Here is a 288,358-nt window from a genome sequence, read left to right as displayed (position 1 = left end):
CAGTAGGTCCGGATTCAGAGTTGTACACTAATGCAATAGCTATTTTCTAGGCTACGTAGCTGCTGTTGTTTGCAAGTGAAGCTGCCATCCAGGGATAACAAGAGACACCCACCGGAGTTATCAAAACTCATTCACAGTTACATACACATTTGCATCCTATACGCAATAAAGGGAAACAGCGACTGCTGGAGTAGGTCTATTTCTACGCAGACTGGATGCAGCAGCCATTGCCGACGTCATATACACGCCAAAAAAACGGCCTGCATTATTGCTGCCACTCCCTATTACTTCCCACAAATGGTCACTTCTTGTCAATCAATCCTTACTGCGAGCACAAAGGCACCTTTACATATGCGCAGTGCATGTGCAGGCTGCCTAGAATAGCTCAATTGCTGAATTAGGTCCATGGCGTGTAATGGCTCCCTTAGCAGGCATTAGGAACTTGAATATCACAATCCATACCTCCCAACATAACCCATTCCGGGAGGAACAAAATGCTCTGGGTCATGTCGGGAGGTATGCAATCAGTTATAAACCTGGAAACATACAAGTTAGTGCTAATCCCATATTTCAAAACAACTGTATTTAGAGATTACTTGGGTTTAAGGTTTTTATTATTACAGTATTATTATTATTATAATACAAATGATAGGGCCTACTATAACTTTCCAGCAGTGCAAAATGTTCAAATAACATTGTCAGTCATGTAAGGCACTCTAAGGCTATGGAGGTCTCTGGTCTCCTGGTTGGTCCATACAGTGATGCAGCAGACTCACACGTATAATTGCTTCTTCAACCTTGACTTGCATGGGCCAGCACTCCGGGGGCTGTAGGGCTAACATCCTACTTCAGCATAAACAGTTTTCTGGTGGGAACAATTATGAAGATTTCCCCTGCCAGGGAGAAATGGCCCAGCCACATGTCAGAGCACTGCCCTGCAGCTACCCTACATTGCAGCCTTTAGTGACCAAGTGATGTCCATCCAGTGTAAGAAATAAATTATTTGTTGGAAGAGGTTCATAAGGTTCCAGCAGCTTTAAGGGAGTGATCATATCTCTCAGTCAGACTTTGTTGTAAGTTTGTCTTCCTCCTTTAAATCCATCTCAGTGATGACAGAGAAGCATAATATCTGAGTATAACGGGTAACAGCAGCTGAAACAGAAGACATATGCTAAGAAACCATCTTTATTAAAGCATCTTTCTGTAGCATTTCATTTCCAATGTATTTGTCATACCTGCGACCCTGCGTAGCCAGTGTGGCTTCTTTTCCTCTGGAACACGTACAATAAGGAAATAAACAGGAACCCCAGATAGCGCTATCGCCACGCCGATCAGAGAGTTGATCAAGTCACTGTACAGCGGCACGGCCACTAGGAACACAGTGCAGATACAGAAGGTCACCGGGAACACCAGGTTGAGCTGTAATAGTCACAAGAAAGCAGAGAGTGGAATAATAACCACATACAGACACTAAGCACACAGCCATCGCCTCAAGTACAGGGAAATTGGTAAAAGATCATAGGACCAATGGGATACGGTCGGTTGGTCGACCTAAAGGTGGTCGACAGTCATTAGGTTGACACCACTAGGTCGACAGGGGTCTAGGTCGAAAGTCAAAAGCTTGACATGGGGTTTTTCACTTTTTTTGAGCCGACGTGCTGACAGGCGGTATTTCATGCCATACCATCCACTAGTGCGTGGTGGGAGAATAAAATAGTGTAATGAGCGCAGCGAGCCAATGCGAGGGGACAGGGTGTGCTTAAAACTGTGTCCATGTCGACTGTGTTGACATTAGGGTAAAAAAACTGAAAAACCCCATGTCAACCTTTTGACTGTCGACCTAGACCATGTCGACTTAAAGACCTGTTGACCTTGTGCCATGTCGACCTAGAACCCTGTCGACCTTGCAGTATGCCAACCTAGTGGTGTCGACCATCTTTAGGTCGACCATACATTCCATACCCGGAACAATGAGGCGATGACCAAATGAATGTCTGAAAACATGTAGAAGAGTTAACAATACATGACACTAACCTTCAGAGGTCGTAGTCTGTCTGGCTCCTTCCAGCGCAAATAAAGTTGGCCAGCAATAGATAGGCCTACAAACAGCCAATAGCTGAAGCTGTAATAATTAATGAGCTGGAAGATATCTTCAACACAGAGGTACACTAGAGCCATTGCACCCTATAGGCAGAAAAAAAGACAGAATGTACGGTAAGTATTTAAAACACAAGGAATGTTGGTTTGTTTTCCAAGTGGAATCACAAGACGATGGATGCACAGCTACTTTCAGGAATCGCCATTTGCAGGCTGTTTCACAATGACCCTGTCCTCTGTTTATGGGTGTCTATTGCAACTGGAAACTATTAAGGTATATGCACCAAAGGAATAAAAATAGATTCGGATTTACAGATGTAGGTACTTAAAGCATGAAATAGTGGAAGAAATCCCTGATTTGTGGAGTGCTGCAAGTATACTTAGAAAGAAGAGAGACGGTAGTCCACAAGGAGTGGGCAACCGTTCTCAGACAGGGATTCTTGTTGGAGGCACACTTTTAATTTTTTGAGAATGATGTATTATGAATGAGTTAAAACTTAACTTTTAATTCCAATATATCTAAAATAATGATAACTCTTATTAGATCATGTGAGGCAAAATTAGCCATATAGAGTTAACCTGTAGATAAATATTTAGCATATTTTCATGTGAACAAAAAAGAAAAGAATGGCCACTGATATATTTTCTCATATAATCTTGTCTAAACCAGTGGCAATTGGTGGTGTTGTTTTGAGTAAACATATAGCATAAATTATGCAAATTTTTTGGAACCTATAATAGGTCAGCTGATGACAGATCCAGAGTATGTGATTTATCTATAGATATTTGAAAATTATTATATTGAGAATATATCACATATAGTATACCCCTAGATGATGGTTGGCCGTATGTTGTAAAGACTATCATAGTCTGATAACTGGCGCAGGTATCCTTTCAAGATTGGGAAAAGCGCAGTACAGTGAGTTAGAATCTAATCTTTCTGCTGCCCACCTTCTTCATGGAAATGAGCGGAAGGGGGGTGAGAGAAGAGTTAGATGCACTGATGGAAAAACTAGCAGGTGAAAAGAGGACACTCCTGTAAGTGGCGTTAGGTCAGTCCTGATACTAAAGCATTGCAGGGCTGAAATTCGCCACCAGGAAGTCTCTCTTTGCACGTTGAAGGAAAATCTAGATGAAGAAAAAAAGGGGAGGTTTGGGAGGGGGGGAAAAGGAACGAAAAAGGTAAAAGCAGGAGTTAGGGAAAGAAAAGGCTGAGGTAAAATTTCAGACACAAGCAGATGGATCTGAAAGTCTGGCAGCAGATTCATAAAAAATGTACGCTCAGAGTAAAAATATCACATTCAATCTATTGCAGCCCAACAGAGAAGTAATATACAAGAAGTGCACATGCAACAAAAGCATACACATATAGTCTATATGCCAATGATGTTCAGCAGTTTAGACATTTACTAAGTGGCAGTAATAAATTGTAACAGAATGTTGGTGGATGAACAATTATAAGTATCAATACAATTACTGTCTAGCAGCAAATTTATGCCAAAATTCTGTGACAATTTGCAACAGTATCATATATATATATATATAAACTATGTTTCAACAGTTTTTCAGCATATATTGTACGGCCGTAATACAGTATTGTCAAAATGCTGATAGACAGACAGAATTAGTCATTAATACCGTCACTGTCTAGTGGCAGTTTTATAGTAAAGCTCTGCAACACCCTTCCATGTACATATAGTTTTTATCAGTAATATGTTCAGCAACTTTTCTAACATTCAATATTTGGCTGCGATAAAGCTAAAGAAAAATGCTGACAGATCAGCATTTACACAGATTTGTACTTCTACTATCTGGCATCAAATCTATATAACAGCTCCGCAGCAGGTTGTAACTCAATGTGTGGTTACAGAGTGCTGCAAGTATCCTGCGATGGGCGTATCTATAAACTTGGATAATGAAGCATTTTGAAAAAGAACATTACACCATAATAGTTTACAGTTATTATTACATTTAAAATGATAGTCCCAGTTTCCCCTCACCTCACTAATTATCTGATACATTAATGAAGACGAAAATATAGTGGGAAAAATGCTTAATGGACTAATGTGCATATATTTTGTGTATTTTGATTGGCAGTTGAGGAAGCCAGCCAATGGTCATGGAGAACGAGGGCTGATGCTCAATAGGTATTCGGTCGATAGGTCAACAGCTGAACATCAAATGATTTTTGTTCCCCTTCGCAGATGAAACCAGTCTAAACTGTTCCTATGCTTGAGACATGTTTCCTGCACTTCTGATGCAGCACTAGCCCAATATGTACTGACATTAGAAAATTCTTTGCAGAAGCACATTCATTCATGTGTCAGAACAAACCACTTAAAAAGACCTCCACGATCATCTCTAAACTGTCTTAAATGTCAGAAAAGTAATAGTGAGCTGTTCCTTTAAAGTGTGAAACCCTTCATAAGGCCCTATAGCTGCACTTCTCCTTCTGTCATGTGCAGATCTATCCCTACTTCCTTTTCTTGCTTATCCCTGCATGACAACATCTTATTAATAGCTTCCATTAATCAGCATGATCATAGTTAGTTCATTCTTTCAAATCACTTTGTGAACTTACTGTTCTGCATTTCAGCATTATGGAGCATCTTTAAAATAAGATGTTCCATACATGTGAGTGACTAACTGAGGGATTGAACATTGGCACATACTTACATTAAACAGAAGAGCTGGAATAGGGGTGAATCTCTCTACATGGATCATACTGAGAGAATCAGGAAGATGTCCCTCTCGAGATCCCACAAAGAAGAGCCTAAAATTTAAGATAAAAAAAAATATGTATATATATTTTCTTTTTAGGAAGAACCATTGGTAACAGACAAGTGACATATAATTATATTCATTTTAGAAGTGAAATGTTTTCTTCCAAACCTCACTAGAGACTGAGGGGGGTATTCAATGTTAAGTGCCATTTCTGACAGCATTGTAGGTGGATTTCGACAAAACAGATCCATCGTTAAAACAATTCATACCTATTCTGTCGGAAACGGTTGTGGATTGCCGAATTCATGGTTGTTTCTTGACAATCCGCGGCTGTTTTCGTTGATTTGCCCCTTTTTTGCCACTCTACAGACAGAATAAAGAATTCCGACTGTCGAGTCTCTTTCAAGCCGGAACAAAAACGAGTCAGGATTCCGACTGGTAGGACGTTCCGACAGTCAGAATCCAAGACTGAATACCTCCTTTTGGGTTAAATTTACTAAAACTTTGAAAAATGCAAATAGGTGATGCTGCCTGTATCATTTCTCTATTGCATCCTACACTATGATAGATAGAATCTGATTGGTAGCTATGGGAAATATTACCTCTTTTCATTTTAGGAGCTATAGTAAAAATCTCTTTCCACTTTATCTCTCTCAATAGCGTAGTGAATATATGCAATAGGAGCCTAATGCCACGTTAAACATACACCTGTCTGAAGATTGTATTTTCTGGGGTTATTTGCACTGAGCATGCACCAAAGTCGAGAGTATGCATGTATGACAATGTAGATTCACAAGCGTTTTCATCGCATCTGCTGACATAGAGGCGCAGCTGGTCTATAACTGGGAGCCCTCACTTAGGCAAAATGAAGTGACATAGAAACATAAATACGGATTTTTGATGGATTATATTTTGGGCCTAGTATGGGGTAGCAAAATACTGGTACTGATGCACACTGATAATGATGATGATTAGTAGTAGTAAGCAGCAAGATGCATACAACTCAGCATATGGGGATAATTCATATGCAGTCGGAGTATTGTTACATGCAGCAGAGTACCGATTAGCAGTACTTTGGCATGTGCAGGACCCATTCTGTGCATGTACGAACGGGTCCTGCAACACCGAACACCGCTCAACATCAGGGTACCAGGGATTGACATTTGTGGGCAAGGCGAGTGTGGCCATGGCACCACTAATACATAAGAGGGAAGAGGCCAGGATCTCCATAAGAGGATGGAAATTTCCAATCTTCTAGGTAGCAGCGGCTGGCTTGCACGACTCCATGGGTCAACAGCCAACCAATGGTGCCATGAAAGACCCAATGCTGCATACTAGGGCACAGCCTGGAACAGTAATGTGGGAGGTATGACGCATCTATGGTACTATATTAGTGCCATCACTGCTGTAAGCAGAAGCAATAGCAAATTCACCCACACCTGAATGAGGCACATTGTGAATACACAAGTTTCTGGCTAATTCTGAATCAGGTACCCTACTGTATACTGTAACTATAAATGTCCTTCAGTTCAGAGTTTAACATATCTCACCAAAAACTAGTATTTTCCAAGTTTCCAGCAATTCTGCACATTAGGATGACATTACTGTGATTCCTAGGTATTTGTGTTTCTCAGATCAATTTCAGGGGACTATTTAATTGTCACGTGACATTGGGGGAAATTTGTGATGTGAGATGTGAGTTGTATTTCACATGGGATGTTGCTATGGGCAACCAATCAGAAATGACTTCTCATTTTTTTAGTACATTCTAGAAGATAATAGATAGTATCTGATTGGTTGCCCATAGCAACATCCCATGTGAAATACAACTCACATCTTAGTAAATTCCCCCCATTGTGTCTGGTAAGTGAATGTGACATCAGGGGTTGGTGTTATTACCTGGATGCAGCCAGGATTGATGCATTTAGGCCTCCAAAGCACGACAAGGCCACAGCCAAGGGGATCGTCCAGTTAAATATTCCAAATATCTGATCAGCAAAAGTCTGTGGAGAAGAGCAAACCAGTTCTAGACTGACCAAATGCATGAAGACACGGAACCCTGTTACTGAAAACCATATCTATAACAAGCTTAAGTTTTGTCCTGTTAATTAGGGTTGCCAATCCTGGTGCATTTTTTTTAATCTCGGGATCCTGGGATTGTCCTCCCTAATAAGAAAAAATGTTGTCCCCCCACAGGCCGCCCCGCACATTTACCTACATAGGTGAGCAGTACCCGGGGCCGCAGGGAGGAAGCAGGTGGGGGGCTACAGAACGGACGGGTACGGACTGTGCAGTGTGGCCTCTGACCACAGAGCCACATGCCGGGGTCGGGAACCATTAAACAGCACCTAACTGGGTGCTCAGACACTGCCCGACATTAGACTGTACATGCGCAGTCTAATGCCAAAATCCTGGGATTGGAAATGTCAATTTTGGAGCCAAATCCCGGGATCCCACTGATCCTGATCCTGGGATTGGCCACACTATTGTTAATTATATAATATATGTCTACTGAAGACTCAATTTACAAATCACCATTAATTATTAACGTTGACAGAATAGAATTACTCAGCCATAGACAAATATCATGTGACCTGTGGGTTGTGAAAAGAGAAATATTTCCTCTTAGTTAAGTTCCGTATAGAGACTTCCCCATGGAAGCAGACTTGGGAAAAATAATTTCATTTGCATATCAGTAAGGTGGGAGGAGTGAAAACATTTAATTTCATCAACCATACATGCTCCAAACCAGAAACATAAAAATGTCTATTTACCAATGCATTTATATCACATTAATGTCTATTTACCACTGCAACAGCATTGCTTCCCAGAATGGCACGCATGTCCAGCACTGTGTAATAGGCTACATTGGTGAGTAAGTAAATTACAGTCACAATTGGCATGGATATCCCAATGGCCAGAGGCAGGTTTCTGCAAAGTAAAAACAATATGGAAAGAAGAGTCACATGTCATCAAGGAAACATGACATCATTTTTGTTTTCCCTCCAAACCTCCAACTGATTATGCCTTGCATCACCTTACAAATTCTCCATTTGATATTGATGATGTAATGTGGTTAATTGATGGGAAGTATTTTTATTAGTATTATTAACCATGGGCCTGATTTACAGTTGGTTGCAAACCCAATACATCAGCTGAATGCACATGTGCTGCAATGGTCTTGTGATGGCATTCGCAAAGAGGATTTATTTGCAAAGTGATTAACAGTCAGGGAGTGTTTGGAGCAGATAACGGTGTGGTGGTAAAAACATAGGTCTTTTGCAACCATTTTGGGAGGTGTCTCAGTCTGCACCTGTGTACACTCTATATCGTTAACAATAGAGATGTGGGGGTTCGGTTTTACTCAGATTTACTCAGTTCTGAACACCAAATTATTGCAATTTCAGATTTTTCCGATTGGGTTTCAGCTGTCACGTGTTTTTTGGAGAGCCAATAAGATCCCCTTTGAGATCTGATTAAAACCGAACCATCTCTAATGATGCGTGCTCTCTCACATCGTTAACAACCCCCTCCTTCCTCATTCAAACATGTTTGGACTAGAGAGCTTCACCCGCCGTCGCTCCCTTTTCCCCCTGGCATTGGTAAGGGTGTATGCATGTGTATGGGGCTTTAGTTTCCTTCCCTGAGACCCCCACATTCAGCTTATGGAAAAGTACAGGGTGATTCTATCCCTCCGATGCTGTGTTGGAATATTACCTTTCTGGGTTTTTTATTTCTTCTGTGACAAAGTTGAGTGTGTCCCATCCTGAGTATGAGAATAGAGCAGAATACAAAGCCAGAGCAATGTGCCCAACATCATTAGAGGATCCAGCAAAGGCGTCTTCAAAATTCTGTGTCTGACCTGATTTGAAAGTGAGGTGACAGAACAATTTAGGATGATTAACACATTAGAAAAGTAGAAAGAAGAGATGTTATTAATACCCATTTCAGACCACAAACTCAACCTGGGTTATTTCTGGGTTATTACGTCACCAATCCGGGTGGAGGTGCGGTGTGAAAGCAACACCACGGGTCGAGCAACCCGGGATATCAACCCCAGTCATGACCACGGTTGAATACGGCTCTGATTAGTGCGGTGTGAACAGGTATCCCGGGTCAAGCAACCTGGGTCCCGTTCACACTATGGAGTAGGCAGGGCTGTCAGCTCCAAACGAAGTTTCCTCCCCCACCTCCCGATGATGCGCTGCCGCTCCACCAGCTTTAGCGATGCCTCCAGCCTGTGGTTTGCTACATATCTAATCACTATCTTTCACTTCCACCTCCACAACTTGTTGATGCCCACTTATAGAACTCTCCACCCAACACTCTCCTCTAACCTAATCTTTCATATGCTCTGTTTAAACCCAACTTAATTACAGTGTGTTCTACACAAATATGATCCCCTCATAGTTTCTACGGTCTTCAAAATTTGTCTAAATATTGTTAGATCTCACAGGCGATACCATCCGCAGCGTTGCCTTGACGGAGGGGCTTTACTGCATACGTTTTTACTGCATTTTTGGTTTAGAGCAGGTATGTCCAACCTGCGGCACTCCAGCTGTTGTGAAACTACACATCCCAGCATGCCTTGCCATAGTTTAGCATTCCCTAACAGCAAAACAGTGGCAAGGCATGATGGGACTTGTATTTTCACAACAGCTGGAGTGCCGCAGGTTGGATATGCCTGGTTTAGAGCATCCCACCCTCTGTCTGGGCCTAGACTATCTGATCGCAGGGCTCTGCAAATTCACACAGCGGCAATCTGGTCTGAATCAGGCCCAGTATTGGTGCAGTAATTGGAGAGAAGTTCCGCACAAGGTTGGTGCACCCCACCCAAAGACATGTGCAAAAGAAGAATGAATTGCGCCCTGGCAACACCATGTTGCACTGTAGGTGTTGCACCGAGATTTGCTGTTGGAAGGAGTGTCCTAGTTTTAGTCTACTATTCAGTTCAAAAACAAAGCTGCAAAGTGTTTATTCACTACAAGCAAGAACAGCCAGTATTTTCCCTCGCAGCAAAATATAAATGTATTCAAACTCATTGCATTGTTCATGGTTTGTCTCAGGGGCAAATTGCTTCTTGTTAACTCCTTTTTAATTTTGTTTTGCTCCTAACTCTGTATCTGGACCCAAATGTGCACAAAAAGTCTATATCAAGCCCATTTCTTATAAAATCATGTGATTCAGCATTGCAACAATAGGCTTATACAGGAGATATCACAGAAATGTCCTACATAATGCTAATTAGATCTTGTACTGCAGTTACCATTATTATTATATGGAGTTTGTGGTCTGGCCCTATGGGAATGCAGTCAGTGGCTAGATAGACAATGGGCAGTATTCAATCATTTGTGCGAGCTGTGACAGCAAGGGGGAAACAGTGTGTGCGGCCGCTAAAAACAGCGAGACTCTAGGCTAAATGCAGCGGGCTCCCTGCATTAACCGCGAGCCTCGCTGTTTGGGGGAGTCCTCTGACAGCCAGGATTCCCCCGGAACATTGAATATGTTGAGTGGCCGGCGCAGGGGTTAAACTGTGAGGATCGCTTGTTTTTGACGATCCGCACCATTTAACTCCTTCGCCAGTCGCATTGAAGACACCTCAAAGTCTAAGTTGACAGTCACTAGGTCAACCACTAATAGTCAACACCTAAAAAGAGTAGACATACTTTAGGTCAACACAAGCTTGTGGCCGACATAGGCAAAGTCAACCGTTAAATGGTCGACATGAGTTTTTCATACTTTACTAACCAAGTGGGAATAGAGTTGGAATATAGTAGTGCCCGAAGCATGGTGAGCAAAGCCAATCACTGTGCCCAGATGCAGTACATATATACAGTGTCCGTGTCACCATATACGATTACATAGGCACCAAAAAATCATGAAAAACTCACGTCGACCTTTTGACTGTCAACCTTGCCTATGTTGACCTTTTGGCTTTGTCGATCTACTGTATGTCTACCTTTTTTTCGGTGTCGACCTTGTCTCTGCCGACCATTAGTGGTCATGCTAGACATTATCTAAAGTACTTCCACTATAGAATTTTTGAATAAATAGAAGGGACAGTGATTTTTCCAAGATATACAAGATTGCTGTGATTATTGATACATAAACCTGAGTGAGAAATTATAAATAATGTTTAAAACCCTAATACTCAATTAAAACATAGCATTACAACAGCTCAGAGCGTCAATGAACTTTGGGCCTAATTCAGTTAGGATCACATAAGTGACCCAACCTGCATTTTCACGATACTGAACAGGTCCTGCAATCCTGCAATCACATCTCTAAAATGCAAATGCCTCTGCCTGCTTAAAGGTGCACACACACACTGGGGGTGACATTCTATGGGATGAGATAAATGCGCGTTTTTTTTATCGCACCACTTCGCACTTTTTCAAATCGCAAGATTGGGCCGTTTTTCGCATATTTAATGAGATGCGAAAAACGGGCCAAATAGTGCGAATAGGTGCAAGGTGGTGCGATGTCTTTAGTCCTGAAAATGTGCGATTTTCATGTCTGAAAATCGCACGTTTGCAGGAAAGCGCAAATAAAAAAAAGATGTCGTCGCCGGGGACCAGGTGAGTAGGATTTCCTTCCTCAGGTACCCCTGTGGACTTCATCGGATCCTGGACCCCGGACCAGCCCCAGAACCCCAGGACAAGCCCCGGAACCAGGACCAAGGCCCCGGAACCGGACTCTTCTGCCCTGGAGCCCCGGAGCCCGGACCCAGGGACCGACCTACGGGCTCAAGGTAGGTAAGTATCAGTGTGTGTGGGCTGTGTATGTATTAAACTTTTATTTTTCAGGGTGTCAGTGTGTTTTATTTAACTATTTTTTGTACTGTAGAACTACAAGTGCCAGCGGGCCCTTTAATGCCCCGCATGCTGGGACTTGTGGTTCTCCAAGTCCCAGCATGCGGGGTAGGCTTGCTGGGACTCATAGTTCGCCAGTAGAAAACAATAGTTTATCTTCTTTTTTTTACACAATCCATCAGCCCGATGCCCACCGCCCAGGGGCATCGGGGACAGCCCCGGACTTTCAGCATGGGCTGGTAAGTCCTGGAGGGGGGGGACCCCTTCATTGGGGGGGTCCCCACTTCCCCAGGACCCCTGCCCATGCTGACCAGCCACGGGGATAATGCTTTGGCCGCGGGACCTTATATAATAAGTGTCCCCTGGCTGTGGCATTACCCTGCTTGCTGGTTGGGTCCGGTGCTGGTTCTTAAAATACGGGGGACCCCTAGTCATTTTGTCCCCCGTATTTTGGGAACCAGCGCCGGACCTTGAGCCTGGTGCTGGTTTCATTAAATCAAGGGGACCCCTATTTGTCGGGGACCCTGATTTTATGTCACCAGCACCGGCTCAATGAGCCCGGGGCTGGTTATGCTCGGGCGGGGGACCCCGCGCTCGTTTTTTTATTTTATCTGTTTATTTTTTTTTTTTTCACCAGAAACCTGCACAGAACATTGCGATCTGTGCAGGTTTCTGGCTAATTCGCCCATCAGAACCTGGTCTGATTTTTCGGCGAATTATAGTCACACTTTATACAAATCGCATACCATTAAATATGCGATTTGTATACTTTTCCATGTGAAAACATCTGGATGCGATGTGCTGCGAAAAGTAGCCATCGCATTTCCAGTGTGTCCAACTTGTTGGCAAAAATCTAATTATTTTCACATTTTCGGAGCTCATTAAATATGCGAAAATGGAAAAAAATGCGATTTCGGCAGTTTTTGCGGAAAAATTCGCAAAAGTCTAAAAATCTCATCCGATAGAATGTCACCCTGGGTGTTTTTGCCAAATATTGTAATGAAAATCACTGGCCAATAAATCGCTTAGTGCATACACAATAAGCGATTTTAACCCGACCCAGCGAATTTCACAGTAGTTGAACCACTTTCTATAGTAGGAGACTATGGAAAGTGGTTCACTCGGCCTGCTAAACAGCGCTCAACGCCCACCCATACACACTAGTCGATTTTGAGCTGCTTTGAGCTCAAAATCGACTAATGTGCATGCACCTTATCACTCTAGGAGTTGATTTTATATAGTGTGGCGAGCGCAGCGAGCCACCGAGCCCGAAGCGTGGCGAGCGCAGCGAGGACGCAAATTACATGTGAAATAATACGCGTGCGCTTGACACGCTTCGGGCTCGGTGGCTCGCCACACTATGTAAAATCAACTCCACACCGACGTGGATAGTGGGGGTATGAAAAGGTCGGAGGACGTGTACCGCTCGCCACGCTTCGGGTGGTTGATAGTGGGGTGGCGTTAACAATGGGGGGCATTTAGTCATCAGGGTGGGTATACAATTAAAAATGGGGTCTGGGGGGCCATTTCACATATGAAACAGGCATCTGGGTGCCTGTACATATAAAAATCGCGTCAAATCGCATCACATGCAATACAATAGCATACAATGCGACACGATTTTCTTTTCAAGGGAAATTGCAATTCCAACATCGGGCGCCCAGATAATACACAAGTACCGATAAAACACTAAGGATTTAACGTAGTAAGCTTTGGGGAGAGACATAGTAGAGAGAAATAAATCATCAGCCAATCAGCTCCTAACTGTCAATTTTAAGCACAGCCTGTAATAAAGTAGTTAAGAGCAGATTGGCTGATTATTTATCTCTCTCCACTTTACCACTCTCAGAGGCTTTGTTGCTCCTGATGCACTACACATAGGGCCTGATTATTGAGCGGGGAACTGACGTTGCGGCTCTGCGCATGCACACATTTGCGCATGTGCAGGGCCGCTGTACTAACTCTGTTGGCTACTATCACAGTTGCCGAGACGTTCGGAGAGGGAGGGGTGCGGGGATCGGCCCCTGGCAGGGGAACGCCCAGCATTTTATGGGCGCCCACATGAAAATGCTGGGTGTTCCCCTGGGAACACAGGCGGGCCGATCCCTAACTGGGGCGGGCCCATGACATCAGCGCCCATCCCCTCTTCAGCGGAATACGATGGAAACAGAAGTCAGTTTAGACTGAGTTTTATTTCCGAAGGGGTAAGAAATCATTCTCTCCTCTACGGCTGCATACAAGGAGATATGTTCTCCAACACATCCAGTTGCATGATACCAAGGGAATGCAGGCGGAGCTGGTGGCAGAGGTTGGCTGTGGTACAGCGGGGAGTCGGGCGGCATTACGTTGCTTGTTAGGCAGCAAATGACCGGCGCTTAATGAGCGGTGTGCAATCCCCCAACATACTGTGCACTAACCAGGAAAGCTAGGATTGATCAGCATGGAGCAATGCCAGGACAGTTTGGCACTATTTTTGCCACATCCTTCCCACTCCTAGCAGCTGCCCTAATTACTCACCCTGGCAGAGTTTCACAATTCCAGCGATGATGACTGCAATCAGAGCCAGGACTTTGGCATACGTGAAGACATCCTGGACCCGTGTCCCCCACTTCACATATGCACAATTTACAAAGGTGAGAAGTCCTATTCAGAGATATGAACAAAAGGGATAAATGAGAGAATCATTACGGTCACAGAACTGAATAAAATGAACTAATAGCAAGATGGTAATAACATAGATGGCACTAGAAAACACACATACCACAGATAAAGTGCCATTCTCTATGGTTCCGGTTGATAAATCTACTGTCTAGGTCAAAAGTCTATGGATGGTATTCAATTGTTATAGCACGCCTGTTCTCCCATCTAAAGAGATGGGGGATTGTAGGGCGATATTCAATCAAACTATTTTTTTTGCACATATCACGCTCAGTATGGTCAGGTATAGCCACGCATTCACACATTTCAGCTCGCCACCCCTGGTGAAAGCAAGCTAAATGCTGGTGAAAAACAATCGAATGCCCCCAATATCATAGTCAACATCGGAAAACGTTCCACATGCACAACATCAATGTTCACAAAAGGTCGACAAAAGCAAAAGGTCAACATGGCAACGGTGGACACATGAAAAGGTCGACCTTGATTTTTCTTCTTAATCTCTTTGGACTTTTCATGCTTTATGATTCAGATGGACTCTGACTGGGATCAGTAAAGTGTGCTGCGCACATAGGTGGTGCGAGGCAACATGCCTGAGCATGGTGAGTGGAGCGAGCAATGCATGCGTATGTGTAACACAAATTGAGCAGTGTAAATCCCGGAGGTCGGGATCCCGGCGTTCAGAATCCCGACACTGGAATCCCGATCGCCGAAATCCCGACACTTTCTCCCTCCGTGGTTGTTCATCACTCTCCATTTTATCACTCTTTTAAGCTTATTCCATCTGGCCCCTGGCGTATCTGTTTTACCTCTGATCGCGACCTCAGATCGAAGACCCTAGATTACAAGACCTGCAGGATCCCGCAAGCCTTGCTGGGTTCACATGTGATATATTATATGCAAAAGAAGCGCATGCAATCCTGCCACCCAGGAAGCTGCTGGAGCCGTTTAAGGAGATCAGATGTGACTTCTCCCCTTGGAGAAATCACATTAGTGTATGGGGGCGTTTACATTGTACTTCATTTAGATTTTGTTGCATAATACAACATAAATATCTATGGCTCAATGTCACATGATTTAAGTGCTACTATTTTTTAGAACTATCGCAGCATTATTTAAAGCTGTGTTACAAAATGAGACCACGATGCCTCACTTTGCAAAACTCTAGTAGCTGCAATTCCTCCTCTACCCGAATTAGTCATGCTCTGTGTACAAACTGTAGTGCTGCCTAGACTTCTCTATTTGTGGACGGCAATTTGGCAAATCCAGTGACATCACTGAGGGATGTATTGTACAATTTGATCATGGGACTGTCCTGCTGTCCTGCTGCTGTCAGCAGAAGATTTTCAGCACCACTTTCCACCCACATCCTGTCAGAAATAGACTAGGGGGGGGACTTCAAAAGATAATACGGGAAGAAGGACAGACAGGAAAATACAAATGAAGGCAAAAATGTAAAAAGACAATAAAAAGAACATGTAGGTACAGCAGTGACAACATAAGAGCATGCAGTTTCACTTCTGTATGGGTCAAGCAGATGTCCTAAACACATGAACTCTGGTGAACATGACATATTACATAGAAAGACAGGTTCTTCTGCACTCAAGGGGGTTTATTTACCAAAATAGTTTGGATGTTGCCCATAGCAACCAGCCAGAATCTACATCTTATTTGTATATAGCATTGTCTGGGCCAGATGTATCAAAAAGTGATAAAGTGGAGAGTGATAAACAGCCAGCCAATCAGCTCCTAATTGTCATGTTACAGGCTGGGTTTGAAAAATGTCAGACAGGAGATGACTGGTTGTCTATCACTCCACTTTATCACTTTTGTAGCCTAATACATCTGGCCCTCTACAAAATAATAGATACTGTAGAATCTGATTGGATGGCCATTAACAACAGAACCACTGCACCACGAAGGTCTTTGTGATGATGACATATATCATCTGATTGGATATATAGGGATTTCTTATACGGTTTCGTTATATAGATGATAGACAATGTCTAGGTCGACAGTCACTAGGTCAACCACTAATGGTCGACAGTGACTAGGTCAACACTGAAAAAGGGATGACTTACCTTAGGTCGACCCTGCCAAAAGGTTGACAGAAGCTTATGGCTGACAAAGGCAAGGTCAACAGTCAAAAGGTCAACATGATTTTTTCAAGAGAATTACCATCATAAGCACAAAATAGGTTCCTATTGTTAAATTAACTAAAGCTTCTAAAAATGAAAAGAGGTGATATTGCCAATAGCAGCCAAGCAGAGTCTGTCTATAATTTCTCAATTGCATCATAGAAAATGATAGACAGAATCTGATTGGGTGCTACATATGGGCAACATCACCTCTTTTTATTATTCAAAGCTTTAATAAATTTCCCCTACTGTGCGATATGATCGATAACTTGTCTTACCAGAAAAATGTTCAACAATTTTCATTTAGTCCCGACAAAATCTATGGGAATTCTAAGGAGTAATGGCCCTCATTCAGGTCCGTTCGTTCTGACCACTTCATTCGCAAGTGTGCGCCTGTACATGCGCAGATGCATTTCTGCGCATGTGCAGACACCAGGTCAGTGCGCCCACGGTGAACAGGATGCTCGTCGGGAGCACGCACCCAAGTGTGCCGGCGAGGGGCGTGGAGGGGTGCGGGGTGGCGGCTCGGGCCATTTGCATATGGGAACACCCAGCATTTCATGAGTCTTCTCATGCAAATGACCCGATGAAGCGGGTGCGGGGGCGGCCAGCTGACATCACCGGATGTCAGCTGCCCACCCACTTCCTCCCGAGCGTCCACGCATATGTAAGTGAGAGACACTCATATGCGTGCACCTTCATCATCATTCACCGACCATCGGATGATGTGAGTGGATCCTCCTAGGCTGCGAATGGATGTCACTGTGGGCCTTATTTTGGTTCATTCTTTCTGACAAAATCCTTCTTAGATGGACAAAACCATGTGCACTGCAGGGGGGCAGATGTACCATGTGCAGAGAGAATTAGATTTGGGTGAGTAATTTTGTTTCTGTGCAGGGAAAATACTGACTGCTTTATTTTTACACTGCAATATAGATCTCACTTTGAAGTAAAACCCCACCCAAATCTAATTCTCTCTGCACATGTTACATCTGCCCCACCTGCAGTGCACATGGTTTTGCCCATCTAAGAAGGATTTTGTCAGAAAGAATGAACCAAAATAAGGCCCTGTGTAACATCCATTAGCAAAGGGCTCGACAAATACCGGGCGCCAGGTCGCCACGGTGACCAGATTCTGCTACCTGGCGAGCAGGTTTTTTGCAGGAAGGGAAGAAGCAGAATCTGGATGATCCCGTCTCCCCCCTCCTGTCAGGCCAGTGGTAGCGCGGTCACACTCCCCCCCTCCCCTGTTGATCGCAGCAGCTTCCAGCATGCAACCCCTGGATAATGGCTTGTTACCCCTGGCAAAGGGCATGTTAACGCCTGGCAAAGGGCATATTAACCCCTGGCAAAGGGCATGCAACCCGTAGCATGAGCATGTAGGTAAGCGGCACTTATGTGACTTATGAGACATAATATATACTAAGCATTACAGCGTGTGGTATTATATGTAATGGGCATAACAGTGTGGCTTAATGTGTAATGGGCATGCCAGTTTTTTGTAGAATGTGTAATGGGCACTATGGTGTGTGGCATAATGTGTAATGGGCATTACGGCATGTGGAATAACATGTAATGGGTGTGTGATGTGTAATAGGCATTGCGTTGTAATTTTTTCCCACGCCTTCGGCGCGCACTGCCCTTATTTTTAGTTTGTCTGGCTCCTACACTTTCATCCTGGCTCCCAGATTTTTTTTAAATTCGTCAAGCCCTGCATTAGCAGGCTTTATGAGGGAATTGCCCTTGCGAATGGGTGGCGGCCAGGCCACCATTCGCAAGGCAGGGTTTGGTGGACTCGCAAGGGTTTGCAAATTCGTAGCTTTACGAATCAACCAGAATAACCCCCAGTATGTAGAAACATGCACTCACATAAGGTATACCAAACAGCAGCAGTATATTTGCCATCCATTGTTGCGATGCTCACCGCATATCGAAGTACATATGCGATAAGATGGAAGGCGGGATGTATTGCAATGTGAAGGGCAGCTCTCCTGAAAAGAGCTGCCCTTTGCGATCCCCGCTGCTGCCTGGACTACCGTATCTGTAAAACCAGGGAGTCCCTCAGTGCATGCGCAGAGACACTGGCAGCCATGTGGCATGCTGGGAGGGATACATGTGAGATCCCTGACACAGCAAAGCTGTGGCAAGGAGCCATAGAATACTATGGGGTTACGCCAGCTAGAAGGCCCGCCGGAAGGAAACATAGAATTTGACAGAAGATTGGCCAATCTAGCTCCCCATGTACATACTGTGCACACACTTACTCACTAGGGTTAATTTTTGTCAAGAGACAATTATTCTAACAGTCTATTCTTAGAGTGTGGGACAAAACCGGAGTACCCAGAGTAAACTCACACAAGAATAGGGAGAATATACAAACTCCACACATTTAGGGTTATGGTGGCAATGAAACCCATGACCTCAAGTAACTTCCAAACAGAATATATTTGTATGTTATTAAACAATCATATAAAAATACTCTTATTCTATGAGATATTTGATCGCCTTCCTCAATCATTATACCCAATTCATCTAACTGTATATTCTAATTCTAAATTCCCTTTGAGTGTTCTTACCTATGCAGGCCGCAGCAAGGAGTCTGTTAGCAGAGTAGGGAGACTCACAGGATGGGAAGATAGGTTGCATCATGTAGTTGGAGAAGGTAATGGCAATGACAGCTTGGCTGGTTGGCTCAATAATGAGTAGAGATGTCCATAGCCTGATAAAGGCTATAAAGCCACCGAAGGCCTCCAGGATGTAGGCATAGCTTGCCCCTGACTTGGTAATGGTTGTTCCCAATTCTGCATAACATAAGGCACCAAATATGGAAAACACTCCTCCAATTGCCCAAATCACCAGAGAAAGTCCATAAGAGGCACTATAAATCAGGACTCCCTTGGGTGACACAAAGATGCCAGAGCCAATCATGTTGCCGACAATCAAACACACCCCATTGAGCAATGAGATTTCCTTCTTTAGTTTCATGGACTCTTGGGAGACAGTAGGGGAACCATTCAGCCCATTCGGAGTGGGCTCCTCTGTTGAGGCTGGCGTGTATTTAGTGGACATCCCCATTATGGAATGAAATAGTCAGCAGCACAGCAGCATGTCCAGCTAGGAGAAAGCAAGAGGTTAGAGGGTGAATGAAGCAGCCATGCATATCAAATTGTAACAGCAGAGGAATTTCACCTCTTCAATGCTGACTACACATACTAACTCCTAGCTGTGCAAAACATAATCAGGTATCTGAAGCTTGGGTTACAGCCATAATACTGAAAAGTACAATACGTGTGTTTCTATGCTTAGGTCTGTAGTCCCACAGGATTTCAATTAACACAAATTTTCTATTTTTCTTCTACCATTACTGCAGGTTAAGATGACCAGCAAAATGTTATTTACAACCAGTAGCGCACGCAGGGGGGGTTTCCGAGTACCCAGAAACCCCCCCAGGATTCTAAGGGCCCTAGGCTGAAAGCTGAGGGTCCCCTCTTTCCATGAGTACAAATTTTTTTAAAATCGGACCTTGGGAACCGGAGATATCTGACTTCAAAGAAGTGGTCCCCTTCCAAGCCTTTTAATTGCTCTTCCCAGTCAGATATTTCAGGTTCTGTCTGACATAGAGTTTATCCGAGGGTATATTCCAAAAGCTGGGACTCTGCCCCTTTGAAGTCCACTAGAAGCTTGTCTCTACTGTTCCCAGAACCGGAGATATCAGCCTTCCAGCAGCTGATTACTGCTCCAGCTCCACACACCTGGTATGTAGTTTTATATACTCATTGGCGGATTGCTCTGCCTCCTGAACTCTGATCCCCTAGTCCCCAATACCATTTGGTAGGTGGGATTATCTAGTTTTTAATTACATTAAAATCTAAGAAATCTATTTCCGAGAACTGGAGATATCTGCAGTCAAGCAAGCTGTCCTCCCACCAGAAAATTATGATTAATAAGCCCACTCCACTATACACCCTTCCTCTGCGTATTAAACATCTTCTACCACCCCGGAAGTTATGTATCAGGACCCCTTCATTCAGCCCAATGCCCCCTTCTCCCACCTTATCTCCCACCATCTGTGCAGTAAAGGATAATTAGTGGAAATTACTGATCCAGGCCCTACATGCTGAGCGGTTGATATAATACCCCCTACCACCCGCGGGACATCAAAGCATATACTGGGTCACCTAAGTCTCCATCTCCGTGCTTTGCTCCGCCCCTCTGGAAACCCCCTTCTGAAAATCCTGCGTTTGCCCCTGACAACTAACAAATTACTACGGGTGTACAATAAGTAACTGAATATATAGTGCACAGGTACTGTAGAGTAGACACAATCTGGTTGTGAACTGTAATCTCTTACTAAAGTCATTGTGAAACGTCAAGGCACAGAACTGTCCATAAGCAGCACTGCACACCGAAGTAAACAGCATGTTCAATTCATTTACAAACTTGTTAAGGGGGTCAACAGAGGTCTTTGGAGAGTGATGATCTTCTAAGACTACAAGATTGGTCTTTTACAGCAGGAGAATTTTGTCAGATTGTGGAGGAAAAACTGTTCCAAATTTTTAATTGAGTGGTTTGACAAATTTCAGCATGGGAGACAGTCTCTGGAAGAGGAGGAGCGCTGTGACCAGCCTGCTTCTCCCTACACCATTGACAATGTTGCTGCTGTGTGGGACATAGTTCAGGTGGACGCTAGGGTGACTGTGGTCTAGTAAGAGAAAGAGCATCTCATAAAGATCCAGACTCCACTGTTCACACTGAGCAACATTTTTGCATACTGGGTACCCCATCAGCTAGAAGGAGGTTCAATTTATTTGGTACTGAAAAGGTTTGATTGGTGGGCTGTACTAAACCTTAAATTAGATAAAACCTGAAAATGCAATGCGATGCATTCCAAAGCCTGTTCCTGGTGCGTAATACCATCTTTGGATATCATTGGACTTTTTTTTCGTAACTCCCCTGAAGAGGATCCTGCGTCCCTCTACACATGAGTAGATGGGTTGCCGGGTCTTAAACCCAGAAGTCCTTCTATCACAAAGTACACCATTCATCAGGTGGACTATACTTTGCAAATCTCTTGGTACATACCATTGTTATTTATGCCAGTATGTACCCAATAAGTGGTGGCAAGGGCATTTTAAGAGAGAAGGAGGCCAGTGTGCCCCCTCTTTATGGGTAGATCTATTGTCTGTCTATCTATACACTGTAGATCTAACAAAAACATATGTGGACAAACAGAAGTAAATTGTGCTCCTCACCACATTACTGTACTTAATGATGACATATAAACACATTTGGCACCATTTAGATGTGGAAGGAATAGCTACTGCTTCTTCCTTTGAGGCTACAGTTCTATTACAAGTAGGCACCTCCTGCTGCTGTAGGTATCCGACCTGTGTAATAGGGTGCAGAATCGAATCACTGCGACACCATTAGGTGGCTTGCCATCACAGAGGCCAGGAAAGCCCTATCCAATGATGGAGGTTCCTGACCTCTTCTCTCCCTCTAAATGGCAGCCACCCCTTCCCTATCCCTGGAATGACATCAGACTGTCAATCACTGACAGTCTGATGCTGGATTGCGAGCTACATCCTAGAACATGTTTGAGCATGCTCAGAACATGTCCTGCACAGGAGCAAAAGTACAGAACATCAATCGGATCTGAATGAAATCAATTTAGTTCATTTACATTTTTTCAGAATATTTCAATAAGAAAGGCTTGGCCTAGGGCTAGGGGTGCCATTAAAACACAATCTGGGCCCAGTGATTAAAAAAAAAGTTTTGGGGTCAATGTTTTAGTTAATATTAATATATAGTAACGTGCTGTGTTAATATTCAAATGGTTTGAATACTGAAAATCAATACTACTTTATCAATATACTATCTATTGCAGATCATTTTATCTTCTGTGTATACCTATACTTAAGGTGCCCATACACAGAGCGATAACTCGTTCAAAATGCATGTGATGGGTTAAAGCACCGGGTGTTTTGAACTAGATCCGATGCAATCTAGTTAAAAAAAGCACGGGTAGGTTCTCTGCAGGCTAAAGAAACAGACTTACATTTCTTTTTTTAATTCCTTATGAAAAATGTCTGAACAACTAATGTTCAGCTAGTCTGACCTCCCCACTCCGACCCAGTGGGCATGAGATCGCGCATCTGGTCGGAGGGGTCAAGCACATCGGATTTGGGCCGATTCAAAGTGTAAGATGTCTTAGGATTCTTCTAATCTAGGAGTCTCTACTAGGAGTCTCTTCTAGTAGTTACACTGCATGCAAAAACCCTAATCTAGGAGTCTCTACTAGGAGTCTCTTCTAGTAGTTAGCCTGCATGCAAAAACCCTTAATGCTAGCCACTGAAACAGTGATCCCGGCAAAATGGCATGATGTTGCTGCAGATACTGTATATGACCAGACAATTGGCAGGCTGAAATTATTTAAAACTTCTTGGATTGTCAACAGGCATAAATGTGGCTGGTGTATGCCAGGCATATGTCTGTAAGCTTGTGTGCGCAGTCATGGGCAAAACATACTGACAGGCCTCTAAGCGATCTGGCCAAAATATAACCACAGAGACCACAGCTCAATGTTTGGATACACTTAGAGCCTGATTCAGCCCTGTTCGCTAGTCTGTGTATATTCGAAGCCTAGCGATCAGGTAAACGGCTCCATGCTGATCGCCCGCCCCACATCCCAAAACCTCTCACTAGCATGCGAGGGGATGTGTGCGCTAACCCCAACCCTCTCATTCAGCTGCTAGGAGGAGTCATTTGATGGTCTTAATCAGATGAATGTCCAGTGTGGGGAATTAGAGATCCTAATGACCATGCAGAGGAAATCATGCCAAAGGCTTGTATCCATATGTAACTTACCTTAATGTTACTTAACACAATCCAGTTTGAAATATTTATAACATTACATATTCTGTATTTTTCAATGGTAAACAAATATTAAAGACATGAAAACATGCAGGGGTGTAGCGAGGGTGGAGCAGGCAGAACCCTGGATGCCTGACCGCCGCCACAGAGTCTGTCCCACTGAGGCAGGAGGACCTCTAGCGGCTGTCTCCTTTGCAGTGGTGGCCATCTTTGGAGGGGCACAGGGTCTCTAAAGCTTTCAGAGACTCAGCGCCTCCACAGCGGATGCCTGGTTCGGTATCCAGCAGGGCGAAGGGCGGGCAATTAACACATTAATTACTCCCTGGGCAATGCACATTTAGCTCTCCCTGGGCAACGAGCATGTAATCCCCCCCTGGCTACGAGTATGGAACCCCTGGCAGTGAGCATGTAATCCCCTATGGCAACAGGCATGTAATGCCCCTTGGCAACAAGCATGTAATCCCCCCTTGCAACAAGCATGGAACCATTGGCAACCAGCAAGTGTAGGTAAGCAGCACTTCAGGGGGCATCATGTGTTTAAGCAGCACTAGTGCTAGCATCATATGTGTAAGCCGCTCTAGTGGGGGCATTATATGTGTAAGCAGCATTATATGTGTAAGCAACATTAGTGGGGGGCATTATGTGTGTAAGGCAGTGGCACTACAGGGGGGCATTATATTTGTAAACCCTAGTGGTGGCATTATGTGTGTAAGGTAGTGGCACTACAAGGGTAGCATTAAACTGTATGTGTAAGTGGCACTACTGTAGCCATTACACTGATGGCATCCCTGCTGGTAGGTATAATTACATTCCACCTGCCTCTCCTAATCCTTCCTTCCCGCAACCTAATCCTAACTGTCTACCCCCAATAGTCTAACTCTACTTGCAAGTGCCTAACCCTAACCTTCCTATCCGCACCCTAAACCTGACCCTTCACCCTGCAGCCTAACCCTATCCCCCTTCAAATTGCCTAATGCAAACCTTCTCCTCCACAACCTAACCCTCCTACCTACTTCTTAACCTTTGAATCCGCAGCCTAAATCTAACCCCTTTGTCCTGTATCTTAATGCTATCCACCCATTCTAAGTGGCTAACCCTAACCATGCCTCCCCGCTGCCTAACACCCCCCCCCCATTCACCCCTCACCCCCATATACATTATTTAATCCTATGTCACCTGCTGGTGCCTAAACACCCCCCGCCCCCAACCTAAATCCAACCAGACCTGCATACTTACTTTGGGGATGCCAGATGTTGGAAATCCAACATTGGCATCCTCATTGATGTTGGGATTCCAGCACTGGTCTTGTGGGTCATGTCAGCCAGGATGATAACCGCACCCCCAAACACAGAACCATCAGTTTCCCAGATTCTTAATCCTGTGATAAGCAATACTTGCAGATGTATTATACCAAGGGTAGGCATACTACAGCATTTTGGCTGCCGAGGAACTGGAATTGTAGCATGACTTGCCACAATTTTTGCATACTATGGCAGTGCATGGTTGTCCAACATCCACTGAGGAGGTAGAGTTAAAGAAAAACGGTACTTGTTTCCTAGCACGGCCACACCGTTTTCCATCGGGGTGTCGTGTCGGAAAAATCGCATCGCATGCGATGCGACCGACGCAATTTTTTGATTGAATCAAATGTGAATAGGGTCCCTGGGACCCGATTTTACATTGAATTCAATGTAAAATATTCCCTAGACCCCCAATTTTACAGCGTAAACCCCACCCCACGATTGACGTGAACCCGAAGCGTGGCGAGCGCAGCGAGCCCGCGAGGGGTGGCGGTGCACGTCCTCCGACCTTTTCATTCCCCTACTATACACGTCGGCGTGGAGTTGAGAATATATAGTGTGGCGAGCGCAGCGAGCCCCCGAGCCCGAAGCGTGGCGAGCCCCGCGAGGGGACGCGTATAACTTCACAGGTATACGCGCCCGCTCGCCACGCTTCGGGTTCGGTGGCTCGCTGCACTCGCCACACTATATATTCTCAACTCCACGCCGACGTGGATAGTAGGGGAATGAAAAGGTCGGAGGACGCACACCGCCGCTGCTCGCCACGCTTCGGGTTCACGTCAATTGTGGGGTGACGACGGGGCCATATATAATGTGAAATGGGTCATATTGGCCCATTTCACATTTTTTACTATGTGAGATGGACTTAATCAAGTCCATCTCATCTTGTGCCATTATAATGGCACAAGATCGACGCGATGCTCCCGATTTCAATGTTAAAAAATATTTTAACATTGAAGCCTATGGCAAAATGAGGGGCATCGCGTCGGTCGCGTCGGGGCCAATGTAAATGGTCCCGACCGACGCGATGCTCGCGATTTTCCCTTTAACGGCAAAATGGACCTGATTTCAAAGGAAATCGGGTCCATCGCGGCCATCGTGTACCTTAACTTAAAGGTACACGATAGCCGCGATTGTGGCCGTTCTAGGAAACAAGTACCAGAAAAACTTTCACCAACCATTTCATAGCAGGGTGAGCTGATAGCAGCCTAGCTGTGAGTGCCATACTAGTGTGCGCGCATTGTGCACGTGCCCCGTCATATGGGTGTGTACCGGTCACTTTATGCACGTGCACGTCGGTGACTTACATGCACAAGCCTATAAAAGGCTAGGCTCAACACCCTGAGATTTTACCTCAGCGCTGAGCCAGGAATGGAGGACTCTGTGTCCATGTGTGCCACAGACACATTTGTAAGGTCCCCATCCCTCAACAGACAGTAGGAACCCAGCTCCCCTAACACAGGGCTGTAGTTGCTGACTCCTCCTGATCTTCTGGAGGAGGAATTGTTATTTAAAAAGAGGAAACTGTTTAACCCAATCAGTTCTGAAAACAGCAGGGAGGCTTCTGAGGAGGAAGGATGGCTCAGTCAGGGTGCAGGGTCTCCTTCTCCACCTGCATATTTTCACAGAGTGATGAAAAAGTGCACTGTGAAAATAAAGCATGCAGTTCATGTGGGTGCGATATGACATCCTGCTCGTCGGGATTCCAACAGTCAGTACACCAACATCGGAATCCTGACTCCCAGGAGTTTTGACAGGGGGCAAGCACAACAAAACCCCTTGTGGGCTCGCTTTGCTCACCACACTGGGGGCTCATGGCTTGCTGTGCTCCCCACCTCTTATATTCTCCCTCTATGGGGGTTGTGGACTCCCATAAGGAAGAATAGCTCTGTAAGTCGAGATCCCGACTGACCAGACTGTCGGGAGACCATCTAGCACCCGTTCATGCAAAAATATCTGTTTTCCAGGTATTGCCTGTAGTAGGAATAGCTTGGTGGTCTGTAGGGGATTCAGTTACAATCCCGGCGGTCGGAATCCCGGGGTTCAAAATCCCGACCGCCGAAATCCCAACACTTTCTCCCTCTATGGGTGTCCACGACACCCGTAGAGGGCGAATAAATTAGTGTGCCGAGCGTAGTGAGCCCACAAGGGGGGGGGGGGGGGGCGATCCACGTCCCACCCTTGTCAGGATTTCGGCGGCCGGGATTCCGGCGTCGGAATACATGTAAAGTAATCTGCGTCCCCTCGCCACGCTTCGGGCTCGGTGGCTCGCTGCGCTGGCCACACTATATAAAATCAACTCCACGCCAACGTGAATAGTGGGGTAATGGGAAAGTCGGAGGACGCGTTCCGCCGCCCCTCGCCACACTTCGGAGTGGCGTGGATAGTGGGGGGGTGCGTTACATCTATTTTTGGGACATTCAATCATATTATTGTATACCTAATGTCATGGCATCGCACACCCTATTAAATCGCATGCAATCGCATGTGATTTTGCGGGACATGCCGTGCAATGCGATGCGATATTGTGGTGTTAAAAAAAAATTACATGAAAAAAATCACATCGCATGCCGCCATGCGATTTCCCTACGGTGACATACGTAGAAAATCTGGGTGCCGTGCTAGGAAACAAGTACCCAAAAAAAGAACCCCATGTCGACCTAATGACCCTGTCAACCTATCCCCATGTCGACCTTCAGTCATGTCGACCTAGTGACCGTATCCCGAGGAGGTAATGAGAACCAGTGCTTTCTCTTGCAGGGGCGAATACAGCGATGTCCCAAGTGGCATTAGCCGGCAAAATGCTCCCATCTATACTACACCACACTCAGCCGCCCGCCCAGACTTCATCCCGGCACATGCAAATAAAAGTCAGTTTCCATCTAATGATTTTTCCAGCAGCGGCCACATGCGAGGGGGTGTGTATCGAAGGCAGCTTACCGGATCAAACAGAATCAGCCCCAAAGTCTCACCTTCAGTTTTGAGAAGGTCGTGCTGCCGGGGTTTGGAAGGTTAGGGGGCTTAGGTGCCAGGGAGGCCTGTATTTAGAGCAGGAGCCTTGCTGGTGTTTGTGCTGGCATGGATCATTAGGTTGACAGTGTCTAGGTCGACAGTCAGTAGGTCAACCACTATTGGTTGACAATCAAAAGGTCAACACATGAATAACATGCAATAGGTCGACATGGATAAAAGCTCAACACAAGCAAATGGTCGACATGGAAGTGGTCAACACAGGAAAAGGTCACTTTATGGTGTCTATGACGACATAAGTCTACATGGACATCGAATTAGTGCAACGCCTCCGAACAGCATGCTTTGGCATTGGTGCCTCACTACGCTCAGCACACGAATATATAATTTCCCTCTATGCCAAAATGGATAATAGGGCCAGTGGCCTGTACTCATGTGGGCGACGTGGGCCGCAGGCGTAGTGTCACGTCCCATAAATGAGGCAGAAGCAGAGAGTCATAGATAAAACTGTCCCTAATAAAACAATACAACGTAAACATCTTAAGTGATGAGTGCGTTCCTGATAAAATACACCTGAACCAGCAGCCTCAGTTATAAGTATATGATAAGCAAATAATATTCAGGGAAGTTAGTCATTAATGAGCATGATTGGAGATACCTGTCCTGATAAGTGTTCCCAGCATTATAAACAGTCCTACCTTAGCTATAGACTTTGAGCAGCTGTTTGTGAGCCTAGCACTGGAATCGTTACTGATCCAATTGCTTAGTGGAACTTGGACTAATTACTAAGCAGCCTACGATTCTATTTGATATACAAACACTTCCTACCTTGTCCCAGAGCCAATAGCTCTGTATCCTGTAACGATAACAAGCGTTTCATCCTGAAGAAATTCCTAAGCACAATTAATTCCTATCAATAATTATATAATTTATAGCGCTTATTAAGTATACATTCCATTCCACATGGAATCGTAAGCAGTTTACAGCGGTTCCTAATCTCCCTCCACAAGGACTGTAAGCATGAATACTCAATTTTATCTGGCTCCAGAACTAATTTTTCCCAACTCTTTTATCTAGACTTAAAATTGTATTGACCCCAATAGGTAGTTACCCTAGTGCTATATCGACATATCACAATATACATTACACTCTTAAGCCACTAATAAATAAAATTAAGGAGGTCTTGTCATAAAAAAAGCATATAACATTATTAAGAAGTCCATGTAAGCATGAAATAGTGGTGGAGCTTATGTTCAGGAAAGAGTGCAGGTGTGTGTAGTAAGATGGGGGTACCCTGTCTATCAATACCCTACTCATATACAGTATAAATAGAGGGTGGGGAAATAGAACACACTTACAGGTCCCAGAGCCTTGTGCTGCCCTCAGCTGTTCCTGAGACTGAAGAGGGTGAGTGGAGGAGAAAATCACATATAATAGGCAGTTTACAGCTGAGGAGGGAGGGTGCAAGGTACAGAAACAACAGGATTTCGAAAGAAGAGAAGATCACTCAGCGAATTCTGAAAGTTGTGGAGAAAGCATTTCTTATCAGAGGGGGGAGGTGGAAGGGAGGGGGCAGAGAGCACAGGGGGAGAGGCCAGGGAGGCAGGGGAAGTAAGGTGCGAGGAGAAAAGAAGAGGTGCTGGATGAGAGACCCCAGCAGCAGCAATATCAGTAGCAGAAGCGGCATTAGAAGTAGCAGCAGATGCTGTAGTGCAGGGATGTGTATGCCCTCCTCCCCCTGATACACAGACCTGCATCCGTACTGTGCACTGCTCTGTGTGCCTGCGGAAATGCACAAGCCCTGGAAAAGCCTCTTACACCATAAGAATACTTTCTTACAACTCATCTGTAGGAGTATGTGATCCTCTAACCTTAAACGTACCCTAGTGTATGTATGCAGATGTATGTAAATTAAGTATTTAATTGACCTACATCGGCACTCCGTGCATAAGTACAACATCTATATGTAACATGTTGCATTTATTTAGTTCCTTACAGGGCCGGCGCTACCCGCTCAGCAAAGGATGCAAAGCAGGTAGGCGCCGGGCAGGAGAGGCGCCCTCCCTGCTGTACATCCTCTGCTGACAGAGGCGGATTTATCGGCCGGCTCATAGGACACCAGAACCGGCCGCTATCCCTCCTGGCAGGTCCGCACGCACAACCTTCCCTCAGCCCGGCAGCAAATACTAAAACTACAACTCCCACAAACCCTTGCCAGGCACAGCACGGGGTGCATTTAGGAGTTAGCAGCTTGCCTATAGGCTGTTTGTGTAAGAGAGTAGGCGGGTACTGAACTCAGCAGCAGTGGGAACTTCAAAGCAGCTGCCGGGCTGTGACTCGAGTACAGTGGTAGTGCTGAAAATGTAAGTGCAGTGGTAGCGTCAGGGGTTAATCCCCGGGTCAGACATTCCCTCTCTCCGTGAGTGGATGTCACATATGCATATCATCGTAGTCTTACAGGTGACTGAGGACGGATGGTGGTGGCAGCAGCAGCAGCAAGTATGTTTGTGTATGTGCTATGCTGCTGCTACTCAGGAGGTGACCACCCAGTCTTCTCTGCCCTGCAGGGAAGGGGTTACAGGGAAGCTAATTTTCTGAGCAGAGCATTATAGCTTCCCCCTGGCCACGGAGGGATCAGGTGCTCAGGACAGGACAAGAGGGTTGCTAGTGTGGAGCATCGAGTGAGGGGGATAATGATGGATGGAGAGAGGCTTTATTTACACACTGACCTTGCAAGGGTCACACAGTCCCCACTCTGCATTAACTGTTGTTTTGGAAATCACATTGTTCTAGCCCTCATTTTATAGTGCAATATATCAGCTGCTTATCTCCAGTCTAAATAAGTTGGTATCATTGCAGTGACTTTACCTGTTATTTTACTAATACTAGAGTCTAGGAATAGTAACCCATGAATTACCAGATCCTGGATCATTTCCTAATAGTCACTACATAGCCCCTGTACTATACATACCCCCTGTACATAGCCCCTGTACTATACATACCCCTTGTACATAGCCCCTGTACTATACATAGCCCCTGTACTATACATAGCCCCTGTACTATACATACCCCCTGTACATAGCCCCTGTACTATACGTACCCCCTGTACATAGCCCCTGTACTATACATACCCCCTGTACATAGCCCCTGTACTATACATACCCCCTGTACTATACATACCCCCTGTACATAGCCCCTGTACTATACATACCCCCTGTACATAGCCCCTGTACTATACATACCCCCTGTACATAGCCCCTGTACTATACATAGCCCCTGTACTATACATACCCCCTGTAAATAGCCCCTGTACTATACATACCCCCTGTAAATAGCCCCTGTACTATACATACCCCCTGTACATAGCCCCTGTACTATACATACCCCCAGTACATAGCCCCTGTACTATACATAACCCTTGTACCTAGCCCCTGTACTATACATAGCCCCTGTACTATACATACCCCTTGTACATAGCCCCTGTACTATACATAACCCTTGTACATAGCCCCTGTACTATACATAACCCTTGTACATAGCCCCTGTACTATACATAACCCTTGTACATAGATACATACCCCCTGTAAATAGCCCCTGTACTATACATACCCCCTGTACATAGCCCCTGTACTATACATACCCCCAGTACATAGCCCCTGTACTATACATAACCCTTGTACCTAGCCCCTGTACTATACATAGCCCCTGTACTATACATAGCCCCTGTACTATACATAGCCCTTGTACATAGCCCCTGTACTATACATAACCCTTGTACATAGCCCCTGTACTATACATAACCCTTGTACCTAGCCCCTGTACTATACATAGCCCCTGTACTATACATGCCCCTGTACTATACATAACCCTTGTACATAGCCCCTGTACTATACATAACCCTTGTACATAGCCCCTGTACTATACATAACCCTTGTACATAGATACATACCCCCTGTAAATAGCCCCTGTACTATACATACCCCCTGTACATAGCCCCTGTACTATACATACCCCTTGTCCATAGCCCCTGTACTATACATAACCCTTGTACATAGCCCCTGTCCTATACATAACCCTTGTACATAGCCCCTGTACTATACATAACCCTTGTACATAGCCCCTGTACTATACATAACCCTTGTACATAGCCCCTGTACTATACATAACCCTTGTACATAGCCCCTGTACTATACATAGCCCCTGTAAATAGCCCCTGTACTATACATACCCCCTGTACATAGCCCCTGTACTATACATAACCCTTGTACATAGCCCCTGTACTATACATAGCCCCTGTACATAGCCCTTGTACTGTACATAGCCCCTGTACTATACATAGCCCCTGTACTATACATAGCCCCTGTACTATACATAACCCTTGTACATAGCCCCTGTACTATACATAGCCCCTGTACTATACATAGCCCCTGTACATAGCCCTTGTACTGTACATAGCCCCTGTACTATACATAGCCCCTGTACTATACATAGCCCCTGTACTATACATAGCCCCTGTACATAGCCCCTGTACTATATGCTAATGTCGGCAACTGGTGTGGGCACGCATATAGGCAATGCTACTAATGTCGGCAGCTGATGTGGGCACATGTATAGGCAGCGCTACTAATGTCGGCAACTGGTGTGGGCACGTGTATAGGCAGCGCTACTAATGTCGGCAACTGGTGTGGGCACGTGTATAGGCAGCGCTACTAATGTCGGCAACTGGTGTGGGCACGTGTATAGGCAGCGCTACTAAGGTCGGCAACTAGTGTGGGCACGTCTATATGCATCGCTACTAATGTCGGCAACTGGTGTGGGCACGTGTGTAGGCAGCGGTACTACTGTCGGCAACTGGTGTGGGCACTACTTGTAAGCAGAGCAACTACTTTTCGCAACTGGTGTGGGTGTTATGAATAAGCAATGCTACAAATGTGGGCATATGCAGGAGTACTCGGGGCATTATGTGTAGCATAATGTGTGTCAATCATATGGGCATTATAGTGCATGGCATATTATTTAAGGGGAATTACAGTGTGTGGCATAATGTGTAATGGGCATTATGGTGTTCTGCCCATTGATGTGTGGCATTATGAATAATGTGAATTACTGTGTGTGGTTACTATAATATGTTATGGGCTTTGAGGTGTGAAGCATAATGTGTTATGGGGATTATGGTGTTATTGGTACTTTTATGTGACCACGCCAATTCCCCATAAAGCCACGCTTCTACAATTTTGCGCGCGCCTTCGGCGCGCACTGTCCCTGTTTTTTTACACATGGCACCAAAATGGCTAGTTACGGCACTGGTGCTGTGTTAGGTGAATAAGATTGTGATACAGTGTGGTGTAATTTGGAGTGGGAGCATTATTGTGTGGCCACACCCTCCCTTTGTAAAGTTTGGGTGGGCGCAAATTTATAGTTTGCAGGAGGGCGCCGAACCCCCTAGCACCGGCCCTGGTTCCTTACAGGAGAAAGGAACAGCTTATACAATGATAGTATACAAGCTACAGCTACTGTACCTAATTTCTGTCTACAAAGTGTGAAGTGTTTGTGGGCGCTGTCCTGGTGACTCTCAGCAGGGAACAATGCTGTACTGTAATTTTAGGACAGGTCTCCCTGACACGGGCTGTGCAAAGTTATGTTGTCAGGTGAGGTTTAAAAAAAACAGGACTTGTAAACAAGGAAAACGTCAGCATTGTTCCTACTGTAACCATAGTAACACTGCAAATCACTATATGTATGTGTTATTATATACAGTTATATATATATATATATATATATATATATTTACATTGCAAGCTATCACGAGCAGGGCCCTCTTACTTCATCATGTGCTTCTCTAGAATATATATATATCTCTACCACCCAAAAATTTGCTTCAGTGTCCTGTCCCCTGATGCAGCGCTTTTTACTTACCATGTTCTTTTCCCACATTGTCTTGTACTGTAATTCGTTATTGGCTTGCTCATTTAGGTATTGCGAGGCGGAACCCTTATTTATAAATCAGAATGTCCGGTTAATCAAGACACATACAGCATAGTAGGATCGGCAGTGGCACTCTAGTCTCAATAAATCCAAAAATACTATGATTTGGCTACCAATTTTTTGGATTTATTGAGACTAGAGTGCCACCGCCAATTATACATATTCTTTCTCTCTCTCTCTCTCGCATTACATCTATTTATATGTAGAAAACACATATTACGGAGCACTATTAATCATTCCCATCAGTCAGCTTTAATTTGTCTACTATACAGGGCAGCCTATAATTTGTTAAAATTGCAATCTAAATAATTCCAAACACTTTTTTCTAATGAAGCAGGGTAATTGCCCTAGTAGGATGGAGTGGCTGAGCGTCACGGTGGCACAGTCTCACATTGTGGGGACGTAATCAATGCCTTCAATACACTGCTCCACCCCCACCACCACCAGTTACCATCTGCTTAAAGGAGGATTACTATATCCCTGCTATTGAGGCAAAAAACTTCTCAGGGACAAAGGGAGCATCTGCTGCTGGGAGCCAGAGTACAGTACTCCCAGCTCTCTCCCTGTTACTCCATGTGTATGTATGTGTGACAGTGTGTGCCTTCCTGAAGTAATAAGTAATATCCAAAACAATATGGGGCCAATTTATCAATTATCAATGCGATATGGGTGGAATATTACCACCCAGGATCGCATTGTGAAATAGGAAATTAGCGCTGGGATATATTATCCCACAAGCGCAGGGACAGGGCTCCGAAAGGGCTCAACCGGAAGCTGGGGGGTCTGCACATGCGCGGTTAGTGCTGACCCCGCTTCGGCAACAGTGCGATCCCGTAGCCCATATGCTACAATGGGCCATCGCCATCTCAGAATGGCGATAGCCCAGGGATGCGAAGCCGGGCTGCCCGATGTTGATACATCAAACAGCGGCGATGCAGGGGGATCGCAGCAGGTATCGGAGATTCCTGCTGCAGTTCCTCTTTGGTACATTCAGGGGATACTTAATATTTGTGGATAACCCCCGAAAACGGGTTACTTCCATTGGAGGCCGGGGATGGTTGCACGCTTGGGGTGCTGCCGGCTTCCATCCCCCGGAGCCCCCATCTGCGGCCGCCCAGAAAACTGGAGAAGGGATGCAGAGAGAGTGGAGAGAGGCAGGATGGGAGGTCGGAGGAGGAGGCCCCCGTCCACAGCGCAAGATACGGAGGAGGCCCCCGGCTTGGACCCGGCTGGGCCCCCCCAGCGCAGGACGAGGGAACGCTCCCCCCCCAGTGGTAACGCAGCCAGAGGAGGGGTGAGATGGAGGCAGATGGCCCCCTGGTGCAGGAGGCGACCCGGAGCGGCATGGTGTGCCGCCCCCCCACACATACAGACAACAGGAAACCCCCCCGCGCGAACACCCAGTGCCCTGTCGAATGTCGCGGCTAAAAGTGTGATTTTTACAGCACCCTATTAACCCCTTCAGTGGTGGTTTTTGTTTTAAGGAGGTCTTGATGGCGTAATAGCTGCCTAAATGATATACCGGGTGCAGGCTACGGTAAGGACCACTGGAGCATTTTTAAGCATTTGTACTATGCTGTGAGAACTGTATGCTGCAATGCTGTAAACTTTCTTGCTGTGCTGATTACCTTGTATGCTGTACACCTGCTACAAGAATAAAGACCAATATTTCATCTGATCAACTGTATGTGCTTCCCTGCACTGAGTACACCACAAGTACTCCTACACTGCTGGCACTCCCACTCTGAGGACACTGCCCACACACTTGAACTGAGTACACTACTAGCCCCCTTGAAACGAGGACATCGCCAGCACTCCCGTTCTGCTGACACCATTGACACCTGCTGTCACAGTAAGTGTACTATTGGAGTATGTGACCTGCACTGTATCCAACCTGTTCTCTAACTTGCTTTTTCTCAAACCCACATTGTATTCGGCCTTCACTGTACCAAACCTGCACTGTATCCCACACTGTATCAAACGCATCCTATACCTGCATTGTATCCAGCCTGCACTACATCCAACCAGCACTGTATCCAACCCACACTATGGGGGGTATTCAATGTGTGCCGATATGTCAAACAAGTTATCCTATGGCAAAGTGGATAACTGTGGCCTTGACAGCTATGTTGGTGTTAGACTAGTGTCCGGTGTCCGCTATCAGTGGAGTGGGATTTAGCCGATTGATGGAGGTATTGTATCCCCGGTACCAAATCCCATCTACATTCCACTTAACTAGGCAGACGATACCCAAGATATTACAGAGACTTCCAAAAAAGTGTCCTCCGTGCCCTGAAAAATGCAGTTGTTCCCACTGTCCACTTAACCACGGACATGTGGACAAGTGATACAGGGCAAATTAAGTACTAAATATCGGTGACAGCCCACTGGGTAGATACATCATCTTACCACAGCAACAGCAGTACGGATGGTGTAATGGTTAGCATTACTGCCTCACAGCACTGAAGTCAAGAGATCGATTATCACCATGGCCCTAACTGTGCAGAGTTTGTATATTCTCCCCGTATTTGCGCGGGTTTCCTCCAGGTACTCCGGTTTCTCCCCACAATCCAAAAATATATACTGGTAGGTTAATTGGCTCCTAACAAAATTAACCCTAGAATGTCTGTGTGGTGTACATGTGGTAGGGAATATAAAGTGTAAGCTCCACTGGGACAGGGACTGATGTTAATGTGTGAATATTCTGTGTAAAGCGCTGCGGAATATGTATGCGCTATATAAGAAACTGTAAATAAATAAACAGCAGCAGCATCTCCGAAACGCCAGCTCCTTCCAAAGCAAGCTACACTGTGTACCACTGGTTTCAGTAAGAGACACAACGCCAACAACCTCTAAGAGAAACCGAGGGAAATCATCGCGCAGTGGCTTACCCCACTTAGACTCTCCTGGGGATGTGTGGTATTGGACAACACCTGTAACATTGTGAGGGCATTACATATGGGCAATTTCCAACATGTGACATGCAGTAGGTTGACAGGGTTGAAATGTCGACATAAAAAAGGAAGACTCGTGACAAGGTCAACATTATTATTTTTTTTAACTGGCTTCTTCTACCATTCATGTTGGCATAGATGGAGAAAATAATTGTGTGCCGAGCATATTGAGGCACCAGCCTGAAGCATAATGACATGACAAAAACTCATCTCTACCTTTTCATTTATCTACCGTTCTGATGATGATCCTTTGACCCTGTCGACCTATCGCATATTCACCTTTTGTGGTACACCTATTTACTCAGTATCTAGGCACTGTCTGTATATGGTGTTCCACTCTCTATCAACCCTGACTTGTGTAGATGGTTGATGTTAGGACAAGGCCTTGCTGATGATAGGGGTGTATTAAACCTTGCCTATGCCCAGCATCTGGCAGTCGGTTATATTAATTAGAGATTGTTGTGCCTAGTACTGGGGAATGTGGATTATAGTCATAGCTTTACGTTATCTCTCTGCACAGGCTGAGAACACAAATCTATCATTTGCCTGCTCGGTATCATTATTTTCTGACCTCTATAACCGTTTGCTGCTCCCATAATGATATCATACCTTTCCCCTATTGCTAAGCTGTACATCCATGGTCTATTATTGGGAGGATTATCATAATAAGGTTGAGAGAAGGGTTTTGGGAGTACAGTATGTGACAAACAGCATTTACAGGACATACACAGATTTAGTAAAACTCTTATAGAAATTTAGAACATTCCTGTGGTATAATTTTTATTTTACATTCACCTTGACATACCTCCCAACTTTGAGGAAGCCGGAGGAGGGTTGCTGGCATGCGCGTCAAAGGTGCGCCAAAAATTGTGGGTGGGGGGGGAGATAAAGGGGGTGTGGCCTATACTTGCACCGCTCCCACGAGGCTACGCCCCCATTTTCACTGCTGTGGGGAATGAAGAGTGTGTGCATCCGCACAGCATCTATTCACGGGTGACAGGGGGGACTCCCCCCCCCCCCCCCCTGCCGCGGGACACTGCCAGTCCCAGGCGGGCCGCAGGAAAATCACCAAAAATTGGAACATTCTCCCCCGTAACCGGGACAGTTGGGAGGTAGGCCTTTATATATACTTTGGCCAGATACAAGGAAAATATACTGAAATAAGGTTTGCCAAATCTTACGCCCCACATACACAGAACGATGGAGTCTCCGTGCTGAGCGATATAGTGTAGTACAGATTGCTCAGCACACAGCGATGTGTGCTGAGCAATCTGCCATGACCAGTGTTCTCTGGTGGGGTGGGGATCGTATTGTCGACCCGACTTAGGTCGACAGTCATTTGGCGAACAGCGATGGAAATAAAAATCAGTCTTCATTGACTTTTATTTCCGAATGGGTGAGAAATCAATCGATGGTCGGTGACCATCGAAGATTTCTCTTCCCTTAGGCAAATATACACTGCCTAGCGAGCAGGTCTGAATCAGGCCCAGTATTTATTACTTCTCTAGTACTCTATATAGTACTTTATAAGAGGATGTATCATTTTGGATTGTACTGTATGTCCCATATCCTGTTAAGGTTCAACTCACGGACAAGTATCCTGGTATTCTATTCTCTAGTACAATCCAGGATTTATCATTCCCTGAATGACTAGGGCCGCAAGTGATGATATTCCTGCAATGTGTCCCAACTGGGATGACAGCCTTTTCCCAGCATGCAATATTATATTTTCAGTTATTTAAAATGCATGGTTTTTCTAGGATCATTACGATAATGCATACAGTGGGGTTAATGACAGAATACTATGATGGTCTTTTTAATAGAAGAAAAAGACTGCTCTGCAGCACAAGTACAACTAGCTCTGAAGTGATAACTTTACTACACCAGCAGTGTTAGTATAATGGTCAAGGAGCCCTAATGTCCATATAACAGAATAAGAAAAAAATAGACAGTTTTCCTATGAATTAATAAAATACTCCCCAAATTCCCTCCTTAATTAATTAAATATTAAATAAATGAGTTTCCACTGCAGATCCTCTGTTTAATAATGTTTATTTTCTTTGTTTGCTTTTACTGAGATAAATACCGTTTGATTTTGCGTAAAAGGGTTCTAGTTTGCTTGAAATATTGGCCCTTATTCTGGTTCACTTCCAAAGGCAAGTTCGTTTTCAAATGGAAAAAAACATGTGCACTGCAGGTGGGGCAGATGTAACCTGTGCAGAGAGAGTTAGATTTGGGTGGGGTTTTACTTCAAAGTGAGATCTATATTGCAGTGTAAAAATAAAGCAGTCAGTATTTTCCCTGCACAGAAACAAAATAACTCACCCAAATCTAATTCTTTCTGCACAAGTTACATCTTCCCATACTTGCCTTTAAAAAAGTTTTGCCACATATTGAATTTCCCCCTTAATGTCTAATAATGCAGCAGTGATTAGACCTTATGGCAAAGGATGGAGGTTTCAGTTCCAAATCAAGAGTAGGAAGTGGAACCTTTTAATACCCAGTATCCATGCAGTTGCTGGGAAATAATTATTGGGAATAGTTTTAGCATATTTTAGCAAAAAAGGACCACCCATGCTCAACTCAGCCTGCCAGGGGGCCACACAGGAGTTCTAGACAAGGACAGTGATCTTCTGTTGCTCAAGAGTCCATGCTAATGACACTCACTAGCCCCTTGTTGGGCCAATGGCAGGAGAGAAAGCAGTACACCACATGGTTATGGATTGGATGGTCAACATACTGCAAGGTCGACATGGGTCTAGGTCGACATGGGACAAGGTCGACTGGTCATTAGGTCGACAAGCATTAGGTCGACATGGTCTAGGTTGACAGTCAAAAGGTCAACATGGGGTTTTTCACTGTTTTTGACCCGAATGTCGACATGGACACAGGATTAAGTGCACCGCGTCCCCTCGCATGGCTCTCTGCACTCGCCATGCTTCGGGCACTTTGCCTCACTGCGCTCAGCACACTATTTTATTCTCCCACCACGCCCTAGTGGATGGTAGAGCATGAAATACCGCCTGTCGGCTCAAAAAACCGTGAAAAACCCCACGTCGACGTTTTGACTGTCGACCTAATGCGTGTGTCGACCTAATGACCTGTCGATGTAGCCCCATGTCGACCTTGCCATATGTCGACCTAGTGGTGTTGACCTAATTACTGTCGACCAACCGACCGTATCCCACCACATGGTCATAATGTGTCTACTTATGTGCATGTTTAGTGAGCCATAACATGTTGCTGCTAATGTGCTGTAACTGAAGGTAAGAATTGTTATAAATAATCTTTAGTTAGTTTAGTGTCTATAATGATTTACAGGATTCTCTAATGGAATGGAAAAATAACACAGTCAATAAATATAGGTAACAACTAATAAAGTAAAAAAAAAATATATATATATATATATATATATATATATAAACAATGTTCGGCCGGCACTCCACAGCTCAGTTCCTGGCAATGGCACCAGGTGCTTTCCTCTGGTAACCCCTCAGGATTTCACTATGTAAAACAGGAGATAAGGCGGCACTCCGGCGACTTGAAAATAATTGAACAGAGACCTGTTTCTTATGTCAACGTTTCGAGAATTTTATTCTGCAGGACCTGCAGAAAAGTGGGGTCCCGTGAAGGGGACTGCAGGCTTAAATGCATTGATCAATTAATAAACCAAATCTCCACTATTTATTAATATCAGTTAATTTAGTGTGTGCAGAGCCCCTACAATGTCTGTTTAAACAATGTGGTCACAAGTGTGGTGCACTGGGATGCAAATGAAGAATTTGCTTCTTACCTCACGACGTCGGGGCACTCCAGGTCCGTCGGGGTTCTTGTTAACCGGGTGGGCAGGAGGTAGCTCTTCAATGAAAGGGACACTTGCTGCTGGATTAACTCAGGTTTATTGAAAGGCTGAAGGTAAACGTTACCCACTGACCCTCTCTATCATTAATAGTGCAAACGTAAAGATGTAGCAGTACACAACAATAATTATTCAATCAGCAGTTATTACTGAGCACCAACTGAACATAAGTACACAGTATCAATTAACTCCAACCTGGCCGGCAGTATTGGCAACAGTAACTTCCTCAAATCCGAGCTGGCCTCGGGCACTTCTTATGTTATAAGTACCGGCCGGTGTGCGATAGGGCCAAACACCCCCGCTTTATTATGACTAATGGATCGTCACACCGCGCCCGTACGGTTAACTCAGAAGTGCGCTATACACTTTACTCTACAACTAAACTTCACAGTACATAAAGGTAACAGTAAACATTTATCAAATCACAAAACACGCTGACCGGGTTTGCATAACAATACAATTCCTCGGGGTCACCCACAATAGTGTAACCTGTAATATATGTCAGTCCATCCTGTTGTTGAGTCCCTGATGAATATCAATGTCCCAAAGAGTTCCAGGGCATAAGGCTTACGGTGAGAGTCTTGGGAAGATATTCCCTTTGATACCTAGCATGCAGTTCTCGAGGACGGCCACAAGATGGCACTAGTCCCTTTCTAATGGCCAGGTGAATCCAACGTTAGGGCTGTGGGAGGAAAGTGTCCTCAAAAATGGGTCTGGTGGCCCTGCTGAGCAAACGCAGGTCCCTGGGGACCTCTCTCAATGTGTCCAGTCTCCCTAAATAAGTCGCCAGGGGAGCAGTGGGGGCTTCCGCTAGTCTAATGACCCCTTCCCTCTACACATGGAGGGTGCTGGGGTTGAATTGCCGGGCAAGGGTTTGTGAGACACGGCACTGGGGCCGGGATTGCGGAGGGAGGTGGCTGCGCTGGGCTGGCTGTGACCGGGCTGGCCTGGAAAGGGGGGTACCTGGCTCTCGGGATACAGTTGCAGGCTCCCGCCCGTCACGATCAGCGTGTCGGCTTCCTGCAGGGGTCTCGGCTTGGTCTTCTCCCTCTTCACCGGGGCACACTAGTGGGGGCGCTGCAGACGCAGCGTTGCCCCACTCAGCGGCTCCTCCGGCTCGCCGATCGCTGGCGGTGATAGCAGCCTGTCACTCGGTGCTGCTGCGGCTGGCGGTGCGGTCTCCTTCGGCTCTCCCACGTGGTCAGCGTCGCCGTCTCTCTCTCCCTCGGCGGCGCTGGTGCAATGACGCGCTGCAGGGCTCCTGACGCACTGTCTCCCTGCTGCGGCTGGCTTCAACTCCGTCCCTGTCTCCGATGCCGCTGTCGGGTCTCCGCTTCTTCTCCGCGCCGTTTCTCTCCGTCCAGCGTGCTCTCTCCTCCACGTGAGTCCCTGCCACGCTTCCTGCTCTCCTCCCCCTCACTTTATCTTCGCTCGCCCCCTTGTCTCCTCCTCTTGCCCGTCCTATTAGTTTGGGCGCGAAACTGGGGGGATGTGTTAACCCCTAACGTCCCGGGTATTAACCCTTGGGGCACCACATTCACCCCTGCTTTTTCGGATGCGTGTCCCCGCGCATCGTAACACAACACACATATGTCCTTATTCTTAAGATGCATCCACAATAGTAACAATAACAGTGTTTTTCGGACTACCGTATATACACACAATAGGTTACAGAAAAAAGATCTAATCCTGGTATCGCCGGGGAAGTGTACCCCGAGTGCTCCTTTCGGAGCGTCTTAGCTCGGGCTCGGGGACCACTTCCACAGCTGCACAGGGTACGTGTATTTCAACTGACTGTCTATAGCGGGCTGGCGGTGGCGCAACTGGCCAGCCGACCACCATCAGCAGCTCGAGCGGGTCAGTGGGCAACGGAGGCATGAAGGTTTCTTCGCCATCGGGCTCTTCGTCCCAGTCATCCGTTGAGGTAATTTCTGACCCCGGTTCCGGTCTTGGTCGGAGCTTGATCTGGTTTCTATGGACCCAGTGTGGATGGGTACCATCCAGTCGCGAGATCTGGTACACGGCTATCGTCGACCGGGGTTCGGTTATGACCACATAGGGGTCCGACTCCCACTTGGGATCCAGCTTACTTCTGGGCCGGTTGTTCCTCTTAAGGATGACGCTTCCCACTGGCAACGGGCAAGCCTGGGCGTTTCGGTCGTAGTCTCTCCTTTGTCGATCGTGTAGGTTCTCCCGCTGTTGTTGAACAATTCGGCTAGCTTCTTTCATTCGGTCCTGATGCTCGTACACCCATGAGGTCTGGGGCACCACTGGGGGTTCGGTATGAGGGAGGTCGAGTTGCATATCGGCTGGTAGCCTCCCGGGCCTTCCGAACAGCAGGTAATAGGGTGTGTACCCTGTCGAGGTGTGACATGTGTTGTTATAAAGAAAGGTTAGTTCGGCCAACAATCGGGGCCACTCTGGTCGTTGATGCGGGGGTAGGGCGCGAAGCATATGGATGAGTGTCTGGTTCATACGTTCGCAGGCACCGTTCCCTTGGGGGTGGTACGGTGTCGTGCGTAGTTTGTTGCACCCGTAGTAAGCACAGAGTTCTTTGAAAAGCTGAGATTCAAAGGCCGGGCCTTGATCGGAGAGAATTTTCTGTGGAAACCCATAGGGTCGAACGAATGCCCTCCAGAAGATTTCGGCAGTGGTGCGGGCGGTTAAGTCCTTTACTGGCACTGCCACCGCAAACTTAGTGTAATGGTCCACTATGGTCAGGGCGTAGGTATATCCCATGGGGCTGGGCTCCATCTTCACGTGGTCGAGCGATACTAATTCCAAGGGGCTGTTTGTATGGGATGCAGGGGTGCCCTCTCCGTGGTAGTGGCTGGCCTCCGGCCCGCGCAGACCAGGCAGTTTTTACACCATGTTTCGGCATCGTGGCGTAGGTTGTGCCAGTGAAATCGACTTCGCAGGGTGGCTTCCGTTTTCTTGCTCCCGAAGTGCCCCGACTCATCATGATACGCCCGTAGGACAATGTCAATGGCGGCTCGGGGCAGGATGAGTTGTTCTCGAGCCAAGTGGGTCCTTGGGTCAATGCATTTGCGATAGACTAGTCCGTCCCGCACCACCAGGCGGTCCCGCTGCCGCCACAACTGCTGGAACTCGGCAGGGGCCTGGTCCCTTTCGTCCGGCGAAGGGTCGTACTGCTCCGACAGGTGTTTCTTTACTCGTCGAATGTGTGGACACTCCCGTTGCCATCGGGCCCAATCTTCGCCGTCACTACGGGCTGTGGGTTCAATGGCGGTTGCCTTGGCCCGCTGTCGACCAACCTGGGATGGCCGTGCCAGAAAGTGGGGCAGCTCCACCGTCTCCCTCGGGTCCACTTCTTCTTCCCCCTCCTCCGTGGCCGGCAGTCGGGACAGGGCGTCGGCATTGGCGTTACTGCGACCGCTGCGGTACTCTATCTGGTAGTTGTAGTTCGCCAGCCGAGAGGCCCACCTTTGCTCCAGGGCGCCGAGGCGGGTGGTGGCTTGATGGGCCAGGGGATTACAGTCGGTGACGGCTACAAACGGGGTAGCTGCCAGGTAGTCTCGGAATTTTTCGGTCACCGCCCACACCAACGCCAAGAACTCCAACTTGAAGGCGCTGTAGTTGGCATCGTTCCTTTCGGTGGGTCGGAGGCTGCGACTGGCGTAGGCGATGACCCTTTCTTGGCCTCCTTGCTTCTGGGCCAGGACCGCTCCCAGGCCTTGTTTGCTGGCGTCCGTGTAGAGCCGGAACGGGAGGCTGTAGTCGGGGTACGCTAGCAGTGGGGCGGTAATAAGGGCCTGCTTGAGACTAGCGAAAGCCTGTTGGCGAGCGTCAGTCCAGTCTATGGGGATCTTCTTGTGGTATCCCTCCTTCGGGACCCCACGGAGCACTTCAGCCAGCGGGCCGGCCAATCTTGCGAAATCTTGGACGAACCGCCTGTAGTACCCCGCAAACCCCAGGAACCGCCGGATATCCTTCACTGTCTGGGGTATGGGCCATTCCAACACCGCTCTGATTTTCTCCGGGTCAGGGGTGACCCCCTCGGCGTTCACCACATGGCCCAGGTACTTGACCTCTGGCTTCAAGAGGTGGCATTTTTCTGGCTTCAGCTTGAGGCCGAACTTAGTGAGTTGTTGGAAGACCTTCCTCAGATGCTGGAGGTGTCCGTCGTAGGACTCGGAGAATATGATGATGTCGTCCAAGTACAACAGGACGACCTCGAAATTCATGTGGCCCAGTCAATGCTCCATCACCCGCTGGAAGGTTGCAGGAGCATTGCATAAACCGAACGGCATCCTGTTGAACTCGTAGAGGCCCATGGGGGTCACAAAGGCCGTCTTCTCCTTGTCTTCTTCCGCCACTCGGACCTGCCAGTAACCGCTGGTCAGGTCCAGTGTGGAAAAAAACTTAGCGGTTTTGAGGGCTGCCAGGGACTCCTCTATCCGGGGGAGTGGATAGGCGTCTTTGTGGGTGACACTGTTGAGCCTTCTATAATCCACGCAGAAGCGCAGTTGCCCATCCTTCTTACGGACTAGGACCATTGGGGCCGCCCACGGGCTATGGCTTTCTTGGATCACCCCACTGGACTTCATCTCTTCCAACATCTGGCGCACCGGTTAGTAGAGGGCTGGTGCCACTGGTCGATGCCGTTCCTTCACAGGATGAGCTCCCCCTGTCGGTATGCGATGACAGATGTCTCTTACGACACCTATGTCAGCCGGGTGTTTGCTGAATGCGGCGGCCTGTTCTCGTACTACGTCCAATACCCCTTCTCTTTCTTCTGGGGGCGTATTGGCGTCCCCCACCTGGATACCCTTCCACCAAGTGGGCGGCTGGTCTGGGTCGGCTTGCACGCTGTTCTGTTGGCCCACGGACAGTGGGGGCACCACGTCTTGGAAGGTGGTCCACCATAGCGTCGCCAGAGGTTGGTTGCGATAGATCTTCACCACCCGGCTGTGGGGGTTTAGCACTCTGATGGGGACACGGCCCCCCTTGACAGTTACGAGGGCACTTGCCACGACGACATCACTCCGGGCCGGGATCGGCCCTGCTTCGACCAGTGCATCGTAGTCGTGCCCGTTGGGCCCGCACCGAGCCTTGCCCCATAGGATTGTCTCCGAGTTCGGTTGGAGCTTCACCGGCTTCCCGACCGTCAACCGGACCTTACCAACTTCACCCGTCTTGGGCACGAACCGTTGATTCCCCTGCAACACCTTAATAGTCTTCTGTAAGGCTTGGTCCTTTGCCGTCACGCCCCTAGTAAGCTCAGCCTTCAGCGTGTTCACTAGCTCATCAGGGCACCTATGTAGTACATTCATCCCGAGGATGATGGGGGCGAACTCGTCTCCTTCCACGGCCGTGACCAGACATCCTTGTTTAGGCAGTAGCGTATTTCCAATTCTGATGTCTGTCTCCCAGTAGCCTACGCAGGGTATGGCCAGGCCATTACTGGCTATGAGCTGTAGCCATGACGGGGGGGGTAGGACGACCTGGCTTTCATCCCAGTGCTGTCGAAGAGTTGATAGCTGTATCGTGGTGATCTGTGAACCGGGGTCCAGCATGGCCGGGAGCTCCACCCCTTCGATCGTCACAGACACGATTGGGCACTGTCCGATGAAGTTGGGTCGCCACTTCTTTGGGTCTGTTTCTATTCCCTGGGTTCGCCCCGAGGTCCGGCCCTCGACCTCGGGGTGTTGGAGTTTAAATGTTCCTCCTGTCCGCAATACCTTTCGGTGTGCCCGGCCTCTTGACATCCGCGGCATATCGGGCGCCCTTGGTTGTCGAATTGATCGGAGGGTCGCCGTCCGTACTCTCGGGGTGGTTCCCACCTATTCCGAGCCGGTCTCTGCCTTTCTGTTCTCCATCTTGGCTCCGACTGGTTCGGTGCCGGCGAGTTCGCCATTCGGCGCATTTCCCTCTGCATCTCTGCCATTCCTAAGGCTAACCCCTCCATCTGTTTCTGGAGTGTCTGCATCGCGTCCTTGTCGGGCTGTTGGCCACCCTGTACCGCCAAGTCGTGGGGTTGTTTCGCCTTTTCTGTACCGCTGGCGGTGGCTGCTGTTGATTTCGCCCCTTCCCTGAAGCCAATCAGTTCCGGGTATTCCTCCTCCCTTCCTTTGGGGTTGCCGACAATGGCGAGGGCAGCCGTCTTAAAGTCGCGGAAGGTCTTGCCCGGCATTTGCGACTTCAGCAATCGCAGTTGAACCCTAACGTTTTCTTGGGATGCTCCTTCGACGAATTGGATCGTTAGGGCCTCGTCCGCATTCCGCACTTCCTGCGGGTCCACTGCCATGATGGCCTTTAGCGTTTCCTGCAGACTCAGGGCATAGTCCCGTAGAGACTCATTTGGCCGCTCCTTGCGGGCATACAACTTCATCTTGAGCTCGGGGATGGTTGTGGTTTCAAATGTGGTGAAGATTTTCTTCAGCATGTCCGGGGCACTTTTTCTTTCTGCCAACGGCCATGAAGCCACTTCTCTACGTGCCGACCCCGTTAGTTGTCCCATGAGGATTTCCACTTTCTGCTGCTCACTAGGCTGGTACATCCGATATGTGGATTCGAGGTTGTGCTTGAAGTCTGCGAACGAGGTCTTTGGCAGCTGATCATCATCTCCGCTGTAGGTCGGGAGCCACGGGGCCCCGAAATAGTATGGCAGGGTTATGGCCGCAGGCGGTGTTGTGTCTTGGGCCTCCTGTTGCTCTTGGTTTTGCGGGTTTGCCTGTTGCGCCACGTCTCCGCCCTGTGGTTGCTCCATCTTTCACCGAGTTGCCGCTCTCCTGATGCACCCGTATCCTGTTCTGAGTGACGCCAAAAGAGATGTGGTGCACTGGGATGCAAATGAAGAATTTGCTTCTTACCTCACGACGTCGGGGCACTCCAGGTCCGTCGGGGTTCTTGTTAACCGGGTGGGCAGGAGGTAGCTCTTCAATGAAAGGGACACTTGCTGCTGGATTAACTCAGGTTTATTGAAAGGCTGAAGGTAAACGTTACCCACTGACCCTCTCTATCATTAATAGTGCAAACGTAAAGATGTAGCAGTACACGACAATAATTATTCAATCAGCAGTTATTACTGAGCACCAACTGAACATAAGTACACAGTATCAATTAACTCCAACCTGGCCGGCAGTATTGGCAACAGTAACTTCCTCAAATCCGAGCTGGCCTCGGGCACTTCTTATGTTATAAGTACCGGCCGGTGTGCGATAGGGCCAAACACCCCCGCTTTATTATGACTAATGGATCGTCACACCGCGCCCGTACGGTTAACTCAGAAGTGTGCTATACACTTTACTCTACAACGAAACTTCACAGTACATAAAGGTAACAGTAAACATTTATCAAATCACAAAACACGCTGACCGGGTTTGCATAACAATACAATTCCTCGGGGTCACCCACAATAGTGTAACCTGTAATATATGTCAGTCCATCCTGTTGTTGAGTCCCTGATGAATATCAATGTCCCAAAGAGTTCCAGGGCATAAGGCTTACGGTGAGAGTCTTGGAAAGATATTCCCTTTGATACCTAGCATGCAGTTCTCGAGGATGGCCACAAGATGGCACTAGTCCCTTTCTAATGGCCAGGTGAATCCAACGTTAGGGCTGTGGGAGGAAAGTGTCCTCAAAAATGGGTCTGGTGGCCCTGCTGAGCAAACGCAGGTCCCTGGGGACCTCTCTCAATGTGTCCAGTCTCCCTAAATAAGTCGCCAGGGGAGCAGTGGGGGCTTCCGCTAGTCTAATGACCCCTTCCCTCTACACATGGAGGGTGCTGGGGTTGAATTGCCGGGCAAGGGTTTGTGAGGGACGGCACTGGGGCCGGGATTGCGGAGGGAGGTGGCTGCGCTGGGCTGGCTGTGACCGGGCTGGCCTGGAAAGGGGGGTACCTGGCTCTCGGGATACAGTTGCAGGCTCCCGCCCGTCACAATCAGCGTCTCGGCTTCCTGCAGGGGTCTCGGCTTGGTCTTCTCCCTCTTCACCGGGGCACACTAGTGGGGGCGCTGCAGACGCAGCGTTGCCCCACTCAGCGGCTCCTCCGGCTCGCCGATCGCTGGTGGTGATAGCAGCCTGTCACTCGGTGCTGCTGCGGCTGGCGGTGCGGTCTCCTTCGGCTCTCCCACGTGGTCAGCGTCGCCGTCTCTCTCTCTCCCTCGGCGGCGCTGGTGCAATGACGCGCTGCAGGGCTCCTGACGCGCTGTCTCCCTGCTGCGGCTGGCTTCAACTCCGTCCCTGTCTCCGATGCCGCTGTCGGGTCTCCGCTTCTTCTCCGCGCCGTTTCTCTCCGTCCAGCGTGCTCTCTCCTCCACGTGAGTCCCTGCCACGCTTCCTGCTCTCCTCCCCCTCACTTTATCTTCGCTCGCCCCCTTGTCTCCTCCTCTTGCCCGTCCTATTAGTTTGGGCGCGAAACTGGGGGGATGTGTTAACCCCTAACGTCCCGGGTATTAACCCTTGGGGCACCACATTAGCCCTAGGGCACCCCAAAACTAGGAAAGGTCAGTGCCGATGTTTAGTGTATATTGTTTATTAGATTAATTTTTTAATTAGTCTTATTGTGGTCACATTCTCACATGCACCCTGTTTTAACCTATATTTCATAGCTTATGTTAACCACTTGCTCACATATAAAAGCACAGACTGCTGTGAGCTTTAGACCAGATAGCATGCCTGGATTCAAACATTAATGTGATAGCTACATACATCCCACCATGACCCTCTCCAGGAGGGACACATTGCTCTTTTTCTGGACTTCGCCCCTTAATTTATAATTGCCATCACCTGTGTTGAAGCACCTTTCTTATCAATTAACCTGTGTGAAACAGGTGATGGCAAACATACATTAAGGGAGAAGGCCATGAATAGAGCATTCTGTCCCTCCTGGAGAGGGTCATGTTGGGGGGGTGGTGTAGCTATGTTTATTGTAATAATTTTGAGCAATAGTGTTAGGACCTACAGAAAAGTGGGGTCCCGTGAAGGGGACTGCAGGCTTAAATGCATTGATCAATTAATGAACTAAGTCTCCACTATTTATTAATATCAGTTAATTTAGTGAGTGCCCCTACAATCTCTCTCTCTCTCTATCTATCTACAGTATCTATATATAATAGTCAGCGTAGAGGTGGCACTCGCTCCAGTAGCAATGATCACTGTTTAGGCCAAAATATATATATATATATACATGTGTAGAATGCGGCACTCCGAGATTGGCAAAAGTATAACTTCCTGAATGACCTGGTGCCCTCCGTATGTCAAGCAGCCCCTCTGGACTGTCTGGATAGAGATACTCGTGGGGATGTGGCGGCACTCAGCAAAAACAACACCAGAGACCTGGATTAGTCACCAACGTTTCTGAGCTATTTCAGCTCTTTTATCAAGCTGCAGAAGACAAATATACAAAACAACAAGTGTGTTTAAATACCTTTCCTAGTCCCGCGCTGTCCATGCCAGCCTCCAAGCATGACGTCGCCATCTGATGATGTCATCACTGCCATAGCAGCCGGGTAGCGGCGAGGGAGAGGGGCGGGCATACGCAAATCTGTGGGCAGTGTCAATAACAAACATATATATTATAAATGTTAGTATACTAATGCTGTGTACACACGAAGGCGATAGGGGCTGAAATCGCTGGGAATATGGTCGCTGAGCGACCATATTGCCAGTGATTGGAGTGTACACCAGCGATAAATCGCTGGGTGCGCGCTCCCGTTTTCAGCCCCTGAATGGTCGCAGGTCGGAGAAACATGCTCCTCCGACCAGCGACATCCCCTGCCTCTTCACCCAGCAGTGTTTAAATTTTCATCTGCGACCATCTCTGGTCGCAGATGAAAACGGGACACGGGGCAATATGATTGCTGAGCAATATATTGCCAGCAATCATATTGCCCCGTGTGTATGCACCTTAAGTGCTGCTTCACTTGTCACAAAGACTTTACATATTCACAAATACTACATATTAATCAAAGTGCAAGTGGCAAAACATTTAGGAGCGTGTGCCGCATTAAAAATCGTGAAAAACTCATGTGTTATATAGTGAACATAAATGAAACCCTAAAACTGACATATTTACATACATCCTGTCTATCACTGGATCAAATTCACTATATACATATATTCTAACTCACATTATATAAGTATCAAGTTCACAATAAAGCTAAAATGTTACATTTCTGCAATCAGCTATTGCCGCTCGAGCTCATCAATACATCTCAATGTGTGTATTATACTGTTGCTGTTAGCAACAGCGCTTTTATCCTGCCGTAGACTAATCCACCTGTGTCTATCTGGGTGTTAACCCATAGATTCCTAGATAGTTAAATATAATTAATGAATAGAGACAGGATTATATGCATTTGCATATGCATTTGCAGATTTTGCCCATTCTCACTGGTTATTGCATATTTTACCTAAAATCTAGTGATGGTGCATATTTTAGTCCCTGCCCCCTTTCCACCCGCAAGTCACAGCACTGCTTTGGCCTGCTGCTGCTGGGCAGGTAGTGGTAGAGTGTGCAGGCTGGGGCAATATGTGCGCAATGTGGGGAACCTTGGATGTACGATATGTCTGACACTGCTCTAGGCTGCCAATCCATGTTAATAAAAGTCAGTCGGGGCGGATGCCATTACGAAGCTCCTGGACCTTTGCCTGCCCCCACACAAGAGACAGACTTCTGCAGCAGAGGAGGCGGGCAGAAGGGTTGTGACATCACGCGGCGTGGAGGAAATGCCGTGTCACAGTGAGTATGCGGCGCAGGGAGGAAGCCTTCCACTGTGCCACCCTCACACGCTATACTGACATTTGATCCATCGGTGCTGGAGATGAGGTTCCATGTAGTTAATGCAAGAAGAGCTTTGGACGCTGCAGTATGATGTAGCAGCCAGGTAGAAAAAAAATACTTTGTATTGCGCTAGACATCTGCAGATGCTGTGGACCTATTTTTGGGGTTTATTTGCAACAAATTTTATGCTGATTTTTAAATAAATAAGTTAAAAATTACTTTCTTTTATTATTTAATGTAGCATATTTTAACACTTTTCATGCATATTTTAAGTATTTTTCATGCATATTTGCATGCATATTTCAAGCTTTTTATGTTGCATATAATCCTGTCTCTATTAATGAACCTTGTAAGTCGGTGGTCCTGTTATTGTTAGCAAAGTAACCTGAGCGCAGCTGACACTCCGGTTCGGGTGTCACAGATCTCAGAGGAGGACACTACCTGTGAGAATTTTACTGTACCTGAGCAGAGGCGCGGAGTCTAACCGTGCCGGGGGTTTTCTGCCAGTGACCCCTCCAAGCAGGATTTGGGCTTTAGCGGCGCCTGGCACGTCGGTAGCGGCCCTCTGCCCAGGCTTCTCGTAAAGGTGCTGGTTACACTGGAAGGAGCAGTAGTCAGATAAGGTTTTAGCAGGTGCAGGTCACAAGTTTAGCCGGGTCAGTAGGAAATAACAGATGGCTGGAGGTACACAAGAATTGAGCAGGTTCTTTGTCACAGGGATAGCCAGGTCAGAACCAGATACCACAAGTATGTGTGTGTGTGTATATGTATATTTGTGTATGTGTATATATGTATATGTATGTATATATATATATATATATATATATATATATATATATATATGTATATGGTCCGGCACTCCAAACAACAGTGTGCAATAGGGTCGGTGCCTCCGCAGCTTGGACAAGCAGTATAGCAGGCTGGATGGCGTGGCACTCGTAACTCCGGATGGCGCTCCCATCTCCCCCCCTCCCTTAACTTACCGCCAGACTCAGTAGGTCCTGAAGCACATGCTTCTTCAATGCAGGATGTCGGTGGACAATTACAATGCAGCACCAGCTGGTGAGCCAATCAGAGCTCGTGTACTGCTAGCTGCTTTGATTGGCTAATGCTACACGAGCTTTGATTGGCTCAAAAGCCGGTGCAGCATTTTAATTGCCTGCTGGTGTCCTGCATTGAAGAAGCCTGTGCTTCTGGACCTGCTGAGTGAGGACCGAGTGCAGTGCAGGCAGCATACAGCGGAGGGTTGCTGTGGGAAAAATGAGCTGCACAGGCACTTCCAGAGGCCGGGGCCCGGGACAGCTGTACCCACAGCATTCCCCTGTCAGCGGCCCTGCAGGCAGCATACAGCGGAGGGTTGCTGTGGGAAAAATGAGCTGGACAGGCACTTCCGGAGGCCGGGGCCCGGGACAGCTCCCACAGCACCCCCCTGTTGGCGGCCCTGTATATTATACTTTTGCAGTAGTCACTAGGGTGTTATCTGTGCCGAAGGCAGAGTGCTGCCTTGTTCTGTTTGATGTTTAGGGACCATATTTCCACTAGGAAGGCACCGCAGCATTACCTGGTTATTTACCTAACCCTTTTGGGAGTGCCCATGTCCATAAAGCATTTTTCTATGCACAGTAAAAGCATTTGCCGGGTGACTACTCACACAGACTAATAGCAGTCACCTTTCAATTTCAATTGCAAGTAATCACAAACTGTCTAATGAATCAAATGATTTTGTTTATAAGATGACTTTGGGGTCATACATATGCGAATATTAAACTACTAGTCAGTTATTGCCTTCAACATAGGAGACACAGTATTAGAAATACTTTTAGAATTTTATCCTTAAGTTGAGTCCTTCATTTTGTGCCAAGATACTAACAAACACTGTATATACGTATGTCAACATCTGCCAATGTACGAAACTAGACGGAGCCACATGGTCAACAGATTCAACTCTAGACTGTCTTAAGTCTAATCTGTAAATCCTATCTGTGCTCTTACTACACTAAATAGTAATGTAGACTGATCCAAGCAGTGCGAAATGATCACACTCAGTCTATAGCTATCCATCTCTCTCTCTCTCTCTTTATATATATATATATATATATATATATATATATACTGTACAGACAGTGCCTTTATTCCATGGAACACAACCTACTGCAGCTCCAGTGGAACATGAATACTCCTTTTCAATTACAAATCATACATATTCCTCACTCACCTATTCACACTCCAAACTATATTTAATCTAAAATGAGGGAAAGTTAGTTTCTATTATATGGAATTGAATTGTCGAGCTCTCCAATCTCGTCATGGTCTTTCCCCTTCACTGACGTTGCTGTGCATTATTGGGCTCAGAATATTCCCCTGCTGAGGGGAATACAGAACACAGTCACAGCGGTCGATCCTATTAGGTTTGGATTATTCGCACTCGCGAATCATCACAGCACCGGGCGCACTTTACAGTGAGTTTAAATTCGCTTAAAAGCGCTTGCACCTGCCATAGGGGTGCAAGCAATTTTAAGCGAATTCGGCCCTGCAAAGGGTGCAAGATCGGCTTAATTTGGGTGCCATTTTCAGCATTTAAATGGAACCTGAACGGCAACTCGCACCCATCGGCACTAATAGGATCGACCCACAGTCTGATAGCCAGTGTCTAAGGAGGCTATAGACCAGGGACTCGTCTGCAGACAATAGTCACAACTCCACTCTTTGAATATTTTATAGGAACTGATCACAGAGGGGAAAATTGTAATCTAAAATCATTAAAAATGTGTTTATTTTAATTTTTTTATGAATTTTATTATTTTTTAGAAAAATATTTTCTCAGCAGAAAAGTTCTTCATTATGGCACACCTAGAATTTTTTTTCTAGATTAATCAATACATGCCACACTGGAATTATTTGTATAAATCTAATTTGTGTATTAATAAGATTCATCTGGCTCTTTCATTAATCATTATTGAAATGCTCTTATTAGTTGGTGGATATCACCAATTTCATTTCTTTAACTTTCCTTACTTTCCTTGTTGGGTTTATGATGCTAGCTCAGATTTAATTATATGACAGACTTATCAAAAATTAACTATCTGTGACACAGAATATCTTTAAATTATGAGTGTTTTTAAAAAAATGTGGGAATTAATTTATTATATTGGTTTTCTGCAGTCTATGAATGATGGCATTGATGGTTGTGGGGCGGGGGGGGGAATGAGAGTCAGCAGTTACTGTGGCCTAATTAATAAGGGGCAGTATTACTCTGTGGAGTGCGCCATAATATAGTGACAGAAGGTTATGTATTAAGCCTTGAAAAGTTATAAACCACCAACCCATCAGCTCCTACCTGTCATTTTATAAACACAGCTGGTGACATGGCAGGAAGGAGCTGATTGGCTGTCGATTTAGCACTTTCCATTTGATCACCTTTGAAGCTTAGTACATCTGGCCCAGGGACATAACTGTTGGGAAATAATATGGTGCAGGGGACATTAATGTGTGGGACATTTTTTAATGTTCGCACTGGGATCCAAATTGTCTAAAAATGGTCCTGATTTGTAAACACATCTACAATACTTCTACAAATGTTTATTTATGTAGAAGAGCACCATCACAGTTGCTGTGGAAAGCAGCCTTGTTCTCTATTCAGCACTAATCTTTCTGTGTACGGGACAAAATACATGTGAGCATGTCATATGGTGTTAATTCACAAGAGGGCAGTCTAGAATAATTTGAACTAAAACTATACACTCATACACTGGAATATTCCAAAATGACTCAAGCAGAGATAAATTACATTTTCAAAACTGTCCTGTAAAATAATTATATTGAACACCTTGTAGACTCATTGTACATTTAAGTTTAAAATTTGCATGTTTTGGTCTTTAGTCCTACCTCAACCATAGCAGAAAGCTGAATGAATTAGCTGTCATCACTCTTAACTCAAGGCACTAGCTATATACTTTCCGAAATACTTGCAAATAAAGTAGCCATTTTGTGGCAGATCAAAACATGAGAACTGTACACCTCTTCTAAGTATTCTGTTCATGTGAAATTTCCTCACCATACTTCAGGGTTGCCGACTTTCTTCTTCTCCTCTCCGGGAGAAGCCCGGAGAGGAGAGATTCAGTAGCCGCTCAGGGGCGGGGCTTAAGCGTGACATCACTAAGCCCCGCCCCCATGCTGTTAAACCAGCTAATGTAGTGATCTCCGTGGAGGGGGCGGGGCTAAAATGACGCGATTGTGTCATTTTAGCTCCGCCCCCTCCTCTGAGACCCGAGGATTGCGGCATTTTAATGCCGCGATCCGGGGTACAGCGGGGGTCCCCCCTGAATCCGGGAGGGTTGCCCACCCTTCCGGGGGGCCGGGAGGGAGCCCCGATTTTCGGGAGACTCCCGGAAATTCCGGGAGGGTCGGCAACCCTGCCATACTTAGATACATACACACACACACACACAAATATATATATATATATATATATATATATATATATAGAGAGAGAGAGATACATACATGTATAATGAATAGTGGGAGTCAAAATTATTCAACATTTTGCAAATACATACCTCCCAACTGTCACGATTACAGCGGGACAGTACCGATTTTGGTTGTTTATCACTCTCCATTTTATCACTTTTAAAGCTTAATGCATCTGGCCCTTAGCACTTCAGAATGCAGACTCTATTGAGCATACACAGTAAGAATGGTGCAGCGGCCATTTTTTTGGTGATTCCATCAGCACTGCTGCATTCATTGTGGGATTCCAGAGGGTAAGTATTAAACAATGAGTGTAGTGTATGCGGTTTGAGCCCCCTTGGACTCAGCGGCCTGTGTACAACTAGAACATTGCACCCATTATAAATATGCCACTGGTGGGACTACTTACTAAGCCATTGATGAAGTGTGTGCCCTACTTGGCAATCCTACATTTTTTAGTAGTCTTGTTATGTGCCTTCTTAGGTAAACACTGGATACACTCTAATTTTTTACAGCCCTGTTTACCTGAGTACAAAGCTACTTGGAAAATTATGGATTCTTTTGTACTGAATAGAAATCTATACAAATATTGTTAATAACACATACAGTGCATCTGGAAAGTAATCAAAATGCTTCACTTTTTCCACAATTTGTTATGTTACAGCTTTATTCCAAGATGCATGAAAAAAAAAACAATTTAAAAACATCACCAGTTGGATTTTAAACAATTAATATTTATTTATTTATCAAAAGCTTTTTAGACATTTAAGAAATAAATATATATATATTTATTTTATTTTATTTATTAACAGTTTCTTATATAGCGCACACAGATTCCGCAGCGCTTTACAGAGAATAGTTGAACCTTCACATCAGTCCCTGCCCCAGTGGAGCTTACAATCTATATTCCCTACCACATGTACACGCACACACAGGCATTCTAGGGTTAATTTTGTTGGGAGCCAATTAGCCTACCAGTATATTTTTGGATTGTGGGAGGAAACCGGAGTACCCGGAGGAAACCCAAGCAAGTACAGGGAGAATATACAAACTCTGCAATGTATATATATTTATTTATATATATACAGCCGGTGTGGATTCAATTAGCAAACATCAGATAAACTACAAAAAATATTTTGCCATACATGCTAATTGTTGTAGTTGATTTGATGTTTGCTAAAAGAATCCACACAGGCCGGTGATATTTTGTACATTTTTTTTTTTTATTGGTCTAAAAAAAGTTTTTATATGTCTAAAAAATAAAAATTTAATTGTTTGAAATCCAAGTGGTGCGGTTTTTAAATAATTTTCTCTTGTAGTTTGGCTTCTACAGAGGGTTGAGTATCCCTTTGTAAAAACAGCAGCAAATTGGATTTATTAACAAAATATGCGCCTGCTTATTCCATAATGGAATAAATTAAAAATGTCCCTTAAAACTCCTCACACAATACCCCATGATGTCAATGTGAGAAAAACAAATTGGGAGATTTTTGCAAATTTATATAAAAAAAAAAAATTGCAGGTACATAAGTATTCACAGCCTTTACCATGAGCTTATGTGTATCTTGTATCCACTGATCATCCTTGTGATATTGCTACAGCTTAATTGGAGTCCACCTGAGGTAAATTCGGTTGATTTGGAAAGACACACACCTATCTATGGGCCTTATTTTGGTTCACTCTTAGAGGCAAAATCCTTCTTAGATGGGTAAAACCATGTGCACTGCAGGTGGGGCAGATATAACATGTGCAGATAGAATTAGATTTGGGTGGGGTTTTTCTTCAAAGTGAGATATATATTGCAGTGTAGAAATAAAGCAGCCAGTATTTTCCCTGCACAGAAACAAAATACTCACCCAAATCTAATTCTCTCTGCACATGTTACATTTGCCCCCCTGCAGCGCACATGGTTTTACCCATCTAAGAAGGATTTTGCCTCTAAGAGTGAACCAAAATAAGACCCTATATAAGGTCCCACACTTGACAGTGCATGTCAGAGAACAAACCAAGCATGAAGTCAAAGGAATTGTCTGTAGACCTCCAAAACAGGGTTGTCTCGCAAAAATCTGGAGAAGCATACAGAAAAATATCTGCTGCAAAAATCCACTAACCAGATGGAAGCTACATGGCAGTCTTCCTGGAGTTTACCAAAATGCATCTGAAGGATTCTCAGACCATGGTCTGATGAGACCAAGATTGTACTCTTTGGCGTGAATGGCAGGCGTCATGTTTGGAGGAAACCAGGCACCACTCATCACCAGGCCAATACCATACCTACAGTGAAGCATGATGGTGGCAGCATCATGCTGTGGGGATGTTTTTCAATGGCAGGAAATGGGAGACTAGTCAGGATAAAGGGAAAGATGAATGCAGCAATGTACATCCTGGATGAAAACCTGTTCCAGAGTGCTCGACCTCAGACAGGGGCGACGATTCATCTTTCAGCGGAACAACGACCCTAAGCACACAACCAAGATATCGAAGGAGTGGCTTCAGGACAACTCTGTGAATGTCCTTGAGTGGCTCGGCCAGAGCACAGACTTGAATCCAATTAAAGATCTCTGGAGAGATTGGAAAATGGTTTTGCACTGACGCTTCCCATTCCACCTGATGGAGTTTGAGAGGTGCTGCAAAGAGGAATGGTGACTGTTGACCTTACCATTGTTGACCTAATGCTTGTGTCAAACTTCCAACCATGTCAACCTTAGACATGACCTATTTCATGTATTGAACTAAGCCATGTGGGCCTTCAGTGATCAACCCAATGCATGTCGACCTAGTATTGGCTGACCCAATGATCCATACCCCTCGTGAGGGCTTACATTCTGAAGCATAAGATGTTTTCTATATACAGTAAAAACCTAGTTTTTCCTGAACACATGGACATACAGGCTTACTGGGAGAGTGGCCATCAATTCTCTATCCTGTGGTGTCGGTAGTATAGTGGCAATAGGACATCTAATCTTGTTTAAAGATGTATATATATTTTCTTGCCACTAGATGGCGATGTATATGTGTACTGCAGTGGTTTTCAAACTTTCTTCAATCACAATGCCCTAGGGCAGGGGTGCCCAAACTTTTTGCGACGAGGGCCACATTTGGTGAAGTGTAAATGTGTGTGGGGCCGACCATTAAGCCTGACATTCTTTGAATCATTAATCACATCAGAATGGTCCCCCACTCTGCCCCCATTCACTCTATGTCCCCCAGCCTGCCCCTTCACTGTATTTCCCCCAGCCTGCCCCCATTCACTGTATGTCCCCCAGCCTGCCCCTCCTTCACTGTATGTCCCCCATTCACTGTATGTTCCCCACTCTGCACCCATTCACTCTGTCCCCCAGCCGTGCCTCCATTCATTGTATGCCCCCAAGCCTGACCCTCCTTGACTGTATGACCCCCATTCACTATGTACCCCACTCTGCCCCCTTTCACTGTATGCCCCTGCTCCCCCTTCTCTGAATGGCCAACACTGCCTCCATTCACTGTATGTTCCCCAGCCTGACCCTCCTTCACTGTATGTCCCCCATTCTGCCCCCTCCCTTTTCTTTATGTTTCCCAACCTTTTGTGTGAGCTAGAGGAAGGAGAGGCAAAGCAGGCACTGCAAGGACAGGAGATGCTTGGGCTCCCGCTTCTGCCCTCCTCCACTCTGCATGTTGCGGGAGCAAGCTTCCCCCTTGCTGCCCCCCTCCCCAAACACTGCTGTCACTGTGATTGTGGAGTAGGGTGATATACGATTGCAGCAGCAGGGGTAGGACGCCAAACACATCTGACTGTGGCGCCCGGCACCTCCTCATTGCAGCAGACAGCAAGGTAAAGGCACGCTCATCGGGGCCCCACCTTTAGTGTCCCGTGCTGTGCTTCCCACATCTGATGCTCTGCCCGCTTCCAGCTGAAAGCTGTGGGCCGCTTGAAATGACAGCACGGGCCACAATTGGCCCCCGGGCCTGACTTTGGACATGCCTGCCCTAGGGCCTAGAGTTATCACCGCACCCCTAGTATAAAAGTTTTTTATTGATGAATTTGGAAAAACATGTGAAATTAAATCATTTGTTCTTACCGGTCGTCCCTAGAGTTATTTGCATGGTGGTGTACAGTTATGCTTCTGATTGTCCACAAGTTTGATTATTGGCTGTTTTATGAAAGAGCCTCCCTGTGAGCGGTGAAACGCATTAAAAGAGGAGATTGGTGCTGGTCCCTGGGAGCTTGGCACATTGTTACTGCAGCCCTCCAGCTGGGTTACCATATTCCATCAACTTGGAAGTCCTGCTTCTAACTAGGAGGAGTGCATACAGCGGCCGGGTAACGGAGAATGGGCAGTAATCTATCACCCATGAGATGTAACCGTGACATCATGGACAAGCACACTTCGTGTATAGCATTGGCTGAAGTTCCACAAACCGTTATACCCAACGCTCCACTACTGGGAACCCGCTGCACCAGACAAATCCATCTGCCTACAGTACCAATTCCAGCCACATAAGCAGCTTCATACAGCACTCCATTGTGAGCCATTTTCAGCCCAGACACAGCCCCTGGAGCCCGACTATCACCCATTGGGGATTAGCTGGACGCTCTTTCTCTTTACTGGACTGGTGAAATAATACAAAATTGTGAGCTGCCTCTAAAGTGTCTATTTACTTGTACTTTATGGTGGATTCTATATACAAGACATTAACTGTTCACCATCCCTATAATTTACGCCTCATTAAAGGGAAAGTAGCAGATTTTTTATGTATTACCTTTTACTAATTGTAAAATTTGTTATATGACTCTAAGCTAAGAAGTCCAATTATGTGTTTATTATGTTATGTTGATTTAAACAACCGGGAATTCTGTGTATTAAATGTATTATTATTTAAACATATGCACTATGAATTATTACCAGCCACTTGGATTGTGTTGTCTTGAGTTTATTTTTGGAGGCTGACATACCTCCACTCAGTGGCTGCTGATATACATATTAGTGTCTGGAACACCACCCGCTCTTGCTCCTTAGACCTAATTGTATATTCTTATACACAGAACCATAAAAACAGGTGTATTTGTGCAAAAATATGGGCATAAGTTTACAAAATATGGTTTGTGCTGCTGGCCTCCAGTTATCTGCAACAAACAGATCACAGTTAATTGCTGTTTAATTGCTATGGTTAAATGTAAATTTGATCCTTAATGCAAAGTTAGTAAATGCGCAAGTCAAATGAAAGTGCTCAAATTACACAAAGGATAACAGGAATACAATAGGTAAAAAAAAGTATAAAACTAACAGTTTGTATATTTACAAACCATTAAAACACCTTTGGTGAGGGAGCGATACAGTATAATCCCAATATAGGCTATAGCACATTTAATAGCAGCAAATTGAAACTGTAATAGTGTGTACACACGGTTCGATGTTCTGTGCGATCCGATGTACGATTCGATGTTTTGTCCGATTTTTACTTTTCCCTTTTTTTTCTCTACTAGATATGCTTAAGATTTTCACTTTTTACCATACAATTTGCTATGCGATTTCCTATTTGATTTACTATGCGATTTCCTATGTGGCTTAAAGGTGCCCACAGACGCATCAATTATCGAATGCGTTTTGTACTTTTTAAGCACAAATTGCATCTTATGTACAATTATTGGATGGTGTTTATGTTCCCAGGAGCCCGATATTGTATGTCTAAAAAAGTACGTGCTGCACGTACTTTTTAGACTACATCTGAAATTTAACATTACAAACATGGGTTCATCACATGCATCCAAGTGCACATCTCATAGCAAGCTGGAAGAAAAATTGTATAGAACCATTGTACAGTCAAAAACGCATAGCACAGTACAATTGTAGCGTCTGTGGGCACCTTAAGATTTGCTTGAGATTTTGACTATGCGATTTTGACTTATGTGTATATATGACTGACAGGGCCCTGGAAATCGCATAGCACATCGCATCTTAAGCATATCGCAAGGCACATACGATGCATGCGATATGCTTGCGATTTGTGCTAGCTAGAGTGTGCTGCCCTCTCTATCTCCCCTCCGATCTGTCCTTAAACGGGAGCGCGCATCGGGCTAGGAAGCCCTTACAATGCATACAATCAGTATGCGATATGTATGCGATATGGCTTCCGATGTTGATGATATCGTCAAAATCGGAAGCCATATCGAACCGTGTGTACACACTATTACACAATAGCAGTTAAATTGTACAACACTAGTACACAAGACCCTGATGTCCAATAAATGTTGGTGGCTATACCGACAATATTAAATATGACTGATTTTAAAAAATATTTTATGAAATTCATAAAAAAATATATTGAAAAATACTTTGATTCTTAAATGTATTAAAAACCCATACATAGGTTTGGTGTTCAACACAGTAAAATGGAATCTGGAGACAATGGGGTAAATAAATGTAATAGAGTTGAGTGTGGAACTTAAAGTGGCAATCATTCATAAGGAAAGAAAGATCAATCTGTTTCTGCCAGGGTGTGGATGCATTGTTTGTCCGACATTGGAATCCCGACTTGTCAGTAGTCTGACAGGGGGGTGAGCACATCGGAACAGTGCAGTGCAAACCATGTTGCACTGCAGGTGGGGATGACATAAAATGCACTGAGAGATTTAGATGTGGGTGGGATGTGTTCACACTGAAATCTAAATTACAGTAAAAAAAAAAAAAGCTATCTTTGTGGGCCACATGCAAAAACAGTTATTATTTACTCTGCACAGAAAATATATAACTGTATTAGCAACACTTGCAAGGCAACATGGTTTGCTCCAGACTTGCTTTTAATCAGGCCCAATGTGTCCAATATGTTAACCAGCTTTGCAGATCACTTTAATTACCTTTCAGTAGATGGCATCAGAGTATGGATAGGATTCTCTGATTCATAGTTGTATGATAATACATTTGCAGTGGCGATTCTGTAGGCAGATACTGTGTGAAAATATGGAAATTACTGAGCAGGCAGGAGTTGTATTGAGATGCCCACCGATTTATTTATGCAGTGCTACTGCAGATCCTTTGATATTAGGCCTTCCGATTAACCTTATGCAGCCATCTTTAATATGTACAGTATTGTTGATGCAGGCAGCAACACTCCCTGATAACGGCAGCAATGTCTGTATTTTTGCCACCATTCTCAGTTACAATATGGAAATGGTCACTTCCCATCAATCACTTTGCAAAGTAATTCTCAGTGCAAGCAACATAAGCGACTTTGACGCATCTGCAGTGTAACTAAGACATGCGCTAAGACATGCGCAGTTGGCTGATAATCCCTCATCTGCAAAGACATTGACATAGCATACAACGGATTCTCTGCTGCCTAGGAACTGTGCACTCAGCCATATGTAACCCTGTGTCTCCCCTGTCTTATACATTGCACGGCAATCTATATCTGTACTGTCTCTGCTTGTATTGTTGCCTGCCTGGTTGTTCCAATGACCAGTGGCACCGCTGATAGCTGCCTAGGCGCTGTGCAGCTCAGCGGGTATGTGTTCCCTGTGTGATAACTGTACTGTCTGCATGTATTGTTGCCTGCCTGGCTGCTGCAATGACCAGTGGTGCCGCTGATGGGTGGTGCTAGGTGCTGTGCTGCCCAGCAAATACAGTATATGTTCCCTGCGTCTATAACCCTCAGACAGGGCCGGTGCTAGGCACAGCTGCCGAGTTTGCTGGGGGGGGGAGCCACTCACCTGCAGGGCACCTGCCATGTAGATCCACAGCGGCGTTGGGCGGGGGGAGCGATGCGGTGGCAGCCGCTGAGTTTGCTGGGGGTGGGGGGGGAGCCACTCCCCTGCCGGGTGCCGCGTCGCTCCACAGTGGCGTTGGGTAGGTGGGTTGTCGGAAGTGAAATGACTCCACAGGGGGAGGGGACGATGCGGCGGCAGCCAACGAGGTTGCTGGAGGTGGGGGATTGCCGCTTAGCTGCTTAGCCGCTCACCTGCATCCATGGGGGGTTCCTGGATGGAGGTTGCTGGGGGGGAGTGACAGGCAGCCACTCCCCTCCATCCAGGGGGGTTCCCGGCTCCGGACTACCGCCCTTCAGTGGCCGGCGCCCTAGGCAAATGCCTAGAGCTGCCTAGTGATGGCACCGGCCCTGCCCCAGGGTACACTGTTGCACAGCAATCCCAATCAAATTCCTAGTATACGCAATTATACCTGGCCAATAAAGCTGATTATGATTCTGATACTTCTAATAGACAATGTTATTGGTAAATAGAAGAAGTAGTTGAACATTTAATTTTTTTCTATCTATAACTCAAAACTAGTAAGGATGGTGTCATAATAGCTGTGAAACAAACAGTGCAGTGAATATGCGTGGTGGTGGGTGAAGATGGAAGTGGCATAAAGCATTCCCAGCGCTTTGGAATGCCGGTGGTCAAAAGATAGGCATCTCAATGTGGAGGATCCAGCTCCATTAGTACCCTAACCCTCTCCCACAAATGCTCTGTTACACAGGCTTACCCTATCGAAACCTGTGTAGTGCCTAACCCTCTTCCCCACAGCCTAGCCCTTCCCTAATAATGTCTTACATTCTCTGTTTGGTCCCTAACTGTCCCTCCTTGCAGCTTAAACCTAACCTTCTACACTAACCCTGACTTTAACTCACCCCTATGGGTGGCTGCATACTTATGATCAGGATGCCGGCTGTCAGGATTCCGGCATTGGTATTCTAATGTTCTCGTGCTGGTATTTTGGTGGCAGTCGGGATTCTGGAGCCGGCATCCAGGCTGCAATGATTTTTACTGCATCCCATCCTGAGAAAGGGTAGTGTGCATAATTACGTTTTGCTGTAAGGAAGCCTAAGCATGTCTTGTGTTCTATAACTAACCACATACCACAAATGGTTTTCACAGGATGAATAGAGCAGCAAGCAGACTTTGGACAACATAACTAGCAAAAACACCCAGATAATTGCCTGGTGTCAAATTTGACTGAAGGAATAAAGGGGTGTTCACCCCGTTCATTTGTGGCTATTGGGTGATTTTAACTAAGCAATTTTGACTAAGCCAAATTTGGCTACATGCGCACAAGCGATTTTGACTAAGGGCCTGATTCAAACCTGATTGCTAGGCTGCATATACACGCAGCCTAGTGAACAGGTCAGTGCCGCCATGCCGAATGCCTGCCCCTCCCTCGCTAGCATGCGGGGAGATGTGTAGGAGAGCACATCCCCCCCACATGCGGCTGAAGAGGAGAGAAATCATTCAATGGTCGCCGACCATCGAATGATTTTTCTCCCCTTCGGTAATAAAAGTCGGTCTAAATTGACTTATATTTCTGTTGCAGATCACCAAAAAGGGGGCGGGCGGTGACTTCATATGAGGTCAGCTGCCCGCCCCAAGCAGGCATTGATACGCCTGCGTTCCTAGGAGAATGCCCAGCGTTTTCATAGGGACACCCATTAAACCTGTATTGGAGATTGAGGGAATGAGCAAATAATACGGGTATTGACCTCAATCAATCTGCCAATATCAGAAGCGGACTGCAGGAAAGGCAGACCTACTGTACCAAGCTCAGAGAAAACTTGCAGACAAGATGAATTTACAGGCAATAGATATTTAGCAATGTACTGTAATTATAAAAATCCGCCAAATGCTAAAATTTCAGTCAACGCAAACACCCATCAGCCACAAGATTAAATCCACTGCCAAGTGAAGTGAATAACAGTGTGCGGTGTACCCAGTATGCAGTGAGTTAGTACCTAACAAATTAGTCCTCAGAAGGACAACTAATGAACCGCCAATGGGGTCAGGGGTGCCCCAGGCTCATTGAAGAGCTAAACTAACTAAATTCATGTTGGCTATTATAGAAAGGTGTCAGAACACCCAAGGTGCATTGCATCTTATGGGTGTGAGTAGCCACATGGAGGTGAGAGTGCCCATGCTGACACCACTGAAAGTGCCTAGCATGAGCATTAGAGCATCAGAACTAGACCATGGAGCAATGGAAGAAAGTTGTCTGGTCTGACAAATCAGGTTTTTTGCTTGTAAATTACCAGGTGCATGTTAGGGATGCCAATCCCGGGGCATTTTTTCAATCCCGAAAAATTCCCGGGATTGGCATCCCTAAAAGAAAATTGCCCCTGTGCCCCACACTGGCTTACTTTTGGGGAGCAGCAGAAGGGAGCAGGCTGCAGCGGTGCAGAGGCAGGTGGCGGGTATGAGGTGTGTGGCCGGGAGAGGCCCGTCGGCAAGTGGGTTCCGGCACTGGTGGTGCAGTGCTGCCATCTGTGCAGTGTGACCTATGACTGAATGACCCTGCGCAGGCCACACGTCAGGTCGGGAACAGCTGGGCAGCATCTGAGTGGGTGCTCAGACGCTGCCAGGCATTAGACTGCGCATGCATAGTCTAATCCCGAAATCCTGGGATTAGATACTCCAATCCTGGGATTAAAATCCCAGACATTTTGCGGCCAAATACCATGATCCCGCTGATCCCGATCCCGGGATTGGCCACCCTAGTGCGTGCGTGTGTCGCTTACCAGAGGAAGAGATTTCACTGGGATGAAGGCAGGGTGGCAAAGGCATTGTGATGCTCTGGGCAATGTTCTGCTGGGAAACCTTGGGTCTTGCCACTCATGCCACCTACCTTGACATTGTTGCAGAACAAGTACACACTTCATGGCAATGGCCTACCCAGCAGAATAATACTCACTGTCAAAGTGGAAACATAGTTTATGAATGGTTTTAGGAACATGACAAAGGGCTCAAAATGTTGACTTTTAGCCTCTTAATTCCCCAGGTCTCAAAAGATTTCCAAGCCAAGGAGGCCCTACCTCGCAACTGACGAGACTTAAACGGTCTGCTGCTTACATCTTGGACACATTCAATGGTCTTGTGGAATCTAATCCTTGAAGGGTCAGAGCTCTTTTGACAACACAAGAGGCACCTACACTATACAAGGCAGGTAGTTGTTATGGTTGATGGGTGTATAAATTATAGTGTAACTAGCACTACATGTCAAATATTCTGATCAAGTACATAACATTCAAAGATGTACAAGACAGCAATAAATCAGTTACACATGATTCTGCTGTAAAAACGCTGCATATTTTATTTGCCTATGCTTAAATAGATATTTTTTTCTGTTATAATTTTTTTTAGAATACAAAATAATAATAATAATATTGGAGAGAAAAAACAATTCTTAAATGTTTTCACAACACACAGCCAAGTCTGCCTAGTAGCACACTAGCTTTGCCCCGGTAAGCACAGGGAAAGGAACCTGCAAAGTGTTGCATCTTATCTACACACAATCACACACATAAAAAAATTCAATAATTTAATGTTTTGTTCAAATAAGACCAGAAATGTCTACAACTCCCTTAGATGTGGAAAATGGTAGAGGAGGAGGAGGAGGAGGAGGAGGAGAAGAAGACCCTGAACAGGACAGGCTCAGCCAGTCCTGAATAATCATGCTTGCTTGTACGTGTGCTTTATGTAGAGGTTTCATGACTTATTTTGTGGTTTAATGAATGAATAGCAGTTTAATAAGAAAGTAGTTAATAAGTAATCCGTGGCACTAACACCCAATGTCAGGGAGGAATAAGTTCTCTCTATGACAGAGATAGAACGTGGAAAATTAGATGAGAAGCACTAACCAATGTGAGTCTTTTGTTGGTGGTTTCATGGCACATTAAAGGGGACCTCATGGTACCGGCCATCGGCCATGGAATATTTTGAAATCATGAATAGTCTATGACTGATGGCTGTTGGTTTTATTTTTTTCTCCCATCCATGACATAGCCCAATGCTGTTACCAATAGCAACACCCATTATTTATCAACCATCAGTGGCATTGGTCTTTCAATGGTTTTCTACAGATATTTTCAACCACTTGACCTTCAATGGTGGTCAAGTGTTTTCAACAGCTAAAACTTGGACTGATATAGCAGATGTGGGACTTAACAAATATGATACCAGAACTACAGGGCTGGAGTTAAAGCCACAATGGCCTGTGGCTGAAAATAATTAAAGGTCAATGGAGAGCCCGAACGTCTCCCTAAATATGTAAAAATAGAAAAACTGAATCAGTTTTGAGTAGAATAGAAATACAACTGCAATACTTGAAAATTGGAAGCCGGTCATCAGCACTTTATCATGATAAGCTCATTTGTATGTTTAGGCCTGGAGCTGTAGTCCCATCCGCCCCATGTGATTGGAGGTAAGGATGAGAATAAACATGTTAGGGGAGTCATGTTGCACATTAAAGTTTCTTTGTAAAGAAAATGGCATGTTTAGTCAGGTCGGTCTCCTGCATGATGGTAACTTGTTCTAAGCTTTGGCTCAGTCTTTTCATATGAGCATCACAGGAAGAGCTCAGCTCCAGGCCCTGTGTCTCCCCCTGCAGCCAGCACGTCTGCCCCAGCCCCCCCTCCTGTTGCATTCAGTAGTTTCTCGTATCGGGCTCTCCATCCATCCCTCTCTCGGGTCACCCGGGCCACCTCCTGCTGGAGCTGCTGAAGCTGGCGAGAGAGCTGACACTTCTCGCTCTCCAGGACATGACGCTGCTGCACCCGCTTGTACCGGCAGGACTGGGCATAGCCTCTATTCTTCAGTGTGCGTCTGCGCTGCTTCAGCCGCAATGCTTCTTCTTTACTGAAACCACGGAGCTGGCGATTTAACTCCCGCACCGACATTCCTACCAATTGTTCATCAGAAAATCGTTCGGACAAGGGCGAGAGCTGTAGGGGGAGAACAGAGCGTTATACAAGTTGACTGCTCATATGTGGCAACAAATTCGGTGATGAATATATGTTCCGTTAACATTATTCTGTCAAGAATTGAAACTTACTTGGATTTAAAAATTAATACATTCTACTGCTATATTGCAATGGTGTATTAGTATGTAGTTTTTTGGCATTTATTATATATCTTTATTTTATAAGCCACTGTTTTTCAAATTGATATTATTGATTTACAGTTTACCAAGAAATCACCAAAGCCTCATGGCGTAAGATATACAGTAGTAAGCAAGAGATATAGGGTCCCATTTATCATGGATCACATATTCAATGCAGTCCAGGTGGGATCCTAAGGTGCCCATACACGTTACAATTATTGTATAAAATATCGCATCTCGGTTTTGCGATGAGATGATATCTAGTACAAAAATATGTGCTGAACATACTTTTTCTGCTAGATCTCATCTCATCGGAAAACCGAGATGGGAAGAGATGCGATATTGTATCCAATAATTATAACGTGTATGGGTACCTTTACTGCCCAGGATCGCATTGCAATATGCAATCCCAGGTTTTGTCACACGTAGGGACAGGGGCTCTGAAAAGAACCAGTCTCTGAGATGTGCTCTGCCAGCTGACAGGAGAGCTGCACAGCTGCGGTCAGCCAGACTGCACTGAAGAGCAGCCATTTCTGGGGAGGTTCTGGGGGAACCCCCTGCACGGCCGGCAATATGATCTGTAACTCAGAGGTTACAATGAGCTACCGCTATTTTCAGACGGCGGTAACTGGAGGGGCCAATATTGGTAAATTGTGCAGCATTGTGGCTTATTCTAGTTCACTCGCAAAGGAAAATTCCTTCTCAAATGGACACAACCATGTGCACTGCAGAGGGGGGGGGGGATATAACATGTGCAGAGAGAGTTAGATTTTGGTGGGATTTTATTTCAAAGTGAGATCTATATTGCAGTGTAAAAATAAAGCAGTCAGTATTTTTCCTGCTCAGAAACAAAATAACTCACCCAAATTTTTGTCCATTTGAGAAGGAATTTGCCTTTGCGAGTAAACCAGAATAAGGGCCTGTATCTAGTAGAAAGCTATGGGCATGTGGCTGCGTGCGAGCTTTCTCCTTCATATATATTGGGGAAATGTACTGTTTTCATCTAACCCCAGAAAACAGGAGTTTGGGGGAAATAGCTGCAAATATGTCATGATAAATAAGGCCGATACTGTAATGGAGCATCACTCTTCAGAGCATACAGGCAGGGGTGGACTGGCCCACAGAGCTGCCCACAGGTCCACTCCTTCAATCAGGATCCACATTGTCGGTCATGCGATGGCGCTGCTTGAATAAGGTCATAAGTATGGAAGCAGATGTGTAAGGATATGAGGATCTTATCAAGGACTTTGCAATTAGAAAAAGTAGGAGAATAATTATATTATAATTACTAAACTTTCAAAGAATGAAACTCGACTTTAAAAATTTTTTTTTAGCCCTTTGGTCATATTAGTTAACTTAACACTATTTAAACTACTTTCAACCTATGGAGACACCACCCAGGATCGCATTGTAATATGCGATCCTATCGCAGGGAGGGATGTATCATCCCACATGCACAGGGAAAGGGTGCCAAAAGTAGACCATCCCTGCAATGCGCTTAGCGGGGTGCCAGTGGGTCTGCGTAGACCCCCTGCTAACCACGCTGGCCGCACTACTGTAGCCCATAGGCTACTATCATCTCAGAATGGCAGTAGCCCAGGGACCAAAAGCGATGCTGCCCGATGTTGATACATTAGTAAGCTATGGAGGATGAGGCCAATAGCGGTGCAGGAGGGATCGGAGATTCTTGCTGTGGTCCCTCCTGATACATTCAGTTTATACTTAATATTTTCAGCTAACCCCCGAAAACGGGTGTTTTCTGGGATTTTTCCGCAAATAGTAACTGGAGAGAGATCCTTCAATCCCCCTCTTGTAGCTCCATCTTCCACCAGCCTCGATTCTGTGCACATACAAAGTGTCAAATTTCCTGGAAGGAGTTTTCCACAGATCAGCAAAAAAAAACAATTTCGACAATTTAGCATCCGTTTTCCTTAAATGCAGATTTTACTTTTAAAAGCTGAATCTTCATTAGCGATGTTAAATTGTCAAATTTTCACCCATTTTTTCCAATTTGCGGCCTCACTGTATAGGCCTGTGCCAATATTTCCACCTATCGGATAGATTTAATAAATCAAAGGTAAATTCAACCTATCATCAGCGAAAAGTGCAGATTTTTTCGACTTTTGGAAATATCGTCACTGATTAAATACACCCCAAAATTGGGAATCAGCATGTCTGCAGACTGAGCACAAGCCAATATTTATTTATTACCAGATTGTTATACACACATTCTGCAGCACTTTACAGAGAATATTTTGCCATTCATATAGGACCTTATTCTAATCCATACCCTCCCCTGCGCATTCACACAGGGGAGCGATGGTTTGCAACTGTGCATGCGCATACACATGTAAGCGCATGTGCAGCTGGTTGGTGTGAGCAGGTACGTCAGCGGATGTCAGCTGCATGCCCACTTCCCATATAGGGCACCCGCAAATGTGATTTCTTAGATCTGCGAGCGCCTGCAAAATCATTGGATCGTCAGTGACCATCGAATGATTTTGTCCCTGCACGCAAGGCTGTGAATGGATGTTTATTGTTTAAATCAGCATGAGGGGAGGGGTGGGGCATTCACGCGACCGGCGCATAGATGACATACAAAGCTGCATATTTTGCAGCTTTGTGTGTCAACCAGAATCACCCCCAAAATTCCCTACCCCAAAGGAGCTTACAATCAATATTTCCTATTATGACACATACACTCATATACCCTAGGTTTCATTTCTGTCAGGAGTAAATTAACAATAAGTATATTTTTGGATTGTAGGTAAAACCTAGAAACAATATAGAAAGCTGGTACATTTTATCTCTAGTGTCAGTTAAGAGCCCTACGTACGGGGAGATGTGCTGAGTGATACTAGATCATTCGGAACGCTCAGCAAGATCGCTCAGCACACAGCCAGTGTTCTCTGGTGAGAACACGGACCTCACCAATTAATATCTAGCATGCTGGATATTAATCGCCAGGTGATAGTGATGTACGGGGCCACACATCGCTATCGCTATTTCCCCTACACAGGTAGCAAAGTAGGGACGTTTTCTAAGTCATCTAGTGAGATCGCTTAGAAATATACTTGCCGACTTCTTCAAACCCCTTTATGGGAGAAGCCCGGAGAGGAGTGATGGGGGGCGGGAAGAGGCTACATTTTGGGGGCGGAGCGATGCTGACGTCACTAAGCCCCGCCCCATGACTGGCAGGTGCAACAATTTGCGGGTCCGTCGATGGTGGGAGGGGCTAAATGAAGCGAATCGCGTCATTCATTCGCAGGGTAGCGTGCAGGCCTGAAATCATTCGATGGTCATCGACCATCGAATGATTTCTACAGTGCTCGAAAATCTAAGTCAGTCTGGGCTGACTTAGACTTGCGGCGTCCTGATCTGTGAACTGGGCAGGCAAGTACCTGCCCACATTCGCATGGGGATGCCCAGCGTTTTCCTGGACGCACCCAGTGTTTTGGCATGCGAACGCCACCCTGTCTGCCTCCATCCCACTCCCCATGTGAGTGCCATGCCAACTATGCAAGGTCCAGGTGGTCCGCTGGTCCAGGTGAAGTCCTCAGCAGCCAGTTGCCGGGGGGAGCCATGTTATTCGATAGTGGGGACCATTAATGTTGAATGCTTTAATAGTTCCTAACCATTGATAGTTACAGCTGAAACACCTATCGATGGGGAGAGAACCGATGACCATCTCTAGATTTGGATGGGTTATCTTTTTTCTGTGTAGAGTAAATATTGGCTGCTTTTGCATATACCTTGCAAATGTTGGACACCTGTGCATTTACACTACAATTTATATTTCAGTTTGGACACAACCCCCCAAATCTGACTCTATCTTGACATGTTACATCTGCCCCACCTGCAGGGCAGAATGGTTTTACCTAATTGCCTAATTTTTTTTTGCCTAATACAAACATGCATCAGGCTAAAAGAGACATAACATAATTCTCAGAATATTTGGATATGTAATTGGTATTACATATCATCCATAAACTTCAATAACCAATGATGGAAAATGTATCTTTATAAAGATGGCTTCGCACTGAGCGGTATGCTGGAATATCGTCCATCCTGCTCAGAGTGTATGCACAATATGCACACTCCTGCCATCGCTTGTGATAGTGCTAGGTTTGAAGTGCTGCACATCCAACCGAGTGACATCGCTGGAGACACCATGCATGTTAATATAGGTAAATAAGTTGCGAATGGATTTGCAGCTAATCTCCGATCTGCAATATTTTTGCAAGCATTTTGCAGCCGTGCACAGGGTGAGATTTCACTCTAGCGGGGCGATGGCTATTTGATCCCAGGGCTCTGCAAATTAGCAGAGAAGCAATCATGTCTGAATTATCGGGGGAAATTTACTAAAGGAAATTTGTAAAAAATAGGTGTATTTGTATCCAGAAATACACCTATTTTTGACATTTACTATCCCGAAAATACAGCAATTCGCATTCGTATTGATGTGCTATCATTACGAATACGAATTGCCGTATTTTCGGGATAGTTAATGTCAAAAATAAGTGTATTTCTGGGTACAAATACACCTATATTTTACAAATTTCCTTTAGTAAATTTCCCCCATCATGTCTGAATAAGTATTCGTTCCAACCTTCATTAACATTGCTCTAGTGTGTGCGGGTGATCTGGGGTGACGGTGATTGGTTCCAATTTCGGAAACAAATCCCCGTCCCTCCACTTTGTACCCAACTTAAGAATCCAGTTGTACTGAAATTTAAAGCCCCAAACTATTTCTGATAAAGTTTAAACCTTTGAGTGCCAAGTACATTTGTTAAAATACTGTAGGTGTGAAAATTGTCAATCAAACATTTTTTTTTATCATCCTAATGACCTGTAATATTTACCTTATATAGGAAATATAATCTTTTTAACAAAACATTTTTTTTTTGAATTTATAACAAATGTGAGTGACGTTGGCAGTTTTAGCGGATATTTTGCACATCTCTCACAGAGATGTTGGCACTCAAAGGGTTAAAGGACTAAATGACTCCTTCCCCATGGCAGAAGACTGGTATGTAGGCTGCAATAGTTTTTCCCAGGGCCCAACATTACTGTAATACAGAACGTGTGGCTTGCCTTGCACACATATTGATCTGCTTAATACCAACCAAATAAGCCAGGACTTATTACACATAAACAGAGGAGCCCTGGGTTTCAGAGAACTGTTCCCAGGGCTCTTCTCTAACAAACGAACAGCTAAATTATACTTTGGAAGAAGGAGTGTACCCATATTGCACCTATACAATGAAAGGGAATCTAGACAAGAAACCAGGTGGACTTCTATTTAACCCCTTCAGTGGTAATCTTCATCCAGACTGGCAAACCCGCAAAATTCTCGGGATTGGCGCTGATTGGCACTGGTGAGCTGATCGCTGAACTCGGCTTCAGCGCTGCCCGGCTCCTCTGCGGTGCGTCTCCTCCCCCCCCCCCCCCTGGCTATGTAACAGTGTGCGACGTCACACCGGTTGCTGGGGGCAGGGCCAAGTTGCTGGGGGCAGGGCTGGGCAGCAGCTGGCATAGTGCTCAGCGGCGTTGCCCAGCCCCGGGACACAGCGTGGTGGGGTTTTTTTAGGGAGCGTTACTTCTAAAAAACTTGCCCAGTGGGGAGCGCTACTTAAAAAAAACACCACTGAAGGGGTTAAAAATAAATAAAATGTGGTATGAAATTTTTCAGAGGTGAAAACAGGTACTTTATAGTTTCTTTTTAGATTTTACAATTTCAACCATATTTGTTCTATCATTTTGTACATTATTTTGCAATCTAGTAATTCTTTCTTCTTTTCTACATTCTTGTTTTTCCTTCTGTTTATATTTACTCCTTATCTTCATCTCTGTCTTTCCTCTTCTCAATCTCTTAACGTTAGCAGATTAAGTGATCAGTGACATGTCCGGCTTTATGGATATAAGGGTACTGACAAATCCCGTCTCACACACAGTGTCACATACGTATATTCTCACATGCTACATAATCACAGTTGTGCTGTAAACGGTTACAATATCCACAAATAACCCATAGAAACAACAAATTCACTTGTGTTGTTGACATTAAAGTCTAGGGCTCAACATCATAGTCTTGCGTCAGTGACAATATAAAGATGCACAAAAAGATGTTCAAATCTGTAACACAATTTGACCTTAACTTTGTGTTTCATTTCTATGCCTTTACCTGGTGCTGCTGTGCATTTATATCTTCAGGACTCAGCAAGTAACCACCAGCGTGAGGGTTGTGGGAGTGCTGCACCCCAGTCCTGTAACCCCCATCCATCCCTTGCAGTGAAGGTGCTCCACCACCCATCAACACTTCCACAGCGTCTTCTGGGGTAAGTGCTAGTCCTTCCCCACCCATCTGTTGCTGTAGTGCTGCCATCCAGTAGAGCTCTTCTAGACTAGGCCGAGGTGGCCCTGCTGGTTCAGGGGTGTCACTGAATGTTGGGGATGGTGGTACACTGCTGCATGGTGTAGAGCCCAGAGATGGAGGAGGTGCTAGTCGGGTAGCTCTTGGTTCAGGGGGCTCTCGTTTAACCTCAAACTTCATCAGGTCAAAGTCATTGAGGTATTCAAGAGCCAAGGGGGTGCTGGGAAGATCTGAGAGCGCCATCTGTGGATAAAAAATACATTAGATTGTAGTACAAATGGGAAAATATATGTTACCTTTATTGGCACAAATACTGAGCAAGTATCAGTCTTACCAGTAATAAATTGGAGAAATGGGAATTCAGAAACTAACAAAGCATTTACATGCATCTATCTCTTACTGACAATGGAGACTAATAGTTTGCGAGCTGTTCTGATGTTCATGAGGATGCTACTGGTCAAATTGTTACTAACCCGTATATCCGAACTATGGGCCTTATTCTGGTCGGTGCGGCTGGATCAGATTATGCGGCCAGGACCGTGCGTGCGAAACCCCGCCTTCCATTCGGATCGCCAACTCCGTCCGTACGCGGTAAGAAGCTGGCCGAACGGACCGCACGTGTATTTTACACAGAATACGCCTCCTCCATCTAAGGGAACCTCCCCCATCACTCGATGGTCGCAGACCATCGAATGCAGGACCGAGTGCTCCACCAGCTCCCGCAACCTCAGACCACACGGACATTTTTCCGTGCAAAAGCAGAGATCTGGGCGGGCAGCTGACATCCGGCGATGTCATATGTCCGCCCCCTACACGAGCGTCACGGCTGCATTACCATACGTACGCCCAGCGTTTGCATGGGAACGCCCATGAAACGCGGGGCGTATGCATATGGTAATGAGCACAAATAGCCCTTCACGCCCCTCTCCACCCCCTGTTCGGAGTGTTCACATATCATGCGGGATTTGGCCGTACGCCCCGCTCGCACATGCGCAGAGACGCCTCTGCACATGCGCAGACACAAAACATTGGCGGATCGAACGCACGCGGATATATCCGCACCGACCAGAATAAGGGCCTATATTAGGCCTCATTAATGATAGTTATCCGGGACATGGTACAATTGCCGGGTCTGACGAGATGCACGCTCCCACGCACATCCCATCACACAGCTCAAAAAGTGTGTGCTGCACATACTTTTTGTACTAGATTGCATCTCATTGCATTGCAAAATGTATGCGATGCAATCTAGTCCAAATTGCATATCATATTTGTACCTTGTATGGGCACCTTAAAAAATGCGTATGATTCGGATAACAAAGCCATTATGTTTAGATAATAGGTCTAAATAAGGACCCTTATAATAGCTCCTTATAAATGATAATGCCTTTTCATAAATAAGGCCTTTGAGTTCTGGGTTTGCAGCAAATTATTCGTTTCTAGGAATGCAAAATGATGCATGAAAGGCTGTTCATTAATAGCTTAAAGTTCAAAATCATTTTCAAAAAGACAAAACCATTTATAAAGTAAAACTATATAACTCTTAATCTACATTGATGAAGCACCAGGGGAAGAAATCTTTAATATATTATATATGTTTATATTAACTAACATTCTTAGCAGTGGCAGGTAATACCAAGTGGCTGCAGGACTGCAGCCCTCAAAGGTAATATCCACCATCACAATATCCTTCCTGTCAGCCAGAGACATAATTCAGCCCCATTGGAGGAATTTACTCCCTCCAGGACTGCAATAAGCAGAAAGCTGTAGGAAGACACTCCCTGCCTTATCATGCAGCCCAATCCGGCTTCTATGGGCTGTAGTCGCCGCAGTCCATAGAAGCCGGGGGTATGAGCCTGTGCAGGCTTACAGTGGGGTATATCACATATGCTATGTGGGGTAGTATATATTGAGCTTAACTCAGCATGGATCGCTAAATTTAGAAAATGCAATCTAGTCGCTTATCGAACAACCTTGCATATGCAGAGTACACCCTGGGCATGTGTGCCCGCAATTTGCACATTATTCTGTGTACAGATTCTGCTTCAATGCAATCACATTTTGATTGAATGGAAGCCAGCGTTTAGGAGAGGAAACATTGTGTTTTGTGGGTGTATTTGTCCAAACGCAAATGTGCCAAGGCCCCCCTTGAAAAAAAACAAGATCACCTGCAGCTGTCTCTATGCCCAGCTCAGCACACGGACTGAGCAGCATGTGCTGAGCTGGGGAGAGAGGCTGTTCTGCTGTGGCAGCCTGTCCTCCATACTCCCAGTGCCGGCTCCCTGCAACGGGGGAGTAGCCCCCCTGGTCCCTCCAGCAGACCCTGGCCTGGGCTAAAAGTACCCACTCCCCCCACACTCACACACACAGACCTCTCAACGGTCCCCCACCTCTACAATATATACAAACATTTGCAAAGGCAATAGATGGGTAATAACAATATTAGGGCTATCTTGTTCTTCCTGTTTTTGAGGCTAATAGGTTGATAATATGTAGTCTTGAACAGGGGTTACAGTGTGTGGGGGGGGGCCAGGTGGAACTGAGTTTCCCCACCTTTATTGGTACGAGAAACTAGTTCCACCTTGCCACAGCCCTAATTTCAGCAGAAAAGACCCAGCAGCTTGCTTTTCTGCCATGGCGTATGTGATGTCAAGCTATCATAAGGTACTAATGCTGTGAGCGTTATGTGTAAGGGGCACTACTACTGTGTATAAGGAAGGGACATTATGTATAGGCAACACTACTGTGTGGCATACAGGTATACGGTATGCTAATGTGTAGCGTAACATGAATAAGAAGCACTACTGAGTGATGTAATGTGAAGAACGGCACTATTACTGTATATGGTGTAATATAAATCAAGGACACTACATGTGGTGTTATGTGAATATGATTGTACAGCAGTGTGGAGTAAATTGTGAGACTTCTGTCCCTTTATAAAGTAAGAGTGGTAGGGCATAAATTTATAGTTTGCAGGGGTTGCCAAAAAATCTTGGCACTGCCCCAGGCTTGTCTGGTGGAGGGGGGGTTGTTTGTCAGGGGAAATGAGTTCCACCACATCTCCAGGACCCAGGGCCGGCGCCACCACTAGGCAAATCTAGGCATTTGCCTAGGGCGCCGGCCACTGGAGGGCGGCATTTTGCCCCCGTGCCGCGGGGGTACCTGTCCTGCGGCGCTGTGTAGTTAAAGCTGGCGGCAGCGGGGGGTCCCTGCTGTCAATAAGAAGAAATAACCAGCGCTATCCGCCGGGCTATGCGTAAGCGCTTCTGTTGTGAAAACCCTGTCCGCACGCTGATTGGCTGTGCGGACAGGGTTTTCACAACAGAAGCGCTTCCGCATAGCCCGGCGGATAGCGCTGGTTATTTCTTCTCATTGACGGCAGGGACCCCCCGCTGCCGCCGCCGCCATCTTTAACTACACAGCGCCGCAGGACAGGTACCCCACCTCCCCCGCACCGGGGCGCCCCCACCCCGACTCGCCTGGGGCGCTCCGGTGCCTTGCGCCGGCCCTGCCAGGACCACTGTAAGCCCTGGTCTGGAGAAGAAGTCCTTGTAGTTTTAGCTGAGTGTGAGCAGGAATACTTGGCAGTAGGGATGCTAATACAACTGCATTTTTTAAATTCCGGGATTTGGGATTGAGAAATGCTCAATCCCGAGTTTGGCCTCCCTAATAAATAAAAAAGTCCCCCACCCCCCACAAACTTCCATCCTTGCACTTTTATTTACACGGGTGGTGCAGGCTGTCATGCTGCGGAGCGCCACACAGCCAGGACAGGCACAGCCGGGCAGCATCTGAGCAAGTGCTCAGGCGCTGCTCAGCATTAGACTGCGCATGCGCAGTCTAATCCTGAAATCCCAGGATTGGAAACTGGCAATTTTGTGGCCAAATCGTGGGATCCTGCCGATCCTGATCCTGGGATTGGCCACCCTATTTGGCAGGGTGTAATCACAAGAATATTAGGCTTCCTGGTTTGGAGAGGTCCCCTTTTTCAGGGAAGAAAAAGAGAATGACACAAGGAGTAATGTAGAGCATGCATAAAAATATGGACTGACCCATGAATGCCACTCAAAGTCTCTTTGAGAGCTACCCTTTAGCATAAGTCCCTTATGCATTGTTCTTGATACCTCACAGAGATATTAAGGAAGTGGCCTTGTTGAGAGCGCATTGCACAACTCTGATTTTTTGATTGAGCTTCCAGCAGTAGCAGATTTACCACTAAGCAACAAACACAAGAGTGGATCCCAGGAGGCGTGTCATCAGGGCTGATCATTGGACTGGGAGGGCTTTTCTGATTTTCTCCCAGGCCAGGACAGGCTTGTGCAGTAAAGGTGTCACCCCCAGAAATCTGCATTCTGTACAACGGATAGTTCCTGAAGACGGCTAGTGAATGAGCGCTACTATAAATCTTGTATCAACTTGTTACTTTAGATGAGTATTGGTACTTTATTCCTAGGAAAAAAGACTTGATAAAAATGTAAAAGCCTCCGAGGTGCAATCATTTAGAAGGCAAAACCATGCCATGTAAATGATTGCCCCTTTTAAAAAACTCCCAATGGCTGCCGAACTCGGAGACTATTACATTTGTCCACAGTTGTTTTGTGCTTTAAAGATCAAATGTGAAGACCAGTGGTGGGTTTTACCTATGGGCTGCAGTCCTGAAGCTCTACCCCCCCCCCCCCTTCAGGTGGAAAATCCACCACCCAGGTCAGTGTCAGTGAAGCCAGATGCAATACGTGAGAGTCCTATCTTTCAGTCACAGACACACAAGGCAGTCCCAATAGGAGGTATTCCCTCCCTCCGGAACTGCCCCTCTGGAACTACCAGTCCAGACTGCGATAAGTAGCGAGCTGGCTTCCTGTAGGCAATATATATCCCTGCTTGTCCACAGATGGGATAAGTCACCTGTGCCTAAGCATAAGTATCGATAAAAACCTGGACTGCTGGGATGCCTTGAAGACTTTATTTGGGACCACCCCACTATGCACACTATCATTTTATAAAAAAAATATAAGATTTAAAACAGGTCCTTCTGAGCAATGTCTTTAAAAAAAATGCATAATATGTATGCTCAATATCCTTAACGATCCTTAATGAATGACCCCCCCCCCCCCCCCCCCACAGGTCACTTTTGGTCTTGTCACTGAATGATATTGTTAATTATATCATTCAGTGTGTATGCACAATATCGTCCACCCTTGGGACCGCCGATATCGTTAACATTATTGGCGGTCCCATGGGTCATCTAATGTGTGTGTGGGGCTTTACACTAAACAAGCTCTCTAATGACCAACTATTGAATGTTATTGTTTTGGCACACAATTAATTGTAGGGCACCAAGGTGCACTGTGTGCTCCCGCATACCTGAATAGTTGTCATTAATACTGTTGTATTATAGAAGCATCTGTGTGTAGTGCCAGCATTCTCCCCACGGTCTGAGAGGTTATCCACTGATCACACACAGGATATATATCTGAAGACCTCACTTGTCCCATAACGTGCAGTTAATTCCGTCTCTGAGCTCCGTCTTATCCTGGATTTAGTGTTCAGAGTTGAATGATACTGTCTGACAGTTCCCATACTTATTGAATACTGTACCAAAGGATATAGTTCAGTCCACTTTGCATAGAAGGGAGTTTGGTTAATGAAGGGATAACAATAAAACTATATTAACAAAAAATAAATGTCCAAAAGTACATAGCAAAAAATAGGAAATCTCATACTTTGTGTTTCAACTGTTGTGTCTCAACTGTACTTAGATACCTACAGAGAAGTTAATTTTTGGTTTATTGCTGTCTGTTCCTGTCAATTATATGCAGACAGCCTAAGAGTTTAAACAGTTTAATGGTAGAGAATCTGTGACAGAAAGCTGGGGGCAGGGTAACGAAGAGACTCAGATCAGAGGCGAAAGTCCACACTGTTGCTGTGCTCAAATTTGCAGACTACAAAAGTATACTTTCTATGAAATTTATGACATTTTTATCTGTTGTTATCCTGGATCTGAATAAACACTTTTCATATTGTCATTTTGACCTAGTTCTTCTAGTATCAATAATAGTTTTCATAAAATAAAAGTATAAAATAAAAGCTAAAATGTTACACCTTGATACACCAGTATATTACTGAACAGTCTTATTAATAGGGATTGCAGGGGCAGCTTTACTTGTGTCTCACTTCATGTGGGAGAAGATCAGGTGCCGGACGGGATCCCGACAGTCATGTACCCGACGTCGGGATCCCAACTGCTAAAACACAGACAGACGGGTTCCCGACCGCCACCGGCTGTTCTCCCTCGTGGGGGTCCATGACCCCCATAGAGGGAGAATAGAATAGGTGGTGTGCATAGCGAGCCACCGTGCCCGCAATGGGCTTTGTTGCGCTCGCCATTCTGTCTAAGGCCCTTATTCTGATCGGATCGGTACGGCCCGCGTGCGGCCGTACCGCCGATGTTTTTACTCTGCACATGCGCAGAGGTGAATCTGCGCATGTGCAGCCCCCTTCGCCGCAGACGTATTTCGTCCGCCGCAAAGGGGGCGTATAGGGGCGTGAGAGGCATCATGCCCTCATTTCCCTATGTGTACGCCCCGCGTTTCATGGGCGTTCCCATGCAAACGCGGGGCGTACGCATGCTAATGAGGGCATGACGCAACTCATGGGGGCGGAAAGCTGACGTCGCCGGATGTCAGCTTTCAGCCCCCATACAAGCTACCACACGGACGATTGTCCGTGTGGTCTCAGCTTGCGGGAGCTGCCGCAGCGTGCGGACCTGCCTTCGATGGTTGTCGACCATCGAATGCAGGGGGCAGCTCCCACCATGGTGGAGGCGTAGCCTCCACCATTTTTATGCGGATCGCCAGCCGTCCGTGTACGGACGGCCGTGGCGATCCGTAGGGTGGGCGGGGATTCGTCTGGTGCGGTCGGAGCCGCATATGCGGCTCGACCGCACCAACCAGAATAAGGGCCTAAGTCCGGCCAGTCAGGATCCCGACGTCGGGCTAATGACTGTCGGGATCCCAACTGTCGGAACCCTGTACCACACCCAGAAGATCACTATTAATATTTTAATACAAGTTCCGGGGACACTTTTCTCTGGTACAGGTATATCTTAGTGCAACATGCTCCACCCAGGAAGCAAACAAAGCACATACAAGCATACAAAAGCCTTAATGTGCCATGTTCGCTAACCATGGTTATATTGTCATTTTCATATTTTATATGCTTATTTGTTATATTAAACCTTAACTTATAAAGACCTGAAATCTACACTTATAATAAAACTGTAATGTCGTGTCTGTACATAGGATTTTTTTTATTTTTTGAGTAATATACGGATATATATGGACTGTTTACGAACTTTTTATGTCTGTTTGGATGAATTTGGATGGTGTTTTCACTACAGGTTGAGTATCCCGTATCCAAAATGCTCGGGACCAGGAGAATTTTGGATAACGGATTATTCCGTATTTCGGAATATTTTAATATTTCAATGATGTATTTTGAAGTATCTTGCATTTATGCTGTATAAACACATAATATACACACAAATATATTTTATTACCACATAAAATACACACAAATATATTTTAATTGTTCAAAAAACAAGGTTTCAAAACGTGAAACAAAATTTGTGTACTATCTCAGCACTGAATTTGAATGCCAAGCAATCATTGTCTTGCACATATATAGTGCCAGTTACATATCATGTCCCCAGTGATGCTGTTACAAATGTCCCCAGTGAGTTTTTAGCAAAAAAAAAAAAAAATTTCACTTTCTGGAAAGTCCGTATTTCGGAATAATTTGGATAACGGATATTTGGATATGGGATACTCGACCTGTATTATATAGCTTAATGACCTAGAAAGAAACTAATATGGGATGTATTCTGAATGAGACATCAGGGAGAGGAGCAATAAAAGCAAAACCAGACGCTTTACAGTTGGCGCATGTTAGTTCTGCTGAGCAATAACAGACATCCACACAAATGAACCCGCAGGCAAATGCTAGTAGATCATAAAAGTCCTATATTATATTCAACATTTAAATTGTATGGGCCTTTGGTTAATAGAAAATAATGGGGCATTTGTCAACAATGCTACAGTATGTATTGAAAACAATGATGTATTCCCTCTGTTTGAGCTCTGGTAACATGCAAATTGAGAAAAACGGAGCTCAAATAGAGGGTGGGGAGACCCTAATATTATGCCCCCACAAAACTACAACACAAATTCCAGAATAAAAACAGGGCCGTCGTAACTAGAAATGGACAAACTCTCTCTATCTCCACACACTAAAAGCAGCTCTGCCACTGCAGTTACCTTCATCATGTTCCCTGCAATTTGCTTTACTTTGGGAGTTCTATAGATCTGTATGTATATGACACATTAATACACCTAGATAATATTCAGCTTAAATTGTGCATTGGGATTTTTTTTATCTATGTATAGCAATGGGTTTATCATTCTCCACAATACAGGGATAAGGGAATGAAATAAAAGATAGCATGTGTATTATCTGCAGTGTTCCACATGCAAATTAATATAATACTACAGCAAAATAATTCTGATGTTCACATGTTGCCTTATAGTCCTTATTTATATATCATCATTATTATTAAAACCCATATTTATAAGGTAGAATAGTAGAGAAGGTGAATTTAGGGTTGCGCTTTATTATTGCAGTTTGTGAAAAAAAATATATTCATCAATTTAAAGTTTGAGATTTCTATAACAGAGTGTAATTCATTATAGTCCACAGTTAGCAGTGGATACTCTCATCTCCAGCATTAACACAATCTCTAAGTGCGTAAAGCAATGTCTGACAGTGGGCACAGATGAGGCTGCGATAGTCACACTGCACCTGTGCCACACAAATGGGTGCCAGCAAGTGAAGCACATAAAGTGACAAAGTCCACAGTATACATAGTGCAGAAGACAGACAGGAGTCTAACTTACTCTGAGTGTAACACTGTGGTCAGCTCCTCCTGTCCTCACCCTTCTCACAGATCCCCATGCAAGTCCTGGGCAAAGCCTGCTCTGCCCCTGTGTCCCTGCCCTTGTGCTTCCCACCTGCCTCTGTCTGCTGCTTTTGCCCTAGGTGCAGGGGTTAAATAGCGGGCCTGTGAGCTCACACTTATCTCATTATGGGCTCTCCAATAGCTGCTGCACAGGGATTGATGGGGAGGGAGAGGGCAGAGGGCACTGGAGAGGGAGGGGGTGCTGGAAAATTATTCACAGAGTGTTGGATCTGTCAGAGCCAGGGCTCAATCTCTCTCCAATAAGGTAGCTACAGAGGGGTGGAGGGGCAGAAAGCACAGGGCAAGAGGGAAGTGAGAAATCTGCTACTGTCATTGCCCATTCAAAATGTGAGTTCTGCCCAGTAACAAGACAGATAAACAGATATAAAACTGACAGGACAGACAGACAGACAGACAGACAGAAAGACAGACAGATAGATAGATGCAGCATGGTTGGTGTTTGTGCCAGTGCTGTAACAGTGCAGCATTGTGCCCTGTGCCAGCCCGGGACTAAGAATGCCAGATCGGACATCAACTCTGCATTCCGGAGCTTGTAGTGTCCAGTCCTCTAGGTGTCCATTCCGGGGGGGGGTGTCTTGTCCGGGGGTCCCTGTGATAGCTTGACCAGGACATGGGGAAGGGGAGATTAACGCCTCCCCATGTGGTCCGGACCGTTCCAGTTTTAATGACACCCCCGGACCATGCAGGGAGGCTATATTCTCCCCCTTCTCCTCTCCCAGGTGACCGGTGTCAGAGCAGAACCACCGGATGTGTTAACACCACTCGCACACCCCTAGTTGCTGCCCTAATTGGTGTAGTGTTTGGTATTATTGCCTCATAGCTCTGAGGTTATGAGTTCAATTGAGTTTGTTATCCTTCAGGTTTCCTTCAGGTGGCCCTAACTGTGCAGAGTTTGTATATTCTCCCTGTGCTTGCATGTGTTTCCTCCGGGTACTCTGGTTTTCTTCCACAATCCAAACATATACTGGTAGGCTATTTGGCTCTCAACAAATTAACCCTAGAATGAATGTGTGTATATGTGGTAGGGAATATATATTGTAAGCTCCAGTGGGGCAGGCACTGATGCATACTTGCCTACTTTTGAACTCTTCTCTCCGGGAAGCATCACTTCTGGGGGTGGGGCCTGATGTAGACATCATCAAGCCCCGCCCCCAGCACTGAAACACCCCCCCCCCCCCCGATTTGCGGGACCTTGCAGAGGGGCGGGACTATATGACACGATTTGCATATTTAGCCCCGCCCCCTCCCCGCCAAAAGCCGCAGATCACGGTAATTCAAGGAGGCAGCCAGGCGGATTGCGGAGGGTGAGGGAGAATCCGGGAGGATATGCAACCCTGGACTGATGTGAATGTTTAAATATTCTCTGTAAAGTACTGCGGAATATGTTTGCGCTGTATAAATAAATGGTAATAAATAAATAGGTGTACTTACTTCCTCCCACACTCCAAAGCCACACTGGAAGGTTAATTGACTTCTGACAGAAAATATGACCTTAATATTTGTGTTTGTGTGATAGGGAATATGGATCTGATGCTCCACTAGGGCAGTGAATGGTTTAATATTCACTGGAATACGTCATCTAATTTGTATGCACTATAAAAATAGCTTTAACACACACACATCGACACACACAATCACACACGCACACATTATAAGTGTATGGATGCAAAATATAAAAACGGTAATAAGAAATTAATTAGAGAAATAGATATAAAATAAAAATATGTGAAAGAAAAGAGACAGACAGGATACGGTCACTAGGTCTACAAGCATTTGGTCGACAAGCATTAGGTCGACAACACTAGGTCGACATGCGTGAAGGTCAACATGACTGAAGGTGGTCGACATGGATTAGGTCGACAGGGTTATTAGGTCGACACAAGCATTAGGTCGATATGGGGAAGGTTGACATGGGGAAGGTCGACATGGGTTTTTTTCACTTTTTTTTAGACGACATGTGCTGACAGGCGGTATTTCATGCCCTGCCATCCACTAGGGCATGGTGGGAGAATAAAATAGTGTGCCAAGAGCAGCAAGGCACCATGCCCGAAGCAGAGTTAGGGGACGCGGTGTTACGTTTCAATGTCCATGTCGAATGTGTTGACATCCGGGACAAAAAAAGTGAAAAACCCAATGTCGACCTTTTGACTGTCGACCTTCCCCATGTTGACCTAATGCTTGTGTCGACCTAACCCCATGTCGACCTTCAGTCACGTCGACTTTCCTGCATGTCAATATTGAGTCATGTCGACCTTCATGCATTTGGACCTAGTGGTGTTGACCTAATGCTTGTCGAATTAGTTGCTGTCTATCCAATGATCCAAACACAAGACAGACATATAAATATACAGATAGCTATAGATACATATATAGATATGAGCATTATAGATAAGTTACTGTCATAGATATATGCTAGCTATAGATCCCCGATAGATAGCTTATTAGATATAAATATAGAAGTAAAACTGACTTTACACCTTTTGGCTGGCCAAACACCACACCGATTTTGAAGATGGGCTTGTCTGCCTACTTCTGCATGTTTGGAATAAATATTTTGTTAATATAGTTATTATTGCACATTTCAAAATAACTGGATTATTATTTTATAGAGAACTACAAGTTCCAGCATGATCTGGCTGCCAGAGCAAACTGGCACTTTGAAAACCACAAGTGCATGCTCCCACTTGTACCTGTAGTTCACATTCTCCTGCAGTTATTTTATTTATTTTTGTACCCTTTGAACTACTTCTGGACAACGGGACCTGGTAAGTATGAAATAAAGGAAGGATCAAAGTAAACATTTGTTACATTTAATTTTTTTGTTGTTTCTTTATGTCAAAGTGTATTCATGTCAGTGGGTTAGAAACTTTTTTTTTAAAACCTGCTATGTATGAAACACATGTTGCATTGAAACATTAAATTGTAAATCCCATGGCTTAATACACTGGCATTCAAAATGCAGCCTTTATAAAAACGACATGGCACCATTTCTGTGACTGCTGTCTTTTGGAGAAGAAAGGGTTCTACTAGATCTGGTTATAGGATTAGGAACTTAAGGGGTATACACACGGGGCAATTTCAGCCACATTTCTAATCGATCTGACTAGATTACTTAGAAATGGAGCACTGATTGCTCTGTGTGTATGCCCTGCAGCGATGGCTATGCGTGGTCCCATGCATCGCCATCGCCCACATTGAAAGACATTGCTTGCACGGGCTTTCCTGTTAGATCACAGGGTTTTGCCTGTAAACAATAGGCAAAACCCTGCTCACCACGGTCGCTTAGCACACAGCATTGCGGCGTGCATCTGTGCTTAGCATGCTGCTCAGCATGGAGGCCATTGTTGCCCCGTGAGCAGAGAAGCAGCAGGCAGGGTGGACTCCCCACTGCCCCCCCCCCCCAGGGGACACTGCCGGCCTCGGGCTGGATGCAGGACCGTCAATGAATAACAGGACGGTCCTACGAAAATCAGGACTGTTGGGAAATATGGGCTCTGGTAGTAGTAGTAATAACTCATTTGAAAAAGATGAGTTGCTCAGTGGCTATGCAGAGAGTAATGCAATATATTGCTGCAGTAAGTAAGGAGGCAGTATGTATAGTGAAGGTAAGAACGGCAAGAGGCAATAGGTAGGCAGTGAGATAAGGGACCTGCTTGTAGTCCATAAACTCCCCTGCGCGTTCGCATGGTTTGAGACTGCACATGTGCATACACTTGCATGTGTATGTGCAGCTGCTTGGTGCGAGCGAGCACAGCAAATTGATTATTCACCATCTTGTTCACACCTAGCAGTGTTGGGGGGGGGGGCGGCAGGGAGGGGCTGCAACCATGGGAACGCACAGCGTTTCATGGGTGTCCCCATGAAAACACTGGGCATTCCCATGGAAATTCAGCAATGACACGTGTGCAGGGGCGGGCAGCTGACGTCAGCTGCCCACCCTCTTCCCGTACAGGGAGCCCGCAGATCTAAGACACCATAGAGATGGATTTTGCAGCTTTGCAAGTCAATTAGATGCCGCCCACTGTGCACATATTATGGTCTTATGATCTTATGTCATATTGTATAGTGTGTACATAAGATATCAAATGTCCGGGAGAGCAAGGGAAATTGCATACAATATCTTATTGTATCCCATCATTCTAATGATGCCCATACACTTGCTATCAGATGTAATGTTGCATGCCACCTGCGATGACACATTGGGTGATAGAAGAGGGCTGTCGTTGTAGTGGAGCGGGTGCCAGGAGGACTGGTGGGTGGCAGTAGTCAACGAGGGACAGCAGAATTGAAAATCAAATTTGAAAATTCTGGGAGGTCACATTCAGATGGTCACTGTTTGCCTGAGATGCATCGATTTATCGAAATCGCATGGATCTCATGCCATATCTTCAGTGGCGTAACTATGAAATATGCTCCCCCCTGATGTAAATTTTGGCACCGCAATTTAGATTTAGTTTGAACACACCCCACCCCAAAGTAACTCTCCCTGCACATGTTACAACTGCCCCACCAGCAGTGCAGCACTTCCAATGTTTGGTGACACTGCCAACCAGTGGCTGCTGTGCATCTGCCACTTATTTTCAAACAGCTCAAATCCTCATCTGCTCATGCCACCGCTGCTAGTGATCCCTGCCGACAGCCCCGGCAGTCAGTGATGATCATAGGGATGGTGAAAAAAGTTCTGATAAATTGGTTAAGTCAAATGGATTTAACCAATTTGTCTGAACGATGATTGCCATTTGTTATCATACTGTACTTACATTACCAGACTTTTGTTCCAACCAGCCAGCTAGTTCGATGGTTGGACAACTAATCTTAAACTATACAGTGATCTTAAAATAACAGATCGATAGATAGGCTAATAGTAGATAAACACTGGAAACTGGATAGAGAACTATATAAATAGGACATAGATAACACTATAGATATAAAGGTATAGTGTACAGATTATATATTTATATATACACTGAGTTGCCAAATTATTATGAGTGACCACTTGACACTTATACACAGATCGGCCATAACTTCACATTGTTGCCGCTGGAGAGCGAGATAGCTACAAAAAGGGAATACAGGACAAGTGAAGCATCAGTTCACTGTGTTGCTTGCGATGAAATGGGCAAAAAACGTGATTTAACTGATTTTGAACGCGGGATGATTGTAGGTGCTCAAACCGTCTGAACCAGTATCAGCAAAACGGTTGCACTTGTGAAGTGTTCGAGAGCAGCAGTAATTAATGTTTACAGAGAGTGGACTACCAAGCAGAAATACGGGTCTCAGCGTCAGGCTTGTGGTCGTCACAGGCTACTGAATGCTCGATCTGAAAGGAGACCTGCCAGAGTTGTCCAGTCTAACAGAAGAGCAACAGTACATCAAACTGCGGGGAATCTTATATCAAGAAGCAACTGCGAAGGTCTCTGAACGAACTGTTCGACGCTCATTACACCATATAGGCTACGGAAGCCAACAACCTGTTTGAAAGCCTCTACTGTCTGTCTTGAACAGTTCACAAAGGAGCACAAGGATTGGACAGTAGATAACTGGAAAAGGGTCATGTGGTCCAATGAATCGTGTTTTCAATTATACCATCGAGATGGCAGGGTGTGAATATGGAGAAAACAGCACTAAAGCATGGACCCAACTGCATTGCCACAACACTTCAAGCTAGAGGAGGCAATATTATAGTTTGGGGGCTGTTTTCTTGAGATTGAATGGGTCCTTTGATTCCTGTGAAACAACGTCTGAATGGCCAAGGGTATTTGAGTGTAATCGGAGATCAAGTACATCCTGTTATGTTAATGGTGTACCCTGTCGGGGATGGATACTTCCAGCAGGACAATGCTCCCTGTCATAAAGCTGGCATTGTCCGCAGAGGGTTCGAAGAGCATGACAGAGACTTTACCTTGCTAAATTGGCGTTCACAATCACCAGATCTCAATCCAATTGAGAATCTGTGGGATGAGATCGAACGGGCCATCAGGCAGCTGGATCCAGTACCATCAAATCTTAACAAATTGGAGATTGCAGTTCATCGGATATGGTCTCACATTCCTCATACCACCTACCACCATCTTATAGAGTCCATGCCAAGAAGAATCCATGCAGTATTAAGGGCAAAAGGTGGTCCAACATTGTATTGAGGGTGTGGTCATAATAATTTGGCCACTCAGTGTGTGAGATAGCGGCGACTAATTACTGTGCTAATAAAGCTGTTTTATAAATAAAAATATATTTATTTTGATGACAAAAAGGTATATAAGGACATGGGTATAAAATACATGAAAATACAAATACAAGGAGGATAAGAAAAAAATGTAGATACAAATATAAATATAATTATATATGAGGACTTTCTACATATAAAAGATGTGCATAAACATAAATATAAATATTTAGTAAAAAGTGCTTAACTCAAGATGGTAGGAGGTTATGTCTCCAACGCGTTTCGTCGATGTGACTTCATCACATCGACGAAAAGCGCTGGGAGACCTAACCTCCTACCATCTTGAGTTAAGCACTTTTTACTAAATATTTATATTTATGTTTATGCACATCTTTTATATGTAGAAAGTCCTCATATATATATATATATATATATATATATATATATATATGTATATATATATATATTTATATTTTTATCTACATTTTTTTCTTCATCCTCCTCGTATTTGTATTTTCATGTATTTTATACCCATGTCCTTATATACCTTTTTGTCATCAAAATAAATATATTTTTATTTATAAAACAGCTTTATTAGCACAGTAATTAGTCGCCGCTATCTTTATCCATATGCCCACATTTTTAAGTGATATACCATCACTCTTTTTTAAAGACTGGCTGACACCCTCTACTAAATAAGGGAATATTACTGTTGTCACTAAGATCTCACCCTAGCACAGGTGGCGCCACTCATACAAAGTACGTACATATATATATATATATGCAGGGGGTGGGTACTGTCCTGTGCTACTACCCCAAAGTTGATATGGATTCACAATAGGTTCTTTTTTGAAGGAATTGTCCCTTCCTCTAAAACACAGTCCTGAATGACCGGTGTCCGTTGGTAGTTCTCCTAATGGGACGTTGTTGATCTGACTCAGTGTAGGTAATGTCTAAAAAGTAATGAGAACAGCGCTCTATAGTGTAGTAGATTAGTGAGTTCACCGTGATCTATATTTCAATTGTGCGTACCATGTAATAAAGAAAATAGTGCTCATCAAATTACTGTTGTCCCTCCTTGGTTGAGCTGGCTACCGGGATCTTCCCGGCTGATATCCAGATTGGACCTTTTCTTTGGTCCCCAAGTGAGTCCACAAGTGTACTCCAATATTTGTGCAGTGATGATTGCCAAAAAAAAGAGGAATAAACTTCAATTAAATTTAAATGAGGAGTTTTTTTAATAAAGTGTATAAACATAGAATAAAATAAGACTTACATAAAGTGATTAGAGGTGTTTAAAAGAAGATTGGGTAGAGGCCTCTCTACGCGTTTCGTCTCTTATGCCCTTTATTTCAGGCTGGACTTCATCAGGAGAGTGTCATATATATATATATATAGCCATTATTTGAAATCACAGGTCATTTACAGTGACCAGTATGCTTGCGCGTGGCACACCCACTTCCATTGGGCAGACCCATCTGTGTATATATAATTAAATATAGACAGACAAACAGACAGACACAGACCGAGAGACAGACAGACAGACAGATAGATAGATAGATAGATAGATAGATAGATAGATAGATAGATAGATAGACCGATAGTTAATACACACGCTTTGATTTTTCCCTGTATTCGATTAGATTTTGCTTATACAAACAAAATAGAATCCACATCGAATGCTTTTCAGGACACTTTCGATCTGCATTTGATTCGATGCGCGCTCCCGTTTTCCCAAAATCGAAAATAAAAATAGACTGTGCAGTCAAGAAAATATCGAATTCGATCCAGTAAATCGAATGTGTACAATGTACCAAGAATGTAAATCGAATTTGATATTGAAATCGATATCTAATGCAAAAGTGCAGCTCTAATACAAAATTGAATGCGAAGATCTATTGCCAGATCTAATAGAAAATTGAATCTAACATTGAATCTAAAGCAAAGCGAAGTGTGTACAGGGCTATAGATAGATGTGAGACTGATAACAATAGAGATAGATAGATAGATAGATAGATAGATAGATAGATTTAAAAAAAAGCAAAAGAGGAAAGAGTGATAAGTGAGACAGCTTTTTGTATTTGTGTTCTCTACCTATTAGTAGCATGTCGTGCATTACAGGTAACTGTCAGAGCATGTTATAGGTGTGGGTCTGTGACCGTGTGTGTGTGTGTGTGTGTGTGTGTGTGTGTAGTTGTCAGTTTGTCACAGTGTGAATCCATCCCTAATCCCCTTGTCACAATTTATTAGTGACAGGCCTTGCCTCTATTGTTGTGTTAGTGCGGTTATGCTGGGGTCACACCGACTACCCCCCCTCGCCATGATGTAATGGTGCCTGTCCTCCCTCCTCCCTATCCTGCACCTCGTTCTCCGGATAATTAGCAGAATGAAGTGTTAAAGGGATTACACGAAACAATCCTTTAAAGAGAGATGGGATTAAACACACGCAGTGACACACAGACACTGTGTATATACAGAGAAAGGGGGGTAGAGTGAGAGAGACACCGAGTGAGAACGAGACAGAAGCACAAGAGAAAGACTGTCATGGGCAGATATGGAAAGCCACAAATGAAAGATAAGGCAATGAGAATAAAACCAATAAATAGGAGATTTAATGTTTATAAAGCGCAAAGAAGTGAACAGAAGCTGTATATTGTTACCAATAGTTCTAAATGTTATGGTTGGAAAGATAATGAAGCAGAATAACTCTTTCTATACACTTTATGTTGGTTTTCAGTAAAAGTTCAGTAAAATAGAGAAGAATATCAAACAGGTAGCAATTATACATTTACAATCGTCACTCATAATAAAATAGCTAACCAAAATCCAGATAGGAAAAATAAAAACATTGCTATATTCATAAACCCGTATAATGTATGTTTGTAATTTGTATGTGTAAAAGTTTCTATACATTTGCTTGTATAGTTATTCGTTAGTAGAATACTTGCAATTGTCATTTGCACAGCTCATCTTACCTGATGGTATGATCTAAAAATATTTACAATCAATATCATATTGACCTTGCAGAAACTGCTTTAATTAAATACAATATGACCTGAGCAAAACTAGTTTAAAAGGGAAAGTTTTTGAAAGGTATTTCCGCTTCAGCTGCATTGCTTTAGCGTGTAGCAGGCTTCTCTCCCAAGTTATTTTGGCATCACAGCGCAAACACAATACCTTCACAGTTTGTGCTGGTAATCTAAGACCAGGGGGATGTATGGATAAAGCACTGCTTATGCAGCATGAATATTTCATATTAATATTGTCACATAAGTCTTATATTGCATTGTAGTTTTAATATTTTAAATAATATCGTTCATTTTGGAAATGTGAACGCTGAATGTGCGCTTCCGTGGGTCGTTACTTATGGCCTTCTACGTTAAATTTGACCATATCGTTAATGATAACATACACTATCGTTTGCACAGGAGATCAAAGGAAATCTATTTGTACACGATATTGTCTAGTGTGTACATGGCTCAAGATCAGACCTGGGGCATGATGCCTATTTAGTTGGGTTGCTGCTCTGCACAAGTAAAGGGTGTACATATGGCAAGATATTGGCAGGAGATTATGACTAGATAGTCAAAATCTCATAAAAGGTTAATCAAAATCTCCCAGTTTGTCTTCTGCTTAGTCAATATTGTCTAACATAGATTGCTTAGCATAGATAGACTATGCAGGCAAGGCCATTTTGAATAGATCATAGACTATCATCACTTAGCCAAAATTGCTTAGTCAAAATCTCCAGTGCATCTAGCCAAAATCTTCTGTGCATCTAGCAAAAAAATTACTTAGTAAAAATTGGGCATTAGCCAATATCTCACCGTGTGTACAGGGCTTAAGAGAATTATTAGAGAGTTATTAGACTGAAAGCTAATTAGATAGATAGATAGATAGATAGATAGTCATGAGAGATTAGAGTACGTACTTGTACAAAATAAATTAATTTGATAAATAAATATATATATTTATAAATTCTAATGTTATGAAATAGCTATACAGTAATAACAGATACCAGATCAGTATCTAGGACACAAAGTGCTGAAAATAAATGCTAAGGGCCAAACAGTACAGAAAAGAGAATATTTCAAGAAGCAGTGAATTCTTTATAAGCTCTCCTGCCACCCATTCAATGGACCAAGGTGCCGCATCCATAAAAAGTTGCAGTTGTGAGGACATACAGTAGTGACCAAAAGTTGGACCATGTTAAAGTGTTCAAGAATAGTCTTATCTGGCCACAGAGTCTCTAAAGAGAGTCTGGTGAAATGATAGGGCCTACAAATGAATGCCAGGGCAAATTCAAGCTTCAGACTGAAAACTCTGCCCATATGTATCACCTTGTATGTGAAATTGAACAATCCCTAAAGCAGTGGTTCCCAAACGTTTTTGAATCATGGCACCCTAGTGTATCAGAATTTTTTCATGGCAGCCCTAGGCCAAAAAGTTTATTATGAAGTACTTTAGAAAAATATAAAATTAAATAAATTGTGTTTATACTGTATGTCAGTACACAAATTAATTCTAGGGTTAATTTTTTCTTTTTGATGGGAGCCAAATAACATACCAGTATATTTTTGGATTGTAGGAGGAAACCTAAATAACCAGAAACCCACGCAAGAAAGGGGAGTTCAGGTTGAGTATCCCTTATCCAAAATGCTCGAGATCAGAAACATTTTGGATAACAGATTATTCCGTATTTTGGAATATTTTTATTTTTCAATAAGGTATCTTGAGGTATCTTGCATTTATGTTGTATAAACACATCAAACACATGTAATACACACAAATATACATATATATGTTATTTGTGCATAAAACAAGGTTTTAAAACATGAAACAAAGTTTGTGTACTATCTCAGACACTGAATTTGAATGCCAAGCAATCATTTTCTTGCACATATTTAGTGCCAGTTACATATTATGACTCCAGTAGTGCCAGTTACAGATGTCCCCAGTAGTGCCAGTTACATATCATGACCCCAGTAGTGCTGTTACAGATGCCCCCAGTAGTGCTGTTACATATCATGCCCCCAGTAGTGCTGTCACAGATGTACCCAGTAGTGCCAGTTACATATCATGTCCCCAGTAGTGCCAGTTACAGATGTCCCCAGTAGTGACAGTTGCAGATGTCCCCAGTAGTGACAGTTACATATCATGACTCCAGTAGTGCCAGTTACAGATGTCCCCAGTAGTGACAGTTCCATATCATGACTCCAGTAGTGCCAGTTACAGATGTCCCCAGTAGTGACAGTTCCATATCATGACTCCAGTAGTGCCAGTTACAGATGTCCCCAGTAGTGACAGTTACATATCATGACCCCCAGTAGTGCCAGTTACAGATGTTCCCAGTAGTGACAGTTACATATCATGTTTCCAGTAGGTTTTTAGAAAAAAAAAAGTACATTCTGGAAACTATGGTTTTCAGAATAATTTGTATAAGGGATAAGGGATACTCAACCTGTATATACAAACTACACACAGCTAGGGTCATGATGTTATGATTGGAAGCCACAAGCACTGGCAACCCAGGGTGCCACTGCACACAGTTTGGGAACCATTACCCTAAAGAGACTTTTATCCAGTGCTACTGAGACTCCAAACTCTGCAAAGAGAGCTTGCAGAGATAGAGGAGGTCAGCATAATGGGAGGAACTAGCCAGATCCACAAATCATCAAGATATGGAGCCAATCCCAATTTCTATGTTCTCACACACCAGTGCAACAAAGTACCAAATTATTCCTAATAGAAACCATTTTTCAACCTGAAGCCAATATACCTACAATATACCTTTGATAGTAAAGGGAATGACACCAGTTATTACTACCAGCGACTCTTCAAGAAACTTAAATGACAAAAATTTGGGTGCTAGCCATATGGAATACCAAACCAACCACTTAAGCAACATCCAAATGACCTGGAGGAGCCACTTACTTAGAATTGCCCAATGCAATGAGCCAGCCCGTCAGAAGCCTTGTAAAGCTTGGGACATATTTGTCACATGGGTCATCAACACTGACTTGTGTAGTACATTAGAAGGGAGAAACAGAAGTGCTCCATGATGAAGGAGAACCTCAGTTCTGCACCGCTTGATCGTTAGCTGAACTCACTGGTTGCATAATGTCAAACCACACCTCAAGGTTTTTGCACGATATATTTTTAAAACTTCATATTGTTTACAACATAATTCCCAATCATAAAGAAACCAGATCTTAAAGTAGACCTAAGCCTGTAGGCCAAATACTAATGTCTAATTACAATAAATGCCTCCATAGGTCTCCTATCCAGGTAACAGATGACAGATGCACACAACTATTCTACCCCATAAGATTTATACTGTTCATCCAATCAGCCTTTACTCCATGTCCCCAGCAATGCCTTCTTAGCTTTTGAGGTCAGGGCAAATAAATCAGCACATTTGCCCTTACAAATACAGTTCTTCATCCTTGTAGCACGGCAGTGTTTGCACAGTGCACATGTCTACTGAACATCAACCACTTCTGCACTTGTAATGCCAAGAGGCACCTTGGCATTACAAGTGCAACCTTACTTTAGCAGGGTATATAACAGTAACTTAAGACTATTAAACATAGGTTATGACCTGGGGGAAAACTCTTCTGGACCACTTGTGCTGACTTTGTGGATAACAGAACAGCAGCCAAGCTGTGTAGTTGTGGGCTCATGAGGAAGTCAGTTGGATGGCTAACCGAAAAATAAGAACAAGGGAAAGGCTGAGCTGTGGAGCTGAATGTTACCCCAGGAAAGGGGTGCCGGACAGTTTCCCGACAGTCATTACCCCGACGTCGGATCCCGACGGCCACCGGCTATTCTCCCTCATGGGGGTCCACGACCCCCATAGAGGGAGAATAGAATAGGTGGCGAGCACAGCGAGCCACCGTTCCCGCAGCGTGGCGAGCACAGCGAGCCTGCAAGGGGCTTTGTTGCGCTCGTCATGCTGACTGAGTCCGGGCAGTCGGGATCCCGACATCGGGCTAATGACTGTCGGGATCCCGACTGTCGGGACCATATACCCAACCCCAGGAAAGTAAAGAGAAATTAGGGGTAAATGTATGAAGCAGTGATAAGGGAGGAGAAGTGAGCCAGAGGAGAAGTGGCCCATGGCCAGACTGGCCATCTGGCACTTCTGGCAAATGCCAGAAGGGCTGATGACCAGCTGGGCCGATTTTGTCCTAGTGCTACTGTGTACTGACTGACACTCAGCAGCATTAAGCACCGCTTCCTGGGCATCACTGTGCTGAGTGGACGGCGCCTTAATTTGCATATGGCGTCATGACGCAGCTGCATCATAACGCGACCATATTGAGCCGCCCTCCTGCTTCCAGTGTGAGCAGCTCTGGCTTGAGTGGGGAGGAGCCGAGGCAGAGCTGATTGGTGTCGGGGAAAGGGCAGAGCTGAGAGGCATCTGTGGATGTCGGACTGACCGTCTGACGTCATGGCGCAAACCGCTGCACGCTGCTGCACTCCGCCTACCTTCAAAGTACCTTTAGTGTGGGAAGAGGTACTTTGCCCCATGGAGAAGACCCGGCCGGCCACTGCTGTAGGGAGACTGCTGCCGCTTTGCCTCAAGGATGGAAAACCCCGCCACCGCTGACACACTGTGTGGGAGGTAAAATTGTCAGAGGTAGGGGGTGCACTGTGTGTAAAAGCAGGGGTAGTACACTGTGTAAAAGCAGGAGGCAGAGCAGTGTGTGTGTATTTGGGGGCTGGGAGGCCTGTATGGAAGAGCTGTGTGTGTGGGGATTCTGGCCCCACTGATGGGACTTGTAGTTCTGCTGTGGGATAACATTTTTTAAATTCTATAGAGTGATTGTGGTCCCCTAAAGTGTTATTCAGGAGGACTCGCATGTGTACCAGGAATTATTACCTTAAGTAGATGCATCACTGTGCTGAGTGGACGGCGCCTTAATTTGCATATGGCGTCATGACGCAGCTGCATCATAACGCGACCATATTGAGCCGCCCTCCTGCTTCCAATGTGAGCAGCTCTGGCTTGAGTGGGGAGGAGCCGAGGCAGAGCTGATTGGTGTCGGGGAAAGGGCAGAGCTGAGAGGCATCTGTGGATGTCGGACTGACCGTCTGACGTCATGGCGCAAGCCGCTGCACGCTGCTGCACTCCGCCTACCTTCAAAGTACCTTTAGTGTGGAAAGAGGTACTTTGCCCCATGGAGAAGACCCGGCCGGCCACTGCTGTAGGGAGACTGCTTCCGCTTTGCCTCAATGATGGAATACCCCGCCACCGCTGACACACTGTGTGGGAGGTAAAATTGTCAGGGGTAGGGGGTGCACTGTGTGTAAAAGCAGGGGTAGTACACTGTGTAAAAGCAGGAGGCAGAGCAGTGTGTGTGTATTTGGGGTCTGGGAGGCCTGTATGGAAGAGCTGTGTGTGTGGGGATTCTGGCCCCACTGATGTGACTTGTAGTTCTGCTGTGGGATAACATTTTTTAAATTCTATAGTGTGATTGTGGTCCCCTAAAGTGTTATTCAGGAGGACTCGCATGTGTACCAGGAATTATTACCTTAAGTAGATGCACAATGCTTAATGGGCATGAATTTTACAGTGTGTGCCACCAATGTGTAACGGGCATAACGAATTGTGTAGCCTTATATGTAATGGGCATTACAGTATGTGTCATAATGTGTAATGGGCATAATGGATTGTCATATTCTGTAATGGGCATTACGGTGTGTTCCATAATGTGTAATGGGCATTATGGTGTGTTCCATAATGTGTATGGAACACACACATGTCTCCTTTCCATGGGACCGCGGCCTCTTTTCACCGTGCGGCTTCGCAGCGCAAAGGTCCTGCCTACTGCATGTGGGCCTGTGTGTTCAAAATGCCAGGGCTGATTTCTGGTCCCAGTCCGGCCCTGCCATGGCAACCAATCAGCAATGAAGTAACATCGATAATTTGCATAATATAAAATTATACAGAGCAGCTGATTGGTTGCTATGGGCCACTTCGCCTCTGGTTCACTTCTCCTCCCTTATCACTGCTTCATACATCTACCCCTCTGCCACTATTCTCCTGCTATTCATATCCTACCTAGTCACACCTGTCCAAAGAGAAGAAACAAGGGATGCTTAGAGCATCCCAAAATGCGGTAGAAACCCTGATATTTTTTTAGTTTAGAGAATCTCCCCCTCACTGAGGGGAGGTGGGGTGCTATTTGAAATGTGGAGGTTTGTGGTTTGTCACAGTCTGGAGGCCACTAGATTGGCAAGCATATAGAAACCAACGGCTTCCACACAGTTGTAGTGACATATTAATTAATCCCATTTATTTTGGTGTTGGTTCCGCCTACTGTACATTTGATTTGGTGCTGCACATGTGAGGCCACTTCCAAAATATTTTTCAGGGCCACTTTTAGTCCACAATCCCCCCTCTGGCTAGCTCCCTGCTTCTCCTCCTGGCACCGACACAACCATTACAGCCAACTATATTTCAGCGTTGATCAGTAAGTTACTCTCCCCTCACCAATACCAGACACCTCTGCATATTAACAGAATTCACACCTATAAAAAGAGAGATAACATAGCAATTAGGTTTTATGAGATCTAATTAACTTTACATATCAGGGTCAAAGGACAACTGGCACCTGTCTGTTAAGGGACATACCCAAGTAGACCTATTAAGGTCAGCAGCCACAGTGGTTTGGAGAGATGCTAAAAGGATGTAGACACAGGACTCAGGGGCAGAGCCGAATTTCCCATTAGGCACGTGAGGCACGTGCCTAGGGGCAGCACATGTTTGGGGGCGGCACTTGGATGCCTGTGATGGTACTGTCAGCCCAAAGTGTACCAATAACTGCAAAATATCCACTGTACTGTACCGTATTCCATCTTAAATAGAGTGTAAATGATAGGACATGCAGATACTGCCCCTGTAAACTGTCCTACTTAGTAATATGTATACATAATAGAAGAACGTCACAGTTAGTGGCTTTTTTAAATAAATCCATTATATTGACTATTATCAAATGAGGGCTTATAAGTAATCAATAAAAATAATATAATTAGACAGGGGGTGGCGTTATTGTTATGCCTAGGGGCGCCGTCATCCCTAAATCCGCCCCTGCTCAGGGGTAGACGCAGTGATAATGGAGGAGAAGTGATAAGGTGTCTGGTACTTTATCACTGGCCAATCAGCCCTTAATTGTCCCTTTTTGTAACTTAACAGTCAGGAGCTGATTGGTCAGTAATAAAGTACCAGCCACTTTATCACTTCCCCTCCCTTATTACCAGGGGCGGATTTAGGGATGAGGGCGCCCCTAGGTACAACAATAATGTTTACTAAGTAGGACAGTTTATAGGGGCAGTATCTGCATGTCCTATCCATTTACACTCTATTTAAGATGGAATATGGTACAGTACAGTGGATATTTTGCAGTTATTGGTACATTTTGGGCTGACAGTAATATCACAGGCATCCAAGTGCCGCCCCCAAACATGTGCCGCCCCTAGGCACGTGCCTCACGTGCCTAATGGGTAATTCGGCTCTGCTTATTACTGCTTCATACATCTACCCCTCAGTCCCAGCGATTTGGACTGAGCCTCATGTGCAATCAAGATATATTTAAGCCATTATAGAGACGGCTAACATCCTGCTAGCCCCGCAATCCGCTTGTCTGGCTGGCCGGGCGATAGCGTCACTGCGGAGCAGTGCATCACTATTACCCGCTGTGTAAACACGTGGCAATTCTAGATAACCTTCTAGGCAATTTTGACAATCTACATGTGTACACACCTTTAGTTCCAATAGGGCAACACATGTTCAGAAGATGTGTTCGCTTGTGTCCTGCGGCATCAGAATGAGGATCAGGAGAAGGTTAGAGAACAAGCACAAGGTTGTAAAAGGAAAAGAGAAAGAAATCAGTTTAACTAGGATGCACTCCTCGTCCACGTTGTCCCGCAGGCTGTCTTTGAGGACTATTTTACAAAGGTATAGAGCTCTAAAATGGTATATCATTTAAAAAGTAATAAAAATTTTAAATCTATACAAACAAACCACTGATATATGTTTAAGCAAAGGTGACCCTAGGTGTGACCAATAGGTTTCTATGGGGGATGCAAAGCTGCCCGATGTATGAACATCGGGCAGCAGCGCTTCGCACCCCTGGGCTATTGCCATTCTGAGATAGCGATAGCCCATTGTAGCCTATGGGCTACTGATCGCACTGCTGCCAGGGCAGTGCGGTCAGCGGAGTCAGCGGGGGGGTCAACACTAACCGGGCATGCGCAGACCCCCCCCCCCCCCCCCCGGCTTCTGGCTCAGCGCATCGCAGGGACGGGCTCCTTTCGGTGCCCTATCCCTGCATGGTCAGGTATGATACATTCCACCGCTGGTATCGCATTTTACAATGCGATCCTGGGCTGTAACATTCTGCCCAGATCGCAATGTAAATGGGATGCTTGATAAATAGGTGTTAAAAACATGACACATACTTTGCACGAAGAAGAGTTGTCATAAGATCTGTGTAATGATTATAAAATCAGGACAGGCAAGTTATGATCCGTCATGTGGATTTTCATCCTGAATGTGGTTTCAATGAGCAGAAGACGTAACTAAGGCAATGTGAATGTTTTACAAATAGAGGATTCCACAAGAGGCAGTGGTAGTACTGTATGAGTCTAGTTCAGTTCTGCTTCTTTCTTCATGCTGTTTGCTGGCATTGCAGCTGGAGCACACACTTGTTACGAAGAGGATCAGTACAACAACACAACTTACCCAGTATTGTGTCATACGCTGTGGCTTCTGGTCTAATGTGGGTGGGTAGTTCTAGAAAGCAATTCATCAGAGGGGTCCTCCCCCATCCACACGTACTGTACACGTGAGGGAGAAACTTCTGCTGTGAATAAAGTATGACCCCCAGTCACAGTGCTATGTAGTTACACACAGAAACCCGCACTCTCTGATTGCAGTGCTAAAGACAATATACAGTACAGCCAATATGACTGTAACAGTATAAATAACACAAAAATACTTAAATAATTGAATCAAATAGGGAATATGTCCATTGCTAGTATTTGTTATTGTTTGTTACAGTGCTGGACTTTATATGGAGATGCTTTCTGCATCATCATGTCTTCGCACCTGCTATACAGTGCTGAAAAAACAGGCACTGTATCGTCGGGGACAGGGCTATCATGATGCCATTCAGCACATCGTAGCCCTGTTGGACCGCCTTTTGGTTCTATGGGCATTAGATATTTTGGGGGAAATTTACTAATATGAAAAACCTAGTTTTTCGTATTAGTATTTTCCCTACGACTGCATACAACTGTTTCAGTCGTATGCAAAGTCGTGTTCCGGAGGGGGATTTACAAAGCAGTCATATACGACTGCTTTGTAACCCTCCGATGTCGTAGGAATTCGTATTAGCAGCCGTATATACGGCTGCTAATACGAATTATTTGTAGGCAGTCTGCACGGATCAGTCAGATCCGTGCAGGCTGCAAGGTGTAAAAAAAAATTAAATAAATTAAAAAAAAAACGGCGTGGGGTCCCCCCCACAGCCGAAACCAGCACCAGGCTGACAGAGCCTGGAGCCGGTAATTAAAAATCAGGGAACCCGACAAATAGGGGTTCCCTGATTTTTAACAACCAGCCCCAGGCTCCTGCTCTGGGGCTGGTTCCCAAAATACGGTGGACAAAATGACTAGGGGTCCCCCGTATTTTAAGAACCAGCCCCAGGCAAAACCAGCCAGCAGGGTAATGCCACAGCCGGGGGGAGACTTTTTATACAAGTCCCCCCGGCCAAAGCATTAACCCTACCGACCAGTCAGCCTGGCCAGGGGCCCTGGGGGAGTGGGGACCCCCCCAATAAAGGGGTCCCCCCCTCCAGGACTTACCTGACCAGGCTGAAGCCTGGCGCTGTCCTCGATGCCCCTGGGCGGTGGGCATCGAGCTGATAGCGGTGTAAATAATAGAACAAACGATTGTTTTTTACTGTGGCACTACAAGTGCCAGCAAGCCTCCCAGCAAGCTGGGACTTGGAGAACCACAAGTCCCAGCCTGCTGGGCATTAAAGGGCCCGCTGGGTCTTGTAGTGCCACAGTAAAAAAATAGTTAAATAAAACACACTGACACCCATTTTAAATAAAAGTTTAATACACACATTACACACATACTGATACTTACCTATCTTGATCCCGTTGGTAGGTCGCTGGCTCCGGTGTCGGCGGCTCCGTGTCGGCGGCTCCGAGGTCGGCGTCCTGTCCGAGGATAATCCATGTTGGACCTGTGGAAGGAAATCCAACTCACCCAGGTCCTCCATGGATGGTCTTCTTTCTTCATCTGTCGACATCCAGGTCTTCTGGCAGCTGCTGACGACTTCCAGCAGCTGCCGGCATCTCCCGCGACGCTCCCCGGCTTTCAGAGCCGGAGAGATCCTTCCTCTTCGGCGTCAGGGCTCAGAATGAATTCTGGCCAATCAGGAGCCGCCTAGCCGCCTAGCGGCCAATCAGGAAAGACCTTTCCTGATTGGCCGCTAGGCGGCTCCTGGGGAGGCTTGCTGGCACTTGTAGTGCCACAGTAAAAAACAATCGTTTGTTCTATTTTTTACACCGCTATCAGCTCGATGCCCACCGCCCAGGGGCATCGAGGACAGCACCAGGCTTCAGCCTGGTCAGGTAAGTCCTGGAGGGGGGGACCCCTTTATTGGGGGGGTCCCCACTCCCCCAGGGCCCCTGGCCAGGCTGACTGGTCGGTAGGGTTAATGCTTTGGCCGGGGGGACTTGCATAAAAAGTCTCCCCCCGGCTGTGGCATTACCCTGCTGGCTGGTTTTGCCTGGGGCTGGTTCTTAAAATACGGGGGACCCCTATTCATTTTGTCCCCCGTATTTTGGGAACCAGCCCCAGAGCAGGAGCCTGGGACTGGTTGTTAAAAATCAGGGAACCCCTATTTGTCGGGTTCCCTGATTTTTAATTACCGGCTCCAGGCTCTGTCAGCCTGGTGCTGGATTCGGCTGTGGGGGGGACCCCACGCCGTTTTTTTTTTTATTTATTTAATTTTTCTATTTTTTTTACACTGAAGCCTGCACGGATCTGACTGATCCGTGCAGGCTAAAACGCAAATAGAACAGGAAAATGGTGTTCTATTTTCCTGTCGTATTTGCGTGGGTGTTTTACACCACTAGGCAGCCGTATTATCAGTACGGCTGCTTAGTAAATCAGAAACCACCATTCTTTTGAATGGTGATTTCTGTCGTATCCTATCGATGGTGTAGACATTCGTATTTGTAAATACAAATACGAATGTTCCATCTTTAGGACTAAGAATTGTTGTATTTTTGGGATTGTAAATCCCGAAAATACAAATTCGTAAAAAAAAGGTGTATTTCTCCCTACGAATACACCTTTTTTCTACGAATCCATTTTGGTAAATGTCCCCCTTTATTTCTAGTTATTTAGCGTATATCGGTTCTTGTAGTGTGCCTTCATCTCCTGTGCATAAGAAAAGGATGGCAAAAACATTATATTTATCAAATGCATGTATGGCGTGTGATTAAATATTTGCCTCTGCGCAGAAGAAAACGTTCTGTGACGATTGTGAGGCCGGTCAATTTAATACGGTGGAGAAGTCGGAACAATCTGATGTTCTAAAAAACCTAATGGAATGGATGCAACAGTCCTTTGTATCCAAGGAACCCAAGAGATCCAGTGCCCAAGCGGAGTTCTATTATGAAGGAGAAGGTTCCTCGGAAGAGCTGGAATATTTGGAGAATGTTTCCAGTGAAGAATCAAGGGAATTGGAAGAACCCAGAACCTTTAACCCCGGATCTGGTAGAAAGTTTGCTTAAAAACATTTATAAAGCTATGAATAACAAGTACCAGTAGTGCATGCAGGGGGGGGGGGGGTTGAGTACCCAGAAACCCCCCCAGGAATCTAATGGCCCTATCCTGAAAGCTGAGGGTCCCCTCTTTCCATGGGTACAAGAATTTTAAAAATCGCCCCCCCTGGGAACCAGAGATATCTGACTTCAAAGCAGTGGTCCCCATCCAAGCCTGTTAATTGCTCTTCTCAGTCGGATATTTCTGTCTGACTTAGAGTTTTTTTAAGGGTATATTCCAAAAGCTGGGACTCTCCCCCTTTGAAGGACAATAGTAGCTTGTCTCTACTGTTCCCAAAATCGGAGATATCAGCCTTCCAGCAGCTGGTTACTGCTCCAGCTTCACACATCTGGTATGTAGTTTTATATGCAGATTGCTCTGCCTCCTGAACTCTGATCCCATAGTCCCCAATACCATTTGGTAGGGGGGATTATCTAGTTTTTAATTCCATTAAAATCTAAGAAATCTATTTCTGGGAACTGGAGATATCTGCAGTCAAGCAAGCTGTCCTCCCACCAGAAAATTATGAATAATAAGCTCACTCCACTATACACCCCTCCTCTGCATATTAAACATCCTCTTCCCTGGAAGTTATGTATCAGGGCCCCTTCTTTTAGCCCAATGCCCCCTTCTCCCACCCCATCTCCCACCATCTGTGCAGTTAAGGGGTAATTAGTGGAAATTACTGATCCAGGCCCTACATGCTGAGCGGTTGATATAATACCCCTACTACCCGCGGGACAGCAAAGCTTTCCCCACACCTACCGCTGGAGGATCGGTAGGGGCCCCAATACATCGTTATGCCCAGGAGCCTACACTGCTGTTGATGCCCCTGTATGTATGTATGTATGTATATATATATATATATTTATATATATATATATATATTTTTTTTTAATTATTATTATTATTATTTATATACATTTGGTCTATCTATAATACTTTAACTGACCCGGCATATACTGGGTCACCTAAGTGTCCATCTCCGTGCTTTGCTCCGCCCCTCTGGAAACCCCCTTCTGAAAATCCTGCGTTTGCCCCTGAGTACAGTACATAACACATCAGAGTCTGACCCATTGTTAGAGGATCTATCTAGAAGAGGAAGAGGAAGAACATTCCCTGTGAATAAGGTGGTTAGGGTAATGATCTCTAAAGAATTATCTATTTTTGATAAAAGAATGGGAGTCAGATGTGACAAGATGTACCTATTCAAGGATGACGAGTTTTAAAACTGATGTCTCATTCCAAAAGTGGACGCTGCAGTAGCAGAACACACATCTAAAACTACGATACCGGTGGAAGATGTTGCAGCGTTCAAGGATGCAATGGACAGAAAGATGGGAAATTCCCTGCGGAAAGTACATTCATCGTCGGCTGTGTCCCTTAAATCCAGTGTGGTGATAGCAACGGTATCCAGAGCTCTGTGACTTTGGGCGTCAAATCTCCATACAGATATTGAAGACAGGACTTCCAAGCAATATTTGTTTGGAAGTCTCAATATAATACAAAAAGCAATTGAATATCTCTGTGAATCCTCCTTTTCAGCCAAGACAATGGCGGCAGTTGTTACAGCAAGAAGAGCTTTATGGCTCAAGCCATGGACTGCTGATGCCAGCTCTAAGAATAAACTGACCACTCTGCCCTTTGAAGGAGGGATGTGCAGCGGCCACTTTTATTGTATCGTGAATCGTGTTTTGGAACAAATCCAGATCAAAAACACCACCCTTCAATGTTTCGTGTTTTGAATCTGTATTTTAAAAAAAATCATAAAAATCACTTTTTTTTCTCCTACACTATTATTAACACCAATAACATTAATTTCCACTCATTTCCAGTCTATCCTGAACACCTTACACCTCACAATGTTGTTTTTAGGCCAAAAGGTTGCACCGAGGTAGCTGGATGACTATGCTAAGCAACACATGTGGGCGGCACAAACACATGGCCCATCTAGGAGTGGTACTGCAGCAGCAGGCCTCAAAGAGCACATAATCCCCAAAAAAGAGGTGCAAGATCAAAAAATGAATGGCAGAATCACTGGACTTATGCAGAAGTACCAATGGACTTTAATGTCAGTGGCACTGGACTGGTCTAATGCAGCAATATCACTGGACTTTAACGGCAGTATTACTGAACTTATGCAGCAGTATCAGTGGACTTTAATGGCAGTGCCACTGGACTGCACTTTTGCAGCACTATCACTAAACTGGACTTATGTAGCAGTATCACTGGACTTTAACGGCAGTATTACTGGACTTATGCAGCAGTACTAATGAACTTTAATGTCAGTGCCACTGGCACTGGCCTCACAGCAGTATCACTGGACTGTCATTGGACGTATACGGTTGTATCCTCCTTGGCATACTACAAAGTGTGGAACAGATTTATGACCTGGGGTAAGTTCATCGAAAACTTTTCTGAAATACCCTCTGCCAAGGTCTTACAATTCGTACTCAAGGGATTTGAGTTAGGTCTGTAGACTGGCAGAAGAGAAGCTGGTTAAAAGGTTTTGTAGAGCAATGAAAAGAGTTCATCCCCATGGAAATCCATGGTAGCCCCATGGGACTTAAATCTAGTGCTGAATACCCAGTCGAAACATCCTTTTGAACCCTTGACAGACATTTTGCTTAAACTTCTTACCTGTAAAGTGGTCTTCCTGGTAGCGATTACTTTGGCCAGAAGAGTGAGTGAATTGCAGGCCCTCTGAATAGAGGAACCATACCTGGTTATCTTTCCAGACAGAGAAGAGGTTTTGAGAATGAATCCAGATTTCTTGCCTAAGGCCATTACATGATTTCACCTCAACCAGGAGATCACGTTACCAAGTTTCTATTTGAATCAACTGAATGAAGACCAAAGGACCTAGCATATGTTCGGGCTATATCCCTATCCCTATACCTGGAAAGAATTTGTTTGTTCCGTAATAAAAAGCATCTATTTGTAATACCGGAAAGTGCAAGAAAAGGTCTACATCCGGCTAAACAGACGATTTCTAAGAATTTTACTTAAAGGGGGGGGGGCAGCACAGGGCAAGTTCACCCTGTAAGCCAGGACCTTCCCAGTGATGTGCCCACAAAATTGCTGCTCACACATCACCCTGGCTGCACAGCCTAGCCGGCGTTGATTCTGGTCACAGCGGCTACGGGTGATGTCATGCAGTCATCGTGGATCTCCCCCCGAGAGGTCCAGACATGCCTACATTGTCTGAACTGCTCCGACCGCCTGGAATTGGAAGAGGAGGGGGCAGCCTAGTTTATACATTGCAGTATGGTTGGAAGATATTTGTGCTGTTCGGGGGCGGAGCAGTATGATTGCTCCACAGTGGTCCAAACCCACCCTATAAAGTGCAGACAGAACAGGCACTATCTAGCAGGGGGCGGGGCTATCCCTCTCTGTCCACTCCGTGTGCTTGTAAGTGGGTGGCCGAGGGGGTATACAGGGGTGCTAGTGTGGGATGATACCGAAGACTTGCTCACCTTTCTGGGATTCTCGGAAGCTTCCTGTTCATTACAGGAGGGTGGCCAATTACAACTAAAGAAAGAATAGTGCAACAAAACATTAATAAAACTAACTACATTTTTAGATTAAATAAAATGGACATTTAAAAAACATTTTGTTTACAATGACATTAAAACTGCACCTTAATTGGATGGGCAGATTAGCTTGAGCAATTAATTATTTTCTGCTGTCAATTCGTATGTTTGCTTCACATGAACGAACAAAATAAAAGTCATTGCCCTCTTCCTGAGATTATATAGAACAAACACAGAGATGTACAGAACTTGGATACGTGTGTATTTCAAGGTATACTGATGGTATAAGGTAAAAATGCTATAGTTTAGCCTCATGATCTGAGTTCTATGGTTGTAGCTTTTAAACAGCAAATAATTATTCCTAAAAAGGCAGACATTACAAGAGACGGAACAGTATTCACTAAAGCAGAAACATTGTCCTTTTTTCAAAGCACAAACATACTCTATGGGGCCAGATCAGATCCGTTCATATGGGTCCGAATTCGACCCCGTATTCGATGGTGGGGGGTCTGCGCATGTGCAAACCCCCTGTGCGATCAAGTTTACATGGGCAGGGCAGGGAGTAGAGTGGGCAGGGGGCGGCATCAGGGGCAGGCAGCTGCGTTTCCCTGGGAAATGCAGCTGCTTGCAACATTTTCATGGGTGTCCCAGCGTTTTCAAGGGGCTCACAGAATTTTCATAGGTGTCCCAGCATTTTCAGGGGCTCACAGCATTTTCATAGGTGTCCCAGCATTTTCAGGGGCTTACAGCATTTTCATAGGTGTCCCAGCATTTTCAGGGGCTCACAGCATTTTCATTGGTGTTTCAGCATTTTCAGGGGCTCGCAGCATGTTGATAGGTGTCCCAGCGTTTTCTGGGGCTCACAGCAATTTCATAGGTGTCCCAGCATTTTCAGGGGCTCACAGCATTTTCATAGGTGTAGCGAAGAAAAGAGAGCCAGTAGGCGCCTTCTGTACACTAAAAAATGTTTTAATCAACAATCAACTTACAAGTATCACAATTCACAAACACATAACATGTACCTATGCATGCATGCAAAAGAGATAAAAGCTAAAAAATTAAATAAAAATAAAAATAATGATTCCTGAATTGAAAAAGCTGCCTGAGCGCAGCGAAACTAGTTTTCGTGAGGAGTCAATTGTGGACATTGCAGCCAGACACCCAAAGGGATACAGCAGCGACACATGACCGACCTCTAACTACCGGTCCCCGGCTACGTTTACCAGCAAGGATCTGATCCCCGAGATAGGCACCTTCAGACACTGCGGCGTGTTCTACTACTGCCGGCCGCGTACACTGAGGCCAGTGCGGTAACGCCGACACAGCATACTGGGCGCAAGCTCATGACAGTGAGAAGGTAACACAAGGGGATTCAGTCTATTCGCATCCACGAGTATCGGGACTGCTGGAGTGACAACTACCCAACATTGAATACCAACAATACTGACGTGTCGACCCCGCGGGTGATAGTGCTGTATTCCACAGTATGGACGCCACCAACTAATATCGGGCATCCAACAGAGAGTGCTAAGCAAGTGGTCTACTTACCTTGGATTACAAACTGTTCAGTATTACATCTCTGGACACTAACATCTTGCACAGCTCTGGACCCTTGTTGGGATTATAATTACTGGCATCCACACCATCCAATCAGGACTCGGTAATTATCTGATGCAGACTTTTTACTTTATTTTTATTTAATTTTTTAGCCTTTATCTCTTTTGCATGCATGCATAGGTACATGTTATGTGTTTGTGAATTGTGATACTTGTAAGTTGATTGTTGATTAAAACATTTTTTAGTGTACAGAAGGCGCCTACTGGCTCTCTTTTCTTCGCTAAAGCTTTCTGTAAGGGCGGCAACCCTAAACCAGAGGGCAGCATTCTGTACATCACACAGCACACGTGCCCCTAGCGCTCAAAATCACCCCCCAATTTTCATAGGTGTCCCTGCATTTTCAGGGGCTCACAGCATTTTCATAGGTGTCCCAGCATTTTCAGGGGCTCACAGCATTTTCATAGGTGTCCCAGCATTTTCAGGGGCTCGCAGCTTTTTCATGGGCATCCCAGTGTTTTAAGGGGCTCACAGCATTTTCATAGGTGTCCCAGCATTTTCAGGGGCTCACAGCATTTCCATAGGTGTCCCAGCATTTTCAGGGGCTCGCAGCTTTTTCATGGGCATCCCAGTGTTTTAAGAGGCTCACGGCATTTTCATAGGTGTCCCAGCATTTTCAGGGGCTCACAGCATTTTCATAGGTGTCCCAGCATTTTCAGGGACTCACAGCATTTTCATAGGTGTCCCAGCATTTTCAGGGGCTCACAGCATTTTCAGAGGTGTCCCTGCATTTTCAGGGGCTCACAGCATTTTCATAGGTGTCCCAGCATTTTCAGGGGCTCACAGCATTTTCATAGGTGTCCCAGCATTTTCAGGGGCTCGCAGCTTTTTCATGGGCATCCCAGTGTTTTAAGGGGCTCACAGCATTTTCATAGGTGTCCCAGCATTTTCAGGGCTCACAGCATTTCCATAGGTGTCCCAGCATTTTCAGGGGCTCGCAGCTTTTTCATGGGTATCCCAGTGTTTTAAGAGGCTCACAGCATTTTCATAGGTGTCCCAGCATTTTCAGGGGCTCACAGCATTTTCATAGGTGTCCCAGCATTTTCAGGGACTCACAGCATTTTCATAGGTGTCCCAGCATTTTCAGGGGCTCACAGCATTTTCAGAGGTGTCCCAGCATTTTTAGGGGCTTGCAGCGTTTTCATGGGTGTCCCAGTGTTTTCAGGGGCTTGCAGCGTTTTCATGGGTGTCCCAGCTTTTTCAGGGGCTCGCAGCATTTTCATGGGCATCCCAGTGTTTTCAGGGGCTTGCGGCGTTTTAATGGGTGTCAACATGAAAACGCTGGACGTTTCCCTGGGAACGTAGATGTCACTTTATCTGCTCGGGGCAGACAGCTGATGTAACATGACGTCAGCACCCACCTCATCTTCGGAAATCAACGGGGGGAAATACAAGTTAGTTCAGACGTTAGTTCGGCGAGCATCAAATGAATTTTCTCCCCTTTGGTTGCATGTATGGGTACTTGTTTCCTAGCACGGCGCCCATGATTTTGATTGTATCAATCGCGGACGCAAAAATTGCGTCTATCGCAACTCATGCCAACCAAATCGCATGTGATGCGATCGATGCGATTTTTACATTGGAATTGTTTTCAATGTATAAAGCCCGAAAACCGCATTTTTTTAATTGAAAACCCCCCCTCATGGTTGAAATGCCCCCCCCCATTGTTAACGCCACCCCACTATTGACGCCAACCCGAAGCGTCGCAAGCGCAGCGAGCCCTTGAGGGGACGCGCATAACTTCACAGGTATGCGCGTCCCCTCGCAGGGCTCGCCACGCTTCTGGCTTGGTGGCTCGATGCGCTCGCCACACATTATAGAATCAACTCCACGCCGACTTGGAAAATGGGGGTATAAAAAGGTCGGAGGACGCGTACCGCCGCCCCTCGCGGGCTCGCTGCACTCGCCATGCTTCGTGTTGGCGTCAATAGTGGGGTGGCGTTAACAATGGGGGGGCATTAACCATAGTTAATACCCATGACGGGGGCATATACAATGAGAAATTGGCCATATTGGCCCATTTACCATTGTTTCCTATGTAAAATCGAGTTGATCGCGTCGATCGCATCGGGGGTGGCCCGTGACCGACGCGATCAACGCGATTTTAACTTAAAAAGTAAACGAACATGGTTCTCTATGAGAAAATCGCGTCGATCACGTCGGTCGCATCACGGGTGGCCCACAATGGACACGATCAACGCGATTTTCACTTTTACCGACAATTAAGCTGGTAATTGACAGAAAATCGGGTCGATCGCGTCGATCGCATGCCTTAAGTACCTTAACTTAAGGCATGCGATCAACCCCGACGGGCGCCGTGCTAGGAAACAAGTACCCATGTATGTTCTCGCACACATACCCTTGCAAGCTAATGAGAGGACGCAGGCAGTGTGGGTGGTGGTGGGGGGCAGGCATTCGGTGGGGCGGCAGATGTCGCTGACCTGTTCACTAGGCTAGCAAACAGGTCTGAATCAGGCCCTATATACTTTATCCTATATAATGAAATGCTGACAACACTTCTCACCTCTTTGGGGGAATTCAAGTGTTTTGTGTGCCGGTAGCCACTAGATGGTGCCAGACAGATTAATTCAAGTGTTGCTCGCGAACAGCCGCTGATGCTGCCCTTACTGTTATGTAGTAATTTCATTTTCATGAGCTGATAACTAGTTGTGGATTAAAAAAGTGAGATAAGGCAATGTTTTTACTTTTTATATATTTCCATATATTGAGGGGAAAAAATTGTGATAGTACCCTCCCATACCTCCCAACTGTCCTGATTTTAATGGGACAGTCCTGATATTTGGACACTACACAGCTGTCCCACAATTCTGAATTATGTGGTGACCTGAATGTGAGCAACACTAATAATTTCAAGAACAGTCATACAGTTGTTAGTATAATAACTAAATGTTCTACATATTACTAAACACTGTTGTTGTTTTTCCTAGAAACTTCTCCATCGCATCCTGTCCCAGTTTCATGCTCTGTGTACTTGGTGATTTCTCACTTGCTCCCCTCCTCTCTTTCACGCTCTCTGCCCCTCTCTGTCTTTTTGATCATTAACTTCCTGAGCTTCAAACCAGTTCCACAGCTTTCTGTCTGGCTGCGTTTGTCCCAAACAGGCAGAAGATACAGGACAGAGCAGTCAGTCAGGCAGATTCATTGATTCCTTAGAAGATGGTGAGCAAGTATTTGTCCCATATTGACTGATATGTCTAGATTCTCACCATACAATAGAGATATCAACTAGTCTGAGTGTATATATGTGTGCTAGCACTTCTTAACATCTATCCATCCAAATAGTTAGTTTCTCCATGTTAAGCATTGTGTGCTGTGCTCTTTGTGTGTCTCTAGCTGTACAGTTATGTTCTTCAGTCTGTCTCCATGACACTGTGCAAAGAGACACTACTGTGGTGTCTCCTCCAGCTTTTTTTCCCCGTGCTGCTAGAATATCTACACGTTCCACATCATGGGCACCTCAACTGCCACTCAGGGTGACGCCCTGGTATCTCCCAGGAGAGAGTGCCCTCCTTAGTCCAGCACAGGCCACACAACTACAGTCAGCCATAAGAGATGTAACCAAGACCGTCTCCAACATGTTATCAGGTAAGAGTCACATGGCAATATCTATGCATTCACAATAGGTAAAGCACAATGGGGCAGATATTAAGCCTGGTGAATACATAAACTGGAGATAAAGTGGAAATAAAGTAGAAGGAGATAACGCACTAGCCAATCAGCTGATTAAAATATGAAAGTTGGGAGCTGATTGGTTGGTGCGTTATCTCCTTCCAATTTATCTCCAGTTTATCTCTTCGCCAGGCTTAATACATCTGCCCCAATATATTCATTAGGAGAAAGCAATGTAACATACAAGACATATTAAAGCAATGGTCTTTCTGAGCTGGATATACCTAAGCTTTGTGCCTGTCATTTTTTAGTACCACAATTTATTGTTTATGTATCCAGGAACAAGATGCACTAAGCTTCAATAAGTGATGAAGTGGAGAGTGATAATCACCCAACCAATCCACTTCAAACTGTCAATTTTCAAACCCAGCATGTAACATGGGAGCTAGGACAGGGCCGAAACAAGGTGTTTCGGTGCCCGGGGCGGCAGTCATTTGGTCCCCCCCCCCCAAAAAAACCCCCACCAAATGACTGCCTTGGGGACAGGCAGCGGGGGTCCGGGGACTGGAGAAGGTTAACTTCGGCTCCTAGCGCTGCCGGGCGGTGGGTGGGAAGCAGATTTTGAAAAGACTTGCCGGACGCTAATTGGCTGAATTCAGCCAATCAGCGTCCGGCAAGTCTTTTCAAAATCATCAGCGCTTCCCGCCGCCAGGCAAATAGCGAGCGGCTGTGTATGTGAAAGCTGCCGCTACACCAGTCCCTGGTCCCCCGCTGCCAACATACCTGTGTGCAGCCAGCAGGGGTAGGCAGCTTCAAGGGGTCCAGGGACTGGTGTAGCGGCAGCCTTCACTCACTCCATCTCCTAGCGCTATCTGCCTGGCGGCGGGAAGCGCTGATGACTTTGAAAAGACTTGCCGGACGCTGATTGGCTGAATTCAGCCAATCAGCGTCCGGCAAGTCTTTTCAAAACCTGCCTCCCGCCCACCGCCCGGCAGCGCTAGTAGGAGCCGGAGTTAACCCACCAGTCCCCGGACCCCCTCTGCCCGTCCTCGGGACCCCGGCAGGAGCCAGCGTTAACCCACCAGTCCCTGGACCCCCGCTGCCCATCCCCGGGACCACGCTGCCGGGACCTCACACTAGCGCCCCCACCCAGTGCGCGTGACCCCCTAGCCCCCCCTAGTTACGGCCCTGGCTAGGAGCGGAATGGCTGGTAGCTAATCACTCTCCACTTTATCGCTTTTTGAAGATTGGTTCCTCTGGCGATGGTAGCACAACTAAATATTTGGTTTCCTTTTCTATATGTAAATGTAAATTACAACAGCCCACTGTTTATAGTACATGTTTGTTAGGCCTCATTCCTAGCGAAGTTACCATTTCAGTTACTATGGTTATTAACATTGTGGGAGTTTAGAGTGACTGCTACTGAATACACTGGTAACAAATGCATGTAAATAGTTTAATGTCTTTGCATTTATATTTGCACTATACAATTATAATAAAGTACAGATCATTGACGCCTCAAGGGGGCAGGGGAAGGGCCTGCAGCACAGTTCAAAATTCAAATAGGGGAGCTGTATCAATTGCCAGTGTTTCACTTTGGAATGGCAGTTGGTGTGACTCCCCTGTTTGAATTTGAACTGTGCTGAAAGTTTATTCTAAAGGTGCCCATACACTGAGGCGATTTGGACTGATTTCGGCCGATTGCGACCAATCAGCCTGTTAAATCGGACCAAATCGCCTCTCCCTGACATGCAGTCCGGTCCGATGCGCGGTCCTGTGCGCATCGGACCCGACCAGGTGGTCGGACCGGCTGGCCGTCCGACCACCAGTTCTGGGACCTCACTCCAGGCAGCGAGGCGGGTGAGAAGCAGGGACGCATGCGATCCATCACAACGGATCACATGCGTCCCGGCGGCTTGCAGGGTGTCCGAACACTGCTGTGAGACGTTGCAGCAGTGTATGGGCACCTTTAGTGACTGGGTTTCATTTTAAACTGTATGTGTAACTAAGCTGAGCACCAAATTCCCTTTCTCCTGGAATCACAATTTCCAACCTATTCGGTGAAGTCCATGATAAAGCCACGGCAGCTGAGATGATAGGGCCTGATAATGGACAATTTCTTTTTATTTCCAGTGCACAGATCTGAAGGACCACTGCTCCTGAATCGTGATATGAATAAATTCTGTCGCTCTGTCTGGGGAGACCCATCGCTACCCAACTACAAAAGGTTGGATCTGGAGTGTACTGTAACTCCCTTATCCCTTGGTGTTTTTTAAATAGATAATATTTGCTCAGTCCACCAAAACTATCTGTGGCTTCTATCTGAGTTTAATTCATGATATATTTATAGATGACAAGCTATCGCAAGTATACTACTGTCTGTGCTGTGTCTACTTCTGATCCTGCAATCTCTTGTTTTCAGGTGTGGATCTCGAGACATGTCTTACTATGGAGAACGTTGCCTAGATGTTGTGGTATGTAGACTGTATCTGAAAGGGTCATGTTGAGCCTGATTTCGGTCCCATTAGAATGGCGACACGTGCTGCAAAGTACCGATGTTCGGTAATCTGTGCAAGGGCTGGACTCATAGTGGTTATGAGCAGTATGGGTCTACGTCATGGCACGCAGATTGGCCGAGGGCAGGAGACACTAAAGGGAAAATACTGTAAAATCGCAGTTTTAAAAAAAAAAAATTTACCACATTTCCAAATCCACTAAAGCCCCTCCGCCATGGCTCTGTCAGAGAGGGAATCGCATATGCAATGATTAACTATGCGGTTCCCTACGAATGTAAGTGCATCTCCTCCTAAGTGTCCCAAAATGGAGATGTGTTGCGGGGGGAGGGACAAAGCCAGGTTCTTCACTGAAGGATAGAGCTATCCTGTTCTCTTGTTAGGACCTGCTGCGCAAACTAATGAGTCACACTCACACAACCGGCCAGTGGTGTCACATATGATCAATCTTGCAGCCTAGAATGCATATCGGACTATTAATACATGAAGGAAGTATGACACCTCCTGCTGCATTACTCTATTAGAGCTATCACTGCTACTTCTATGTAAGCAGCAGTGATAGCAATTCCAACCACATCTAAATAAGGCCAAATGTCATTACTTGTCTCTATAGATCCCAGAGTCTCATCTACATGGATATCAAGTGTGGCCAATGAATGGGACAGAACCAACTCATGTGACACCAGAAGGAAGCGGCGTCCATGATACAGATTTCCTGCTGTATGTGAGGGTAGCACAGACGGAGAAATGTGCACTGCAGGTGAGAGGCAACAGTCTAAGTAAATGGAGTCTACCATTCGCATATACTGACATAAATATGTACTGTAGTGTATGAGATGAGTGCAGAGCATGTATATTTGGTTCCTGTTTGAAAACCGAGGTTACATGTCCTTGGCACCACAGTGGATTAAAGTGTGTGCTTGTGTATTTATATGTGGATAGATTTTTTTTTTTTTGCGTGTGCACAGTTTGTTTTTATTTTTATGATCTGGCCCTGCCCAGAATAATGGCCACGTCCTCCTCCTGTCTCCTGCACAAGCAACCATTGCCATTTCACAGAGCAGAGAACCTGATACTCCAAATACTCATTTAAGGTGGGTACCCATCTATATCAAATCTGACACCTGTAACAGGGACAGGAGTGCGTACTGTCTGGGGGTGCAACATTTTCTGGTGTGTTTCTGGGCTCCACTGGGGGGGAGGGGTGGGAATATATGTGATATTCAGGGGATTATGGTTCTGAGTTGTTTAATGGAGATTTTGGGGTCGGTGTTTAGTAGGGCGAGGTGGAGTATTATTTGAAATGTGGAGGTTTGTGGTTTGTCACAGCAGCTTAAAGCAGGGTTGCCGACTTTTTCAGTGTCCTCTCCGGGAGAAGCCCGGAGAGGAGACTTGCAGCTGCAGTTCGGGGGGCGGGGCTTGAGCTTTACATCATCAAGCCCCGCCCCCAGGATGGTAAAACCCCCCAATTCACGGATCTCCGTGGAGGGGGGCGGGGCTAAAATGACGCGATTTTAGCTCCGCCCCCTCCTCTGAGACCCGCGGATTGACGGATGTCAATCCAAAAGTATGGGGAAGACGCCGCAATCGGGGGGTGGCGTGGGGGTCCCCCAGAATCCGGGAGGGTTGCCCACCTTTCCGGGGGGCCGGGAGGAGGCCCCGATTTTCGGGATCCTCCCGGTAATTCCGGGAGGGTCGGCAACCCTGGCTTAAAGGTCTAGGGACCATTAGACTGCCAAGCATACTGAAACCACAGGTAGTGTAGTGATTTATTAAACCCACTATAGGGTTTATTGCAAATTTCTCTTCACCTGTTCTGAGCAGGTAAAAATTTGGGGAAAATCCCTGTAAAAAGGTCAGGATTTAGGGGGGGGGGGGTTATTCAGACCTGATCACTGTTCTTGTAATCCTAGAGCCCTGCAAACAGGTATACACCGCCCAGCCAGAGTGAAATCCCGGCCCGTGCAAGCTTGTGAATTCTTAGGACAGCTGGGAAATATCAGCTAAATCGGCAAATAGCTGCAAATCCATTCGCACGACGATATCGTTCAGTGTGTGCGTAATATCTTTGGTCTGAGAGCTGACTGGGAGCCACTGTTGATATAGCTCACAGAGGATAATGGCTAGTGTGTATATGGCTTTACTCAGGCAGACTTTTCCCTGATGTGCTGTTGGTTAGTCACAGACCAATGTTTTAAATGCAAAAGCTACAGTATGTTCCGGAGCACTGGCATATTGATTTTAAAGTACATTAGCAGCTGTTTGTAATTCTGAAGCCTCTTCCATTACTCTGTACGTGTAGGTCTTGCAAGCACTTGAATTGTGCAAATATATTATTTGAATGTATTACAAAGATTTGAGAAGACAGTCACATTAGTATGTAAATATTTATGTATTCTGGATACATCTTTAATCCTTCATGCTTATACCACTTTCACATCGCCGACACGTTTTAAAAAACGGTATTTAGAACGGTAATTAAAACGGGTCAGAGCCTTAACATTGCCGCAGATTACCGTTTTAAATACCGGTTTATACCCCTTTCACATCGCACTTTTAAAACGGTAAATTGCCGTTTTTTTTTCCCTTTTTAAAACGTTTAAGCCTGCACTGTGAATGCATAGCATTGTACACATTCACATTGCACAAAAAACGGCAAGGAACCGTGTAGGACTCTGCTTTTTACACGGTTCGAAATGCCAGTTAACTTTAAACGGTAAATCGGCTGTGGTGCATTCACAGTGCAGGCTTAAACGTTTTAAAAAGGGAAAAAAACGGCAATTTACCGTTTTAAAAGTGCGATGTGAAAGGGGTATCATATAAATTGTGGGAAATGAGCAAAACAATTCTTGATAAAATAACAGTAATGAAGTCTCTTTTATGTCGCCCCCTAGAGTGTAAATGTTCTCACTGCCTTCACTTTGCTCAATACTTTATACTGGATTTTGGGGCTAATTAAGCATCAGTTGCAATTTAGCTAAATTAGCAAATCAGCAACTGCAGTCTTATGTATGCTGGGGGCCCTCCAGCACAGGGTATGGCCGCCCAGCATTTAAAGACCTGCTCTCTAGTAGGATCGCAATGTAACTGGGTAGCTCCCTGCCTCCTTAACCTGGCTGCAATTTTTGGGAGCCTCCCTGCCATTCCAGATGCCCCGTACTGCCCTGATAACGGTATGGACAACGCAGGCCGTGTCGCCACACCTGATGTCACTCAAACTGTGATTGTAATATTAATTAATAATATTAATAATAATAATCTTTCTAATAAAATTCTTTTAACAAAAAAAAATGGATTAATAAAGGATAAATTATACTTTACTTTTATAACCGCCATTATATCACCTTCATTTGATAGGGGCCCGCACATGTTTGTTGTCCAGACCTTAATCCAGCCCGCTTCTATGTGTGTAAAGGGTGTCTCTTAACACCATGGAACTAAAGTAAAGGCAGCTATGAGGTTTAATGGGGCAGATGTATTAAGCCTTAACAGGAGATAAATGCAAGGGTGATAAGGAGAGATAAACGTCCAGCCAATCACCTGCCAACTGCCATGTTACAGGCTGTGTTTGAAAAAAGTCAGTAAGGAGCTGATTGGCTGGACGTTTATCTCTCCTTATCACACTTGAATTTATCTCTTGTTAAGGCTTAATACATCTGCCCCAATATTTCCTTCCTACTATAAAATGTTAGCATTTATAGTAACTATTATGAAGTCAGTTGAAGGACGCCTGCTAGAATGTATCTATGCTTACTACCTTGACTTTCTAAAATGGTATTTTCTGCTCAGGAACACTATGAATTTCATGTGATATATTGTTGATGCTTTTGGTTTTACTTTAGAATTATGTTTTGTCCTTGACAGAGGACACCTACTCCATATTGCCCCGTTATTTCTGTAGCCAGTGTATAGCAGCACAATACACTCTATTGAGGGGACTCTATTGCACGTGTGCAAGTCTCCGGGGTAATGATGTGGTGGACATTTATTGTGCATGTGCAAAACTCTGGGAAAATTGCCTCCACCAAATATACCTGGAGATTTGTGCAGAGATGCTGCCGCCAGGGGAGAACCCCTGAGAGTTGTGTATTGAAAAAAATGAGTGCTGGGTTTGCAGTGTGGGACCCCTTAGACTGACCGCACACACTGCATACATTATAGATATGTCACCAGTCCTTGGTTTATCTGAGAGGTCAAAGTTGGGGAACCTTCATTTGGCAAATTTTGTATATTTAGCTCCAGAACATTTTATTGAGCCCAAAGTACAATCATTTATACCTTGTATGAAAGACCAACTTCTACCTCACCAGAAGCAACTTTGCCACCCAGAATGTGTCTTCATAAACTGTGGTCCAAAATCAGCTTTCTAATCCAATGCTAAGACCAATGTCACAGCTCATTATGTCACATCTTCTATGTCACAGCCCTCAGTCATCGCCTATGCATCATACTGTCAGCTGGACCACTCAGGTCGTCCCATCGCTGGGGTCATAGTGTTCTGTCCAAAGCGTCTGAGAGAGGGAGTATACCAGCACAAACACATCGTACAGGTATGAGTCTATATAATCTACAGTTCTACAAGCTGACATTTTCATAGTCATGATCATTATTATCTTTAAATTTACCTATTTGCAACAATAAAATAATTTGGGTAAAACAGATTGAAATGACTTCTGTTTACAATTTATTTTTGTCACCCATGTCATCTTCATGTAGATAAATAGTTTATCCCTCTTGTATTGCAGGTATCTTTGCATGAGATGCTCCACGCTCTTGGATTCTCCAGCAGCCTTTTTGAGCACTGGATAGACTGTAGTTCTTATGAATCAGGTAATACTCATTTAGTAATGTCACTGTAGATCCTCGGTGACATAATTTTGCATTAAGAGTTATCCATAATATTATTAACATAATCTAAAATCATGAATACCGTATATTGCTATTAAGGCCCCTCAGGGACAAGTCGGACCTGTTTTCAATTGTGCTCCCCCGGCAGCTCCCCAGGAGACTCCATCCAATTTGGGACTTGATCTGCCATTTTTTACATGTGATTTATCGCACGTAATAGAACTCTCAGGAAGCTGTCAGCGAGGTTCAGGGGAATGCTATGGGACCCCATTAGACAATAAAAATAATTATGGGACCCCAGCAAGTTACTGCAGAAGCTCATCACGTCACATGTGTAGTCAGCAGACAGCACATACATGGCAGCATTGTGCAGGCACAAAATAATGTGAGGAATCTGAAGTAATAGACAATTCAACAGATTATTCAGACTCCTTGAATCACTGACAGATTAGAAAGTCATCAGCCTGATGGTCAGCAATATGGAGTTGCGACCCCATGCTGAGAAGGTCGGGACCCACTTTGGGTCAGGACCCACAGTTTGAGAACCGTTGCGATAGATCATACATGCTCCACATATGATCTACAGGATCCGATGCGCATTGGAATGTGCATCTGATCAGACTTGATATCAAACCACTCCGATTTAGCCTGATTTCATTTGATATATTGGTCCGATCCATCAGAATCGGATAAAATCGGACCTGTGTATGGGGGCCTTTAGTTTTAGAACAGTGGTAAAGTTAGACAATTCTAAACAATGGTGACTGTAACCAGTGCCAGATTAAGGTCTAAATGGACCTTGAGCTGAAAATTATCAAAGGCCTATTATGCACAATAATAGGGGTTGTGGCCAGCACCTAATAATGTGTGAGGCGTGAGGCTGCAGTGTTCTGGTTGGGTGGTCTGGTCATGGGTGTGTCTCTATTTGTGTAAATACTTTTAACCAATTATATATGCCTGGAAATGGCATAGGAAAAATTCAGGGAGATATATTGGTGGGTGCCCTCCTAAGGTGCACCCGCAGGATGCCAATGTCCTAAGATACTTGCAGGGTGAGGCAGCACTCCAGTCATAGATAAAATACTGAAAGCCGAAACTTGGTAGACTACATTTCAGCGCCTTTTATGTGGTCACCTAAGTTTCCACACTATATACCCCTTATGCAAATCATACAACACAATAGTAAACCCTTATACTGTACTTGTTTAGTTTCAGGGCTGCATTTACGTAGTGCTGTTTTGAGAATACCAATACAGCACTATGCTGCCTACGTAAACTACTTAACTGCTTCTGGAGCCCTGAAACTACACAATGGTTACTATCCCCACTATCCATGTCATACCCCCAGTGTCCACTGAGCCCGAAGCGTGGCGAGGGGACGTGGATATGCGGCCCCCCACGGGGCTCGCTGTGCTCACCAAACTACGGGCTTGGTGCGCTCGCCACACTTTAAATAATCAACTCCACGCCCACATGGACACTGGGGGTATGACGTGGATAGTGGGGATATGATTGTGTTGAAAATGAGTGTGTGAAATGTGTGTTGATAGTGTGTGTGTGTGTGTACTACAGTGCGTGATACTTACCCTGAACTATTTCCGCCGCCTGCGTCACGCTGAAGCTGCTTCTGGTACGCCGCACCTGCCTGTAACTGGCAAGGAGCAGCGCCGTGCACACAGCCGGCAGCCGGGAGCGGGGGGAGATGCTCCCGGTGGTACACAGCCGGGAGCGGGGGGAAATGCGCTCAGCGGCAAACAGCTGGTAGCGGGGTGAAATGCGCCCAGCGGCACACATTAACTATATTGCCTATTAAAAATTATTCTACATAAGTGCTGCTTACCTACATGCTCATTGCCAGGGGTTCCATGCTCATTGCCAGGGGTTCCATGCTCGTTGCCGTGTGGGATTACATGCTCATTGCCAAGGGGGAATACATGCTCGCGGTAACTGGCGGACAGCCACCACAGGGCAGAAATGATAGCCATTGACAGCCGGGAAGAGAGCAGGGGGCTGTATTCAGAGCACTGCAGGTCCCGGCTATTTGAAATAATACCCCTTTCACACCAGCCTAGTCCCTGTATATTCTGGTGTGAGGGGGAGGAAACCCCCCCCCTTTAAACAACCAGCTATATATTGAAGAACTTTTGAGTGGGCTTCGAATGATTTTGGTCACGTGAAACTGGGCCGTTTGATTCCAGAGAAATCTGTCCTCAAACAACATGAATAGCCATGATAATACATTTCAGAAATGAAAAAAATCAGTTTACCTGCAATATCTCTAGAACCAATGAACCCATATGGACCAGTCTGGTATCAGATTAAAGGCCCAGCAATTTTGATTCGACTGAGATCAACCTCGAGCTTCTGTGATGCTGGAGGGGGAACTGGCAGCCATTGGAACCGGGTCGGAGTCAGAATTAGCGTGTCCCATGTTATGGGGAAAACGTTCCAGCTTTGCCTGGTGGTATCTCTGGTTCCCGGGGGGCTAGCGACGCGGGGACAGGCTTGTTGGAAAGCCCTGACCCTCAGCTTCAAAATGTGCCTATCTGTAGAGTGGGCCTGGAGCTGTAGCTCCACCAGGCCCATTGTTGATCCGGCTCTGACTGTAACCGTACTCTGCAGCTGTCACAGCTGAGACAGCATGGGTAGCCTAATCATCTATATATATGTCTAGTGTATGTATGTCTCTGAAACCCTGCCATTTGTTGGCAGCGAGTGAAACTACAAATCTATCTCTCTCACACATGCACAAACACAGATGCAAGTGTTTGTGCATGTTTGTACAAGATAGCAGACTAGCATAACCTCTGTCACTAGATGAAATTATTCCTTTGTTAATCAGATTCCATTTATACTGTAAAAGCAACTTATTTTCATATGTTTGCACAGGACATGGGTGCTCTTCTCGGTCCCGTGTGACAAATACAGATGAAACCGGTCAGCTCCGCATTTACACTCCAAATGTGATGCAGAAAATGGGGGAGCACCTTGGTGGAGACAATATTGGGGCTCCCCTAGAGAATCAGGTAACAGGTCAAGCTGCAAGTCTCATGCTGTATGATATAAATTGACAGCAATATTAAAGCTCAAATGTGAAGATTTGGAACTTAGTAAAGGTATAGAAAAATGTGTTCTAGGTAATATTTAGATATTAGCAGCTCAGCTAAAAGGCAGAAGTGGTGGAGGATTTCAGTGAAGGGAGAATATTGAGGAGATGTATATTATGATTATCATTACCATTAAGTGTCCTCATTTTACCCTAACCTCCTGTCATTCATCTAGTGAAGGACCATGCAGATAAATGAGAGAATATGTAATAATAATAATGTATATTTTATTTATATATCGCTCTTTCTCCAATAGGACTCAAGGCGCGTAACAGATAGAATAAATGTAATACATTACAGGAATATGTCTCACACATTTATGTCAAGCTCAAAGCCAGGGTCAAGAACAGGATTTCCATACCCTCCAACATCTGAAGGGCAGAAATCAGTACACATTCGGGGAAGGGGGCGTGGTCATTGGTTAAAGTGGGCGTGGTCACCCCCCCTTTCCGAATGTGTTATTATGCATTTTTAATATACCCCCTATAGCGCACGCACACACAGCACAGTGTACATACTGTACACATAGGACAGCACATCACGTACAGTACCAGGGACAGCCCGCACCTGGCATACTCAGCTCCCCAGCGGTGCAGGGCGGGATGACGTCATGGTGGGTCCGGTCTCACCTGGTACACAGAGCCGCCGCCATGTCACAGGAACGGAGAGTGTCCCGGTCCCGCCCCCTCACTCGCCCATTGCTCCTCCAGGACAGGTGCCCACGGCCTACTATTGGTCGGTGGAGACATTACTCAACCTTTCCAGTAAGCGGCCAGGGAGGGGGGGTATGAGACTGCTGAGTCTCCCCACAGGGCACCTTGGGATATGTAGTCCCCCCCCCCCCCCCTCATGCTCACGCTGCCGCAAGAGCAGCCAGCGTTCAAACAAACTACCACTTGGAAGGAACTACAACTCCCAGAGGAGGAGGACCGACCCGGCTATCTAAAATCGGTACATTCGGTGCAGTTAGATTTAGCCGGTACAGACCATTAAAAAACGGTACTGTACCGGCTAAATCGGTACAGTTGGAGGGTATGGATTTCATTATGGATTTCCCAAATGCTTGATTTTAGTGCAATTTTAGCCCATGATGGGGGCATAATTATAGTGTGCATCATACGTGGTGCAGTGTATGTACTCAAGGCACAGTAATAACAGTAAAACCATACCTCCCAAACATTCCATGCTCTGTTTTGGACTTCCCTCTTAATTTATGATTGCCATCTCCTGTGGTAAAACACCCTTCTTATAAAAACATGTGATGGCAATCATACTTTCAGAGGAAAGTCCAGGAACAGAGCATTGTGTCCCTCCTGGAATGGGTTGGGAGTCCCCTGCTCTTCAGAGCATTTGTGGAGGTCCAGCAGCCTGGGCAGAAGAACCAGCCCTGGATATGTGTGCACTCTGTTCTCCTTATACACTGGATATTGTATTTATTACAATGTGAACAATTAACACTATAAACGGTGAATAGCAGTGATTTCCACACTTTGTCCCTAGAAAACCCTAATAATGAATGTTTTCCAGATCCCTGAGTTGGTATACAGGCAGTCTGATTTTAAAATACCACAGTTGGTGCCAATTATTTCATCATTTGCGATAGTGTAGATCTGTAAAATATGCACAGCTAGGGCTTATTGAAGGCCATTAGGTTACTATATATATATATATATATATATATATATATATAGCGTCTAAACAAATAACTTTATTTTCTAAACATAGCTATCTTATATCATATAAATGACCTACTCCCCCCTCCCATTTCTCTATGAAAGGATATGAAAGGTATTAAGTTGAGGCTGAAACAATAGTATGACATATGAAAGGAATACTTTCTGGTACTAGTCATTGGATGTAACATTACCATGCAATATGTGAAGATGTCATCCTTAGAATTATCATTAGTTCCTGATCCCCCATAAAATTCCATATTCTGCTATGCAGTAAGGAGCTTATGTAGACCATCAATCCCCCGACTGAAAAATGTTGCAATGGACTGGCTGTTTTATGGTGGGAACAGGTAAGGATTTTTACAGGTGTCCACTAGTATTTATTTGTAGGAGGGGGATTAACATAGGAAATTATCTGTCGGATAGACCCTTCTTTGTAATAAAGGATTTATAATAAAACAGCACTATTGTAAATTGTTCACCAAAAACATGTGTAAGTAATCTGCGGCTGCTTTGTTTACATATTTTTTTTTGATTCACACAGGAAACCCCAACTTCTTCCCACTGGGAATCACGATTCATGCAAGGATCTATCCTGACAGCATCACTAAACCCTCCACATCTAACATACCTTGACCCAATTACATTGGCTGCCTTTCAAGACATGGGCTGGTATGGAGTTAATACAAGCATCAGCAGTCAGCTTATGTGGGGAAAAGGTGAGAGCATAATAAGATTATAGTGTTGGATGAAGGTGTATTATCACTGCATTGTTTATTGCTATTTACATTACATTGTGTTTTGCTATTTACATTAATCACTATTATTCTCAGGAGCTGGTGTTTCCTTTGGTCTTCCTCTTACATGTCATGAAACATCGGGTTTCTTCTGCAGAGATAAGAGGTGAGTGTTGCCAATTGTTGCATAACCCCTCATCTCGGTACATTGCTGTAGTGCTCAGATCTCCTCTCTCATTCAACAGTCATATTGGCTGCCACCATCTGCATTTGGACAAGGGTAACTGCACAACTGATGCATTCTTGGATGGATGCCATATCTACAAGCCACTCCCACATGGGGTAAGTTTTGGGAGACTACACTCCTATAGAGGGGATACGGTCATTGGGTCACCAGCATAATGGTTAACAAGCATTAGGTCGACATGCAGGAAGGTCGACATGACTTAATGTTGACATGAGTTAGGTGGACAGGGTCATTAGGTCGACATGGGTTTTCTTCAATGTTTTTTTGAGCCAAAATGTGCCGACAGCCGGTATTTTATGCCCTATCATCCACTGGGGTGTGGTGGGAGAATAAAATAGTGTGCCAAGCATAGTCAGGCACCGTGCCCGAAGCATGGCAGGTGTAGCAAGGTATGCAAGGGGACGCAGTGGTACGTTTTGGTGTCCATGTCGACATGACATGTGCCGACAGGCGGTATTTTATGCCCTACCATCCACTAGGGCGTGGTGGGAGAATAAAATAGTGTGCCCGAAGCAAGGCGAGGGTAGCGAGCCATGTGAGGGGACGTGGTGCTACGCTTCAGTGTTTATGTTGACTGTGTTGACATTCCAGTAAAAAAATTAAAAAAACATGTCGACTTTGTCAATGTCGACCTTACCCATGTCGACCTAATGACCCTGTCAACCGAAAGTCATGTCGACCTTCCTGCACGTCAACCTTAACTCGCATGTCGACCTAATGCTTGTTGACCATAATGCTGGTGACCTAATGATCCATACCCCCTTAAGACATAGTAATGCTTTCACTTGGCTAGAAAACGCTGCAATCTCTTGCAGGGTGAATGCTGGCTGAAGCAGGACAACCAAGGACCGGAGGAAATTTACCATCCACAGAGTCGCTGCTTTTTCTCAAACCTCACAAAGGTACAATGTAATACCTACCTGTACTACTATTAGTAGTATTGTAGTGAGGTGTCACCGGGACCAGGGGCAGCTAAGGGGCATAGACCATCAGCATATAAATGGTACTTGCAACATATAAGCCTCTGTGACAATGGTATGCACATCAGAGATCGTTAGCAGCATTTAGAAAAAAATGTTTTACTAAATACTCAGTGGTCGCTGCTTATTGCTGGTGGGAAGAGCTTGTCAAGAGTGGTACACACTGTAATCAGGCATTTCAATGAGATCTTCCTCAGACAAATAAAGTTAGGTCACATCAAAAGTAGAAATATAGAAATATCACCATTCTCTATGGCAGCAAATACTAATGTTGCTAATCCTCTCTTCCTGCAAAGTTGCGGCAGAATTAATGACCCTCTGGAAGGAGGATCTAAAACAAAAAGGACATATATATTATATAATTGGGTTATTAAATAAGTGTTACATGGAGAAGGCCAAACATAATTACCAGTCTTATAATGTTCTCTTCTTTGGCAGCAGCAAATACGAAGAGATAATACACAAGAAGTCACTCACTGGACCCCAAATAGGGGGTTATTCACACCTGTTCGCAACACTGATTTTTTTTCTCAAATGGACAAAACCATGGGCCTAATTCAGATCTGACCACACGGCTGCAAATTTGTGGGTCGGGTGAGAACCGTGCATGCGTACGGCTTGTAGTACGCATGCGCGAGGCCATTCTGTGATAAAATCCTGCACTTGGGGCAAATGTAACATGTGCAGAGAGAGTTAGATTTGGATTAGTCATTTTGTTTCTAACTCTCTCTTCATATGTTAAACTTGACCCAATTGCAGTGAACATGGGTTTTTTCTATTTGAGAAAAGAATCAGCTTTGCAATTAGGTCTGAATAACCCCCATAGTCCTTCATATATGAACTGCAGCACTAAGCAATCATCTACCTAAGCTCAAATGATGTATGAACCGATGAGCATATGGGGAAAAATGTAATAGGGTGCGATTTTTGGTCATGTTTTAAAATTGCACTAAATCGCATGCTAAAAAATTGCATATTTTGTGAAAAACTCGCAAATGTAATAGGTTGCGTTTTTTTAGGCAAAGTCGCAATTTGCATGCAATATAGTGCGATTTTTAGTAAGGAAAAAGTGTGGTTTTTAGTAAGAAAAAAGTGTGGTTTTTAGACGTGCGCTTTTTAGTAATGAAAATGTGTGGATTTTTTTTAGACATGAAAGTGCAGTATTTAGTAAAATGTGACAAGTGTGCAGTATTTAGTAAAAAAATAATGTTGTGGGGTCATCCCATCCTGAGCATAACCAGCCCAGGGCTCATTGAGCTGGACCTGGATCCAAAAATACGGGAAACAAAAAAAATGGGGGTCCCCCTATTTTGAAACCAGCACTGGGCTCCAACAGTCCACGGTGTCATGCCACAGCCGGGGAACACTCTTTGCATAAGGTCCTTTGCTGGAACACCGTTATCATCACTGAACTAGTTCAATACAGGTGACTGCAATTATCAATTAAGAAAGAAGTCCAGAAACAGTGCATTTTGTACCGAATGGAATGGGTCATGTTGGAGGGTATGCTGTACCCATAGTACTAAGTGAATCCCAAGTATCCCTTATGGATGATAGAGAAATATAGATGATAAAGTATACCAAAACTTTCTTGTATATTCTGTTAATACAGATATTAAAGCATGAGAATGTCACAGGTCGTTGTTATCTTCATCGTTGCCTAGCACCAAACACCTTCCAAGTCAAAGTTCAAGGATCAGAATGGATGGACTGTCCAGCCGGGGAGTTGCTTAAGGTAACTAACTTACAGATGTGGGATGCTCTCCATAATGAACATACCATTTTTTTTTAGAACATATTAAGGGCACATAAGTGTTGAGAGATATTATTTACAGAAGTTACTTCCTATATCTTATTATTATTACTACTGTAGCATACATCAATTAATATATTGTGTTAATCTATTATCTTCTCATTCACAAACAAAAACTGGCAGGAAGTAGCTAGTACCACATGATTTCATATACTGACAGCAAATATATTTTTATGACAACTTAAAATAGAAGACAAAAACACACTCATAATTCCACAAAAGTATTATTATACTGAGTATTACACAGCATACATAGAGAGAAATAAGAAGAACAGAAATAAGAAAACTTGTCAGATACTTATCCTAGACTTACAGTCACGTGAAGTACCTGAGAGGAGTGGGAAGAGAGTAGCTCCAGTTTCCATACACAGCATCTCCTCTTAAGGTCTACCTTAACTCAGAGTGTAACCCTTTTGGTTAAGGGTAGGCCCCTGGCTACTACTGCTAACTACTCTGACCCTTACAGTAAGTTGAGAGACGAGCAAGCATTTGAGTAGACCCAGGTCTTCTTCCAATATGCCAGGTGCCCTGGTCAGTATGCATGTTATTCTGCTGGTTGAGGTGATTTGTTGCACATGTGTATGGACAGTGGCTCATGAACTCTCTTGTCAGTACTGCCATTGACCTTACACAACTCAGGGGATACTGGTAGGGGTGGCCCAAATCTCACTTACTGCCGACAGCACTGAGCTGCATGACTACCGTGCTGCTGTCCCTTGTAAGTAAGGGGATGGGAGGAGAGCTGAAGAGAAATAAAATGTGTGCCGGTAAAAATATAATAGTCTGCCGTAAAGGAGTTTTTATCTGCATTAAAAAGGACTGAGCTCATAAACAAAGACTCTTTGATTGTTAATGGCCAACTCTTGCAGGTGAAAGGTTTTGAAGGTGGCCTGCTGTGTCCAAATGGACGACTCTGTTTGGGATTTCGCCAGCCACCTCTTTCAACACCAGTTACAGTCACAGTCACAGCATCCATTCCCAACATATTTCCTACAGCAGGACAAGGAATCATAGTGCAAGTTAAAATCATTCATGATGCCAAATGGACCAAAGAACAAAAGATGCTACTCGTGGATGAACTTATTGGAGTTATCGCTCAACATGCTGGAGTGCAAAGGTGAAACAATGCCATTAAATAAAAGCTATATATTAGGTAAAGCTAGAGGGGGAAATTTACTAAAGGAAATTTGTAAAAAATAAGTGTATTTGTATTTAGAAATACACTTATTTTTTACATTTACTATCCCAAAAATACGGCAATTCGTATTCGTATTGATAGCACATCAATACGAATACGAATTGCCATATTTTCGGGATAGTAAATGTCAAAAATAAGTGTATTTCTAAATACAAATACACCTATTTTTTTTACAAATTTCCTTTAGTAAATTTCCCCCAGAATGTCAAAAGCATAAGGATCAAAAAGAACCTATTATAATAAATACAAATTCTATACACAATATAAAAAGCATAATATTCAAATATAGTCATGCAACAGAAACAATGCAACATTAATTGAAATGATGGTACTTGTTTCCTAGCACGGCCACAATCGTTGGGATCGTGTACCTTTAAGTTAAGGTACACGATCCCAACGATGGACCTGATTTCCTTTGAAATCAGGTCCATTTTGCCGGCAAAGGTAAAAAATCGGGGGCATCGCGTCGGTCGGGACCATTAACATTGGTCCCGACACGACCGACACGATGCCCCCGATTTTGCCATAGGCTTCAATGTTAAAATATTTTTTAACATTGAAATCGTGAGCATCGCGTCGGTCTTGTGCCATTATAATGGCACAAGATGAGATGGACTTGATTAAGTCCATCTCACATTGGAAAAAATGTGCCAATATGACCCATTTCACATTATATATGGCCCCGTCGTCACCCCACCATAGACGCCAACCCGAAGCGTGGCGAGCGCAGCGAGCGGCGGCGGTGCGCGTCCTCCGACCTTTTTCATTCCCCTACTATCAACGTCGGCGTGGAGTCGAGAATATATAGTGTGGCGAGCGCAGCGAGCCACCGAGCCCGAAGCGTGGCGAGGGGACGCGTATACCTGTGAAGTTATATGCGTCCCCTCGCCACACTATATATTCTCAACTCCACGCCGACGTGGATAGTAGGGGAATGAAAAGGTCGGAGGACGCGCACCGCCGACCCTCGCGGGCTCGCTGCGCTCGCCACGCTTCGGGTTGGCGTCTATCGTGGGGTGGGGATTACGTTGTAAAATTTGGGGGTCTAGGGAATATTTTACATTGAATCCAATGTAAAATCGGGTCCCAGGGACCCTATTCACATTTGATTCAATTAAAAAATCGGGTCGGTCGCGTCGATCGCATCGCATGCGATCGACGCGATTTTTCCGACACGACCACCCTGATGTAAATCGGTGTGGCCGTACCGAAATGATCGTTTTTACAATGTTTACATGGTGAACATACACTATCGGGGTGGGGGGTTATTGGGTTGACAGCTGAAATAGTTTGACATTCTTAAGGTCGACATGGATGGAAGGGCGACAAAAGCATTAGGTTGACAGTGTCTAGGTTTTTTTTTTCCACTTTTTTTTGCCCCAAATGTCGACATGTGCTCCGTATGGGTGCACCGCATTGCCTTGCATGGCTTGCTATGTTCAGCACACTATTCTATTCTCTCTCCACACCCTAGTGGATGGTAAGGCATGATATACTGCCTGTCGGCACATGATGGCTCAAGGAAAAAAAAGTGAAAACCCCATGTTGACCTTTTTACTGTTGACCTAATGCTTGTGTCGACTGTGTAAGCATAATGACCTATTTGAGGTGTTGACCTAAGCCATGTTGACCTTCAGTAGTCACCCCAATGCATGTTGGCCTTTTGTGTGTCGGCCCAACGACCGTTTTAAAATGGGGATACCCTATTAGCAGCAGTACTTTACCATTGCTAATAGATTCATTGGGGGCCATCTTATTAGCCCTGATGCTGGGGTCCTTATCCCCCCAATACCAGCAGTTATTGGGTATAATGCATCACGTGCATGAGGCACGCAAAGCATAATCCCTGATAAGCAGCATTAAGAGCTGCGATAACATATGGGATGGTAAACTTATCCCGGATCCCATGTGTTATTGTGCAACAGGGGGTCCATTTGCTGCTGGACAGCCTCTAACTGGATACCACAATAATGATCATCAGTCATAAATCAGACCACTTTTAGCATCCAAAAATGCATCAGGGCTAATTGGATATCCCCCTATGTTGGTTTCTTCAGTTTACAGATATAAAGGGGTGGAAAAATCATGTAAAAAGAAATACAAAATAGTACTATTTCAGTGTATTGGCTACCAGTCTCCTGGGATTTGGGTAGTCCTGGTTTAATATTTAAGGTAGTAAAGAGGTTTATTTTGACAAGCTATAAAAGATTGCTTATAGTATATAGTAAATAATTAATTTTATCCTTAAAACAGATCTCCGATTATATTTGTTTTAGTAGTGTAATGCTGGGTACACTCGGCCTGCAACCGCCGGTCTAGTCAACTATATCGGCACTGCCACAGGAGAACATGTCGGTGACATCACCCTCCCCGCTCCGTACATGCAGCTGCTGATGATATTGTCAGATTGAGCTGCATGTACAGATGAATGCGTGGGGGAGGGGGGGAGGTAAAGACCCATGGCCTAGTGCATCATTAATGATCTTGACTGTAGAGACAGGATGACATGCAGGTGATATTGTTATAATCTATATCATTAACGAGATATCGACCAGTGTGTACCCAGCTTTAGTCTTAGTAATAGTTCTGTAAATGCAGTACCCCAAACTCATATTTGCATGTTGTATACTCCAAATGACTCACTGTTTAAAATCATGGATGATCAGTCTATTGTTTGAGACAGAAACCTGGGTTAATCAATCTAGTGTTCCTTCTAGGAACTAGGGCGGGCACTGCGCCGCTGCACAGGGGCAGGGTAAGGGGGGCGGACCGGGTCCACCACGTCACTGTTTTGGGCGGTCCCGGGCCGCCAATGTTACAAAAGGGGCGGGCCCGGCTGCCGCCATAATGAAAAGGGGCAGGCCCGGCCGCCGGCGTCACTGAAGGAGGCAGGCCCGGCCACCCCGAAGGCTCTACACTGCCGAGGAAGCGCCGGACATCGCTATCTACAGCGGCCTTGGCCTTCCCCGGTCACACCAGAGGGGTCAGAGGCAGGCTGTTTTAGGGGGGTGCTGCCATCCTAGCGGGAACACTACAATCTACTTAGTGGGGATCTTCTCTACTAAGCCAAAATATGAAATACTCAAGGCCTAATTAAGAAGTGAGGGCAATCCAGTTGCTATTGTGATTTGTTCCGGATTTGCAGCTGCTGTAATATGCAAATGCTAGTCCCCTTCTGTACTTGCTGTTATGGAATGTGCATGGCTTGAGACACCCATTTTCAATTTGCATTTACTAAAGTATTCCTCCCAGCCACCATCCAGGAATGGCCATTGTTTTGTATTGTCGTTCCTAATGCCAGTGAGAGAAACATATGTGCTGTAGGGGTTTCAGGACGTATTATGCATACACAGGTAAAAATATACAATACCTTTACACTATGGAGAGAGATCACTTAGCAAAATTGTATACAGAAGCTTAGGATAATGTAGACAAGGCATGTATACCTATTAACATTATTAAAGGAACCCCTTCTTTTTGTTCAGGTGCTTCCTGCGTGCTTTCACAGAGCCAGACAAAGACTTCTCATTTACACTTATGGCTGGTGGATCCAGTCATTGTCCTCTAGGTAATTCCCAAAATGTGACTTTTCCAAACATCTGGGATGAGTTTATCACATATGAGTCTCTTCAGTTTTCCACTGTCACGATCAGGTGAGAATGTATTTGTTCTATTAACTGCAGTTTGTACACAACTCAGCAGAAATCCCAGTGCTAAATCTCTTTCTCCCTCTGTAGGCTCCAGTCTCCTACCTCCCATAGCTCTATTATGAGTGAAGCTGGAATAATTGTGGGCGGTTTATGTGGAACATTTTGTGTATTGCTCATTCTCACTGTCACCTGGTGCAAGCACAGGACACGGATTTTACAAGTCATGGACATTTATCATGCACAAGTCGTAACAAAAGAGAAGAATGATGTAATGTGCGTCTGAAAGAGAAAAGACATCAATTGGAATGTAGAATTTCAAAGGAGAATTCCCTTTAATCACTTTTACATTAGAGCAAATCAACTACAGATTATGCTATTAAAGAGTAGATGACCAGAAATTGTCCACGTATAATTGCTTCATTGTATGAGCCATCTCTCTTAGGTATAAAATAACTCCTGCATAGATTAACATATCCTAGCTCTAAGGCACTTTTGTACCTTAGTAGTAGCAACATTGGAGTACAACAGGTCTCTGAGATTCGCTGTCTCTTGCATTTTTTTTCTGCTTTAAATCCAGTAAGTCTCTTCTTTTACTTCATCTAATCTTCCTTGAGTCACTCCAATTTATGAGGTCTTACTTTCTCACCATACATATATGCAGTTACCCATCAGTCCTTGCCTGCAGTCCCAGCAACCTCCCTGTAAAACTGGGCCACAAAATCTTGGTCCTGCTGCTCTAATCGTCGTAAAAATTCATTCCTTTCATCCTCATCCCAGCCCTGGAACCACTGATCCCAAAGTCTCATTTGGCATTGAAAGATGCTAGGTGGCGCAGCAGAAAGGTTTAATGAGCCCAATCCATCAAGGAGTAAGCAGAGTTTCCCAGGCACTGCCTTACACACCAGATCCTGCTGGAAGCTTTTCCGCTGTGGCTCTGTCCATTCAGAAAACCAATGGAGAATGCAGTGCATCTCCTGTGAAGGAACATATGATATAGGGATAGCCTCCTCAGTCATAACCTGGCAAATAAAAGCACACATTTATAATGCAGTTAGATCTGTCATAGCAAAGCAATAATACATATTATTATTGCTATTTACATTCTAAATTGGAAAATTAGGATTGATTCTTGGAAATCAAGACACATGGAATTTTATCATCATCAACAAGCACTGGTTTTAAATCAGGGGTGGGGAACCTTTTTTGCGACACGAGCCATTTTATATGGATGAAATTCTTCCAGGGCCCAGTACCTTGATTCCCCCGTCCTATGCTCTGGCCGCCGCAGAATTCCACCATCCTATGCTCCGTCCGCTGCAGAATTTCCCCGTCCAATTCTCCGGCCACGCAGATTAACTGCTGCCGGCTGCTGCTGCTGAACGCCTGATGCTCCCGCCCATGTCACCACCTCACGCGAGACTCCCTTACGTGTCTCCCATGCAGACCGCCGGGTGTGAGGATGGGGCACACACAGTAACTACGGGGATCGTTTACGGCCCGCGGTCCGGAGGTTCCCCACCCCTGTTTTAAATTATTTGCACACAAGTAGTGACTTGAATGACTTCACAGTTTTGCAACGGATTTCTGCTTGTAGCTAATGGAGGTCCGAAATCAACTATTACATCTGTGCTTATGTGTAAAACACAAGCCACCAGTGGCCTTGGTGCCATATGCAGCTCTGTCACGCAGTGGAGAAAAAGTGGGTGACAGGCAGAGGGTGACAGGGGAATACAGTGGGTGACGTGTACAAGCACAACGTTCTGCATGGTATGAATAATGGAGCAAGTACCTTGGTAGGGGCAGGAACACAGTGGCCCTCTCTGTCTTTCCCTTGGCTTTCCTCAGTTTGGCACTTGGACAGACATACTCTGGCAATGCCAATTACATCAGTTGTGAGCTGCCTTTAAGTCACAGACAGAAGTGAATCAGTAAATGTGCTCATCAGCACTCATACTGTAGTATGTCACTGAACTGGCTGCAAACTCAGATGCTTTATTGCTCACATTGGAGGCCATAGATCGGAAGGAGAGTCTGTACATTTTGTTGGTGCACATTAGGATTGTGCAAAATATATAAATGTATCAAATTGGAGATGCAAACCCACAGCTGTACACCAGAAGAAGGGCTGAAACATTGGCACATATTTCTACACATATATGTGTACATGCTCTGTGGGAGGGAATAATTATATAGATCACAGATATGCTTGTACACCAGGGAAAGGGCTGTTAGTGGCATTAGCATGATGTCACAGCTGTGAATAAGGGAGGGGGGGGAGTCAATCCATATCAAATGGTCCATAATTGAATTGGCTGCTTAGGCATTTTTAACATTTTTATTGTGATGACCCCTGTATGTTAGTATGCAGAAACTATGACCACTTCAATTTATTTTTATTTTTTTGGCCTTTGACATTTTTCATTGTTGCAGTTGTTTGGGGTAAATGCAGTATCTCAAAAAAGTCATAGAAAGCCGAGACAAAAAAAAACATTATTTTAAGAACATATAACTATTTCCTCACCTCCCTAATTGTCAGATTTTCTAAAAAGTCAAAATTTTGGATTGTATTTCAGTTGGAAGGAACACAATTTCTGAGCTGTCATTTTTAGGGGGGGGTGGGGGGGGGGGATAGCTATTTACTCAAACTCAAGTTTTGCTAAACACATTTTAGTCTGTGGTAAATGTGCTTAAAGGTTCTAAAAATAAAACAAAAGATTTTTAGATTATATCGATCAATTCTCTATTGCATCCTATAAAATAATTAAATCTGATTGGCTGCTGTGGGCCACTCCACATGGATTGACCCTAAGGCAAAAGACATACAAGTGGTTGCAGAAGTGACCCCTATATATATATATTTTTTCACATATATTGCAACCCCTCCTCCAATTTTTCCCATTCTGTCCTTCCTAAATAAAGTATATCCTGGTATAGCTATGTCCCAGTCATGATTTTCATTGCACCATGTCTCTGTAATAGCCACAATATCCAGTTCATCCCTTCTTTATCTTATATCTTATTTAGATACAGGTCGAGTATCCCGTATCCGAATATCCGTTATCCGAATTATTCCGAAATACGGACATTCCAGAAAGTGAAAAAATTTTTTTTTTTTGCTAAAAACTCACTGGGGACATATGTAACAGCATCACTGGGGACATGATATGTAACTGGCACTATATATGTGCAAGACAATGATTGCTTGGCATTCAAATTCAGTGCTGAGATAGTACACACATTTTGTTTCACGTTTTGAAACCTTGTTTTTTGAACAATTAAAATATGTTTGTGTGTATTTTATGTGGTAATAAAATATATTTGTGTGTATATTATGTGTTTATACAGCATAAATGCAAGATACTTCAAAATACATCATTGAAATATTAAAATATTCCGAAATACGGAATAATCCGTTATCCAAAATTCTCCTGGTCCCGAGCATTTTGGATACGGGATACTCAACCTGTATAACATTTAAGTTATAGGACAGGGGGTATATAGTAAAAATACACATTGGTGTATCAGGCCACCGATGTTCTGGAGCCCCTAGTAAGCTGGCATTTCTCAGGATACTTTGATAAAACAGCCTAGGCAAAACCGGTGTCAGCGTTTCTGTGGCCACTCTTAATTGAAATGTAATTTTAAATGTTTCCAGTGCATTGAATTGAAAAGCTGCAATACTTAGGACAAGTATGGAGCATATGTAGGGGTCAAGGAGTGAAGATGTTTGAGAGACTGCTAGGTAGGTTAGTAAAAATGTTCCCAATCCCTGCTATTTTATTATGATGTAGCTGGCTTTACTGTGAGAGTGCTGAGCAGGCACAGCAATACAGCCAAAAGCAGTTCACTTGGATACAGACGTCAAACTTAAATTGTTAATTAAGCTGTGAGCATGAAAGCGGAGATAGTAACTCAGCTGTCCACAGAACAACCTATCAACTACTGTATGTGGTAGATTTATCACAATCTGCATCTGAGGACTAACACCCCGAGGAGGTGCTGTACATACAGCACAGACAAACATTGCTGCCCTTTCGCACTCTTCATTTTAATATGTCATCAACATATGAGATTTCCAATAGGAGAGAATTTAATTGATATCAATTAACGTGAAATTATTTTAGAATATGTTAAAATACTAAGGGATAGCTTTCCTAAAGCGTCTAAATCTTGCTTATAACAATCCATCAGATGTTGTATGTAATTTTCTAGCAATAGAGAAATGTGGTGTTTATTCTAGCAGCCTGCACCTTTTATAACCTGTGCAGTTCCCCTTTCCCACATGGGGTGCCACTCTCTTCTGTGGTGCTTGTAGCACAGACTGATCTGTATTTCACCGTGATTCAATTGCTTTGAGGAAATCCAAAAGTAATGGATGGACCATTAGTACTGGGTTTAGCTGCGCAAAGAGAACTGTCCATATTTCTATTGTATATAATGACCAATGAGTAAAAGGAGCAGGGCCTCTTCTTCTACAGATATCCATCACTACAGTACCATGGCCGAGCAGTAACTCATGTTAGTGCTTAAAAAAAAATAAAAAAACAGGTCAGATTAATTTTCAGCTTGATGAGAATTGACAGCAGAAAACGCAGCGACTACTAGTTCTACAAAACCTAGCTGTTTTAACCTGTTTAATAATAGTTGTAACATTCAGGCAGCCCAGCAAGAACAGTAACCCTAAAGTCCACTAGATGTAGCTGTTGTTCCGATAGTGGGAACACTACTTACTACCAAAAGTAGGCGGGGCCAATGTAGCTGCGCGAAGATGACGCAACAGGAAGGAGGGGGAAGAGATTCTCCGGCTGTACCCGAGTTCGGAGGCGGAAGTGCCCGAGGCTGACGTCACACAGCGGGATTGGCCGAACTCGGTCGTATAGCGCCCCACAGCCGGTGCTCCGCTGTCTGGCCGGGTTAGTAACGAATTGGGGCACAGAAAATGGCAGAGTTAGAGGATGTAACGCTGGACGGGAGGCCGCTGGACAGCCTTCGGGTAACCGACTTAAGAGCGGCACTTGAGGAACGGGGATTAGCTAAGAGTGGTCAGAAGAGCACACTCATGAAGCGACTAAAGGGGGTAAGTGTAAAAGCTTCTGCTACCTACCCCGGTATATTTCGCGGAGACGCGCACTCCCCACAACAATCTTCTTGCGCGCTCCCGACGCCCCCTCCTCTTCCTATGGTGGATCGCAGCGCGCATGCGCACACGCCGGATGCCGTCTAGTCGCACATGCGCATTGTGCTCCGGCTAAGTGAGGCGCATGCGCTCTACACTCGGGGAGGCCGCCTTCCCGCCCTTTCCCACTTAGCGTCGGATACGGGCGCGCTTCCCCGGTATGCCAGGCCCCGCCCCTTCCCTGCGTACACGCGCACATACGGGACTGCGGCCTCGCTACTAACGTTTATGTATTTATAAACATTCTATGTGGCCGCTATGTGCAAGATCGGGGATTCTGTAATCCTGCAATGCACCCGCATCCACCCCAGCCCTTCTCGTGGGGTCTGTTCGGTTGCACATTACTAATGGCTGGTTAACATTTTTTTTTTTATTTAAGTACATGCATGTACTCTCCATATGTACAACCTGCGCTCGCACTCATATCGTGAGAGCATATGGCAGCAGCATAAATCCCCTGATCTGTACGGCTTTAATCTGCTCTATGTCCGGGCATACGGCCCCCCCCCCACACCCCACTCTCGATCACTGTACACCAAGTTCTCAGCTGTCCACTGGAGTTTGGACAATAATATTGTTACTACTGCATTGTCTTTGTTATTGTTTGGATTTAATCACTAGTAATATCAATATGCAAGGAGGCAAAATAAACATGTACATATATAATATTTCATTTGTTCTTTCTCCATTGTGCTTAGCCACACACAGCATAAAGTGATTACCTATTTATTTTGACTTGCATATATTTTGTATCAGTTGTTTTTCATGGGTAGAATTGAAGAATAGAACGCTACACATGGATTGATAATCAGGGAATCTGCAATCAATTTGAATATCGAGCGACTGCGCAAGTGCAGTTAGCTGATAAATATTTGGGCATATAGAAGTTGCAGTTTGGTTGACAGGAAACCGGTGTTTAAGGGCGGAAACATGGCGTTTTCTGGGTGTGTTTGTGAAAACGCTGGCGTTTTTTGTTGAGTGTCTCAAACCTCAGCGATGATCACTTCCAGCCTGGTCTTTGAGTAAATTAGTGAAAGCCCCAGTCAGATAGAAGGTGCAGATAAGAGAAAAAAAGTTTGGTTAATTTTTTTTTGCGAATATATGGCTATTTGCGACATATTCTCAATTTTGCGAGGGGTGTTTTTTCATTCTGTCTGGGCGGCGGCTTTCTACTTGCAGTCCACTGTGGTTAGCAATCAATGCTGAATTAGGCCCATGGTTAATCTATATTAAACACTGGGTTAGTTTTTATTTTTAATTGGCTCGGGCTGAACAGGAGTAAAGAAGTATAATTGCTTCTAATTAAAAACTATAAGGGGATATTTATCAAAGCTTGGAGAGAGAGAAAATAGTGAGCGATAAAGTACCAATCTATAATTCTTCAATCACAACCTGTGTAAATATAAGGCAGAAGCTGATTGACTAGTACTGGATCTCTCCCAATTTCACCTCTTTCCAAGCTTTATTATATATTGCCCTTGCTAGTGCATGCCCCATTTTCTCTACATGCAGCTCATTTGGGGTTCTCTCTAGTGATGCATGGCATTGCTCTGCCCCCCAAAAAATATGCTCATTAGAATTTTTTTAAATGGTCCTAATGCTGGGTACACACTAGATAATGTGTACCTAGCACAACCTTTTTAATGATGGGACCTGGCAGTGGAGCCGTCAACTGCAAATGTGTACACACTTGGCAATGCTGAGAATGACAGCATGGAGGGGGGCAGGTGCATGCTTTTCCTTCTAGGACCCTGCGCCTGTCACAACTTGTGCAGAGCCTCTTTCCTGCCTGGAGTGTTGCTCTCTGCTCTGGTTCTTGTAGCACACTCTGGTCTGTATCGCTATCACTAATACCCCTTTTCCATCCGCAAGGCGGGTCGCACCTGGGATTTTGTACCCGGCTACAGCCTGGGTGCGACCTGGCTTGCAAACCCATTCACACTAGAGTCCCCACCCGGCATAATGCCGGGCGGGTGATGTCATCGGGAGGTTGGATCGGGGAAGCGCTGGGAGATGAGAGCATCTCCCAGCGCTGGCTTTTGCACTGTAGTGAACGGGACCCAGGTCGCATCGACCCCGATTACCCGTTTACTCTACACAGTGACCCAGGTTGAACCCGTGTTCAACCCGGTTTGCTACCTGGGTAGAAATACTGAGTCTCGTGACCTGGGTTATTTCTGCAGGGAGCGTTTCCACCTGCCTAAAGTCCCGTGTTTGCGTGCTCCCGTGCAAAAACCAGGGATATTTAGTCTAGTGGAAAAGGGGTATAAGATACAGACCAGTGTGTTCTAGAAGCAGAGAGTGACACCCCAGACTGGAAAGAGGAACTGCATTGGTTTTGACAGGTGCAGGGTTCTAGAATAAACATTAGCAGTATGGCAAGGACTAGCCCAATGATCTTAAGCAAGAGCTGAATTTGTTATTGTCACACACTGGGAATTAAAATGACTGCCAATTAGACAAACACAATAAAATAAAATGTAAGTACATGGATAATTATCCAAATTGGTCCCTTGTGTGAATTTTTCACTTAATGAGATGCTGCGTGTGATGGTTTTCAAGCATTTTGTTCATGTAATGAGAGTACATTTCAATAGTAGCAATTGTAACAAAAAGATGCAGCACAAAATTCATATTCAAACAATATTGTGTAAAAGTTGGGTGGGCGAGATTCAAAATCTATCAGTCTTTGGGTTTCTTAGACCATGGGTGAAATGTAATAGGGTGAGAGAATCGGAAAGTGAGCGATTTGGTAAGAAATCTCCAGGTTTTTTTAAAGCAGCAATTATTTACACTGCAAATTGAAACTGGTGTAGTGTAAATGATTACCGCTTTATAAAACTAGAGATTTCTTGCCAAATCTCTCACTTTCTCTCACCCTATTAATTTTCACCCCTTGGCCCTTATTCAGATCTGATCGCAGTACAAATTTGTTTGGAAAATAGGCAAAACCATGTGCACTGCAGGTGGTGCAGATGTAACGTGCAGAGAGAGTTAGATTTGTGTGAGTTATTTTGTTTCTGTGCAGGGTAAATACTGGCTGCATTATTTTTACACTGCAATTTAGATTTCAGTTTCAACACACATCACCCAAATTTGACTCTCTGCACATGTTACATATGCAGTGCACATGGTTTTGCTTATTTTCCAAACAAATTTGTAATGCAATCAGATCTGAATAAGGGTCCTTGTGTTTTCTATTTGTACTGGGTCAAGATAAAGAGAAGGGCAAGTTAAAAATCCTCCAGTGTGAATACACTATAATATGTTAACTTGTACTTTTAAATAAGGTAATATTTTGCAACAACCATAACATTCACACTTGTGTTTCTTTGTAATAACTGAGTGTTGCACATTGGTGTCAAGGACATGAATGAAAAGTGTTGATGAGAGGGAAAGCTTTGAAGATGACTTTGTTATGAACAACATGTAATATGGATTATTTGAGTGTTTAGGGGTATAATGTTACTGAATATACTTGCAGCATAGTGTATTTTGCCTTTTACTGATTTCTTAAGGGATTGATGATCCAAAAAATGCAAAGGTTTCTATTTATAACATTCTATGGTATTATATCATGTACTTGCCATTTAATGTTGGTGACCTTAAGGTGTACCATACACCTGCCCAATTTGGGACAATTTTGCCAGATCCAGACTGATCCAGCAGAGAAATTGGCCCAAATCATATGTGTTTGACACCTCATCCGACCCGATGGGCGGTACCATACGCATCGGGTCAGACCCTACAAATTAAGCCTGCAGCAGGTTCAATCTGTCGGATCGGACATATCAGCGGCACATCGCGGGTGCTTTTTAGCACCCACGATGTGTTGGTCTGATCCGTAGGTGACAGCGGTGAAGCACTGCTGTCACACACCTATGTGCAGCAGTGGGGTCCAGTAGCGGCGGCTGGGAAGCGGCATCCAAGCAGCAGGGTCTGTGCGCGGCTGGGAACTAAGTAGCGCTATTTTGCCGGGCAGTGGGGTTGGAAGTGCTGCTGAATTTGAAGAGACTGGCTGGGCGCTGATTGGCTGAGATTCAGACATTCTGCCTAGTACCGGGGGAGCGGGGGTATCCACTGCCTAGTACCAGGCGGGGGGCCAGGTACCAGGGAATGGGTGGTATATTACTGGATTACAATTTTTGTACCTATCACAACGGGTTCAATGTGACAGGTACAAAAAAAAACGATAATTAACCAGTAATATACCGTTTAAAACATGCAGTGTGAAAGGGGTAAAACTTGCTCTGACCTGGTTAAAGAAACATTTCAAAAAGTGGGTCAAAGCAGATTTTGCAGTGTGAAAGCAGACCATTGCTGAACATATGCATATGGAAAGGTTTGTTTTGGGATTTTCTTTGATTATATCAACTATTGTTAAAATATTTTTGAAAAGCTACAGAATCTGTTTTATAATAATGAACCAAAAAAAAACATTGAATTAAGGTGGACAGGTGCCAAGTGTACTTAGTACAGAGGAAAACATAGATATATTTTATATTGTCCTCAAATTGTAAGAATTTCTCTCGGTCATCTTCCTTTTCAGCTCTGTGTCTCAAATATATTTTATCATATCCTGACCATAGGTATGATTGACAAACTCCTTGACTCTAGAACAGCATTTCTCAAACTGTGGTGGAATAGGAGAAAACTCATGAAGTAAACACCCACTGACTCCCTCTTCTATCACCCCATTACCCACTGCCTTCCTGTCACTGTAGCGGTCGCTTTATTTGTTTAGTGCCTCTGTGATGGTACTGCAGATGTGCGCTCTGCTGGTTACACATGTGGCTGCCATTGGGGGTAATTCGGTAAGAAACTCAAAAGCAAAATTTTTCTTTAATGGGCAAAACCATGTGCACTGCAGGTGGGGCAAATGTAACTTGTGCAGAGAGAGTCAACGCGCATACACACTGGGCGATTTTGAGCTGAAAGCAGCTCAGGTGTGTCGTTTGAACTGCTTTCAGCTCAGAAGCCACCCAGTGTGAATGGGCAGACGATGAGCTATGATGCGTGCGGCCGCTGTTCATCTGCTGGTTTTAGCTTTCCATAGCGTCCTGGGCAGGGGGGGAAATCGCTCAGTGTGTATGGTCTGAGAGATTTTCAGCGATCATCACTGTGCGTACATGCTGGGCAAAAAACACCCAGTGTGTATGCACCTTTAGGTTTGGGTGAGTTATTTTGTTTCTGTGCAGGTTAAATACTGGCTGCTTTATTTTTACACTGCTATTTAAATTTAAGATCTAACTCTTTCTGCAAATGTTACATCTGCCCCACCTGCAGTGCAGCATGGTTTTGCCCATTGGAGAAAGATTTTGCTTTTTCATCCATAAGGTCCATACACACTGGGCGACTATGCCCAGCGTGTATGGACAGCGATGATAGCGTTCATCACTGCGGGGAAAGCCACTCAGTGCATACACACTGAGCGGCTTTCCCCCTGCCCGGCGACAACGGAGGGGGGGGAGCGGCGTTGCATAGCGGGGCGCTATGCAAAGCCGTCCTGAAAGCAGCTCATCGTCCTGAAAGCAGCTATGTTGCGGGAGTGTGGGCCATACACACTGGGCGGCTTTGGGTGACTCAAAACAGCAGGTTTGAGCTGCTTTCAGCGCAGTGTGTATGGGCCTATACATGCAAACATGGGAAAGTGTGATGTACATACATTCTCTTACTAAACTACCTTCCTTATGGGGTAACTTGCTGGTGTCCTGTACAAAATGTTTTGATTGTTTTATGGGCTCTGAGAACAAAATGGTTTGAGAACCCCTGCTGAAAACCGTGCCCTAAATATTGTATTGTATTAGCTGACTTCTTGTACATGCATATTTATAGATCGGTTGTCTAATGGGGCCAACAGACTTAGCGATTAAGGGGTATTTTCTAAGTGATCTCACTAGATCGGTTAGAAAATGCCCCTACATCTCTTTATGTGTAAGGGCATAGCAATGTGCCACCCCACTCTCATGGAGAATGCTAGCACTGGCAGATTGCTCAGTGGCACATTGTTGTGCAGCACTGTGTGTTGAGCAATCTAGCATCGCTTAGAACGCTCATTGCTACATGTGTAGGCCCCATTAGACACCAGTGGATTATAAGAGATGGATACAGCAGCAAATGGTGATCTTTTCAATGTGACTTTGTACCAGATTTTTAAGTCCTATATATTTACCCAGAAATATTTTAATTGTACAAATGAAACAAAACACATTGGGGGTTATTCTGGTTGGTGCGGCCAAACGTGCGTACGTTCCATATTAGCGTACGCTCTCCGTACGCGGCTGGTGAGGTTAAGTCCACCCACAAATCAGCCGCATACGTACGGCCAGAAACAACGTCGAAGGGCTTCTGTGGCTATCTGAGCGTACGCCACCGTGCACGGATGGGTCTCTATTGTTTATTAAATTCATAGCAGATCAGAAAGTGGTACAGTTCTGTATTTTGGGTACTATACAACGATTGTGTGCAAAATAGTGGGCATGGGCTGAAAACATTGCTGAAACATCCTTTGTAGCTGTTAGATGTGGTTTATGTATTTGTATCATAAATACAAAACATATGTTTGTATTAGAGTGAACACGTTGACACAAGTCGACTTGTGTAGATTGAGTGTGCTACTGTGTAAAGTATATGAAAACACGTAGTCAATGTGTATAAATGTTTAACAAATACCTACCTTAGCATATATAAGCAGGTCTTAAAATGATTCTTTCCTTAAATTAAACAAACCTTTAAATGTCGAGAAGTATAGAAAGATAAGCTTCCAAGGTGTTTCAGTGCTGTGTGTGGCTTGCAGGTAGTGAAATAATGGTTTGGACTTAATAGACTGCAGCATTGCTTATTACATTCAGGTGTATGTGTTTGAGTAGTAATCAGCGTAAATTAGCAAACCCAGGCGTCCGCTGTCATGCGGTATCTGTAGGGGTGGTCTGAGGTGGCGGCCGCCTGTTTTGTGTCCGAAATGAACGGTGCTTTAGCCGATCGAGCGGTAGTAGCACCGTTCATTTTTGGTGCACACCCCCGTGTACGCCCATGTTTACGCCCATTTTCCATCATTATTTCGGCCGCTCCCCTCAACACGCCCCTATGCCGCCCCCAATGACCGTACTCTCGCGTACAGGTTTTTTCGCACGGAGAGACCCGTCCGTAAGCGTTGTGGAGTGTTCGCGCCTGCGCATTGGAGATGGTACGCATGCGCAGATCATTAAAAACCCCGGAACGTACGCGTACGGCCCAGCCACACCAACCAGAATAAGGCCCATTGTTACTGGCTTTATGAGAAAAAAAAAAGTTTGGTTTTGTAAAGAAACAGGTGGTAGCTTATATATAACAGGATTGATGGACTATGGCTTATTTTTCCTTTTGTTTTCTCAGAACATATTTACATGTTTTTGTATTAATTTACCATGTGTTCCTATTCACCAACATTTTGCAGTCAAACTGGTATGGCTCTTGTGGTTAGTTGAAACGTATGTGGCTATAGTATTCTATTGTCATCCGTCTGAATGTCATTTATGGCCCAGCATAGACATCAAGGACCTTATTCTGGTCCACACGCAACACTGCTAATTTCGCAGTGTTACGTGTGGACTAAATGGCGCCTGCTGTCCCACGCCATGATTCCCTGCAAGGCTGCGAATGGATGATTTGCATAATCATCCTTTCGCAGCCTTGGGTGCGGGGGAGAAATCATTCGATGGTCTGCAACCATCTAATGATTTTTCCAGCGCTCGTAGATCTAAGACACCTCTATGTGAGCGACCTGTGCGGGCAAGCAGCTGATGTCAGCTGCCCGCCCCTGGCACCCGCATCACTGGGCGATTTGCATGGGAACACCCAGCGTCTTCATGGGAACGTCCATGAAACGCTGGGTGTTGCCATGGGCTGTACCCCTTGCCCGCACTACTATGTGCGAATGGGATGGTGAACATGTAGTTCGCTGTGCCCGCACCCTGCAACAAATCCGTCCTCCGCGTGACCACAGGGGGGGGGGGGGGGACCGATTAAATTAGAATACCCCCCAAATGCTCTCCTTTCTGAGCCAGTATTGGCAGAACTTTTTAGCGGTGCTCTATATGGGTTTGCATATATGATTTGTCTATGCTGTTCCCATATGTTTCTTTAGTTCCTTTGGAAACACATTTTTAGTATATGTTTTCCATGCTGGGATATGTTTGATGCCGCTATTTTCCTTTCCTTAGTGTAGCAGGAGCCTCACATCGCTCATCTGTGCTTTTAGGGAAACCTTTCATTTCCACTGTCTGTCTTAATTTATGAGATCTTGTCCTCGCCTTCTATTGGGGGTTATTCAGATCTGATCGATGCTCTCGGAAATTGCAGAGCCCTGTGATCAGAGAGCCGCTGATCCGTCCCATCTCCACTCATCATCAAATGATTTTCCCATTGTGTGCAGACTGTACGTAACCCAGAAACTGCTCTACCAGTGAGATAGAAACAGGCTGATCTGGGCCAGAGCTGATGTCGCACACCCTCACCGAAAACGCGTGGGCATGCCTGCATTTTCCCTGGCACTCCCAGAAAACAGCCGGGAGACAGCCACAAATGCTGGCTTAGTCAGTCCACTTGCCCACAGCTAACATTCAAAAAAGATGTTGTTTGGCCTTGCACATGTGTGGTACGCAGGTGCAGTCAATCCATAATCGCCGACTGTGTGAATTTGCACAACAGTGATCAGGTCTGAATAACCCCTAACATTGTCCCTCCTCACATGCAGCCCTGTCCTCCCTTACATAATCACACTAGTGTCAGGTCACTGCATCCTACTAATCAGCCCTCATCTGCTGCTGCTCTGACCATGCATTATCTGAAAGAATGGCACCCGACATGGCAGGCAAGCAGGACATTTAAACTGTGTGCCAACCTTTAAACATGAACACCTTTTAAAGAAATGCCATGGTCTAAGCAAACTGTTTCTATTATGAAGTGGAAATAATACTAGCAGATTATATTCTGTTATTTAAATATTTTTTAGCAGATTTCTAATATTTGCCTTATAGCAGTGTTGTTTGTGTCTTTTCAACCTTAAACAAAGGACATTTTGTATTCGATGAACCACAAACCTTGTGAAGGCCAGGTTCAATATTTAAACAGCAATTGTCTGTCTGCTTCGGTAGTCTGCATAGTTGGCAAATACATTTTGGAATAGTACTTGATCTTCTATGTTAAAACTTTAAGCACATATACAGTTATGATTTCATTTATAACTCCACAAAGCAAAAATGTGATCATACTTAGCACTTATGTCTATGTTTGTTGTGCTAAAGAGATAGTTGTGATTCAGTTGTTTTTGCGCTGCTTGATCGTGACCTATCGCATGTCTATACCAATGGGGCGATGTAAAAAAAACTGCCCTTGTCGGGGGAAATTTACTAAAATGGGAGTTCTGTTTCACATGGGATGTTGCTATGGGCAACCAATCAGAATCTTCTTATTTATTTAGCACCCGTCTGAAAAAGAACTCCTATCTTAGTAAATATTCCCCCTCCTATCCAAATAAACTGGGTTTAGCCGCTTTACACCCAGGTTAGTGCCTGCCACACAGCAGTTTGGGCTTCCAAAAACAATTCACCTTTTTAACTGATTTTTACTAGCCACTTTGGATTATTGCTTCCTATAGCAACAACCATTGAATAGCTGCTTTTGGTTGTGAAACACTGCAACAGGCAGCAGAAACAACTGGAACACCCCCTATGAGCAGGGGCAGATTGGCCCGCTGGGAAACCGGGCTTTTTCCCGGTGGGCCGGCCCAAAACTCATTAAAACCGGGCCGCCGCGCTTCTCCCCCCCCCCCCCCCCCCCTGGGCTGGCTGGGCACTTGCATTGGTTTGGGGCATGTGCATGGTGGCTCATCTCCGATCGGGCAGCTCTATACTGTGTATGCTGCGTTAGCGCGTAACAGACGGTGGAGGCAGAGACAAGCTGGGCTGCTGGAGGGGTGTGGTCTGCTTACCGGGCAGAAGTAAAAGCTCTTCAGCCGCACATCGCTGGCACACCTGACGGCTGGTAGACAGAAAGAGCTGCCCGGCCGCTATTCCTATACTTAGTAAGTGACACCCGTCAAGTCTATGAATAAACATCAGCAGGGCCATCCCGCCCGAGCAGCAGTGCCTCCCAGCTACCTCCCTGACCTGTACTGTTCTCAGCGCGAGTACAGAGATTCCGGGGGGAGTGGCTTGGCTGCTGCTGTGGTGTGCAGTGCGCCGAGTTTTATAAAATCATTATGGTGCATGCGATAACCCTGCTCTCTGCCGCCCATCTCCCAGCATGCCAGATTTAGCTCCATAGCTAAAGAACCTGCACGCAGTTATGACAGGCTTCGGGCTCCCCCATGCTGAAAGTGCTTGTAGACCTAGTGACCGTATCCCGGTTAGGGTGCAGAGCTTGAGATGAATAGTGCAACGGAAGCTGTGTCTTGCTAATCCTGAGATTAGGTATTCGGATATGCATAGTATTCCGTATAAGTATTCTATCACTGAGCTGGTGCAGGTTTTTTTTTTTAACAGCATCTTAATTCCTGCACAGCAATGTAAACCATGACTTTAGGTCAGGGGTGGGGAACCTTTTTTGTGACAAGGGCTGTTTGTATGGGGAAAAAAATCCTTCAGGGGCCATATGTAAAAATTTCGGTACTTGTGTATTATCACGGCGCATACGATTTAGCGGCCGATTTGATCTGCGATGCGATTTAGCAGCCGATTTTCCGTGATTTCCTTGCTATTCCATCCTTGCGCACCCACACTATCCAAGTCAGCCCGAAGTGTGGCGAGCGGATGCGGTGCGCATCCTCCGGACCTGTTCATACCCCCCTATCCACGTCGGCGTGGAGTTGATTTTATAAAGCATGGTGAACTCACGTGTAAAACGTTCCCAAAATGTGGCGAGCCCGCGAGCGGTACGCGTCATCCGAACTTTTCATACCCCCACTATCCACGTCGGCGTGGAGTTGATTTTAGATAGTGTGGCGAGCCCCGCGAGGGGTCGCGGAATACATGTAAAGTAATCTGTGGCCCCTCGCGGGGCTCGGTATCTCGCTGCGCTCGCCACACTATCTATAATCATCTCCACGCCGTCATGGATATTGGGGGTATGAAAGGGTCAGAGGACGCGTACCGCTGCCCCTCGCGGGCTCGCTGCGCTCGACATGCTTTGGGTTCGCATTGATAGTGGGGGTGGCGTTGACAATGGGGGTGCATTTAACATTCTATGCACCCATCAGCGAGCTTGTACAATTAAAAATAAAATTGCATCGCATCACATGCCACTTGCTGGCATGCGATGCTATGCGATATTTAATTGCACAATCGGGGGCATTTTCCCGAAATCGCATCACATACCATGGCATATGTTATGCCATGGTATGCGATGGGCGCCGTGCTAGGAGGGGACGCGCATTACTTCACATGGATTACGCGTCCCCTCGCGGGGCTCGCCACGCTTCGGGCTCTCCACACTATATAAGATCAACTCCACGCCGACGTGGATAGTGGGGGTATGAAAAGGTCAGAGGACGCGTGCCGCCGCTCGCCACGCTTCGGGTTCACGTTGCGTTAACAATGGGGGGGCATTTGACATAATAATTAACCATCAGGGTGGGTTTACAGTTAAAAATCGTGTCTGGGGGGCATTTAACATTTGGTCCAATTTAAATCGGGTCTCAGGGACCATTTTTACATTGGGTCCAATGTAAAAATTGGGTCGGTTGCGTCGCATCGCATGCCATTAAAATGGCATGCAATGCGACCGATTTTTTTAATTTGTATTAAAAACGTCTAAAGCTCGAAAATCGGGTCCCATCGCATACCTTCCAAGTTAAGGTATGCGATGGGACCTGACGGGCGCCGTGCTAGAAAACAAGTACCGAAACAAGTACCTGGGGGTGTGCAAGGATGGAAAAGCATGCAAATCGGCTGGAAATGGCCAAAAATCGGATGCAAATCGGCCGCTAAATCGCATCGTGGATCGAATCGGCCGAAAATCGGTCAATATATCGTATGCGATTTACATTAAATCGGGCGACCAGGTAATACACAAGTACCTTATGTCATATTAAATTTGACATTCATTTCAGGCCAAATATGTGTGTGTGTCTCTGAAACACTGCCATCTGTTGTAGCGAGTGAAACTACATCTGTGACTCTGTGCATGTGTGAGAGGGAAAATCACAAGGCAGCAGACTAGCTTTCGAAGCATTTGCTTTGAGCAGGCTTACTAGTTACTTTGTGTGTTTCTTGAGTTATCCAGCAGCTACATTTGTGAATTAAAGATTCACAAATGTATTCACCATAATTAAAGATTGTGTTTACATTGCCACTATCGTCAGCCCATTTCCTTCATCCATGTAATTTGAAACTGAAAAAATAAAATTATATATTGGTATGTCTAGGAGAATAACTCAATATGTGGTAGTGCAACATTAGCCAAACTTGCCTGCAACCTATAGCAGACAATTGTTTGCAATTACAGCTGAGAGGGGAAGAAGAGCAAAGGGACACCCAGACACCTCTACTCGTATAATGAAATTGAATGCTGATAAAAATTGTCATCCTGTTGGTAAGAACTCTGACACCTCTCTCCTGTTGATGTGACAGCTTAGCAGAGATCTACATGTCCTCAAACATATCTGTTATTTCACAAACATACTCATCACATATAATCTTATTATGAAAACAGGCATTACTGAAAGATCAACCAATAACATCAAAAACGTATCCACAATCAGAACTGTTTTTCTCTATAGAAGAAAAGAAGTAGGCACACAAGGATGCACATGGTCACATACACAGAGAAAAACACAAGGCTGTCCTAAACTTGTACTCTAGTAAACGAAAAGAAAAAATGTCATGCTATGTAATAAAGTAAATTGCTGATAAAAAAAAAAAAAAAAAAAATGTCATGTTGGTGCACATGAATGCATACTGGACTTAACAACTTTTTAACAGCTTCCCTTTAAACAAATAGATGATCACACTAGCCCTCCATAAAGTTTGCAATGCACAAACCAGGCATGTGCATGTTAGGCCTGCTATGTACATGCATATAGGCCAATGCAGTGACTCTCATACTGCAGTCAGTGTCTTGGTGTGACAGTAAATGAAAGAACTGAAGATGAACCCAGTGGAAGAAATATTGATCTCAGAACAAAAAAAAAAAGATAGCCAGCATGGAGAGAAGAGCAAGGAGCAGGAGAAAGGAGCAAGACCGGAGGGGTGACAAGACAAAAAAGGAGATATAGAGCGGGAAGAAAGAAAGAAAGGAAAATTAGAGGAGGAAATAGGGGAGCGATAGGTGAGAGATGAAGTAACGGCATGTACACCCGGTGATCGAATCGCACAGCAAGGCAAACGCATTCGATTTGGACTATAGAGTACAGATATGTACTAATATAGTCTTGCCTGCACAGTCTATTTTTCTATTCGATTTAGGGCCCGTGCATCAGGATCAAATGCATTTGATTTGATTTTGCTTACAGAAGCAAAATCGAATAGAAAAATAGACCACATGGAACCATACGGGGCATAAGAGGGGGAGATGGAGGAGGAGGAGTAGAGAAAGCGGGTGGCCCTGAAGAGGGAAAGGAGTAAAGAGACAACTTAATTCTGATGGAGAAAAAACCCAGAGACAACAGCAAGTTTATAAAGTAGAGCTGATGGATGGAGAACCCCTTTGGGCGCTAGTAGCAGTAAGGAACATGAACTCTGTCTGTCAGCCACGTGACCATGTCTAGAGATACTAAAAATTATATGGGGAACTGTTCTTGTATTCTGGTATGTGGTTATTACTGGTTTACGGGGGATCTGGGGGGTGGAATATGAAGGGTATGGTATTTTAGATCTACAATGTCTAGGTCTACAGCAGGCATGTCCAAACTATGGCCCTCCAGCTGTTGTGAAACTGCAAGTCCCATCATGCATTGCCACAGTTTTGCTCATAGGGACTGCTAAAACTATAGCAAGGCATGCTGGGATGTGTAGTTTTACAACAGCTAGAGGGCCATAGTTTGGACATGCCTGGTCTACAGTGATATGGTCGAACGTGTCCAAAGGTCAACTTGGAAAAGGTCGAAATGCTTTTTTTCATTTTTCTTTGGTGTCTGTGTCGGCATGGACACCGCCTAAGTGTACTGCATCCCCTCGCGTGGCTCGCTTCACTCGCCATGCTTCGGGCTCAGTGCTGCACTCGGGAGACCCACTGTCACAGCAGTGAATAGATGCTATGCGCAAAGCGACCATTTCCATGAAACAACACCCCTTTTTGTGAGAATGTGCAGCAGACCTGATCCTCCGAAGCATGTTGGGAAGTGCGCACTGGCCAACATATCAACCAATACAATACAATTGACTGGCCGATATATGGTTGGTCCATCGGCCCATGTGTAGTATGTCTGTGAATGACCTAGTTACATAGGGCTTTATTCTAGTTCACTCTTTCTGACAAAATCCTTCTTAGATGGACAAAACCATGTGCACTGCAGGGGGGCAGATGTAAAATGTGCAGAGAGAATTAGATTTGGGAGAGTTATTTTGTTTCTGTGCAGGGTAAATACTGGCTGCTTTATTTGTACACTGCAATATAGATCTCACTTTGAAGTAAAACCCCACCCAAATCTAATTCTCTTTGCACATGTTACATCTCCCCCACCTGCAGTGCACATGGTTTTGTCCATCTAAGAAGGATTTTGTCAGTGAACTAGAATGAGGCCCATAGTAGGTGAGGCTGAATAAAGACTTGCGTCCATCTAGTTCAACCTATGTTTATAGTAGCTTATCCCTTGTTGTATAGTATGTTCTGATATTTTAAAGACAGATTATGTTACTTTTTCATACCCGTGGATGTTTTTAACAAATGTTTGTCCAACCTTATTTTAAACGTATTTATAGTGTCTGCCCACACCACTTCTCCGGGAAGAGCGTTCCAAAGTTTGACTGCTCTGACTGTGTAAAGAAATTTTTTTTTTCTTCTAGATGAACAAAATCTTTTTTCTTCTAATCTCGTGCCCTCGCGTCCTAGATTCCTTTCTAGCAGAAAAAAGGGTGTTTGACAGTTCCTTATATTGGCCACTAATGTATTTATACATGTTGAGCATATCCCCCCCTTAAACGTCTCTTCTCTAGTGTAAATAGTCCCAGATTGCTTAATCTTCTCGTAGCTTAAATTCTCCATTCCCCTAATAAGCTTTGTTGCTCTGGATATTTTCTATTTCTATGATGTCCTTTTTATAGTGCGGGGCCCAGAATTGTACTCCGTATTCAAGGTGCGGTCTAACCAATGAATTGTACAGAGGCATAATTACTTTTGAGTCCCTAGTTTCCATGCCCCTTTTAATACATGCTAGAGTTTTGTTGGCCTTTTTTGTTGCTATATGACATTGAGCACTAAACCCTAGTTTGTTGTCTATTTGGACTCCTAGATCCTTTTCGAGTATTGAATTACCCAATTCATCCCCGCTTAGGTTATAACTAGCACACTGGTTATGTATCCCAAGGTGCATAACCTTGCATTTATCCACATTGAACCTCATCTAGTTCACCTATTACATCAGCTGTGTGAGATCTTCAGATATATTGGCGCATTTTACGAGTCACCCGTACACCTTCAGCACAAGCCAGTGGTGACCGCATAACTGGGCAGGTGTATGCAAGTACTCACCCAGTTTTGACCTCAATCACGACTGCTTGTGCAGCATGTAGGTAGAACCACTACCTGATACATTTGCCGTGCATATTTCTATTTGAGTGTCAGCTCCTCTGTTGTAGGTGAGGCTGCAGTCCAGACACAATAGATATCTTAAATGTACACACATAGTATCTAGCCACATCACACAATTCTCTTGTTGTTTTTTCATATGCAGATATATCTTTAGGTGTCCTATTTGGCCTGTTTTCTTCAGATTCAGATGGTTCTGAGCAACCGATCTGAAACAACAGGCTAAATCAGAGCTCCCTCTGATCCCATGCGTGGCCCTGCTTCAATTTTGTCTGATCGATAGAGCCTTGGTGCAGCACCAAAGATCTATCTGAGATGAAGCCATCAGGAGTGCATCTGATGGGTGTACTTCAGGTGTATTGCATCTGGAGTCTTTAATAGAGCATAAACCACATACAATTTTTTATTTTTTTTAAAGTATAAACTCACAAGAGTACAATGTAAGTGATGAAGACCGCACCAATGATCATCAGCGGCAATTATAGCATTCATTGGGATCTATTCAATGCAGTGAAAGTGAGCAGGGCTTCCTGCTCACTGTCACCGCTCTCCCTGTCAGTATTCAACCCAGCCCCCTCATGCGCCAATTCTACCTCGCTCCGTTTTTTGAGCGAGGGGGAATCTGCATATGCGGCTGCAGAAGCAGCGAGACTCGCGGCTAAATACAGCAGGTTCGCTGCATTAGCCATTAGCCGTGGGTCTCGCTGTTTTGGGGAATCCTCGCCATCCTGTGACTGCAAGGATTCCCCCGGAACGTTGAATAGGGCGTGGGGGTAAAATGGCGAGGATCCCTGGTTTTCTGTGATCATCACTGTTTAACCCCCTCGCTGGCCGCGGCAATGAATACGACCCATTATCTGCACGTTTCTCTGACTTACAAAATAATGTCTTTCCCAGGCATGCATGCATTTTTCCCTGTAAACATGCGTTCATAATTACATGACAATAGATTAAAGATGAGGCTCCCTATACCCTGCCACAGTTTTGCATTCGGTCATGGTAATCTGATGACGCTTTCTCGGATGTGTAGATCCACATCAGTTGCAGACTGCTTGATGAATACCCCTGCTCTAGACTTTACATGATGTGGGTTTTTTTAATAGAATTTTAAAATAGACGTGTGCCCCCCTTTCTCGGCATTACAACAATGTTCTCATACATCATTGCTGCAATCGCGTCAAACAGCCTCTCTTGACGGGGTAGGTACTTTATGAAACTGCTAGCGCCAGGCATCTTTTTTGTTGACAATGTGATTGCAACACACATTGAGACTGTGCTGAGTAATTTTCTATGTAACACTTATATCTGTGTGCGAGTGTCTCTGAATCTGTATATGACCTGCTACAGATGGTGTAATGGTTAGCATTACTGCCTCACAGCGCTAAGGTCATGGGTTCGATCCCCACGATGGCTCTAACTGTGCAGAGTTTGTATATTCTCCCCGTACTTGCGTGGGTTTCCTCCGGGTACTCCAGTTTCCTCCCACAATCCAAAAAATATACTAGTAGGCTAATTGGCTCCCAACAAAAAAATAATAATTAACCCTAGACTGTCTGTGTGTGTGTGTGTGTGTGTGTATATATGTGTGGTAGGGAATATAGATTATAAGCTCCACTGGGGCAGGGACTGATGTGAATGTTCAACTATACTCTGGAAAGCGCTGCGGAATCTGTGTGCGCTATGTAAGAAACTGATGATGATGATGATGATGATGATGATGATAATAATATGATGCAGCACATACTTGCCTACTCACCCGGTACTTGCGGGAGATGCCAATTTTTTGGGGTTGTCCCCAAAAGAGTAGGCACCCCTCCCACATTCAGAATGCAGAGGTAACTACAGTATCTCTGCATTCCCAATGGAGGGGGCGTGGCTTAGCGATGTGATTATATCCCAATTGCATCATTGTAGTCCTGCCCTCATTCAAATTTTAGCCAGACATGACAGTTTTCCCGCTGGGGGTTTAATGGCACAATTGGCTTGGTCCCATCCCCGTTTCTCCTCTTTGTAATAAATCAATGTAGGCAAGTGTGAAGCAGCAGCTTCAGCTTTTTTTTTTTTTCAAGTTGGGCAAAGGGCAGCACGGACAATTGGGCAAATGGTAAGCATTACTGCCCCACAGCACTGAGGTCATGGGTTTGATTCCCACCATAGCCCTAACTGTGCAGAGTTTGTATATTCTCCCCATGCTTGCGTGGGTTTCCTTCGGGTACTCTGGTTTCCTCTGACAATCCAAATATTGGTAGGTCAATTGGCTCCCAAGGAAAAACAAAATAACAACCCTAGAATGAATGTGTCTGCGTGTATATGTAGTAAGGAATATAGATTGTGAGCTCCGCTGGGGCAGGGACTGATGTGAATATTCAAATATTCTCTGCAAAGCACTGTGGAATTTGTGTGTGCTAGATAAATAAATAAGTATGCAGTTTGAGATATAAGGGGTAGATGTATTAACCAGCATTAAGTGCATATGCTGCATTTAACGCCAGTTATCTGTTGATTAACGTTTTTTAGAAATGTATTAATAGTGCACAAGGGCCAGCCCGCCGCTTAAGACTCAGCACAGCTGTCCCCTTCAAACCCCCTGCCACTTACGGCTCATAGCGATGTATTGCTCGTTAAGCCGCTTCGCTAGCCCCGGCCTAAAGTTGTCCTATTCTCACAGCAGGGATAAGGCTATCCCTACTGCTGGGTCCGGGCTGCGCTCGAGATCTCGTTATAATAGCAAGATCTCACTTATACAAAGAGAGTTGGCTGGGGGGAGAGGTTTTTTTTTTTTAAGGTGCATGCGTGGTCCTCACAAATACGCTGATAAGAAGAGCCGTGGACTGAGAGCATAATGCCTTTCTTTATCGGCAAGCGGGTTCTTAATAAATTAAGGCGATACGGGTGCCCGCTTATACACATTATGGCAGGAGAAGCGGGACTCGATATTTCCTAAATGTTAAAGACTTGTTCATACTTTACATCTAACCCATATTCATCTATACGGACACCTATTTTTCCAGTAGTTTCTATAAATAGCATATTGAAAAATTCTGAGGTTTTATTTTCCTTTAAAAAATAAATTGGGGTAATGATTTTGAAAGTGGCGCTTTTCTGTTATTTTGTGGTCTTGTATTTAGCTATTTTGATGGTTTTAAAGCTGGCAAAAAACTTCAATTATACAGAACCATTGGTTACTGTTTCCCTCCTTGCTTTTTTGTAATAGTAAAAAATATCCACAAACCTTTGCATACTTACTATATCATTTTACATTTTTGATTGAGTTAGCAGAAGGGTATTTAGTAAATGGGACATATTTCTGATAATGGATTACATCAAGAATTTCCAGACTGTCAGATTTGTATTTGCATTGTACTATGTTCTAATGAACTTTTGAATTTTCAATTTCTCAGGCTCTGATGTTGGAAAACCTCCAGAAACATTCTACTCCACACACCGGCTTCCAACCCAACTCGCAGGTCTGTATGGCTTGCATCCTATATGCTTTCATCTTGTCCGCTTCAGCAACTTGTCACTTTATCCAAGATGTTTACCAGCAACTCCTACCTGCCTTCTACAGCCCAGGCTAGGGGGTATTCAATCTTTTGGGAACTATCGGCACTCTCCTATTTAGTGCTGCCGTTACAGAGAGCATTGAAGGCTGTCAGATCCTACTTTTTTTAAAGTCTGATCTGTTTTGTTGAAAATGTCTGTGAATTGTTGAATTCAAGCCTGTTTTCTGCCAATTTGCGTCCGTTTTCGGCGATTTCAGGACTCTCCAACACTCGACTCTTGGTTCTTTGAACACCAACAGTTGAATTACTGTCGGAAGCCGGCGAAAACGGGACATTCTGACAGTCCGAGTCCTGGATTGAATACCCCCCCTAAGCTGCCTCGGGTATCTTTAGTCCTTTCGGAGAATGTTGCTGGTATAAAGGCAATTGCTAGGTGTTTATGTCTTCATTAAAGTTGTCAAATTTTACAAAAATGGTCCTAGAAGAAAAGAGTTGGATATGCTTAGAATCAAGTTTAGTTATAGTATGTTGCCAGAAACATCTGGAATATTTGTTTTTCTATCACATGGCTGTGGAGAACTGATTGTAAATCGATCATATTTTAGGATAGACCTAAGAATACCCTTGCAAAGAACTAAAGCGGTCGGCAAAAGGTAAATAGGGGCAGATTTTATGGCCAAGTGGTGGTTCTTTGCCATTATATGGGCCAAATGTAATCAGCAAGTGAACGCTTCTGGGAGAAGATTCCTATTTTTTTTCCACTTTTCCCAAGTGACAATGATTTACACTGGAAAAAACTGGTTATTTTTGTCATGTAATTGATTGGCGCTTCAAAAAAATGGGAAACTCTAACTTTCTGATTCTCACACCCTGTTACATTTAAAGACAAACCCACATAAGGGCAATGACTGTTTATTCATGAATTTATAATAAATTATTCACGAGGAAATGTATTCCAGTTATTTGGTACTGATTTAGCAGCGCTTCTACGATTGATTTGGGTATATCTATTTATCCATCAAAACCTGCCTATTACATTTGGCCCTATGTTTCTATGAAACAAAAGGTAAAGGTGAATAAATCAGCAGGAAACCACAAATATACCTCAACCTGTTTCCAATGCATTCTTCATACTGTATATACAAATGCTTTTCTTTGTTTCCTGGCCATTAACTGCCATAATCTAGTCTGGTCCAAGAAATGTTTGGAGTAATCTTCTCGTTTTGCTCTGCAGATGGGAGAGGAAATGGGTCAGAACAGCTTTATAAAGCAGTACCTGGAGAAACAGCAGGAGCTGCTACGGCAGCGACTACAGCGGGAAGCACGAGAGGCACAAGAGACTGAAGGTATCATCTGCTAATACTGTGAAATGGACAGAATAGAAATTTGCAGCTACGTACCTAGAGACAACCATGTTTAAGGCATATTAGGACTTAACATGCACCCTGCTCCAATTTGGGTGCAGATGTGAGGAAAGTGCCCAGAATACCACACATACAAAATTCCTTGATTAGTCCTGTGCAGAGGAGATGCGTGCATTAATTACCAACCAGTGTAATGCTCTGGGGAGTATGTGAACTGCATTGCACTGACCTGTGTGCTTCCAGCATTTTCAGAGAAGTTTCAATATGTTGGCACTTGGTGAGTCGCATTATCTAATACATCTGACATCCGGATCTACATGGGTCCTATGAACACAAATTTCTTGTCATCTGACACTAGATTGTGATGGCGCTTGCAGTGGTAAAGAGGAATTAGTCACCATGAAAGGCTGTTCATTACAAAGCTATATGATATGCACTAAATACCTGGAATGTGTATACCTGCCACACACACTGGCAATATTCAGGGGCAGGATGCCATGGTATGAGAGAGTAGCCTATATATTTGTGTGGTTAGGACCAGTGATTTACCTGCAGGCATGTCATTGCTTTATGACCTGGTCCCAACTGGACACTGTGCTATTGTGGTATGGGCTTCAAATGTCAGTAGTGGGTGGCAAGGTAATATTTCACTTTTTAAATGAGCTAAATTGGAATGTCTGGTAACCAGTGAACACTTTTTGGTTGCATTGCTTATTTATAACATAAAATATTAAAGCTTAATGATTCTTTAAGTTAACGCTCCCCTTTATGTGCCATATTTCACAGCCTTATGTTAGCTAGTAATTATGGAGATTCGGTTTATTCCCATGTTCTCCTCAGAATTTTTTTTTAACCGAATTAAGAGGTAGCCAAGGCCGAACTCAGGGGGAACATGAGACCCTATCACAGGGAGGTAAGCAGCAGCCCATCGTGCACCCTCCCACCCGGTATTCCATGTACTGTTTGGTGGGGTAGGAATGGGGTGTTTGAGTCTGCAACGCTTGCCTCCAGTGCTGGGTGGGTGGGGGTCAGAGCATATTTGTGGATGGGGCGATTTGGTGGTAGCTGCTTTGGTGGTAAGCATATCTGCTGCTCATAGTGCCCTTTGCTGGCTGGCCCCGGTGCACTCTTCTGTTAAATCTGGCTGTCCCTGAGTGCCTGTTGGGAGACTCCTGTCAGCTTTGAGTTGTACAAAAAATGCCAGACACTGCACTCTGGGGAAAAACCTTGCTTTTTTTTATAGTTATTTATAAACGGAACACCATACTGAAATTAGATTGCGCATTAACAGATAAAAAGGTAGGAGTGCCCTGCTCACAAGTGTCCATCTAATTAAAAAGAAAACATACTTTAAAAGAAAAACTCTTTACTTAATACAAGTATTAGCAATTTTCTGAATGGTTTGTTTTCATATAAGACATACTTGTATTTTAAGTTTTGCAGCCCTTTAAAATGTGCTCCCATGACAGGGACATAAGGTACGAAAAGTTTGCAAATATTTTTGCTTTTAGTTAATTATTAAATGTTCTCTTTTCGTGTTCATAATACGCAATAGATTAATTTTTTTTTTTTACGACAAAAATACGAAATGCAGCTTGTTAAATAGCTGCTAAAGTAACCTGCTGCTAAAGTAACCTAACAACATGTTATATAACAGATCTTACATGGACACAATTGCATGTTTTATCAATGCTAATGGTACAGCATAATGTAGATATATTATGTATTTTTTTTTAAATAAATGAATTAGTGTTATCAGTGAGCCAGTTCTAGTCTGATTAGCAGTGACCTTTTAATTTAATGTGCTACAGTACATGCCAATCACTCACATGACAGGCCGTGCTAGAGGCCCTACTACCAGTCATCTAGAAACTTCTGTTGATGCTGTCCCTAGAAGCCAGATTTTTTGAGCATGCACAGTAAAGCTGTTGCTTGTAGGCATGCGCCTCTCAGTGGAAGTGCTGGGACCAGGGCTTAAAGTGGTCCTGGAGAGGTGGTGGGACTCATTTACCCTGCATCTCCCCCCCCCCACACACACACACACACACACACACACACACACGCACACTCCACCCAATAGAGAAACCCATGCCAGGTCCAGGGTAGCACAATCATATTCACATTACACCACATGTAGTGAACCTGATTCAGATTATACCATAATTAGTGCCCCTTATTCATGTTATGACACACAGTAGTGTCCCTTATTCAAGTTACACAACACCGTAGTATTCCTTATACATGTAAGTCACACAGTAGTGTCACTTACAAATAATGCCCACAGCAGTAGTACCCCTTACAGAAAATGTCCACAGTTAGTGCCCATTATACACTTATCTATCTCTGTCCTTACAGAAGTTTCCTCTCCTCTCTTGTTCACTTGAGTAATGGAGACGGCATTACATCACATACGCAGTCCCAGAAAAAGGAAGCCGTTCTGACAGGTTTTACTCTTGGAATTACTGTTCAGGGCACTTTAACCCCTGGCTGGGACCCAGCTGACTGGGGCTCTTCTCTCTCTAGTGCAGTACAGGCAGCTGCAGCACCTGCCATGAAAATAGGTAGGAGCCGCTGCTCGTTACTGGCCACAAAGTATGTATTTTATGTTACAAAATCTCATACGCTTTCATATAGATACATATTTGAAGTCCAACATGAAGACTTTTGACACCTATGAATGTTAAGTAGAATAATGAGGGAAAATATCATGTCACCTGCAATTCAGGTTGTGGTTTCAAAAGTGGCTTTGCTTCATGAAGCCAACTTGATTTTAATTGTAACCAAAGGTACAATGGTCACCAAATATGCAAAATATATTATTACAAATGATTAAAAAAAAAAAACTAATATAATCTAAACAAATAAATGAAAAAAAAAATGCAGCATAGATGTCATTCCGAGACGGCATATAAAAATTAGACTGGCACAAACTTAGAAGTTCCAACCAGGGTACAAATAAATACATTACATTTTTTTTTTAAATGACCTAGCCTGGTAAGGGAGGGGTCAAGAAATAATATTTAAGTCCAAGGACAAAGCAGGCTGATTTGGGGATACCAATGTTGTAAAGCCGGGTCAAGGTAAATGAATAAATACTGCTAATCAGACCTGCCTCCATAAGAGAGGGATACCTGGACAGTCCCAGAAGTCCTTCCAAGTTGCATTGGTGCTAACAGAACATTCAGAAAGAGGGCCACATTTTTTTTTATCTTTAGTGCGCCCACAACATAGAGTAGGTGATAAGATGTATTGATTGCTTTATGGGTAATAAAGGTTGGGAGAAGGTTTTTCTCCCACTGCAGTTTGATTTATGCTTTAGGTCCAGGGTTATCAGAATGAAGTGGCACCTCGGGGGAAGATGTATGTTTAGAGTATTGCTTACAGCCAGTACCCAATGCTGGATCTATACATATTTAAATCACCCAGATGGCAGGCTGTCACATCTAGTACAGAGGTCATGGAAGAAGAGTAGGGCAAGATCATGAGCCCCCTGTGATGCCACGAAGAGGCATGGAGGTTAGGCAACAATCTGTCCAAGGTGTTAATGGATAGAATTCTGGTGGGTAAATTTAGCATCCAAAACATTTAGAGTATCTGAAATAGCCATACCAGCAATCAGTGCTATGGCTCAAGGCAACTGGGGCACAACAGGTCTGGTAAGGGGAATCTTACGACAAGGGCACACTTTAAATCAACCTAGGGTTTCAAGTATAATGGGTGCAATCCTTTAGTTGGGAAAGAAGTGCAGTCTCATGATACAAAACTGCGCGGAATGGGCAGGACACATTGTCATTTGGAAAAGATTATACAACTCATTTTAAGATGTGACTTATGATTCCAAATATAAGAGAGCACCATATTCTTCAAGTCAATATATTTGCGGGGTTCCAAATATGAATGACTCGAAACAGATTCATAATTTTAAATGCTGCCCAGGGTCCCAATCAGGAGACCTTGTGACTCCTTAATGTAGTAGACAGGTTGGCTAAATGAGCAATCAGGAGAGTTAAATTAATACATTCAGTCTATTTTCTGGTTTTACTAAATGCTAATAACTAATAAATGTCATCATTTAATATACAAATCATAGAATATGTTCCAAAATGTTCTATATGGAAGCAAGTCCACTATAATAAACCTAACATTATTAATAAGGTTTACCTTTAATTGCTGCAGTTTATTGGATGTATCAACTGCCAAGATTTTGACTAAGCTGTGTCTTTAAATGGGCTTTATTCCTAACTGTAATCCTAATTGTCAACTTAAATGGGGACTGTACTCCCAGTTTGGCGTATATAGATATAGTCTCTCTGCTTCACAGAATCTTCAACAGAGTCAGAGGATGAAAATATGAACCCTGACATTGTGTGTTCTGTTCTAAAGATGCCAGAAGTAGAACTGGGAAAACGCACTCCAAGTATGTATTCTTGCCATGTAACGTAACATACATTGTATTCCTCCCCTGTCCCATGTAAAGTAAAGTGCACTGTGTATTCCTGCTCCCATATAGAGCAACATGCACAGTTTATTCTTGCCCTGTTCCCATTTTAAGCAACATGAATTGTGTTCATGCACTGCTCCGACGTAATGCAAGGTGCACTGTATTTTCGCCCTGCTGTAAATATGCATGCTGTATTCCTGCTCAGTGCCTATGGAGTTATGTGCACAGTGTTCCTGCCCTATTCCCATGCCAAGTGGTATGCATTGCATTCATCCCCTTCTCCAATGCCAAGTGGTATGCATTGCATTCATCCCTTTCTTTAATGCCAAGTGGTATGCACTGCATTCATCCCTTTCTTTAATGCCAAGTGGTATGCACTGCATTCATCCCTTTCTTTAATGCCAAGTGGTACTCACTTCATACATCCACCTTCACCAAAGCCAGTGGTACGCACTTCATTCATCCCCTTCTCCAAAGCCAAGTGGTACGCACTTCATTCATCCCCTTCTCCAAAGCCAAGTGGTACGCACTTCATTCATCCCCTTCTCCAAAGCCAAGTGGTACGCACTTCATTCATCCCCTTCTCCAAAGCCAAGTGGTACGCACTTCATTCATCCCCTTCTCCAAAGCCAAGTGGTACGCACTGCATTCATCCCCTTCTCCAAAGCCAAGTGGTACGCACTGCATTTATCCCCTTCTCCAAAGCCAAGTGGTACGCACTGCATTTATCCCCTTCTCCAAAGCCAAGTGGTACGCACTGCATTTATCCCCTTCTCCAAAGCCAAGTGGTACTCACTGCATTTATCCCCTTCTCCAAAGCCAAGTGGTACTCACTGCATTTATCCCCTTCTCCAAAGCCAAGTGGTACTCACTGCATTTATCCCCTTCTCCAAAGCCAGTGGTACTCACTTCATTCATCCCCTTCTCCAAAGCCAGTGGTACGCACTTCATTCATCCCCTTCTCCAAAGCCAAGTGGTACTCACTGCATTTATCCCCTTCTCCAAAAGCCAAGTGGTACTCACTGCATTTATCCCCTTCTCCAAAGCCAAGTGGTACTCACTGCATTTATCCCCTTCTCCAAAGCCAAGTGGTACTCACTGCATTTATCCCCTTCTCCAAAGCCAAGTGGTACTCACTGCATTTATCCCCTTCTCCAAAGCCAGTGGTACTCACTGCATTCATCCCCTTCTCTAAAGCCAAGTGGTACGCACTTCATTCATCCCCTTCTCCAAAGCCAAGTGGTACGCACTTCATTCATCCCCTTCTCCAAAGCCAAGTGATACGCACTTCATTCATCCCCTTCTCCAAAGCCAAGTGGTACGCACTTCATTTATCCCCTTCTCCAAAGCCAAGTGGTACTCACTGCATTTATCCCCTTCTCCAAAAGCCTAGTGGTACTCACTGCATTTATCCCCTTCTCCAAAGCCAAGTGGTACTCACTGCATTTATCCCCTTCTCCAAAGCCAAGTGGTACTCACTGCATTTATCCCCTTCTCCAAAGCCAAGTGGTACGCACTATATTTATCCCCTTTTCCATATGCCAAGTGGTACGCACTGCATTCATCCCCTTTTCCATATGCCAAGTGGTACGCACTATATTTATCCCCTTTTCCATATGCCAAGTGGTACGCACTGCATTCATCCCCTTTTCCATATGCCAAGTGGTGCGCACTGCATTCATCCCCTTTTCCATATGCCAAGTGGTGCGCACTGCATTCATCCCCTTTTCCATATGCCAAGTGGTGCGCACTGCATTCATCCCCTTTTCCATATGCCAAGTGGTACGCACTGCATTCATCCCCTTTTCCATATGCCAAGTGGTACGCACTGCATTCATCCCCTTTTCCATATGCCAAGTTTTATTCACACTATATTTATCCCCTGCTCACATGTAGTGACCTACAGCACACTTATCCTCTACACCCATGTAAAATGATATGCAAAGTATTTTTTTACTGCTTCAATTTTAAATCACATACAGTACATAAAATTATTCATATTACATGAGTCACAGTAGGGAGTATCTATGAACCTTGGGCCTAATTCAGATTTGTACATAAACCCAATGGTTTATATACAAATCCGATGGTGTGGGGTTTGCAGCCTGCTATCAGCTGCAGCATAATTGACATGCTGCAACATTTGGGGAATGGAGTAGTGCCAGCAACTTTCTACAAAAAAAGGTGGTGTCACCTCTGTTTCGTAGGCGTGGCAGGTCCAGGGTCTTCAGCGTTGGACGCAGACGACATGGACCTGGTTGTCTGGATTATTTGGCTAGCCTAGGTAAGCTTCAGCATGCTCAGGCTGGCCGATACCTCAAACCAATCTCGAATTACATCTGATAGTCATGAGTATGATCAGAGGCAGCAACCTCAGACACAAATGTCACAAATGCCAAAAACCCCATACACATTAGACAATTTCGTATACAAACAAAATAGTGCATACACATTGAACAATATTGTTTAGTGACGTCATCAGTCAAAATTGAGCTGCATATGCAACTGAGGACATCGTTCCCGCAGGAGCAAGTATTGTTAGAAATCTTGAGTGCACACACTGGACAATATTACAAACGATATGGCTCGGAGGCCAAAATGAGTGATCTCATTTGTAAGATCAGTTCATGTGTATAGGGCTTAACATGAGGCATCTATCTCCTACAGAAATCTGCTGTTGCATTTGTATTTTAATTCCTGTGAATAGTGCAATTGTGAATTGGACCACCAGAGTAGTATATGTAGAGGTTTTACAGTATGGCTGTCATAGTTATGTAACGCTCTAATGATAACCTCCCCCCCAGATTTTTCATTCATAAATTTGTCTGTTGCATTCATTTATTTTATAAGTTACATTATATTGAGTACTGCTTTCCTTAAAAATGTCTCCCCTTTCTTTTAGTCAGTTTCCTTCAAAAAGTCACATTTATTTATTATCAGTTTCTTATATAGCGCATGCATATTCTGCAGCGCTCTACAGAGAGTATATGAACATTCACATCAGTCCTTGCCCCTGTGGAGCTTACAATCTATATTCTCTACCACATATAATAGTTTATTCACTAACATTAAAACAAAATACACATTTAGATTTCCTCTGCAGTTTGTTAGACACCTCTCTGCATTCCGCTCCTTTTATTGTAGCAGATGATAACATGCTTTAAATTATCATAGGATGTAACTGTCCCTTAAAGAGTTTAAAAACAAAAAGTGATTATCCGAATTAAAAAAAAAAGTAAATCCTACATAGATACCATTTTAATCATAAGTGTAATGTACAATACGGCACATATTTAGGTATCCCTCCTAAATGCTATGGGTTAAAAAAATTAATGTGGCAATTTATTTGTATTGTTACACTTGCCCTGCAAAACCGGTAACATTCACAATTAAATTTTCTGGGTTTATAGAATAGGAAACATGGACCTCAGGAGTTAACTTTTCCCTATTGAGGTATGTAAAATAAAAAGTTTAGCATACAGCTGCAGCAAGCCTTTATGCAGAAATGCAAAGCACTGAAAACTAGAACAAAGCGGAGTCTTGCACATTGACATAAATAGCATTTTCTATGGTCATTGTGAAGAACTACTAACAATTCTGTGGAACTGGAAGTACTGCCTGTGAAATTATTCTATAGCATAAATAAAATCATTGAAAATTTGTGGCTTTGGGGATCTAAACATTATATTCTTTTTGTAACAGAAAAAAGTCATTCAGTTTTAGAAGATCCCGAAGATTCTGAAGAAGAGCTTCCCAAGAAGAAGGACAGAAGGACATCCCGAGCTAAACAGGTAATTTTATATACATGCCATAAAAAGGAAATACATATAGGAGACCAGTGGTCAGAAGACTGACAGGGTGCGGTAAGTATACTTGCCTCCTCTCTGTCCCCCTCTAACCCTCCTTGCATGATGCATACCCTCGACCTTAGTCCCTAAACCCCCCTCCGACCCTAACCCCCATCCCTTCTTAGTCCTAACCAACCCTCCATGCAGCCAAACTATAACCTGCCCCCCGTCTCAGACATGCTTCCTGACCCGGCATGTTCTGGATGCAAGTCTTGATGCTACCACCAAGATTTGAACTGCTGGCATCCCGACTGCCGGTATGTTAACCACATCTCACATTTAGACATCAGTAGTGTAAGAGGCTCAATTCAATTTGGTTTTCTTTTGTAGGTCAAAACTTCAAAGCCAGCTATAATTACACAACCAGCACAGGAGCAAGAGCCACGCAGGACATCCACTCGTGGGCGTAAATCTAAAGGAGATACACCTGCTACAAAAGAAGAAGCAGAGCAGATTGGTAAAGAAGAGGAGGAAGAAATGGAAGAAGAAAAGGAGCTTACACCTAAGAAAGATGAGGAAAAAACACCAAAAAGAAGATCTTCAAGAACAGTTGCTGTTCAACAGAAAAAAAAGTCACCGAAAATCAAACGTTCACCTTCTCCACCTGAGTTATTAGAAACCGTCTCCAAAATCTCATCTTTTGAGGCTGAAGAGCTAACAGAAGAGCGTGTTCCTCCATTGCTGTCTTTGGAAGGGATCCACCACCAGGTTTCTGAAAAGCAAGTGTCTACAGTGACTGAAAAAGCTGTTTCCCTAAGGCTGCTACACAAGGAGAGTTCAAAAAGTCACCGATCTCCTCAGAAACGTGGTCGTGGTATTCGAGAGCAGATTGATAGTGTTTCAGATCCAGCATCACACCAGCCTCCAGTATCACCTTGCGTGATCCAACAGACCACCCCCCTCTACCGCCAAGAAGCTGAGAAAATGAAGACCAAACTACAAGATTCACAAATAAGTGATGAGACTGAGAGTGTTTCCATGATTAAACATGAACGTCCCATCACTAAGGATCTGAAAGTAAGGTCATCACTAGTTCTTATGAAGCCTTCAATTGGCACAAAATCTGAAGGAAGAATATCTGTGGGTGAACAAAGCCTCCATATTGTTGAAAAATCATCATCAAGGGGTGTTAAAGCTATGTCTATATTAGCGAAGCAAGATCCAGAACCTCACCCCAATGTGAAAGAAAGTCGTTTGTCCTTGTCCAGCTGTCCTGAAGTAGGAAGATCAAATGTAAAGTCCTTGTCTGTTTCAAAGAAGATAGATACAGAAAAAACAGAAGTGAGTTCAGATGTAGTGTGTGTTACTGGTACAAATGAATCTGAGAAACCTGAAGTGGTTGTCCCAGTTATTGCTTCATGCACCATAAATACAAGAAAGCATAGGGTCCGTACATTGAGTACACGCCAGGACAAACCAGAAATGATAAAAACTGCAGAACCTGTGGAAATTCCTCCTGAAAAAGCACAAGAACCAGAGTTGCCAAATGAGCTACTTGATGTGGAGAAAAGAAGTGTGTTAGTAATATCGGAGTTGAAAAACCAAGATCTAAAACATGTTGAACACTCAGAGCCAGAACTACTAAAAGTGAAGGATTCTGAAACTGTGAATACAGTAAGACTGGAAGAGAAGTATGACTATAAAAGAAAGCTAAAGAAGACTGCTAGTCAAGCAGTGGTAGCTGAGGTGGCTGATCAAGCAAAGCTAGAGAAGGCGGCTAGTCAAGCTGGGGTGGCTGCTCAAGCAAAGCTAGAGGAGGTGGCTAGTCAAGTAGAGTTAGCTGAGGCAGCTGATCAAGCAAAGCTAGAGGAGGCCGCTAGTCAAGCAGAGTTAGCTGAGGTGGCTGATCAAGCAAAGCTAGAGGAGGCCGCTAGTCAAGCAGAGTTAGCTGAGGCGGCTGATCAAGCAAAGCTAGAGGAGGCCGCTAGTCAAGCAGAGTTAGCGGAGGCGGCTGATCAAGCAAAGCTAGAGGAGGCGGCTAGTCAAGCAGAGTTAGCGGAGGCGGCTGATCAAGCAAAGCTAGAGGAGGCGGCTAGTCAAGCAGAGTTAGCGGAGGCGGCTGATCAAGCAAAGCTAGAGGAGGCGGCTAGTCAAGCAGAGTTAGCGGAGGCGGCTGATCAAGCAAAGCTAGAGGAGGCGGCTAGTCAAGCAGAGTTAGCGGAGGCGGCTGATCAAGCAAAGCTAGAGGAGGCGGCTAGTCAAGCAGAGTTAGCGGAGGCGGCTGATCAAGCAAAGCTAGAGGAGGCGGCTAGTCAAGCAGAGTTAGCGGAGGCGGCTGATCAAGCAAAGCTAGAGGAGGCGGCTAGTCAAGCAGAGTTAGCTGAGGCGGCTGATCAAGCAAAGCTAGAGGAGGCGGCTAGTCAAGCAGAGTTAGCTGAGGCGGCTGATCAAGCAAAGCTAGAGGAGGAGGCTAGTCAAGCAGAGTTAGCTGAGGCAGCTGATCAAGCAAAGCTAGAGGAGGCGGCATGTCAAGCAGAGCTAGCTGAGGCGGCTGATCAAGCAAAGCTAGAGGAGGCGGCTAGTCAAGCAGAGTTAGCTGAGGCAGCTGATCAAGCAAGGCTAGAGGAGGAGGAGGAGGCTGGTCAAGAAGAGCTAGAGAAGGCAGCTAGTGAAGCAGAGTTAGCTGAGGCAGCTGATAAAGCAAAGCTAGAGGAGAAGGAGGCTGGTCAAGCAGAGCTAGAGAAGGCAGCTAGTCAAGCAGAGTTAGCTGAGGTGGCTGGCCAAGCAAGGCTAGCGGAGGCGGCTGGCCAAGCAAGGCTAGCGGAGGCGGCTGGCCGGGCAGAGCCAGCGGAGGCGGCTGGCCGGGCAGAGCCAGCGGAGGCGGCTGGCCGGGCAGAGCCAGCGGAGGCGGCTGGCCGGGCAGAGCCAGCGGAGGCGGCTGGCCGCGCAGAGCCAGCGGATCCCTGTGTATCTGTTTTAGAGATAACAGGAGAGTCAACCTCCAGCATTGATATTGTGCCTACTGAGTCTCTTAAACAAAATGTGTTTTCTTCTGGCCCAACAGAAGAGCAATCTTTAGTTAAATGGAGTCTTTCTAAAGAAGACATTACCATGATAAAAGAAACTTCAGAAAAGAATCCTGTAGATAAAGCCCCAACAATTGCTGAAGAAACTTTGACAATATCTGAAGATATAATGGAAGTAAAGGAATCTGCAGCACTTGTGACACCAGAAGCAGAGGTCTCTGAAACCACCCCAGAAAGGTCTCCATGCAAACCAGAACAGACAACATTGAAGCCAAATGAGGTGACCTGTATAGTTGAAGAATTTATGTCTACAACAGAGAAAGATGAACGTCCTACAAATCTGACCGAAACACTTGATGACAGAGAGGATGCTTCTATGTCTATATCCTCAGAAAATGGAGGAGAAAAGCTTCTGGCTGTACATGAAATTACACAGGCTTCTGTAGCTTTACATGAAACTTCTAACATATTGACACCTGAAGATTTCACTCCAGTAACAAACCAGAAAGACATTAGTCCAGTTATCGAAGCTGAAACTGCTCAAATTACTCCTGCAGTGTCAGTGGTCACAGCCTGCACAGTTGAATATTCTAGTTCTACTTCTGATGCACCAAAGGATATTTCTTGTGCTCTGTTATCTCATGAGGCAACTGTCAAGGATCAGAATTGTATTGAACTTGAGAAAATCGATAAAGGTCACTTTGTTGATCGAACAATTTCAGAAGTTGCAAAGGGTTGTCCTACTAATTTTGACATAGAAAATCAGACTGTATCCCCAATACCTATTTTGCAAGATACTAAAGAGGAAGAATCTGTAATAATCGCCGCTGCAGAAGCTGATGTTCTAACCAAAAATGCTGAAGTAGTTATCCTTGAAAAGTCAGAACAAATTTTAAAAGAATGTAAAGACCTTACTGTCCCAGAGTATGCTGATATGCCCGCTTCAGAGATATCCATAGATGCTAAGCAGTCTGATGTGGAGGCTGTAATAGTCCCACAGGAAGTAGATGAATTAAAAGAGAAAGTAATGTCTTCAGATTTTGAAAGAACGGTTGTGGAAGAGAAGCCAGAAGAAAACCTTTCTGTAGAGTCTCTTAAACCTAAAGAGGAAGGACCCAAAATAATACTTCCTTCTACATCTGATTCTCTGTCGCAAGAAGAAGAGTCCAATGCATCTATTTTGCAAAGCACAAACTCTCCTGAACCTAAAAAGAAAAATACTTATATTGCAAGTTCACCAACCATGAAAGGAGAAGTGCATAATTTAAATATACATACTTCAACAGAGCAAAATAATCCAGAGTCAGAATGCCATATGGACATAATTGCAACAGACCAGATTGTGTCGCTTGAAAAGAACAGCGAATATATATCAGAGAAATCACCACACCCACACATGGAAGATGAACAAATTAAAGAGCATCAGCTTCGTATTGAGGGGTCTCCTGTACAGCATTCCACCGATACATTGCTGTCTAATAAAGCTAAAGACTGTGGGAAAAAAGCTGAGCTACCCAAAGCAGCAGAACAAGTAGAAGAGGTTGCTGTGATTGAATCCCGACGGAGGACATCTTCCTCCTCATCCTCATCATCTTCCTCCTCCTCATCCTCTTCCTCCTCATCATCCTCTTCTTCCTCCTCATCATCCTCCTCTTCTCATTCATCACACTCTTCTTCAGAGAAATCATCACACTCCAGACATAGCTCACATTCTAAATCCTCCTCACCAGACAGACGGGATCACTTGTCACGATCTTCGAGGTCAAGGTCTTCATCTTTTCAGAGTGAGAAGGTGAGGAGTCATGTAAAAATATATTTTCTTCAGGCATTAGTTTTGTGTGTGATAATCTCCTCCGATTATAACTGTTGGGATCATGGCCCGTTACAAGGTGTCATGTAATTGGTGTAGTGGTATGACAGCATTTTATAATGCAGTACAAAAGAGTAGTATGCGTTTTAGTTTGATATTTATAGTTAATAACCCCATATATCTACCTCTTAAAGATAATCTATGATTGAATTGTAAGTGGATCTTATATAATAGGACTATGTAAAGTGACCTAATGTAGTTTACATTGTCCTATTTAAACCTCTATTGGCTGTTGGATTACACCAGTACATCAAGTGACCGTAGTGCTTGGTAAAGCACCTTGGTCTTAAACGTAACTGTCAAGTTTTCTTATACACTTAAGTGTGGGCACATGTGAGGTATTTAATGCGAAGGCTTCTGAATTTTTGTACTTACTGCCATTTTTCTTCTCAAGGAGGCCCCATGTAGTAAGAGTTCTCAGATGAAGGAGTGCCTAGATGTCTTGCCTCCTGAAGTAACACCTTCACACCTGAAAATATCACCGCCCCTGCCAAGTACCTCTCCACCTCTTCCACCACAGCTAGTGTCTCTACAGCAAGACATAATAATCCCTCGGCCAAGTGCTTCTATTTCAAACCCTGAAGAACGGCGAAGGCCACATGAAACGTCTGACGAACCAGAAGAGCAAGTTAGTGAGCTTTATTATGTATTGGTCTTTTGTCATTTTTTTTCTGTAATAACCGACTAGTATTATGACCATTTCTGTAACCATGTGGGTAATTCTTAGTTTTTATAAGTGGATATATGACCTATCATTTTTATTTCTCTCATGCTCACCTTCCCTCCTATGTATTGTGCTGTCTTCACAACTGTCCATCCATCTTTACTCTTGTACCCATTATAATCGCTACAGCCCATTCTAACACTTTGTCCTTATTCCTATCACTTTTCTTATTTCCCTCTCTCTGATATTAGGAACAGAGTAAGAGAATAAGATTAGAGCCACAGTCTGATGATCAGGATCAAAAAAGTCTGGTCCAGGAACAGGAGGTGGGAGAGGAGCAGAGCCCAGGAGACAACAATGTGTAAGTTGCAGAAAGGTGACGAGAAGTAGAAAGGATTTGTTTGTCTTCATGATATGATGCAAGCATGCCACACTAACTACTATATGCCATACTTTTCATATCTGAAAAAAGAGAGTCCTACACGTTCTGTTTTATAATGCCAGATTGCTTAGTGGTAAATTCGGTACTTGTGAGTTATCCGGGCGTCCGATTTTTTGATTGTATGCCTTAAGTTAAGGCATACAATCAGATGCGATGCGATGCGATATCGCATCGCATGCGACCATCGGATGCGATGACCCGATTTTTCCATAGGAATCAATGTTAAAATGATTCCTATGGAAAAAGGGGTCCTTTTCATACCCCTACTATCCAAGTATTCCGTGACGGCTCGCTACGCTCGCCACGCTTCGGGCTCGGTGACTCGCTACGCTCGCCACAGGTTTATATCCAACTCCATGCCCACTTGGATAGTAGGGGTATGAAAAGGACCCTTTTTCCCATTGAATTCCATGTTAAAATGGACTCAGTCCATTTTAACATTGATTCCTATGGAAAAATCGGGTCATCGCATCGCATCGCATCCGATGGTCGCATGCGATGCGATGCGATGTCCCGATCCGACCCGATTTAAAAATCGGACGCCCGGATAACTCACAAGTACCCTAAATTCATTACAGTACACAATATGAACATAATTCTGACTAATCTCATAGTACAGGCTTGCATATCAGTTACTTCTAGATCAGGGGTCCTCAAACTCTTTTTTTTTTCTCTGGGACCCCATCAGACAATAAATATGGTGACAGGATCCCAGCAAGTTACTGCAGAAGGTCATCACGTCACATGTGTAGTCAGCAGACAGCAAATACACATTGTGGAGGCACAAATGATGGGAGGAGTCTAAAATAGCAGACCATTCAACAGACTTTTCAGACTGCTTGAATCACTAACTGACATTAGAGAAGTCATCAGCCTGATGGTCAGCAGCATGGAGTCATGGCTCCATGCTGAGAAGGTCGGGACCCACTTTGGGGTCAGGACCCACAGTTTGAGAACCGCTGTTCTAGATTTATGACCAGTTGTAGCTATTTAAATATTGAAAAAAAAAAATTCTGTCAAATTTTCAGAAATTTTAAAGAACCTTTATTTAGCAGAGGCACATTGTATCTATAATGATGAACATGTAAGACAGAAACCTACTTCTGAAGGACAATCAACACCACACAATGCTTACCCGGATATATGATACACTATGATCACAGATTACAATCCTTTTGTGCTCAATAACTATCTGCCAGCATTACAACAGTCATATTTTCTGCTAAAAGAATCTACTAATCTCACAACATATTGCACACACTGCCATACTAGAAGCTTTGTCTGGACGGCATCATTCAGTATGAAATGTCTCCTTTGTGTGTCTAAAGGTGTGTACACATGCAACGATTTTACTTTCGTTTTGATTTGCTTTTGATTTTCCCCTTTTTGATATGGCCTTCGCTTTCCATTTGATTTCACATTCGATCTGCACTTGATATCGAATTTGATTTGCATTTACAGTAAGGTACAGTGTACGCATTGATTTTACTGGATCGAATTCGATATTTCCTTGCCTGCACAGTTTATTTTTCCTTTTGATATAGGGAAAACGGGAGCGTGTATCGAATGCAGATAGAAAGCATCTTAAAAACCATTCCATTTCGATTTGATTTTGCTTCTATAAGCAAAATCGAGTCGAAAAACTGTCAAAATCGAAGCGTGTGTACACCCCTTTAAAATTGGATATGTTTTAAAGAAAAAAAAAAAAAGGTTCTCCAAGTATCCTACAAAAACCTGTGCAATGGAGAGTAAGAAAGATAACACAAATAAATGCTGATTGCTCGCCGTCACAGCTTGCAGGTCAGTATTCAACTGACCCCCCTACACACGCCGATTCCACCTTGCTGGGTTTTTACAGAGTGTGCGGCCACCAAAACAGTGAGGTTCGTGGCTAAATGCAGTGGGCTCCCTGCATTAGTCGCAAACCTTGCCATTTGGGGGAATCTTCGCCGTCCTCTGACAGCAAGGATTCCCCCAGAACATTGAATAGGGTGAGTGGTCGGCGCGGGGGTTAAATGGCGGAGGTGGCTTGTTTTCGTCAATCCGCGCCATTTAACCCCCTCGTCGGCCGTATTGAATATGGCCCATTAAGTAGTATTGCCTTACTCTTAATTTTCTTTGCCAATATTAGGTCACTGTTCACATGTTTATATTCATGCCATATGAGCTTGGTTTTTCCATTAATATATGGTGGATTAAAGGACAAATATTGTATAACCGGCTACATAGTAAACAGAGTTAGCACACATAACAAGTGCTGAAAAGGGTATCTGGTTAATAAGCCAACAGTTAATTGGTTGACACCAAAAGGTAGACCTTGACAAAAGGTTGAAATGAGTTTTTCGCATTTTTTCTTTTCTTTCAATCTTTGGACTTTTTTTCCGTACTACTTTTAAATCCACATAGAATCCAATTAAGAATGTTATATAATACAAATTGTGGGTACTTGTGTATTTTGGCGGCGCCCGTCGTGGGCATCGTGTGCCTTAACTTTAAGGCACAGGACGCGACGCGATGGACGCGATTTCTCCATAGGCTTCAATGTTAAAATATTTTTAACATTGAACTCGATGGAGAAATCGGGTCCTGTGCCTTAAAGTTAAGGCACACGACGCGACCGACACGATTTCTCCATAGGCTTCAATGTTAAAATATTTATTTTTAACATTGAAATACTGTCGGTCGCGTCGGACTTGTATTATAATGGCACAAGATCAAATGTAGTTGATAAAGTCCATGTAACATAGAAAACAATGGGAAATGGGCCAATATGGCCCATTTCTCATTGTATATGGCCCCGTCATGTCCAAATATAAATGCCCCCCATTGTCAGCTGCACCCCAGTATTGACGCCAACCCGAAGCGTGGCGAGCCCGCGAGGGGCGGCGGTACGCGTCCTACGACCTTTTCATACCCCTACTATCCACGTCGGCGTGGAGTTGAGAATAGAATAGTGTGGCGAGCGCAGCGAGCCACCGAGCCCGAAGCGTGGCGAGCGCAGCGAGCCCCGCGAGGGGACGCGGATACCTTCACAGGTATCCGCGTCCCCACGCGGGCTTCACAGGTGTCCGCGTCCCCTCGCGGGGCTCGCTGCGCTCGCCACGCTTCGGGCTCGGTGGCTCGCTGCGCTCGCCACACTATTCTATTCTCAACTCCACGCCGACATGGATAGTAGGGGTATGAAAAGGTCGGAGGACGCGCACCGCCGCCCCTCGCGGGCTCGCTTTTTCGCCACGCTTCGGGTTGACGTCAATACTGGGGTGCTGCTCACAATGGGGGGGCAGTTATATTTGGACATGACGGGGACATATACAATGAAAAATGGGCCATATTGGCCCATTTCCCATTTTATTCCATGAAAAATGGACTTTATCAAGTCCATCTTATCTTGTGCCATTATAATGGCACAAGACCGACGCGACCGACACGATTTCAATGTTAAAATATTTTAACATTGAAGCCTATGGAGAAATCGGGTCCATCGCGTCGGTCGCGTCGTGTGCCATGTTAATGCACACGACGCGACGCGATGGACCCGATTTTTCACACACGATGGACCCGATCCTCATCGTGGGCGCCGCCAAAATACACAAGTACCAAATTGTGTAATCCAAAAGAGCAAATACCTATTTAGGCAAAAATGTATTTTAAAATTAGTTATTTTAATTACATTGGATACATCCTACTTTCCTTGTAAACTGAAACACAGACTGTACCCACAACTGGGTATAAGCGTTATCCACAGTGCTGCTGAAGTATGGAGGACATGCTATTGAGAGATCTACGGTATTGGTTCATTTGCAGCTTCGAAATTATATTTAATTTTAATTATTTGTAGTTAAATTGTGAAACTGTAACCGATCAGGACTTATGTGGGTGGTTAAAAAAAGATAAAACTGTGGAAGACAACACAAAGGCCCTTATTAAGATCTGATCGCCGTACAAATTTGTTCTCAAAATGGGCAAAACCATATGCACTGCAGGTGGGGCAGATGTAACATGTGCAGAGTGAGTTAGATTTGGGTGGGGTGTGTTGAAACTGAAATCTAAATTGCAGTGTAAAAATAATGCAGCCAGTATTTACCCTGCACAGAAACAATATAACTGACACAAATCTAACTCTCTCTATATGTTACATCTGCGCCACCTGCAGTGCACATGGTTTTGCCCATTTTGAGAACAAATATGTACTGCGATCAGATCTGAATAAGGGCCAAAGTGTAAGGTAAGTGAGTACTATGACTTAAGGTGGTTGTTGCAGGTACTTAAGTCTAAAGCTTAATGATAAACCTTTCATCCTATACTAACTCACAGCCGAAAGCTATGTACTATTGTATTTTTTTTTTTTTATGATATCAAGATTTGATCATTGAATCCCAGAGTGCTCCAGTAATGCAGTCTGCTTCCCAAACACTGCACACATCTAGCTTTATTAGCATTTACAACTCCAGTTTCAGCTGTGTTAGGAGTAAAATTTGGTATTGGTTGAGCAACAAAATGACCACATTGCCAGCTTTACCCATAGCAAGTACAATCTATTGTACCCCTTACTGTAGTATTGCCAATAAGATGTAACTACCTAAGGTCCCATATGCGAGTCGAACAGTCACTAAAGCTGGCCATACATCAGGATGACCAGCATCAGATCCGAGTCGTCTCTCATGATTTTCCCGGCAGCTTTCCAGACACACAAAAGATTTGATGTACAGTATGTAACCTCACTATCATAAGATCTGCAAGTCCCAGCATACTGGTCCTTGGCAGCATCTTCAGATCTTATGGACATATTTTAAGATATGCAAATATTCTTTGTGTAGAATCCACATCTGGGAATCAAATCTTATACAAATCCCAGCTACCTAGCAGCAACCCAGTCTATTTGCACATCTGGCCAGAACAGTGTGTGTGTGTGTGTGTTCATTACATCTATCCTCCATGTGATACAAGTTGAGTTATACATAATGCATGTGCTCTGTTTGTCATTCATATTGGACCCAATGTACCTATCCCACATCTTTAAACACATTTTCATTTTTACTCTAAAAATATAGATAATAAGTGCTGAATTATTAATTTCAGGAGGATGTCCAAGGGGTTCTGAAGCAAATCCCAACAGTTAACTTAAAATAGGGATTTTCCCAAACTTTTAACCTGCCCAGGTGGTGATGAAAAAAACATCCCCCATTAAATTGCATATGAATTTTTGGGTAAAATTGATTTGGTTCCTTTTCACCTGTCGTAAATCAGTCAGAAGCAGTCCCTGATTGGTTTCCCATAGCAACATCTCATTTGAAATACAACTCACATCTTAGTAAATTTCCCCCATAATATCCTCAGGGTTTATACTTGCAACTGAAGTTCATTATTTATGTCTAATTTCTATCCCATTGAAGGACAGCATGTTTTATATAACGTATATAAGATTATTATTGCCGCTTTCAAAATATGGATATTGTCCCACATTCTTGCATCTTCAGCTTCGCATAGGCTATTTAGCCCCACATGTCGCCCTAGTTTAGTATCTGCCACAGAGGGCCTGATTTAGAGGTACCCAGCGGTGGCTCTTACCTCTGCGGAGGAGGGGGGCTACCACAATGCGGCCCCTCCGTTGCCGCCACTACTACTTTGCTCATGGTCCCCAATGCTGCTAATCCTGGGGCATGCACAGTAGTTTCTTTGGCACTGCACATGCACTAGCCCCCAGTCTATATGGGCTGCTTTTGCAACAGTCCCTAGTGCCATATACAGGGTCCCGGGTCCGGCGCATCAGCAGTATCGTCCTCGTACTGCGCATGTGTGGAAACCAGCAGCCCATGTAAAGGTAGCCACTAACTGAATGCTTTGCTAATGTTTGTGATGTTAGCGATTTTGTTACTGCGCATACACAAATTATTTTGAAAACCCATATGTTGCATGCATTGCCATGACTAGCTTCAGAGGTGGTGAGGTAACGCTATGGGCATTCCTGGTGGTGTGTTGGGAGGTGACTAGAAGGAAGCGCACAAAAGGCAATCTCATGGGCATGTAATGGCAATGTTCTTGGCCTATTAATGAAAGTTGATCATTCTTAAAATATATTGGGTTTCCAGAGCTAGATAAATACATATATTTGCACATGTTTAAAAAATATATAATTAAATATAAAAATGTATCTGCTAGTGAAAGTGTGATTTTAAGATCAATTTTATTCAAGCAGAACAGCGATTTGTAATCATTTGGACCAAAATACACCTTTTGGATATATATCCCAATACAGGATAGATAGATAGATAGATAGATAGATAGATAGATAGATAGATAGATAGATAGATATTCATTCCTTATTCATCTTTATTGCCTTTCAATCTACATCACCAGTTCTCAAACTCCGTCCTCGGGACCCCACACAGTGCATGTTTTGCAGGTCTCCTCACAGAATCACAAGTGAAATTAATAGCTCCACCTGTGGATCTTTTAAAAATGTCAGTCAGTAATGAATGCACATGCCGGGTAACCTGGAAAACGTGAACTGTGTGGGGTCCTGAGGACAGAGTTTGAGAACCACTTATCTACATGATAAAACAACCTGATGAATTTAAATGGAAAAAACAGTATATATGAAAGCATGACAAATAATTTTGCCGCTAATCTGACAATTTAGTGCCCATTTTCAACAATACAGATTCCACTTTTAACAAAGTCGAATCTGCATAAGCCGGTCCCACAGAAACCGGGCAGAATTAAATACTGATGATATTACAACTGTCGGAAATATTGGCCAGGATTGAATAGCCCTCTGTGGCTCAACATTACATATGGGTAAATGTACCTGGATATGCACTGCTCATGTTCTGTTGGAGTGTTCCAGATTTGCATGTGTTTTGCCTTTAGATCATAATCTTGAAAAATCTTTTTAGATGGAAGAAAAATAAATACACTGAATGTAAAGACCACACTGATCATCCGAGTGTTGAAGACTACTGTGTCTGGGGCATAGCACTATTCTGGTTAAACTGTTCAGTTTTGATAAAGTGCAGTAGTACGGCAGTGCCAAAAACCGCATTCTGTGTGAAAAATGTACTACTTTCCTGAACACTTAAATACAGCACGAAAAGACAACTGGTTATTTATACTTTAAATTATACACACCTGTGGATCTTACCTTTTTTATTCTTAAATGATCATTATAATAACAATCCTATAAGCATTATGTAACTAAGAGGTGTCTGTTAGTACAGATTATGGACTTTATTCTGGTTCGCACTTAGTGCTGCAGAGTCCGCAGCGCTTCGTGTGATTTCAACCCTGCCATTCCCATTGCCGCCTGCCCCCCTTCGCACGGTAAATTCACAAAAACGTGCACGCAAAGCGTCTTAGCTTTGCGTGCACCCTGTGAGAGGACAGGGCAGGCAGGTGGCATCCGGTGATGTTAGCTGGCCACCCCCAGCAGCCACGTCACTACCTAGTTTTCATGGGAACACTGGGCATTCCCATGGGCACATCTATCCGCCACTGCCCCACATCTGCACTGTTGGATGCGAATGGGACGTCAAACTTGCAGTTTGCTGTGCCCATTCGCACCCAGTACATGCACATGAGCAGAAATGCACATTAGTCAAACATCGCTCCCCTGTGAGCACAGGCAGGGGAGCATGTCAACCAAAATCAGGCCCTATATATCTTCAGAGAGCCAGGAGTCCTTTGCATTTGCCATCTCAACATATAAGTTTGAACTTGCAAGCATGAATAGTTCTTTGCGCATGTCTAAAGAACAAATGTAACAATTTAATTATACACCAATTTGTGCATTGTACATTTTTTTTTTTCCTATTCCCTTCAAATCTTCAACAAAATCTTCAGGTAGAGACCCTTCATCAGAAAGTTTCTCCACTAACATATAGTACACAAGGCAATAATAATAAGAAGAAGCTTGGAAATGCTGACCATGCCTCCAGACATAAGTATGATGGCTGGGATATGCACAGAAATCAAGTAGCCACAGTTGTATTGTATGTTTTATTTTTCACAAGGATTTGTGTGCAGCATTACTTTTCTATTATGCTTTTATCTATTGTACGCTTTGTATGTGAGCATAGATGGTTATTGTACTGGCATACTATCTAGCTGGAAACCCTGATTGTTGTTGAATTATTCAGAACAATATTTTTCTTGAATGGATTTATATCACATCCATTCTGTTGGCTCAATTACTATTTATATTTCAGAATTAAGAAACTAGTGATATTATTCAATTCAGAATCCAAAGCCGCTTTATTGGTCAAGTATACTTTCGTATACTGGGAATTTGTTTCCAATGAACATTGCAACTGCCAGGAGACCACATGACAAGGGGGACATTATTTCATAAATGCCTATCATACTTGCCTGCTTTGGAAAACTAGTTTCAGGGAGACTATGTTCAGGAGGCTTGGCATGTTCTGCCCAGAGTGTGTGTCCAGCTCCCACCTATGGGTGTGTCCTGCATATGTACCTGCTTTCCAGGCTAAATTTCCTAAAACTTCTAAAAATTGAAAAGTGCTCATGTTGCATCATTTTTTGAAGTTTGAATACATTTACCCCTCCACATCTCCCCCTACCTCATAAGTGTTATCAGACCTGAGAGTCCTCATGCTCCATGTGTTTCTCCCATAGCTTTATTATCCCTGAGCATCCCCACTAGCAGTTATCTGGTCCCAAAGTCCCCACTCTTCGTGTCTCTCTGACTCTGTGTCTAGCATCTTAGTCTCAGGCAGGAAGTGCATGTTTACACACTTCCTGACTAGGCTGAAGCTGAGAACAGCACGGATGGAGTAGTGTTGGGCTGCCTATGTCCTGGCTAATATTTCCCCTGCTTGGATCACTCCTTTCATGCAGGCTCACCACATTGCATCCAGACTCGCATTTGCTGTCCTGAGTTTTTGTAGAGCATAGAGGGGCATCCGAAGACTGGGCCAGGAATCCCCCATGGGATGAGGGAGGGGAGGCAACTGATTACTATGCTACATTTCATGATTATTTGATTAGGCCAAATAATGGCTATCTCTATTGTCTATAGACTAGCATGTGTGCTTTGAGTTCCAAACATTGTTGGATTATGATTAAGTAGTTACCTTTTATTGATGATTAAGCTCACATTGGTGCTTCAATCTCAAAAACTAAATGTCTCTCTCCACCTTTTATGTCTTGCACTTTTTTCATCTCTCTCATCGTCCATGCCATTGGCGCACATGCCCTTTACATCACACATATGTCTTTGCTGCAATGATCAGGTAAATTTCCAAAATATAAACAACCAGCAGCATAGGCGCGGTCATGTTTAGCTGGGTTCACAATAGACTAGATCGTCTATGATTAAAATCAACAATTTCACTTGATCTCCTGAGAAAATTATATAGTCCATACAGAATGAATGATCTTGTTCAGCGGTGTCATCCTGTCTCTGCTCCGTACATGGAGTCATTGACTATCTAGTAAAAATTGAGCTGCATGTACAGATGACTTAGGACATCGGTAACAATCTGCGGAAGTGCGCATCTTTAACGATATTAAGCATACATACTGGACAAATGATATTGCTCCAAAAGGGCCCAAATTAGCTATATCGTTTGTAATATCGCTTATCATGTACCCAGCTTTGGACTGCATCAGATGATGCACATGTGCACCCCAGGCATGCTCACCTGAGCATCTGCACTAATGAGCCTGAAGTGCTTCCTATTTAGACCTAGTGTGAGATATTTTAGGTTGACCTTGACAAAAATTCAACATGAGTTTTTCACTTTTTTTGTGTCCCTGTTGACGCCTGAACACGTGGGCCTCCAATTAGTGTAATACGTGCCTCAGTCCACTACCACTGCACTCTTTACCATTCCCAGTCAAGAGTCCACATGGATGGTAAAGTAAAATACCATTCATGGTAAAAACACAAGAAACTCATGTCGACCTTTTGACAATGTCACCCATATGGTGCCAATCTTTAGACATAGCCGTCTTACCCTTCTGGATACCTTTTTTTTTAAATCTGCACCTTGCCAGAACACATGCCTTCCAGGGATAGTACTTGGCTCCAGTCTTCTGTTACCTACTGTGTGACCTCTGTGTACTCCGTACATTCCGTGACTGCCAATACAAGACAATATACTGTAGGACAACTACAGGGTATATAAACATAACTACATCAGTAAACAACAATGAAAAAAGTATCAGGATGGATTAAAACTGATCAATTTGATGCCAAAGCATAGAGAAGAAAGTTTTTAAATAAGAGTAGGAAAGAGGTTCCGGCTCACTCCTAAAGGGAAGGGCAGGCAAAAAGCGGTGACACAAATGGGGGGCACAGCTTGGAATAGAGGTTTATGTTAAGAGTTTGGTAGAGTCTGAAGGGGAAAGGTAGAGAAATGTAGAAGTTAGGGGGAGTAATCAGTGGGCAGAAGAGGCAGTATGCATTATCAGAGCAATAAGGATTGTCAGGAGTGTAAAGGTAGGAAAAGTCAATGTACATGAGGGGGGGGGGGTTAAGTGAGTATGAGAAGTTTGAATTGAATTATGAAAGTACATTTAGAAAGGAAGATGATTGAGTTTTGGAGTGGAGCGAGGTGTTTGTCAGGGGTGGCAGATAGGAGGAGATTGAAGTAGTCAAATGTGGAGGTGACCAGAAAGTGGATAAGGGTCTTAGCATCCTGGGTGAGAGAGCGTCTGATCCTGAAAATATTTTTAATATAAAAGCAGAAGGTTTTTTTATGAGGTACTCAATATGTGGTTTGATGGAGAAGTCAAGGATTACTCCAAGACCGCACACTTGAGTGCTAGAGGAGCTAGCAATGGATAATGAAATTGTGGGGGGTGAGGTTATGCAGGATAGTGGGGAAGATGATCGGCTCAGTTAGTCTGAATTTTAAGAAAGGGCTCTGACATCCAAGAAGTGATAGCAGAGAGACAATTGGAGATGCAAGTGAAGAGCGCAGGGGAAATGTCATGGGAGAAAAGGTAGATTTGATTGTCATCAGCATACAGATGAGTTTGCAAGTCAAAAACTGCTGAAGAGCTCACATTAATAGGATGTATAGAGGGATAAAGCAGAGGACCAAGAACAAAACCTGGGGGGGGGGGGGGGATACCCACAGTTAGTGGAAGTGGGGGGAGATACCCACAGTTAGTGGAAGTGGGGGGAGATACCCACAGTTAGTGGAAGTGGGGGGAGATACCCACAGTTAGTGGAAGTGGGGGGAGAGGTGGTGCCATGAGAGGAGACAGAGAAATAATAGGAGAAAGAGGTAGGTAGGAGGGCAGTATAATGTACTTATAATCCTGGAGCCAGTATCCAGGGCTGTGGAGTCGGTAGATAAATGTTCCGACTCCTCGTACTTCTGATGCCGACTACTCTGTATTAATATGTGAATGTATTTGATACATTCCTTGAAGGAAAGAAAGGCAACATACATATTATTACTACAGAAACTAGAGGCTGGGAAGCCAACAGTCTACTGTATTGAACAGTTTAAGCCAGGCATGTCCAACGATGGCCCTCCAGATGTTGTGAAACTACACATCCCAGCATGCTTTGCAATAGTTTTAGCATTCTCTAATAGCAAAACTGTGGCAAAGCATGCTGGGATGTGTAGTTTCACAACATCTGGAGGGCCAACGTTGGACATGCCTGGTTTAAGCAAAGGACAAACACAATGAAAACAGTTTTTTATTAATTAAATGGCTGGATAGTAGCAGTAGGCATAAACATCAGGAACTTTACCAGTTCAAAGATAAAAACCACATTATTTGGTTGTTTTGGGAACAAATAGGAAAGGTTCAGAAGTGTGGAGCATGAGTTCCGCATGCTTTGTGACGACAACAAAAATCAACGAGCCACAATCTCCGCTGGTTTGCTTGCTCGTCACTGTTCAATTCATGGACACAAGGACGATTTATTTACCGAATCGTTACTGGCGACGAAAAATGGTGCCTGTACATCAATATGAACCAGCGTAAGGAATGGCTTAGCCAAGGTAAACAAACGACCCCGCGCATGAAACAAGATCTTCATCCACGCAAAAAGATGTTATGGTGGGAGAGCTTGGTTGAATGATTTTTTCGAGTCTACATCAGGTGATTTCTACCAACGAGGTATTGAAAACCTTATTGAACGTTGGAAATAAGTTGTAAACTACAAGGGAGAATACATTTATAAGCTCCAAATTGTGCGGTGCATGCCATATAGTGAAGCACATGAAAAGCATGCTTTTTCACAGTCACTTAATGTGTTCGTTTTGCGGTTACGTGAGGCACTGCATGCATTGGTCTTTATTCTTACAGTAGAGAAGTCATTAATTATAATTTTGCCGACCCCGACTCCAGGTACTCGAAATTGCCTCCGACTCCACAGCCCTGCCAGTATCACCCATCAGACTTCAACTGTTACTCTGCAGATTGGGGTCCTGCCTTCCGAAACTCTTATAATTTTTGGTTATCCCCAAAGCTACCACTCTGGTAGTCATTTGTTTTGGGTTTTTTTTCTCCTGGTTATAACTACGTAATCCTCACATAGACCTAACTTCAGGTACTAATTGCACCAAGTCTTGTCTTCAAAAGTCATTCCTCATCATACCACCTCTGACAAGGTGACTCCAGTGGTGCCTTCATCATGTAAAGACTTTGGACATTTGTAACTGACAGGCTGCAGACTCTATTCTACTTTGGGACTGGTAAAAATTCTCTTCATGTCAGAATTATCTTCTCTCTGATCCAAAGACCCATGCTGTGACCAGCTACATTAAAAAGAGAACCAAGAGAGAGTTTGATCACTCATCTTCTCCTGCAGGAGGTGGGTTCTTCTTAATAAAAAAATAAAAAAGCAATTACTACTGTGCTTTCCATAGCATTAGCATCAAAAAGCAGTATGCCCTGCACCTCAACAATAACAAATGTTTGGCTGTGTCAAAGGAGCCACGATCTTCACCAAATTGGATTTTTAGTAGAGATTATAATTCGATCCGCTTAAACAAGGTTATGACTGGAATACTGTGTTTAAAACAAGAGACAGCCACAATTAATACCTAGTGCATGGCCTTTGGCTTGAGTAATGCAGCTAAAGGATTTCAGAACATTAATGAGATTTTTCATTATACGCCACTCTTGTTTTTATGGACAATACTCTGATGATCTCCTCAGACATTCAAAGTTCTCCATTGTTTTAGGAAAAACAAGTTGGTGAAATGCAACTTTTGAAGTTCCATCCATAAATGTACTCAACTGTATCATTGTGGACACTGAGCTTTCTATGGATCCTGAAAAATTAGTGGTATGTTTCCTATTACTGAAAATTTATTTAGGGATATGCTGCATCAGTTGCACAGCAAATAATTCTTACAAAAAAGCATGTGAAACCAGCTAAGTGGTCAGAGGTGGATGTTGGCATTTGAAGGTCTTTTATATTGGTTCCTGTTCAGATATTGATGCTCCATATTTCTTGGAGGTGGCATCCCAGCTTTCTTCTACTTACACAGCTTCTAGCCAGTCTGACAGTCTCTGGACTTTTCATGTAGAATTATTTTCTAAAAACTGGTTCCTGATCTGGGAAGCTCTACTTTTGTCTGCCGGAATTTTTTAGACATGAGCAGACTAAACATTAAGCCAAACCAGGCATGAAACCAGTGATTGAGTCTGAATTGTACATGCGCAATCTTCACCTTCGAGTCCTAACCATGGCATTTTCTCCATGATTCATAAGACCATTTCAGATTTCCTATGTCCTTGAACTTGTTAATACAAGCTTCAGCTTCCGGCATATATCAAAATCACCTTTTTTAAGTCCTTAATCCTCCATGGATTTTATTATTAATTTTTAATCGTCCTCACCTGCAGTTCAAACGAAGCAAGAATGAGGTAAACAATTGTTGTTCTGAAATGAGTCCAGTCTCTTCAATACTTGGTGGACTGGAAAGACTATGGTCCATAACAGAGGTTTTGTATGAAAGCAGATGATGTACCATGATCAAAAAATATAATCAACTATAGTTTGCGAACTCCTTTTTTAAGGATCTGATTCAGATTTGTGCTTAAACCCCATATACTTGTGCCGAACAGGTCTTTCTTTGTCGCACCTAAGCTGTAGCTGGTTTGCGATGGGGCTGGCACCAGACCGCATTCTACAAAATGGGAGTGTGTTGACCCATTTTGTGGGCAGCCCAACAGCATGAACAGCTCTGCCATCTTGAGTAGCCCTCAGGTTACTCGGATGGCCGATGTTCATGAAAGTTAGCCAATGCTGCATCCTCTGAAGTGGCAGCTTATCACAGAATCATGCAGGAGGTATCTGTTTACACAAGATGCATCCTGCTGCATATATACTGCAGACCTAGCACTTTTTTGCATTGTGTTTGTAATCTTTGCAGTTGCTAATATGGCAGTTTCATTTTTTTTTTTAAAGAATACTCAGAGGTAGGCGCATGCACATTAATTCCAATATTGCTTGCGTTTGTACCATAATTTTTCTCAGCGTATAATTTGTATTATATTGGTTAGCATTACTTTCTTAGTAAATTTAATATTTATATATTATTTTTTTAACCTCCATTGTAAAGTTAATTTGCAGACTGAAACACCAACAACTGTATTGCATGACTCCATTTATATTTCATAACCTGGTTTGGAGGCTCTACATATGAGTTGACGTCAAGGTACCTAAATAATGACATTCCCACACACACTGCTTTGGAAACCTCAATCCAGCTGGACAGCTGAAGCAGCACCAATATTTAAAAAGGGTAATAAAATGGATCCAGGTAACTATAGACAAGTGAGTCTTGCATCATGGTAGGGAAAACTAAGGGATTTTATCCGGGAATATTTACGTTAGAACAAAATAATTAGTTGGAACCAACATGGATTTTTGAATGACCGGTCTTGCCAAAGTAACTTAATTAACTCCTATGATGAATTACTGCAAATTTAGTCTAGACTTGAAGTTCTTTGATACAGTACCTCCATAAAAGATTGATACATAAAATGAGGGGTTCATTTTAAAATTGGGTTTGAGTATGAAGTAGTGTACTGCAAGGCCACTGCATATTTATTAATGAGATTGATGTTGATCTATTAGGCTGTGTCCATTTTTGTCCATTTTTGCAGATGACACTTAGGGCCTTATTTTGGTTCACTCTTTCTGACAAAATCCTTCTTAGATGGACAAAACCATGTGCACTGCAGGGGGGGCAGATGTAAAATGTGCAGAGAGAATTAGATTTGGGTGAGTTATTTTGTTTCTGTGAAGGGAAAATACTGGCTGCTTTATTTTTACACTGCAATATAGATCTCACTTTGAAGTAAAACCCCACCCAAATCTAATTATATCTGCACAAGTTACATCTGCCCCACCTGCAGTGCACATGGTTTTGCCCATCTAAGAAGGATTTTGTCAGAAAGAGTGAACTAAAATAAGGCCCTTAATTATGCAGAATTATTAAATCAGATCAGGATGTCTCCTTGTTGCAGAGGGCTTTGAGCAGACTTGAGGATTGGGCAGATAAATGGAAAATGATATTCCACGTAGATAATGTAAGGTTGTGCACCTCTGAAACAAAACCCAGTGGGCAATTTATAAACTGGTGCCTTAATCTGTGACCTAATTATGGCTACTGTATAAAAAGCTTTTCTACAGTATATCAGAATTGTATCTTCTGAGCCAGTGTTTCTTAGACTTTTGTTACAGTCCAAGTTTTATCGATATTCATGCTTGACTTGAAAGGGTTTTCTGAACTGTAAATGATTTTTCTTCCAAATATATCTGGTGTGTAAGTAAGCAATAGTAATAATACTGACCCATGTAAAAAATAAATATTGAAGAACTTTTGTTAAATGAAATTAATACTAGCAAATAGTTGCCTACTGAGCCTAATTTCCTAAGTCAGCCTATTTGGGTGTACACGCGCTTTGCTTTTTACATGTTTTCTTTTAGAAAATAACACAATCGAACAGTTTTAACTGCCTTCATTGCAGATTCAATCCCGGTGCCCAGCCCCGGGATCAAAAGTGTTGCTTGATGCAACATCCTCTCTCCCTCTCATCCACACAGTCATCCCACCCTCCTGTTCAATTCTGTCAACCCGCCAGGTATCGACGCCCACCATATTGAAGCATGTGTACACCCCTTAACAATTGGGGACATATTTATCAAGCTTGTTTTTCCATTTTCTGCATAATTTTCTGCATATATTTATCCTCTGCAACTCTATGGGTTGTAAGGCAAAATGTGCAATGCGGATGGACACAATATGACATAATTGATCAATTTTATCAAGCAGTGAAACGAGTGGAGTAACCATTCTATTGAATGTACTTGGTAAATCAAAACAAACAAATATACAGTGCGCAAAGGAAAAATAAGTCTTTGATTGGGTAGTAAATACCAGTCCCAGTAGTAAATAGTCTCAGTTGTCCTTGTCGGACGATTGTACTTGATAAATGTTATAAAGCTGCTGATTTATTGCTATGGGCAACCTCTATACTGGTTCACTTGTGATTGTTTTCACTGTTTGATAAATCTACTAGTCAATCCCTTGGATTAATTCTCCTATTAATGCATAACTTGTTTCCTAGCACGGCGCCCATCGCATCGCATACCATAAGCCTTACAATGGTATGCAATGCGATGTTGCGCGATGGCACCCGATGTTATACAATTTAAAATCGTATACCATCGCATTGTATGTCATATACAATGCTATACGATTTTAAATTGTATAAGCACCCTAATGGGTGTTTTTAATGTTAAATGGCCCCCCTATAAGATTATAAATTGTATAAGCCCTGTAATGGGTGCTTACAATGTTAAATGCACCCCCTCGCTACCCCCAGTATCAACGTCAAGTGTGACGAGCGCAGCGGTACGCGTCCTACGACCTTTTCATACCCTGATAGTGTGGCGAGCCACCGAGCCCGAAGCTTGGCGAGCGAATACATGTAAAGTAAATACGCGTCCCCTCGCGGGGCCCGCTGCACTCGCCACACTATCTAAATTCAACTCCACGCCGACGTGGATAGTGGGGGTATGAAAAGGTTAGAGGACGCGTACCGCCGCCCCTCGCAGGTTCGCTCCGCTCCGGGTTGGCGTTCATAGTGGGGGTGCATTTAACATTGTAAGCACCCATTAGCGTGCTTATACAATTAAAAATCGTATAGGGGGGCCAAAATTGCATCGCATGCGGCTATATGGCATGCGATACAATGCATAAGATGCCATACGATTGAAAATCGTGGGGGCTGTGCTAGGAAACAAGTACCCAGTATGCTCAGGGCCATGCTCTTGCCATGGCAAACAAAGGGGCAGATGTACTAAGCCTTAACAAGAGATAAATGCATGGGTGATGAGGAGAGATAAACGTCCAACCAATCCGCTCCTTTTTTTTTTTTAAATATGTTTATTAAGGACAATCAATGGGGTTACATTCAAAGGTAAACAGTTGAATTTGCACATATAGGAGTAAGTGAAAAACCAGCACAACTGGGTCAACAGTATGAAAGTAGAGTAACAATCATGTCAGACCAATAATGACGTCATCAGTGACTGTGGAAACTGGGGTGTCAATGGTTACTGCGTCTCATGGTCCAAGAAAAGTAAATAATCTGTGCGAATCCTAAAGTGCTAGTGAGAATTAATCAACATTTCTTATCCTAACTTTTCTAATTCTTTCTACGTAGTAGAATAGAGAGAGAGGGGGGGGGGGGGGGGGGGGGAAGCGGTTACTAATCATTCAAGCATTTCAAGGGAAAACAGATCGTCGTCGGGATCTCCAGGAGCTTACAGATCTCAGCTTTGTGGGGGGGGGGGGGGGGGGAGGAGGAGGGGAGGAGGGAACGGCTGTTTATAAAGGGACCCCAAGTCGAGCAAAACTTTGAGGAGAAAGAGGGGGTGAAGTGTCTCAAGATGTCGTATTTATCGTAGTATAGATATTTCAACAGTAAAAACTCCACCTCCATTACCGTAGGTAGGTGGGGTTTTATCCAGGCATTAAGTATAATCTTCTTAGCCACTGTAACAATAAGAGTAAGGGTAGGGGCCAATCAGCTCCTTACTGACTTTTTTTTTTTTAACTCAGCCTGTAACATGGCAGTTAGCAGGTGATTGGCTGGATGTTTATCTCTCTTTTATCACCCTTGAATTTATCTCTTCTTAAGGCTTAATACATCTGCCCCAATGTGACATAAGCAAAGAAGTTTTGGTGCAATACATAACTCAGGGGTTCCCAAACTTTTTTGAATCATGGCACCCTAGAGTATCAGAATTATTTTCATGGTTTCCCTAGGCCACAACTTTATTATTAAGAAATTTAGAGAGAAAAAAATGTAACTCACTAAATTGTGTTTATATGTCATTCTTAGATTTATTTATGTGGTGAGGGACAATATTGTCAGCCATCATCTCTGGATTTACCTATTTAATTGATCATAAATCATTTGAATTGGTTCTGGACCACCAATCCAAGGCACCCCAGCAAGTGTCTCGAAGGGACTAAGTAAAAACCAGAACATATTAAGATCCTATAATGCTGGGGGTGTCTTGTCAGGGGCGATGCCTATGATAGCTTTCACCAGGGACAATGGGGAAGGGGAGATTATAGCCTCTCCATGTGGTCCAGAACATACAGCTAGGCAGTTTTCTCACCCTCCTCCTCTCCCTTGTGACAGGTGTCACAGGCCACCCCTGCGGACAGGACACTCCCCGGACAAGCTCCGGAATGACAGAAATTGATGAATGGAGCCTGTCTGGTCCAGCGTTCCGGGGTCATGTGCTGTTCTAGTTTTTACCCATACCCTGTCCTGAGGCTCCCAGTTTGGGAACCACTGACATAACTGAAGGTCTGCTTCCAATTCATGGAAGTATGGATATTGGGAGTATGTAACTTGGCAATTCTGTTGCTCCGCAAAACTGGACCATGTGAACAAGTAGATGCACATGATTGGCCAGACTGCATATTATTGTGTATATCAGTGGTTCCTAAACTGTGTGCTGTGGCACCCTGGGGTGTCATGGAGCAGTGGCAGGGGTGCCCTGGGTTTTTGATCCAGGACCAATTCAATTATTTATGGTCAATGTAATAGGCAAAACCAGTGCTTGTGGCTTCCAGTCATAACATATTTGAACAAACAGAAGCGAATCATGTACCTAAACCACATCATTGAATCTAAGGATAACATATAAACACAATTTACTTAATTTAAAAAAAAATAATAATTCTAAAGTACTCAATAAAAAACTTGTGGTCTAGGGGGTACCATGAAAAACGTTGTTACTCGAAGGCGCTGTGATTCAAAAAAGTTTGGGAACCACTGGTGTAGATGTTATAGGAAAAGCAATGAGGAGTAATGTGAAAATGATACCCCTTTCACACTTGCAAAAAATATCCCGGGTTTTTGCACATGAACGCGCATCAACCCGGGCTGTAGCTCAGGGGTAGATTTATTAAGCTCGGTGAAGTGATAAAGTGTCTGGTTTTTATCACCAGCCAATCAGCTCCTACCTGTCATTTTTCAATCCAAGCCTGTAACTTTACAGTTAAGAGCTGATTGGCCGGTGAAAAAAAAAACACACTTTATCACTTCACCGAGCTTAATAAATCTGCCCCTCAGTGTGAAAGGTGAAAGGGTCTTGTCACCGCATCCCATTTTCAGCATTCCGGGATTTCTACCCAGGTCCTGACCTGGGTAGATTCCGGAATCGACAAGGGATGTGGGAGTATGAACGAGTATACCGGCTCAGCGTGTCCCAGATCCCGTTCACTGCAGTGAAAATGTGCCGCTGGGAGGTGCTGACGTCTCCCACTGACGCCCAGGCCAAGATGACGCCACCCCCGACTTCATTCTGGGTTGGGTGTGCAGTGTGAAAGCACTTGCAAGCCGGGTTGTACCCGAATCTTAGAACCTGGCTTGCATGTGTGAAAGGTGTATGATACGGTTATATAGTTATGTTATTTTTTGTTTCCCCTCCATGTCCAATACGATTGTATTTAATCATGTACAGATAAGTAAGCCATGACACTCACATGGTAGTTCTTGATAAATGCAATTAACAAAAACAGCCTGACTGGGGAAAATTACATAAAAAAAAAGCGGGGGGGGGGGGGGGGGGGGTTGGGGCAACTCATAGAGATACTGTATGATGTGGGCTCCCCTGTGTGAGAGCAGCAGCCGGCCAGTGTAACCTGAGCAGCAGTCGTAGCCAGCACTGGTATCGCTCCCCCACCCCATTTCCCGCTGCCCCTGGGAGCCTTCCTCCCCTCCGCCCATTTCTCCTCCCTGCACCGGGGCTGCTGGGTAATCATCAAGATGGCTGCAGAGCATGTCTGAGTGTGGCTCCCCTGCCGGACACTGAGCAACCATTTGCAGGAAGGAGACCCGGCTGGAGCCCCGCTTCCTCCGTCATACCGTGTCTGCCGACTGCCTACTCCCTCTCTCCCCTTTCTGTCTCCCCAATCCCCGCTTCTCCCACCCCCGGCACCCAATCTGCTCGACCTCCAAAGGCTCCTTTCCGCCCACCTCTCCCCTCCCCCCTTTCCTTTCAGCCGGCTGCCAGGGAAATGTTATCCGAAAACAAAGACTGGTAAGGGGATTCGGTGCGGGCACGCTGCGTGCCTCTGCTGCCCGTCCCTCCTGCTGCTGGGGAGAGGTGTTCTTTGTTGGGCGGCCATGTGACGAGCAGGAGGGGGCTGGATGTGCCGCAGTTAGTGTGTCAGGGCGGCTGGGGATAGTGCTAGTACCGGTAACTGGGGGGGGGGGAGGAGGGAGACGGATGTGATACGGGGCTGCGTGTGCCGTGTACGTGCTGGCAGGGGCGGGGTCAGTACTGACGATGCAGCCTGGCTACCGGCTTCCATGGCCCTGCTATGGATTCGAGTATACCCGGCACTGGGATGGAGCAGGCAGCTATGTGCTTGCAGTGGCATGATGCTGCGGGTTACCTGTGGACTTTAGCATAATGCACTACAGTTATAGCTTTCCTGTCAGGCCTTCCTCAAATCTGCTCTGTGCTGACTGCATTTTCCTGTGGTTCTGTACTGCATGATTCCCTAGCCAGGTTTATCATGGTCATAGATAGTCCATATATTACGCACACAAAACAGCTCCTGAGTATTTACATGTGTTTTTGGTAACGTCACACTTCCACCTTTTAAACCAGTCCTGTCTTTTGCAGTGCACCGGAGAGAGAGGACACTGTAATGGAAGCAGTGGAGAGTCAAGCTGAGGGTGCGGTCCAAGAGACTACAACACCCCAACCCCAGGAAGAGAGCTGTGAAGTGGATGAGAAAAAAGAGGTAAGAGATACTATCCACCACAGTCTGACCACCAGGGGCCCAACACTGGATAATGCAGGGAGGGGGAGCAAATGTATTGGATCTCACACCCCATCAACCAATTTCCTGATATTACTTTCCTGGCTACCACAGAAAATGTTGTATAAATTGATATTCATAACAATTGTGTCCACATAAAATTAAGGACGCATACATATGAGATGTGAGATCCAAGACATGAGATGTTATTGCCTGTAAGGGAAGGGTTACTGGACACCAATATATTAATGAGTTGGGGAGAAAATACACAATAAACATGTTAACGTTGCCCTACAATGTACTGATCAAGTCCCTGTGAATTTACCCTTTTGTGAGCAGATTTAAGTTAAATGCTTCTCCATGTGGGGGTGGATGGGTATCTGAACAGTGGTCCCAAAGTTTGGGGTTTCTTTGGGAGGGGGGAGATGGTGTTTTAAGGTGCTCCCTGCTCTCTCCCACCTCCCTTGTCCACCAGCGAAGCCTGTATAAGTGTGTGTGCCGTTCCTTCCTCCGTAAAGACACCTCTCCCATCGCCCCAGCGCTTCCACCAAAACCCTGCTGGACTTCCAGGCAAAGCAACACCCAGTCAGAGCCCAGCTTTACCCAGGCAGCCCCGAGGGTGCAGAACAGACGCTGCTATGAGCATAACGACAGGAGGGCTGGGTGAGATTACTATTCTCAGCAGTTCCCCAGACATCATGAAATCTAAAGTGGAACTTTCTCAAATAAAACTCAATTATGCGCCTTCGAGGCTTAAAAACTTTTTGTGTGGCGTGTTCAGTGTTGTGACACCTGTTAGGTGACCATCGAGAACAGGATTTCACTGCATGATTGCAGGTCATGAAATGGGAGTGCTCTTATTGTATGTTTCAGAAGAAGCCTCTACTTTGCCAGCATCAAAGATCACGCCTCATAAGGAGCTGAAAGGACTCTTGTTTCAAATTGAATAATTCACAGTTGCTGTGTTGTCTGTATGGCCTACAAGATATGAAGAAGACATTGCTGAACATCCAATTCTCATTTTGCTTGTAAATGCAATCGTCACTCACAAGGTGGACGTTAAAGACTTATAGACGTTTTACAGTAACAGAAGTCTCTCGTTATATATATATGAACAGCTTTGGCTCGGTCCTCATTACACTTCCACCAACTAAATTTACTCAGAACTTTGGAACTGTGTTGAAGCCATGTGGAGTCTGTTATACATGACTGAAATGAATGTGAGCTTGCTTTTTAGCATGGTTTCTCTTCACTACAGACCTGATGTTTGGGTTTAAGGTCACACTGTCTCTATCAGCAACACTACATCTGGAATGGGGAGACTCTTGACTGATGAGAGGGTCTCTGCAAGTCCAAGCTCCTTTGAACTTTGAAACAAAATAGACTCTAAAATCACCTTTGCCGTGGATTAAATGGGCAGGCTCCACTCTCACCCACCCTCCTCACCGCTCACCACTTCCTATCTCACCCTCCAAAAACACACGACAAACCAATTCCAAATTAAGAGGAGGGTCACCGGCTGGCCACTCCTGAGCCACGTGGGAGAGACACACGGGGTACCAGGACAGTTCATCACTCCTCTGATTAATCGTTGGTTTCTTTTTATCTATTTCAATTTCTCTCCTTAGTCTTGAATTTTGTTTTTTATTTTAATTTTTTTCATCCTTTCCCTTTTATTTTTTATTTTATGTTAGACCAAATTTAAGTTTCTTAATGCCTTTTTTTTTTGCTAAGTGAAAAGCAGCATTCTACAGGGCATTTGAAGGGATGAGTTAATTATAGCTTATTTAATACATTGGCAGAATACATTTTCTTGATTTTGTCTTTAGGTGGCAAAGTGAACAATATGTACATTTCAGATTTATAATGCTACGTGAACTTTGTGCTTTCCTGCTAGAAAAAAAAAATCATGCATTGTGGTCATATATCTAAATGGCAAAAGGTTAAAGGAAAAGATGAATGCTCTGCTGCACAGAAGCAATTGAAACAACAATCCAAACTATGAAAGAAAAGTTGTTTTTTATTATTGTGGTAAACTATAAGCAGAACATTTTTGGCATCCATCTGACACTGTCCCTCTCCAAGATTGCTTTGAATCAATAAAGGTGCATACACACGGGGCAATATGATTGCTGGCAATAAATTGCTATCAATATATTGCTCAGCAATCATATTGTCCCGTTTTCATCTGCGACCAGAGATGGTCGCAGATGAAAATTTAAACACTGCTGGGTGAAGAGGCAGGGGATGAATTCAGGGGCTGAAAACGGGAGCGCACACCCGGCGATTTATCGCTGGTGCACACTCCAATCACTGGCAATATGGTCGCTCAGCGACCATATTCCCAGCGATTTCAGCCCCTATCGCTGCCGTGTGTACACACCATTATTTTATTAGTTCTGCCACTAACTACTATGGCAATCGCAAGGCACATTATGTAGTGAGCAGAGAGGCTTGGAACACACCCCTGAGCTATTTTGCACTGTAAAATCCTCACCTGTTATGTGATCTGACTCTGTAGTAGATCATTTGCAGCTCTATTTGTCAAACTTAGCAGCACGATTTAAGATGGATACATACTATAAAGGCCCATACACACATATAAGATTATCTTTCCAATCTGGATGGTTGGTATGAAAATCTGGAAATATAATCTTATAGTGTGTATCCATTTATTGTTAAGATGACTCATGGAAGGAATAGTTAAAAAATAAAAAAATCGGATGCATGCAGAAAAAGGTACCACAGTATTTTTAAAGAGTATAAATGTATTAGAGATTGCTGCTTTAAACTTTAAAGATGCTGCGTTCAGTGTACGGAGTTAACTTGGTACTGTGATAAGGGCAGGATGGGTCCCCTTTTCCCTTCAGTCTATCACCCATAAAAGCAGGTCCATATAAAGAGTGCTATAGTTTCAAATCTTTGTAGCACCATCATGGGTGATCATGTGGCATTTTAATCTGGGGAAAATGATCTAATAACTCTAAAGGCCCCCATACATTAGGCCGACTTGTCCTAGGGACAAGTCGGACCCAATTTACCTGCGAGCCGCCCGGCAGCTCCCCGGGAGGCTCACATACAATTTGGCACTTGATGCGGTGGTGGGGGCGGCCGGCGGGTGCGGTGAGCGCTGCTGACCTGGCCGGGCAGTGTACTTACACATAGCAGCAGCGGGGACGGGACGCGTAGTGGCGGCTATTAGATTTTTAAAATATTTGTCAAATGACCGGCCGCTCTCTGATTGGCCGGAGAGCTCTCAGCCAATCAGAGAGCGGCCGGTCATTTGACAAGTATTTTAAAAATATAATAGCCGCCACTGCGCTGCCCGTCCCCGCTGCTGCTATGTATGAATGGGCAGCCTGTGATTGGCTGAGCGCTCTCTCAGCCAATTGCTGACTGGCTGAGAGAGCGCTCAGCCAATCACAGGCCGCCCATTCATTGTATGGGCTTTTTTTTTTTTTTATTCCGTACTGACAGCTCCCGCCGGCTCCCCCTGCCCGGCTCTATGCCGCCTGTGTCCCCCGCAGCGCCCCCAGCCCCCCCTGCTCCCTCTACCGCCGCGCCGCCCCACTAGGTCCCAAGTCGGGTGGTCGGACGTGCAGCAGGTCTGACCACCAGACGCAGATCCGATGCGCACGGGACCGCGCATCGGATCTGAAGGGACATCAAAACTAGCCGATTTTGGTCCGATTTCGGCCAGATCCGACTGATCTGGCTGAAATCTGACCAAAATCGGCTAGTGTATGGGGGCCTTTACACCACAAGCTTCTGTCCTGAGATATTGGTAAGGCAACCCGTGTCCTGGCTTGGTGTGAAAGGTGGTGTCCTGGGTTGAACTTGGGACCATTTTTTTTTTTTTTTTTTTTTTTAAGGGGGGGGGGGGGGTTTGTGTTCACCTTTTTTCCCAAAGGTGCACATGACAGTATCCAGTCAGTTACTTAACTATATCTATCTAGTGAAAGTTAAGCTAGCCATACGCCTAAGGATTTATTGTCCAATCTGGCTGGTTAGAAGGAAAATATTGTAACCGATGGGAGCAAATGACAACTATTTTTCCTCGGTATGTTAAAAACACAGATAAAATGATCCTTCAGACAAGTCCATTAAATCAAATAGATTTAAACCAATTTCTGACCATTTTTGTCTGGTTGAAAATAATCAATTGTAATTTGCATCCACATGTTACCAGATTTGTAATTCCAACTAGCCAGATTGGAAAATCTTCATATATAGCTGGACTGGCCTAACCATAACCATTAATGTGTCAGTGGCTGCAATGGTTTTAGTACAGATTTGTACCTTTTGAAAAATGTATTGTAATACCTGTCATTCTGTTACATTTGCAGTGGAGTACGGAGTTTGTTCTGTTATTTAGAGTATTTGTATAGTGTTGCACAGTACTGTCTTAGACAGTCTAGTCTATAGAGGGTAAATATAAGTTAATGTAATATTGGCAAACCGTAATGATGCTATGAGTGAGTTAAGTATCGTTGGTAGTCATCCGTCATTCACAGCATAAACAATAGACGATGTTAAAAGATTCACCTCCTAAACGACCCTAAACGAAGTCTTCTGGGTTGTTCAGGAGGTGATTTATAATGGGGGTCGTTAATCATCATAAGACATCTAGTGTATGTATGGGCCTTAAGTGTGATCAATAACAAATGTATAAAATTGTTAGCATGTGATAAAAGTAAAGGTGCCCATACAGGGTGCGTTTTCAGGAGCAATGCGCGCTCCTGTGCACAGCAAAGAAAGTCTCTGCAGCCTGTGCTTTTGGTACTGGATTGCATCGTATGTAGTACAAAAAGCACAGTGCTTTAGCACATTGTGGGCCAAATGTAATAGGGTGAGAGTTTCAGAAAGTGAGAGATTTTGGGAGAGTTTTCCCCCTTCTTCTTTTTTTTTTTTTTTTTTTTTTTTTTAAAGCAGCAATCAATTACACTGCAAAACCAGGTTGATTGCCATGTAATTAATTGCTGCTTTAAAAAACATGGTAAAACTCTCCCAAAATCTCTCACTTTATGAAACTCTCACCCTATTACATTTGGCCTGTATATTTGGCCTGTATGTTTTTTTGTGCTAGATGCAATGCAGTCTAGTACTAAAAGCAGAGTTCATCACACCTTAAAGAAATCTGGTTCTGTGGAGGAGCCGGTATGGGATAAGAGCCAAGTGGCTGATTACTACATGCCCCGTATACACTGCAATAAAGGCAGCTGATATTCACAATATCATTAACAATATTATGGTGCATATTGTTCAGTGTGTACTAACGACACTGATGCACGCCTCCCTCGGGTCATTATTGACCCCCTTTCTCGTCTGTACTACACATGCAGGCAAATTTAGCTTATGCCGTTTATGACTAGGTGCATATCGTTCAGTATTATGAATGATAAAGATAAAATCGTATTCTACCAGCGACCATTTTGTTGTATGAAAAATGTTTGTCTTTATCTTTTGAAACTGTTCAGTGTACTCTTTCTTTCTGTATCTCTTGGGAGTTTCGGGGGAATTGTTAAAATATCGTTTTAAGCCTCACATATTAGTAAAATTTACTAAGGTGAGAGTTTTTGGAAGTTGAGGTGTTGCCCATAACAACCAATGAAATTCGAGCTATTATACTCTAGAAAATGTTTGATAAAAGTAGAATCTGGTTTCTAGGGGCAACATCTCACTCTTCCAAACTCTTATTTTAATAAATTTACTCATTAGTGTGTATGCAGTCCCTTACCTCCTTCAGGTGATTTTAAAAGGATGTCCAATGTGCCCACACATTCTGCATGGAGACAGGAATTTCTTAAAATGTGGCTAATATGCTCCATTTGGTACATGTGACTGATCTGGCTGCACATCTAGTGTCGTAGGACTGAAAGGTTTCTTATATGGGACCTTACTTGGCAGGCTGCAGGGCTTAAGGTCCCCATGCAGTGCAGCGACTACTCCTCTCAGAGAAGTCGAATGCAATGTTTCCTTGACCTTTCCGGGCAGCCGGATCGCATGCAGTCCTTTTGCATGCGTTCCCAGCCAAGCCGATATGACTCTGTGGCTCTGCTGCAATGTGCATAGGACTGCGCATCACAGCAGACCACCTGTCATTCACCTGCTCTCTTCCTGTGATTGATCGCTGCAACCGCAGAAAAAGTCTGAATTGCATAGGGGACCTTAATAAGAATGTGTCCTAGCAATATGTAGGATGATTTGGGGGAAGTGCGGTATTTGTAGAGGGAGACTGCAGCAATAAAGTAATCTTTATCACAAACTATGCACTAGGTATTCCCTCCAGGTTGTGTTATGTTGGTCCTTCCTAGGGATAGCTGAAATATTTACAATGAGAACTATTTCATTCTATAATACTCAAATACAAAACCTCAATGGGGTGATTTCTAACTGGTCCCTCATTGAGGTGTGCAAGGTCTGTGGTTTGGGCTCCCTAATCAGGACTTAACCTGGGATTTGCCGCTGTTTGTGGCTAAATCAGTCTTTTTGTGCTTGTATAATTCTAAGCAACAATTAATTTACTTTAGTTTAGGATGTGGAAAAAGACCATTCAAGTGGGATCGGATCGCGATCAGATCGCATGCAGTTCTTGAGCGGGTTGTAGGCTCCACCAGATCGCGAGCGGGTCGCATGATCATCTTATGACCTGCTCACGATCTGCATCATTGTGGTGTGTGTGAGGTTATCAGATTCACTGTAAATCTGTAATTACTATATTTTATTAGGTGTAGTAATTAATGTACTATTTTAGTCCGTCGGTACCCTCTTGTTCTCCATATATGTCTATATACTCCCTATATGTGTGTGTAGTTCCAGATCAGATCGCTCTCGCCCTAATATGGTCTGCCAGGAAATACCCAGGAAATAAGTCACCAAAAGGTTATGTCCCATTACCATACTTTTGTTCCTGCTATCACAGGAGGGTGGAAGCTGAGGGGCAATCTCCACAGGGGGGTTTACAATTCTTTGCAAACCTCTGGGCTCTAGCAGACTTTGTGGAACCGGCCACCACAGGGGGTGATCAGCCCATAATGTAATCAGCCGATTATTGTTCCTGCTGTTTACATGAGGGGGATAGCTGAAGGACAATCACCACAGGGGGTGATCAAATTCCCCTACTATCAACAGGAGGGTTGTCCACAGGGGGTGACCACCACATAATGTAATCAGACTGTGTTTTATATCTTGTGTTGACTCTGCTATGCATATCTTGGCTACTTCCAGACTTTCTGGAACCGACCCCAGCAGGGGGCAGAAGCAGATGGGCAGCAGCAGTACCTGGGAGGGGGGATAAACCTGACTTGAATCCACCAATAGGGATTGAGTGCAAGCCCACTGATGGTATGGAGAAGCGTGGGAAATTGGAAGTTTTTAAAATGACTTGTACACCTGCCAGCTCAGTATGTTAGTCGCAATCCGGTCTCAGGGGTCCTACCCTTCACTGGATCTTGTGGAACACATCGTTTGCCCGGGAAGGGGGCATCCTACCAAGCTCTGGTGTGGAGCGTCTGTGTTGTGTGGATTTACACAAGGTATCGTGTGGACTTATATGCTATCACTGCTGTGGGGATTAAGTGATAGTTTTGTGCTTTGGAACTGCTGCTACAAGGACTGCCATTGGACTGCTACCCGATAACGTTTATATGCTACATTTGACTCTTTTTCCTGTCTTCATCTACTTTCGTGTGCTGTGATAAAAATAAACCATATTTTGGTTTCATCTGCTCGGTGTCTGAGTGATTGAGGAACTCGTACCCTCACATTTGGCGGCAGCGACAGTGGGATCATTCAGACACCAACCATCGAGCACAGAAAGCACAGAGAACAGAGGATCAGACCATATGTAAGGAAACGGAAAATGCAATAAGGTGAGGTTCAGCAAGTGAGCAGGTGTCAGTCCTGTGAAAGGGAAAATGTTTCCAAGGGAAGGAGCAGAGGAGCTCAGGGATGGAGGTTATTCAGTGTATCGGCAGGCTGGGAAGCCGGATCTGTTATTTATTGTCAGAAAGATGCATTATATCTGGAAGTACTGGCAAGAAGCTCAGCAGATGGTCAGCGGGTGGAGAGTATCCAGCATACAGGACAAGTTGTGTTACCTGGGGGATGCATTCCTGCACTGTAAAGGTCAGGCCACCTCGTGGAATCTGCTGGGGGAGCCAGAGTTTGTAGAATTCACAGAGGAAGTGATTGCTACAGTTACCCAGATGCTACAAAGAGGACAATATTCTGAGGCTGAAGGACAAGTCCAGAATAAATTGATGCCCCAGATAGAACCAGAGGAAAGGTCTAGAAGGGGGCTACTGCAATCTGGGCAGACAACCGAGGGGTCTGCCACAGAATTAATTGTTACCGCAAGAGAAGGGTCGTTGTCAGGGGGGCCCCTAACTGCCCTTGAAGAAATGAGTATGGAGGAGCTGATAGCAGAAGGTCAGCTGCGAGGTATACCCATCCAATCCTGCACTCGCGGGGAAATCCTTCAGCAGATCCTTCACGATCAGGGAGATCCTACAAATGCATTTGCTGATTATCGAGCCTGGATCCTCCATTTCGGTGCCCAGTTGAGTGTGTGGGAACAATTGCAGTGTCTGGAGGAGTGCTTCGTGGTGGCAGAGGAAGAGGCGATTGATCGGGGGCTCCTGGATACCCCAGCATGGCAAGATCAGTGTCGCAGGGGGCGTGATGAAAGGCACCGTTTGCAATTGCTTCTCCCCCATCCGAGGGAGGAAGCTGCTCAGTGTTCTATACAGGGGGAGGTTATCCCCAAAGTGAAGGAGGTTATTCAGGAGGAGCTGCACTACTGCTTCCCTTTTGCTGAGGTGGGAGATGCAGAGCTATTATCCTGCTGCCAGGGGATCTATGAGGACTGCGTCCAAGAAGAGATCGCCGTGGTTAGAGGAGTATCCGACAACATCCAGGCCACCAGCCCACCAGTCACAGATGACGTCGTGTTTCGGGCTGCCCAGCATACTCAGCTGGGGAAGGAGGCTATCGCGGAGAAGGAGGTGTGCGCAGAAGTAGCTGCAGGTGAGCATCTGGCTTTTAAGGGGACAGAGCTGACACAGCCTGTCCTGCAGCCACCAGCGGAATTGTTTGTGATGGAGGGTCCCTCCTCAGCCCTGGACATTGAGACCAAATGCTGGACTGAAATGTGCCATGCCCCTAGTTTGGGTTTGGGGGAGGAAGGACATGATGGGGTGGTGGAAGTGCCAGGGCCAGAGCCCCTATATTGGCCTGCTGTTTGGCCCCTGTTCCTTGGGCAAGAGGGGGAGGTGGAAAGTGGTCCCTGCCCCATTGTGCCCGAGGCAAAAGTATTAGTAGGTTACAATGTTGCAGAGGGGGGGTACCCAGAATCCGAAGAAGAGGAATTGCTACAGCCCTTGTTAGTTCCAATGTATGACTTAGACTGTAATCATGCCCTTGCTGGTTCTGCAAACCAGCCGCCTTTTACAAGATGGGTTTGGTATGATGTCACCCTGTGGGACTCAGGTGGTATATCCAAACCCCAGATTCTCGGCTCTGCATCCCGCTATTCCAGGTTGTTATTGGTTCCTGAACAGCTGGGTACCGGGACTACAATAGTAGGGGAAGGAATGTGAGGTTATCAGATTCACTGTAAATCTGTAATTACTATATTTTATTAGGTGTAGTAATTAATGTACTATTTTAGTCCGTCGGTACCCTCTTGTTCTCCATATATGTCTATATACTCCCTATATGTGTGTGTAGTTCCAGATCAGATCGCTCTCGCCCTAATATGGTCTGCCAGGAAATACCCAGGAAATAAGTCACCAAAAGGTTATGTCCCATTACCATACTTTTGTTCCTGCTATCACAGGAGGGTGGAAGCTGAGGGGCAATCTCCACAGGGGGGTTTACAATTCTTTGCAAACCTCTGGGCTCTAGCAGACTTTGTGGAACCGGCCACCACAGGGGGTGATCAGCCCATAATGTAATCAGCCGATTATTGTTCCTGCTGTTTACATGAGGGGGATAGCTGAAGGACAATCACCACAGGGGGTGATCAAATTCCCCTACTATCAACAGGAGGGTTGTCCACAGGGGGTGACCACCACATAATGTAATCAGACTGTGTTTTATATCTTGTGTTGACTCTGCTATGCATATCTTGGCTACTTCCAGACTTTCTGGAACCGACCCCAGCAGGGGGCAGAAGCAGATGGGCAGCAGCAGTACCTGGGAGGGGGGATAAACCTGACTTGAATCCACCAATAGGGATTGAGTGCAAGCCCACTGATGGTATGGAGAAGCGTGGGAAATTGGAAGTTTTTAAAATGACTTGTACACCTGCCAGCTCAGTATGTTAGTCGCAATCCGGTCTCAGGGGTCCTACCCTTCACTGGATCTTGTGGAACACATCGTTTGCCCGGGAAGGGGGCATCCTACCAAGCTCTGGTGTGGAGCGTCTGTGTTGTGTGGATTTACACAAGGTATCGTGTGGACTTATATGCTATCACTGCTGTGGGGATTAAGTGATAGTTTTGTGCTTTGGAACTGCTGCTACAAGGACTGCCATTGGACTGCTACCCGATAACGTTTATATGCTACATTTGACTCTTTTTCCTGTCTTCATCTACTTTCGTGTGCTGTGATAAAAATAAACCATATTTTGGTTTCATCTGCTCGGTGTCTGAGTGATTGAGGAACTCGTACCCTCACAGTGTGTACCCAGCATTACTCTTTAAAAGCCTGAATTTAACACATGCGTTTAAAATTTCGGTTCTCAGCAGAACTTGATATGTTTGTTACCTTTTACAATAATTCACTGCAAGTTTAGATTTTTTTGTTTTGTTTTACCCTAGCTAATGCATTTAATTAAAAAAAAAAAAATGTTTTTAAATGCTTCTAAGAATTTATATAATATGAACTATTCTAGGAACAAAAACATTCCAGTATACATGGGTGTAATGCAGAACTGGGCAAGGTAACAGCACTGTAAATAACCCACAATGTTAAAGTCCCAATTCTAAAGGATGCCTGGCCCAGGACAAAATACTTGATCTAGATCTGTTTGCATGATCCTTTATTAAACATAGACTGACCCTCCCAAAAAAAGTAAGAGGAGTCCTAACGACCAGTGAAAAAGGGGCAGCAGAGCACATGAAATTAGAGCGCCTTTGTACCTCAGCTGATGGGACGGTCTGCTGAGCTCGGCAGCTTGGATCTACATTTTCGAAGGGGATTTTAAATCTGTTAACACATACACTGAAACTTTGATTAGGTCTGTGAACTAGTTTAAAGCGAAGACCAAGTTTGTTTTAATATAAATATATCCTTTTAAAAAATCACTCCATTTTCTTCAAATCAGATTTGGGCCTAAATTATCTTACTTAAAATGGCAGCCCATTCAATTAACTCCATCCCACTTGTGTTCTGTAATCTGCTGTCTTTTACATGAAGCGTGGAGGGCTTTGTCTTGGTATATCTGCAGGTTTTCTTTCTCTGCTTTTTTTTTTTTTTAATTATTATTTTTTTCACCCCCTCGCCCTTTGTTTATAATTTATTCTCCATTATAATTAATTTGTAATTGTCTAACAAGTTCTCTTTCTCCCTGGGGTGCCATATTGCCTCCATCCCCTTTCCTCCTTTGTCTCTACCCTTTGTCCTCTTTCTTAGAGCACAACACCACCAAGAACATTCAAGAGGAAGATTTCTGTTATATGTAAGTAACGTCATTGGCTTCTTTACCGGTCTTGGTATAGGTATGTTGTGGGTTGTTTTTTTTTTTATACAATTTTCTGACTTGGCTTTTGTAAGTATGTTTGGGAGAGCATGGACCTTTCATCACCTTATGTGCCTTTTCAGAGAGAACTATATCTTTTTTATTTTGTGGCCACATATAGAAGGTTTTACACTGCTGCTATTGCTGGCTTACATCTTGGCATTTAGCTACAGGGTATGGCATGAGTTACTTAGTTCTATTTTATGTTAACTAGGCATTCATTAAAAATCTGTGTGTACTATACACGTATGCCACATAATGCCGGGTGGGAGACGTCACCAGAGGCGGGCCTTAGCCGGCACTGGGAGATGGGAGCATCGGCCAACACCAGCTTCTCCATTGCAATGAACGGGTATCCGAGTCGCATCAATCCGGGATACCTGTTTTACACTGCACAGCGATCTGGGTTTGAACTAGTGTTCAACCCTGAGTGCTTGCCGGGTTGATGACCCTGGTCAGGGTTGGGGTAAAAGAGTATTAATGAGAAATCATTATGGCAGGCACTAGTGAGTAAATGAAAGTTAACTGGTATAACATATTTACCAGTATTTACTCGTGTGTATGAGTAGATTGCAAAAGTGTGTTCATATCTTGAATTTACTTTGTTTAAAATAATCCCAGCAATGTTTAGGTGGTCCATGCAGGCCTTTTTCTGGAGTTGCAGTAGAAATAAGCAGATTGATTGCGAAGTTGCCCCATGTGTGAGGCGTGACATTTAGGCAAACACTTTAATTTCTCACCTGTAAATAGAAGTATTTGTTTTGATCATCTTTTAAGGTTACTAAGGTCCACTAAATAAATAAATAATGGCATCTAGATATAATTGTGACAGCTGGCAAAGGTGAATAGCTCGGTGCACTTAAGGGCCGTCTGAGGTGGTTAAGGTGGTTTCAAAAAGGTTAGCAGGGTCTCCTGTAATGCGTGGTTTTTCAATAGTTGCACCAAGGAATTCTGGAAAGCACTGTAGAGCAGTGGTTCCCAACCCTGGTCCTCAAGTACCCCCAACAGTACACGTTTTCTAGGTCACACGGCAGGTGCACTCATTATTAAGGCACATTTGAAAAGATCACAGGTGGAACTAATTATCTCACCTGTGATTCTGTGTGGAGACCTGCAAAACGTGCACTGTTGGGGGTACTTGAGGACCAGGGTTCGGAACCACCGCTGTAAAGGTGTAAAACAACAAACAGCTGGCCTAATTCTTCTTATGGAGGTTTGTAATGCTGATGTTCTCTCCCCTGCAAGCGGCTACAAAATGTCCCAGTCAACCTACACCAGCTCCTAGCACAAACAGTGACAGCGAGGGAGCACACCCTGCACGACGCAGGCGCTGGGGGGCCAGCACGGCAACCACTCAGAAAAAGCCGTCTATTAGTATCTCCACAGAATCCTTGAAGGTATGACTTTGTGATATTCTGTCCATTCCTGCAAACCTAAAATATTTTTATATTTAGATCTGTAGCACGGTTCCAGTCTGGATCTGCTTACCCATGTACATCATTGTGCCACACTAATAAAAATGTCAGAGGACAACATCTGGCAGCAAAGAAGTATATGCGGTTTCCATATATAAACGATGCTACCTGCTGCTCACCGGACAGGAAATGCTAATGCATACCTCCCAACATGACCCTCTCCAGGAGGGACACATTGCTCTGTTTCTGGGCTTCCTTCTTAAATGTATGATTACCATCACCTGTTTCAAACAGGTTAATTGATAAGAAAGGTGTTTCCACACAGGTGATACTAATCATGCATTGAGAGAAGTCCAGAAACAGCATTGTGTCCCTCCTAGAGAGTCATGATGGGAGGTATGCTAATGACTGATGAGGTTTCTAAAATGTTAACACCTTTTACATACACAAATAAGTGTATTTCAAAAGTGTACATATGTATTTGGGTAGTTTTAAGGTAAATCTACAGTCTATTCAGAGTGATCATTTCTCGAATAATAAACAGTCTATTCTATAGTGGCAATGAGTGTTTACAGAGGTCTCTCCATCTAACATGTGATCACAGCTATTCAGGGCAAGTTTGCAAATGGCTATGTACGTATAGTCACACCTGCGATACAAAGGAAATACATTGAGCGAGTGTGATCGTACGCAGTTTGTCACAAATAACCTTTTAATCGCTGCAAAATTACACCAACCTCTTGTTCGAGGGTGAGATTAAGTTGGTCTAGTTAAAGTAGGTACTCGCTATCCAATTTTCAGGCGTTATTGGGCCAATCAGCTGATAATGCCTGCTAATTTAATAGTGTGTATATACAAAATTGCTTCAAACACTCCTGCAGTGCTTAGATTGGCAGAATGAGCCGAGATGTCTTATATATGCTCTATCGTTCCTGTGGTACTGATCCCATTATAGAAGCACACACTGAGCAAGAAATTGCTGTGTGCACACACTAAATCTGCCATTTACTGATCACAGCTGCTACCAAATCGGTGCCACCAGACAGCTTTATGAAGCTGTGTAAACTCTAATAGAAGTCCACCTCTCCCACAATATGTGCCTGTCTGTTCTGACCGTTCCAAGCTCTAATGATTCAACCTGGTGGCTGTGCATATATGATTGCTTATATTCTGGCCACATTCTCATTCACTCCCTGTTTAGGTCGTTCACTTTAATGGTCACATGTGTAATTGCAGGTAGTGTATGATCCCTTGCTTGGTCTCGCTACTAATGTCACCAGGAATCAGATCATAGAATGAGATTTTGGCCTGGATAAGTGCAGTCATCTGCACAAGCATTTAGGGGAATTTGACGGGTAACTTTGTTTTGGTTATAGACACTTTCCATATACATATACAGGTTGAGTATCCCTTATCCAAGTTAACTGGCACTAAATATGTGCGAGACAATGATTGCTTGGCATTCAAATTCAGTACCGGCGATAGTACACAAACTGTTTCATGTTTTGAAACCTTGTAGGTAAAGAGCCGAAAAATATTGGTAGTCAAGCTAAAGAGCCGACATCATGCGCGCGCCGAAGGCGCATGCGCCAAAAAAAGGGGTGTAGTCTATTTTGACCCCTTGGGTGGGTGTGATACAAATATGCCTCCAATAGTGCAGTGCCATACAGTATATACATATGTCCCCAATAGTGCCAGATACACATATGCCCCCACGGTGCCAGGTATGCACCACACGGTGCCGGGTATGCCCCCACAGTGCCAAAAAGCTGCTATGCCCCCACAGTGCCAAAAAGCTGCTATGCCCCCACAGTGCCACAAACTGCTATGCCCCCACAGTGCAAATTTCCCAGCAGCAGCACTCACCGTTGTTGCTGCTGCTGCCGGGCAGGGAGAGGACAGTCTGGTGTCCCGCTGCAGTCCTCCTGTCATGTCACTGATGGCAGGAGAGCACAGCACACCATGCGTCTCCATCCCCCTCACTTCCCTGTGACTGGGCCGTCCACCAATCAAAGCTCGCTGGCCGGCTCCTGATTGGCTGCTGGCCCGCGAGCTCTGATTGGCGGACGGCCCAGTCACAAGAAAGCACAGTAAGGGGTAGGAGAGATGCGCGATGTGCGCTCTCCTCCCCTCAGAAGGAAAAAGGATTCAGGGAACCGGCAGCAGGGGGGACTGGGACAGACGGTGGGCGGCAGGCAGCAATGGGAGCAGGAGCCGCACTTTACAAGGAGGAGAGCCGCATGAGGCTCAAGAGCCATGGGTTGGCCACCACTGTGTTAGTACAACATAAATGCAAGATACCTCAAGCTACACCACTGAAATATAAAAATATTCTGAAATACAGAATAATCCGTTATTCAAAATCCTTCTGGTCCCCAGCATTTTGGATAAGCGATACTCAACCTGTACCAATATATCTATATCTACTATACATACAAATGTGTGTATTAGTGTGTACTTATGTGGAATTGAGAGTGTTTAGCTTGTGTACTGAATTGCATTAATCTCTACACACACCTTTTTCCATACTACTCGGAATGTATTGACCGTCAGTATGGAATATGGTGTTTAGTCATACTTGGTACTGTATACATTATTGCACTTAATTAACTCTCCCTATTGCTTGCCACATTCCAATGTCATTATGTATTTTTTCAGAAAGCACCGTTATCTTTTTATGCAATCTACACCTATTGCCAAAATGTGTGGTGAAATTTTAATGAAAGGGAACAAAATTAATATTATTATTATTATTTAAGCCAATGCAGTATGTATAGGTTTTGACACCTCTCTTCATATTTGAGTGACCCCACATTTACAGCTGTAATTATAGACCTAAATGCTTCCATTCACAGAATTGTTTTCTGTAGCATAGGGTCATATGGTCAGGATAGCTACAAGTTTGCCACAAGATTTAATTGGTGTCCTTTATTTTAATTTTTATTTTTTTGGGTGCAGAGGTCCTTCTTAGATTTTCTTCAGTGTGGTGAATTTTCGTGTTGATTGCACTAATTACCAGGCAGTAACATTTACAGGGTCAACTACTCTGTAGGTGGCAGGCTTGGGGAGATAAAGGGACCTCTGCAGTTTGTATGTGCAGATGACAGTCACACTCCACATTGTGGTGAAGGGGTTAAATGAAGATGTGGATAGAATAATTTCCGTAACGTATAATGTACCTCTTGCAGCAGCCAAATGTTTAACACTTTATTATCATTCCCCTTAGAGTCTGATCCCTGAGATCAAAGAAATCAAGCAAGAGGCAGTTGTGGATCTTCATGCTGATGACACACACATTTCTGAAGATGAAGGTGAACGTAATGGAGATGACAACACCCACGACAAAGGACTCAAAATATGCAGGACCGTCACACAGGTGGATATGATACAAGTCTCCATTGTTAAAATTTTCTCTACGGTTCGTTCAGATCCGTAACTTTCTTATTATGACATTCCAGGTAGTGCCTGCTGATGTTCAGGAGAATGGACAAGAGGAAGAGGAGGAGGAAGATGATAAGCACTCTGAAGAAGCTACAGTTGGTGATGATCCTGTCCCTGTGGAGACAGAGGCAACGCCTCCAAGTGAGCAAGAAGTAAAAAAGCCTTTACCAGAGAGCCCAGCACAAGCCGAGGTCCGAGGTAAGTAAATCTGAGTGTTAGCTATACATTTCTTGGGGAATAGGTGTAGGTTACAGCCATTTTATTGCAAGCTGATTAGTCTTTGCATTTCTAACGTTTGACCACCTCTGTTCGGCAGTGACATTAGGAGATACCCTACTGAGGAGATCCGTCAGTCAACAGAAGACTGGCGTTTCAATTACAATTGATGACCCAGTGCGCACTGCGTCTCAGCAACCCTCACCCCCTCGAAGAAAACCTAGCTGTATAGTACACATCTGCAACCTGGTGAGTTTCTACATTTATTCGTTTTCATAATCTTATGGATTCATTCTGCACAGACCAAAACCATTATTTTCTTGTCTACACTGATCATTATCTGATGCTAATTGGGATTAGTTATACATTTGTTTTTTCTTACTTTTCTTTGAACTACTTTTTATGGATATTAATATATGAAATAGCCAGAATGGAGGTCTATACGTGAAACAATTTGGCTATATACTGCTAGTTGAGCTGGAAAATGCATGTAGGTTTGTTGCTGTAATGTTCAAGATCGTTTTGTGGATTCAAATCTGAAAACAAAACACATGTATTCCCTGTGTCCCCTTGCAGTTCACCAGCAGCAGTCTGTTGTATGGTAGCCCCCCATGTTTCACAACTTGAAGGACTAATGAAAAAGAAAATGTATAAAGCTAAACTTACATGTTGATTCTGTGATTGAACCACTAAGCATGATCATTTAAATGTTACCCTCTACAGGTCCGACCTTTCACCTTGGGACAACTAAAGGAATTACTCTCACGTACTGGAACAGTAGTGGAAGAAAACTTTTGGATAGATAAGATTAAATCTCATTGTTATGTTACGGTAAGATTGACATTTCTTTTTTTACCCTTCGCTTATTCTCTACACCATATCACTGCTCCTTGGAAATTCCTGTGACTTTTCCTACAATATTTTGCTCCTCTTTAGTTTGCTGTTGCAGTTTTGGAAATCTATATTTCAACTGCAAAATCTTTTGAGTGGATTTAGTACTTAATGCTAGATTGCCATTAATTTCCTGCCCCTAACATCCTTTGGTGCAAAGTCATATAAATAACAGAATTCAGACAGATGCTTTTATTGTGGTTAGATGTTTGTCCACTTGGGCATGAGCTGGGGGATGGCTAAGTCTCCAGATACTCAATGTGATTACTACTGCTTCAGTTAGTAACTGCACGCTCAGGACAACTCACAGACATTCAGAAGTGTACTGTGCCCCTGCTGATGAGTTATTGTCTTCAAATTACGCACTGCACAGTCTTGCAAATCCTGTTTGCCGGTCCTGTAATTCAGAATATCATCCGCTTCAGGGACCTCGAGGTAGTAGCGCCGCCATTTTTGTGGGCTAAAAATGGAACAAAGAAAATAATTGCAATTGTTCAGTCGGTTCCGATCTATGAATAATACCTTGGCTCCTCAGAATTGTCCTGGATGAGAGTCCTTGGGCCCAGACTGTAGTTTTTGAATGTGGTGCGAGATCAGGGAAGTAACATAGGTTGTTCTTGATTCAGTCAGGCCTATTTTAAATCTGAAAATTTTGAAGGATACTGATTTACAGGAATCTGAACCCCCCCCCCCCTCATAGACAGACTTTGCTGCTGTTCCTTGACATTGAGCAATGCAGCTAAAGCCAATAAAGTATTAGCATGCATAAAAAGTGTCTCTCATGGCAGCATTGTAGTAACAAATTTATTTAAAGGTATCTAATGCTGAGTTTCCCAAACGCCACCATTACAGTCCATGTTTTACAGAAATCCGTGCCTGATTGCCAGTTGCATTAATTAGTACCTCAGTAAATTTGGTTGAACCATCTCAAACATGGATATCTTTAAAACCTGGAGTATAATAGCAGAGTTTGCAAGAGACTGGTCTTTTCTGTACATGGCTTAATTAAGTTGATAACAAATTCTTGTGCAGTAATAAGTAGGCTGCTGGCATCAATTCATGATATAATTGCAGATTTCTTGACAATAATTAGTGTAAACCTCTTTTTAAACCATTTTGTTTTTAAAACGGACTCTTTGATCTACTACCCATAGTATTCTACTTTAGAAGAAGCGGTTACTACTAGGAATGCTCTTCACGGGGTGAAATGGCCACAGTCAAACCCAAAATTCTTATCGGCAGACTTTGCAGAGCAAGATGAGGTGAGCTTTTTTTCATTTGTATTCCCTTTACATCTGTTGCAGTATTATGTTTTCAACTGTTCAAAGGGGATGCATACATGTTCCTGGTGGTGGGGGTGCCAGCGATCAAGAGACCGGAAACTGTATCCTGATGTGGAGGATACAGACAGGTTCTTTAAGTACCCACCCTGCGTCCAGCCTAACCCTCCTACCTGGCTATCTAAACCTATTCTGTTCCCCTGCAGCCTAACCCTAAGTTCCCCTTGGTGCCTTAACCTAACCCCACCTCTCCCCAGGATGTAACTACAGCTGGTTCCAAGAGTGTCTATTTTGGCCATCCTTTTCTCCAGGTTGTACATGAGTAATTGCACTTAACATTATTTCTGTTTTTGATTATTTATTCTTTCTTACAGCTGGACTTCCACAGAGGTCTTCTTGTAGAACGACCTCCAGAACCTAAGCCAGAAGAGCCCCCGCACCCACATTCTCACCCACACATTGCTCCATTGCGTAATGAACACAGGGAACATGAGAGAGGTGTACGAGAACAGTGGGCAGAGCGGGAACGGGAGATGGAGAGGAGAGAACGCACTAGATCTGAACGAGAATGGGATAGAGATAAAATCCGTGAGGGGCCACGATCACGTTCCAGAGATCGGCGGCGTAAAGAGCATGCGAAGTCCAAAGAGAAAAAGAATGAAAAGAAAGGTACTGATATTGCTTTCATTAAAGCTCACAACATGTGAAATGTTTGGACCTTATGCACTCTCCCTTGGTTTATTTATTAAATATCATTGGGCCTGACTCTGAGATGTACGCTAATGCATTTGCACCTGTGATCCCTTATGGAGCCGGATATGCGAATATAGGCTGATGTTGCCATCTGCAAAATGTATTGTGATGCTCACTGCAGGCTTTGCAGATCCAAGTAACTGTGTACGCAGTGGTTCTAGGTCCTTCGATTGTTGACTCAGCAGTCCTATAGTTGTGCAGAATTGCACTCTAGTAGGTGGTAAAGGGTTACGATACACCTGTTTTTGCCACCAGTCCTTTTAACTACCTGGTTCCTGACTGTCACTTTGCAATGATGCATGCAGGGAGGATTTCTTTGCAAAGGCACCTTGGCACATGTGTATAGTGACCGCGAAGCTTGTGCTGCCAGCTGGTAATTGCTGAACTCCATTAATCTTATCATTGCATGCATCTCTGATCCCATCTCTTGTATGAGACTTCTAATCTTATTCATTTTCCTAGATCTATAATTACATTTAACTGTTCTGTGTTTTCAACTAGCCTCTAAATTAACAGTATTTATTCTGCCGATTACAGAGAAAGTACAGGAGGAGCCTCCAGCTAAACTACTGGATGACTTATTCCACAAAACCAAAGCTGCCCCTTGTATATACTGGTTGCCCCTCACAGATGACCAGGTAATAATGGCACAACCCTAAAGTTGCAGCAATAGTTAGATATGGCAAATCTTTATTTATTTTTAACATTCAAATGTACAATGTAATCCACTTGCAGATTATGAAAAAGGTTGCAGACAGGGAGGAGCGAGCAAAAGAACGAGAGAAACGGCGTAAGGAGCAGGAAGAGCAACAAGAGGAAGAAAGAAAAGAGCGAGCTAAGGAAAGGGAAAAAGAGGTAGAAAGAAACCGTGAACGAACGCGTGAAGCGGAGAGAGAAAAAAGGAGGGAGCACAGCAGAGAACACCCACGGGAGAGGGAACGTAGGGATCCTAAAAGACACAGCAGAAGCCGCAGCAGGAGTACACCAGTTAGAGATAGGGGAGGACGGCGTTGACACCTGTCGTTACCATGACTGGCCACTCAGCGGCTGCCTGTCCAGCACAGGTTGCGATCAAGGGTCACAACTCGGCAAGTGATTAGAGAAACAAAGCTCGTCAGGTCCTTTCACAGGTGAATTGCGTAAAACAAAAAACTCAGGCAACGAGTCGGCTCACTTCTAAAGGAATAATGATGCTCTCTCCCTGTTTTCAAACTCCCAAATTTTGGACTTAAATATTTTTCCTTCATTCCTATTCAATTTTCAATTTTATCTTCACACTTTCTGGATTGTAATTCAGATTGAATCTGTTCATCATTGGACGTTCCTGAATAGTTTGTGCAATGAGTTTCCTCTCTAATATAACCCTTCACCTGTCAAAGTGGCAGGCGACGGTAACCCCTTTTTTTTATTATTATTATTTTCCCTTTGGTGTTTTATTTTTTATTAAAAATGAAGTGTATTATTGGAAAATAAAATTCTGAATTAGTTTTATATCTTTTATGTCTTGACTGACTGAGACTATACAGTGCTAGTTTGTTGGGTTATACATTAAAGTAACAGCACTGACCAATAGATCTTCTGTTGTATGATGTACTGGTTGTGATCTGATGCAACATGAGGTCACCCAAGACATGCCCCAAGTCAAGGGGTATGTTGTATTGCTTGGAAGAGTCTGCGTAACCTGAACAAAATATAAGGCCATATCTCCAACACTATATATTCTTGCTCCAAAATGTTAAAATGATCATTTATACTGTTTCCCGGTACAGTAAGAGAAACAAAATTCTATTGGTACTTGTGTGCTTTCATGGCATCGGCAGCTGTCCCGCCCGTTCATTCCGGGTCCGCGTCCCCTCGTGCTCAACACACTTTATAAAAATCAACTCCACGCCGACGTGGATAGTTCATATCCCCACTATCCACGTTGGTGTGGAGTTGATTTTATAAAGTGTGTTGAGTCACTGAGCCCGAAGCGTAGGCGAGCGGACGGCCAGCTGCCACCGTGAAAGTACACCAGTACCATTCTATTTGTGGATTGAAAGTAATTTTACCTCTTAAAAAGAGGTTTCTGAATGGCCACTAATTCTGTCATTGGCATCTTTGCTCAAGCACTGTTGAATTATAGAAGTGACCTAGAGTGAACTTAAAATATTGAAAATAAAATTAGACGCCCATGTGCTACAAATAAAGGGCAGTTATTCTTTAATTCAAAGATCGTAATGGGTTATTGAGAGTGACTCGCTGCATAATGTTCTCCATGCTAGCTATAAAATAATGCAAATAGTTACTGTAGATTAATTTCATTAATCAGGCGCCAAAGGGGTTCAGTAGTGCACAGAGATGCTCAAACAAGCTTTTCGTATATAGGGGTTATGGAGAGGACACAGGGACTGCGGTATTAGAAGGGATTGAAGTCTAATTTGATATAGAGTAGAGGAGCCAAGCTGAGGCCTGAGAGGAATACCACAGTGGGAATTGGTGATTAGATTGTAAAGGTCCCATGGGCATCGCACAGTACAAAAAATATGTGATGCACATACTTTTTTTACTGCCCTCGGATCGCATGCAAAATGTATGTGTTGCGATGCGATCCAGCCCATAATGGGTGCGATAATCGCTCAGTGTATGGGCACCTTTAGCGAGGCAGCAGTCTGTTGCAGGCTGTCTATGTAACAGGAAATAAGGCTAGAGGGGTAAAGGATGACACTGAAAAAGCAAGTCCAGGGTTCCAGCAAAATGTAGAAAATGTTAGCTTACTGCAAAAGATTAACCATACTGATAGACCTAACACATTAAGTTACTGTTTTGTATTGTACATAACACGAAGTATAAGTTTCTAAGTTTTATTTGTGGGGTTGAGAAGGCGAGGTTTCACTTGCAGCATGGTTAGCGACACCATTAAGTAAAAACAATATATACATGTTTGCAATGAAAGTATTACAGGAAAAGTCCTGCATCTGAAATGTTGCATAGTGGAGAAACCCTGGTGTGCGGCTTTCATGTGAAATCATCAGCCTGTAGTAATATGTTTATCTGACGGCTCATGTGCAGGTCTTTTCCATGTATACTTTTGTGTGCAAAATCTGAATGCTGCATTTTGTAAAAGGAAAACATTGATGCATTGATGGCAATTGCGAAAGTCACCTGTTAGGGTTAGTTGAGATATACACTGTTCTGAGTTGTTGCATTTTGTACTGTATACATTTGCCTAAAAATCATGATGAAAAAATGTAAATATGCAATAAATTATATTCCTTTCTTCCCACTGGATGTTCTCTGCAGTTACTCAATCACATCACCTTCCTCTCTAGGATTTAGTCACCTATGTTCTGCTGATTAAACACCAACCTGCAGCATAGAACTTTAGAGCACATAGGTGCAGATGTATCAAGCCTGGAGAAGAGGGAAAATTAAAGGTGATAATGCACCAGCCAATTAGCTTCTAACTGCCATTTTTCAAACTTGTAATTAGACATGACCTGAGTGGCTAGTGCATTATCTCCTTGGATTTTTATATCTTCTCCAGGCTTAATACATTTGGTACTTATGTAATATCTGGGCGGCCGATTTTTTTTTTTTTCATTGGGTTGGAAAAATCGGTCGCATCACATGCGATGGACCCGATTTTTACATAGGATCCAATGTTAAATGGTCCCTGAGACCTGATTTTACATTGGGTCCAATGTGAAATGCCCCCCAGACCCAATTTTTAATTGTATACCCATTCTGATGGGTAATTACTATGTCAAATGCCCCCCCATTGTTAACGCCACGATCAACGCCAACCCGAAGCGTGGCGAGCGGCAGCGGTATGCGTCCTCCGACCTTTTCATACCACCACTATCCACTTCGGCATGGAGTTGATTTTATATAGTGTGGTGAGCCCGAAGCGTGGCGAGCGCACGCAGATTACTTAACATGTATTCCGCGGGGCTCGCCATGCTTCGGGCTCCTATTCCGCGTTCCCTCGCGGGGCTCGCCACGCTTCGGGCTCGCCACACTATATAAAATCGACTGCGCGCCGACGTGGATAGTGGGGGTATGAAAAAGGTCGGAGGATGTGTACCGCCGCCCCTCACAGGCTCGCTGCGTTTGCCACGCTTCGGGGTGGCGTTAACAATGGGGGGCCATCAGGGTGGATATACAATTTAAAAATGGGGTCTGGGGGACATTTAACATTGGACCGAATGTAAAATCGGGTCTCGGACCATTTAACATTGGATCCTATCTAAAAATGGGGTCGATCGCATCCGATCGATTTTTCCGACCCGATGATTAAATCGGGTCCCATCGCATCTGATTGCATGCCTTAACTTAAGGCATGCAATCAAAAAAATCAGGTGGCCAGATATTACACAAGTACCATAAACTTTTTACCAGAGTGGTCTATGTAGTTCCTGGAGAGATATGAAGTGGACAGAAGAAGTACCGGGCAATAATTTCCTAACTCGTGTTACAGGCTTTGTTTGAAAAAACTGATAGGAGCTGGTTGGTACTTGATCCCCCTTTCCATTGCTTAGTGCATAGACCCCCATATAGTGCAGGCTTCTTTATGTCATGCCCAACTGATGCGGACAAAAGTAGTAGTAGCAGCAGTGCATTAGTTCGTATGTACAGATTTGTTAAATGTTGGGGTCATTTTTAACTGAATTTAAAGTGCTATTTTTTAAATAAAAGCCCAAATCAACTTGGATATAGTGCTTGTCAAAAAATGTCTGATAGAATGTGGTAATACACATCCCACTTTACTAAAAGTGAAAGGCATGCTAGGATATATAGTTTTACAGCAGCCAGAGAGCCTCATGTTTAATGTATGTATTCCGAAAGTTCCAAGATAAATTGGTGTTTAAAAATGTTCATGAAGCAAATGACCCTCACTTGTTTGGGACACTTTTGCGAAGGAAAGTTCCTTCAGGATTCTTAAAGGAGGGACCAATATGACTTCACTTCAGGTGGTATGTACTGGAGCATATGTGAAGTACTCATAGATGGCAAAGAAAAAATCAGAATAGACAAATATGGAACATAAATAACCAACTGCAGACCTTCAATCAGATCACTGCGAGAAAACGTAACCATATCCTGCAGACGTTTTGAGGGAATGCAGGGAGGGTCAAGATTAAGCAACGAGGGCAGCACAATGGATTATGTGGAACTTAAAGGGGTGTGGGGCGAACATTCCATTAGCTAAAAAAAAAGCTATTTTTCTTCTTCTTACTTCATGGCAGCCACACAATGGGTTCATCCCTCTCTCCCCTCGCAATTAGACAGGTAGTTTTTCCCTAGGACACGCCCCTTCTTCCACCAGTACATAGCCAACACCTTCCCCCCTTGTCTCCAGTCTTTTTCCTGTCTCCTAGACAGATAGACAGGGTAGTATAGGTTTTGTTGTTTTTTTCTTACCTACTGGTAGGCGTTACGCTGCCAGTCCTGGGCAGCGTTGGGGTGGCGGTGCCTTTCCCATTTAGAGGTCTGGCCGGCGGCATGTACCTCGCGTGCTGGCGCTGTCAGGAGCCCGGCTGTGAGAGGCAGAAAGTACCGGCGGTTTTCAAACTGGCCGCTGGGTCTCAAGCATATGTCTGAGCGGCGTGTGCTGGGCTTCTAGCGTACGGGTCATCAGGCGTGTAGTCGCGCTGCTCTGACCTAGGCACGCTGTCTCCGCTCGGCGCTGTGACGCGAGCGTGCGGTTCACGGGGCAGGAAGTCAGGTGAGCGTGCGTTCCAAGCGTCGGGATGACGCGCACGCTGCCTGACGTTCCCGGAAGGAGGAAATAGCCTTCTTAATGCGCCTGGCCGGTGTTACAGGCGTTCCTCGTGCTAGTTTGTGCGTGCAAAGCCCTGTGGTACCGGAGACATGGAGGAAGAAGCCTCTCAGAAACTATCTGCATTGCTGCCCAGGTAAGTCCTCTCAGAGGACTTGGTTGTTTTTTACGAGTATACTCAGAGTAGTTAGTGATTACTGTTATTAATCTTCTAGTGTGCCCGTGGGGACTAAGAAGAAAGTGGCCAAGAAGAAACATGTTAGCAAGACATGTATTGGTTGTGATAAGATTTTCACTGGAGAGAATTCATTGTGCCGCAGCTGTGACAAAGGAGCGGATACCAGTATTGGGACTGTTTCCCAGATTAGTGAGCTTATGGCCTGGATGAAAGATAACTTTGTCTCCAAAAAAGAATATCAGGGGAAAAGGTCTAGGTCGCAGACAAGTTTGGATGTGGAATGTGATATGCCGGAGGCCGCAGATCCAGAGGATGATGATGAGGAGGATGATGAGATAGAGGCTGGTGAACTAGTTGAGGAAGAACGGTCCTTTAATCTGGAGTTGGTGGAGGTGGTTCTGAAAGAACTGTATAAAACACTGAACTATAAACAACCAGTGAGAACTGAGTATGACGCTCTGTTTGAGGACAGGTCAAGAAAGGGGTTATGTTTTCCCGTGCACAAGGTGGTTAAGGAGATCCTGATTAAGGAGTGGTCCAATGGGGACAAACGGATTGGGCCTGTGAAAAGGACAGAGAAGATGTATCCCATAGAGGATGCAGAGTTTCTAAAGTGGTGCAGTATTCCCAAAATTGATGCGGCGGTGTCCGAAGTCACCACCAAAACCACTATCCCCCTGGAGGACGGCGCATCTCTTAAAGACGCTATGGAGAAGCGTATGGAGAGCGCTTTGAAAAGACTGCACATCTCTAGCGCCACCTCTATAAAATCAGGGGTAGCTATTGCCTCTTTGGCCAGAGCCCTTAGAATATGGTGCGCTTCTTTACAAGAAGATCTGCAGGATAGGGTGGCTAGAGAACAGATGGTCAGCAGTTTGGCCCAAATTCAACTCACTGTTGACTATATATGTGAGGCATCCCTAGACGTGCTGGATTACTCAGCGAAGGCGTTGACCTCTGGAGTAGTGGCAAGGAGAGCCCTGTGGCTCAAGTCCTGGGCAGCAGACGCCCACTCCAAAAATAAGCTGGCAACCTTACCGTTTGAGGGGGAATTCCTTTTCGGCAGTAAACTCGACCAGATGATACAGAGGATGTCGGGTGGGAAGTCAGTTAGACTCCCCCAAGATAAGAGGGGAAGAGGTTTCAATTATTTCCCCAGGCAAAGTTTCAGGCAAGCCAGGGCCTATAGGCCTGGGAGGCCTTTTCGGGAGAGGTATACCTCGGGTATCTCCAGAGCCGCCTTTCGACAGACAGTCAAAAGGGGCGATAAAAAACAGTGACGTGTTGTGTCCCGTGGACAATTTCCAGGTGGCCGGAAGATTGCTGCAGTTTGCCCACGTGTGGGAACAAACGGTACAAGACACCTGGGTTTTAGAGGTGGTGTCCACGGGGTATCGCCTAGAATTTCTTTCAAGACCCAGAAGGGAAAAATTTTTAGTTTCAAAAAATCCAGTTTTGAGGGCAGAGCAGGAGGCACTGGCCCTAAGTATAAAGGATCTGGAGGATTCAGGGGCAGTGGAGCCAGTTCCAGAGACAAAGAAGGGCCTAGGGTTCTACTCCCGTCTGTTCGTGGTAACAAAAAGTTCTGGAGGGTTCAGAACAATCTTGGACCTAAGAGATCTGAACGCCAGAATCTGGAAACGCAAGTTTCACATGGAAACAGCCAAGACTATCCTTATGGGTCTGAGAAGGGGAGACTACATGGTCTCAATAGACCTAAAAGACGCTTATTTCCATGTCCCTATCTATATACCAGACAGAAAATTTCTCAGGTTCTGCGTCAGAGGGAAACATCTTCAGTTTACCTGCCTTCCCTTTGGTCTCACATCCTCACCGAGGGTATTTACAAAAGTACTCATAGTCATGATAGAGTGTCTGAGGAAGAAGAACATAGCAATATGGGCTTATTTGGACGATTTACTTATCTCAGCAAAATCAGAAGCAGAAGCCGTCCGAAATGCGGAGATAGTAGTCCAGTTCCTACAAGAGCACGGGTGGCTGATCAATTGGAACAAGAGCCATCTGTGTCCTACACAGACCATCCAATACCTAGGCGTCATCATAGACACAGTACGGTTCGAGGTCACCCTGTCCGGTCAGAGATGCGAGAAGATTCAAGAGCTAGTGGAGGTGATCCAGGAGAATCGAAAGGTTCCGCTGAGACTAGCAATAAGTCTCTTAGGGATGATGTCGTCCACAGTGGAGGTGGTACCATGGGCCAGGTGGCATATGAGGACGTTGCAGTGGCATCTCCTACCCTATACCAGAAACCAAGTTTCGCTGGAACGCTACATCACGTTCCCTCAAGCAGTGGTGTTATCACTTCAGTGGTGGCGAAGCAGGTACATGGTGTTAAGAAGAATGTCTCTTTCAAGCCCACAGTATGTAGTGCTGACAACAGACGCAAGCGTCACAGGGTGGGGAGCGCATTGCTCAGGCAGAACTACCCAGGGTATCTGGACCGTCCAAGAATCGGATCTATCATCCAATCACAGGGAGCTTCGAGCAGTCTTCATGGCCATGAAATTCTTCTCAAACGAAATAGAAAATTCCCATCTAAGAGTCTTCTCAGACAACATAGCGACAGTAGCTTATATCAACAAGCAAGGGGGGACAAAAAGTCCCTCACTGCTAGAAGAGATCCGGCTGATCATGGGCTGGGCAGAAAAACATCTCCGATCCATTTCGGCATTACACGTACCAGGGGAAGACAATCAGCTGGCAGACTTCCTAAGCAGGACTCAAATTCTGCCAGGAGAGTGGGAGTTGAAGGACTCAGTCTTCAGACAAATCGTCCGCAGATTCGGCCAGCCACAGATAGATCTGATGGCGACTCCGAAGAATACGAAAGTTCAGCGATTCTTCTCCAGGCACCCGGCACGAGGGTCAGAAGGCGTGGATGCACTGTCCCAGAGATGGCGGTTCTCCCTGGTATACATCTTCCCTCCCTTCCCACTCATACACAAGGTACTGTGGAAGATCAGGTCGGAGAGAGTTCGGGCGATAGTCATCCTTCCATATTGGCCCAGAAGGGCCTGGTTCCCGATGGCAGAGGGCATGGCGGTGGCAGAGCCATGGTTTCTTCCAGTATCACAGGATCTTCTGAGGCAGGGCCCAGTAATGTGCCAAGACCCGCAGAAACTTCATTTAGCGGCATGGAGTTTGAAAGGAAGCAACTGACAGATAAAGGCCTGTCAGTGGTCGTGGTAGACATGCTGCTCCAAGCAAGGAAGAAAGTTTCCTCCGGTATATATTATAGAATCTGGAGAGTCTTCGCGAGATGGTCTGAGCATAAATTCCCCTTTCCCAAAGCTAGACTGGCGCATGTTCTACAGTTCCTCTGTGAAGGGTTCAATAAGGGCCTATCCATAGCAACTCTGAAGGTACAAGTTTCAGCCCTTAGTGTCCTACTGGATAAGAAATTAGCAGACCAAGGATTGATAAAAAGATTTGGTACTTATGTAGTATCTGGGCTGCCGATTTTTTGATTGTATGCCTTAAGTTAAGGCATACAATCAGATGCGATGCGATGCGATATCGCATCGCATCGCATACGACCATGCGATGCGATGCGATGACCCGATTTTTCCATAGGATTCAATGTTAAAATGGACTGAGTCCATTTTAACATGGAATTCAATGGGAAAAAGGGGTCCTTTTCATACCCCTACTATCCAAGTGGGCATGGAGCTGGATATAAACCTGTGGCGAGCGTAGCGAGCCACCGAGCCCGAAGCGTGGCGAGCGAACGGTATTCTGTGTCCCCTCGCGGGGCTCGCTACGCTCGCCACGCTTCGGGCTCGGTGGCTCGCTACGCTCGCCACAGGTTTATATCCAACTCCATGCCCACTTGGATAGTAGGGGTATGAAAAGGACCCCTTTTCCCATTGAATTCCATGTTAAAATGGACTCAGTCCATTTTAACATTGAATCCTATGGAAAAATCGGGTCCATCGCATCGCATCGCATGCGATATGGTCGGGTGCGATGCGATGCGATGGACCCGATTTCAAAATCGGCAGCCCAGTTACTACATAAGTACCAAAGATTTTTTCAAGCAGCCAAGAGAATCCGTCCAAGAGTAAGACCAGTGATTCCTCAGTGGGACCTTAATCTAGTGCTAAACGGTCTCATGGCAAACCCATTTGAACCATGTGAGAGATCGGGGCTAAAATTTCTTACGTGGAAGGTAGCGTTCATGGTCGCTATTACGTCAGCAAGACGTGTAGGGGAGTTACATGCGTTACTATGTTGTGAACCCTACCTTAAGTTATTTCCGGACAAAGTAGTCCTAAGAACCAAACCTTCATTTTTTCCGAAGGTAGTTTCATCTTTTCATATGAGTCAAGATATTATTTTGCCATGTTTTTTTCCGAATCCAACCACTAGAAGAGAAAAAGATCTTCATACGCTGGATATGGTGAGAATAATCAAAGTTTATTTGGATCGTACAGCAAGCTTCAGGAAAACGAGATCATTGTTTGTGATTCCGCAAGGAGCAAAGAAAGGATTTGCGCCTTCAAAACAAACTATTTCAAGGTGGCTCAAAGAAGTTATTTGTTTCACCTACAAGAAAGTTGGCCGACAAGTTCCAGAAGGCATAAGGGCACACTCGGCTAGGGCGATGGCAACTTCCTGGGCGAGAGAGGCTAACGTCTCGGTCAAAGACATATGCCAAGCTGCGACGTGGTCGTCCATACATACCTTTGCAAAGCATTATGCATTGGATGTAACTGAAGAGTCTTTCGGAAGCAGAGTTCTACAGCAGGCCTTGATTTAAGGTATTGTAGCCCACCCTACTGCTTTGGTATATCCCATTGTGTGGCTGCCATGAAGTAAGAAGAAGAAAGTTACGGATTATGCTTACGATAATTCCTTTTCTTCGGAGTACTTCATGGCAGCCTATATTATTACCCCCCCCCCCCCCGTGTTTGTGTTTTTCCCTAGGATCGGTGGCGGAGACGAGTCAAAAGACTGGAGACAAGGGGGGAAGGTGTTGGCTATGTACTGGTGGAAGAAGGGGCGTGTCCTAGGGAAAAACTACCTGTCTAATTGCGAGGGGAGAGAGGGATGAACCCATTGTGTGGCTGCCATGAAGTACTCCGAAGAAAAGGAATTATCGTAAGCATAATCCGTAACTTTAATGTTATTTCACAATTTTCTGATCAAATAAGACTCTGTAGTTTAATATTATGGCTGGTTGGAATGAAAATCTTGTAATGTGTAACAGTTGACCATTTGCTCCCATACAATATGAACTGGGCAAAAACGGTTATTCAGGCAAATTGGTAAATCCGTGACATAATCAATTTGTCTGGTTTTCGGCCATTTTGGGGTGTTTGGCATTACATGGTTGATTGATATTTGTTCCCATATATTATCAGATTTTCATTCGAACCAGCCAGATCAGAAGATGGACATACAGTTACCTGGCAGACCATCTTAAACTGAGCCCCCTGCATGAAGGGACTTCTATATAGGACCAAAAAAATTGGCTCTTCTGTATTTGTAAGATGAAGCCTACATCTTGTGTGTAGTTCACTTTCAAAAGTGAAAGGTGATTTCAATGTATCAGCCTGATTAAATCGTGTAAAATCGTATGTCATTTTGCTTCCAATGCGATGCATCGGATACGGATATGGTCACTGCTGCAGTAAAGATACATTGTATCCTGCAACAGTGAATGGGATCCCATGTGATACATAATATGCAAAGTGACCACATACGATATATCGATTGTGATGCGGCTGCAAGGGAGAAGCTGATAAATTGCATGTGATACCTCAGCTATGTGTAGACCAGACCTGGGGCCATGGTCCACAACTGGCAAACAAGTGCCTCTGATTCTTAAGGTAAATACACACTGTGTGGTTATGGCTGTGCGATTTCCCTTAAACTCCCTGCAGCCCAGAACCACCGATATTGACTATACACACTGTGATTTTGGCTATACTAAAGAGAGCTCATTTAAATTGTACACTATCTAGTCAAAAGTGCACAGTATTTTGTTTCATACCAACCTTGCGGTGCGTGCGTGAATTGCAAGCTCTATACACATGGTGCAATATGTACTATATTTTCTACCAATAGAGTCCATATTGGTAGTTGATATTGTGCATTGTGTATGCCGCTTTAGCATGTAGAAAAGATCTGGTACTTGTGTAGTTTGGCGGCGCGCATCGCATCGCATACCATAAGGCATATGCGATATCGCGCGATATTGTACAATGCCATACAATTTTAAAATTGTATGACATTGTATATGGCATACAATGCGATGCGATTAAACATTGTATAAGCACCCTAATGGGTGCTTACAATGTTAAATGCACCCCCCCCCCCGCCACCCCCCCACTATAAACGTGAACCCGAAGCGTGGCGAGCGGCACGCGTCCTCCGACCTTTTCATACCCCCACTATCCACGTTGGCGTGGAGTTGAGAATAGAAAGTGTGGCGAGCGGACACGGATACCTGTGAAGGCCGCGAGGGGACTCCGATACCTGTGAAGGTATCCGCGTCCCGTCGCTGCGCTCGCCACGCTTCGGGGTCGGTGGCTCGCTTCGCTCGCCACACTTTCTATTCTCAACTCCACGCCGACGTTGATAGTGGGGGTATGAAAAGGTCGGAGGACGTGTACCGCCGCCCCTCGCGGGCTCGCTGCGCTCGCCACGCTTCGGGTTCACGTTTATAGTGGGGGGGTGGCGTGGGGGTGCATTTAACATTGTAAGCACCCATTATGGTGCTTAAAAGCACCCTTTAGGGTGCTTATACAATCTTTCATCGTATAGGGGGCAAAAATCGCGTTGCATCGCATGCCATCGGGTGCATGGCATGCGATGCGATGGAAATCGGGGGCGCCGCCAAAATACACAAGTACCAAAGATCCTAATAAACATTGCCTATACCAACACTTGCTTATCTTTGTAGATATCCGTAGGCAGTGCCTGCTCTGATAGCCCTATGTTTTAAGCACATCCTCTGCTCCTGATCCACCCATGAGTGTTTACATAGCTAATGGTGAACAGAAGCTTTACTAAGCAGTTTGAGATGAACCTCTTCAAAGATGCAGAATAAGGGTGCGGTCATAGTGCAACAGTATGGTGTCAGAATTAATGGCAGATGTATGTGTACATAATATGTACACTAAATACTGAATGGTACGAGTAAGAAAATAAGTTGAGAGGGTCTTGGTATTAAGTGGTAATGTGGTGTGGATCATAGGGGGAATTAGGTTGACGCATGTAAAGGTCAACATGTGTTTTTGTTATTTTTCCGATTTTCTCTTTGAGCACATGCATCCCAGTGTACTGCATCCCCTCACGTTGCTCTCCATTCTTCAGACCAGGTGCCTCACCTTGCTATTGCTTTGCTCTGCACACTGCTGTTCCCAATTGTCTATGTCGTAAAATATGAAAGTTTAAAAAAATTAGAAAAATACATCAACCTTTTTATGTGGTGACCATTACCATGACAACCTTTTACGAATATATTCCCACCCATGGTCGAGAATCCATAGACATTGCAGAGTATTTCACTTGAGGGTACATGAATACTTGAGGTTTTTAAATGTTGGTCATTCTTAAATAATAGAAGTACAACCGTAGAGAAGTACAGGCCTCATTACAAAAAACACGATCACTAGTCCAGTTACCACATTTTAAGTGCGGGATCAAACGCAAGTTTAAAAATACAAAAAATATATATATATTAACCTACAGATATGTCCCTCATACATATTGCATTAAAATGCCACCCAGCAGTAGCCTGGCTTGAGTGACAGGTTCTGTGCAACTCTGTTAGCATACCTCCCAACATGACCCATTATGTCACCTCTGTTGAACTAGTAAATTGATAAGAAAGGTGTTTAACAATAGGTGATGGCAATCCGATTAAAGCTGTGTACACACAGTGTGATTTTTTTGCTAATGGCTGATTCTTGATTATGCACTGGAGATTTTGTCTATGCTCGTTATGATAGTCTACTCTAGTCAAAATAGACTTATGTACACAGTCTACTTTCCTATGCGATACTGCCTTGGAATTGGCTGCATGTTAAACAAATTCGCACTGCCTTTACACCCCTTAATAAAATCCAAGAACAGAGCCTTTCATTACCTCCCGAGCCTTTCATTACCTCCCAAATGGGTCCTGTTTAGAGGTTGCCTTAACATGGGGTGCCTTTTAACCGATTTGTCTGAACCGATTCAGTATTGAATCCCGACAGCCGTAATGCCGACAAGGGGGGGACGTGGATCGCCCTCCCCCCCTTGTGGGCTTGCTGCGCTCGCCACGCAGCGGGTCCGGTGCCTCGCTACGCTCGGCACACTCATTTATTCTCCCTCCAGGGGTGTCGTGGACACCCCTGGAGGGAGAATGTGTCGGCATTTCGGCGGTCGGGATTCTGAACGCCGGGATCCCGACCGCCGGGATTGTAACTGCATCCCGTCTGAACGATACCTACAATGACCAAATGAGCGCCAGAACCGGGCCTTGGAGTAATAGAAGAAGATGGCCTAGTATGAATAATCACATTTCTTCTACATTATGTGGAAAGCCGTGTGTGCACCATTTGCTACCAGAATACACTATAGGAAGAAATCAAGTCGGCAGTGGGATGCCCTGGACAATGCTCTGCTGGAAAACCTTGGGTCCTGCCATATAAGTGGATATTAAAGTGAGCTCAATGTGTTCACTTGGCCTCCAAATTTCCCCGCATTCCGCCTTAATCCGATCCAGCATCTGTGAGATGGACTAAAAAAACAACTTATGGGACTTAAATGATCTGATGCTAGCATTTGGTGTTGGATCCCACAGACACCTTCAGAGGTCTGGCGGAGTCCATGATGCATTATAGCAGGTTTGGTAGCACAAGGAGAACTGACACAATATAAGGCAGGTGGTTTTGGCTTGTTATGTTATGGCTGATAAGAGTATAGAATACTTTTTATGTAGGAGGCCTACCAGTAAGACCAAGGGAGACTGATCTGTGTAATGGAATCTGTAACTTAAGTTAATTACCAATAGCAGTGGATTTTAGAGCTTAACCACCTGACCACACTATTCAAAAGGGTTGCACCTGAACTGGTAAATTAAGCTAATGTTTTATATTTTTATAGCATTTGTCCTTGTTATTTATATTCACTGGCTGATGTACACGTTGCTCAAGTTCGGAAAACACTCCCTGGACCAAAGGTTTACCCGGTACACCAACTTGAAATCGGACAGCTTCTGGCCACTCCAATAGGCATCCCAGGCCATTTGCCATCCCTCTCTGAAGTTCTCATCTAATACCCCTTTTACACCGCCGAAAAATCCGGGTCAGCGGCGGGTCAGACCCGGATCTTCGGCGGTGTAAATCCCTAACGCCGTGTCCCTTTACACGGGACTTCTACCCAGGTCCTGACCTGGGTAGAACACGGCTAGGACCTGGGTAGAGGGCGGTGTAAATGGGAACGCTGGGTCGGATGACCCGGCTCCCATTTACATGAATGGGGAACGTCCAACCTGCGGACCGCAGCGTCCGCAGGTTGGACGGATTGTCAGTTTGACACTGACAGCCGGCGCTGCTGTCTGCTATACTCTGCAGACAGCAGCGGGGGAGGGAGGTGAACGGATGCCTGTGCGGCATCCATTCACCTCCTGTCCAATGGCGGGGGGTGCGCGCGGGGACTGGGGGCAGCCTAGCAGCTTACCTTAGTGCTGGGCTGCCCCCAGCAGCGTTCCGGGTACGGCGGCATCGATCGGCGCTTGAAGATGACATCGCGCTGTCATCTTCAAGCGCCGGGAAGGGGCGGGAGGGGGGTGCGGGCGTTTAAGCCCGTCCGGTGTAAATGCCCCTAAACGCCGGGTCGCACCCGGCTTCAACCAGGGTCCAAAAAGCCGGGTGCGACCCGGCGTTTTGGTCTAAAAGGGGTATAAATCTGTCCATCTGATGGTCCTAAACATGCTCCCCATGCCTCTAGTGTGCCCAGAATACACCTCTGTGGTTGGCGCCGGATCTGACCACATTTTTTTTTCCTTAGACCCCATGTCATCTACCCCCTCTATGTAATGCATCTTTGCCATATCTTGTTTCCCTGACCCACTTTGTGTATTGCTGCACCCTATCTTGGGCCCGTGGGGTCAGGAATGGGGGTCTTAACGGCCGGAAACCTCATTTGTATCCAATCAAGCCACCTTGCATTAGTTTAGTCCAAATCGGTCGAACAATGCCTTTGGAGACTCTTCTCCTCCCACTAAAAACTTTTAGTCTGTGGCTTCCTTCTACCTCCATTCCCCTCCTCGCATCATGTCGCTACCCCTGTCCTCACACATCCCTCATCTCCTGAAATACTCTGCGCTACTGGGGACCCTGTTCCTCCCATTATACTGTATAACTTTCAGCCTGTGGCTTCCTGCTACCACCATTCCCCTCCTCACATCATGTCACTATCTCATGCACTCCTGTCCTCACTGACGCATGCCTCATCTCCTGAAATACTCTAAATACTCTATGCTGCTGGGGACTCTGTTCCTTCCACTATATACCTCTCAGTCTATGGTTTCCTGCCACCTCTATCCCACTACTCACATCAAGTCACTGCCATTGTCACATGCAGCCCTGTCCTCAATGGCACATAACTCATCTCCTGATATACTCTGTGCTGCTGGGGACCATGCTTCTCCCATTATACTGTATAACTCTCAGCCTGTGGCTTCCTGCTACCACCATTCCCCTCCTCACATCATGTCACTGTCTCATGCAGTCCTGTCCTCACTGACGCTGCGCATGCCTCATCTCCTGAAATACTCTGTGCTGCTGGGGACCCTGTTCCTTCCACTATATAACTCTCAGTCTATGGTTTCCTGCTACCTCCATCCCACTACTCACATCAAGTCACTGCCATTGTCACATGCAGCCCTGTCCTCAATGGCACATCCCTCATCTCCTGATATACTCTGTGCTGCTGGGTACCCTGCTCCTCCCACTGTATAACTCTGTCTGGTTTCCTGCTACCACCATTCCCCTCCTCACATCATATCACTGTTACATGCAGCCTTTATGTCACTGACACATCCCTCATCCTGATATACTCTGTGCTGCTGCAAACTGGCTACTCCCACTATATAACTCTCAGTCTGTGGCTTCCTGCTACCACCATTCCTTACATCATGTCATTGCCACTGTCACACGCAGTCCAGTCCTCACTGACACATCCAGGGGCAGATTTAAGTTGTGTATTGGTATTAAGGTGGCCATACATCAGAAAGATATTGTACCCAATCATACAATCTCAATTGATTGCAAGATGGATTGGAGGCAGATTGTGTGCACATCTTGTGTACACAATCATACAATCATGCAGCAGATGGATTGTATGACTGATTGTATGACTTATTGTATGATGGATTGTATGCAGATGCACATCTTGTGTACACATCTTGTGTACACAATCATACAGCAGATGGATTGTATGACTGATTGTATCATGGATTGTGAGTAGATTGTGTGTCCAAAAACCACCAAGGACTACCGGGGATTTCAAGGGAAATTGTACACAATCATGAGCGCAATTGATCTTAAGATCGATCTTTCTGATGTATGGCCAGCTTTAGGTAAGTGTGCTACGGGGCGTCACGCTGTGCACCAGCTTACCATATTCCTTGTGTGCACCGCCGTCCGGATTCTGCACCTTCCGTTGGTGGTGTAGTGGATGTAAGGTGCCTTGCACTCATCTGTCTCCCAATTGGTGGTGAAGCGGTGCACAGGGAACGTATCCACTCACGTCTCCCCATAAGTGTGCACTGTACTTCTGGATTTGGCAGTGCTCCCCGTGGTTTTGTGGTAATACGCAGCTTGGACTGGGAGCTACTGCAGCCGGGCAGATTGCAATGCTGACGGGGTGAGATGTGAGATAATACAGGGAGCACAGGCTGCAGATAAGGTGCTAATCAGTGATGTCCACACTCCGTGAAGAATTTAGCTGCCCGTAATAGGTGCCGTTCCTAGGGCCTAGTGACAAATCTGTCCCTGGACACATCCCCCATATATTCTGTGCTGCTGGGGACCTTGCTCCTCAAACTATATAACTCTCAGTCTATGGCTTCCTACTATATCCATCCCCCTCCTCACATCATGTCACTGCCACTGTCACATGCAGCCCTGTCCTCACTGACACAACGTTCATCTCCTGATATACTCTGTGCTGCTGGAACCCTACTATATAACTCTCAGCCTGTGTCTCCATTCCAATCCTTACATCATGTCACTGCCACTGTCACATGCAGCCCTGTCCTCACTGACACAACATTCATCTCCTGATATACTCTGTGCTGCTGGAACCCTACTATATAACTCTCAGCCTGTGTCTCCATTCCAATCCTTACATCATGTCACTGCACCTGTCACATGCAGCCCTGTCCTCACTGACACATCACTCATCTCCTGATATACTGTACTCTGTGCTGCTGGGGACCCTGCTCCTCCCATTATTTGTTCTTTGGGAGGCTTGCCACCTAGCAACAGCAGGTGGGCTAGGCAGCAAGCCTCCCGAATTTGCTGAGGGAGAGAAAGTGAATTTTTTTCATTTACCTCTCCCTATACAGCTACAGCGCTGCGGGGGGGGGGGGGGGGGGGGGCGTGTGCGCGCACGCACAGTGCGTAATGTGCAGCAGACATAGAGGACAGTGTCTCTGTGTCAGCTACAGATTCACTGTATATGTCCTCCATGCCTGACAGTATAAAGGGGAAAATAGCCCACAAGAGGGCACTGCCTCACTCCCCATCTAATTCATCTGCTTTTGACAATATTATTATTACTAAAGAGAAGAAAAAGTCAGTCAGAAGTGTGATGCAGACTGACTCTTCTGACTCTGAGGTAAAAGAATTTCCTCAGGAAAAGGCAGGGTAACCCTCAGGGCCGGCAACAGAAATCTTGGGGCCCCATAAATTGATATTTCTGGGGCCCCCCACCCCCTGCAGTCATCCGCCCGGCACTCGATTGCTGTGGGCGGCTGACACATAACACCCCCCCCAACAAGAATACTTGCGCTGCAGACTCTGGAGGGGAAGCTTCCTGGCGATGCCTGTCAGAACAGGCAGCTCCCGGCCGCCGCGCGCTTACACACACTGACATGAGCTTGTGCTGTTGCGGCGCTCATGTCAGTGTGTGTAAGCGGCGGCCGGAAGCTGGGTGTTCTGACAGGCATCCCCAGGAAGCTTCCCCTCCAGAGTCTGCAGCGCCGCGGCCACATATATTCTTGTTGGGGGGGTTCTATGTCAGCCGCCCACAGCAATCGGGTACCGGGCGGCTGACTGCAGGGACGAGTGGCTGATTCTGGGGCCCCTCCGATGGTCGGGGCCCGGGTCAGCTGTCCCCTTTGACGCCCCCTGTTGCCGACGCTCCACCTTAGGGAACCCCATTCCTCACAGGAAACGGTTAAAAAAGACAGACAAAAGTAAGTCTTTTAATAATGAAACCTGTTCAGGTGATATACGCATTGCCCATAGCAGGCAACCTAATAGTGCTCAGAGCAAGCACACCTCCCCTGCCCATAGCTGGCAAAATTTCCCTGCCCGTAGAAGGCAGCCTGAAGGTACCCGCTCCCAATATAGACGGTCACCTATTAAACAGCCACATCATTCCCATAGGAAAGTTAGGGCCTTATTCTAGTTCACTCTTTCTGACAAAATCCTTCTTAGATGGACAAAACCATGTGCACTGCAGGGGGCCAGATGTAAAATGTGCAGAGATAATTAGATTTGGGTGAGTTATTTTGTTTCTGTGCAGGGTAAATACTGGCTGCTTTAGTTTTACACTGCAATATAGATCTCACTTTGAAGTAAAACCCCACCCTAATCTAATTCTATCTGCACAAGTAACATCTGGCCCACCTGCAGTGCACATGGTTTCAGTGGTGAAGCTAGGTGCCACGGCGCCCGGAGCAAGGGCATGTTTCGTCGTCGTCCCCCCCCCCTCCCCCCCAATTTGTAGTAGGTGAGGCTCCTGCGCAGCAAAAAGCGGGCACGGCCAACATTATACCACACACACCGTAATGCCCATTGCACATTTTAGTGAACTTTGTAATTCCAATTACACATATGCCCACACATGATGCCCATTGCATACTATACAACACTCCGCAATGCCCATGACATACTATATAACACTCCGCAATGCCCATGACATACTATATAACACTCCGCAAAGCCCATGACATACTATATAACACTCCGCAATGCCCATGACATACTATATAACACTCCTCAATGCCCATTACACATTTGACACGTAAGTGCCACTTACCTACATGCTCAATGCCAGGGGCTTCATGCTCAATGCCAAAGGGCTTCATGCTCAATGCCAAGGGGGACAGAACTGTGCAGCAGCCCGCTACCGGCTGCTATTTTCATTTCAATGCACCGCCAGTAGTAGTGTGCAGCAGGGAAGGAGGGAGCAGTAGTGTGCAGGAGGAAGGGAGGGTGGGAGCAGTAGTGTGCAGGAGGGAGGGAGGGTGGGAGCAGTAGTGTGCAGGAGGGAGGGTGGGAGCAGTAGTGTGCAGGAGGGTGGGAGCAGTAGTGTGCGGGAGGGAGGGTGGGAGCAGCAGTATGTAGGAGGGTGGGAGCAGTAGTGTGCGGGAGGGAGGGTGGGAGCAGCAGTGTGTAGGAGGGTGGGAGCAGTAGTGTGCAGGAGGGAGGGAGCAATAGTGTGAAAGAGGGAGGGAGGGAGGGAGGGTAGGAGCAGTAGTGTGCAGGAGGGAGTGTTGGGCTGTATATTGTTATCCCTCCCTTACCTGTTAGACCTCAATGTGATCACTCCTTAGAATTCCGTGAGAGAGAGACCCTGCATGGAAATGATCAATAATCGGAGACCAAATATGCAGGATACAACTCTGGCTTTAATGGGGGATGTAGCACATATTTATAACAATACATAGAATGTAAGCTCGACAAGCTAATAGGCTGGCATTTAGGTAGGTGGGTACAGTGCCTAGGGAGGGGTGAGTACAAGTTACCATATAGGGGCATAATGCAGCATACAGCAGTTTCGAACAAATCACAAAACATACAGTTATCTGGAAAGTGCACCACACAGAGTAAACTGAAACAGAATGGGGAAGTAGCAACACGTGACATGCAGGAAAAGAAACTTACAGAATGTGTAGGAGAAACGAAACTTAGAAGTACATTAAGACAAGATGGCTGATTAACCCTTCAATCCCCTCTTAGAATCATAGTCTCTCAGACTATCTGATTCTTATAAACGGCTTCCCTCTTCTGGCGTTGCTGTGTGACATAAACAGCGTAATCTTCTGGGGAAGGGGTCTTGGCAGACAAATCAGTATACATAACAGGGGTAGCATTGTCTAGGTATTTTGCCCCAATCTTCTTGCACAGGGGGAAAACACAATAAGCAATAATCATAAATAATATCAGTACTACAAGTAGGAAAATGCCTAGCTGAGCTAAGGCATGTTTCCAATTGTTCATCCATCCAAACCAAGCACTCCAGGGGTCGGTGACACCTGAGTTCTTCTTGAGTTCGATGGATAGATCTTCTAACTTTTTAATAGCTAAAGTGATTTTACCGTTGGGACCTGTGTTGTCAGGTATGTACGTACAGCATCCTGTTACTTTATTGATATACACACAAGTTCCTCCTTTCTCAGCAAGAATCATATCTAAGGCCATTCGATTTTGGAATGTCATCTGGGAGGTGGCCTCTAATTGTTCAGCTATACCTTTCAAAGCATCTCGGGTATCATTAACAAATCTCTGCTGATTATAATACATATAATTTATCCATGCTACATTTTTATTGATTGTCACAATGGGTATCAGTGATTCAAAGCCGGCAGCAAATTCGTTTCGTGCTTTGAACTCATCTGGGACCCCTCTTGGGACACCAATAGTATCTATGTATACATGAGGATCAAAACTTTCCTTAGGTGTTTCTCTTTTACTTCTAATAATGTCTAGTGGTTTTGTTGTGGGTGCAGGTGTGGGTATTTCAATGCTGGAGGGTAGAATGTGGATAGGCATAATGACTTTAGCCAGGGCACATTCTCCTTTCCATGTGTTTTCGAGTCTGGTTCTAATTTTCATATCACCACAGATAAAATAAATATCACCAAGGGACTTTTTCATAATGGGTAGGGTAAAGAATCTGCGAGTGGCACAGAATCCTTCAGGAAATACTTTCAAATCAGCTCCATTGGTGATATTTGAGTAATAACAAGTGTAATTACCTGGGTAGATGGTGATAGCGTTACCTGGGTTGGTGTGTTTAGACAAAATGGGATAATTCCTTTTCCATGACTCACATTCATTATCTAATGTCTTATTATCAGTGTACAAGGTAAAAAAGCATTTATCCTCTGATTCTGGTATATTCAGGGGGACAGTACCTAGATGAGGTCTGGATTTAGCACATACATAACAATCAGTATTATTACTTTTATGGGCATTATATTTCATCCATTCTAACCAAAATTAACATCTGAGAATCCAGTTTCCATAGCTATAGTATCTTCATAAGTGGGGTTGTTGATAGCTAACATGTCTTTGAACTTAACTATGTGTGGCATAAAAGGCTTACCTGTGTCATCCCTTCCCCTCTGTGCACTGGGGACATAGTTTTTATCATTATACATATCCTTTAGGTAGAAGGTTTGCCGGGGGCTAGGGACTAGGCCTCGGGGGAAGTGAAGTCCAAATACGTACAGGCCGCTGTCTTGGGGGCTGGGGTTTTCTATATTTATCGTAAACTGGCAGGGCTTGAGGGTCTTAGGTTTCCAGTACCCGCGGGGTCGGTCTGCGTTAGAGGAGGTGCAGCTGGTGGTGGGCCTAGAGATAGTCATTCTGTCTATGAGGGCCCTGTTATGTTTGTCTTTCCTGTTCAGGGCCTCGGTGGGGCGGTAATTCCACTTGTTCCCTGAATTCCAAGCTGCCGCCCCCCAATAATCGCAGTTGTGTCCCCAGTAATCACTTGTTACACAGATATAAATAACTTCGGGCCTTAAGTTGGACTTTGGTACTTGATCGAATCGCATGGCTAGATCGATTTTTTGTCTCTTTTTAGCTAGTTTTGGGAATTGGAAATAGTCAAGCACAAATGTGGCAACATGGGTATTAGATGAATTATACCATAGGGTTAACAGTTCGTCATCTCGAGTTATATCTACTTCAGCTTTAAGGGGTATATATACTGCAAGACCTAGCAAAGTCACTAGGGCTAAAGTGGGGGGAATCATTTCTCTCAAAGTCCCCCTCGGCTTCAGGAGTTTGTAAATCCTCGTCCTCGGTGTCTCCAACCGGCAGTTCTTCTCCAGGGTGGAGGTCAGGGTTGTCTACCCTCGTTAGTACCTCGCTGGTCCGGCCTGTGTCAATCTCTGGATCGGTGTCGACCTCTGTGTCGATAGCAGCTGAAGTTGGGATTTTCTTTACTCTGGATGCGTGGATCCACGTTGGTCCCTCGTCTGTGAGAACAGCCGTTCTTGTGACAGCGACCACTTCTGTCTCTGGTCCGTATGCGAAGTCTCCGGGGTTCTTGTTCCTTGGCAGGATCTTCACAACGACCTTGTCTCCAACCCTGAATGGGTGAGTGGGTATCTGTGGATGAGAAGGATTTTTAAAGATAACATTTTGTTCAATCTCATCTAGTTTCTGTATTAGGGATCTTATGTATTCTTCTCTTATTACTTCTAAGTCCCCCTCCGCTATGACTAATGGTTTCTTCGCCCAGGGCGTGGGGAAGGGTCTGCCCATTAGCACTTCGAAGGGGGAGTAACCTAGAGTCTTTTGTGGCGTCATTCTAATTTCAGCCAGTACTATAGGGAGGACTTGTTAACATTTTGCAAATGTGCCTCCTGTTGCTTTACGTAATTTATCCTTTAAAGTCCTATTCATTCGTTCCACGATACCTGAGCTCTGGGGATGATAGGGAATGTGGAATTTCCATTGGATTTGCAAGGCTTTAACTAGAGCTTCAGTGACTTTTGCAGTAAAGGCTGATCCTTTATCGCTATTGATTTGTAGTGGGCATCCCCATCGCGGAATGATCTCCTGCGTGAGAATGCGGGCAACTGTTTTTGCGTCTTCGGACTTTGTTGGAAATGCTTCTGGCCATCGTGAGAACATATCAACTATGACCAAAGCGTATTCTTGTTTTCCTGTACCTGGTATATGGGTAAAATCTATCTGCAGGTGAGTAAACGGGGTGGTTGGGTATTCAAGATGCTGGTGTCTTGCTTTGTTGGGGTTGTTTGGGTTGTTTCTAAGACACACAATACATCTGCTAACATATTGGTTTACAAGTTCTTTTGCATTTGTGATGTAAAAATCATTGGTGAGGAGCAGTGTTGTCGTGACTTTACTGTGGTGACCTACTCCGTGGTAGTGTGCTATGAACAGTGAAGCACTTGTTTGGGGGATACACGGTTTCCCCTCTTTGCAGATTAATCCAGTCCGTGGATTCTTCTGCAGAATTGGATATGTCCAATCTGATAAATCAGAGTTAGAGGCAGCCGCCTGTAATTCCGTAAGTAAGTATGTGTCATCTAATGACGGTGGCGAGATTACGGCCAGTGTGAGATTGTATGTGGATGTGGTAGCAGCCTGTTTTGCAGCAGTGTCAGCAAGGGCATTGCCCCGCGAGATATCGTCCTTTCCTCCGGTGTGTGCTTTGCAGTGGAGGATGGCAATGTGTGAAGGCAGTGTGATTGCATGTAGGAGATCAGTGATTAATTGGGCATGTGATATGCCTTTTCCATCAGCGCCTGTGAAGCCTCGACGCTGCCAAATCATACCATGGTCGTGGACAACGCCATAGGCATATTTGGAGTCTGTGTAAATAGTGACAGGCTTTGCAGTGTATAGGTGGCATGCTCTTGTGAGAGCAATTAGTTCAGCAGCTTGTGCTGATTGTAGAGGAACTGATTTTGCTTCAAGAACAGTTTGAGGAAGTTTAACTACTGCATAGCCTGCCTGGTACGTGTTGTCATTTGGTCGACTGCAAGATCCGTCAACAAAAATTATGTCGGCGTCAGGTATGGGCACAGTCGACATGTCACTTCTGGGTGAAGTTTCTGAGTCAATTGTCAGAGAACAGTCATGTGGAGGAGGTGCCTCGTCGTCAGGTCCTTTTAAGCCTAAAAGGGCATTGAGTATGAGCACCGGTCCCTCTGAATTTGTTGCGTACTTGATAATGAGTGATGGGTTACCTAGTAGGAGTACCTCGTAACCACTGAGTCTTTGGGCTGACATGTGTTGTGTATGTAAGCCTTTGAGGATGGACAATACGTTATGTGTAGTATGGAGAATGGTACTGTGTCCTAAAGTGAGTGCGGCAGCCATTTCAACAACCATTGCACAGGCAGCCAGTGCTCGAAGACAAGCAGGCATTCCTTGTACAGTGACCGGCATTACCTTTGAAAAGAATGCGACGGGTCGCATTTTGCCTCCATGAACTTGGGTGAGCACACCCGCCATAGTTTTACAGGTGTCCCTTGCAAACAGGTGAAATGGCAAAACATAGTTGGGGAGACCAAGCGCGGGGCTTTTAACTAACATTGCTTTGAGCTTTTCATATGCAGAAAACATTTCATTTGACCATTGTATGACTTTGGGTTTGTCTTTGAGTGTGCATTGTCTCAAGATATTATCGTAATAGGAACAATCAGAAATCCACTGTCTGCAGTAATTTACCATACCCAAGAAAGACAGCATATCTTTCTGGGTAGCTGGGGTGACCAGGCCCAGTACAGACTGTATGCGTTGTGGGCTGATTTTCCTTTCTCCCTCAGAGAGCACAAAACCCAAGTAATTGACATGCTTTTGACACCATTGCATTTTTGTTTTGGACACCTTGTGTCCACATTCACATAACCAGTTTAACAGTGATATACCATCCTCCCGGCTGGCCTCCTCCGTTGGACTACAGAGTAGCAGATCATCTGCATACTGTAGCAGGACAGAACTATGGGGGGGGTGCCATGGAGCCAATGTGGCTTGGAGGACTATGCTATAGACTACTGGGGAGTCAATATAGCCTTGGGGTAGACGGCACCAGGTGAGTTGTCTTCCTTCAAAAGAAAAAGCAAAAAGTAATTGGGTCTCTGCATCGATCGGAATGCTAAAAAATGCGTTTTTCAAATCCACAACGGAGAAAAAGGCTGCATCTGCAGGGATGGCTGAAATGAGTGTGTTTATGTCTGGCACTATTGGTGCAATTGGGACTATGAGGTCATTTACCTTCCCCAAGTCCTGTACGAATCTAATGCTTCCATCAGCCTTAGCGACCGGGTTGATGGGTGTGCAGTATGGTGAGATCACATATCTCAGTATGCCTTGTTCAAGGAATTCATGTACCATTGGTCTAAGACCTTCAATTTTCTCTGGTGAGAGTGGGTACTGTTTGATGTACACTTGACTTGAATCTGGTTTGAGTTTGGCTTTGTATGGCGTACAGGGTATGAAGCCTGTGTCATAGGGACCGTTGGCCCAGATTCCTGCGTTGATTTTGTCAATTGAAGTGTTAAGTGAGTCTTGGGACATTAAGAAGTGTGGTGAAGTGACGTGAAGTCCACTTCCCTTGGATGAAGGTGTGATGGAGATGCGGAATTTATTGAAAAGGTCCCTTCCCAATAAGTTGACAGGGCATTCTGCGATGACCCTGAATTGATGTTCACCTAAATAACGTCCGTTTACAGATTGTATGGTCAGTTCGTCAGTCAGGTAAGTGTCAGTGGGTATCCCGTTGATTCCCATTGAAGGAGTAGTCTTTTGTAATTCACCATCATAGTGTAAGGAACACAGGACACTGGTTGTGGCACCGCTATCTACCAAAAAGGGTAGTTTCTTCCCATTCACATATAATGTGACAAGGGGTGCATCTTCCCAGTGGGTGGTAAATTGGACAAAAGATGGGACACCCTCCTCCGGGCCCCGTCACAGGGTGGGGTCGGACCAGTCAACTCTAAAGCGTACATGTTCTTGAACGGGTGTGGGGCCACGGGCTGCTCTGGGTGGCCCTTGTGTGAAAGATGGTTGTTGAGACCTGTGTGGGCCTTGTGGAGGTCGGTATGGTTGTTGTGGTCTTTGGGGTGGGAATGGGCATTCCCTAGCCCAGTGTGTATCTTGGCCACAATTGTAACATGTTGTTTGTTTTGCTATTGCGCCAGTGTTATTATCTCTGTTGTAAAGAGGGGCCCGATGGTGTTGGTGTGGTGGGCCTTGTGATGGTCTGAAGGGTTTCCTTTGACCATATTGGGGTGCCCTACTCTGTCTATTTGGTGGGCCCCTGTTGTCTTGTTGATAACTATGACTAGGAATTGTGGCGGGTTTTTTTACTTCAAAACAACCTGCTGCTTCTTTTTCGTATAGGTGCGTGTCAAATTCCTCGACACTGTCAGAGGTCCAAGAAGAGACACTCTGCTTTACTGATGTTGAGATGGAGCTGTGTAAGTTACTGATAAAGGTGGAAATGAGTAAGTGGTGCATGTCGAGGGAGAGGCCAGCTTCCTCGGTCCAACATTTCCTAAATCTCTTCCAGAATTCAGTGACTGTCTCAGTGGGTTTTTGCTTACAAGCCACTGCTACAGGTAGGGAGGATTTCATTTTAAATACTTGGATCATGTATGTTTCTAAGTCAGTCCACATTTTCTTTATCCCCGCTGTGGTATTTAAGGGGTAGTCTGAGGCGTCGATATCTGTGGATTTTACACTAATTGTTTGAACCTTATCCCAGTCCCAAGCGTGGTGATGATCTATAACATTATCGACAATTAATTTGATATCTTCTTGTGTGTAATTTCTGCCATTACATGCCTTTTTTAAATATGCAATGCATCCTGTCGGGGTGACAGTGGGTTTCGGGCAGTGTTTAATGATTCTATTTAAATCTTCTATTTCAATTGGTTTAACAAGTAATTGGTCACCAATTGTCATGAAGGGACAGTATTGAGTTGTTGTGCCATCATAGGTGGCACCAGATTTTGTTGTCTTCGGGCCAAGTTGTGTAGTAACTAGTGATTTGTCTGCATGTACTCTGGTGCCTTTTGTTAAAGGTTCTTTCTCTTCTCCTTCTAATAGAGGCATATCCTCCGTATTAGTTTCCTTTTTATCCTTTAAACTAAGATCTGGTTTGGGTGGAGGTGCGGTAGGATGTAGAACATGGTGACCCACGGCCATCAGTTCTGTATCTGTGAGGGAAGGATATACTGGACTGTAAGGTGGAGGTGACAGGATTTTTAGTGATTTGTTATATCTAACTTCTTCAATATTGTGGAGTTTAGTGGTGACGGCTTTAATTTTCCTTTGTTTCTTAGACAGGTTTGTGTCATGCCAGAAGGGAGCAATAGTAAGCCATTGTTCTCCTCCTGCACGCATATATTTCATATCCCATTTGGGATCTCCTGTATAATATGGCCAGGCTTCTTTATCCTCTAGACAAAGACCTTTGACCATATCCATGAAGAAAGGGTAGTTTGATCCTTCTCTGGGGAAAGGGTTGGGACTTACTGCTTCTGTCCACCCTGCTAAATTGTCTACCCATGGATTAACTAAGAAGTAATCCGTGGATGAATTACGGGCAACATATTCCTTACATGTTTCACTAGGTAATGGGGGTCTAGGTAATGGGGGTGGATAGACTGTTTTATTCTTACTATTATTTCCACCCATGTCGGGGTATGATTGTGTATCAATATTTCTGACTGTGAATGGGAGCGTGGAAAGTTCTTAATACTCAGACCAGGGGCGCCGTCTCAGTCAGGCAGGTCGGGACCTGTGGCAGCAGACTGTGAGGGTTGGTCTTTATCTGAATATTATATGAACTATATTTCCTCTAAGTACATCCCATTAATATAAAAGTACAAAATGTTAGTGAAACAACAGACCGTCTACGTGACGGTGGACAGAGTCTTGTTGTTATGTGAATACTGTATATGAAGCCTCACGTAGCGTTATCCTTAGAGGTAAGGAAGCATCAAGGCCGCTAGTCTGTTGGCATACAGTAAACAATATTTTCCTGATATTGTGCGTGAACTTACCAACCGCACTTACAATGGTTATACAGATATCAATTGTGTATTCACTTACCAACCACACAAAGGATATTCAATAGAACAGACAGTTTTAAACATACAATAAATGAAGACAGAAAAGAATGGCCATAAGGAGACGAGTGATCAAATTGAGGTCACTAAATCGGACCCCAGGTCCTGTCTATGTGTCCCAGACACAAATGTCAATGTTCAGATCCCAGATCTGTGTGCGCACATTGAAGTGAAGTCCCTGACTTCAGAAGTCCCAGACTTCGTAAAAGTGTTCTTCTGTTCCCGGAACAGAGATACACGGGTTCAGATTCAGACTGTCTGCAATCCCACAAAGACAGAGAGATTACTCATCTGTCAGTCTGGGGACAGACTCTGAATCCCGGACTCGCAGCCCCCAGCTGTTGGGCTGTATATTGTTATCCCTCCCTTACCTGTTAGACCTCAATGTGATCACTCCTTAGAATTCCGTGAGAGAGAGACCCTGCATGGAAATGATCAATAATCGGAGACCAAATATGCAGGATACAACTCTGGCTTTAATGGGGGATGTAGCACATATTTATAACAATACATAGAATGTAAGCTCGACAAGCTAATAGGCTGGCATTTAGGTAGGTGGGTACAGTGCCTAGGGAGGGGTGAGTACAAGTTACCATATAGGGGCATAATGCAGCATACAGCAGTTTCGAACAAATCACAAAACATACAGTTATCTGGAAAGTGCACCACACAGAGTAAACTGAAACAGAATGGGGAAGTAGCAACACGTGACATGCAGGAAAAGAAGTACATTAAGACAAGATGGCTGATTAACCCTTCAGGGAGGGAGGGTGGGATCAGTAGTGTGTAGGAGGGAGGGAGGGTGGGAGCAGTAGTGTGTAGGAGGGAGGGAGAGTGGGAGCAGTAGTGTGTAGGAGGGAGGGACTGGGAGGGTGGGAGCAGTAGTGTGCAGGAGGGAGGGCGGGAGTACACCTTACTCAGCCCCCTCAATGCCCGAGCCGTCAGGAGTTGACAGTTACCAGTTACCCAAAAGGGCTGCCTGTTTCATTTTAATAAACCTTTTCTGGTTTCAAGGCAATACTGGTTTGTGTCTTTCCTTTCTTATGACTGGGCCAGGAGTAAACTAAGTTAGAAGGTCATAATGCCTTCTCATATACTTGGAGGACAGGTTTGTCACCAGTAAGCTTCTGAAAAATCTGACCAGCGCTGGGGGGGCACGCTCATGTGTGCGCGCGTGTGCACGTGACGCGCCGTGCGTGCACGCACACGCCCCCAGTGGCGCTGTAGCTTTATAGGGAGAAGTAAGTAAAAAAATTCACTTTCTCTCCCCCAGCAAATTCGGGAGGCTTGCTGCCTAACCCACCTGCTGTTGCTAGGTGGCAATCCTGTTCCCTAGAACAAATCCGGTTTGCAGGTCATAGATTCCTGCAAACCAGTGTTATAACTCTCTTTAGTCTATGACTTCCTGCTACCTCCATTGCTATATTCACATCATGTCACTGCCCCAATCACATTATTTATTTATAGTTTCTTATATAGTGCATATCTCTTGTCTCCTGATATACTCTGTGTTGCTGTGACCATGCTACTACCATTATATATAGCTGTCAGTCTTTTGCTTCCTTCTACTTCTATTCCCCATCTCACATCACGTCACTGTCCTTGTCACATGCAGCCCTGTCCTCACTAACAAATCATGCATTTCTTGATATACTCTGTGTTCTGCCAGGCACCATGCTCCTCCCACTACATCACTTTCAGTCTGTGGCATTCCTGCTGCCTCCATTTTCCTCCTCACATCATGTCACTGCCCCTGTCATGTGCAGCCCTCTCCTCACTGATACAGCATGCATATGCTGATATACTCTGTGCTGCTGGGGGACCCTGCTCCTCCCACTATATAACTCTCCATCTATCGCTATTTGCTGCCTCCATTCCCCTCCTCGGTGTTGCTAGGGTTTGTATCTTGCTTCCCTGACCCAATTTGTGTATTGGCCAGACACGGGGTCAGGATTGGTGGCCATGAACCTAATATGGCCCCAATCAAGCCTCCTCATGTTGGTTTCGTCCGAATACATACTGGACAAGCAAATAACAAACGACAAATATGTAAGATGACACAAATATATTTTTGCAGATGACACAAAACTGTGTAGGGTGATTAGAACGGTCGAGGATGTCTCCACGCTACAGAGAGATTTACACAAACTAAATGAGTGGGCAGATAAATGGATGATGCAGGTCAGTGGTGATAAATGTGAGGTTATGCATCTTGGGAGACATAAACAGGGTGCGACTTATAAACTAAACAGGATAGATTTGGGCAAACCGAATTAGGAAAGGACCAAATCTACAAAAAAAATGGAGTGCATGGGCCCAGTGTCATAGTGCGGCCACTAAGGCCAACAGGATACTAGCTTGTAAAAAATAGGGCATGGAAACTAGAGAAGATAATGTAATTATACCCCTCTATAAGGCACTGGTTAGACCTCATCTGGAATTCAGTGGGCTGTTCTGGGTCCCACACTACAAAACGGACATTATAGAGCTAGAAAAAGTCCAGAGAAGGGCAGCCAAACTGATCGAAGGGAATGGGGTCGTAAACCTATGACAAAAGATTAACCAAACTAGGATTGTTTACACTAGAAAAGAGACATTTAAGAGGAGACATGCTTTACATGTACAAATATATCAGGGGGAATATACTATCAGGTACCCTCTTTGGTTGGAGGGCAGAGACTATTATTATTATTATTATTTATTTATTAACAGTTTCTTATATAGCACAGCATATTCCGTTGCGCTTTACAAAAGGAGACAGTGATACAACAAACAGGGTATTTACAGACAGTCAAAAGGTAGGAGGGCCCTGCTCGCAAGCTTACAATCTATAGACTAGAACACGTGGGCATGCTTAGACTGGAGGAAAGTAGATTCTGTACTATTAAGAGGAAATGCTTCTATAAATACACTTAGAATTAAGGTGGACACACATTTACTGGAAAAAAAAAAACATCCAGGGGTACAATCCATTAGCCCAAAGCTACAATAGGTAGATTATATTATGGGGGGGCTAGACCATACACTTTAGTTATATCTGCAAAAAAGGTTGAACTTGATGGACGGAAGTCTTTTTTCAAGCTCAACTACTATATTGCTATGCTACTATGTATGTTTAGATTAAGATAGGACAGCAGAGATGTTTCTGTTATTAGAAATGATGATAATAACTTCCACTTTGAGTGAATACTAATCTTACTGCTGGAGGGACTTAATGCAGCATAATCGTGTCAATACAGGGCTTCTCGCCAGTACATTGTTTGCTGGCATCCCCTGCTGTGTTTCTGTGGGCAGGATTGCTCTAATAATTGGAGAACATTTCTTTTTCTGACCTCTGTGTGTCACTGCTGAGGTGGAAACAGAATTTGGTGTATGCGCTTAACCAAAATAAATGTCTTCCTTCAGCAAAAATATTCTGTTAGCATCAGTGAGCCATCAACGTGTATAAAATGTAAATAAGGGCTCAATTTTCCAGCCAGTAAAAGGTTGTGTGGAGTTCATTATTGCTACTCCTGCAGGCCAGGAGGCACTAAGCCTTGTACGTTGGGGTTTCTTTACAGAGGGCAGCACCAATAAAAGCTGTCCCAAAGTGTGTGGAAGGACTATTAATAATTGCTGCATTAAGCAACTCTGATGAAATATACATTGCTATAGGAATCCTGAAGAGGAAATAATATATATTTTTTGACCTTTGCAAAGGCCAGTCACTTTTCTCATAATATAACTGGTTCTAGTAATGTAATCTATAGATTGTTGCTTGAGTTATTTTGAGTATAGAGTTACATCAAGTCACATTATTATGACAAATAGCTAATAACCTGAGTAATCGCCCTGTGTAGCACTGACAGCAGCTAGACAGGCTGGGAGTGACTCAATAAGGCACTGGTAGGTCCAGTGGCGTGCGGTGGGGTGAGGCACAGCCTTTCCTGTCATACTAGCGTATATGCCGGAGTTTTAAATTGATAAAGTATGTCAAAAATACAAAGCATATATAAAAAAAATCTTATTTTTATTATTTTATTCATTTTTATAGTCAAAACTCTGTAGTAGAAAGTCTATGGCAGGTGAGGCAGTGCCTCACCTGGCTACCTTTTCTGCACATCTCTTATCAAAACTCAGCAAATCTCCAGCAGTGTATACTCCTGCACATGTGTATAATGCCGGCATGTACCCCATGGCTCATATATTGTGTGCATATTTGGCTCTGTTACTTGCCAAGCACTCTTGAGCCATTTACCTCACCGCACGTCCCTGGGTAGGTAGGCACAGGTATCTATAGCTATGCTGACTGAAGTGCATCTCACAGCTTCTGGATAGTGCATGGTGGTGGATCCATAGAGCAAAAATGACACAGGTGCTCAATTGGTTTCAAGTTCGGGGGAATTAAGGGCCAAGGGAAGTACTTGGAAGTCTTGGTAGTGCTCCTCCTACCACCGTCGGACATTTTTAGCTGTGTGTCATGTCACATTGTATTGCTGGAATATCCCATCCATCCCAGTGAAGACAATCAGCATGTATGGGTGTACGTGATTTGCAAGGATGGATTCATAACTAAATCAGTCGACTCGAGAGTGCCTTCCACATTGATGAGTAGGAACAGAGAATGTCAAAAAAACATTCCCCAGACCATAATACAGCCACCACCAGCTTGTGTCCTGCTAGCAATATCTACAGGGTGTTTGCTCTCGTCTGACATGCCAATGTCCATCCGTTCGATGAAGCAGAAATGTTACTCAACAGAGAAGGCAACACCTTGCCAATCAGCGGAGGTGAAATTCAAGCACCCTTGTAGCCGATGTTCACCTCGCACATCAATGGTACGTGGTGATCCAGTTTCCACGTCGGTTATTCGCAATCTTGCCATTTGTCCAATAACAATATAAATTCACCAAAGGGGTATGGATCATTAGGTCACCAGCATTATGTTAGACAAGAATTAGGTTGACACTATTAGGTTGACATGCATTTCGATCGACATGAGTTAAGGTCAACATGCAGGAATGTAGACATGACTTTAGGTCGACAGGGTCATTAGGTCGACTTGGGTAAGGTCAACAGGGTCATTAGGTCGACTTGAGTAAGGTCAACATTGAAAAAGTTGAAGTGTTTTTTTTTTGTTTTAAGGTCAAACATTAAAACGTAGCACTGCGTCCCCTCGCATAGCTCGCTGCGCTCACCATGCTTCGGACACGGTGTCTCGCTATGCTCGGCATACTATTTTATTCTCTCACCATGCCCTAGTGGATAGTAAGGCATGAAATACCACCCGTCAGCACATGTCGTGTCGACATGGACACCAAAATAAATGTACCGCTATGTCCCCTCGCATGGCTCTCTACGCTCGCCATGCTTCGGTCACGGGGCCTCGCTATGCTCGGCACATTATTTTATTCTCCCACCACGCCCTAGTGGATAGTAGGGCATGAAATACCGTCTATCGGCACCTGTTGGCTCAAAAAACTCTTTCGACCTTACCCATGTCAACCTGATGACCCTAATGACCCTGTCAACCTAACCCATGTTGACCTTAAGTCATGTCGACCTTCCTGAAAGTCGACCTTAAGTCATGTCGACCTAAATGCATGTCGACCTAATGCTTGACTACCATCATGCTGGTGACCCAATGTCCATATCCCCACCAAAGCAGCATGCGAACAGTTCCCAAATTGCACTGTTTCAGAAATACTGCCACCCTTGGTTCAAAAGCTGATAATAATCCCTTTTTGCAACTCGGATAAAGCACATCTTTTGCAACAATTGATATACGTGCAGATGGCCTATCACACAGCTTAAATACCCACCAGGCCACCAAATAGGGAGGTTTGGTCAAGGTGACCTCTAGGAACATAAATGTAATGAAAGCATTGTTATATGCTGGCAATCAAAATCATAGGTATGTGCTCCTTGGAACAGGGCCCTCTTCCCTCCTGTTCTCACAGCCATTCTCTGTCCTACTTCAATTACAGCTGTCTCCTACTCAGCAACCGTGTATCTCTGCATCTCTTCTCACTAATAAACATTCCTCTATTCTAACAGCAGCCCACCCCTAGTAGTATGATGATTTGCTTCCGCACATATCAGCTGTATTGTGTACTGAGAATTGTAGTGCTGTTACCTGTGCTGTGCCTTAATTCTTCTGTTACTATAATGTTATGTTCTGTGCACCTAGTATTGTTCTAATGTACTCAGATTTGCGGTACAGGAACAGGGTGGGCAACTCCCCGGCTCCCGCATCAACTGCCCAGTGTTTTCATGGGGACGCGGAATACATGTAAAGCTTGCCACGCTTCGGGCACGGTGGCTCGGTGGCTCGCTGCACTCGCCACACTATATAAAATCAACGCCACGCCGACGTGGATAGTGGGTTAATGAAACGGTCGGAGGACGCGTTCCGCCGCCGCCCGCCATGCTTTTTGGACATACAATGATATCATTGCATAGGTAATACAGTGGGGCACACAGAGCATTGAAAAAATTACATTTAAAAATCGCATTACATTGATTGCCGCTATAATGGCCCATGCAATGCGATTTCCCTACGTTAGCGTACGTAGGAAATCTGGGCGCCATTCTAGGAAACAAGGTACCATAAAATGTAATAATATTAATAATACCTGCAATCCATAAAATCTGGATCCACCGTTCCACACACAAGAAATAAGGGGAAATAACTAATAAATGTATTCCTATGATCGGCGCAATGCTTGATGTAGAATAACGTAATGCCAGCAGTCAAAATGGAGTGGATTAAACATCCCCCATAAGTGTGTCACACTGTAGCATGTGACTCGGGACCAATAGGGGCATAGGCTGGGCAAAAGGGGCTGATTTCAATAGGGCAGGAAGAGGAGGGATCGGCAGAGTTAATCAATTAGTTCATACTTAGTGTAAGGTTGCCATTTTTATTGGCCTATTTTTGCGGTGCTCTCACCTCTCATTGGCTTAGGCCTTCGCTGTATCACCCGTGTCGGGGACAGCAACCTACCTGGCTTGGTGGGTAGTCAATGGGGTGGTGTAGTTGGATACCGTTTGTTTTGAGTTAGGACGATTACGTCAGATTTTGGGGTGGAGTTTTTGTAGTTAGCCGTTCTTTCTTGGCCACCATTAATTAAGATTAATACAAAAATAAAATAATCAATCTAGTTTTAAAGGTTGCTATAAATAAAATCAGTTAACAATTTCTGCCAACCTATGCCTCCGAGTCTTTATTTCAGGTTATTTAGATAAGTTAGAAATGTATAAGGTCTTACATGCTAAGGTACACATATGAGGTGGGATGTTTATATTGTTGTAAATGCAAAGATGGTTAAATACATTGCCATTTAAGAAAGAACCTATTTTTCTAACACTGAAAGGAAATCACATTAATTAGCATCTGCTTTCAACCAGGTAGCGAGGTGGCATCATCTGGAAATCTGTAATTGTTTCCTAGCAGGGGGTCTCCCGTGTGACTGTTTCTGTGTGAGAATCTACTGCAGCAAATATCACAATAATGAAGCTATTGAGATGAAGCAGTTATTAGGGAAAACATATGGGGTTTATTTAATACGATAGGAGTTCTATTGAAGTTGGGATGTTGGTATGAGCAACCAGACAGATTCTATCTATTATCCACTAGAAGGGGCTAAATAAATAAATAGATTCTGATTCGTTACTATGGGCAAAATCCCATCTTCAACAACACCGCCCCCCCGGCTGGCCTTTCTGGGCATGCTACTCACTCGGGATCTCGTTACTCGCTCGAGAACTGATGCGCCAGGCTGACTGCTGACAGGCAGTCATGCATTGCCCGGTCCGTAAACAGGAGGGGGATTTAAGGGGACAGCCGCGCTGAGCAGTAAACGCCGGGATACCCCTAGTGCACGTTACTTTAACCCCACAGTTAACTAGCATTAAGTGCAGCATATGCTGATTCCCACATCCCCCAATATGAACTAGAGCCCACTGTAATGGCTCATTACAATGTGGATGGCACTACGATGTTACAAAATAAGAACTAGGACACTTTTCTGTGGAACATTATGGCATGGAGGCACTATAGTGTGGCATTATATGAACTGGGCACTGTAATGTGGCATCATTGTAATTGGAGGGTACTCTAAAATGGTACAGTATGAACAAAAGGCTCTGTAATATGGCATAATATAAAATGGGAACACTGTATATAACAATGTGAATTGGGGATAATGGACTTGTATGGTCACAAAGAGCAGTGCAAGCAGGGGGCATGGGGCGGCAGGCACGGATCGTGCCCATGGAAGCGCCCAGCGTTTAATGAGCATTCCCATGGTAATTCGGCCATGATGTGGGTGGAAGGGGCGGGCAGCTGACGCCACAAATCTGAGTCACCAGAGAGTGAATTTGATTTGCAAACACTTGAGACATCATTTGATGGTCGGCAAAACATCCATTGGCATGCATGTGGTGATATTCACCGTGCGAGGAGGGGTGGGTATGCATTACGGTTACCACCTCATCCCTTTAATTCTGGACACATATTAATTACACAGGTTCTGTGGCTGATTAAAACCAGGTGAAATGGGATCTTGAAGTCAGCCAGCCACAGAACCTGTGTAATTAATATGTGTCCGGAATTATAGGGTAACCCTAGTGTTCGTGCAGGCGGAGTTTATTCAACCAGAATGACCTCAATGTGTGGCATAAAGTGTACTGGCAGTCCTACAAAATCCCCTCATAGAAACTAGGGAACTACAGTACGATGGTTCACAAAATGAACTAGGACACTATTATGCAACATTGGGCCCTTTCATATATTGCTATAGGGCCCGCAAGGTTGGTAATAATATAAAACATAGACAGACTCACCACTAATGGTCGACAGTCAAAAGGTCGACAGGGTCAAAAGGTCGTAAGGGTTTAAAGGTCGACAGTCAAAATATCGACAGGGTCTAAAGGTCGTCAGGGTCTAAAGGTCGGCATGGTTAAAAGGTCAACATGGTCAAAGGGTCGACAGGCAAAAGGTCAACATGCAAAAGGTCGACATGGGTTTTTTATGTTTTTAGGGTGTCTTTTGTCAACATAGGTCGACATGGACACTGTCTAAGTGTACTGCGTCCCCTTGCATGGCTCGCCATGCTTCGGGCTTGGTGACTCGCTGCACTCGGCACACTATTTCATTCTCCCTCCACGCCCAGTGGATGTTAGGGCATGAAGTACCGCCTGTCGGCACATGTCGGCTGAAAAATTAGTAAAAAAATGCATATGTACCTTTTTGATGTCGACATTTTCCATGTCGACCTTTTGACCATGTTGACCTTTAGGCCCTGTCTACCTACTGTGTGTCGACCTTTTGACCCTGTCGACCTTTTGACTGTCGACCATTAGTGGTCGAGCATATGACTGTCTATCATGAGTCAGTCTATGATCAGTCCGGATACCCACAAAGTTATGGTTATTATTAGCAGTAGCAGAATGACGGCTTTGGTAGCTATAATAGTATTAACACGGGTCTCATCTGAGAGGCTGAGTAATGCAATACTGTGACACTAACACAGTGCAGCATCCAGATCGCTTATGCACAGTAGCATGTCAGTGATCTCACCGGAGTGTCACTGTACTGTATGTGGAAGGAAATAGTACAGGAGCACACTCCACTCCAACACTTACAAGCTCCTACCTTTTATTGATGGCGTGCTGTAATCCCGTCACTTACAAGGACTAATATCAAAACCCAAGTTTCCCATTACAGTCCAGGTTTTAAAGCTATCAATGCTTGAGCACAGGTGACTCAATTTAATCATTCAGACTCAAGCATAGATATACTAAACCAGAACTGTAATGGCTACACATCCATTTACAGACATGTGACTATGTCCAATACCTATCGTAACAGACTCACCATCAAATGATTTTTACACTGGGCACCAGTCATGGCAGGCAAAGCGTAGTCCAAGGACTTACATGGCAGTGCAATGGAAACAGGCATATCCATCCTGAAGCTGACGTCATACACCCTCCCCTAAATTGCTCAGGCACGCCTGCGTTTTCCCTGACACTCACAGTGTTTTTTCGGTACACCTATTGTTTTTCTTGGCACTCCCATGAAACGGCCAGTTACCACCCACAGACACCTACTTCCTGTCAATCACCTTGATGAATGGCATGCGTATAGAAATAGACACAGACACCTACTTCCTGTCAATCACCTTGATGAATGGCATGCGTATAGAAATAGTTGCAGGTTTTCATCACCGCATGGCCTTGTGCATGAGTACTATGGGTGAAAAGCATGTGCAGTCTATCGATAATCATCTACTGTGCAAATTCGCAGCTGTGTGATCAGATCTAATTCGGGCCCTTTGTTCCATCTCCTTTCTCTTCTAAAGCTGGCCATACATCTACAGATTTATTGTCTGATCTGGCTGGTTGGAACAAAAACCTGGTACTGGATGAGAGCAAATGAGAGTTGACTATTTGCTTCAAAATGCTGGAAAACTGCCAAACTGCCATTTAGATATTACCGGGTCTTTCTATCTTTAGATGTATGGCCAGGTTTAGTTCAAACATGAAAATATGCAAGTGATGCCAGCAGCGGTTGTAATACCCCCACCCCCTGCAAATGTCCAGACTATGATGGACGGAAGGACAGTCCCATCATCGTGACGGATGAGAGACATGAAAGTTTCACAACCTGATCTCTGTGGCTCTGCAGTAACTGGTACGTGCAATAGCAGAAACAAAACACAAATGATGGCACATATTTGGAAATGACTTCATTGTGTGCTATACAGCATAGTAAGAAGCTGTGGCATTTAATCTGTTGCTGTGTGTAAATCTGGATGTTACTGCCTTCCCTGGAATAGAAATAATCGTGTCACCACAAAATTCCATTACCTCATCTTCATCTTCTGAAAACTCCACACTGGTATTTGGTTCATACACATTATATGTCAGGCTGGAAGGACAATTATTTCATTAAAACATAACTATCCACCTAGACATAATGGTGGTTTAATGCTTATATTCTATTTATAACTTAAAAGGTTCTCTAGCATTTCCAAATGAAGTCATCCTACATTATTTCCATTTAATGCTATGAATGTCATATCATTACAGGTGCAAAGTTACTATTTAGTTGCAATGGAGGCCTCTACTTTTTGCAATTTGGATATTTAGTCATATTACCCAAGTAGAGACCATAGTGAGTGTTGTGTTTCTGTCCAGGGTAAGGGAACACCTTGACCACGGCCTACTCGCTTGGCTGGCTGACCACCCTGCCTTCTTCTGCAACGAAAGTCTGCAAGATGAGAAAGAAGTTGTCCACTCCCATACAGACCCTCTCAAGATTCGGCTCCCTGTAGCATCTGACTGATGTCACTGGCAAGCACACACCACTGGCCTATGAGGAGCGGCCCTCCTTAAAAGCAGCTGAGAAAGTTTGATATACAGTAGCAAAGAGCAACTAGCCCTCTTGTTAGAGAAATTTGCAGCAGAATGTAATATAGTTCGAGTTCGCTGGAGGTAATGGATGCCGACTGAACTCATTTAAAACAGCCTATAGTAGTGAAATAGTTAATTTTATGCCCTACTGTAATGCTTTGTTTACATTATACAACACACATTATGCCATACAATGCATACTTGCCTACTTTTGAAAACTAGTTTCAGGGAGATTATAGTTGGTAATAATCACCCCCACCTCCTTTTTTAAGCTTTCCTTTATTTAATTTTTTGTTTTGTTTTTATTTTATTTCCCTTTTTTTTCAATTTCATTAAGAATGACATGTATATACATTGACAGAAGATTACATTACTCTTATCTTCGTAAAAAGCAAAAAGAAACACTATGGTTTCAATTGTTGTTCTTGTTTATTGATGATTGTATATACAAAACTAACATTTACAAGAATTGGTCAATTTACCCTATAACTGACGAATTAACTCTCATATGTCCAAAACTATACATCTATTGTTGATTGAAGTTCATACTCATACTAAGGGCCAGATTCTCTAAGCTTTAAAAGTGATAAAATGGAGAGTGATAAACAACCAACCAATCAGCTCCTGTCTGACATTTTTCAAACACAGTGTGTGACATGGCAGGTAGGAGCTGATTGGCTGGCTGTTTATCCCTCTCCATTTTATCACTTTTGAAGCTTAGAGAATCTGGCCCTAAATCTTCATTGTATAATCCTCAAATTCATAAATATATTTGCTACAAAATGTAAAGAGTAAAGAAAATTGAAAATATTTGCAATAATGTTTATCAATGTTTTATCGTTGCATTTCACTTTTTGCAATAAAACCAACTTTGAAAGAAAAAAACAATTATAGCTTATCCCACACACCCATGTAAAGAATAATTCAGGCCACATAATACCACCCCTAATTCAAATTATACTCCACAGAGCAAAATAACCCAACCCTCACTAAAAAGGGAATAGCGCGCACGTTGAAAAACTTAGGGCTTAGCTTTGTGGGAGAGGGGATTATGCACACTGTAATGCCCATTTCACATTATGCCACACACTGTAGTGCCCATTACACATTATGTCACACAATGTAATACCCATTACACAATATGCCACACATGGTAATGCCCAACATATTACACCACATAAGTGCCATTTAACTATATGCTCATTGCTATGGTTTTCTTGCTCTATGCCAGGGGTTACATGCTCTTTGCCAGGGGTTACATGCTCAGTGCCAGGGGTTTCTTGGTTTACATGCTCAGTACAAGGGGTTTCTTGCTTGATGCCAGGGGTTGCATGTACTTTGCAGAGGTTGCACGCTCTTTACCAGGGGGTTCATGCACAGTGTCAGGGGTTGGATCCCTCCCAGCATGTCGCCGCCCGCATTACTGTGGTGTGGCTTGACACTGTTCCGTGCTGGCTGCAATGTACCTGGTAAGCTGAGAATGCCAGGTAGATGCCAGAGAGACCATCCTGGACAAGCGGCTGCAGGGGGTGGCATCCCACACCCACAGTGAACATGGATGCTATTACATCCTGCCACAGGTGTCAGAGAGTGGACACAGATAGGAGGAGAGAGAAAGAAAGATACTGTAGATGGATGTAATAGAAAGAGAGAGGGTATCATGAAGAGAGAGACAGGGGGGAGAGCAAGAGAAAGGGGTGGGAGAGGTGCGAGCAATAGAAAGGGGTTTGAGGAAGAAGAGAGAAAACAGTGGACTCAAACCTAAATCCTAGATATCTTCCTTCATTTAGTGTTACAATAGAGGGGGGGAGGGGGGTGTTGGCAGGAATAGAGGGGTGGGGGGTGAGACAGAGAGGGGGGGGGTTGCCAGGGAGAAAGAGCGGGGGGGGGGTTGCTAGGGATAGAGAATGAGGGGAGAGAAAGAGGTGGCAGACAGATAGTTGAGAGTGGGCAGAGAGCAGTACCTGCGCTAGCATCAGGTCTGGTGGGAACTTCAGCAGGATAAATCTGCCACCGGTCCCCGCTCCATCTTTATACGGGGGGGGGGGGGGGGTCGTGACTGATAGAAGTCAGGTGAGTGGAGCGCTGGTCTGCATGTATACAGCAGCCATCAGGTCAGGCATCAGATAAAGTGTAGGGGACAGAGGTAATAGAGACAGCTAGACAGTGCAGAAGGCAGACAGGTTCATCCTAGAGCAGCATCCTGCTGCCATTTCAAATGTAGTGGCAGTCACATTACCATGGCCTGATTGGCTTCCGGTAAATCAACACTGATTGGCTCTGACTCGCAGTCGCACCACACTGCTTTGAAATGCAGCTGGTGCTGTTTTCATGGCTGCCCGTCTCCTTCCTCACTGAGGCGTAGGGTTACCACCTAGCTCCTTTAATTCCGGACACATATTAATTACACAGGTTCTGTGGCTGGCTGACTTCAAGACTCCACTTCACCTGATTTTAAACTGCCACAGAACCTGTATAATTAACATGTGTCCGGAATTAAAGGGACTAGGTGGTAACCCTACTGAGGCGCCTACTACCCTGATTAATGGCTGGCCGACCCTGCAAACAGTGGGGCATGGTGACCAGACAGAGGCCGAACCATCACTCCTCCAAAATGGAATTGATGGAATGCAGTTCCGCCCCGTTCTGGCTCACTTTAACCCCCGGTGCTAAGACTCTTGCACCCATTTTTAGCTAGGCAGCAGGATGTAGTACATCACAAAACGTACCAGGAAAGACTAATAGATCTTAATATGTATACTTTAGAGCAGAGAAGGGAAAGGGGGGACATGATAGAAACTTTCAAGTATATCAAGGGCTTTAACAAGGTACAGGTGGGAGACATTCTTCACAGGAAGAGGAGCAACAGAACACGAGGACATGCACTGAAACTAGAGGGAGGAAGATTCAGGGGAAATGTGAGGAAGAATTACTTCACAGAAAGAGTAGTAGATAAGTGGAATAGGCTCCCATCAGAGGTGGTAGACGCAAATACATTAGTACAATTTAAACATGCTTGGGATAGGCATATTGATATCCTTACAAAAAAATAAGGATCAAATATGGTTTGAGGTAACATGTTTAAAAAAGAGGCAGACTAGATGGGCCAAGTGATTCTTATCTGCCCTCAAATTCTATGTTTCTATGGGCCTTATTTTGGTTCATTCTTTCTGACAAAATCCTTCTTAGATGGGCAAAACCATGTGCACTGCAGGTGGGGCAGATGTAACATGTGCAGAGAGAATTAGATTTGGGTGGGGTTTTACTTCAAAGTGAGATCTATATTGCAGTGTAAAAATAAAGCAGTCAGTATTTTCCCTGCACAGAAACAAAATTACTCACCCAAAAAATAAGGCCCTATGTTATTTTAGTCCTAGTTTGAAGGTGCAGGATGTCGGCCAAACTCAAACTTTTTTTTTTTTACAAACATTTAAGTTGCATATCCATGCCTTATAAATGATTGCTGCTTTAGAAAAATGTCTGAGTTTGGCCAGCATCCCGCACCCCAGACGAACTTGGTCTGATTTAAAATCCTGCTGAAAATGACAAGAAACTCTGTCATAGCCAGTTTGGGGTACAGGATTTGACCTGTATACACCACTATAGAATGATACTAGACTGACTGATTGGTAAGTCTGAAGGACACATTTTCTGGCTTCATGTTGTTATACACAATCTGTACCAATTTTGTACCGCTGACATTTTGATTTGGCATTTTTAATTCTGCCTTCTACAGGTATATGCAATTGTGTATTTATATTGCTTCCCAATACCATGACTCTTTGGTTGTTCTATTTAAGATGGGATGTTGCCCTAGCAACCAATCAGAATCTAGTTCTTATTTTTTTTTAGCCCCTTCTAGAGGATAATGGATAGAATCTGATTGGTTGCCTATAGCAACATTCTATCTTCAATAAAACTCCCATTTTAGTAAATAAACTCCCTTCTTTATTATTCATGATTTCCCATTAAACAAGCACAGCTGAAACTGAAATCTTAAATACTGGTTTCCACTTTATTATACATTTAATGGTATGATTCACCCGGCAGAGCTGCCTCTCCTGTGGTAATAATCGCCAGGATATGGCTAATGGTAGATCTGCCAAATTTACACAACTGAAAAATTAGTGAATGAAAGAGGAACATGTTGCAGATTATGTTTATTTCTGCTGTGACTTTTGTGCTTTGCTTTGCCTTACTTGCTACGGAGGGCGATTACTGTGGTTTACTGTTTGTCTCTTGCAGTCAATGGTATAAGGAGATGCTACTTAGATACTACACAAGGACACTTGTTTATAGTCTCATAAACAATCCCGGTCTTTTCCAGGTGAAAATCTGCAAAGGCTTTCAGGGTTTTTTCCTCTCAGCCCAGGTGCTGGATACCGTGCCCAGTGACTCAGCAGGTTCTGTCTGACAGAAAATCCCTTACAGAAAATTGACCAAATCCCCATCCTTTTCCAAAACAGGTAAATGCTCTAGGGCAGTAGTTCTCAAACACAGTCCTGAGGATCCCCCACAGTTCATGTTTTCCAGGTCACCTGACAGGTGCGCTCATTACGGACTGACACATTTTAAAAGATCCACAGGTGAGGATCACTTGATTCTGTGAGGAGACCTGCAAAACATGCACTGCGTTGGGTCCTGAGGACCGATTTGAGAACCTGCGCTCTAGGGACTCTAGCCCAGTGGTTCCCAAACTGTGTTTCTAGGCACCCAGGGGTACCACAAAATTCTTGCAGGGTGCCTCGAGTTTGTGGTCCAGGACCAAATCAAATGATGTATGGTCAAAAGTGATAGGTAAAGCCAGCCCTAGTGGCTGACAGCCATAAAAAATGTGAACAATCAGAAGCACAACTGTATACCAAACCATAAATGAACCAAAGGTGGATAGGTAGACACAGGTAGACACAATTTACTTTTTTTTTTAATTTATCATTAAAAAACCAGTTATCCTGGGGGTGCCATTTAAAAAAATTAGATATTCTAGGGTGCCATGATTCAAGAAAGTTTGGCAACCATTGCTCTAGACAATTCCTATTGATGCTAGTCCATATGTCTTCTGGAGGACTGCAGTCTGACAATAGCTAGTATATTCTGTCACCCACTGCTGCTTCTAGAATGTTTGGCGTTCTACAGCCTCTAAATCAGTGTGATTATATTATTGTTGCATTGTCCATGAGCCCCAAATAATATGAAGCACTACTATGGGTGTAAATGAGAACCCAAATTAGCTTGAGCCATAGACCTCTGAATGCAAGCCTAGTATCTTGTGCAGTGACAATCCATTCTCAGAAGTAGGGCTGTGGTCTCCACTTTTGCTAAGATCCTTTTGAAAGAAGGCTTCTACCAAATGTTCCTTGCTTTTGTCACGCTTAATCTGAACTGGTCTTTAGTAAACAGTCTTTGATGATTTGAACATGAATGCTTTGTCAGCGGCACAGAGAGGCAATAAGGGGTGAGCAGGTACTCTTTACCGTAGCCTGAGCCAATTGAAGAGGCTTAACACATATGTACGAGGCCCATTTTGATACAGTGTGCAATGCCATCTTCAGATTGGTGTAGCCCTATAGAAGCCTATGGGTTTCTATTGCTCTGCCCCTATAGAGAGGTATACAATCATATCCATCCCAGCATCCCCTGCGCATCACTCAACACGTGCACAAATAGGTCTTCAGGTCCTAAACCCAGCTGTCCTTTGCAAAAATCTTAATGCGTACGGCTTTAATAGATGCCGGTAATGCATGCAGAGTAGCGGGTTGCATCACAAGTTGCTTGCAATGCTCACTACATCCTGCCCATGGTGTGTTTGAAAAATTAGAGGAGCTGATTTGTTGGTAATTTATCTCTCGCCACTGATAAAACAGAAACATATTAACATACATATTTCTCCAGCAGCTCATCAAAAAAAAAATCTGTTTTATTATATGTATTTACTTAATATCCTAATACTGCAAAAGACATTGAATGTTGCATAGGCCCTTTGCTAAGGGTGCATGTAAGGCCTACACTTTGCCCCTAATCGCAGGTGTTGGTCTTATGCAGAATCCATTTTGTTTCACAATGATTAGGCATAAATTATATTAAACTGGCGTAGGAATTGAATTCTGTTGCAGAAAGTGAATTGATGGTAGTGCCACTGAATTTTCCGTAAAACCAAGGTGTTGGTTGATGGGTGAATTAATGACAGCATTATGATTGAAGCCAACGCTTGCCAATAAGACTCAATGCTTATTAGTAATTCATTAATGAAATTGAATAAGGTATAAATGTGCCAGAAAAAGCGGGTGTAGCTAAGCAGTTGAGGAAGAACAGGCAAGCACGTGGAGAGGGGCTATGAATGGGATTTCATGACTGATCATTGTTCTTGTTAGTTTTTTATTTTTATTTTATTTAGAATGATTGTTGAAGTATAAGTCAACCAATTTTATATTTCTTGTGTTAGTCTACATTTGCTAATATATGTAATCAAGCTATATTTGAAGTAAAGCATTATCATTAATTTTTCAAGTTTGTGTTGGCATGCAATTATTTCAGCATTTGCCATTATATTTAAGGGTAAAGTACTTAGGGCCTTATTCTGGTCGATGCGTAAATTTCCGAATTCTTTCGGATGGCGTTTTTTAGCAGTCTGCGCATGCGTGGGCAACGCTATGTGCATGTGCCACGCACGGTTTCCGTACTCGTTCTCACTAATACCGTACAGAAATGTGCACCACATTCACTCGGGAAATATGGGTGTAATATGGGCATCATTCGGAACTACACAGGGGCGTAGTTTCAAAGTGGGCTAAACTGGGCGTAAACATGGGCGTACACGAGGGAGTGCACTAATTCTGGTAGGCGTGCATTCGGACAGAACACCGACTGCAAACGAACCAAAAGGCAGAAAACATGCGGTCTCCATAAGCAAGTATTGCTTTGCGGACACCACTCGGTCATGCGCTAGGCATTCGGATCGCCCAATTAGTACGGCCGCACCTGAACCAATGTCAGCTGAACACAATACAATCCACTCCTCTACTCATTACTCATTAATTACACTCTTTTCATTGCTTCATTTGGAATCATTGCAGCTTAAATGGACATTACAAAACACACAAATATATGCTGAAAGCACGGCTGCATTTTTTACACACATTTACACTGCAAGCAATGGACAGAACTTGGTATCACTAATATAAATATACATCCGTCCATTCTGACGATGTAAGAACCGTGCAGAATCTTTGTGTGGCCACCGCACACGCACGGTTTGGATGTTGCCCGTAAACACACCCTCTTCTTAGAGAGCGAGTCCGTCCAAATGCGGAGGACCTGTGGGCGTTTCTTCTTACAATGTCCGCACAGGGTGGTGTGCGGTCCGCTCCGAAAGAATTCGGAAATTTACGCACCAACCAGAATAACCTCCTTAGTTATATGCATCCTTTTACACCACTTTATTACATTCCAAGGTCTAGTACATCCACCCCTTTGTCTGATAACAGATGTACTGACCAGGATTGTTCTGACCTTGTTTGTTTGGGTTCCCTTATCTTGGATTGCGCCAGAGATGCCAATCCCACCCTTGGCCTGCAACTGAATGATCCCCTCTAGCGAGCAACTTGAAGGCTTCAGCCTGTGGTTTCTCCATGGCGCTGTTGCTTACTCTCTGGGAATGTCCAGTGGATTGTGGCTAAGATGTTACTTGATGATAGTGATGACAATAATCATATTTTTGCTCCCTGCCCACCTAAGTGAATAATGATTGTCAGTGTCACAATGATGGAATTAGCCTCATCTAATGACCTCTTGATGACATGATTGATATAATTAAGTCACATCCGTATTTTACTTTTATAACTTCTCTTCACATTACCTGGAAAAATAGGCAAATATAACAAAATAATTATTTTTCCCAGTTTAGTCGGAGCACATTGTCAGAGGCAGAATAGGACCACAAATTGGATGTCATACCAATCTGATGCTAAACAAGGGATGTGGATGCATAGATGACCCTGGGAGATAGGGGATAGTAACCTCTCCTTTACAGGATGGTGCGCTTGACCTCACAAATGTTAATTTTCACATTATTATTATCATACTAATGGGGCCTACAGAGTGATGCTAGATCGTTCAGATTGCTCAACAAGATCGCTCAACACACAGCGATGTGTCAGCGCCTAGTGCTGAGCAATCTGCCAGGGCCAGTGTTCTCCGGTGAGAACACTGTCTTTGACCAGTGATCTAACTAGATTTAATAATCGCTTGGCAATAGTAACACGTGGGGCCGCCAATCAATATGGCGCCTCTACACACGGAGCGATGTAGCGCCATTTTCTAAGCGATCTAGACAAATGAAGTCAGATTGTGGAGAAAATGCCCTGAAATCTCCCAGTGTGTAGGCACCTTTACTATACATAATTACTAAAGTTCTCTTGTGCGATGATAAATCTGGGCATGAAGGTAATCTGGGCCTAGCGCAGGGACTCCAGAGAGACTACACTGAACTGATAAATACATAGGGTTCCGTGTAATGTAACTAAACATTATTTGGTTTCTCTGCCTGTTTCTATGACCTGCTTTATTAATGCATTTTTATGTTTCTGTACTTTGGCCCTAAGCGATCATTGAGCAATGACTTCCCATTTATTCCCCTACATTCTTTTAGCAAATGTGTGAACAACTAATTTATTAATGTTGTGCTGGAACTAAAGTACAAAGAGGTGTTTGTAGCCTGTGAAATCATATTTATTTTTGGCTAGACTTTTGCTTTGACACAATGCTGTTATGTTAGAGTAAAATACGAAAATGCTGATATTTTCTTCCTTCCTTCTTCCATCAGGTAAGTATGTATGATAAATAAATAAATAGAAGCTAAATGAAGCTATATCATAATGCGCTGCAACAGAATTGGGCAAGCTGTACCTCTCCTCTGCCCACCAGGTTGTAGCTACAGTAACATACCCTCCAACTGTACCGAATTTGCTGGTACAGTACCGTTTTTTAATGGTCTGTACCGGCAAATTACAACTGTACCGATTTTTTTGGGATCTCTCCAGACTCCAGTTGTCCTCTTCATGGCTCCAGGCTGTGTCAATGCGCTCCCAGTGTGAAGCACCAGTTCCCATGGGTGCATTGCGGGTCCCGGGCCAGCGTGCAACGCGTCATGATGTCACACTCCGGCACCGCGGACCCGGCACCAGGACTATGTCTGTTCTAGCCCTCTCTGCTCTCGCATGCGCAGTGACAATTTCTGGATGCCACAGCGCACTAGCGCAGCAGAGAGGAGACAATGACTGTGTCTGTAAGTTTCTATAGCCCGGGAATATATTTGTATTTGTGCCGCTAATAGTCCTGATCTATGCCAAAGTGCGGCTCCACAACAGAGACCCGGGGGACCCTCAGGAGATGGTGGAGGAATCGGGATGTTGGAGCTTCACATAGACCATGTGAGTGGGGAAATAGTGGGAAATGTCCAGGGACAGTCTGGGGCGGGAGCTGGTCTTAACGTGAGCAGCACTATTTGCATTTTTTAGATTACTGGAGGACAGATTGTGTCTCTTCAGCAGGTATGGTATTACAAGTTTTCAGCACTTTTGTAGGCCCTCAAAGCTGCCTTTGCCAACAGCTGTGTGTTTTATAGTGCATTACAGGCAAGCATAAAATGGGAAAGAAATTACCAGTACATATTCGGAAAGAGGGTGTGGTCACGCCCCTTCTCACGTGACCACGCCCCCTTTCCGAATGTGTACCGATTTCTGCCCTTCAGATGTTGGAGGGTATGCAGTAAGTCTTGCTCTGAATATTACATTTCCCTAACTGTGACATCACTGGATTTATGGGGAAGTGGCCACTTCGTGATGGGGCATGTCACATATCCAGGGTTGATCCCAACACTTCCCAAACACTCAATTGAAGATGGGAGGTTGCCTATAGCAACCAATCCTATCTTCTAGAAGGTGCTACATAAATCAGAATCTGATCTTCGATAGAACATCTATCTTAGTAAATTTACCCCTAGCTGTTCCAATATGCCCAATTAAAAAAAAACAAAAAAACTTTTCCAGTACCTTGCACATTTGATGCTGGCACAAACTGCATCAAAAAGGGCATCTGGATTTAGGACAAAAGTCCTCATCGGTAGGAGAGTTGGACAGAATCCTCAATTTGAGAATTTGGGGGCAGATGCACTAAGATTCAAAAGTGATCAAATGGAGAGTGATAAATTACCAACCAATCAGCTCATGCCTGACATTTTTCAAACACAGCATGTGGCATGGCAGGTAGGAGCTGATTGTCTGGTTGTTTATCACTCTTTATTTTATCCCTTTTGAAGCTTAGTGCATCTGGCCCTTAGTCTTCTTAGGCCGGACTTACCCATTTGATGTTTTATGTTGTCTGACATCCTGATTTTGCAATAGAATGATGCCCACTATTCTCATGCTGCTGTGGTCCATATCCATGAAGAAAATAGGCTGCTAAATAGAACCACAAGTCACAATTAGGTGAAGCATGCCCCATTTAATATTTGGGACTGCTTTACAGAGTGCTAGCTGAAGATCTAGGCAGGCCGCTGGCTGGGTCATTTCCTATATGCATAGTGACTTTCTACTTTGGGCCTTATGTTTTGTCAGAGATTGCTAACTGTGAATGGATTTATACCATTGGGACTGCTAATGTTGGGGAAATGGTTTCATTTCTACAATAAAAAATCTGTATCCCTGTTTAAATCTGCTAAAAATTGTATATAATCTCACTAGCCCGTTGGGTTATGGTATAGTGGATCAACGCTGTCTCGATCGACCATGTTATTAACCACCCTTAGTAGAACCCGTCTGCTTAGATGCCTAAAGATAGTCAACCGGGCCTAGATCTACAGTAACGAAAGTTAGACGCAAGCGTTAGATCGATGTGAGAGCGGTTGACATGAGTTTTTCACTCATGTGCATGAAACTTGTTCATGAAAAATATTTTCAGGTATAAATGTGTTAGACTTGTTATTAAACTCACCATCCTTATGCATACACTTTAATATTCCTAATACCTTAATAACCTAATCACTAAAAGTAAGACACGGACACAAGTGCTGGCATTTCAAACAAATGTCAAATTTATACCCCTTTTAGACATACTACCTGGGATTTTGTCCAGGTTTACCCGGGATTTTCAACCCAGGTTACTCCTGGGGTTTTAGTAACAGACCCCCTTTCACACTACACCTCAAATCCGGGAAAAACCCGGGTATACCCCTTTCACACGTAAGCCAGGCTTTCAAGCAATTCATTGTTTCATCATTAAAATGGGACACGCCCCGGCAGCAAAAAAAAGCAACATCACATGTTTAAAACTGAAAAACACGGGTAAACCCATTCAGACATAAACCGGGTATTATACCCGGGAGTTAAATACCGGGAAAAACCCTGGTCAATTGCAGGTGCTCAGTATCCGGGAGTGAAATCCCGGGTATACCCTTTCAGACATACGCTAGTCCCGGGTTTGGGCGCGTTCATGTGAAAAAACCCGGGATTTTCGCGTATGTCTGAAAGGGGTATTATTGATTGACATCTTGACTATAAGATCTGATTATAGATGGTGGCAGCACTAAAGAACGTTCAAGGGAAGCATAACACACACACTCACCAAACAGCCACTGGTAAACAACTTTCCCCTAGCAACCCACACGTGCAGGTGGTGTAACCCATCTCCCGTCCGGGACGATAAGTAAATTACATATCCATGTCGGGAGAGTGCAGCCACTAGCTACTTAGACTAAGACATATAAACAAGCGATCACCGCCAGACATAGTATATAAAACATAGGGATGGGAGGGAGGGAAAAACGCACAAAGAGGATGATCACACCACTTCCTGTCCTTTCCTAGACTGCTTACTCCTCCCCTTTTACACATGATTGGCTAAACCCATCACCATCAGATCTCACAGTAACAGACTACTTAAAGTGACAGCATCACAGAACCCTTCAGTGCTTTATGTCACCTCTGTGCTTAATCAGACATCGGTTTTCTTTCAATAAAGATGGAAAAGACATTCAGTACATTTTATTAACAGTTATTTATTTAGGGCATCAGTCCTTGCCCCAGTGGAGCTTACAATCTACTCAGTGGCGTAACTATACGTCCGCACCCCCGCGGTGGCGGGGGGCGCAGAGAAATTGGGGGCGCCGCCGGGGGGCTGCGGAGGTATAGTTACCTGTGGTCTTCGTCTCGCCCGGCTCTCTGCCGGGACCTGCCTGACGTCACGGTCCCGGCCGGCTCCTGCTGCAATGAAAACTGACTATTATAAAATGGCTGCCCCCATACTGCAGACAGTTTTCTGTCTGCAGTATGGGAGCAGCCATTTTCTAAGAGTCAGTTTTCATTGCAGAAGCAGGAGCCGGCCGGGACCGTGACGTCAGGCAGGTCCCGGCAGAGAGCCGGGCGAGATGCAGACTGCGGGGACAGGTAAGTGTAAGAAGGGGGGGTCAGGTTAGGTGGCGGCGGCGGCGGGTGTTCGAGGGGGGCGCCGAAAAATCATCCGGCGGGGGGCGCTAAAAACTTAGTTACGCCCCTGAATCTACTATATGTTCTCAAACATATGAATACGAGCACATATATACTAGAAGACACTTTTTTGTCAGAATGTTATTAACTTGGCAGGATGTTTTTGGAAGGAAACCAAAGTACCCAGAGGAAACTTACAGTACACAAATGCAGAACTTCCCACTTTTAAGCACTACACAATAAGCTTCGCCTGTGCTTTATGCTCAGGGTTGACTATATTGTCAAAGATGTATGCTAGGAGCATGGGGCAGATGGCATCACAGAACAATATTGTCATCAATATCATTAAGTGTGTGTATGAGCAAAATCGTTCACCGTAACCTCCGACAATATCGCTAATGATATCTCTTACAGAGCAAATCGTCTAGTGTGTATGGGGCATTGGGTGCCAGATGAAGCTCCAATGGTCTGGATTCCGATGATCAGTACAATGTCATCGGAATCCTGACTGTCAGAGCTTCATACCACACCAGGGTCTTTGTAGGAATCAAACCCAAGACCTCAGTTCTGCAAAGCTAACCACTACACAAACCATGGATAGGTTGGTAGAGGGGTATATAAATAGCATTTCAAGGCAACTACACAAACCCTGTTGCAATCAGTTCTTCTCTAACAAGAACAGTGACATGGGACAAGTTTGTATATACCATAGTGGTCTGTTACAAGAGTTCCTTTCTCCCTGATATTGTAATCATTGGCTTTGTATAAGGAATTATTGCATAAAATTTAGAAGAATTTAATGAAATTGCCATATAGCAACCATGATTTAATATAATGTAATATGATAATAATGTTTAATGATGAATAGCGCGTAATGAAAACTTTACTGCATATCTGTGTCAAATTATATTGCACGCTTTAAAGACTACTTAGGTTTCTGTACTACATAAAATGACATAAAATGTTATGCCAGTCCAGTCTTTATGATTACTATTATTCAAACCCCTTTTTCTTCTCTTTTAATGTCAGCATCCCACATCTTTGTCCTATTTCCTCCCTCACATTAAATGCCGTCATCAGCTCCTTCACTTACATTTCTTGCCATTTCTTTCCAAGGACGAGTTCTACTTCTAACCTGTGTTGAAATAAATAAACTTGTCAAAGTCATATTGTTTAGGAAGGGCAACACTTATTCTTGTAGCTAGAACATCTATACTATAATTCCTCTTTTTTTATTTATTGGTCCTCAGTCTGAGGCAGTAGTAAGCACTTATTCATAAATCACCTCTCACATGTGCATGCTGTGCTGTCTGGCGGGGCTGACCATTTGTGCGGCACACTGAAACTAGAACAGGCATTCAGAATGTTCATTCCAACGCCAGCAAACAGACTCACACTTTACCGCAACTTCTGCATTTCGCATAATAATTTAGTTCAGGCCTTAAACACATCATTTTGTAAACCTTTCGCTGCACCGTAACGTTTATGTAATGCATTGCATTCCGCGGCTTGGTCAATCTGTCAGCATCACATTCACTATAGAAAAGGATGGGGGTGCGGCTGCACAATGTCTAAGTTAGGAGTCAATAGGTCACCCTGAAGGTCGCCAGGCACAAGGTCAACACTGGAAAAAATGTCGACACCAAACAAAAAGGTTGATGTGGAAAAGGTCATCACATGAAGTGGTTGACATGAGTTTTTCAGTGTTGACATCAAAGCAATTAGTCTACAGCAGCGGTTCTCAAACTGTGGGTCCTGACCCCAAAGTGGGTCCCGACCTTCTCAGCATAGAGTCGCGACTCCATGTTGCTGACCATCAGGCTGATGACTTTTTTAATCTCAGTCAGTGATTCAAGGAGTCTGATAAATCTGTTGAATTATCTGTTATTTTAGACTCCTCCCGTCATTTTGTGCCTCCACAATGCTGCCGTGTATGTGCTGTCTGCTGACTACACATGTGATGTGATGACCTTCTGCAGTAACTTGCTGGGGTCCTGTCATTATTTTTATTTATAGCGCCCCCCCCCCCCCCCGCCGCCCATGCAAACCCCCCCCAATCCCCTGCAGCCTTACCTATCGCGCTGGTCCCGGCGGCTCCGTTCTTCTTCTGCTGAGGACCACCACAAAATGACCGCCCCCATACAGCAGACAGTTTCAGAGAACAGTGTGCTATATGGGGGCGGCCATTTTGTGGTGGTCCTCAGCAGACGAACGGAGCCGCCGGGACCAGCGTGATAGGTAAGTCTGCGGGGGATTGGGGGGGGGGGAATGTAACTATAGCACCGCAGCCCCCTGCGCCCCCACATGCACAGCGCCCCCCCCCCCCCCCCCCCCGCGGGGCTGCGGTGCTATAGTTACGCCGCTGATCCCCTCTCATTATACTTTTCACTCAACTTGCTGCCAGCTACGTTACCATTCCCAATCAGAGTCCATTTGGATGTTAAAGTATGGAAAAAGTACAAAAAATGGGAAAAACTGTGAAAAACCCATGTTGACTTTTTCATGTGTCAACCATATGATGCCAGTTTATTGACTGTCAGCCATCTGGATGCCCAGGAATAGAGGGACTGAAGCAGATATAAGAGATACTCGGGGAAAATTTACTAAGATGGGAGTTCTATTTCACATGTGATGTTGCTATGGGCAACCAATCAGAATCTACTTCTTATTTATTTTGCACCTGCTAAAAGATAATAGATAGAATCTGATTAGTTGCCATAGCAACATCCTATCTAAAATAGAACTCCTACCTTAGTAAATTCCCCCCACTGTATCTGCTGTATCCCTCTGTCATACATTGACATGATAATTGCAGATGGGAGTTAAAAGTGTTTTTTTTCCAATATTTTATTTTTAAACTTGCTTTAGAAATATAAAAAAAAATCACATATTAAACATTTTTCTGTACCACAAAATGTTCCAGAATCTTTCAATCTGTGAAATACACTTGCTTACTATAATGTTACTATTTCACTGTTATTAATGAAATAGGTTAAAAACAAATCAGTCTTTTGACACATTTTAAGAATCTCAAATACTTTGCCACCATCTTTTCTAGCGACTGTCAGGGCCGGCGCCACCACTAGACAAATCTAGGCATTTGCCTAGGGCGCCGGCCACTGGAGGGCGGTATTTCGCCCCCCCTTGCCGCCCGGGTACCTGTCCTGCGGCGTATATATGTGCGTAAAAGCTGGTGGCGGCGGTAGCGGGGGGTCCCTGCAGTCAATAAGAAATAACGAGCGCTATCCGCCAGGCTATGCGGAAGCGCTTCTGTTTTGGAAACACTGGCCGCACGCTGGTTGGCTGAGATTCAGCCAATCAGCGTGCGCCGTGCGGCCAGTGTTTCCAAAACAGAAGCGCTTCCGCATAGCCCGGCGGATAGCGCTCGTTATTTCTTATTGACTGCAGGGACCCCCCGCTACCGCCGCCACCAGCTTTACAGCGCCGCAGGACAGGTACCCGGGCGGCAGACACCGGGGCGCCCCCACCCCGACTTGCTCTGGTGCCTTGCACCGGCCCTGGCGACTGTCCCACTTTTCATGCATTTTCCCCAAATATTGCACTGAAGTATTACTCAGGGTTTCCTACCCTCCCAGAAAGGCCGGGAGGCTCCCGAAAATCGGGTCCCCCCTCCCAGCCCTCCGGAAAGGTGGGCAAACCTCCTGGCTTTCCAGCGGTAAAGACTGGCTGCTTGACCTCTGTAATTGCCAATATAGGTTATATTACAAAGTACAGGTCGGGTATCCCGTATCCGGGCATCCCGTATCCGAATTATTCCAAAAACCGTGTTTTTTTTGGAATAATTCAAATTTTTATTAATTTCCCCCCCTCCCCCCCCCCCATACCCTCTTTTAATACTTACCAAGTCCTCCGGCGTCCACGGCAGGCCTTCAGCATCCTCTCCGGCGTCTCCAGAGGTCCCAGGAGTGCTTTGCGCGAGTGCGCGCGCCGGTGACGTCACCGGCGCGCCTGGGAACTTGCGCAAAGCACTCCTGGGACCGCTGGAGACGCCGGAGACGGTGCTGGTGGCCTGCCGTGGACGCCGGAGGACTCCATGGACGCCGAGGGACCATCGGGGACCCACCAGGGGCAGGTAAGTATTGCTAAAAAAAAAATTATTCCAAAAACCGGAATATTCCCTTATCCGGAATGTTCGTGGTCCCGAACATTTCGGATAAGGGATACTCAACCTGTATTAAGTTTAATTTTTTGATTGTTCAAAAATATACAAATACATTGTTTAAAAATCATACAATGTGATTGCCAGGTTTTTTTTTCCACATTCTGTCTCTCACAGTTGAAGTGTACCTATGATGGAAATTACAGACTTCTCTCATCTTTTTAAGTGGGTCAACTTGCACAATCAGTGGTTGTCCAAATACATTTTTCCCCACTGTATGCTATGTGGTTGGCGAAAGTTGCAGCATTGCCATCCCTTTGTTATACAAGTGCTTTGAAAGACATTGTTCTGCATGACTTGCAGCTAGTAAAGTGATATTTTTGCCATTTTACAGCAGGGGCATAACTCCCAGATGCAATTGAGACGCCTGCCTCCTGCCTCCAAACCCTTAAGTGGCACTTACTTGTACATCAGTACCAGTCAGTGTGCCCCGGTGCTGGGACAGGTCCCATGCTCCCAGCACCGGAGCAGCAGCAGTGACATAGGCAGGGCTGGTGCAAGGCATTTAGGCGCTCTAGGCAAACCTACAGGATACCCCCCCCCCCCCCCCAATAGAGGCAGGAAGCACCACTGTGTAAAAAAGAAATAGCTGCCATTGACACCCGACCCCGCACCACTTTGTAAAAATAATTACCATGCAGAGGAGGATGGAACCCCCCCAATGAGGGGGGAAGCAAGCACCACCGTGTTAAAAAAAAATCACTGCCACCGTGCTCCACCTTACTCCCACCCCAGGAGTTTTGGCTGACAGTCACTGCAGTGCAATGCATTCAGATCAGGTAACAAGAGCAGATGATGTTACTCTCTCCCTTCTCTCCCCAGTGACACACTCCCCCCCCCCCATAGAGGGAGGAAGGGGGGGTGTCACCGGGGAGAGAGTAACATCATCTGCTCTTGTTACCTGGTCTTAATGCATGGCACTGCAGACAGTGACAAGGAAGCACAACCTTGTAAAAAAAATGACTGGTCCTGATGAAGCTCTGTTTGCGAAGTGTACACTGACCTAACCCTCAGTGTGTTATTCCCTCTTCCCCTCCCCACTTATTTTGATTGTGTCCAGTTTTATTTTTAGACCGAGTGAACGCCAGTCTCCACTGGGCTCACTAATTGTCTCAGGCTGCAGCGTGAGACGTCTGCGCTGCAGCTTGCTGTTTTACAGAGCTGGTGTTAAGTCGGACGGCGTTGTATTTGGCATGCCGCCGCTCACCATAGTCTCTGTTTACTTTTGCCGCTACCTTGTATTTACTAGGAGCAGGCTATAAGACGGACAGCGTTGTACTTGACACGCTGCCGCCTGCCTTGCTCGCTGTGTATGAACTCCCTCCTTACCTTCTAGATCGGGCAATAACTCGGACGACGCTGTAATTGACACGCCGCCGCATGCCTTAGCTCTTGAAGGGTTAACCACCAGTGTATCATCTCTATACCCCCCGGCTAACACTGGGTGCCAGAGGAGTGGCAGTCCTCATTGGCTACCGCAGGCTGGGGAGATCTGCAGTCCCAATTGTATGGTGATTGCTCAGACACTGGTGTGCATTTTGGAGGGGCCTCTGTAACTCCCTAATTAATACCACACTATCTGGGATTAATTGTTATATTGGTTACACAGTTTCCAAGCCATAGTGCTTAAGGTGATAGGCATTTCCAGATTTCTGGACACAACTCCAATCTGACAGGGCACATATAGTAAAGCATGTTGTACTCCCACAATACTAGTACTCACTGCCTGTCAGCACGGTTCTAATTAAAAAAGAAACACCGTTTGCAAACTCTTAAAGGGGACCACAGGGGAATTGGGCCACACTGAGTGAGGATAAATTTGCTTATCCTTTTTAATACACTGTCCGTGTTTTATGTTTCACCGTTTTGTCTATATTTCGCCTCTTTGTCTTTTAATATAAGTTAATAAAAGCTAAATTTTATGCTATTTTTCTCATGAGGTGCACCACACAGAAAGACATTTCCTTTTCTCCTTTTTGCTTGAACCTCAATCCATGTCCAGTGGTAGCACACCCTCTTCCTAAATATAAAGGAATAATTCTACTTCCATGAGGGTCCTGTCTGAAATACATTTGTAAATAAACCTGTGCGACTGACCGTCCTTTCCCCCTGTCCCCCAAAAAACCAAGAGGCAGGAAGCACCACCATGTAAAAAAGAAATAGCTGCCATTCACACCCGACCCCCCCCCCCCCCACCCCGCACCACTTTGTAAAAATAATTACCATGCAGAGGAGGATGAAACCCCCCCATAGAGGGGGGAAGCAAGCACCACCGTGTTAAAAAAAATCACTGCCACCATATGAAGAGGGAGAGGATGACCAGCTCGGCTCGGACGGTGTCACCGAGTAGCTGGGCAGGGGGAGGGGGCGGGTGGGCGGCGGGTGGAGATTTACAAGACAGGAGCATTGCTCACTTACTGTCTGTGCCACTGACACTGACTTGCCGGCGGGGGCAGGGGCTGCTGCCGCCGCCCGCCGCCGAAGTTTCCCGCTGGCTGCTGTAGCTGTAGGCCCGCCTGGCCAGGCCTGATGACTTGCGACTGACTGACTAGTCTGTCAGCGCCTGGCAGGCGGCAGCGCAGCAAGGTACTACACTACACTACACGGGCGGGCTCCGGCGGGGGGGACGGGGTGGGGGAATACTTACATAATAGCTGCACACTTGTTTCTGTAGAAGTCCTGCAGGCAGCTTGCTTCTTGATCCTCACCTCTGCGGACTGCGGTAGCGACGTAGCTTCCTGCTGCTGCTTCTGCTACTGCTGCTGGCCGGCTCACTACCGCCCTCCAGTGGCCGGCGCCCTAGGCAAATGCCTAACCTTGCCTAGTGGTGGGGCCGGCCCTGGACATAGGGAGATGGAGATTAGCTGCTGATCCCCGTGCCTACAGTACCAGTGGCGGCAATGGAGAGCAAAGCAGCATTTTGAAATTGACGCCAATTTGGACGCTAATCCAAAGTGCCGCTCATGGTGGTTTGAATCTCCTGCCATTTTGGAGCCAATAAGGCCTCCCATAATGGGAGCCAATGGGAGATGGCCACGGTGAGCCAATCAGCGCTCGCCACCCTGTACTCGGCCCCGTCCCGGTGTCTGACATCAGACATCGTCATGAGGCGGCAGCAGAAAGAAGGTCCCCATACTTTGCCCCACCCCAGGCGTCTGACGTCAGATGCTGCCGGGAGTTGGCAGCAGAAAGAAGGTCCAAGTCGGCGGAGTACAGAAGCGCTCCGGAAGACAGAAGACACCATGCCCCGAAGAAGAGGATGGTGCCGACGGCCTGAACAGTTCCGGCAGCCGCGGAAGGGGCCAGAAGACACCAGGATCAAGAAAAAAGTTATCCGGCTCCCTCTGGACGAGGAGAAGAAGCGGCGGCGCCACTGGTCAGGATGGGCCAGTGTCAGAAGATGGCGGCTGGTCCCGGTGGCCACCTACCCCTTCCTAGACCATGGAATGTACCAGCACTAGGCCCATGAGCACAGAAAGGCCCTCCTGGCCTGTGGGCACAAGCCCGGGGCTCCATATTTCCAGGCACTAGGCCTGCGGACATGAAAATACATTAGACCTGGGAGCAGTTAGGAGGTTGTGCCCTTGTAAGACTGGTGACCTTGGGCATTAGGCCGTCACTTTACACTGGCCACTTTAGCCAGGCACAAGGCCTGTGGGTGTTATTAAGGCCCCTAGGCCTGCAGGTGAATAGGGAACGATGTTAGGCCCAAGATTGTGATTCCTTCAAAGGGTAAAGTTTCCCAGGGGTGGTTGGGGCAGGAGGTGGACAGGCCCCAAGTAGGTAACGGGAACATTTTAGGGTGTTTAAGAGCTGTCTAGCTGTAGGGAGGGAGTTATAATAGGCAGCAGTATAAAAGGTGTTTCCATCACTGTTTCTTGCACTGTGATTGTTATTGTGTATGTTGTTTTCTGTGCAGGGTTTCCTTGGTTGTAGAACTGTTAGTTTGTGTTGCACCACACAGACATAGTTAGTTTGAGGGCTATGTGATGTAGTTAGTTAGTTGCGTGCCACACTAGTGAGCATTAGACCCTGCACGTTTTTGTTGTTGCTTCCTTACCGGAGCGGTGATGGGGAACGAAGCAGCGTTTTTAAATTGGTGCCAATCCGGCCGCCAATACAAAGCTCCGCTCATGGCGGTTTGAATATCTTGCCATTCTGGAGCCAATCAGGGTTCCCAAATAGGCAGCCGATGGGAGACAGCCGTGGTGAGCCAATAAGCGCTTGCTGCTCCATACTCTGCCCCACCCCCGGCGTCTGACGTCAGACGCTGTCGGGAGGTGGCAGCAGAAAGAAGGTCCCCGTCGGCGGAGCGCAGAAGCGCTCCAAAAGACAGAAGACACCACGGCCAGAAGGAGAGGATGGCGGGGACGGCCTGAACAATTCCGGCGGCCACTGAAGAGGCCAAAAGATGCTGGCATCAGGAAAGAAAATATCCGGCGCCTTCTGGAAGAGGAGAAGAAGCGGCATCACCACTTGCCAGGAGGGGCCAGTGGCAGAAGATGGCGGATCGTCCTGGAGAGGCCAGCGGTGGTTTGATGCAAAAGAACTGACTAGGCTCCGCCGTGGCCTCTCCCAACGTCAGGTAGGCCACCTACCCCTCCCTAGACCACCAGGTGTTTGAGCACTAGGCCAGTGGGTACAGTCAGTCCCTCCCAGCCTGTGGGCACATAATTTGGGCCCTCTCGGCCTGTGGGCATTAATATCAGTCCCCTAGGCCCGGGCACTTATATATATTGCACTTTGGTGTGGGATTGAATGCCATGATTAAGGAACCTGTGAGGTCCGAAATGTTGGCTACATGATCTTTTAAGGATAATGAATGGTGAGTGCCCCAGCTTCTTTGGAATGTATATATATATATATATATATATATATATATATATATAGTTGCTTGTAGGAGAGGCACTCACCCTTCCCAGGGCAGCTGCTCCGAGTGCCATCATTTTTTCCAAACATATATACAGTATATATATATAATGTGCCAGCCTCGCACAACAGACTTTAGCTGACACCTGCCTGCTTTACTGCCCACTGGTTTTCTTTAATGATGTGGTGGCCCTTTAAGGCTGGTTACTATTCACATAACCCCATGTCAACTCCAAGTTGTCCTGTCATTTATCTACAGGCACAGGCTGGGGAGGTTTGAGCAGACTAAACAGTTCCTTAAGCACCCCAATGTATGTCTCCCAGGCCAGATGCACAGTTTATAACCAAACAAAACTTGTTTGAAACTCAGGCCCTGATTCAGGACCGTTCCTTAAGCATCGACCCGCCTGTGCTCCCATGGGAATGCCCAGTGTTTTTATGGGATGCCATGGGAATGCCCAAAAAATGTGATCCTGAAGTGGCCCCACAGGTAGCTAGCTATATTACACAATGTTCTCTGCTGTACTGTAGAATCCAGCCGCATTGTCTCTGTCTGGGCCCCAAATGTGACATATGGAATCACATACTGAATAAAATGAAGTCTTGGTCTTTATTTTTTAGCAGGCAAAACAGCTTGCCAGGTAATCAGCATAAGCAAGAATGATTACAGCATTGCAGCATACAGGTGTCATAGCATAGTTCAAACTCTTCAGAAAGCCTATCACTTGGCTAGCTATTCCACCATCAAAAGCAATGACTTTCTGTCCTGGACACCTTTATATCAAAGCACAGGTGCTGCTAATCAACACAACCCTGTTCAGATCAGTTTCACTGCTGCTGCTGTTGGTGCTCTAAAACATGTACCAGATCCTCCACATTATCTTCGTGAGGAGGTATGCTGCCCCTGCCACCCACAATAGTCAAAATTGTCTGCAAAATCGCACCATGTATATACACCCATTTAGAGTAGGGATCCTCTGGTCTAAACAACGATCTAAACTAGCCCCAATACCCTCACCTCCAACTCAAAATGGTAAAATATCCCTAATAACCTATCCCCCTACCCTAACTTCTAATCCAATACCTAACCTAGGGTCCGATTCAGACCTGATCGCTGGGCTGTGAGTCCAGCTATCAGGTAAACGCCACCCCGCACGATTGAAATCCCACAAATGTGCACGGCTGAAAATGTATTCACAGCCATGCACACAGGGAAATCCATTCTTAATCACTCGCCATTGAATAAATTCCACCCCTGTTCACAGCCGCCAAGTAAGTCTAGACTTACTCAGTGCTGAAAAAGCCATGGGGAAAAGGAGGTTGCTACTGATGTCTGCAGCCCTTCCTCCCTACGGCCAGGTGCTGCCTGGGGCACTCCCAGAAAAACGCAGGCATGCCGCCCACAAATGGTCAATCACCTTGCATATAGAAAAGCTAGCCTTCTTGCTCTGTTCGCATAGACAGTCTGCTCATACTAACAGCAACCATGCATTTGCAGCCCAGCAAGCTAGTCTGAATCAGGCAGCTAATACCCTAATGGTCAGACTGAAGAGGCCGTAAGCATACCTCCCAACAGTCCCGATTTTATCGGGACAGTCCCGATTGTCAGGGCCTGTCCCGCTGTCCCACCCGCGGGCGGCAGTGTCCCGCGGTGTGGGGGGGCTGTTGGGAGTCCCCCCTGTCAGCTGCTAAGCAGTGGGGAATAAACGCTGTGCGCATGCGCACAGCGTCTATTCCCGCAGCCAGGGGGCTGGGGGCATGGCTAGAGGCTCACAGAGCCTCTGGGTCATGCCCCCATAGCGGCAAAATGGGGGCGTGGCCTCGCGGAAGAGCCGCGTGTATAGGCCACGCCCCCAAATTAGGCCACGCACGCACCCTCAACTGACAAAGTTGGGAGGTATGCGTAAGGTTCATCACGAGCATGCCACAATTTTAAGATTTTGGGAGGTATTCAATCTGTGCTGATATTTAACGACCTGGGAAATTTCGGCACTCACCTATTCATTGCTGTCGTTAACAACTGGCTGTCAGATCCAACTTTTTTAAAAGTCAATTCTGTTTTGTCGGAAATTGCTGTGGATTGTTGAATTCACATCCGTTTTTCAACAATCCGTAGACATTTTCACCCATCCGTGGACTTTCCGACACTCGACAGTCAGAACATTTAATTACAACTGTCGAGTTACTGTCAAATCACATTAAAACGGCCCGGGGTTCAACTGTCGGGATGTTCCGACAGTCGGAATCCCGGATTGAATACGCCCCTTAGCCTTAACATAAAGGAATGACTATTAATTTAGGCATTCATTCTTATAGTGTAAGCTAGAAGAAACATTTTGTTATTCACTATCATATATTTTCAAGCTCCAATTTAGTGCTTGCAACAAGGCCTGCCACTTTGTTATGCAACAATGATTTGCAAATTAGATATTGATGAGATCTCATTTGTGTCAGTGTTATCTCAAAGTCAGATAATGAGTCTCTAATATAGAAAAACAAATTATCCAGCAGTAGGTGCAAAAAAGAGTTTACATTTTAATAGCAAATTAGGAGATTGTGGGGGCATTATAATGGTTAAAGTTATGCAGGAGAAAGGGTTGCCTTTTCTCAGTGTCAGTAAAAGGTAAACTAATTATCCATGTTCATGAATAAACTGTTCCCTTATTCAATGGTATAACTAGAGGCTTAGGGGTCCCTTGAAAATGGGCGTTTTAAGAGCGGAGAAGGTCCGTGTGCAGCCACCTCAGGCCTGGCCCCCTCCTATTTGTCGGGAGTAGCGATGTGTAGAAGGGTCTGGGCACTAGAGTGTACAGATACTACTGCGCGTGAACGAAGCTCCAGAACAATGGCTGACATTTTTATTTCGGCAGTGCTTCTGCCGCCGCCATTGGGCTCCAGAGGGCAAGTATTAGAAAAATGGGTGCAGCACTGCATGCATTATATGTATCTGCAGCTGCATCTGTGTAGGTACCAGTAGCTTTAAACAGGGAATGGGCAGACGAGTAAATAACCGTACAGAATGCTGGTCAAAAGCACTCCCAGGGGACAGACATACACATGGGGACACTCACCTCCATAGGCGGGTTGGTAAGCGGAACATAGCAGGTGGTCAAGTTGGCTCAGCAGGTAGCAGAATCAGTGTCTGCTCTTTGCAGAATCCAGGGCTTGAAAATCTGAGTGTAGTAGGCCCCTTTCACCTTATGGGTCACCTTTGTTGGCAGAGTATATAGCGGTGCTTGTGGGGTTGTTAGAGGACACATGTTTTTGGAAGCTTAACCAGGAATGTGGGTTTATTGTAGTAATGAGCACAGAGTTAATAGACATCAAAGGGTTAACTTGCAGATATGTAGATATAATATAACAGGTATGTGTACACAGGTCTTTGGCACAGGTGTGTTGTGCAGGTACTTATCGTATCCTGTAGCTTGCATTGTATGCTAGTTTTAGGGTACTGTATTTTGCGACTGGTAAATAGAGCGCTCTGTCATTTATTACTGAGGTTTTGGTGTATCCCTTGGCAACAAGGCGGTCTTTGTAACAGGCAATTGTTCCAACTGAATTCAACTTCTTGCAGAAGACCCACTTGTTTTTAATAGTTTTGCGATTACTTGTCCTATCTACTATAGTCCATGTACTATTTTCATCCAGTGCTGACAGCTCTGTTTTAATTGCGGAAATCCACTCTGTCCAATCACTGCTTGACTTTGCTTCTTGGATGTTTTGAGGTTCACAGTAAGCAATATTCGCATACTCCTCTCCGTATATTCCAGCAGGTACACTTTTGTTACTCCTCATGGAAACTCTGTTCCCAGATTGACTTTCCTCTCTTACAGTCTCTGTTTCAGACATGCTTTCTGCTGCCTCTATATCCAGCAATACATTATTTTTTGCTCCACTGCTTTTGCTAGTGGCGCTGTTTCCTGGAACACCATATCTGTGTGTTTTAGAAGACGCTTGTTTTCTGTATCCTTTACTTTTTTAGCAGTAGCCGAGCATTATGCATTGTATGGATTTTGAATCTGCATTTTCTCTTTTTTCTTTGAGTATATGTGCAAAAGCTTTACACCCGTAGACATGATGATGCCTGACACTTTTATTTTTCCCGGCCCATGCCTCCAGTGGCATTTTTCCTTTAACAGCAACTGTAGGTGCTCCATTTTTCAGGTAAACTACAGTAGACACTGCTTCTGCCCAAAATCGTTTCTCCAGGCCAGCGTCCCTTAGCATCGTCCGGGCTCTCTCAACAATTGTGCGGTTTGCCTGCTTACCCACGCCATTCTGTTCTGGTGTCTAAGCAATTGTTAGTTGATGCTTTATGCCATATTTTCGAAGGAATTTGGCTAACACTTTCATACTCTCCACTGTTGTCGGATCTCAGGATCTTTAACTTCAGAGACGTTTGAGTCTCCACTAAGGTTTTGTACTCCTCAATTTTTCTGGCTACTTCATTTTTTTCTTAAATAAAGTATACGTGTGTCATTCTTGTGGTGTCATCTATGAGAGTCATAAATTATCTGAAGCCAAAAATCGATTCCACTTCCATGGGACCATACATGTCTGTGAGCTATCAGTGTTTCTACTCTACTGACTGACTTGGGAAATGGGTTGCGAGTTTGCTTCCATTTTATGCAATTCTCGCACACAGGTCTATTATCGTTGCTCACATTGATTCCTGTTACAATTCCATCCATCAGTTTCTGATCGTTGTCATATCCCAGATGACCTAAGCGTTTGTGCCACAGCTCCATTGATTCGCTGTTGTCAGAGGCTGTCATTGCTGAACATTCCTCTGTGTTTAGAACGTACAGTTGGTTGCATCGGGTTGCTGAAGCAATTACAGTCCCTCTTTTATTATGCACCATACACCTGCTCTTTGCAGATTGGACTCTGAAACCCTTTTTCTCCAACACACTGATGGCAATGAGGTCACTTCCCAAATCTGGCACAAACAACACACTTAAATGTTTTTAACAACTGTTTCTCCTCCAATTCTTAGATGTTCTGTGATTGACCCAACTTGTAATGCAGTAAGGGCCTTGGTCCAAATCCCTCGAACTGTAGTGGGTACACACAGTGTCAAAGAATTGAACCAACGTTGATTGCAGCTAAAATGCCTAGTCTTGAAGATGAGTCTGTTACTGACTCATTTTGCCGATTCTGCGCACCACTGGTATTTTTCTTCTTGCAATCTGAAGCTTTGTGTCCTCTTGTGACATACAAAACACTTGTACTTGTACTTCTTCGATTTCACGCCCTTTGCGATCAAGGCAGAACCCTCAGCTATGGTCTCGACAGGAATACACTCCTGGAACTGCAGAAGCTTGGCTCTTACAATTTCAGTCATTAGCTTGGTGTCGTTTGGCTCTAAGGCAACAGATTCTGCAGCATCACAATCGCTTCTTCTTCCTCGTCCACCTGTGCTTCACAGATGCCAACTGCTGAGCTATCGAAATGATTTTAGTCCTTCATGTTCTTGCAGACACTCAACTTTGTTCTGTATAGCATGAGCCTCAACTTATTCTTCTCATCAGACCATTATCTTTGCACGCACTTTGTAGGGCAGTCCATGTGTGCCTGAAAGACTCTTTCCCACTAACTAAGGAATAGACATGCTGCTCCACAGCTAAACCTATCATACCAATGGCTCTGACTACCTCGTAGCTTCTCCCTCTTAAGCTGCATTTCCATTGTGAGCTTCCACGTGGTGTAGTTCTCCGAACCTTTCAGCTTAGCAAAGCTCATACTGGGCCATGTGTTATATATCTTGTTAACTATCACTCGGCTTTTAGGGGGTTAATCTTCCAATCATGCAGCGGAAGCATGCTGGGCCCATAACCTGTTGGCATAGTATATAGCGGTGCTTGTGGTGTTGTTTTTGGAAGCTTAACTAGGGAATGTGGGTTTATTGTAGTAATGAGCACAGAGTTAACAGGCATCAAAGGGTTAACTTTCAGATATAATATAACAGGCAGGTGTACACAGGTGAATGGTACAGGTGTGTGGTGCAGGTACTTATCGTATCCTGTAACTTGCAGTGGATGCTGGAGGGTAATGGAGGTCTCCTTGAAGCAGGCTTGAAGTCTGCACAGCGTGCAGGCTAATAGCTGTAGGTCTGTGAGGCAGAACAGCAGAGTTTAGCACTGCGGCGCTACATACACAGGGAACTCCGGCAATGATTGACAGCTCCCCCCCCCCCTGTTAGACAGAAGCCTAGGACTCAGGACGCGCTGTACCTGTAATTGCGTCCTGTCACTATTCACTGTGGGCTCTCTCTCCCCTAAGTAGCGCAGGACACACCCTCTGCTGGGCACACAGTCTTCTCTCCTCACACTGGACGCACTGCCAGACACTTAAAGGGCGCGTTGTCACTCAAATGAGTGGCATCGCGAAGGGACACTGGGGACCGCCCACTGGCAAGACGGGGAGTCCAAGGGGACACAGCCATCAGGCTGATGATGCTGCTGCATAATGGAGAGAGGTACAGAGCGCAGCTCTCCAACAGCCTTCATCCTTACGACCCCTGGACATTTTCCAGTCTAGCCGCCCTATAATCAGGCCACTGTCCTTATTCATAATTATATGTATCATTATGTACCTGTAATTTATTTATGCGTACTTCTAATTTCACGGTGATAACCCAATAAATCTTGTTTAAAAATAAATTAAAAAAAAACAGGATTTTTGTCAGTGGAAATGGTGGCAAGGTAAAAATCCTGGGTCTACTGACCTGGGATTTTTTCCCAGGATTCAAGCAGGGGTTTTAGCGGGTAAAACCCCGGTAACGAGCCGTGGAAACATCTCTTACCCGTTTTTCAACCCGGACATGGAAGGCTGGCCATTGCAAAGGTGCCTCACACTGCCTGCCCAATTGCTCCCTGTCCGCCGCTGGCAGCCTACTTTCTCGCTGCTGCCCGCCCACCCGTTGCTGACCCTACCACCTGTGCTCCATGCTGCCCTCCTCTCTTTTCAGTGGAAAAGGAGTCCATCTGGGAAAAACCCAGGAAAATAGGGCAGTGAAATAGGGGACATGCGAAAAAGGTGCACCAATATCCCAGGTCAAAATCCAGGGTGTGTGACCTGGGATTTCAGTGGAAAAACAGTACAAGGTGGGAGAGATAACATTCATTTTAAATAATCCTGACTTTTCTATGTGGTTTGCATTGTTGGCAGCTGTATTGGCATGGACCATGTCTATGTGGCAATTTTTTTCAATGAGAACCTGACCTTCTGAAAATTGATACTACAAAACGGGAGGCGGACGGCAGGGACGGAGGTTGTGGAGGGTGGGATCTCCTGTTCCTGGTCTCAGCTATACAAATAGTGATGGCCCAGAAATTTGAACAGAAATATACAAATAAAGAGCCTCGGGACGGCACTTCCTTATTTGGAATTCCGGTAATCACATCCAGTGAATTATACTTTATGGCTATTTTCTTGTATTTTATATCGTTTTATTAACTTTTTTAGCATTATGAGATGTACCATTTGTATAACTAGAATCAATGTGTTCAATATGTTATTATGGTTGTTAGGAGAATTTTGATGGAACCACACCTACCATCAAACATGGAGTGGGAGGAGTTTTACCAGGGTATATAAACCTGGTCGGGGAAGGAAACGGCACCACCTTGAAAAACACCATCTGGTCGAAATGCATTTTCTCCTGGAATCCCCTTGGGGAGTGGACGTTAATATAAAATGGGACTACACATTGTTTCTCTGTTATGTTTTATTGCATGTCTATTATGGAGGGGAACTTCTGAAGATAAACCCTTGGATACTGACATTAATGGAACATAAGAATATTACTGTACTTTGGTGTTTGACCCTAACTGTGGGGCGCTATACATTTATCTATTTTTCACTTGTTTATACTTTGTCCCAGGTTGATAACACCTGAGTAGGTAGCTGCTGCCCCATTTCAGCCAGATTGTATTTGTTTATAATATATATTGCTCTCTTGTCGCTGCCTGCCCACCCATTGCTGACCCTACCACCGGTGCCCCACGCTGCCCTGCTCTCCTGGGTTTCTCTTTTCTGTGTAAAAGGATTCAATCTGGGAAAAACCCAGGAAAATAGGGCAGTGAAATTGGGGACATGGGAAAAAGGTCCACCAAAATCCCAGGCCAAAATCCAGGGAGTGTGACCTGGGATTTCGGTGGAAAAACAGTACAAGGTGGGAGAAATAACATTCATGAGCAAATATGAATTTTTTTTTTTTTAATCCTGACATTTCTATGTTGTTAGCATTGTTGGCAGCTGTATTGTCATGGACCATGTCTATGTGGCAATTTTTTTCAATGAGGAGAACAACCTGACCTTCTGGATCAATTTTGAAATATGATACTACAAAACGACCATTGTTGCAAATTAGAATAGCTTCCCTATTCCGTTCAGTAAAATGTGAGGCATAAAATACAGAAGGAAATCTTCAAGATGACTTTGATGGATAGCCGTTCCTCTTGAAATGGGTCTCCTGTAACAAAGACAATATCACCTTTAACTTATAGATGGATTTAAATAACAACGAAAGCTTCAGTGTAGTATTGAAACCTTTCAAGTTGAGTCAGAAATGTATATGATATTGTATACAGCATATGAGGAACCATCATCTTACAGGAAAACTACACCACATCTCTCACAAAAGAAAATGATATTATATTTTTCTAGCTCTTCTGAGGTTTCCACGTCTTCAAGGTCACTGAAAAAAGGTACAATGTCCCACTAGTCGGGAGTTGTACTTACTTGGTCATTATAAATGTGTTCCTAAATAAATGTAAAATTTTAACAGTAAAAAGGAAGGTGTAGGCAGTGGTGCAGATAGTGGGTGCGTACTAACTACCCAGGTTTCATGGCGGGGGGGGGGGGAGATTACCTGGCAGTAGCAACTGCAGCAATTCTTCTCAACCCTGCACATGCTGCTGTGTCCTGGTCTTCATTATGGCCAGGAGGTGCTTACATTTCTATTTTGTTCTGGATTTTATTCTAAGGATACATGGCCATGCCTCTCTGAAAAGTACTGGGGCCCGACCAGGCTCTCTACTGCCATGGGAGGAACTATGGGCATGAGTGCCTAAACACTTGATTTGCGGCAAGAACGTAGGACAAAGATTGTTTAGGTTTTAGAAATCTGCAGGAAAACTAAGCTTAAAGGTAAGGGAGATGGTGTCATTGATGGGTGTACAGAGGCCATTAACCTTAAAACTAAGGATATGTCTGATAGTTTGGGACTCACTAATATGTTAAGTTAATAAATAAAGAAATAATGTATTATAATGTAATGTGGATGTAACCTCAGAATCTAGGTACCATGCTAGTGAATGCTGAAAAGAAATGTCCAAGATGGTTATCTGATGGCAGCCATCAATGCACTTCTTGTGTTAAAGGTGAACAGTTTAAAAATAACATCCCTCTTGAGAGTTTATAGCAGAACTCTAAGGGGCCCATTTATCATATAACTTGCGGCTAATTGGGGTGTTTTCAGGGGTTAGCCATGAATATTAAGTATTACCAGAATGTGTGTAGGAAGGACCGCTACCATTCCTGCTGCTGCAACCCGTCCTGACCTGCTGCCTGGCTGATGTATCAAAATCGGGCAGCATTGCAGTGGGTCCCAGGGCTACCGACATTCTGAGATGGCGGTAGCCCATTGTAGCCAACAGACAGACTGCACCGCCGGCGGGGCAGTGCAGTCAATGGGGTCAGCTCTAAACAAAGCAAAGCACAGGGCCGGCTGCGCCTGAAGGGTAATACATTCACCCGAACAATTGTGTTGCATTATGTAAGATAAATGCCACCCAGATCGCATTGCATATGCAGTCAAATGATAAATGAAAGATTGAGGAAGCCAATCCAGCTATAGCCCAAAACTGTTGGGGTGAATGCATTCAGGGACATTTCATTTATGCAGGTTCTTTTGCCTTTCATGATCCTCTCAACCACTGATTACCTATATGTGGTGTCCATCTTGTTCTCAAGTGTAGTGGCTAGTTATTTTTCAAGATCAATGTGTGCAGAAAAATTAGTTTTTCATCTCCCCTATTAATGGACGTGGCTCTCAGATTTATGAAGGGTTCAGATTCCAAATCTAGGTGGATAGGGCAGGAAAGAAGGCACTGGGATTCTCAACATCTTTCCTTGTCTAGAGAAGTGTTGTATGGTTCCGCTGTGTAATTTAATGGCACATTTTTGCAATTCAAGTTGCTATGTTACAGCTTAAAGAAAATGAGTAATTGAAAAGAAAAAGAATATCATTCTAGGATCATAATCAGGACTATAGGATCGAGAGGAACATACAGTGCTTGTAGAGTCCCATGTTGACCTGTTATGAATAGGCATGTACAAAAGAAAACAGCAGTAACACGGGATGCAATAACCAGAACAGTCCACACTGTGGGAGCAGAGTTCTATACTGGGTAACTGTGCGGCAGAAATACAATGGGGTCTGCAGGACAGAGCAAAAATGTGGCTTTGTGGTTTGTGCTGTCATCTAAAACAGACCAACAAAGGGCTATATCCTATCATTTGCAAAGCCACAGAAGAGATCAGGGTTCTGGCAATAGGCAGATGAGTATGTATGCAACAGCTCCAATCAGAAGAAGGGAGATACAAAACACTTCCATACCATGGGAAAACACAGGATCCGTAAGCCAGCTGCAGTATATACAGTGTAAAGGGCAGAACACATAAGTGCAAAGTGCACTCACAGTGACCCCGACAAAAGGACATTGACTGTGGACAAACATTCAGTGAGGTCATTCAATTAAATGTGATGGCAGAAAGCTTCTGTCTTAGAATGGCATGTCGAAACTAACAATATTGCTAGTGTTACCTTGCACTCTATGGAATCAATTCATTTAAGTGTGCTATGGAATGTGTGAGGTGTTGATGTCAGGATGCTGATACTGCCGATGAGTCACTGAACAATACCACAGTGTTTTGGCTACATGCATATTTACAGTACCTCCAAATGTGGA

General features: G+C 44.6%; 5 protein-coding genes across 14 annotated transcripts in view; 2 read left to right on the top strand and 3 right to left on the bottom strand.

Moving 5' to 3' along the window:
* Window positions 1-29,239, bottom strand: part of SLC7A7 (solute carrier family 7 member 7) — a 29,470-nt gene extending 231 nt beyond the window's left edge. The window contains exons 1-10 of the mRNA XM_083189284.1: window positions 28,929-29,239; window positions 19,003-19,540; window positions 14,151-14,276; window positions 8,539-8,683; window positions 7,629-7,752; window positions 6,721-6,824; window positions 4,774-4,870; window positions 2,035-2,184; window positions 1,236-1,419; window positions 1-1,152 (exon numbers count right to left, since the gene is read on the bottom strand). The exon at window positions 1-1,152 is cut by the window's left edge and continues 231 nt beyond it. Coding sequence (XP_083045410.1) covers window positions 1,058-1,152; window positions 1,236-1,419; window positions 2,035-2,184; window positions 4,774-4,870; window positions 6,721-6,824; window positions 7,629-7,752; window positions 8,539-8,683; window positions 14,151-14,276; window positions 19,003-19,501 — 1,524 coding nt within the window. The 5' untranslated portion in view covers window positions 19,502-19,540; window positions 28,929-29,239 and the 3' untranslated portion in view covers window positions 1-1,057. The remainder of the gene's footprint in view (window positions 1,153-1,235; window positions 1,420-2,034; window positions 2,185-4,773; window positions 4,871-6,720; window positions 6,825-7,628; window positions 7,753-8,538; window positions 8,684-14,150; window positions 14,277-19,002; window positions 19,541-28,928) is intronic.
* Window positions 29,240-66,620: 37,381 nt separating this feature from the next.
* Window positions 66,621-83,888, bottom strand: NRL (neural retina leucine zipper). Its single transcript, XM_083189256.1, has 3 exons — window positions 83,743-83,888; window positions 74,606-75,037; window positions 66,621-68,263 (listed from the first exon to the last, which is right to left on the bottom strand). Exons 2-3 carry the CDS (start codon window positions 75,035-75,037, stop codon window positions 67,886-67,888), a joined length of 810 nt encoding a protein of 269 aa, XP_083045382.1. The 5' UTR covers window positions 83,743-83,888; the 3' UTR covers window positions 66,621-67,885.
* A 27,836-nt stretch (window positions 83,889-111,724) lies between these two features.
* Window positions 111,725-136,975, top strand: CIROP (ciliated left-right organizer metallopeptidase). The gene is made up of 15 exons (XM_083189190.1): window positions 111,725-113,595; window positions 115,753-115,846; window positions 116,042-116,093; window positions 116,746-116,892; window positions 120,557-120,682; window positions 120,878-120,962; window positions 123,870-124,006; window positions 126,305-126,479; window positions 126,594-126,663; window positions 126,743-126,839; window positions 127,560-127,646; window positions 129,337-129,459; window positions 130,407-130,654; window positions 134,221-134,388; window positions 134,473-136,975. Exons 1-15 carry the CDS (start codon window positions 113,304-113,306, stop codon window positions 134,666-134,668), a joined length of 2,097 nt encoding a protein of 698 aa, XP_083045316.1. The 5' UTR covers window positions 111,725-113,303; the 3' UTR covers window positions 134,669-136,975.
* On the bottom strand, window positions 134,694-139,646 carry C1H14orf119 (chromosome 1 C14orf119 homolog). 5 transcript variants are annotated; one of them, XM_083189223.1, is made up of 3 exons: window positions 139,117-139,481; window positions 136,175-136,286; window positions 134,694-135,404 (listed from the first exon to the last, which is right to left on the bottom strand). In XM_083189223.1, exon 3 carries the CDS (start codon window positions 135,399-135,401, stop codon window positions 135,054-135,056), a length of 348 nt encoding a protein of 115 aa, XP_083045349.1. In that variant the 5' UTR covers window positions 135,402-135,404; window positions 136,175-136,286; window positions 139,117-139,481; the 3' UTR covers window positions 134,694-135,053. The 5 variants fall into 5 exon arrangements, with proteins under 5 accessions (XP_083045349.1, XP_083045358.1, XP_083045329.1 ...); XM_083189232.1 differs by having other exon boundaries at window positions 139,197-139,481; XM_083189203.1 differs by lacking the exons at window positions 136,175-136,286; window positions 139,117-139,481 and adding an exon at window positions 139,490-139,646.
* Window positions 139,186-216,911, top strand: ACIN1 (apoptotic chromatin condensation inducer 1). Of its 6 annotated transcripts, XM_083189151.1 has the most exons (20): window positions 139,196-139,462; window positions 158,686-158,751; window positions 160,022-160,133; window positions 164,473-164,568; window positions 168,295-168,383; window positions 168,771-170,117; window positions 170,280-173,198; window positions 173,671-173,904; window positions 174,192-174,301; window positions 195,543-195,663; window positions 207,319-207,364; window positions 208,670-208,821; window positions 212,066-212,215; window positions 212,298-212,478; window positions 212,597-212,745; window positions 213,220-213,327; window positions 214,542-214,649; window positions 215,042-215,336; window positions 215,958-216,058; window positions 216,156-216,911. In XM_083189151.1, exons 1-20 carry the CDS (start codon window positions 139,325-139,327, stop codon window positions 216,432-216,434), a joined length of 6,801 nt encoding a protein of 2,266 aa, XP_083045277.1. In that variant the 5' UTR covers window positions 139,196-139,324; the 3' UTR covers window positions 216,435-216,911. The 6 variants fall into 6 exon arrangements, with proteins under 6 accessions (XP_083045294.1, XP_083045287.1, XP_083045277.1 ...); XM_083189135.1 differs by having other exon boundaries at window positions 168,771-173,198; XM_083189141.1 differs by lacking the exon at window positions 164,473-164,568 and having other exon boundaries at window positions 168,771-173,198.
* Window positions 216,912-288,358: the final 71,447 nt, after the last annotated feature.

This window comes from Crinia signifera, chromosome 1 (assembly GCF_055691185.1).
Source record: "Crinia signifera chromosome 1, ASM5569118v1, whole genome shotgun sequence".
NCBI lineage: Eukaryota > Metazoa > Chordata > Amphibia > Anura > Myobatrachidae > Crinia > Crinia signifera.
The sequence above is the reverse complement of the archived record's forward strand: the minus strand, read 5'-3'. Positions and strand labels throughout refer to the sequence as shown.

Coding starts and splice junctions, on each gene's coding strand:
- ACIN1 (XM_083189135.1), top strand. CDS start 139,325: ATGGCAGAGTTAGAGGATGTAACGCTGGACGGGAGGCCGCTGGACAGC. Junction 207,365..208,669: donor GAGGAAGATTTCTGTTATAT/GTAAGTAACGTC, acceptor CTCCCCTGCAAG/CGGCTACAAAATGTCCCAGT. Junction 214,650..215,041: donor ACTTTGCAGAGCAAGATGAG/GTGAGCTTTTTT, acceptor TCTTTCTTACAG/CTGGACTTCCACAGAGGTCT.
- CIROP (XM_083189190.1), top strand. CDS start 113,304: ATGTTAAGCATTGTGTGCTGTGCTCTTTGTGTGTCTCTAGCTGTACAG. Junction 124,007..126,304: donor GGGCTCCCCTAGAGAATCAG/GTAACAGGTCAA, acceptor TGATTCACACAG/GAAACCCCAACTTCTTCCCA. Junction 130,655..134,220: donor CAACATGCTGGAGTGCAAAG/GTGAAACAATGC, acceptor CTTTTTGTTCAG/GTGCTTCCTGCGTGCTTTCA.
- C1H14orf119 (XM_083189203.1), bottom strand. CDS start 139,585: ATGCGCGCTGCGATCCACCATAGGAAGAGGAGGGGGCGTCGGGAGCGC. Junction 135,405..139,489: donor TCTCCGCGAAATATACCGGG/GTAGGTAGCAGA, acceptor TTTATTTGCCAG/GTTATGACTGAGGAGGCTAT.
- NRL (XM_083189256.1), bottom strand. CDS start 75,037: ATGGCGCTCTCAGATCTTCCCAGCACCCCCTTGGCTCTTGAATACCTC. Junction 68,264..74,605: donor TAAATGCACAGCAGCACCAG/GTAAAGGCATAG, acceptor CTCCCCCTACAG/CTCTCGCCCTTGTCCGAACG.